Source organism: Patagioenas fasciata, chromosome 1, assembly GCF_037038585.1.
Source record: "Patagioenas fasciata isolate bPatFas1 chromosome 1, bPatFas1.hap1, whole genome shotgun sequence".
NCBI lineage: Eukaryota > Metazoa > Chordata > Aves > Columbiformes > Columbidae > Patagioenas > Patagioenas fasciata.
This window is the reverse complement of record NC_092520.1, coordinates 64,534,846-64,823,203: the sequence shown is the minus strand read 5'-3', so window position 1 is coordinate 64,823,203 and position 288,358 is coordinate 64,534,846. Positions and strand designations below refer to the sequence as shown.

The window sequence follows — 288,358 nt, the reverse complement described above, 5'->3', positions numbered from 1 at the left end:
GAGGTTCTATCTGAATATGAGGAAAAACTTCTTTACTTTGAGAGTGCCAGAGCACTGGAACAGGCTGCCCAGAGAGGTTGTGGAGTCTCCTTTTCTGGAGACATTCAAAACCCACCTGGACACATTCCTGTGTGGTCTGCTCTGGGTAAACCTGCTTTAGCAGGTGGGTTGGACCACATGGTCTCCAGAGACCTCTTCCAACCCCAACCATTCTGTGATTTGCGCAGGTCAATGCTGCAGCACAGTACAGAGTTAGGCCTGTGTCAGAGTTCCCAAATGGTGTGCCTGGGGTACTGCTAGTGGTAACTGAGATGGAAGCATTGCGTGTGCAGCGAAGGACAGCTTTGCACCAAGCCATGAGCAGCTCCCAGGCTTGCTGCCCTTTCATTACAAGACGGGGGGAGGGAACGGGCATGGGACGAGCTCTGTGCCTGCCAACAGCTCAGCAAAAGGACAGAGAACTGCTCCTTCTGCTCTTGCTGTTATGTCAGCCACAATTCTGTGGTGGTCATACAGAAGCAAACTAAGGAACTGTATAAACCTCAGACTGAGTATTTTTAGTCTTTTTTTTCCCCTGCCTATCTGATAACTATTCCTATACTTTATTTTCCCCCCCCCAGAGGCCTGTGGCAGCAAATCTGTGTATGATGGACCTGAAGAGGAAGAATATTCTACATTCATCATTGATGACCCTAAGGAGACGTATAAAACACTAAAGCTCATTATTGAAGGTGTTGGAACTTTAGAGCAGGAGCATGCTCAATATAAAAGGGATAAATTTAAGAAGACAAAATATGGAAGCCAGTAAGTATAATGGGCTGTCCAATCAAAGGAACAATCCTGGGAAATGATATTTCCTTTGCTTATGTTCTGGCCTTCACAATATTCATGTTCCAAAAAGATCCTGCAAATACATACAAAGTAGGATTGTGATTTAGGATTGATATCACAATATTTTAAAGGACTGTAAGGAATTTAAAAATGTTTATTTTTTAGTGCAATTTCATCCATAAAAATAAGTGGTGGTGGGGGGGTGTTTTGTTGTCATTTTTTAAAATTTTTGAACCTGTTCTCATGGAATGAGCAGTAAATACCAGCAGGCACATCTACTTACCAGCTTATTTTAGAGTGTTAGTTTAAAAAGGGGAAGAGTGACTGATACAGCCACATGACTGTATTTTGTGTACACAGAAGTAAAGGAGCATTCTGTGCAAGGCTGACAAGAAAAGAGGATCAATTCAATCAGTCAGCTCTTGCAGTTCAAGTAGGATGCAGTATTATCAGTACAATTACAACTTTGATCTTCAGACTTAGGAACAAGGTTTTGTCTGTTCACTTTCTGTTCTGACATTTTGACGTCCTGAAAGAAAATTCTATGTATACTACTTTTTCTTTTTTTTTTTTTTTTTATCTTTTTCCTTTTATTTTAGAGAACATCCCATTGGTGACAAGAGCTTCCAGACATACATCAGGCAGCAGTCAGAGATCTCAGCGCATTCCATATGAAGTGCAAAGGGAATCAGAAAACAGTGCTGAAGGGTCGATCTATGAAGCTAAACAGCAAAACAAAAGGGAAGCCACACATGTAGCAAAATGTATGGGAAAGTGTCAAGCTTACAAACTTTGAGACTTGCTAAAACCTATTCTCTTTTCAAGAAACTGTTACAAGAGTTGCTATGCACTTTACTCATCTGGTTATTGACAGATGATAAAACTCTGCCTTCTAGGCAGTTGTTGTCATGTGTATTTTTAAATTTGCTTTGGTTTCTTGGAATCTAGTGATCAGTTCAATGATCGAGGTGTGTGGACTTCATCTTGACAACTTCCATACAATTCCTTATGTTTCAGAAACCAAGCATGCTGCTAATATGCAGCATTTTCTAGAATGGTTGTTTGTTACTGTTTTTTTCCTGATTAATGTATATTATGCCACACCCCTGCGTGCTCTTGTAGGAAAAGTTTAGTAACACTTTTAATGCCTGCTTATAGAAAAGAAGCAGAGAAAAAAACCTCTGGTGTAGTCTCTTGCATTGTAGCTTGTATTCTGAGCAGGCCAAGGAGCAGGCCTTTTCTTTTTACAGCAGCATAATTTTTGCTAAATGTGCACAGTTTTTAATAGAAATTCAGATCTTGAATGGTACTCTTGATATTTTTGAGATACAAGGTCATTTCTCCAGACGCATTCAGCAGCCTTTGGTTTTGAAGATGCAATCTCAGCGGTATAATAAAACTGACTCTCATAAATATGAGTAAGAAAGGAATGGACTTATGTCAAAGCTACGTGTCTGTTTTGTGCAGTCAAGTGAATGGTAATCTCTGAAAGTCTGCCAACCGAAAGGCAAAGTAAGCTGATTTGGAGGACCTTTGACCGCCACAGCGAGAAGGATGAATAGAATACAAGTTTGGCAGCTGAGACACAGAGACTCCCGGGCACAAAAGCCATCAAGATGGGTTTTCTTTGAAAGGATGTTTAAGCACTGGAGTCCACGCTGTCCTAGTACCACATGTTTTTTCTGGAAAATAGGTTTCTACTTTTCCAAAAATGTTTTAAAATACTTTTTTAAAGAGACTTGCCAAATGATATTTAGTATATTAACACGTGTAATGGTAATTTGTTAATATTCTGAGTGTAGTGAAAATGGAATGAGCTGTGTATCTCACTAATACCAACAAAAGTCATTAAGGAGGGGAATAAAGATCTGCTAAATATAAGGTATGTATTTATGTATGCTGTTTAGTTGTACACCGTAACTTTCCTCTGTGTAAGGGTCTGATTTACAAACGTCTAGCTTTGATGGCACAGAAGCCTGCATATGGGACTTTAAGCTTCTGTGGGGTAGAAGCTAGTGTTGGGTTTAAGCTGAATTGGAACAGAACGTATTGGACTATGAGTTTAATGTGAAGATACCTGTATCTTTGCTTTAAGTATTACAGAGTAACTCGTACCTGTGTCCTCATCGCATCTGACATGATTTAAGATGGCTGAAGTACTTTGAATGCCTCTGTTTGTTAGTGATGCTCTTAGGAATGAGGTTTTCTTTTTGTTTGAGTATATAGTAGACCACCTCCTTGTAGATGATAAATAATCTTTTATTTGTCTTCACCCAGCAGACTGGGGAAAGGGAAGTAATGAAGCATTGCAGAGATGCATTTTGGACTCCGAGCTTTTAGCTGCCATGAACTGCAATTTTTAACATGTATTTGTAACTTAATATTGTTTATAAAATACTAATGACCTGTAATGTGTGTTCTACTTGCCAATTAAAAGAAATGTTTTATTTCTGAAAACCGTGCGCACATTTGCCATCTGTTTAGATTCACTGTGGCCAGCGGGGTGCCTGTTGGTATAGCATCCTGTTCGGAGTTGGACCATGGATGGAGATCCTTCTGAGTGTAAACCAATCTCTGTTGGGGCTGCAGAGTCCTGTCCTCACTCTTTCTATCCCAGAAGTGTCAAACTCATTTTGATGACTAGGAGTAGTTACATTTATGCAGTCCTAAAATTACATTCAGCCCTTTGAAGGCAATGATGAGGCCAATGTGGCTGCCAGTGCAAATGAGTTTGACACCCCTTGTTCTATCCGTTTTCTTGCGTCAGCATTGCACCTGTAGGACTCTGCAGGGAACCAGATTGGGCACCTGAGCCAGCCACAAACTACTCTAGCAAAACAAGCAGTTGTCCCTCAGCTAGAGCAGCATCTCGAGCTGGTTCCTCGTGTTCCTACACAGCTGTTGCTGCTGTGAGGAAGAGGTGAGACTGTTGAAAGGACAGAAGAAAATAATTGAGAGCACAGCACCCCACTTGCATATCAGCTCATGGACCTATGGAAACACCACCCTTCTGAACCCCTTTGCCTTTCTCTGGCAAAACCTGGGGCATGCTGAGGTTTGTGCAAGTTGGACTTCTGCACCTCGCCAGCCCTCTCCGGAGACTCGATGTGGATTCAGCCTTGGCTCTGAGATGTCGTCTGACAACCCGCACTCCCAGTTTCTGTGGGGAGTGTTTGCAGGAAGGTGAGGAAACAGCCCCTCCAGATTGGAAAGCTGTTGACTGGCTCGTTCAGTGTGTGTTAGTCCAGCTTGTGTTCAAGGTAACTCCCGCGGCTGTGTCAGGCGCATCTGTCGCCAGAGCCCAGGTGTATGTTTCTGAGAAACTTCTGGAGGAGGGCTTCGGCAGGCACAGTCTGAGTGACAGTAGTGGTTTGACAAGTAGACCACAGCCAGGAAAGAAAACCTGACTGGTAGTGGAAGATGTAATACATCACCTGTGTGAAGATGAACTTGACCACAGTTGTGCAAGTGTGTTTTTGCTGGGGAAGGCCTTGTAGGCCTTGTTTTAAAAACAGGGTTTTAAATAAGATAAGGTCATAAACTGTCACAGGATTTGTAAGAAATGAGCAGAGTTAAATGCAAAATTAACACCATTCCCAGGGCTCTGATTTTCACTCAATCTCATGCAGTATATACAATCATTTTGTTTTCCTGCTAACATGTCTCAGCACAAATCAACAGGAAATCTTGGAAGCTGCTTTTCTTATGCCATAACGTAATTAGCAGGGGAGTGTTTTAAAACTAGGCTTCCAATACTTTTTTAGCTTCTGTCTTCTGTCTGTCTGCAGCATATGTTGCCGATGTTCAGAAATGCTCAGCACATCCTGCCTTTGAGAGATGACTTGATAGGGACACTTGGGACAGCATCCCTTATATCTGGAATGAAGAAAAGAAAATAAAACCATAGCCATAAGTAACCATGTACGGTCAGTTTTCTTTCTCTCTTCTATCCTAGCCGGAAAGGCACAAAAATGGTTTTAGACAGAAAAAAATGCAGAAGCCAGACTGTTCTCTCCTGAGGCTCCTGATGCTAAAGAAGATCCTCGTGCCTGTTTCCTCCCTCACTGAATGGGAGCAACAGGTCCCCAGTGGCCATGGTCCACATCCATCCCAGTTGAAAGGAGGTGTCTCTGGACAGCAAATGTCAGAATCATAGAATGTCCTGAGTTGGAAGGGACCCACAATGATCATTGAGTCCAACTCCTGTCCCTGCATATGACAACCCCACAGTTCACACCATGTGTCTGAGGGCATTGTCCAGTCTCTTCTTGAACACTGTCAGGCTTGGGGCCTTGACTGCCTTCAGACTGGGGGAACTGGCTGTGAAACTGCACACCTAAAGTCAAGATTCCTGTTGGAGTTTCCTAAGACAATGAATGGGGGTTTAGTCGACAGGTAAAATCTTGTCACTTGTGTGTGCGTGTTTCCTACGTGGATGCAGTGGAGGTGGAGAGCAGCTGCTGCAGTGATGAGAAATTACTATAGGGGCCTTTTTGTGATGTGGCTGTTGTGTCTGAAGCTGTGCTGGGATGCAGTCTGTTGGGCAGCAGGAGTGACAAGGCTTGCACATACCAATGATGTCTTAAAGCTCTGTTGGCAGCCATGGCTCTTGGTTCTTCACCCAGTAAGATTTTAATGAGGCCTGTGTGTGGATGAGAGAGTTGAGAAACATGATTCTTGTCTGGAAATGTTGCCGTGTAAAAATAACCAAACGGAAAAAAAGAAAAGCACGCTGTGCTGTGGGCATGGCATGCAGTTAATTGCAAAGGGCACCCAGGGCCCAGCATACCCTTACCAGGTTTGTGGGAGCCAGTGACTGCTGTGTGAGAAGTCCGTGAGAACTTTTGTTCTCCTGGAGAAGCTGATTTGAGGCTAAGGCAGCTGTCTGTGCCACGCAGCTCTCTGAGGCACTTGAAGGAAAGGCTGAGGGAGCTGGGTCTCTTTAGCTTGGAGAAGAGGAGACTGAGTGGTGACCTTATTCATGTTTACAAATATATAAAGGGTGAGTGTCACGAGGATGGAGCCAGGCTCTTCTTGGTGACAACCAACGATAGGACAAGGGTCAACAGGTACAAACTGGAACACAAGAGGTTCCACTTAAATTTGAGAAGAAATTTCTTCTCAGTAAGGGTGACAGACACTGGAACAGGCTTCCCAGGGAGGTTGTGGAGTCTCCTTCTCTGGAGACATTCAGAACCCACCTGGACACATTCCTGTGTAACCTCATCTAGGTGTTCCTGCTCCGGCAGGGGGATTGGACTAGATGATCTTTCGAGGTCCCTTCCAGTCCCTAACATTCTGTGATTCTGTGTGAATGTTGATGTGATTCCCATCTCCATCTCTCCTCTGCAATACTCCACGCAGTTTCAAGGAGGTATTTCAACTTGTAATCCCATAAGCATACCTATAAATGGAGAGGCTGGCCTGGGCAGCAGGAGAACATGTGAACCCTGGCCATCCTCACAGTTAGCTCCAGGAAAGGGGAGCTGCCGGAGGACTGTGGCGTAGGGCACCATGCAGCCAGGGGCTGGGACCGATGCTGTGCCATGCTTGGAGATCAAGTTGAACAGCATCTTCCCACAAGCCACCCTTGGTATTCCTTGCAGCTGCAGATAAAGGTTGGCAGGCTGACTGGAGAAGTCATTTCTTTCTGGCTCTGAGCTCATGTCATTAAACCGTAAATGAATTATTCCAAAGCTCCGGTGGGTACTGGATAAAAGACAAGGCTTTAAGACAGTAGTGCTGTATTCCTGTGTAAGATTCTGATTCTGGGCTGTGTAAGAAAAGACTGAAAGAAGCCACCATGGAGCAAACAATTGTTCTGGGTTCCTAAAATAACCTAAGATAAAATAGGGTCCTAGGAGATTCATCTGGAGTCTAGAAACCAGCCCTCCTAACTTTGGAACAAATTGCACATGCCTTTCCATGTCAATTCCCATTTTTCATCTGCTGCACCATCTGAGTCACTCTGATTTACCTGAAGTGTTCAAATTACTGGGTTTATCATGTTTACACAGAAGTATTAGTTTTAACCATAAAGCTGCTTGGTGTTAGCAGGTTTGCCTGCAAAGTAAATGTGGATGTGTTGATTAAGCAAAAGGCTCACCAGCAGCCTGGGTTAAATGTGAAGAATGTTAAATGACAAAAAGGGAATCAGCTTTTTACTAGTTTGAAAATGTTGCCGTGCTGAATCTTACCAAAAACATACCCCAAATGTACACAGTTCTGGTTAATGTTGAGGGAAGATTCCCTCCACAAGCGTGGGGCCTGTATCACGTCTGACTAATTTTACTACATTTCCTTAACGTCTTTAACTTATGTTGCAGTTGCACTGTTCTTCCCTAAGGCTGTCAAAAGGAAATATGTTTTTTATTATTCATTTGATGCCACAACAAATGTACTGCCTGGATATGGACTCTTACATGAAAAAAATTATTGATAGAGGTGTCAGTGGTATGTAGGGTTGGATCAGATACCAGAGGGGAGGATGAGGGAATGGAGTATTTATTTTATGCTTAGTTATTTGATTTGATTAAGAAAGGCACTTTGGATAAGTGTAGCTGTGTGTTTCCCTGAGGATGGAGACTAAAACTGTAGTCATCATGTTTGTGTCAAGATATCTGCTGATGGGAACAAAGAAGTAAATTTTATTGATTATAGGGGAAGAAAAATCAAATACTTCATGAAAACAGAAACTGTGCCCCAAAAAGACCACCCTGAAACACCTTGTATTTTGCTTTCTTTAGCAAGATTTTCTGTGCTGATTTTCTCAGCTATACTTCCTACTCCTCATCCTCTCCAGAAGCCGTCCCCTGGCAGCCATGACATCCTGTGCCCATGACGGGAATGACTGGAGAGGCTCATAGCTGAGAAAAGCGACTATAAAAATAGACAGGCTCATCTGTGATGTCTGGAGATGTAAATGCTTTGCCTCCCGCTGAGCCACGATGTTGTGAGGACAACCCCGTGGTATGTTTTCTCTTGTGGTAAAGCCTCCTAAAGAGATTCCTGCTCCTCTGCTCAGGCTGTGGCTCAGCATCCCAATAATAGCACTGACACAACTGGGAGTTGTTCAAAAGAGGGGCAGATTTTGGAAAAACCTAGATCACCTGCCCGGCCAGGTTTACAGCAGCATCACAAGCACTTGCATCAGCACACCTGATGAGGTGGGGTGGGGACAAACCACCACAAATGGCTTTGACACCAGGGCAAATGCATCTCACAGCCATGCTCAGAACCCATTTGCTTCCAGCACCAATCCCACCTCATGCTCCCTGTTAAAAGCTCCGATGTGCAGTGCCATCTGTGATGCAACCTTCTCCTGAAGCCAGTATTGCCTGTGGGTATGTCCACTCCCCCAAAAACTCACTGTTTGTCACCAACAGTATGCAAGACAGTAGGTGACCCTGTCCCTGTTGTCATCTTTTGCCTTTTCTACATGTGCAGCCTGATGGCTGCCCAAGGGTCCTGCTGATCTAACATGACAAAACCAGGCAAAACCAAACAGAAATTCAGCTCTGAAATCTTGCTCTTCCTGCTGGCACAGTTCCATGTTTCCTCAGGGTTTACCAAGGAGTGACAGTCACTCTGGTACCCTCCCCACCAGCTTTTTGCTGCCTTGAAATGCCCTGGTGAAGACCACCACAGGCTCAAAGGCAGGTTTCCCTCTTGAGAGCCATACCTCAACCACGTTTCTCTGAAAAACGTCATCCCTTTCCACTCCAGAGAAGTTCCCTTGGCGTGGTTTCTATCAAAGGTGCCAGGAAGGAGGAACAGTAAGCAAAAAGCCCTAATATAGAGCAGTTTGGAGAGTCCTCTGACGGGATTTGGCACTGACTTTCAGCAGAGGGTAGCTGCTGAATAAGTTATGTTGGTGTGTTGGAAGGAGATCATAGAATCATAGAATGTCCTGAGTCTGAAGAGACCCACAGGGATCATCGAGTCCAACTCCTGTGCCTGCACAGGACAACCCCACAGTTCACACCATGTGTCTGAGGGTGTTGTCCAGTCTCTTGAACACTGTCAGGCTTGGGGCCGTGACACCTCCCTGGGGAGCCTGTTCCAGTGCTCCACCACCCTCTGGGGGAAGAACCTTTTCCTAATGTCCAACCTAAACCTCCCCCAGCTGACACTTTCACTTTATTTAGAAGTTGCAAGTACAGGAGAGAGGAGATGAAGAGACTGGCAGGCCTGGGCAGGTAGGTAAGTATCAGCCAGTCACATTAAGAGGAGGAAGGCCTGGAAATCCTCTTGGGGGCTGGAGGAAGGCAGCACCCATCTTCCTGGGCTAGAAGGTGCCAAGTGTTTCAGAGCTTGCTCTGTTTTTAGGGTTGGACCTGACACGGTCAAGGTAAAGCAAGAGCCAGGAGGCCATGGGCAGGCTGAAGCAGAAGAGTCAGGGCTGGTTTTGCCCACTAGGCTCCCAAAGCCAAAGTGGAACGATGCTCTCTTAATCAGACGACTCACTAACTTCATTTTCTCTGCCTGTATCCTGCCACAAGAGTGACCTCATGGTTTCTGCTGTGTTCCTCAGAGCAACACCTGGGTGAAAACCCTATGAGCCACCACACAGCTGTGTGTGCATGGACCACCTGCTGCTGCATAGGCTGTCTGCCCACCTGGGGCCAGCAAGGAGGAGAGCGGGGGACATCTCCCCTGGCTCCCCACTGATGAGTGCTGTGGGATGGGGCTACTGGGGGTTCTCCCAGGCTCTGCAGGTGAGGTTGCTCTGCCTAGCACCACTTCTTCTGCCAATTCATCCTCCCTTTAAATGTAACAGGTTGGCCCTGTCCTTCAAAAATCGTCCCCATCTCTTCTACCCACCTGGTGCCTGTGCCCATTGCTCCCAGCACCCCTGCTTCCCAGCACCTTCCTCTTGTCCCAAGTGCCAGGCCCAGCCTGCTGCTCCTTCCTGTGTCTCAGACCTCTTGTTCACCACTGCCCTGGTCCTTATTGCCATCATTTAATTAGAGAATCACCTTTCTATGGAAGTGATCTCCATGATCCACTTCATCCCACCTCCCTCTCAAACAGATCAGACAAATCCTTTCGGCTCCTCCTGATAGTGCTGCTGTCTGTGAGGCAACACCACTGTCTTCACTCGATCAAGGAGGCCACTCGGGTGGTGACACAACATTTCAGTGGAAGAGAAAGGAAGCTGGTGAACTCTTCATGGAGTATTTTTTAGTTTTTCTTCCCTTACGAACACAATAATTGCAGCGCTGCTTGGAGCTGGTGGGGTGCAAAGAGAAGTATTTCCATTTCACAGGCAATTATGCCAGCACCCTTGTCTGTAAAATCTCACTCATCTCAGTATTTGTATGTAGCAGGGGCTGAGTGTTCAAAAACTGAGATCAGGGGCTTTGAAACTGCATGAATCAAAAGTGGATATTCTTTTGCAGAGGACGGGAAATCATGTTCCACTGAATATGCTCGTATAAAACTCTGATGGCACTGTTTGGGTGTTACTTAACCGATTTCTGACGTCTTGTTGACATCCACAGGAAGCAAGATCTGTAGTCCAAATTAATTCAATAACAGCCATAAGACACAGAAGATGAGATCTGTCTCTCCAAATGTAGATGTCCGCCATGCAGATGCTGACACTTCAGCTAGTCACCCAACCTCCTGTAATAGTCAGGGAAAAGAGAATGGCCCCTCTAGAGCCAATTTTAGATGTCTGCCCTAAGATTAACTTAAACAGATCCTAGAATTTTCAAAATCTGTTGACAGCAATGAACCTGTCATGATCGCTTCCAGAGTGTGACCTAATGGTCAGACATCTACAGCTGGTGGGGTAAACCCCGCCCAGACTGACAGGAGAGGAGCCCGCCTTCTGTGATGTGTGTTTCTTTACTCACCCTGATTTTGCAGCAGCGATTTTCTTGAAAGCCCTGCTTCCCCTCCCAGGGTTCTTCCCCCATGCCTTGGGTGCCACATGGGGGCTCAAGCCACTAGGGGGGGGTGCTCGCATGTAGGATCCGTCCCACAACCCCACAGGGCTGCTCGGCCTTGGGCTGTTTTGCAACGATCCCAACGAGGACAAGCTCGTGAGCACTTTCCCTTGAGCACCAGCACTGGCTCCGTGTGTTACTCACTCACCTAGTGCCACATGATTGACCCAAGTGGGATGCAAGCCCACTGTGGGTTTCCACTGATCTCACCAGAATGTGTTCCACAGGCTTGAGCTGGCTCTTTGTTCTTCCACCTGCTGCAGCGGGACAGGACCACACATGGTCAGGTACAAAGCTGGGGCGGCTCTGGTAGTGCATGATGCACCAGGAAGGCTGCCAGGACCAAGTGCCCCTCCCAAACAGGCTTGTACTGGCAGAGTGAATCTGAGCAGAGATCATGTGTCCACAGTGTTTTTAATTGGTACATGGCACCAGAAAAAAAGGATGTTGCTGTTTGGCAAAAGGCAGCCAGAGGTGGGAAAGGTAAATCCCTCACTGTCTCAGCATTGTCAAATCAATCCAAATGAGGAGGGTGACTGTTCTCCTGTGATATCATGTAGATCTGAGGCTCCCAAGCAGCAACGAACTTTCTGGTTACTGCTTTTGGTTTACTTTGTACTTACTGTTGTATTGCATGGGTGTGATATCGATCTTATTTTAAGAATTTCTGATCCCTCAGTTTCATCTTCTGTCCTCTTTTCCAATACAGGAAGGGAAACACACTTGCCTGGGTGAGCTGCACAGGGAAACAACTATATACTTATCTCTCCAGTGCCACAAGTGATTCCTGTGGTGCAGGTGACAGCTGGGGAACTGTGGGCCTAGGGCTGACCTCATGGTCATTTCTGGGATACCTAGGAAGAAAACATGAGGCCACAGGGCCTTGCAGCATTAGTACAATATCCACCACATCCACATTAGAGCTGACCCAAAGGATTAATGTTCTGAAAATAGGTCTGAAAAAAAACATTTCTAGAAAATATGAAGGATACCGGCATTCTTAAATTAGGGAGCAGGGATATCCTCCTATTGTTTTTGCAAGCACTAACTAAACAAGAATAATACTACATTTGATCAGGACTGTGAAATACAATCAGGTGAAGACTTCTTTAGAGCCCCTCAGCTGTCTGACCACGAACAACGTTAAGACAAACTAAGCATCCTTTACGCATCACTGTTTCATTTGCAGGGGTCAGGTGGGGTTATCAGCAGTGCAGAGTCCTTAGCAGAAAGCTGCTGGCAAACCTTCTCTGCCTTCTCAGAGGAGCTGGGCTGCCTCCCGGGCTGGACCAGGCAAAAGAAGCAGGAGAGAGAAGGAGTGGTGCTCAGTAGGCAGACACATCTGCAGAGCTGCTCAGACCTTGCTCTGAGGATGGATCTGGGCCTCAGCTGGATGGGGGGAGAAACTTTCTCCATCAGCCTTCTTTCATGTCCCCTCCCCAGCACCATGCACGCATTCAGGCCTCTCCTCTGGTATACCATAACCCAAACCTGACCTCCCCCAGCCCCTTCTGCTGTCACTTGCCTCCCATGGTGCTGGGGGGTGGCTGCTGGAAGCTCTCGTGGCAGGAGCAGATCCTGCTGCCCACAGGCTACCAGCCACCACTGGCAGGACTCTGCGAGTCCAGGGAGTTTGCCAAAGAGAGATGTTCTAAGCTGGGACTAGTGAAGCTGTAATGTGTGGCTGTGTAGCGCCTTTCCAGGGTGCAGCCTGAAAGAGGTAGCACAAATGACAGTGGCTGTGTGGCTTTTCCTCCCTGCTCTGCACAGATCAGCTGATTTCTTTTTGTTTGCACTTTGTGGTTTTCCCTGGAAGGCAGATGGTGCTTGATCTGCAGATATCCCTTCTTAATAAATGTTTGCCTGAGCTTTGAGCCAATGTCAGGACTTGGGAGTAGAGCACTTCTCAGCCAGCCTCTCCTCTGGAACACCTCTAAATCACAGGGATCTGTGCTTTTTGCCTGGGCAGACGCAGAGGCAGGGCTGGCTGGAGGTGATCTGGCAAGAGCTTTGTGTCTGTGGCACAGGCTGCTTTTGGCTGCATTGCCAGAGACTGGGTGTTTTGTGCACTGGCTAGCCGAGACATCTGTCTCCAGATGCTGGAGCATCTCATCTTTGGCTGTGAGAGCTGACAAGGACCAGCTGAGAAGCAGACAGTTATTAAAATAGAAAAGCAGAGCTTCAGCCTGGGTTGTTCATATGTCCATGTTGCCTTACACAGAGGAACAACACCCATCGTATGATGCTGTGGTTGGTTCACGGGGAGGCTGTGATCTGTAGTGCTTATTTCTAAAGGGCTACCCTGAGCCAGCTCCTTTTCCTTCAACATGTAACTTTGTGTTTACGTGAGTATCTGCTCTCCTCCCCATTTGCTACTTAGGTTCCTGCTGCTGGTCTGTCCCACACCCATTTTCTGTGGCCTAAACTTTACCTCCCTCTTTCATTGGGGTCCTTGTCTTATAATATAAAGCAGCAGTTTTGGTGAGAAGGGCTGGGGACAATGCAGAAAGCAAGTTCATCTTGCACCACAGAAGTGGTTTTGTGCTCAGACTGCTCAAAATGCATCTGTTGAAAATGCAAAAGCCTATGAGAGGAACAAGAAAGCCGTGTTAAACACAACATAATTTCTCCTGCCACCTGTTCTGTTTCTCATATAATAGTCACAGGTGAAATGGCTCTGGAAGATTTCCACTCAACAGAAAATAAAGAGGCCGTTTCCCACTAATGGGAGCTGTGTGTTACCATGCATGTTTTCAAAGGCTCAGGAAGCCACCTCTGGGCTAAAACTTTGCAGAAATATGTTCCATGAATGAGAAGTTCTCTGAGATGATTGGCAACCAGAAAAGATGTCAAGGGTGGGAGCAAATTCAGCTGTAAGAAACCTGCTGGAGCCTAAATCCTCACTTTTGCTGCTCTCTGGAGCATGCTGCCTTCATGGATGAGTAAAAGTGGAGTTGTGTTCTCTAAGAATGGATCATTTTTTTGCGTTAAACACTCAGCATAATGCACAAGATAAACCACCTCTTCCTCAGGTAGCGAGAGCCTCACATCCAAACACCCTCCGTGCAGATATGCTTTAGACTGCTCCATGAGAGCTGAGCAGTTCGGTAGCCTAGCACTCACTAACAGGGGACTTTTTCCACCTCACTCAGGAGCAGAGATCTGGAAGGTGGGACTGAGAGGCATTTTTGATGCAGTGAGTGTATGAAACACCTACATCATCCAACAGTCACACACTCTTCCTCTTGTTAAGTGAGGTTTAGCAGTTTTGCCCTCAAGGTTTTGAAGTATCGACAAACGAAATGAGACTCAGACTCAGTTGTGAGGGCTTGGTGGATTAGACATTGCCCTGAGTAATGCCTCCAGCAGCCCATCTCCTCCTCTCCTCTAAACCACTCTCCTGCCTGAAGGCTTTGGGAGGCACGAGGGGAGCATATGCTCCTGTCCACCAAACAGCAAAGATCCCACCTCACGCCATCTCTGAAGAATGCTGGTGGTGACCACCTGGCTGAGCCCTGAGCAAACCCCAAGCACTCGCTCATGAGCATGGTGCATTTCTGCTGTGGAACTGGAGAAGCAGAGACCATCTGTCACCGCTTGTGTACAGCTCCTGAACTCAAGGAGGTGCTCCTGGGAAAAGTCCAAGAGACATGACTGCAGTGTCCCTGATAACCTGTGAAGTCAGATGAGGTAAGTCACTGGAGCTGGTCATCATTTGGTTCCCTTGGACCAGAGAGGGAGCAGCAGCCTGCTCAGCTTTTGATGAGAAGAAGGTCTATGTAGTCTTAAACCCTTTCAAATCCCACCAGAATGAAGAGTTTTGGCTTCTTAATCTGAAAATAACACCCCACAACCCTGTTCCACACAGGACAGCAGTTGGTAAACTTCTCTCTGCCTACCCTGTTCCTTGTTGAGACCCACTGGTCCTACAAACCCTCTGGCCAATGTGAGCTTGTGACTGTATACCTCTGATGTGGAAGGTACAAAGACAGCAACAGACTCGATCGCTGCCACGGTTAGCCTAAATTCAGCAGAGACAGATGCAGGAGAATTACATGACGGGGGACATTTATGTGCCCTTATAACACGTGTGCATTCAGTAATGCTTGCTCACCACCACCACTGTCTGCAGTTGGTTCATATCAACAGCACTGAATGGAGCTGTTGCAGTATTTTAACTAGAGGACTGTTTTTCACTGAGATATTCAGAGGATTGGAAGGAACTGGAGTGTGAGATTTTTGTTTGTCAGCTGGCCCTTCAGTTCCCCTCAACTGAAGGTCTGAAGATCTGAAGATGCTGTGTCTGTCGAGTAAAAGAATTATGAAAGAAATAAAACCAAAACCTGCTTGCAGACAGGACACCAAAAAACTAAAGAGTCTGAGCAGTGCTGATCCCTGAGGACTGACACTTAATTCTGGGTGGTGTGGGGCTGTCTGCAGCACAGCTGCTCCAGCTCAGACTGAGGCATCTGAAAAAATATTCCAAGAGCTTTCCTTCCCATAGGCCTTGCCTGCATGTCAGCAGCCCTATGGTGTTTGTTTGAATTACAGGTCATTTTCCATCTCATAAAGCATGAGGCTTGCTGCTAAACAGTCAACAGGCTGGGGAAAATCCCCTGTTTCCCCCATGGTTCTTCAGTAACATTTTCCCCTCTCTGCCCTGCCTCCATCAATGGTCTGGCATGTTTTCTTGCAAGTTACCAGCATATATCTGCCACCAGCTTCCCATGCTCATGGAAAGTCCTGCTGTAATCCTCAAAAGCAAAACACTATCTCTTGTTGCAACCGAATCAGTCACTGCAAAAAACCTATTGTGTGTCAGACACGTCATCAGCAAAGATTGGGTAATGCTTATAGTGCTCCTGGCAGTGCTGCACAAGGAGGTAGATCTCATTGGATCTCAGCGCAGCCTGTGTCCCTAGAAGCTCTGGAGAGCATCGTGTCCTCCTCCTGATGTAAGCATTTTCCAGGGCTGAAGAACTGAATCTGATACTCATGCAGCCTCCTTGAAATGCTAAGAGTAGTGTCGCTTTAATTGCCTTTGAATGGGCCTCATCAACCTTGCAGCTGCAGATGGAAATAGCTTTTCATTAGACAGTCTTTCTTTTTCTATTCTTTTCCCTGAGATCATTGTTACTGGATGAAACAGGTCATCTACAGCAACGGGCTTGCAGGGGGCCAGCAAGGCGCCTCTGCAAGCTGGATTTCTTCACCCTGTTCTGACCAAATGATTTGCTTGGCAACAGCGTACAAAAACAATGCGGAGAGCTGCCCTGGAGTAAAGTGGATGTCCTGTAGTCCCTGATGTGATGTTTTCCAGACAGTGTCTCTGGCAGCAAACTGTGCTCTTCTCCAGTTCTTCAACTTCTTCAAGAGGCAGACAATATAAACAGAACCGGTTGTCCAAGAATGGATTTGCCAGCTCCTCTCAGTTCCTATATTTCTTCATGGGCTTAACCACATTAACTCTCTTGGCTACAGTCCAAAACCAGGAGCTCAGATTCAGTTCTCCACTCAAACCCATGAAGTTTTTTTTTAGAGACCCTGCTTTTCACTTTGTCACCCTCTGAGCCTGTGCAGCTTTCTCTGTTTATCCCCTATTCCCTGGGGAGCTGTGAGATGGGGCTGGCTGTAGATAGCACTGGTCTGCTCAGCGCCTGGCAGAGGCAGCATTCACCAGCACTTGCCAGGGGCCCAGAGACACCCTGGTAGAGGGCACGATATGAGCATGATCAATAAAATGCTGAACTTTCTGTAAGAAATTGGGAAGATCATAGAAGGAGGAAAATGGCCAAGAGAGGTAGGCATGGCCTGACTCATCACCAAAACTGAATTAGCACAGTGGTTAACCTAATCTCTTTATCTAGTCAATGTAAAACAACAGGTGGCTTGTGCCTCCAGAAGTGCTGCTTGAAAAATTGAGGCAGATTAGCTTTGGATTTTGCTGTGAATAGCTCAATGGTGCAGAAAACTACTTTGCCCTCCTAATTCTTTCTTAATTTTTTTATTTCTCCTGCAAGTGACAGACAGGGTTTATCTTTCCACTGGCCTGAGAGATTCTTGCTATGGGAAAGTTCTGTTTGTCCCTCTCCTGTCACCTGCTGCAGTGCTGTACTCATCTCAGACGGGGAGTTTTTTGGCACAGGGACCACTTCTGAACTCTGTTGCCCAGGTCTCCACAGGAGGGGCCACCACAACCAGCTGGCATTGCAACTGGCCCCTACAAATGCCATGTCTTTTCTTGGGGAAGGCAAAACTAAAGAACAAACCAAAAGAAACTGTTTAAGACCTCTCAATAAGTCACTAGTGGAGGCCTGATTGTTCTGTTCCTTCCCTCATTGGATGCCACTTGTCTTCCTTTCAATACAACCCGGAAAAGTTCAAGCATCAAAACACACTAGAAGAGACTTACGACCTGGAAAACTGATCTGGCCTGGAAACCTCTAATTCCCATTCACCAGCTTGTTTCCAGCCTTGCTGCAGGGTATTTTTGTACTACTAAACAAAAGAGGACCATGAATCCATCATGAGGGCACTGCCTCTGACCTGACATTGTTTTACTACCTCCTTGTAAAGGGCAAGAAATAACGTATGCCCTGCAGTGCAGCCCCCCAGCTTGGTACTTTATACATAGACGCTGAAGGTGGGAGTGTGTTTGCCCCATTCAAGGCTTTTGTGAGCTAACTCCAGTTGCTACAAAGCCTGTGGCAGCCAGGGAATCGAAGCCTGTAAAGCAAAGCCTGATGTGGTTCCCCACCAAGTGAGACTGGCTGCAGCTCCTCCGGGAGTGGCAGTCACCTCTCCTTCATTAAATCAGCCATTTCGACACCCTGTCAAGAAAGCTTCTCTGGAGGGTGGCACACAAGGTAATAGGTGTTTACTTTATGCACAAAAAACGAGCTCCAGTTGCCAGAAGCTTCTCCAGTGGTTCTGTAAAAGAGTAGAGCAGCATATTGCAAAACGAAGCCCATATACACCATGTTTGAACTGATAAAATGCAAGATTTTGGGGTCTCAGCAACAGAGACGTGTCAGATGTTCATGAGTAAAACAGTCACCTTTTGGGGAAAGGTTGTGTTGAGACTAATCTGTAAATGCTGTCTTCCAGCTGCTTCCCCGTGGAGATGTGGTGCAAACACCTCGTTGGCTGAACTGACCTACAGTGCAATCGTAGAGAGGGCCAGAGCCAAGTGTCTGTAACAAATTATTTAAACTATTTTTCGTAAGGATTTGTTTACCAGCATACAGGAGCTAGATGGAAGAGCCACAGCTGCATGGCAGCACAACCAACTTGCTCGGAGCTGATCTGGAGAACCACGCTCCTCTGATGGACTCTGATTTTTCAATCAATCAGTCTTCCGACCTTTGTCAAATATACGTGGTAGTTTGGGCCTGTCACAAGAGCTAACAGCACTCTGTCTTCTCCAGCATTCCTCCCACCAGAGGAATGGGGCAGGAGATGTTATGAATTGAAACAAGCCTGGGGACGGGATGCCTGCCTCTTAGAAATGCATTGCTCTTGGCAAGCAGCAAGCAAGCGCTTCTGTTTGACGAGAGCCTCGTGCTGTTTCCCAAAAGCAGCAGACAGCCCTGGAGATGTTTTCCTCAAGCCAGGGGCTGCCAGAGCAGCATCACTGGAAGGGAGCACCCATGAAAGCTAAGGAAGGGTCATCTCTCAGCTAAACATGAATGGAGGCTTATTTGGCTGAGGAAGGCTCCTCCCCTCCTTGTTTTGGGACCTTGAAGAAGCATTCAGTGATTTACAGGAAGATTTACACTGTGTCCCCGTGCTACTTGGCTTCCTGGCCATGGGGACACAGGGTTTCCAAGAATCCCAAGAGCTCGTGAGAGGCTCTGAGCTGCTGCCTGGCAGGGGAGGTGCTGGGTTTGCATATCCACACAGCCACTGGGATGGAGAAGCCTGGCCAAAGTACTTTTTTGGCGTGTTTTGCTTTCAAAAAAACATTCAGAAGCATAAATTTAAACTGACAAGTTTAAGTCACTAGAAAGCCCCATCGAAGAGACTTGGTATTGCTCATTTTGGAGCTCTTAGCTGACATGTGGTGTAGAAAGTTTCAGTCTTCTGGAAGGAGGCGTTTAATGTTAGCTTGACACATCTTTTGAGGTATCAATGCAGAGAGACATGGTAATTGTACTGCTTTTGCACAAGTGCAAAATTCAGGCAGCTTCAGCTTAAGAAAAAAAAAACATTAAAATTTAGATTGCAATTGCTCCTGGTATAAAAAATTTAAATACTCAAGATATTAAAGTTGAGAACAGGGCTTTCCTGTTTTCTCCTATTTGTCTGCTTTTGTGTGCTCATAGCTACTGAAACAATGGAGACAGCAGGGAATAATAAAACCGATTAACTGTAGAAGCGAGTGTAGATCAACTGGCAACTGACATTTCTCCAATATCACTGCATTTTGTAATGAATCTGGGTCCCAAAGGACCCTGTGACCGAGGAATGCATGCAGAGAGCATTCACCATGATTGTGTGCATAATCCAGTTGTTTGCATATGCAAATATCAGTCTGTATCCCACTGTCTGCCAGCAAGTCCCCGGTGCATACCTACAACCAAATCACACTCAAAGTAAACTACGTGTGGTATTGCATTAAAAAAAAAAAAAAGCCCACAGGAGAAACCACACAGGGTAAGCAGCCAGAAATACAAACCATGTGTTCTCTGGTACTGCTTGCCCATGTTTCATGTGTCTCTGACTCCTAAACATTTCCCTGGGGCAGCGTGGGTTCCCATTTACTTCCATGAACCATATCCTCCGTTTTCTTAGCTGTCTTTCCAGGACCTTTCAAAGGCAGACATCCTCTGAAAACCACCTCTCTCCGGATGGGTCTTGTTGTGACGAGAGCCACGGTGCAGAATGACCCAGGCTGCGATGCTGCAAAATAAATGTCTCACCTGTGGGACCTGGAAATCCCATTTTTTGAGAATGTTCCAGCTTCAGTATGTATCAACAACCTTTAGAAAGAAAATATAAATAAAAAAATAATAAAAAAAATAAAAATATAAATTAAAAAAAAACCCCTTTTAAATTAGCTTTCCTGATTTCTTTTGGAAATCAGAAAAAGCTGGTGTCCTCAGTCGGGGCATCACTAGTGGAGCCAGGTTGCATGAGTGAGTCCCCAGTGATTACAGGGACTTCTCTCATTTTATTCCCTGTCCCTGTTGTGATGATGCTGCCCTAGGACAGCCCTGGCTGGCCCCGACTTGTTCAAACTCAAGGTGTGGAGGGAAGAGGGTCTTCAGTGTTGTGGATGACGATCAGTGGGTGACAGCCTTACTTTTCTCCTTCGGCCTTTTACACCAGTGAAACTCCCTCTCCAAGCTGCTGATGCTGGGACTACTGTTTGGGCAGCTGCCTCTGTGGTTTTCCTTGAGGAAAATCCTTTTGAGAGGCTCTGGCTTGCTTTTCAGGAACACCCCTCACACATCAGTGCAGGTCGAGGCATGTTCCCACTAGCATCAGATTTGGCATGCTGCATGATATGACCTTCTTCTCCTGCGTACTGCACTTCACATGTGTGACAATCAGTCTGAGATGTTTCCCCAGCTCATGGTTCATCTTCCCAGTGTACTGTAGATATTAAAAATCAGAGCGGATTTCACAGCTGAAGTCTCCAAAATGCTGCTGGTAGTATTTTGTCATTAACTCGTCGATTATCCCTTTCGGTTCTTGTGGGTATCTCTTTGGAAAGCTCACAGAGACCATCCTGAAAGAAAAAGTGGTGGGGTGTATGAACTCAAGCTAAAACAGAACAGAATAGAGTAGGAGTCACAGAAAGAGCCTAGGGGAAAAACAAAACAAAACAAAACAAAACAAAACAAAACAAAACAAAAATGAGGTAACCACATATTACTGAAAAATTGAAAATCCAGAGTTGATTCAGCCACAAAAATACAAGAAGTGAGAGGTAATGGTGCATTAAATAATGTACAGAATATAAGGAAAGCCCATCAGTTAGCTTTTGTCCAAGCACAGTACAGCACCCAAGACAGAGTGTGCTCGAAGAGCACTGTATTTTTAGGAGTATAAAGTACAAAACCTCTTGATGCAACAGTTTGCACTCAATGGCAGCCATGTCAGACACAGTGCCAAGCTTCTCTTTTTCCACTGTGCTTCTATTTATCATCCACTTCTGCTTTATATTTTTATCCTTTTACCAGATGTTCACTGCATACCTTACTCACAGACATCCATGGTACTGCGAGCCACCCCATCACACTCCCTGGTGAATCTCCATCCCACCTCTGCATCCCAACTAGTTTCAAAATTCCGGAGGTCCAGGGTCTTTCCTCCAGCCCCACTGGTACGGTGCCTTGTCTTGGCCCTTGGCAGCCATCTCAGGACCTCAGAAGCCCTTGGCTCTTGCATGTGTGTTTATGCAAATTGGGAGCACCCAAAGCCAGTGGAAGGCTCAAGACAGAAGGGGTGGTTCTTCTGCTAGAGACTGGCTCAGAAACACTGTTGGTCTGGTTGGACCTTGATTGGACATGTTTTGACTGTTCTGACCTTACTGTGCCCAAGAACAGCTTGGATACTCATCCCTCACTTGTTTTAATGCTAAGTCCAGTATGCCGTTCCCAGAACCTCCAGTATGAAGTCTCCCCTGGTTCACTACTTCCTTTAGCCTCCTTCTCCTTAAGAAAGGAGATGCCATTGACAAGGACTTTTGTCATCTTTCACATGAAGGACACTCACATAGCTCACCTGTTCTTCAGCCTACTAATCTCTTTGAAGTTTCAGACTACTACTTTGGCTACTTTTCATTAGAACATCTTCAAACTATTGCCTGGTTTGAAAGCTATTGCTCCACTCATTATTTGAAATGCTGTGATGGTTAATGGAATGTGGATAATGCAAAGGAGTTTCTGAACCAGAGGCACTTCAGTTACAGACAAAGCTTAAACTTTGCAGGTATAAGGGGAAAAAAAACCCTCCAAGCAAACCTCTGCCCTTCCTCCCTGTGTCAGGATCCTCCCTGGTGTAAAACACCTCAGGGGTTGTATAATGTCCATCTGGACACATCTGGCTCTGCTCTTTCTACTCTGTCCCCAGGTTCCTGCTGTGCATGAGATTTCCTCCCAGATTTGCAGAGATCTGGCTATGGAAATACTTCTGGTCCAGTGTTCTCTGCTAGTGGGTCTCCAGGGCAGGGAGGAAGGGACCCTCAGGATCACTGAGTCTAACCATAACCTAAATCTAGCACTAAACCATGTCTCTAAGAATCTCATCCAAATGCCTTTTAAACACCTCTAGGGATGGTGATTCCACTACTTCCCCGGGCAGCCTGTTCCAATGCCTGGCAGCCCTTTCTGTAAATAATTTTTTCCTAATATCCAATCTGAACCTCCTCTGGTGCAACTTGCAGCCATTTCCTCTCATCCTATCACTTGCTACCTGGGAGAAGAGACCAACCCCCTCCATGCTACAACCTCCTTTCAGGTGGTTGCAGAGAGCGATAAGGTCTCCCCTCAGCCTCCTTTTCTCCAGGCTGAACAGCCACACCAAGCAGCTGCCCTGGGATCAGTGCTGGTGGCCACTGAAATTTAAGCCACTCAGTCAAAGCTGAGACCATTTTTCCTCCTTCTCAAACTCCATGTTCCACTGAGGGCAAGAAGCAAGGCTTCCCGTGAGGTTGCCTTGTTCCCAGCAGAGGTGGGAAACACAGACTCAAACCCATTTGAAGATGCTGATATTTTCCACATAGAGGAACTCCCCTTTGGATTAGAAGGTCAGTGGTCATAGGAGCAAGGACTCCATGTGTCCCACACCCCATTGAGTGGGTAAGTGGGTTTCCTGCAGGGTCAGTGCAGGAGGCTGCAGCCCTGCCCGGGGCTCCCTGCCGGGCTTCTGTCTGAATTTCTCAGGGTTGGTTGGGCAGGAGTCCTGGAAGCAGCTGGGTATCTTCATATGCATGTACGAAGGCCATGTTTGACTGCAGTGTGTAAATGCATTTGTATCTTCAGCAATTGTCTTGAGAAAGGTCATTAGTCTTCAGCAGATTTTATAAGCAGCAAGCTGTCTTCTGTGAAAAGAATTGTTTTTCTTTGCCCAGTTCCATTAGCACATGCAATACTTAGCAAAATTCCCTCCATACCTGTGGGTTGGCAGCTCTGATGGACTGTGCTCCCCTCCATCTGCATGGCTTTTAGGTCATTTGGCAGCTTTTAAGTCTGAACCGTTTTAAAACAATTATGCAACACAGCTGATTTCCTCTGGGCTACAATAAGAGAAGTGTCTAAAAAAAGCCACCCTTCCAAATCCATATTTTTGATGTTACCATCAGTTTTGTTTTCCTGTTTAGTTTCATTTTTACTCACTACAACAGCCCTTCTCCTTATCATGTTCAACAGAAAAAGGCAGTGGTTACGATGAGATGCTTTCAGAAAGCTGTCACGGAGGCACCTTGAGGTTACTTTAAAGGACAACAGCATCCAAAACAACTTTTATTAAACCGGTGGGAAATGGGGTTTTAGCACTCCAAAAATTACTTAAATACAGGTTCGGATATCAGTTGAGGAAAATTATTAAAGGGCAGGAGAAAGGGGGTTTGCATCCTGCCACAAAAGCAGTCACATTAACTACATAGCATTTCATCAGCACCAGACATTCATTACTAGTCTACCTTAAAACACTTAGTTAATTCTCAGATAAAGCCTGTGAGGGTCACCTATGGAGAGCACCTTCAGGACAGTGTGTGTCAGCTACATGGCACCACCACTTGGTCCCTCTTGATGACCAGGTGAAGTGGTGCCACGTGGAAATGAAAAACAGGAAGAAGAAGTTTTAGTCAATGTAACTGTTCTCCTTCTCCCTACATGTAAACTGGACCTGGTGCATCTTCTGGCCTAGGCTAGAGAAAGACCAAAGATAAGAGGAGCATCTTTGTCTCTTGGGTCCCATGTCACACACCACCATCTCATTCTTTTTATCACTCTGTGGAGATAAAAAGAGCAGTTGGTTTGAGTTTAACTTGGTTCTACAAGAAAATAATATTTTGTCAGGAAATGCCTTTCTGTCTGTCATGCTGGTCATAAATAATTTCATCTGATTTGCATGCGTCTTGGGCAGAAAAGCTTGGCATAGTCTACCACTGAAAGACACTGTTAATAATCATAGGAAAACAAAGTTCATACCATGCTTTAAGCTGCATGTGTCAGTTGATTATTTTTGCAGAACACAATATTATTTCTCACTGAGGACAGAAGCTGCTTTTTTTACCTCTCCTTCTACCTTGTGTTATTTGTGCTTTGTTGTGTTGCATCCTCACTGCTCTCTGACCTGTCCTCTTAGGTTCATTCTGTCCTTCTTAACAAAGAAGCCAAGTTTGTGGTCCAGAGTATTTATTTTGAGCACCCTGATAGCTGCGCTTTTCTAATATCTGTACTGATCTTGGGAGGAGAGGAAAAACTAATACCTATGGGATTAAATCATGGCTCGGTGGAAAGCTATGGCAGCGTTCCCGCCGACTTCATTATGGCCAGGATTTCATGTTGGGAGTGCATGGGGAGCTAAATATCTTCACTATCTCCTCTGACTGCCTGCCTCACTGCTGAATCAGGGATCCACAGAAATGCCCGTCAGCTGCTGCCTCTGCATAGCCCCAAAAGAAAGGAAAAAAAGGTCTGGTGGTGACTCTGGGGGTCAGACTGCTCCTCTACTTAAACCCTCACTTATGGCTTTTGTTTCTCTTTGACCCCTAATCCATTATACCAACAGGGATGCTAACAAAGCTCAGTTTGTGCCTCTCTGGCTGGGAGGAGGGTGCAGGTACCTGCTTCGACTGGTGCAGAGGGGCCGCAGCATCCCTGGGACCCACCAGCTGGTTGTGCTGGTGCAGAACTGCTGGACATTGGCATGGAGCCAGGCCTGCAAAACAGCCTGCTCATGTTTTAAGTCCATCTTGCTCAACATGCAGTTAGGAGGGTGCATCTACAGAGATTTGCTTCCTAAATTGCTTTTTCCAGCTCCACATTGTCTCAAGATGCTCCCACCTGCCAAACCTTTTAGTTCTCATGTCTGTAAGCCTCGTTTAACTAAGCCTGTTAAACTTGGGGATGGTGTCAAGCCTCTGCCAGCAGCCCTGGCACCTTGTGTGTTCCCAGGAACTGGGTAACATGTGAGTGATCCAGTTCAGCTCAGGTCGGCAGCAGGTCATGTTTTGGCCTGAGATACTGGGTACACCTCCCAGTGTGGTACATGATAGCCAAGCACCCCAATCCTTTGCCCGGGACAGTTTGTGTGATGATAAGCCAAAGGACAGTTTGGGAGAGCTGATACTCTCACCAGACAGCTATTTTAGTACTTTTGGTAAGATTAAAAGGGTTCACCAATTTGGAAGATCCGGTTTCACGATCAGCTTAAGTAAGTTTGTGTGGCTGCTGAAGGCATAAATTATTAAGTGACTGTGGTATACTGCGACTGCATCCACCACATCCATAAAGAGTTCATTACCCCAGCTTTGAATGACAGCACTTACATTTTCTCCTCTGTTTATCCTTGTGTTTTGCAGCTCCAGGCATGTTGTCTATTGCAGATTTTTTTGCCCTCTGCTACAGAAGTCGGGATTTCACCCTTACTTGTGTCACTGATGAGCAGAAGGACTGATCACAAACAGGCTGCATTTTTGCAATGCCACTGAAGAGTCAGTCCCTCTCCTGGACCTTGGGCTTGTGAGGCTGAGCATCAAAATCAGACATGGGACTTGTCCCGGCTGAAAGCTGAATCTACCAAAACCACAAAAAGATGAGTAGTCCCAGCAGCACAGCGAAGGGCAGGAACCAGGCCAGAGGCAAAGTGGGGAATGAAACAGCTCCTGTCAGCATCAGGCTGTATTAGATCAGTTTAAAGCAGTCAAGAAACTTCATCATCTGTGGTAAACAGTTGTGGATCATTTCGGAAAAGGGGACTGTCCTTGTTCAGGGCAAGGGGATGTCCAGCCATGACCACAGCTGTAGGTTAGGGCCAACACACTCCACTTCATGCACCCATGCTTTGTGGCTGGCAGGTCCTCTGTGTGGACCCACCTACAATGCCACCGATAACACTACAGGACACAAGCACTTACTGCTTTAGCTGGCACCTGAAATGCATGTGTGAGCTCAGTACCTAAATCAGGGCCCCTGGGTCCCATCCTGTCCTCCTGTGCTTTCTTCAGAAGAGGTTTTCTTAGAGTAGCCTCAGAGGCACAGTGAGGTAAGAGATGGCTCGCATGCCTCTCTGCACTGGAAAACATGAGGTTAAATACTGTAAGCTCTTGGCCAAAGCAGGCCAGAGTGTCCTATGGGACCAATCCTGCCCTCGCTGGAGTCAGTGGGAACTTTGTCTGGTTTTGCTGACTGTTGTGAAATTATTGTCTAAATCATTGCATCGTTCTGGGATTGAATTTATCACATCCATAAATACTTCATTATCCTGTGCTGGAATGAGAGCAATCATATTTTGTATTCTTTTTATCATTGGTTTTTAAAATTATAACCTGACACCTCTTGTGTACAGGGACTTCTTGCCATTCATTATCATAAAGTCAGGATTTCAGCTGTATTTTTAGCACTGGGGATCCGAAGGATGAGCACAAATAGCAGTTCAGGTCTTAGTATTCAAGACTGTACCACCCTGGACCTTATCCACTCAAATAACATGGAAAACAGAGATTTGTGTACAACCAGCTCAACCCTCTGTCTGTTATCAAAGTGGGAACTGCATGGGAAAGATGCTGCTCACAGGGAAGGTGCTGAACCTTGGACTCTGGCATTTTTCTCATCTTCACTGTTTTCCAGAAACAAAGCATAATGACTTGGGAGGGCTCATGCCCAGGACTTCCATTTCCTATGTAGAAAAATGTCATAGAAAATGAGATGTAGGCATTTACTTCTCTTACGTGCGCTTACTGAAAATTATCTCCTCCTTGCTCCTTTAACCACTAACATTGAAAGAGCTGATCCAAAGACCTCAGTGAGATGATTCTGGGGGACTTCACTTTGAAAAAGGCTCCTAGAAAGTGTGTAACCTCCTTGGAAAGACTGTGTAGCAATCTATCATTTTATCTGAATGAGGTTATCCCACAGTGCACCCTGGGCTAGTGGCCCACGCTGGGCAGGACCTGAAAGCAGAGCATCTCCTGAGGCTGTTAACCTCCCATACAGTACCTCTGCTTCTGGATGTTTAATTTTTGTGTTATTTGCTCATATTTTGGCATTGCTGCAAAAAACTTTCCTGGCCTTTGAAATACAAAGGTATGTACTGCACAAACAATAAATCAATAATCTAAGTTGAGACTCGCCATGAGCAGGGCTTGTCTGCAATTGCCTCCTGGCAAACATTTAAATTAACTTATTTTAACATGTCTGTCACTGTTCTTTACAGACTCTGGAAAAATGCATGCGAACAGAAGAAGGTGCCGCGTTCAGCAGCTTCACACCCAACGCTGCCTCCGTATGTTGGGAAAGCTTGTCACGAAAAGGCAAGCACCAGCAGCAGATACCTGCTTCCCTTGTGATCAACATGGCTTGGAAGCATTTTGTGGCTTCAAGGACAAGGCCTGGAAGGCTGTCAAGAGAAAGATAACCCTCACAGTGGGTTATTTATGAGACTCCTACACTGGGGGAAGGCCATACAGGAACATGGGTTGAAGTGACTATGCCAAGGCTATATTTTCCTCAACTGATCCCCAGTTCTTCTCTCTCTGGCCCACGAAGTCTCCTGGCATCCCTGTGCCTGTGAAGATTCAGTGCCTTTCGGTGTGGTACAGGCAGCATGAGATGTGTGTGTGGATGTTTGTGTGGATGTGTCATTCCAATCTCAGCAAGACCTTCAGTTTGCATTTGCTTTGTCTCTGTGTGGCCAGCCCTGCCTCCCATGCTGCAGCTGCACCTGCCCCACTTGCCCACCTCACTGCCCTGGCTCCTGGCAGCTGGTTTTGGTGGCCAGCCCAGAAGCATGCACACCTTGGAGACAAGCCACTAGCCCAACGGTTCCCACTCACTTCTAGCTGGCAGCAGTGGCAGGACTTGTGGGAGACATCGCCGCCTACCTGCACACCCAGGTGTTTGACTTTCTAATTAGGAAGCACTGCTGCTCACCGCTTGAGACCTCAGAGTTGACTGCCCCTGATCCCAAGAAACATCTGGCATCAAGGGGAGTGGGTGACATAAGAACCAGATGGGCATCAGTTCCTAATTGACATGGACAACACCAAGCACTTGCCAGATGCCTCTGTCCTGGTGGATCAGTGCTCACAGCATCAAGCACAGCACAGGTGTAGGAGCAGGCACCCAGACCTAGCAAAAGAAGATGTTTCCTGACAGAAATAAAGCTCAGATTCAGCAAATGTATTCTGATTTTCGGTTTCTGTGGTTACAGACAAAGTTTCTTCACATGATCACATCAGCTCAAACATGCAAGCCTTTCCAGGAAGGGTTTCATGTTGAAATTTTTGGCTTCTTCAAAGAGGAAGCTGGTTGGGTTCACGCTCCCCCAGGGTATAAAGGATTTTCAATACAGGACTTAAAAACTGCTGGTTTTCACTCCACTTCGCAGTTCAGTCTGGCAGGGATCTACCAGATCTTCAGCCTTTTGAGCCTTGTTCTTTTAAAAATCAAGCTCACCACAGTCAAACAAATACTCACTCAAACTGCAGTTTGACATGCTGCAAAATAAGTGAAGTTGTGGAAGGAAAACCTCGAGCGCAAAGAGCATTCGAGTACAAGATAGTTTCCAAAAGTCTCCTACAACAGGATGAGCCAAACTGGAAAACTGCAGTGTAATTTTCTATTGACCCCCACCCAAGCTCAGCACTGCTTGAGCCGCAGCTTTTAATCTGGCCCATCTTCACTTATTATTATTAAAAAATAAAATAGAGCCTTCTAAGAGAGTTTTAAAATAGCTCCAAGTGTGACTCAAATCAAGCAAAACATGTCATTTTAAGCTTAAAGAAAACGTTTCATCCTTAATTTGCCCTGTAATATTCAAATCCACAAAAATGAGGTGCTATTCGCATCAGCAGCCCAGCATGACTCTTCTGGGTCAGGGCCAGAAGCAGATCCAGGTTTCCATGGGTGGAGGCAGGGACCAGCACTTTGTGTCTTCAGTGTTTTCAAGGAGGCCAAGGGGAAGCGTGAAGGGAGCAACTGGTGGCTGCATCTCCCTTTGAGAGCTGCTGAGGCCAGTGAGGAGGTGAGCAGCCCACCCAGAGGGGCAGGGCTGGCACCATGGTATGGATATGGCATATTCCCCAGCCCTGCGCTGCCCATCTACTTCTTTTCAGCAATATTGGGCAGCCCTGACCCTGCAAAACTGTCCACAGCTGTTGGGACAAGGTTACTTTCTCCCATTAGCTTTACTTTTTATCTCTCAGTACCTTAGAAGAATTGTGCTAAGGTCTCTATCCGCTTCTCTCTTTTTTTTTTTATTTCTTTTCTCCTCTTTTCCTCTATTCTCAAACACAAATAAAGCCTCTCTTTACTAGGCTGGCATTCAGGCCTGGCTCTTAGCTAGACTTCAGCGTGGTGTCACACAAACCCCGAAGGGCAGGTGATTGCACTGACTCTGCAGAGGTAGGGCCAGGTGTGTGGCTCAAGGACACACTCGTGTAGCTTCATGATGCACTTAAGCTATAACTTCTATCTCTCTATATAGAGAGAGAATCTATATGGTGACCAAGGGAGGCACCTTAAAGCTCCCTCCAGTCCCCAGCCATTTGAACACCCTTCTTTCACTCATCTCCTGCCACATGCCAGCTGAGGTGTTAGAAGCATTGGTGCCAGCACTGAAGAAAGGAGGAAATCCCATATGACCAGAGGTAAAGGAGCAGGTATGGGGCTGTCTTTTGGCTGTGTGTGGACTTTCAGGCTGGCCTGAGGCAGCCCTGGCAGAGCAGCACAGGTCAGGGGTGATCTACAGCTCTTCAGTGCCCTGGAGAGTCACAGGAGCTCCTTCCCCAGCACCCCACTCCCACAGATGTCAGAGGTAATATGGTGGAGATGGATGCTGGGAGCAAACCCGGCTGTATCCCCAGTGCTGCACAGACAGCTTCTCCCCCTGTGCCGCACAGACAGCTTCTCCCCCTGCGCCCCCCTGCTACCCTTGGCTGCCTTAGACCAAGCCATTGCAGTGTGGGTATTTTAAACCAAGACATCCACAGTCCACTGGTAGAAGGTTTGGTGAAGCACTAATTTCAGAAACAGGAGAACATTTTATGAATTATTACTCTTTTCCCTCCTGAGCAGGTATCAGTGTTCAGAATTGCTGTGAGAAGGCAAGTTGTAAACATTCTCCAAGCAGCCCAGCACAAGTTGGGCATGAGGACTCAGAGGCAACCGCTGCATTGCTCTGGTTAGAAAACGTGGCTAATCGCTCTCATATTTTCCCTCCAGGCATAGGCAGCCCAGAGATTGCCATAAAGACTCTGTTTTACAGTCTCCCCGAAGGGTAATTAGCAGCAATAAAAATGTTTTAGAAATAGCAGACTGGTTAATAGTGTGCACAACATAGGAGAGCTCTGAGTCCCAGCATCAGCTGTGATGAGGCGTGAAATGCCTCCAAACCTGTGAGTAGTCCAAAACAAAAGCCTTTGTTTTGCCTCTCCACTATACAGCACCAGCAGTCTGAGACATGCAGGGGAAGTGTTGCTTCAGGCAGGACAGAAACATAAAACCCAAATGTTGCATTTAACCACTATCCAAGTAAAAGAAAACGAAATCTCCCTTGTGGAAACTGAATTCAGAGCTGTGCACCTACATAGGGATGGCTTGAGCCAGCAGGGGACATCATTTTGAATCTTAGCTTATTTGAGGAGATTTGCAAGTGGAATAAGCTCAGTTTGATGGTGTTCTACTGATCGAGCTTGTGTCCTCTCCTGAACCTCTCATTTGCTTCTTCATGTTCAAATTCCAAAGTGTTCCTGCTCTTCTCCAAGAGCTCCTTCAACAAGCCAGAAGGAAAGGCGTGAAGGGGGTGGGAGCTAAAGGACGTGCCATGGGCTGCCCGCTGAGCCCTTCAGCATGCACAGCTCCCCGCCAACCTACAGCCCCGGCACTGGAGCTGCTGGGGACTCATCACCTTCAGCTCTCAGGGACAGTAGGTGCTTCCTTCCAAGCTGATCAAAAGGAAGAACAAAAGGAAACCCATAAATAATACAGTAACCAGGGGTCTGGGGCTGGCAGAAATGAACGTGCAAGGGTCAAAAGAGCAGAGCAAGTGGTGAGCTCCAGGTATGCCCGTCTGGTTGCTCTTTCCAGTGGATTTTGGGCCTTGCACCTGACAAAACCCACTGCTGACAGCTTTGGAACTGTTTCCTCCATGTTATAGACAGTAGATCACCACTGTCACCCTGACAGTGAAGGTATCTGTAATATGCAAGTGTTGTGACTGACAGAGAAACAGATTTCATTTTTAACAGGTTACACCAAGATCTTTTAATGTTGTTTTAAACTGCAAAGATTTAACAATAGGTATGTTAACAGTTAGATGGGACCAGCACATCAGTATTGGTAAATTTGGAGTTGGTAGACTGGTCTGTTGTCTGTAATCAAAGTCCATGTGAGAAATCATTACAGCAGTACAATAATAGTCTTCTACAAATCAACTGGAGCATCACATGATGTTGTGCTTAAAGACCTTTTGCTCTGGATACTTCTTTACTGCATTGTTCTTCACATCTGTTAATGTCATACATATACAGAAAAAAAAAAAAAAGAAGTTTCAATTTACAATTCAGAAATTAGTTGTAATCTTTCTGTGATTAGAAAATATTTGTCCATAAAATCATAATCAAAATTATCCTCTTTTCACTAACAAGTATCTCATTGTAAAACTGACTTCTGGTTTGGCTCTGAAGGATATTGTGAATCTTTTAATAAAATAATATGCATAAATGTACAGTCTTGAGTTCCTGCATGTGTCTTGTATGAATAAAATATTTATTTAAATTCCTTCCATTAATGGCAAGAGCTAGTTTTAACCTGATCTGTTAATAGTATTCATTATTATATTGCCCCCAAAGTCTGCAAAATTGTAGAGGACAATATTTTTTAGAACAGATACAATGCCTAAATAATTTTCACAAGAGTGCTTTGGATGAAAATAAATATCCACAAGGAAAATATTTAGACAAATGGATTGGTCTGAGTTATTTGACTTAAATTCCAAATACTATTCCTACTCAAGTACTTTAAGAGCTTGGATGGGTTTCTGGTTGGCACTAAACACAAAACACCAAATGAATTGTGAATGAAAGTGCATGGAACAGGTTTTGATTGTTGACTGCAAGGCCGGTACATTTCTTCGGCTCATTATTGGCAAGATTTACTTCTACAAAGACATTTATGACAACAGGTCAAATCTCGCTTTACTGAACTGACAGTATGCCATCTACCTAAAACAAATACATTTCACACATTTTGGATTTGAAGTATTGCCAGCCCTACACTGCCCTGGCACTGGAAGACGCTGGACCTGACATTGGAGAGAAAGAGCTTTCCTTGGGACCACCAAGAGCATGTCCACCACTGTCCATTGCACAGTGTATAACCACAGACACTGCAAGGTTATGGGGACTATTGTGAGGATATTGGGGATTTAAGGACCCTGGGGAGCCCTTAGCAGCCACGCAGCTTAGGGCACTCGAAGAGTGACACAGTCTGAGCCCTCCCCTCCCTCCTTTCTGCTGATCTCCAGCCAAGCGTGCACATATGGGGCTAACAGGGTGTGCAAGAGCACTTGGGGAAATCAAATGCCTGTTTGATGAGGGATCAAATCATAATAAATGGGGGTAGGTTGACAAGTGTTGCCAGAAAGACCCGAGAACACACTATTATTAAATGCAAACCACCACCAAAGCTCTGCAATGGCTGGTATGCTCATACGACGAGAAAATAGTTGCTACTTGGCAATATCAGAGATTGGAAGCTATCGGATGATGGTCTGTTTTTCCAAAAACATTTCTCATCAAGGGATGCGAGCCATTCTCATAAAGCTAATAGCTGCAAGCCAGCTCAGAGTCTTGGGAGCCAGATCCCACTCTAATTCCTTGTGATTGTAAGGTGAAAGAACAAAGGGCTATATCCTGCCATTGATACTTTGTCAGGCCACTTAATGGACGTAGCTTGGAAACCCAGATATAGATCTATGGCAGGATACAGTCATAATGACCCAAGCTGAGCTAAAAGAATGGTATCTTCCTATTTCAGCTTAATATGACATAGCACTTGCACATAATGGAGACCAGATTTTTCTTTTGAATGAGTTGTCAAAGTAGCTGTTGCGTCCTGTTTAAGGAATGCTTCAATAGCAAATCCCAAACCTAACACTTCAATAAATCTAGCAAATTTGTTATGCTAAAGTACACCGAGAAATCTCTGTGTAGCCTTTTAGTTCAGCCTTTGCAGGTACAATATCTTGACTGAGATTATAACTGGAGTTGTTATCAATAAAATGAGCCACCTTAAAATGTGATGGATGATTATACTTCACCATAGCACCCAGTAGGAGATTCACCATATCTTTCAGTTCATGCAGACCAAAGTCTGTGCCATGAAACTGTATTTTAAAGCTTGCTAGCTACCTATCAAGTCACTGAATATTTAACCTTTCTCTATAGTGTGTGCATTACTGTGTGAATCAGTAAGAAAATCAGCCACAGAGGTTTCAGCTCAACAACAATTTTAGAAGCTAGCTTATTCTTCTGCTGGTGGTTATTAGTGCAAACAACTCACGACAGCTTCATTTCTCTTGAAACTTTTTCTCGCTCACAGGCAAAGGCAGCATTTCAAAATATCTGGAAGGGTGCGATCTGTTTTTCTTCCCCAAATCTCCACAAATATGTTGTGGATAACCGCAAGAGTATCATCCACATTCCTTTATGGTGGTACATGGGGATATGATTTATTCAAAAGCGGAGTGTACTTTAAACACGTGCCAAGTCAAAGCGGGCCTAGTCCCAAAACGGAGCCCTGGAGAATCCACCTAGACTGTTGACAAACCTGGCTCAGAAAAGCAATCTCTATGCTGTCCAAGACTAACAGGGTACATGACAGTGTTGCTAAAATCCTAGGAGGATAACGCAAACCAACCAGGCCATCTGGGCCTGTTTAGCTGTTCTTGCTGTGTGATACCACAACTTGGCATTGAGGGCTGGAGCGTGTAGCAAAATCAGACATGACAAAATCTTCTGAGCTGAGTCAGAAACAATAATCATTCTTTTTGCTGCAAAGAAGCAGAAATCACTGACTTTTGCATATCTGGGAGCAGTCTGACAGATAGGAGTGGCTGGGCAGTAATGCCTTTTGCCCATTGCTCACCTTGAAAATGTGAAAATGCTGAGAAAAGAAGGGGTCATTAGGCTTTATTGCACAGTAAACATCTACAGTGTTGATTCTTGTTCTGGTAAATGAGGCCACATCTACATCTACAATGAGAGACAGCTACTGAAGCAGCTATCGGTCAGGGTGGCCCCTCATCTCCTCTGCTGCTCTTTGGGCTTGCAGTGTCCCTCTCATGTGGGTTTGCCCTTTCCCGCGAGAAGCTGGCAAAGATGAAGTTAACCTGAGATGAAATACATAACATGGTAATTTTTCAGTCTTTTCCCTTTATTAAGGTAAACTGTGAATTAGGAAGAGTCTTTCAGTGTATGTGTTGGGGAGAAACAACAGTCTTTTACGCTTGCTGGGATGAGGCAAACTCGATCCTGGTATGACACAGAGAAATGGGGAAAGGGATCCCAGCTGCTGTAGCTACAGATCAATGGATGGACACCTGGCTTAGGCTTCCCCCCACCAGCAGGACCTCATAAACAGAAATATCAGTGATGTTAGCAACGGTGGAAATGTAGGGACCAGCTGCCCAGCATGATGCAGTCTCCAGCACATGAGATGATAGTTCCTGTAAACTGGGTCTGCTGCGATGATTTGTGCCTGAGGGAATAAAGATGCCTGAGATTATGCAATGAGGTAGCCTGAGGTAAAGCTGAATATGATTTTTACTGGGTTGCTAAAAGATAAAGGTTTGGAATCTCAGGACAAAGCAAACTCTCACATGTTCAGCTGTGCATTGCTGGCAGCTGCCAGTCAGGAGGAAGAGCAAACCTAAATCTTCCTTTATGTATGGCTTCTCTAAAACCTTTGTGAATGCTCCCTGTAAACACTGCCCCATAAACATCCTCATTTAAGGATCATTTTTGCGGTTAGGCTTAAAAGTAGGTGAGTTCAGTACAGCTTGTGTAAACAGTAGAAGACAGTGCTGCTTGGAGGAGGTGTAGGTCCTGCCCCAGCCACTCTGGAGGTTGCTTCTCTGCTGCCTCATGCCTTTGTGAGGCTGCCAGCTTGCCTGTCACCCCGGGTCATTGGGGTGATGTTCTGGTCTGGTAACATTTTTACCCTCACTCTGTGGGAAGCGTATGACTTCTCACAATGCAAGACAATGATGCCTCCAGGCATTTTGGTTTTGGTATGTTTTCGCAGCTGACATTCTCATGTAACAAAGCCCCAGGCTTGCACGGGCTGAACTGTGCAAAAATTCAAGCATTGACCTAAACTTTGTGACTTAGGACTGCTCGGTGGCAGTGGAAAACAAGAATGTGTGATTCTGTGGTTGCTGAGACAGACATCTTACTGTAGCCACAGTTCGCTTTTGAATTTGAGGGGTTAGTGAGAAAATTAACCAGCCTGGAAAGTTATAAGAGGGGAAAAAGTCAGCCAAAGGAATACCCCTGTGTCTTTCCCAAGACTCTTAACCTCTTCCCAGCTCCTTCCCAAGTCTTCTGTACCTGCTCGTGTCACCCCACCAGCTGTGTGGATGACACTGTGCACACTCTGGCTGCCACAACATGGGGCTGGTAAGGATGGACATGTCTCTATTTTCCCTTTCACGATAGCTTTTATTTGAGTTTTTCTCCCCAACATGCCTGCTGATTTTGTAAGCATGTGATATCTTCAAAATTGCCACCCGCAGTCTTGTCTAACCAAAATTGGCAGGGGGTGCGAATGTCAAAAATTTGTTCAAAAGAAGGTTAAGGACAGACAGGCACCATGACTGCACACATCACACCGCATCTGGAAATCAAGCTAATATGTATTTTAACATTTGTGTGTATAAAAGCTTTTGTCTTTAAATAACTGCTGTTCCAGAACTCTATTTTCTTTGGCTGCTTTAATTATAGAGTTGCAGATTTTTCTTCCCCTTGCTTGACTCCTTCGCTTACTCTGCTGGATTTCCTCATGCATGGAGGAGTATGTTAGCTGCAAAATGATTGTCTGCCTAATGAGTAATGATCCTTGATTTGTAAACTTGTCTCATCACTAAGGGCTGAACTGTAGGATACATGCAGAGTTGGGTTGCTGCAGGCTTACTCAGATAAGGCAGATTTCTGCTTAGAGCTCTCTGGTACAGGGATGTATACCTGACACCACAAGCAGAAAATGCAACAGGCCAATTCAAACCATGTCTACTGCCATCTAAGTCATGGAGGGACTGTGTTGTCCAATCTGAGCTGGAGTGCTCACTAGTGAGAGGTCACGACATATCTTTTTCTTCACAGAGAAGTAAAGAATGTAAATATCACGCAACGTGCTGAGCATGCACCACCAAGAAAGATGCAGACTAAGAGAAAAGGTCTCCCCTTTAACTGCTGTGAAATTTGTGGAACAGGATCAGATCAAAAACTGCACTCAGTCTTAAAAACTCAAAGTTAACACAAGATGAAATCCCAGAGACATGAGCACCACAAGAAAGTCTTGGAAAGCAGCAGAGACAAGGGGAATCTAGCCTCAGTGCAGAAACAAGTGACTTGGATATCAGATTTTCAAGTGCTAAAGGAGCAGAAATACAAGCCAGGCATGGGTGTCTCTTGAATATGCTTGTCCAAGAATTGGGATGTAACTGACCTCCTCTGTGTATGCAGCTGACGAAATGACTGCAGCAACAGATCCATTTGAGTCATTTCATTAGACTCGGCTGAGTGAGAAAGTGGCTGAGAAGAGTAATTCCCTGTGGTGACAGGGCTTGTCAACATGACCTTTGGGGCAAGATCATCAGAATATGCAGCATGGTTAAATGGCAGCAGTGGGAAGAGGAACTGTTATTTAAAGACCACAAATTCTAGTGAAGAAAAGAAATTACTTTTTTTTTCCTGTCTGATTACAAGATACATCTGTGACTCCAAAATATATTCTGACACATGGAGCCAGAGGGGTTGGGTGAAACTCCTCCCAGCACAGTCCTTCAGGTGGTGGGATATTGTCCCAAAAACCCCACAGCTGAAGAAATTGAAAGCAGAATATTACCCTGTGGTGGCCAGGAAGGTGGGAAGGAGACCCTGACTGGTCCTTCCAATCTGTAATTATTATTCTAACATTATGGAAAGGATGGTTCCACAATTTAATGGTGCTAGCTTCAGCCAAAATATGTGTTGCAGGTCCCACTCTTCTGGAGGCATGAAACAACTTCTGTTTATAAATTCCTTTGCCATTGCAGCATTGTTGCCAGGACTGAAGGTGATTTCTGCTGACACACCCACTTAAGTCATCCTAGACCGCATTTCTGGGATCAGCGGTTTAATTTCTTTCCCTCTAGCTGGGAATGTGTGTACTCTTCCTGTGTCTTGTACAGCAAATAATCATTCAATTAGCTATCCAGCCCTTCAGACACATGCACAGCATGCAGGTATCACAGGCAAAGCACTGTCTTGCCAAATGTTGTGATACAAAGTAGTGAACTATCTTGGATTCCCCAAATCTAAATACTTGAAGAGCTGTGAACCACAGTATGAAAATAAAACATGGCCACTAAACCCAGCATCCTCCATGCACACAGCAGAGCTTGCTGTTTTCTTTAAAAAGCCACATCAAAAAAATCAAAGGAAATGAAGGGTTTTGGATCCCTAACTGCCATGAATATGCCATAAAAACAATTGTTGTGGAGACTGTGGATGTTTGGTTCTTCCAGAGAAGCAGGACTTGAAGGGTAGTTCTTCACAACTCAAATAAACAGGGCCATGTACCAAGACTAAGGAGCACTGAAGGGCTCACATTTCTACTGCTTGGGGCTCCCCTAAGTCAGATTCATGCCAGAGGGAGTTGTGCAGAGTGGTCCAAAATGCAGCTAATCAGGAAGCGTGCAGACATCAGACATTCAGGGCTCTGCCTGACTCCCCAGCCCTTTTCTGTGGAGCAGAATAGATGTCACTCACGTAACATCTCACACTGAAGATTCCGAAAGCGAGAAGCAAAAACTGCAAGATCCTGTCAGGAAAGAGAGGTGCTGGTGCTTATAGCATTTTTAAGAGTGTGGAAGTCTTCCCACCTGACAGCAGAGGTTGAGTTAAACAGGACTTGCCACTGAAGCCTGAAAGTTGTCCATCTATTTTATTTGCAGATGGGACTTTTCGTTCGAATGGAATTTGGACAGTGTTTTGCACCAACCGATTTCCAGAAAATCTTGTTCTTCATCCTACTGGAATTTTTAAGGAGACATTTGCCCAGGCTGTCCACATAAGTGTCTCGTGTAATATTTGATCCCTCAGAGAACAATCATGGATGAAATAGCTAAAAAAAAATTTAAAAAAAAAAAAAAAATTGTGCAACTCTGTTTTTCTCAATTAGGAGCTTGGAAATAACAAATATACTGGAATGTGGTTTTAGTCCATTCCCTTCTTTATTTGACCTTGTATCAAGAAGAAATAATATATTTTTCTGCAATAAGAGCTGTGTCAGCCAGTATATTGGCACATCTGTGAAATGTACAGGCTTACTTCAAAACAATATCTTATTTTGGAAAGGAAATTGTGCTGTATCTTTTCTTCAGTGCATGGCCAACCATGCAATGACAGGACAGGAGTTTGTCCTGTTTTTCACCAGATTTCTGCTGTCCTCAGCTGGCTGAAGACCTTTCAGCATGCTCCCCTTTGATGGCTCTATGGGTTACAGTGTCCCTATCCCCCTGCTCCAGCCAAGGGAGCCCTCCACCCCAGCTCTCACCCAACTTCACCCACTTCACAGCCTCCTTGACCACCAAGAGCCCCATATCTCCACCAGACCCTTGCCCTCCCAGTGTCCCCACAAGGACTATGCTGCCCACCAGCCCTGGGACTCTTTGGGGAACCAGCCCTCCCTCCCGCTCACCCCTTCACTACAGTTGGGATCTGCTGCTGCCACTGTGAACCCCAGGGTTCACCCACAGCCACAGCCAGACACTCTCATGGGCAGGAGGAGCCATCCTACCCTCATCTATCTCTTCTGCATCACTGGGTTGCAGCTCCTGCAGTCTTCTCCTCATCTCCAAGTCTGCTGAAAGCAGAGAGGGAAGGCCAGGAAAAGGGGGGGAAGCCAAAGAGCCCTCCTGTGGCTGCTGGCACCTTCTCCTGGGAGGCATTTCCTGGCTCCTGCACCCATGTGGTGCCCTGTTGCTCCATGCAGGAGCACTGCTCGAGGCAACAGCGAGCCCCTCCCTGGGTGGCTTGGCGAGCTCACCATATTCACTCCACCCCTCGCCACAACCACAGGCACACAGGCCCCCTCAGGCCTGTGTAAAACACCTCCCATGGCTGCGTCCATCATTTCACACCCAGGTTTCCTCCTCGCTTTCCTCTTGTCTCTGTGGAAGCTTGTTCCTTGAGTCGAATGGCAGGAGTAAATAAACTGCTGTGATGTTTAGGCTGTCACAGGGGGATTCCTTGCTTGTCTTCAAGGATGCGCAGGCAATAACAGCCAAGGTATTTCAGGAATGGTTGTGGAGAGATTAGGGCTGAAAAAGAAGTGGGAGGAGTATGTCTGGATGAGCAATTGATTAAGGTGTTTGGCTTGCTGATTTTGCAATTGTCTTTCCAAAGGCCTGATAGGACTCTGTACTGGGGTTTTTAGAAGCTGACAGAGGCGCTGATGCTCAATTTGCTCTTAAAACATCACCAACTAAGAAATAACTTAAGCTTTTTTGAAGTCTCCCCCCCCTCCTATTAAAAACCTACTATCCAAACACCACAGTTTGCTGCTTCATCATCAAACTAGGAAAATGTTCATGTTGCTTTTTTTTTTTTTTTCCTCTTTAATAGTGGAACAGAAGTTGTGCCTGTGTAAGGTAAGGATTTAAAACAAATCTGAATAGATGACTGAAATATACAGTCAACAGGTGCATAGACTCCTGCGCTCTCAGGAAAGGTGATTTCATCAACAACCTGATTTCTAAAGAGGCAAAATCCTGCCTACGGTTCATAACTGGGCTATTTTGAAAATACTGACTTCTTCTTGAGAAACCTGTGTGTTAGCAGAAGAAAATGGAGGTGAAATAACTAAGAGAAGAACCACAAGCTGCTTAATTACACAATTCATCCATGCTAATCAACCTCTCAATTCACCCTGCATATAGGAGCTGATGTAACAGTCCTGAAATCCACTACAGATGTAATTGAAACCTGCTGCAAAACTGGGTTTTCCTTACTGAGTGGTTGCTCAGTGCAACTGTGAAATTCCAAAATTTTACAAGTGCATTTTACAGCTTGTCCTGTACAGTAAATTAAATGTTGAAAAACTGGCTTTCTCCTCAGGCTTGCTGTTTTTGCAATGATTCCAATAACTACTGCATTGCTGAATATCTCTTAATATACTTGCACAGACATGAAAATTTGTGATAAACAGATGGATTTTGAGAAAAAGTGTGATGGCAGTAACTCACAGCCTTGTCTTCCCATGTTCAGCTGCATGACATTTTATTATTATCCTCGATATGCTTTTTTTCCAGCCACCCAGCTACATGTTCCTAAAGAAACATTCTTTTCAACTTGGAACCATGCAAGTGTGTCAAGTCACCTAATAGGAATATATAGGTCATGATTATGTGACTTACCAAGCTCTGATTCAGTGATTTGTGCTCTTTTTCAGTTACTTCATCACCACTAGCTGCTGTTGAAGGAACCAAAATGAATAAAAATTATTATGGTTTGAAATAACAAAAAAGAAAAGGTGATTTTTATGACTTAAATATCTATTTTAGATTCATTTTTTAAGATACCATTCCCATTTATTTTCAGAAGGAAAATACTGTTTATTTTGCTTTTGTTAAGTCAAATGAATGGGCTATACTCACTACCAAGGGGTGTATTTTGTACCGCTATTAGTCCTGCTAAATTCAGAAATAGGCTTGAAGTGACCTGCAGAAAGGAAAACTTTGGTATACAATAAAACATTATAATTCTGCTGACTCTGATGCACGTAAGCAGGCTATGTCCTTCTTCAGGGGTAAAAAATACAAATTACACTGGTTGCAGCTTTCCACAGTACCCCTGAGTATTGCCTGCTGTGACATTGGCAGTGACAGGCCTGCTTTGGAGGGGATGGTAAACTGAGTAACAAGTGATAGAATGAGAGGAAATGACCTCACATTGCACTGGGGGAAGTTTAGGTTGAATATTAGGAAAAAAATATTCCCGGGAAGGGTTGTCAGGCATTGGAACAGGCTGACCAGGGAAGTGGTTGAGTCGCTATCCCTGGAGATGTTTGAAAGATGCCTAGATGAGGTTCTAGGGACACAGTTTAGTGGTGGATCTTGTAGTGCTAGGTGACAGTTGGACTTGATGATCTTAAAGGTCTTTTCCAACTGAAACTATTCTATGATTCTATGTTTCTATGATTCCATGATTCTATGACTATGAAGCTGCGATTAGGAGGGGTGGTTTAAGGACAAGCATCCAAACTCTTTGCATTTTCAGTCTTTTCTACTCTAAAATATAACCTCGGCTTGGGATGAGAGACCTCTGTGTTTTCCAGAGGTCCCTCTGGGAGCAGTCCTGCAGCCCCTGGAGACCTGGTGGGAATGGCATGGTGGGCAGGAGGGATGTGGTGGGCTGCGACGGGGTCTGGTGCAGGGGATGCCACCAGGGACCACAGCGCTCCCCAGATCTGCTGCCACCCTTCACAGAGCAGGCTGAAGGACTTTACATCTTCCATCAGACCAGCTTTGGTGTGTGAGAGGGAAGAGCTGTCCCATAGGTTCCTGTCTAATGTATGTATTGTTCAGCCAACTAATCGAGTGGATCAAATACAAAACAGCTTTCAAACAAACTGAGAGATCACCCAACTTTACTTTCACTGAAGTCAGCAAGAGTTTTATCACTGATTTAACTGGAGCAGAGGGATGCAAATACTGCAGGACTTTGAAATCCTTCCCATACAGTGTTCCCTCTAACTCTTCCTACCACAGGCTGCAATTTGAAAGCCAAGTGTAATCAAATAACATCAAGCCATTAGGAATGTAGGTCTTTTGTTAAATATGAAATGATTATACACAGTGTGCTTTGATAATAAGGTTAGCTCTGAAGAGGTACAGATGAAAGGATGCCTATTGGCATCAGTATTTGCTTGGTTTCTTCATCCCCCTTGTACATAACTGTACACCTGTCTACTAGAAAGTAAGTTGAGACCATCTTATTTATTTTGCACAATTTGCTCAATTCAATTAATGAAAACCTTTCCATTTATTTTTGACTGGCTTTGAATTGACAATTTCTTTTTTTCATTAAAGACTTTACAGACAGACACAATCCAGCTATTTGTAAGTCTCAAAAAACAAAACGACAACAAACACACACACACACAACAACAACAATGACAAAATCCCATACCAACAGCAACAACAAACTAAGGATGAAAGTATAACTTAGTACAAATTTTTCAACGACAGGTAATGTCAAAATAAGGCAATGTCTTTCCAAAGAAGGAAATAGATTTATTTATCTATTGCAATATACTATTTGTCGATAGGGGAGGGGCAATATTTCTTCAATTTGGCAAGGTCTTGCAACCAGCTCATATGATATCCTCCTGCATGTTATACATATACAGTAAATCAAGAGAAATAAAAAAGTGGTTGTAAAACTGTATGCAGAAAGTTGCAATCAGAAATCTGTGATCAGAATAGCAGGATGTGTGAAATGGACATTTACAAGGGCCTAAGTCTTTTGCTATTCAATATTTTCATTACTAACTTCAGTAATGTGTTAAAGAGTATGGTTAGTACCTATAATAGTAGTTCTTATCTTGTAGGTCACTATAGTGGGAAGGGTAGCAAGCACTCTGGTGAAGAGAATTTGAATTCAAAAAGATCTTGATAAATGAGCACTATAGTTTGCAAAAATAATTCAGTAAGAGAAATGTGAAATTTCGCACTTGGGTTTCCAACTTTCAGTGGCTTATAGGATGCAATGACTCAATATTGTCACGCTGTTATGAAAAATAGTAGAGTATGCTGGGGGCCTTTGCATGCCTCTTCTATATAAGAGATGACAGGCTCCTGATTTTCTCCTGAGTCACTGGAGGCCTGTTGTGAGAGATGAGAAAGTAAAATAGAGACAGAAGAAGAAAGTGCTTTTTGCTTATAGCAGATGGATAAGGGAAATGGGGAAGAGAAAACAGTAAAACAAGTTTCAAGAGAGAATTAAGCAAGAATAGAAATAGTGACCCTTGTAAAAAAGACAGAAGGACAAAGATTTGTGACAATGTACAGGTTTTTCAACAAGGATTGAAAAATGTTTCATTTTTAGATCTTTGTTTGCATTGTGGAGATGTCAGAAAAGTCTCAATCAGATTATTTCTGTTGACTGATGGGAGAACAGCGGAAAGGTTGTCAGAGAGAGGAAACCCCAACACTTGAGTAAGTTATCTCAGTTTTGCTGGTGTCACTAGTTAACATGGATTTAGTAGAAACATTTTCATCTCTTTAAGACTTTTTTTACTATGGGAAAACATGTTTTTATAATAGAAGTACAGGTTTCTATTACATCGCTTCTTTGGAAACCAAATCAACTTAAAAACAAGAAGTCAAAAAAATAAGAAGAAACACAGCTATTTAAAATTAAGAGGTAGATCTAAACTTTGTGACTACTCTAAGATGTACCAGATACTCCTGGTGTCTGCCACAGGGGCAGCAGAAGAAGGAAAACTGTGATACCCTGTCTGAAAAATAGAGTACCGTCAAACTCTACTGCATGACCACTGCACTCACATAAGACTTCCATACCAAGGTAAAGCCTTATAGTGAAGGTGCAAGTGGCTGTGATGGGAGGAAGAGCTGGGAGATCAGTTATGCGTATGAGTATTCAGGAGATTCTGAAGACACAAGCATCTCCTAACAAGGTATCAAATTTTGCTGTTTCCCCCAACAGCAATACAAATTGTCTAAACAGTAGAGAATTCCTGGAATACTTAAGAATTTCCCCCCATGCAATTAAACTGACACAAATTTATCATTCTTCTTTTGTAGGAAATAAAGTGCTTAGAGTAATCCCAAAGAGTCACTGTTGTGTCCTCCTAATATAGTTGACATTTCAGGGGTTTTCTTTTTCAAATATGCTGCAGTCACAGAAACAAAACACAAATGACTCATAAAAAAGAAAAAAACAAAACCAAATTTTAACCAGACAACAATGTGCAAATATAAACAGGGCTGACAAAAAGTTCCGTCAGTCCCATTTATAATTGCAAGGAACCATAAAGTCCTTTGCATCAAGATAGGCTGAGTACGTCTGAAGCCAACACATGAAAGTAATCCTGAGCACACTACTACTTCTGGTTGTAAGAAGATCTTCATTTGATGCTGGAACCTTTTTCAGTCTGTATCTTTCCATGAGTGTCCTGGCCTTTCCACTTAAAGATGTTTCCGTGCTACAGTACTCCCAAAGTCCCAGATAAAGAGGGAAAATGAAAAAGGAGTGGATGTAAAGAAACTTGAAATCTTTCAGACCAATCAGAGTCCCTTAGGCTTTTTTATTTTACTCACTGCAAATCCTTTTATTCCAATCAAAGTCTTCTGTACACGTCCCACAGATGAAGAAAAAAAAGTGAAGACTGCCTCAATTTGGGTTTTCTGCTGTCACCGCCTGTGTCACTGTTAGGCCAATGGCAGAGAGCAGTCAAGCTGCTGGACACATGGTGCTGGCTGACCAAGCATAGGTGTCCTGGTCCTGAGATTTCCTGCAGATATTATGACTGGATCCATGGACCAACCTATGAAAGCTGACTGTGCCAAAGTCAAAATACATCTGAAGCAGAGGATTGTCTGTGCCCCACTCCTAGCTCCACACCAGCTCTGAACTGGCGTTCTGAACTGATGCACCATTCAGGACACTGGACCTGGCAGGTGGAACAAGGTACCTGGGGATGAGCTTCCTCAGTGCGGGTGCAACTGCTGTATCCCCACAGAAGTGGTGAACAGCTTCTCCTGTATGATGCAATCTGTCTGTTGGATTGTTTGGTTTAAGTTTATTTCTCTTCTGCTCACACTCACAGAATTGTTGGTGTTCACAAAACTAGGTTTTAGATGTCAGATGGACATGCCTCCAAGCACACTAAGAAAATTATTATGTAGTTGTATGTCTATGTACTTTTTTCCTACCTTGTCCTATTCAGATGAGTCCCATCACAGCCTACTGCAAACCACTGACAAATTCCTGTGAGATTTGGATACTTTCATACTGCAGAGGCTTATGCTAACTTAAATTGTCTATGTTAGTTAAAGAAATCCCCCACAAGAGAACCAGAAATTGCTCAGACTAGGCTTTTATGTTGCTGAGTTTACTTCGGAATGAGTTTTAAGAAACTTTGGAACATAGGTACTTTCTCCATTAATCACAGAATCACAGAATGTTAGGGATTGGAAGGGACCTCAAAAGATCATCCAGTCCAATCCCCCTGCCGGAGCAAGAGCACTTAGATGAGGTTACACAGGAATGTGTCCAGGCGGGTTTTGAATGTCTCCAGAGTAGGAGACTCCACAATCCCCCTGGGCAGCCTGTTCCAGTGTTAGACTACATCTAAATTCACAATCTGTTTGGTTTCTTTCTTTTTAATGTTAAGGATTGTCTAGAGGAAAATATCCAGGACTTGACTGAGAGGTTTGATTTCACAAAGGCACTGATGTTCTCAATTCTTATTTAGGATGGGATCGCACTCATGAATCTAGACTTACAGCTCCACACCACGGAAGAGTATAAGTAGCCCAGCTCAAATCCCAGACATATAAAGCACCTTTTGTATGCCTAAAGTAACACATGCTTGACAGCTTTTCTAGACTGGGCCTAGTTCAGAAAGCCTGAAAAGATACAACTCAACACCACTATGTGACAGTGTAATGAAATGGAAAGCTCCTGCCAGAGACTCAGTGGTAGTTTCAGCATTGTGAATTTAAACTGCAGTTTTCAGTATCTACGGGAAAACATATAAATGTTTAGACACACTTATTTTTCACAGTCTTCCCTTAGACTTATATGTAGGCAACCAAGATACAGGCTTCTATATGCTGTTTTTTCTACCTTTACTTGCACAGGTGTTTACACATGCTTCTCTTGCTAATTATCAGTTCAAACTGAACTAAACTCAAGAAGCCACAGGTAATTTTGGATGACACCCAAAGACTGCTGGCAGGGAGTCGAGACAACTCTGTGGTGCTCTGTTCAACTTTGAGGTTCCTTGGGACATTCTGCAGAACATGTTTTTGCCAGCAGCACCTGTTTGTTGTGCATAAGCAGTAGCAAACACCTTTTTTTGCTGCTGTGCCAATGAAGGTCCTAGTTTATGAATCAATATATGCTATTGGAAAACGCTGTGTCTCACCCTACCCAAATTAACTGGAAAGTACAGTCAGGAGCTGGAACTTTACATGTACAGCTGTATTTTTATGTGTATGCAAGACCCATTGGCATAGGGTTTATCAGTGAGGATATGACGTCCCAGGTCATGGTTCACTATCCAGGCATTGGGAGGGGTGGCAGGGTGCTGACACAGCCTTACCTGAGCCAGCCCCAGAAGACAGCTGAGCCATTGTTGCTCCACCACATAGAGGTTTCACAAGCTTTTGTTTCATAACCCCACATAATTCACTGTGCACACATTGCACTAAATCATAATTAACCAACAAGATTTTCAAGCAGCCATAAATCAAATGAGACTGGCCATGGCCTCCCTGGCTGAGAGTATCAGACTCTGTTCTCACTCCTCAGGGTAGAGTGCTCCTCACACCCTCAGTGTCCTGACATGTTAAGAGCACTTCCAAACATAGAGATAGTGGAGTGCTACAGCACAAAACCCCTGTCTCAGCCACACAAACCTATTTCAGCCCTTCATCCTGAAAAATCCCTTTGTATATTATCTGGGCAGCACAGAATTTTATGCTCCTAACAAACAGCTCTGCAGTAAAACTGTTGCGCTAAAGACTGGTTTATGGTGGTAGTGAGTAACACTTACTGCACAATATCCCTTCTCTTCTAAATATTTATGTAGGAATTGTTTTGCCCAGAGGCTCCTGGCCTGGGGTGCATGGGGATTCTCTAAATACTTCAACTGTGGGACTCAAAGATGGAGGGATAACTAACTGTGAAACTGTGTTATCTGGGGAGATAATCCTTGTCACCCCTCCTTGTTGCATGTTTGTTTTGGAGGGTGAGGATCTTATTTGTAGGAAGGAAGGTTTCTGGTCATCCATTCCTCCTTTTGCCACTTGGGTGGACAAGGCCGTACAGGCTTCCACCGGCCAAAGGTGATGGCTGGTGGCAACCACCATAAGCAAGCCTTGTGCTGACCTGTGGGCTCTTTTGAGGAAATACCCATGTTTATAACACAGACATCCACTGTGGTGTAATCTCTTTTTAACCAATGAGTATGTATTCAGAGTGTGAATCATTTAATCATGAAGCAGACACGTGAAATAACTCAAACTGTGTCCCTAAGGGTGTCCATGGCCTTCTGCTTGCCATGAGGAAAGCCTAGGGTGAGTGGATCAGATGTAAACATCTGCTCCAGACATACATAAAAGCCAGTGAGACATTTGCTTCCTCCTGTGCATCTCCCAGGCCACCAGATCGGAGATGTCTCTCCTCACGTCACCCATCCCAGTCCCACACAGAGTTCCCATCTTTCACAACAGACCTGAGTTCTGTGGGAGCTTTTGGCTGCCAGACAGCCACTCACTCTGTGCTTCAGGCTTTCTTCTCTGATGGAGACAATTTCAGCACAGAAAGCTGTAGCTGGGCTCTTTGAGGAATACTTAATTTTATCTCTTCCCCCTCCACCTCCGCTTCCCATCATGGTAAGCGAAAATAGTTAAACGTTTGGGGTTTGCTTGCATGCATTGTTTATCCATACTTGCTCTTGTTTCTATGTTTAACAGAGGAAATAACTTGCTAGGATAAAGTATACTACATGCTGGTAACATCAGATAAGCTAAGTTGGACAAAAATGTTTCCTTTGGCAATTCTCCACTTTCTTTAATTTGGCCAGAGAACTCGCTTTATTTCTGGAAATGTGCAAGCCAGGTTACACTTGACTGTAACACAAAGAGTTTCACAGTTTTTCTTGTTAAGCTCCATGTAGGACAAAGAGAACAATCATGTCATTTGTTTCACCGATGTACAATTGGGCTGATAAGCGTCAAGCTGCACATATCAAAAGACACAGTGAATGTCATTTTCATTAGTTTTCTGCCTGTCCAGAAAAAGAAATGAGCCTTTGCAATTTGCTTATTGACCCCTATTGGAAGCTGCACAATGCTATTACAACATGCGTTGAAAGTTGACCACAGGAGAGGCGCTGGGAGGGAGCCCTTTTTTGGGGGGAGGCAGCATTCCCAGGAGCAGCAGGAGGAGCTCGGCATCCCCCTTGCAACTGGTTGGCATCAGAGGAGCACCTCCATCCCTTCCCTAGGAATGGGATGGGCCCATCGTTCCCCTGATACAATGAAGGATGGGGAGAAAGGATTAGGGTGCAGGGATTGTCCCATGGGAACGGCTTGTGCTGCAGCTTCTCTGTGGCTCCCATCAGCAGGTATCAGGCTGCAGTTGTCATGCAGGAGACACCTGGGCACACGGGGAGAGTGGGAAGGAGAGGGCTGCTGGAAGATGGATTCCTCTGCCCCTGAGTAAGTGTGTTCTGGTGCTTGGGGTGGTTCTAAGCTCAGGTTTTTATCATTCCCTGCATGGTACTGCAAATGTGGCCACAGCTGAGCACCTTGAGTTGAGAGACCTGAAACACCGCAGAGGGCAGCTATCTTCACCACATGCAATGAACGTATATAGCTATGCAGGATATACGTACATGGGATCACACAGGAACTCACATGTGCTCTGAGGCTAACTGGAGTGCGGGAGTCACACCAGTGGCATTGCCACAGCCTCTTAACTTAACCTTTTGCACCTAACACAAAGCTTTGACCTCATGAGCCCTTTTCTGCCCAAAGAGTAGAGCATTGCATTGCCCATGGGAGATGCGGGACAGCAGCAGTGCTGCCGGTGTAGCATCTTTCCCCTTCATCTCCCACCAAATGTCTTGAAAACTCACTGCATGGTGAGGGCAGCTCCTCTGCTGACTGGGTGTATCTTGTACAGCCCCCACACAGCGAGTCCCCTGCTTTCAGGATGGGATTCAGTGGCCTTCAACCCCAAAATGTGCATCGGCTGTACGTTTACTGCACCTGCCCTAACAGCTGCTGCTTGTGCAAGCAGTGGACATATCGGAGATTTCTAGTTTTGACAGAGTTGCCAGTGGTATGGAAAGCTGAGCTACATTTCCAGGCAGTAAATGCACCTGGCATGCAGTGAGCCATGATGTGAGGATCTTCCTTGAAGTGTATGTACAGACTAAAAGCCTTAAATAGGCTAGATTTATTTGTTGTGGTTTTGTTTTCATTTTTTCCCCACCCTTTCCTCTCTCCCTCCCTCAATACAAACATTTATATAATAAAATATTTCTAGAGCATAATGTATAAACAATGCATGCTCAATAAAAATAAGAACTGGAAAACTTTAGTAAGAAAACAGCTGAACTTAATTTTCTAGCCAGATAATGACTGAAGTTCTTATTTCAGATATTAACGTGTTTTTCTTGTGATAAGTTTTACTTACTCAGGAGTATCCTGCTTAACATTGGCTCCTTAACGGGATACTTGAATTTCTTTTTTAGCTGTAACCAATGTGCAATTTCTGGGACTTAAAATTTGAATTTCTGGTTAAATAACTTAGAAACAAACTATAATTATGTGCCTTTTCCTGGTGCAGATAGTGCCAAACTACAGATGAAAGCAAAATGATTACAAGCCCAGTATCCGGTGTTAGGCTGGGCCCTACACACAATATACAGTCGCTGGGTAAGATGTTGAAAGACGCTGACGTAGGAGATACCCTGTTCCCTGTTGAGCGTCCTCTCCATACATCACAGTATCACAGCTGCCTTCTCCACCACCTCCACTGTTTCCTAGGAAGGAGGGTGCTCTCCTCAGGGACAAGGGGTCAGCACCACAGGCTGCAGAAAGCCCCAACCTGTGTCCTGTGGTGGAGATGGGATTTATCTGCCCATTGCATCAATCTGTAAAATGAAGTTACTGTCCCTTCAGCCCTGTTTTTCCCCCTTTATTCCTTTTAAATAGGTGTTGCTGCTGTGTTTTGTGTGGGAATGCAATGGTGCATGGAGCATTTGTGTATCTCTAAGCTTATGGTGCAGCTGAACTGGATCTTTTGGACCTTTTTTTTCTGGTTGCAGTCCTTAAGATCCAAGAAGGGCTTGAATTATTGTAGTCTGAGTCTAACATAAAATGGGGACAAACTTTAAAGCCGGGCCTTTTCCGGTAGGACAAGGGGTAATGGTTTTAAACAAAAGGAGGGGAGATTCAGGCTACACAAGAGGAAGAAATTTTTTACAGTGAAGGTGGTGAAACACTGGTCCAGGTTTCCCAGAGAGGTGGTAGATGCCCCATCCCCGGAGACACTCCAGGCCAGGCTGGACGGGGCTCTGAGCAACCTGATCTAGTTGCAGATGTCCCTGCTCATTGCAGGGGCTTGGACTAGGTGACCTTTGAAGGTCCCTTCCAAACCAAACTGTTCTATGACCCTGTGATTCTATAATTGATTCAGAAGTTTTCTCAACCGCTTATTCACCTCTTCCTGTGGTAGAGCGGCGAACACAGCTGGCATCAATGATAGTAAAAATACATTACTTTTTGAAAAATCAGACCTTCATTTTTAAATTACTGTTCTGACACAGGCTAAGATGCAGAAAAGATTCACCCTCTCAAAGGGAAACAATAATTCTCACCTTTTAGTTCTATGCCAGCCTATCTGTGATTTTTCTCTCTTTGAGATAGAAATTTGGAAATCAAGTCAAACATCGGAAAGAAAAGATGGTATTGTAAACTTTGGAGATTAAAAAAAACCAAAACCAATCTTGGACTTAAAATAATAAAGACAATTCCAGCTCTTCTTGGGGTTTACATTTGAACTTCCTCACCTTGAGGCTTCAACTTTCTAGTCTGTAAAGAGAAATAATCCCTTCCTGTCTTGGAGAAGTGGTGTAAGAGGTTTAACTGACTCATGTTTGTAGGGTGTTGGGACATGGCAATACGTGTGTGGATATGGAGATATACGTGTGCATATTTGTATGCATCTATGGATGGAGGTACTGACTGGTTTTATCTTTGTGTATGCCTCCCGCTTTTTTTCTCCACAGTAGCAGCATTTTCCCAAAATGCAAAGCTTTCTTATATACAAGAGAGCATCAAGCCATTTACTTGAAGACCAGCTTACACGTGAATGAAACATTGTGTTTTCTTGACATACACTTCTTGTTCATTTTAAGTGCTGATGTTGGAAAGTTTTGATATTTGATAAATGCAACAGAACACAGGCTCAAAAACAGCTCTCACTAGCAATATATTGTCACATTATTGTATCTTTCAGAGCAATCTGTAATTGAAAAGGGAAGCAATAATTCATCTAGATATGCCTCTCCCTCCCTAATTTTCCTGGTTTAAATCACAAGTTGCTGAACAATGATTTATTTTTATTTAAACCATAATGGATCCTTTTTTTTTCCCTATTGCCAGTGCCCTTCAAAATTGCTGGCGCAGGCTACATGAGCAGTTCTTGGTTGGGCTGCCTCCCATACCCAAGGCCACATCAATGCCGCCTTTTGTTCCCAGGACTTGTGAACCATCCTCACACCTCCTTTTGGTTTGCTGCTTTGGGGTTTTGCAGGTGTTCTCCTTTCCTCCATCTTCAGGAGATGGAAATTTCATGGCAGTCAGTCACAGGCTGCTCAACAACATGACATCTGGAAACTGCTTTCCTCAATGACGGCAGGCTTAGAGCAGGATAACCATCTGCTCCAGCCTGACCACCAATTCCATTTATCTTTGTCTCCCACAAAGATTAGAAAAGGCCTGATTCCCTTTTCATTTTCTGCCAAACTGAACAGCTAAAATTTCCCTTCCAGAAAACAAAACAAAGCCACCCCACCCTTCCCGCCCCCCCCCCCCACCAACAAAACCAAAACCAAACAACAAAACCAAAACCAAACCAGAATACATTCTGGTTTAGAATTAAACTCAGATTCCTTCCTTTACTCAACCTGTAGAAATCTTCTATCATTATTACGATGATGATGATGATGATGATGACGATTATTATTACTATATAAATACACAAATTTCCATTTGGATGGAGAAACCAGCACATTGGATATTCTATTTTCCATTCAAAATGTAAACGTTATTTTTGATATTTTAACACATATCTTTGCGTGCACTTTCCAAAAATGACCTTTCAGTGTTTGAGTTCTGTCTATTTCTTGTCATGCTCCGGTACAATTCCATCTGCTGCTACCTTTTTTCCCCATCCTTCACACACGCCAGGGTGTACAGCATCCCACTGACAAACCTTGTTAGAACAAGGAGCTAATCAATAAGATACTACAGAAAGCCTTGTTTTCATTTTGCAACATGGACTTGCTCAAATTCTGCTGCAAAAGCTCGTCTCCTTTGAATATAACATAATAAAGATGTAGTTCAAAGGGCAAAATGCCATCTTCACCATATCTAGGAAACATATTTCCAGCCACCGAATGTACATGCCTATGTATACACACGAATAGGATGCCAGGGGTGTGTGTGCACATAATACAGAAAGTAGTGACTGGCTTCTGTTTAAGGCTCTTCATATTTGTGGAATTTTTATTTATGTTACCCCTTTTGTTTGCCTTTTAATTAGAGACCAAAAAAAAAAAGAATGGAGATACTTGGCTTTGGCAAGATCAGTGTTTCCTGCTGCTAATCGGGAAAAGGTGAGTGACAAAACAAGTGTTGCTGTGCTGATCAGCACAGGTGCTCACTTAGGATTTACCAAATTTTCTACCTGCTTAAGACAAAATGCACCCACAGGAGAAACGGTCCTTGTGGCAAAAAAGTTGAAACGGTTTTGCTTACTTGGCTAGTAATGAGCTGTTCTTGTGGTAAACAAGTTAGAGATGCCATTAAATGGCTACTACTTTATTGTATTAAACTTGACAAATGATAAGTGGTGTTATTCAGCTTCTTTCAACGCAATTTAACAGCTGGAAATGAAAAGGTGGCAGCTCCACGTTACCAGGCAGCAGCCCCAGGGACCAGGGCTGCTCTTCTCCCTTCTTCCAAACCCAGATCAATCCACAGAGGCTGCTTCAGTGTGGGGTCCCCTCTGAGAGCTCAGAGCATTTGCAAGAGCTACATCTCATGAAATCCATGGCTTCATCTCTCATCATCCCACTGTACTGCATTATATAGCTGGGAGTTTAGCCACTGGCTTCCAACAAGTCAGCTTTTTTCTGTGCCCAAGTAATTTCTAAGTTACATATTTGTTGCTCTGAGTTAACGAGCACAATAAGGAATACACTATGCTCTTCCGATAAGACATAAATTTCAAAGACAGTAATGGGTATCTATACACTCCCTCCTGCCTCCAAGAGACAGCTCACCCACATAATCCCTCAGCCACTCAGTGTTTATGTTATCTCTGATGCAGTTTTGTAGGGCAAAACACACTGTATGGGCTTATATTTGTTCTTACTGTTTTGCTACAATGTTCTTTTATTCCTCATGTCAACCTCAATTCACTTATATTTATTTTAGGCTTTACTCAAGCAACTAAAAGTCCCCTAGAAAATGAGCACATGTGGAATGCATAGGAATAGAAACCATTATGACTTCATACAGAGTATATTAATATATGACTGGCCTAATAAAACAAAAATCACATCCACTAGGAATATTTATGGAATAACTTACATCACTCAGAAGTTCATTCATATTCAGAGAGTCTGGTTGGGGATTCAGGCTTATTGAACTCTTGTCCTCGGTGAAGTCAGAAATGGGCTCCAGATGTTGATCCCACCTTTTCTCTTGAGTCTTTCCCAGCAATCAGACAGGTCACCGCAATTTCTTCTAACATTGAGATGTCCCATGTTTTACCTCAGCACACTTCCACTGGGATGAGGAAGGCAGGGAAGAGAGAAGAGGTAACAAGTCTTGCTGTGCTGGTGCAATGCTTCAACGCAAGATGCAGTTGTCTTGGCTGGAGAGGAGCATCTAGCAGGTGAACCAACAGCCCTCATGATGAACTGGTCACTTGCAAAGGTCATTTAGTCCAGCATATGGACATGGCCATGAGTAGGACCTGAAGGAAAAGGAGCCTTTCTCTTCTCCCTCCAGCATAATGTGTCACTATCAGAAAATAGGGTTTGGGTCCCTTATTGAAAAGAGGTACTAGTTATGGAGACTTTTATTAAATTTTATTAAATTTCTTTTTGAGTAAATTATGTGCAAAAGATTAATAACCTTTCTTCTACATCCCTCTCCATGCATCCAGTTCCACTTCTTTATCCAAGTCTTTTTTCCTCTATCTAATCTACATTTGCTTATTCTTCTAATCAGTTTCTCCCTCCACTAAAATTAAGCATATTTTGAAAGTTAACCCTTTTCTTCTCAAGTCAGTATATGCTAATTGCTCAAAAGAGTTAAGCAGTATAATGTGACCTTTTCTGTGTTCATTTTCTAGAGAATGTTTAATTCGAACATATTACAAAAGAGGAATTTTATGATATTAGCATTATGGGAGACATCCTCCCACAAAAACATTGGCTTGATCTAAACAGGTTTGCCAAACATGGGTCCAGGAAGGATTTATATTTGGAAGAGGGAAGGGGAGAGTAATTTTTCATATTTATCCAGGGATCTGAAAATAGCCTGAATGAAAGTGTGGCTTCTTTTTAGTTACCATTTCTCTTCTTTCTGGCAGATTCCTTTTCATCACCATTCTCATTCTACATCAGTCTGTATCTTTGAATAAGGTTTCACACACACATTAGTAAGATCTTTGAACAGAGCTGCATGCACTTCCATCATTATGCTGAGTGTCTTGAAATCTTCTTAAAAGGCTTCCATTCTATTTTTTTTTACCCTTCCAGCTTTGCCTTCTCATTAATACAAGCACTTCATGATTTCGATTTATTTAGATTCATTTTACAGCCTGACATTAAGTGAAGCTGATGTGTTTCAAACCCTTGTTCTATTTAAAAACGAAAGTGCAGGCTGTGCAAAAAGCCCCAGCTCATCTGCATCAGTGGCACTTCAGGAGAAGGTCCAGCCTGATCCACCAAGTGTTTCCCAAGCTGCAGGGGTTGCATTGGTACCATGGGGGGTTCCTGTCTTGCACTCTGGGATCAATTCCTGCTGCTGATGAGAAGAAGACTTAAATTTTTAGTCTTTTCTTATAACTTAGGTCCATCTAAGGAAGCTCCACATAATTCTACAGGAGCTCTTTCATCTTTGGGTGAAGCAAAAATAGAAATCTTCTGCTCTTTTTCAAGACGACACTGTTTCAGTAAGGATTTTGTGTGTGATTTTTCCATGCAATCAAAATTTGTGTGTGTGTGTATTTGTGAAGACAGTAGGATATTTGATGTGCTGGATTTTTGATGTAAATTACTTGCCAGGGACATCCTAGAACTACTTATAGTCTGTTTGCCCACAGTGGTTCTACTTAGTGAGCTCCGTTGTCTGCCTGCTGACACATGGGTAAAAATCAAGACATTTTCAACCTCTACAGAATTTTAATGCCAAATAGAAACATAAGGAGATACAATAGAAGCATTTAGCGATGGTGTGATGTGTGTTCAATCCTCAAGCAAGAAATCTATTGCAACTTAACATAATATGCTTAACTGAGTAACAGACAAGCAAAGGAACTGAGCTTCTTTGACAAAGTAGTTAATTCCCCAATCTAATGTTTGATCCCAGGGTCTTGATCCAGAGGTCTTTTCCAAAATGGAGGAAAGCAAAGCTATTATTTTTGAAGCTATTATTTTCAAAACTGTTCTTCTCAAAGGGAGCAAGGACTAAAAAGCAGAGTCAGTTACTTGAGGACCTCTTCCAGTTTCTCCTTCTTGTCTGCAACCTCTTCTTGCCATGACAAATACAACTGCCTTGCTGGGCTTCCCACCTCCGAGGTACTCAGTGATAAATGCACCAAAGTGACGCAGACTGTACAGTAAACAGAATCTCTGGTTCCCCATCCCCACCTCATCCCTTCTGTGACCTGCAGCAGTATTTAACAAACAGGGACCTGTGATGTACTGTAGGTTGGGGCAGGAGATTTAGTGTTATTGCTCAGTGTCATTTAGGTTGAGAGATCGTCCACGGAGGATGGTGGCTTGTTCTGCCCAGGAGCTTGCAGGTTGCCTTGCTGGCCATAGAGGCAGTGCCACTACCCAGATGAGCAATTTGATTCAATTTCATTTTGCTGGTTCCGAAAGCCATTTTCAGTCATCATTTTGACCTCTAATGAAAGGAAATCCCATTGACCTGGAACCAAGACACAAGCGGAGGGGACAACAACACTTCAGAGCTTTCTGTCCTTGAAACTTCCAGTTTATTTCCTGGCATCATGCTGTGAATTGTAGCTCACACAACTAAGCAGCAAGTTCCAGATCTTACTGTGCTGAGCGTATTTGGCATGTGCCCAGCCTGTAGTGCATTCAGGTCAAGGATCGTGGAATCAGCTTGCTTACTCATACAAGAATTTGCTGGTTAAGAACTCTGCCTTCCACAATCATTTACATTTTTAAATGTTCTGATGTAATCTCACATCTTTTCACCCCTCCTTCCTTGCAGAATAGAAACAAAATATTGGAATGTCATCTTCTGAGCAGTTTTGAAGGAGAAAGAACATGAAATGAATGTGGAATGAGTATGTGAAACAGTCACTTATACCTAAAATCTGAGATACTTTGGCAGTGTGGGACAGCCCATAGGACATGAGCCTAATCAATTTTTCCTTGAGGTCAAAAAAGCACATTACATGCAAAAGATGGTCCTTCAGAATTCAACGAGAACCACCCCCATAGTGCCTTGGCTGACAGGATCATGGATGGAAGGAAGGGCACACTTGGGAATCGCATCCTCTTCTCCATTACACAGCATCTTCGACTTCAAAGTTGTGAGGCCTATTTGCTCTTTTTAGGACATCTTAGTTTAATTCTACAGTTTGGTACCCACAAATATAACAAGTTGAAGGAACCTAAAGGAACCTTGCTCAGTTACACCTGCTTCCACTACACTTCTGCACCTTAGCTACCTACAACACACTGGTTTGCACTGAAAAGCAAATGTAAACTTTTTTTGTTGTTGTTGTTTTGGAAATAAGTAAGGAGGACAGAATAACTCATACTGACCATAATTTGGAATAACTGACTCAGGTTCTGGTTCCTGGCAAATCATTTTTTGATTTTTGGTCTTTAGCAAATAACTTTTAGTGGTATTTTTAACCACTTTTCTCAAAATTTTTGAAATCTGGTGCATACTTCTGTTTAGTGTCTAGTAATCAATGGAATCTAATCCTACAAGTTCAGATTTACATCTGGAAATTTCTGTGCCTAGACTACTTTGAAGTAAAAAAGAAGTTTAAAAAAAAGGACATGCTGAGAGTAGAAGCAGTTCATATAATGTTGTTTTAATATTTTCTGCATTATTTTTCTATTCTGTGTTTTATGTTTCCTAAGACTTCACTGGGACAGCTGAGATCAGATGGTATAAAGCCATGAATTTTGAAGAAAATGAAACTGCTGCTTTATGCTACTCATTGCTTAAATCTGTCTTAAATGCCAGAAGAATGGAAGTTGGAAAATGTGACAACTGAAAGGACTTCTGGACTCACCCAAATCAGTGTTTGATGTCTGTGCCAGGCAACTTACTGGAAGCTGTACTGAAGAACAGAATTAGCAGATTGAATGACCTGTTGGAGAAGAATCAGCATTGTGTATCAAGTAGGATGTCACGTTTGGCAAACCCATGAGAGGCTCCAGGAGTGATTTTTATGTAGATAAGGATGATTCTGATATTACATACCAAGATTTTCAAAAAGCTTTTGACCTGATCTTTCACCACAGTGTATTTGTATGGAATAAAAGGAAAAGGATAAAAAACTATCTAAAAGAAAAGAAACTCATCAGTAGATTACACAATATAAAGTGGTTTCCAGAACCAACAAAAATCTCTGCTGTTCAACATCTTCAGAAATTTTATGAAGAGTTCTCATGCCATGAGGACAGTTTGCAGATAATACAAAACTAATGTGAACAGTCAAGTCTCAAACCGCCAGTGAGGAATTTTGGAAAACTCTTAGAAAAAGAAATACTTTTCTGTTGGCCTAGTGAGCTGAACTGACTTGCTGAGATATCACATCAGTGACAGTACCATACAAGAATTGAGGAGGGGAGGAGAGTTGTGCATCCAGGATGGGGTAAAAGCATAGAGGGAAGGAAGAGTGTGACCACTTATTTTGGTAGCAAGAAGCTGTTAGATTAGTGCAGTTGTATTGCTTGATAGCACTTTTAATGTGACAGGTTGATAAATGAGAAGTGAAATTTAATGTATGGACATGCAAACTGATGTATCCATGGAAGGCAACTCTCCCTATGTGTATGCACTGGTAAAAAAGCAACTCTACTCAGGGAAGAGGTCTCAGATCTTTTGTTCATAGCTCTTTGAAAATAGCAGGCCAGGAACTAAAAAGGAACCCACACAACGTTTGGAAATAGTAAGAAAAAGATAAGAGATCAAAGCAAGACGGTAAAGCTGGAAACTCACATCTTGAATATTGCATGTAGTTTTGTCCATTTTGTCTGAAAAGAAGCATAAATAAAAAAGATACAGAGGAGGATAAAAACAAAGATTGGGAATGGCTGTTGCATGAGGGGCACAGGCTGCAGTCCAGAGGCACCCTATGGATTCACTGCTGCAATCCCACTCCTCAATTTGTGCTTCTTTGCCCTGCCATTGAGCTGTTTCAGCACAGTAACCTGATAGAAAACACACACACAATAAAAAAAGCTAAGAGTTTCCTGTTGGGTGAGTGAGCTGAAATGGCTTGGTGACATCTGCAGACACACACTGAGGGACACACAATGGAGGGAGGAATGTGGTAGCCAGTCCTAGGAAACCTCTGCCTGCAGCTGGAGCTTCATGAGTCAATTTGGCCAACCCTGCTGCTGCCATTAGCAAGCCCACGCTCCCTTCACTTGCAGCTACTTGCTGCTACCCTTGAAAGCCCATAGCTAACCCTCCACCCCACATAGTGCCTTGACTGATGGGATCATGGATGGAAGGAAGAGCACACTTGGAAATCCCTCCCTCTTCTCCATAACTCAGTATCTTCGATTTCAAAGTTGCGAGGCCTCTTTACAGGACATCTTAGTTTCAACATTTTGGTGTTTCTGCAGCTGCACGACAAGTCAGTGGGGGAACCGACCTGAATTCAAATTAATCTTTATGTTAGGTTTCTCTGATGAGGTTCGTTGCATGCCAGCACAAGAGGCGGATGTGATCAAAGGACAGGAACAAGCAATGGGGACAGGTGGGACAGCTTCTTTGAGCAATGCCAAGGGTTTTGAAACAAATAATAGAGCGAAGCTCCATAGTTTAGGAAAAGGAATGGTTCTAAAAGGATATGAGACACATCTATAAAATAACACGGGGAAAACAAATAGGGCATGATAAATCCCTGTTTCTTAGAAGACAGAAATTTGAGGAACTCTATAAAATTATTAAGTACAGGACCTAAAACTGGTGGGAAAAAGCTCCTGTCTAGCCTCTGTGCACATTTAGGACCTTGCTGCCACTTCTGCAAATCAGGAGTACAAACAGATAAAAAAGGTATTTGACAAATTCATGGAGAAGAGGTACATTTGTGGCTGTTAGCGTGATGGTAGACACAGGAGTTTTTACCTTAAGATTTCTCTCTCTGCACTTCAGAAGCTGAAAACAAAAAAAAAAAAAAAGACCACTCTATGGTGGTTTACATGTTTTTATATCTCTTACCTACATGTCTTGTATTGACCATTGTCAGGCAGAAGATACCAACTTAGGGATGGTTGCTTTGAACCAGTAGGTTGGCTTTTATATTTCCATGCATTTTACTTCAGCTATATGTAACATAAACACATTGTTTACATTAGTTACATCATATTTGCAGGAATTTATTGTGGAGACACAGAGTTTGTTTTAGATATACCTAAATACTGAAATTACATTGGACTAGTTATTTTTTCACACAATCTATGTCATTAGCAATATATTGAAGAATGTATAGACTTGGTGTTACTCCAGTTATCTGTCTGTAGGGCAGATATCAGAGGTAGCATCAAAGTGGTGGCAATGGGCAGTCTAAGTGCAGCTCTGAGCTCCCACCCTACACCTCTGGGTTACAGTTAACAAGGTTTCTGACAAGGGGCATGTCCTGCCTAACTACAAATGGACAAGGGACAGTAAAGGATGGCTTGCAATGTATTAGTATAAACCACATCCAACTCTTTCCTGAGGAGTTTATCTTAAACCACCAGTATAAGCTGAAAATTTAGTTGTGAAGAAAATATTGAACGATAGAACAGTTTGGGTTAGAAGGGACCTTCAAAGATCATCTAGTCCAACTCCCCTGCAATGAGCAGGGACATCTGCAACCAGATCAGGTTGCTCAGAGCCCCGTTCAGCCTGGCCTGGAATGTCTCCAGGGATGGGGCATCTCCCACCTCTCTGGGCAAACTGGGACAGTGTTTCACCACCCTCATTGCAAAAAATCTCTTCCTTACATATCAGAGATGGGAGAAGCCAAGTTTCTAATTTAAGGCAAGACTGGGCTGGCTTTGGTGCCACCTTCTCCCTCTCTAACGCTGAGCCCCAGAGCTCTTAAAGCGATGTGCCCGCCAGCCCAGCCCAGTCGGAGGTGAGGGAACTGCCTTCCCATCAGCTCCCCGGGCCCTGCTGTCCGCCCATCATCAGCCCGACGCCCCGTAAACCCTCCCCCGCAGCTCGGCACGGCCTTTCCCAAGCGAACCGGGCAGGTACGCGGGGCCGGGCCGCTGCCCCGCCGCCGAGGTGTGTCCCTCTGCGGCGGCTTGGCCGTGACTTGGCGAGCGATTGGGTAGGACGGGCGAGCGGCTCCCCGGCTCCCCCGCTGGGCTCCCCGCCGCCGCGCTCCCGCAGTAGCAGCGCGCTCCCCGCCCGCGCCGCCGCCCCGCTCCGCTCCGCCAGCGCCCGGCCCGGCCCCAGCCGCCGCCGCCGCCGCCGCCGCCGCCGCATCATGCCGCATCCCGCGGCGCCCCTCGGGGCCGCCCTGCTGCTCGTCCTGTTAGCGGCGGACTCCTGGCAGAGTGAGTACTGCGGCGTGGGGAGTAGGGGGATCCGTCCCTCCCGCAGACGCCGCCGAGCATCCCCCAGCGCCCCGCGCCTGTGTGCGAGTGCGGGGTGCGGAGCTGCGGGAGCTGCGGTGGGGAGGGGGGATGCGCAGCTTCACGGCTGCGGTAGGGAAGGCGGCGGCGGTTGCAGCGGGGGATGCCGGTGCGGCGGCAGCGGCGGCGGGGTCACCGCTGTGAGGGGCCGCGCCGAGGCCGCCGCGACCCGCGGGCGGGGCACCGGGCAAGGAGGGCGCCCGGACACCCCCGGCGGGGCGGTTTGGTGTGCGGGGTGTGTGTGCGGGGCGGCCAGGAGGGCTCAGCTGTTCACCGCTGCCTCCTCTTCCTCCTCCTCCTCCCCGCCACCCCCGGCGATCGGCGGCTCAGCCGTGCTGCTGCCCGCCCCCCAGGCTGCCCAGTTCCTTCGGCAGAGGCAGCGGCGAGCCTACCAGATTTTCGAGGAGACCAAGCAAGGGCACCTGGAGAGAGAGTGTGTGGAGGAGCACTGCAGCAAGGAGGAGGCCCGGGAGGTGTTCGAGAACGACCCTGAGACGGTAAGGACACAGAGCTGCCACAGAGATTCGGGTGGGTTGTCTGGCTTTGCTCTCCAGCCCTCTCTCCAGCCATCTGGGGCTCCGTGCCAGCTGCCTACACCGCTGGGGAAGCCGTGGGGAGGAGGAGGAGGAACCAGAACCATTAGGTGAATGACTTGAAGCCACACAGCGTAACTAGAACTGAGCCTGCACAGGGGGCTGTGTCGGTGCTGACCAGTCAGAAATGCTTTGGTGAGGATGATCTGGGTGAGCGGCCGAGCCTGGCACCCGCTGGCATGGCTGCTGTCCCTGGGGAGCCAAAGAGCCCTGTTCAGCCATGGTGTGAATCCATGAAGCAAGATCGGTGGGACATAATGCTATGGCTTCGCTGTCTGGACTCTTTACCCTATCCCTCTTCCCTTCACCATCCCATCCCAGCTGTATTTATAAAGCCCCTTAATGTTGTGGCACATGTCAAATTGGGGCTTCTCAGAAGAAGTGTGTCACAAACACATTTTAATCCTTTTGGGGCATATTCAGCTTGGTTAGCATTTTGGTAGCTTCAGGATCTGTCACTACGGCAGCAGGAGAGCACATGTATGAGAAGGTGGTACCGCTGCACTTCTAACACCAAGTGTGGGTTCACAGCGTTACAGCCTGCACGTTGCATGCAGAGCTGACTTTTCCAGTCTTCTCAAGGCTGACTGTCACTTCAGTCTTTTCACTTTGGACAGCGTGTGAATGCAGTTGTGTTGCTTTACTAAGCTTGGCTTACCCTTCCAATTACTTCACACCTCCTCTCTGTGTTAATTTGGATAGGCCGTGCTCATTGCAGAGATTATCTGGTATTCATTTAGTGGATTTTCTCAGTGTTCAAACAGAAGCGTGATATTACACAGCGTGTTCCTATTAATTGTGTGGTGCTCTAGGCAGAAGATAGGACAGAGAGTATATGTGTGTGTGCGTACACAGAGCCACACACACCACAGGCAAGGGAGGGACTCCCATCTGACAAGATGCTTTATGTTTCAGTCAGACAAGTCTTGACATGTGTGCTTCATTAGCAGGCTCAGCACTGGATATACAGTGTGGTAGCTAGTTGTCACAAGGCAGTAGCAAGTATGGCAAAAACATTGTAATACCGGCTTTTCTTTCTGACAATCTTTAATTTAGAGTTTAAGATTGAGTGCTTGCCCAGGCAGCGTTTAACGGTACACCTCTTATGTGTAATCCCATTTGCTTGCAGCAGTGTTTGCTTCTGTTCTGTAAAATTGAGCTAATACAGAATATGGATAATTATAAAGTGTTGAGAGTGGCTGGCACAATTACTTCTGTATTTGCATTGAGTAACAATACTGTAAGTGCTGTATAAATATACCCTATATAGCAGCGAATGCAGGAAAAATATCCCAAATGGGATTTCGTAGCATTCTGGAAAAAAGGTGATCTAAGGTCACCAGTTCAGCTCACAGACTTCTGTCCAAGAAAGTACCCAAAGGTGATGCACTGATAGATCAGTTTAGAGTGTGGTAGACTGTGTAAATGTGTCAGGAGTTTTCAAGAATATTTGGCGCTTATTTTCTATATTGAAAAAAATATACAGTTATACTGTAATGAAAACAGTGAAATCATTTTGGTTTAAGATCTTTTCATGTGTAATATGAATTCTATAAGATCCAGTCATTCAATTTGAGTGTGTTTTGTAGGACAACGTAAACTTTCTGTCATTGCGAAGGATTTTGACTTTTTTGGTACATTTCTTTCATTACTTCTGCTAGGTCTCTAGTTCTGAAAACCTCTAAAGAAATATCACTAAGGTTATATGGGTTTATTTTACATGCACTTCTACACTGAAGTACTGTAATTTATAATACTTTTAGGTCTGCAGTGACATAAGATCCTACCTTTTCTCAGACACAAACCTCCCAAGAGCTGTGAACTTGATTGTTAAGTGCAATATGTCCTGCTCCTTGCTGTTACTTTGCTCCAATATGACTGGGAAGCAGGTGTGCCAACCCCTATCAGGGTGATCTGTTGCCCTTACTACCCATTTTGCAATCAATATGTGACATGAAGGCAGCAGCTGCTGTTCAGTAACAGTATTCTAATGCATGGTGGCAGAGGTCATGTATACAGGCTGTTATCACTCTGTACATTGGAAGCCTTCAGTGCTTTGTAAGGCACAGGTTACTACTCTTCTGGCAGTATCTGTGAATTTGATGGGCAGAGTATTTTCCTCATCTGCATTTTTATTTGGCTTGATCTTTTCACATCTCCTTAATACACACCTGAGGTAATGGAAGCGTTTCGTGCTCTCATTTCTCTCGTGCTGCCTTGTACGTCCTGTCCTGGTGACTGACAGAAGAAGGAAGCTAGCTGAGACAGACTGGACTCAGGAAAGATGAAAACTGTTGATAAACAACAGCCTGGCAGTTTGAGGAAATCCAGTAGCTCCAGTTACGTGTCAGCATATTGGCAGGCTGCAGCTGATCCATGCTGGTAAAGTGAGGACTTTTTATTGACTGGGGAAATGTACGGATTGCTGTTGACAGCTGATGATTCCTTGTAGTTTAGGAAGGCTGAAATTTTTGCCTGTCTGCTTAATCTGGTCACAGACATCAACTAAGTAGGTCATAGCAGAAAGAAGAGCTGCAGCACTTTTTGCCGTGTGCTGAGTCCCATGGGTAACCTCGTAGTAGACAAGCCGTGGGGAACACACCAGTGCACTGCTGATCTGTGCTGTTGCACCTCTCAGGTTTAGTGCTTTAAAAGCACCAAATGAGCACAAATGTAGGCATTTGGCTGTTTACTGTCCCATGGGAGCAGTGGTCTTGCAGCCTTGACAACCGAACGTCAGTTTGAGATTAGTTAATAGCTTGCTGCTTCTCTCCAATCTCAAGAAAATCTTGTGATGTGAGCCCAAATGTATTGTCTGTCTTCCCTTTCGTCTCCATCTGATGATCTAATGAAATGTATGGGTCTTCCTTACAAACCTTGCCATTCCTAACTCTCCTGTGGTTGTGTGAAGAGAATTTCATAGGCCTAATTTCCAGACCTGTGACTTAGAGATGTGATAAGAAATTGCATTAACTGATTCATTCAGACAGCTCCAGAAGTTCAGGTAAGATGAAGCAAGGCTGTAGCGTAGCTAATGTGGTGCTTCCCAGGTAAAAACATAGCTTGATCCAGCCAGTTATAACATCTAGTCAAGAGTAGCATTGTACAGAAAGATTCCTACTGAAGCAATGGAAAGCACAGAAAAAAGGGTGGTCTGGTATAGGTAAACGACATTTCTTTCCTATTTACTGACCTGTCCAGTAAACAGGAACGAAATGTCGTTCACCTATACCAGACCACCCTTTTTTCTGTGCTTTCCATTGCTTCAGTGATCAGCTTTCCAAAGCAACATCTGCAAGCTGTCAGCAGAAGATACATGCTTTCTGAAACCTGAATGTGGGTGTTGCCACATGTGTGATTACTTAAATCAACTGCTAAGAATAGTGCATTAGGTGGGGCTAAATAGCCATTCATTTGCAGCCCAGTGCAGCTTTTGTCTTTTATGTTACGGAAAATATAAATATCAGATCGCGCAGACTGGAGGAAGGAAGATAAATTGAAACATTTTTAGATTGTTTTGGTTTTTTTTAGGCAGAAAAACAAAACTCAGTCTGTGCCATTTGTATGACTATACATGGTAAAAAGAAGCATGAGCCTAGGTTAATGAGCCTTGCAGGCTCTCTTTTTCATTAAGCTGATTATAACATCCTTAGATATTACTGCAGAATTCTGGGATGGTTTCTGTTTTATAATTTCATTTATGCTAGAGGTACCAAACAGAAAAATGAAAAGATAATATGGTAGGAAAAAATAAGGATGGAAAACATGTTCATGGGAGGTATGAGGACTGTTTCTAAATGTGATCTATTAAAAAGATACGCGAGATGTGATAGATGAGATGAAGTTGCAAAATATCTCGGATATAGAGATAAGAATTTTATCTTATTTCGAATGTTGATGAGGCCTTATAAAAAGCAGTACTGCAGAAATATTTGACCTTGGTATGCAGACAAGGTATTAGAGCTTGTTAACCAACTGATAAACTGCTCTGGAATTTGGTTGACCTGTTCTAAAAATGCGGTCATCCAAGAACATAAAACAAAGGGCAAAAGGGAGTGTAGCTGCTGGTGTTCTTGGAGACATTAGATTTCACTAAAGAATAAATACAGAAACAAGAAAGTGTCCTTGTGCATGGAGTTTCTTTGTTCTGAAAGGCTTGGCAGAGGGACGGTGGTTGAATGCAGCCTCTTATCACTTGGTACCATAGTATATCAGTACACCATCTGTCACTACACATCTTACTTGCTGTTGTTGCTGTTGAAGAACTACTGGTCTTCTCGCAGGTCACCATTGAAATTGTCATGCTGAATACTTTGAAAGGAGTTAGGCGCTCCAGAAACACCGACACAGGCCAGCCTGGTCATCTGTGTTTACTTCTTGTGGATTTGTCCCTCAGTAGAGTATCTTGGAAGGCCAGCTGGTTTTCATATACATGTGGAATGAACATGTGATTCACAGGCAGGCACATGGAAAGTTCTGCTTTTCAAGGGACGTGCATCCAAACTGCTATTAAAGTCTATGGCTGGTCAGCTACACAAAACACTGGCAGAGAATCACAGGGGAACTGGGGCTGAAGGGGACTGAGGAGCTCTCTAGTCCACTCAGCTAGTCCAGTGTCCCACTCATGGTAAGGGCAGCAGTGACTTATTGTGGCTTTTTCCAGTCATGTCTTGAAAATTACCGATCCTAGCAAAACATCAAGCAATGTCAGCATCCTTTCTACTAATCTGGGTTTATCAAGAAGCTGAAATGCAAGTGAAGCAATATATAGGGTGTGATAATGGTTGGTTTGGTTGTGTTTCATAGTGTTGCTGGCTCATTGGTTTTATTTCTTTCTTCCATTACGTGACATGGTCACAATAAGAGATGAACTGCATGCAGGGACTAGACTCATCCAGATTTTATTCTGATCTTTTAGGAGGGGTGCTTGTCAGACAATATTTAGGTCTTCTAAGAATAACAAGGTAGATACACATTTGTAAATACTAATCAGAAAAGTATGAAGGCATGAGGCGGGGGGAGGAGAAGCATTACTGGGAGAGTTAAGCAGTGTAAAATTTCTTTGAGTAATTTAATGAATGTTGTGTAGTCTAGACATGAAAAATACTGATATCATCTTTAAATACAGATATCATGATCCTGATATAGAATATTCCTTTCTAGATCCAGACACAACTCTGTTTTTATTTGCTCTGAAAATTATTCTCAATATACCAATTTGTTATGGCATTTTAGCAGTGTGGAGGAAGGGCTAAATTTATAGCTGGTATGGATTTCTGTATCTCTTCTTGTTGGTGCAGAATTCATCCAGGAGAGGGAAAGAGTTACTGGAGGACTCTGTGCTGATGATTCAACCTTGGACTCAGTATATCAAAGAATGGATTCCTGGGTATAGTGATACCTGCTTAATAGATTTTGAGAAAGGAGCTACAGGCAGATATAGACTTTTGCGCAGGAATGGCTTGAAGGGAGAGAAGAAGGAAGTAGAAAAGTTTGAGTGCCCAAATACATGCCACAATGGCATCCCAGCTCTCTCCTGGGATGAGATCTGGGTGTCAACCAGGTGTTGTCCCTTCCGCTTCTTTCTTCTCCCTGTACTTTCTTATAAAGTAAACACAGGATGGGAGAGAATCATACCAAACTCCAGTGAGTCTAACTGATGTGAAAGACAAGCAGATTGGGACTGTGGAGCAGGATGCATCTCCTTGGTGGTACAGACACAGCATGTGTGGTGGTAGAGTTCAGTAGCAGGAGGGTGACAAAAATACTCTCGCCTGCCTTAGAAGGCAGGTCATACATTCATTTATTAGCTAAATGCTGCTTTATAAAAAGTCATTGAGAAGTTTGCTGTTGGTGGAAGCAGACACAGCTCCATCAACTCTGCTGAACTCATGCCTACCTGATCTTGATCTGTTTCCACTTATGTGAGTTCAGTTCAGAAGTTCAGAACAGACCTGGAAATAATGAAACAGCACATCATGAAAGTTCTACATGCTAAACCTCCTATGCAGCAGGAGGGAAGGAACATGAGAAAATGGAAGTGGCAAATATTACAGTGAGGGGCTATTTGAAGATAGGATGGAAAAGGAATGGTAAACTGAAGCAGGGGGATTATACAGGTGTGGGTCAGGAAGGAAGATAATGGAAAAAAGCAGGTAAAGTTATTAAGTCAGTTTTTTTAGAGGAATACAGTAGGTTTTAATAAATAAGTGAGAGGGAGAAAAAAGCCAATTGAATATGAAGAAAACTGTTCTGTGGCTAAAGGGTCATTGAATTTTCTTTTTAAATTAGAGAAAAAGAGGAGCAGCCTACTGGGAATTAATACAGAGTTTGTTAGAACAGCTGCAGGAGAAGAGGTAAGAGAAGCATTGAATCTGTATTAATTGGCAGTTGTGGTTCAAGTGTGCTCCAGACTCTAAGTGAACTTAATGAATTACAAGCAATTACTTTCCAGTAAGTATGAAGAACAAGAATGGAATCAGCATCAGAGATTTAGAAGAAACCGAGAATGGGCACGGCAAGGAAGCTGCAGACAGCACTACTGGTCTAGAGACTGTGGCACACAGAGCTGGGGTATGAAGAGGGGAAAGCTTTGGGGCAGGACAGTTCCTAAAGAAGGAGCAAAAATGTTCATTATCTCATACTTCAGTCCCCAGTGAAGTAATTCAGCAAGTGCTAAATGGCTAAAACCATGGCAATTTGGAAACAGAACCAGTGGAAAGCTGGGGGAGGGATTTTTCCCATTTACTTCTCCTCTCACATTTTCAGGCTTTGGTTTTGTGTTTGAGGGCTCAGCTGATCTAGTTGGAGTAAGCAGTCCCCTTGCCTATTCTGTTCATGCTGTGCCTGCATGGCAGTTTGTGCAATGGCATGGATCGATTTAAGGAACTGATCTAAGGAAAAGTAGTCTGGAGAAAAAAAATTATAATTTTGCAGCTGGATCAGTTAGTTCCCTGGTCCCGTTCTCCACGCAGCTTCACCAAGGGTTGCATCAACACATTGCAAATGATAGCATAGGTTTAGGATGGGAAGACCAGGTGCAAGGAGAGAAGCAGAAAGAGTCATCACATCTCATGCTGTCAAAGAAGGGAATGAATAACCAAACCTTAGAGAATCTGATTGAAGTTTTTCAGCAGGTCTCCCTTCCGTAGCTGTTCCTTCATCACTGTGTTGTTATGACCTGCTGTTCTAGGGGCTCTCCACATGTGCACATGTCTGTGGGGAAGTTTCCTGATTTATTATTTTGGGTTTTCTTCCTGTTGCTTTGAGCATCAGCAGTGGTACCCAAAGGAAGAACAAAGGTGGAAAGTAAGGAGGATACCCTGGAAGTGGGGAAAGTGCTGGTGTTGTGTTCACTCTGCCACACCTGCCAGGGCTGAAATGTGCTTAAATGAAGAGGTAAAAGGAAAATGGCTCATGCTTGCACTGTACAAAATCATGTACATCTGGAGAGCTACCCCATTTGACCGACTCACAGAACAGGGAGTCCTAGTTCAATTCCAGAGAACATTTAGGACAGGAACAAAAAGCAAAAGTTACTTAGTTATTAAAATAATGAACAGGGAAGTATGAGATGAGATTCTGTCACAAGGGCCTGGTGTTTTCTCAGATGCTGCTTCCCTGTTCCTCGCTTGCCTGTCCCCTCTGAGGCCAAATCCAGCAATGCATTAACGTGACTTTTACTGTGAGTTGCAACCTCTGCAGGTAAGCAAAATCCTAAGAAACAATATCATTAGATTACAGAAAGGGGAATAACACAGTATTTCTTCACTTCAACGGATAAAATGTTCCAGAGCTTATAAGAGATACCACAGACATTTAAATCATGTTGGATGTGATCTATAATCTGTTCTATTTTAAATGCAGCTTAAATAATTGCAAAGTAATGATGCAATAGGATATTGAAGGGAGATACTTTTTACTTATGCTAGGTGTTCGTCAGATCCTCATTTGTTTAATTTGACTGGAGTTTCTAAGTGAGTGTTAGTTTACGCACTTGTACAAATATTGTAACTATTGCAACAAGTAGGGATTCAAACAAGCAGCACAGACAGCAGATCTGTTGTAGAATTGGGATCCTCTTTTCAAATTGCACGTTAACACAGCTGGAGGGAAAATAACCTTTCAGTCCTGAAGCAGTGGAAGACACCTCAAGCCATTTGTGACTGGATTGCATGAAGAATAACTTCTAGCTTTTAGCACATGCAACTAACTGGAATCACTCTACAAATTATTTGTCTTGGAACACTTGACTCCTGGCACCAGTTACATCCATTTCACACCATTACTGTCCAATCTAACCCTGCCTCAGGCCACATACAGAAATCATGTCTCTGTGCCCCCTACAGCTTCACAAATGTACAGGATCTGTATTTTGCTTGGTTGTGACATACAGGAACCTTTTTTTTCTTCTTTCATTACTTTTTTTTTTCCCCCTGTAATTGTGCATTCTAACCATTGGTAATTTTTTCCTCATTGCAGAGCAACGTCTTTTGCTGAAGTGGCAGCTCAGCATACTGTTGGGAAATAGTCCTGCCTCTCAGAAGAGGCTGAGGGAAGCTACAACAATAGATGGTTTTTATTTCCAGTTTTCAGGATTCTGCAGAGATGCTTAGTCTCTGAAACAGCTGATGCTAGGGAGGGTAGTCTTGAATGCTTCTTGTTTGGAAATCTGAACAACTCAGTGGAAGGGACAGTCATAGTCTTTGTGCAGCAGAGTAGCTGGATGTGAAATGGATATTCTGCAAATGGAGACAAAATCTAAAAGCTACCCTAAACAACAGTAGCTCTGGTGGTAGGAGATGAGGCTTCAAGGCTGCTTTTGGATTATAACATGACCTACTTGCTTCTCTAAAGCCTCACTTGCCAAATTGTGGAGGGAAGTTCCCTTTGCCCCTTGCATGTAGAATGCACATTGCCCCAAAACAAAATAGGAAGCAACAGAACCTGGCTGAGTGTAGTCTTCCTCACAAAGAGAAGGAAAGCTTGTTCAAGCAACATAGCACTGATTTGAGTGTAAATCTACAAGTATAAGTTTTATATATTTAAAATTATAAATTGTAGGACTGTTTAATTACCTTGTACGAGAGGAAGGCTTAATCATTCAGCATGAGGTTTGCTATGCATCAAAAGCCTCAGGCTGAGTTAAAAAAAATGTGGAGAGCTCTTGAGCATTAATGACATTTGCATTCTGAGGTTGTAACAGTTAAACAATTGTTGGTTTAAAAGGAAACACAAGTCAAATCATGGTTGGTAGCAGCCATTTCTTTGCAAGGATAGTGCATGTCTGCAGTGTGGAAACATGAAGTGCATTTATAAACAAGAAGGTCAGGCCATGCCCAAGACAAACATCCAGTCCTGAAGGAAAGAGGAAAAGGGAGAGCTATTATATGGAAATAAGAAAGGGGCATAATGTGGGAGTTGTCACTGCTCTCTAAGAGGTATCTAGGTGACAAAGAAATGCTTTTTAGAAATTACCATTGCTAATAGAAGTCTGTGAGATCCTCCGGTGTTAGCAGTGCTGCAGTCACAGAATCGCAGGATCAGAAGGCGGCTGAGGTTGGAGGGCATCTCGGGAGGTCATCTGGTCTAACCCCTCCTCAGGCAGGGCCACCAAGACCCAGTTGCCCAGGAACATGAGCAGTCCTTCTGTAGACTACATCTTTTATCTGCTGCCACTATGGCTCAAACATGATTTTGATTAGTTTCAGTGCTGATTTGGCTTACCTGACCTAGTACTCAAGTAAAACAAACAGAAGCAGTTGGCAGGCCCTTTTGGCTGAGGTTTCCGGTGTTGCCAATTACTTTAAGCAACAGTGAGAACATTTTCCTGGTGCTGACAGGGTCATTGTTATGTTTTCAGTAGGGCTATTTTTACATGGTGACTCATGTTAACGCCTGTTCTGATTTGGTGTTCTTCCATCTTCTCTGAAAATGCAGCGGGACTGATGCATACCCAGTAAAACTCGGCTAACTTCTGGATTTTACCACTAAGAGAGAGTTTGGCCGTGGAGTTGAAAATAGATGGTGACCCCAGTCACATGGTAGGTTTCTTCTGGCAGGGAAGCTGACATAGGTACTTCTGCCCCTTCAACTCCGCAGCCCTGCTATGAATTCTTACGTTCATGTTGCTGTTCTCAATTTTTTCCATGCAGGGTATTGTGGGGGTAGCTCCACAGAAACGTAACTATTTTACTGCAACCATTCACATTTGGAAGAAAAAACAAATATGAAAATGAACATTCTACAGGTTTATTTTTGGGGGGAGCATTGTTTGGGTTGTTTTTTTTTTTTTTTGAGGACACTTTTAAATTCATGCTCTCTTTTCCTTTTAGATATCCATACTAAGTGTTGTAATGGCTGTGGCATAGGGGTAGGAATAAGCTCTGGGTGTAGGTGGGAGAAGAACTTCTTAACCCCATGAAAAAGTGTTTGGTGGCACTCTACGCTGAAATAAAAGCATGCACTCTTAGGTCTTGCACCACTGTTGTGGAAACCAATAATTGTGTTTAAGGCATCAAAATACTTGCTTCTAACATGTGCATGTATTCGTGTGAAAGGGGTGAGGGCTGTAGAGCTTAAATCTTTCTTTGTTAATGCACAGCTCTGTCCCCTGGACAGCACGGAAAAGGTATCTTGAACTTGAGCTGAAGTAAGCAAGCCAGGACCTGCCTGGGGGGACTGGCCTAGTGCCATACTTTTCACTGCACTGGAAGGGTGGAGACTTATAGATGTGAGGCAGTTCCCAATCTCTCCTATTTCTCCTTCTTTACCTGGGATCTCTGCTGAGCTGTGCTGCTGGTGGCACAGGACATGTGGTGTGTAACTCATCCTACATGTCAGTCTGTAGGCTGCGGGTATCCTGGTGCCAGGCCCTTGACTATTGAGGCTTATGGCATCCCAGTTGTACTGGTTGGTATGTGGGAAATGGCCAGACAGAAAGTGTTGGGTCACAAGAAGGAGGGGTGGAAATCAGTAAGGTTTTCTTAGTGGGAATAGACACACAGGTTGGAATTGTTGAAACTACATTGGTGAAGGTTGGTCGCTTGTAAAGGCTGGTGCTTTTGCAAGGTGTTACCTTCCTCTTGCATGCATGGGAACATTACTGCTGGGCAGATTGGTTAGAAAGCTTGGTGAGGTCAGTGTCTATACAGCAGCCTAGCCAGAGGATGTTTATATCCAACATGTATTTGTTTATAGCTTTTTATTTAAAGAAGCCCATTGCTCCTACTTTTCAGCAGTAATTAGGAACACAAATCCAAAGGCGAAGAGATTGCAACATTTAAATGTTGATTTCTTTTTTTTTTTGCTGGAGTCCAAGCTGAAAATTTAACACTTACTGTAATTCTGTGATGACATTTAATACCACACTTGTCACAGTTAAATAAACTGCATTTTGATCCTGTGAATACTGAGTGACTTTCTGCATGGTGAGATGTTTGTTGAGCCTGAAGTTGAAGGTGACTGGCTGAGAAATCAGCAAAGTAGCAACAGAGAATCTTTGCTAACTCTTTGTTAGCAAGCCTCAACACATTTATCTTGTAATTTTCGTTAGATCCCAAAAATAGAGTTGAAGACTTCTGCTGGATGGAAGATGAGTCTCAGACTTTTAACAGGGACCTGATCCCGTATAAGGCTTTCACCTTCCTTGACATCTGTGTGTCATTAAGACTTAGTATGGCACAGAAGACTGAAAAGGAATTGTAGAGCTGAGTGCTCACAGAAGAAATAACACATACCTGGCTTTCTTTCTGTGCAGGTTAGGCACAACTGGAATTTTTAACTGGGAAGACTTCTCATTTGGTGTTTTTAGAAAAGAGACTTCTACTTGAAGTGTAAGCAAGTTCCTTTTCTCAAGGTGGAAGATCATTTGTCTCACTCTTGATTAATCATTTGGATGAATGGAAATACCTTGTCATTGTATTTCCAGAAACCTGTTATAGGAGAATTGATTGCAGACAATAAGAAAAAGTTAATAATACAGAAATGAGTTATGTTAGAACCTGTGATCATGTTGATTTATTTTAGAATGTTATTATCAGCAGCTCCTGTGGACCTGGAGAAGTTCTACTGATCAGTAAGTAGTTTTGTGTAACTTAAGCAAATGAGAAAGATAGGAAAAGAAAGGTTAAATTTCTATTAATAGAATCCTCTTTAAATCACTTACCTCTGTTACCTGTCTTGTGAAGTGAAGCTTGTGGTGGTGGAGTGTCTTGGAGTTTCACTCTTCTGCTGCTCAACTGGCATTGAATCAATATACAGTCGGTTTGCATTTGGAAGGTTATTTGTGTCATGAAAACAATTAGTTACCTTAATCTTCTATTTGAATGTAAACTCTATAACTTTTCTAGCACTCAACTCATTAATCAGAGGTCAAGGAAAAATGAAGTTTTATGCCTTTACCATCACTGACTTGGAGCAATTAGGCTGGTGGCCATGAGGATAAAAGCTTCTATTTCTTGTCCTGTGAGTGCAGAAAAAGTTGTTCTTGCCAGCGTCTGGATTATCCTGTTGGTGGTTAAACACATCTGCACATTCTTGTGATGAATATTGAATAAAGGGGAAATAATAAAAACAAATGTTTGGGATATTTCATCACATGCCACTATGCTTTTCTCCTCGAGTGCTGGCAGAAGTTCAGTTTGTGGTTATAGCACAGCTGGGCAGTCATTTGAATACTTAGACTGTTTGGATTTGCTTTTATTTTGACTGTATTTTTTTTACTTGTCTTCTCCAAAACTAAACCTTAAAAAAAAAAAAAGAGGGAGGGGGGACCATAGTGAGTTCTGAGCTCCTCACTCAGTTTGTTAACCTGAAGAGATGTTAGAAGCTCAACCCCAAGAGATGCCAAGCCTATTACCCTCATGTCAGAATTGAAAATTAAAGAAGGTGTAAGCTACTACTACTGCTTTTTTATTGTTGCTCTCATGATTTATGCTGAATATTTACATGGTGCATTTCAGTAACTGGAGCACATATGCCAGAAGCGATTGATTTTCCTGGTGAATGACAGGAATGCAAAACTTTTAGTTTATATAACCAATTGATTGCGTTAGACAGTCCAGGTCAAATTGAATCACGGTGTGTGCCAGCCTCTGTTGTATGTACATGCCTGAATATATGCATGAGCTTACCCAAACATCTGTAATAAAAGGAGAAAATAAAATAGCTTCCAATCTTGTACATTGTATAGGCCAAATTAATTTTGTAGAATACAGGATATTTACTGTCCCTATCTCACTGCAGATACAGCATTATATATGAATGTTCCTCATTTTGTGTGAAAGAGACTTACACTATGCATATGCTTTCATAATTAGCTTAACAAAAATGCTAAGCACTGATACAATCCGCAAGTTTTCCCTCATTGTGTGCCCCATCACGATTTTAACAGCACTTGAACTAGTGACATATACATTATGAAATCCAGTATGAAGTGAAATTGGAAAGAAATCCTTTTCCTGTCCATTAAGTTTTGTATTTTGTTAAGAATGTGGTTTAATGATCCACTTAGGCCAATCCCCTGCCCCTCTGTGCAGCACAGCTGCATTTTCCTGCCGTTTCTCAGCAACCATGCGACTGGCAAGGTCTCACCAGGCTGAACTTTTCTAACATGCAAGGTTAGATCCACATCACATCAGCGAACTGCTGCTCTCACTGTATGGCTACACTTTGTTGACATGAAGTAGGCAACACCTGGCTGTGTACCACGAGAAGAGTGGGAATGCCTTCTGCGGTCCACTTTTGCATCAATGAAAGTCAATTTTCCCCCCACTTGCAAACTTTCAGCATTCCCTTCTTGGAGTGGTCAGTCTCTGTGATGTGATGGAGTGGGTGGTGTGGCAACGGGTGCTGGCAAGTTGTAAGGTGCTCGTTGTTGTAAGACCAAAAGGTACACTTTTGTTTTAGTGGTTATGGTGTTAGAGTGCTGACCATGTCCTGCATCAGCAGAGGGCCTTGGAGGAGACACTGGGTGATTGAATGTTTCTGTACTTTCCCTCTGGGGTTTTGTCCCTAGATTCTTCTTCTTTCCTCGACCTCATGCCACCACCAGCACCTTAACCTCTTGGATAGTGGGTAAGTGGCTTCACGCTCAGCCACCGCCACTTACCAGGGCAGCTGTTGTCAAAAAATACCTTGAGACTGGAGCTCATGCTTCTTTCCCTTTCAAAAAACAAAATGCATCATGCATGATACTGTGCTGCTTCTATCTCTTAATAAAAAGAAATTAGGATGTTTGGGTTTGGACCTTATTAAACTGCTGTGCAAAACCACCAAACTAACAGCTCTTAAATAGTATGACAATAGGAGCAAATATTATTCAATAAAACTTTGCTTGTTGTTTTTTTTTTTTTTCCTCCTACAGGAATATTTTTACCCGAAATACTTAGGTGAGTTGCAACTTTTACTTCACTTTGTGGCAGTGCTGGTATGTGGTGCCTAACATTGGAGCTTGTCACAACTGAAGTCTCTGCTAAGGAAAGTGATGGAAATCTGATTGCAGTAAACATGCATTTTTAACTTTTCAAATAGCCTGTATGTTCCTTATGCGATTTTGTTTCTTGCTTATGTATAGACTTACATACAGAGATCCCGTGTGTGTTTTCTGCATGTTAAAATGTTTGTGTTGCATTTATATCTGTAGCTTGCAGCATTAGTAAATAATTTGAAGTCTTCTACCTTTTCCCCTTCTTAATTAACTTAGCTATTATATTAACAAATTTCCATATTAAAAAAATCAAAGTGCCTTTATTGATTGATCCACTGACTTATTCTGTTGACTCTCTCATAGTCATGGCATCATATTCTTTTCTATTTCTGTTTAATATGTAGTACTTAAGATCACAAGTGCCAACAGTTCTAGAAAACTTCATGTGCTTTTTAGATTTTTTAAGAGAGATTTAGTAGGTAAAACCTGAGTAGCTACTAACATGCTTTTAGAATCATAGTAGAATCTGGTAAAGTGATCACCCTATTCAGATGACTTGTAACTCAGAGCTAAAAAATTTTGATGAACTTAAGAATTTTAAGGCATCTGGGAGATTATAATATTGCATAGATTTTGCACTCACCCTCCAAATCCTAACTTAATGAATAAGCAGGCCAGGTATGATTTTACGTGCTTTGAACAGCTGCCATGTCATCATTATAATAACAACAATTTCATTTTCTGTTCTTCAGCTTGCATTCAGAAATATGGGTCGCCGTATACAAGAAGTCCCGATTTCCTTACATGCGTTCATAGTAAGCATTTTTGTTTTGTACATTGTAGTTAAATGTTCACTCATGTTATCTGAAGGAGTGGAACCAGCTCAGCCATCTCCATTTTATATAGTATTTTAGTATTTGCCTTCCTATTCTCCGGGCTTGAGACTCCACATTGCTTGTCCTATCTGCGCAACAAAACAAGGTCTCTTCCCTTTCCCTATTGCCATCTTTCAGTGCTTTGGTGTTTTATGATGCAAGACAGTTCTTTCCCACCAGTTTCCCAAGGTCTAGATAGTCTGAGAAGCAAGAGGGGCAAGAAATAAGATTTACCAGGAGGCTGTATGCTATGCTTGGCCTTTCATTTTCTATTTTCTTGAATGGTAACTTTGGCTTGTCCCTCTCAAGGAACCTTAAAGAAAGGTAATAGTCAAACCCAGGCTTGTGTCAGACTTCTTTATGTTAAGGAGATCAGTTTCATGCATCACATGACTGTGGTTTAAATATTGCAACCTTTAAAAACTCCGATCAATCTGGAAGTCAACCTGATATCTATGTAGAAGAAGAAGGGGTATTTGTTCATCACTAACACTAGAGATGAGAATTTAATTAACTCTTCTAATAGCTCTCCAGTTCTCTTTTGAAGCTTAGCAGTGCTAAAGATATAAAGCTAAATAAATATTCTAAATATGTTCTGGGAGCAGATCAGTTCAAATGAGGAGAAAGTCACATGTATGTATATTTATTTTCACTTTTACCCTTGTGGTTCAGTCTCTTACTGTGGCCAGTTTGATTAGTCATGTGTTCATACCAGCGCTTCCAAAGCAGGATCAGGATTTAGTCAAGCTTTCATGTTCATAAACCGTGTTACAGCAACTTATTTTGAAGAGTGAATTCTAAGATTAAGAAGTGGTGTGTCAAAACTTATCCTGATATGATGCAGCAATATTGCTTATGGATGCTATAGTCCTCTGAACTGGGAATTCTCAGACCTGTGTACCCATGTGGGCTGCGGTGTGCCCACTCGTTCAAAGTGGGATGTGAGGCTGAAATGCTTCCTCTTGCTCACATGTATGGCACAGCAAAAAGGTGGGAGTTCCTGCTGAAAATGATGGTATCAACTAGGAACACTTGTTCCAAATAGTTAATAATGCTTTGGAAATGCGAGGCTGAAGGATAGGGATGAAAAAATCTGAAAAAATGAAAGCCGAATAATTGTTTTTTAGGGATTTTTGCCCATTGCAGATGCAGTGGTTTGGAAATAAAATGATAATATTTTCCCCCGTTAAAATATTAAAATGTTTTTAAATGGCTGAGTTTTGGCTAGCCATTGTCAATTCACAGGAGTAATGGAGAAGGAGCCTGAAACACTCTTGGAAGAATGACAGGCTTTGTGCTTGGCCAATTCCAGCGTGCCTCTTAATTTTTCACAGATGCTGCCAAAAGGCTCTGTGGCTCTGAGGGGTTGTGCCTGCAAGACACATTTAGATTTTGTTTCTTAACAGTCTTTGTCCTCTCAGAGCGAGGTAGTGGAAGGCTCTTTTAATCTAGCACACAAAGATGTTGCACAACCCAGGGGATGGAGGGTGACTAACTAGACAAGTTTATACTGGAAATAAGGTACAAATTTTAACTGTGACAGTGAGTAGACATCTTGGGATTGCATTTGAGGATTCTCAGTTTCGTAAGACCTTTAGATCAGGGTTACAGGTAGGGTTCAACTCTGGGTTCAGAGAGGTAGATGCAGGTGTTTCCAGCACAGATATCTAATTTGTGGTTTTAAAGGGATTCCACGGACCAAACTCTCTCTGCTGGGGGAGAGCTGAATCACTCTATGAACTCCATTTATTATACTGACTAGATCTCCACTGACTGCAATTAGCATTTAAAACAACTGCTTTGCAGATATATGCTTGCCTTACACATGAATACCTCTACTTCGGCCTGCAGATCTGGATCATTTTGTAAAAGAGATTCTGTAGGTCAGCTAGGAATTAGGGATTTGGTTCTGCAAGAGTTTGGAAAACTCTACAGGATTTTTTGGAAACGAAGCTGCATGTGGCCTTAAGAAACACAATGGGATTTTTGTTAGGTCGTGTGTGTCTGCTTTTTAATAGTGAGTGTTGTAATCTTCACAACCTAGCATTTTCCCAATGAAGTTTTAATTTGTACCATTTTGTGAATATCAAAAAATAAATTAACAGTACAGAGTAATAAACTGGAAGGAGAAGTCAGTGTACTTAGGTAACATCTTGTTTCCATACAGACTTCCAAAACAGATCTGGTAGTTCTGTTCTCTGTCTGCACTTAGGAGCCACGCATGTGCTGTCAGACATAGCTCAACGCACACAAAAAGTTCATGCTCTTCATTACTTTTAATACTTTTACTAAAATCTGTCATGTAGATAAATTGAAATAATAGGTCCATTTTGTCTTTCCATGGTTTACATTAGGAGCACTTTCTACAATGTTGGCAGAAGCACACAGCTGTGAAGCCACCAGGAGAGTATAAGACTGTGTCTGATGTTCTCAAATTCTCATGATAAGAGGAGTGAACTATCAGCAAGTATTGGTGTGATAGAAATATCCGTGGTCATTCATGCCATTAATATGGGTTGTGTGCAGCTAACTTCAGTCTTCAGATAATTCAGTGTGCAGTGCAGCCCAACAATCTGGTCATTTTTTCTTGATAACTGTAACACAAATGCTATCCAACATTTGAGTATGTGGTCTTGCCTTATTTTTATGCCTAACATAGCAACAATCTTAGTGGCTGTCCAAAAGTCCAGAAGGCAGTGGGACAACCTGAAACACAGGAGGTTATGCCTGAACATCAGGACACACTTTTTCACTGTGAGGGTGACTCAGCACTGGCACAGGTTGCCCAGGGAAGTTGTGGAGTCACCATCCTTGGAGATGCTGAATAGCTGTGTGGACATGGTCCTGGACAACCAGCTCTTGGTGGCCTTGCTTGAGCTATGGGGTTGGACCAGGTGACCGCCAGAGGTGCTGGGCAACCTCGATCACTCTGATTACTGAGATTCAAATTTAAGGCAGTCAGTGCAAACAAAGGTGCTGCTCTGTGCTTTTTAAGACATCAAAGGAAGTTGCTTCTGCTTGCACTCGCAGAAATGTTCATTTTTTTCCAAAGCAGCCTGTCATGAAGATGACTTTCAGGGTATCAGAGAAAGTCAAGAAGAGACATGTAGAAGCCATATAATCCTGACAAAAGTAGGAGTTAATCCAATCCTTAATTTCTCTCAGTTTGAGAAGTCTGATGGGGCTACTAATCAACAAACACTTCTTCTCCCTACATACCTCCTTGCCACCACCTATGTCCATCACAATTCATGTTTCAGAATATCGTGAAGAGTCCGAACTGGATGTTGGTCTTCTGAACATTGGTCTCAACAGAACCGGTGCATGAAAAGGGGTCTTCGCTGCCCCTGCTTGCTTTATGTATACCCACTGAACACTTCTTGCACTGCAAATCTAGTATCACAGACCAAACTTGGTCTGCAGTGGGCTGTTGCTGATCAAATGCTCTAAATGTACCTGTCTGATTCACTTTTCTCAAATTCTTCCTTTGGTCTGGACTGAACTGGATTTCTTCTGAGTAGTAAGGGTGTGTTGCCAAGGCTGTACAGTTGCAGAAGGCATTGTTCATGATAGTGCTTCCTTTAAGACGAGTAGCTGCAGCTGCTGCCAGCAGTTCCTCTATCATGCATCAAAAGGATCGGGCAGAATCATTGCCTTGTAGCTTTGCTATCCTCACTCTTGCATAGCTGCTCAGGCACAAGAAACTGCCAGATACGTTCTTCAGAAGAGAAGCCTGGATATCATGCGTTCATGCCATAGGACTTTCTTTTCCAGTGCATTCCATGTGCTGGTGAGCACAGACACTGGGACTGACCATTTAAGTGCTCCAGTGCAGAAGGTCAGTCCCATTGTGAATATACATTCATTCAGGTTTGCAAAGGCTCTGGTCAGGTTCAAATGTCCTCTGGAGAAGGTGACATGCACGGCAGACTGGACTGTGACTAAAGTTCACCCAAGTGTAGAAAGTCTGCAGAAGTGCCCTGTCTCTCCTGAACCCCACTGCTGGGAGGGGGTGTGTAAACAAGAAGGCCTTCTGACTAGGTGGGCTTTGTGGTCTGCAGAATGAGCTTCTGCACTGCTCTTTCTGGTTAAGGTGGTGGAAACAGTTAACACATTAATGTTTTTTGAAGACTACTGACCTAGAACACGGGTGTAACAGGTTACTACTACATTATAGCTACGAACTCATGACTACTCGTGAATACTCTCCTGCTATGATGCTATGAAGAATGTCTGTTGCCAACTATTGGAACTTGGCTTAAAAATCAGTGGCAGACTTTACTCTGGTGGCCCCATAGGAACATTGTGCTGTCTGTAAACTGGATTAGAGGTTTGCTACTCTTATGCTGTTAACACATTGATATTTCTTTTTATTCTCATTCTATGTAATAGAAAAGCCTAAATTGGACAGCTCTGACAAAAATTTCAGAAATAAACCTTTGCTAGCAACAAATCCATCAGCCCTAGTAAGATCCTCAGTTGAACTACCAAATGCACTTTGAAAGAGTACCCGTTCTTCCTTGAGTACTTTAGTTGCTATAATACCTGCTTTCTATTTTCTGCAAAAACAGGGAGACTAGCATGAACTTTCTTAAAAATGAGCTACTTTGAGTTGTTTCTTTCAGGACGTGCCCTTTCAGATACGGGGGTGGTAGCTTACTCCCTTTTGCAATGAAATGAATTCCCCTGCACATGCTCTGCAAAATTCCTGGCACAGCTTGTTCAGCATGTGAGCACAGAGAGTAAGCTTCCAGTTTTGCCAGGTGCAGGTATTTCTGATAGTGATTCTCCACTATTGTTTAAGCTTCTTGACTTTTAATGAGAGTGGAACACCTGGCTGTCAGTGCCTTGAATTTATTGTTCTGTTTTGGTTGTGGTTTTTTTTCTTTAATTATTATTATTTTTATTCCTAATATAAATCAGATTTGCCAAACCAGTGTTCCCCTGATCCTTGTCACAAAGAGGGGACCGTCAAATGTGAAGATCTCAAGGGAGACTTCTATTGTGAATGCAAGCGTGGCTGGCAGGGAAAAACATGTGAAAAAGGTAATTGGGTTTCATCATCTTTCATACCTGTAACAAAGATGTGTTTGGTTTTCCTGTCTTTTCAAATGGTCACTGATACTGTGCTGCACAAGTGAAAAGTAACAGAATTGAACCTGGGTTACACACTGCTTGTGTTTTTACCCTTCTGTGAATCAGGTAACTGTCATGTCAATATTTTTATATACCTTTAATCTAAGCCAGCTTGGTCTCAGCAAGGTAATCTAAGATGTTATGCCACAACTTTCTGTCCCACTCATCTGAAAGGGGCAGCAGAAATAGAGTTGTAGTGGCTTTTCAAGCAGACCTGCCTCAGGTTGCTGCTGTGAACCCAGATGTAACAGATCACAGACTGCAGAGCCAGAGAAGCTGGACCACCCTCCTTTCTAGCACCCCTGCCATGGGAACAGTGACTCTCAGCAGGCAAGTTGGGGTCTGAGTCTGGTGATACACAGACCAATGAAATCAGTCTGTTAAAGCCTCCTTGCTAGTAGGACCTTATTCCATGTCTGCTTAATCCCACTGTGCATTTCCATCGCCTCTAAAGAGAATATTCAGGCAGAAGCTATTTGTGCAAGAAGTTCCAGGCCCCCGGAGGGCTTTCTCTATTCCTTTATGAAATACTGAAGTTATCTTCCTGCCTCTTGTTTTCTGTGGTTTTTTTTGGTTGGTTGTTTCTTTGCTTGGTTTTTTTTTTTTCTGCCTGCAAGGCTTCCTGTCAAGGCCACCGCTTTTCTGCCTGCCAATATTAAGTAATTGCCAGAAATCACAATCAGCCAGTCCAGAGTTGTGGCAACCAAGACAGCAGGAGATCCAAAGCCTCTCCTTCTGATGTAAATATTGTGGGGAGATTATAGGATCACTCAGAAGCAGCTTATTTAAGCATTTGAGACAGTTGTCTGATCAGTATGCAATCAGCTTTGACAGCTCAGCAACTGATCAGTCTAGAGCACATCCCCTCTTTTTCTTACAAAATGCCATGAAATGTGCTTTTTTACCCATCAGCCGGCTCTAGAGTCCCATATACAAACAGGACATTGAGGGTGAAATCCAGGCTCTACTGAATTTAACAGGCTTTTGCTGCTGGCATAAGTAGAGCACCATTTAGCTCACGGTGCTCAATAGCTGTGAACTTAAAACTTCTTGTGTTCTCATGAGTTCTGTAGTAGTAAGGATGTACTGTTCTTGTTTTATTTAAAGATTGCATCCCAAATGTACTGGTTATAGTATAACTGTAAAAGTTAATTATGGTATAAAATACATTAGGTATAATTAGTTTGCTTCTCCAAACAACATTTTTCGCCCCCACGGTGGCTAAAGATACGCTTTACATTCTCAAAGCTGTGAGGGAGGTACTCAGTTACAGTTCCTTCTCTATCTTTTTTATTATTACATGAACTTGAGCTAATGTACTTTAAGGGTTTGAATGAAGTCTTTGTACTTTTTGTAATCACTGCATTGCAGATGTCAGTGTTTCTCGTTTGGTCTTTCTGCTTCCCGACTCCTGTCCCACTCTCTCCCTCTGGATTATTCACAGAGATGAAAAGCTGACTGTAATACTTCCTTTTTATGCAGATATTGATGAATGCAGAATGCAGAACGGTGGCTGTAACCAGGTCTGCTTCAACACACTTGGCAGCTACCGTTGCTCTTGCTACAGTGGTTACACTCTTAAAGACAGCAAAATATGTGAAGGTAAGCTTTGCTGGGTCTCTCAGTTTACTTCATAGAATGGAATCATAGAATTATGGAATAGTTTGGATTGGAAGGACCTTCAAAAACCATCTAGTCCAACCCCCCTGCAATGAGCAGGGACATCTGCAACCAGATCAGGTTGCTCAGAGCCCCGTCCAGCCTGGCCTGGAATGTCTCCAGGGATGGGGCATCTACCACCTCTCTGGGCAACCTGGGCCAGTGTTTCACCACTCCCACTGTAAAAAATTTTTTCCTCATGTCTATCCTGAATCTCCCCTCATTTAGTATAAAACCATTACCCCTTGTCGTATCGCAACAGGCCCTGCTAAAAAGTCTGTCCCCATCTTTCTTACAGGGCCCTTTTAAGTACTGCAATACGGTCTCCCCAGCGCCTTCTCTTCTTCAGGTTGAACAACCCCAACTCTCTCAGCCTGTCCTCACAGCAGAGCTGTTCCAGCCCTCTGATCATTTTTGTGGCCTCCTCTGGCCCCTCTCCAACAGGTCCATGTTTTTCCTGTACTTAGGGCTCTAGAGCTGGATGCAGGACTCCAGGTGGGGTCTCACCAGAGCAGAGCAGAGGGGCAGAATCACCTTCAGTGGATGTTTAGTGAGTTGTGACTGTATTTCAGGGAACTGGGTGGCCCTGAGCAGCCCTGGTCTACTCCCTGGCCTAGCAGAGCCTTGCTGGTAGCTCTTGTGAGCTGCTCTCTGCTGGGCTTGTACTGGGTGCTCCAGCCAGCACTACATGCCTCGGCTTGTCAGCAGTCACACCATACTGGTCTCTAACATCATAATAACACAGGCCTGATTCACAGCGGATTTGTGGCTTGGATTGTGCTAAATTGGTTTAGCTGATCGGTCCTCATATCCTGACATTGTGAGGAAGAAGGGCTGGACAGATGCATTGTTATGATTTTTTCCAGTCTCACAGTGTCGGGGTATATAAAGCCATTTGTTTTTCTTTTGTGTGTTTCTTATTTTATTTTTCTAAATTTGGATATGTGCACCAACTAATAAATTCAGAGAGGTACAGATGGATAAAATCACAGCAACAGAATATTAATAGCTGTAGAAAGGCCCCAGTGAGGGTTGGCAGCTATTTTACATAGCAACTGAGAACAGAAAGTGGGGATCTGAAGTATCTGATTGAAACTGCAGAACGAATTTACATAACCAAAACTTAAGCAACTGAGATTTTTAAAGTGTTAAGAAACTGCATGCTGAGACACGGACTCCTTAATGATCACATTAATGTTAAAAGTATGTGTATCTCATGAAAAACCAGGCAAGTCTGTGTATATATCTCTTACAGATGGATGTGATGAGGTATTTCTAAACAGTCTGCATACCTCATACGAGCAACATATTAATGCTACCAGCAAAACGACAAAGACCAGGATTTTATTTCTGTGTCAATTCCGCTTTAAGAAGTGATGACTGTATAAATAACATGGTACCCATTTCTAATGGGAGCAGCTCCCTAGAAGAATCAGCTTCACTTTTGAATTGTCCTCTGATGCCAGTTGGCACAGACAGGTGGATGGCGAGTGGGTTGATAACTACATTTCTTTTCATGTGTATGTATATTAGTATAGTACCCTAGTTCTGTCTATTAGAGCACCATGAACAGAGTGTATAAGCATTCTGTAGCTTCAATGTGTGACCCTTTGGTTGCTGAGGTTGCTGTCAGCTGTGGCTAATGCTACCTGAGATTTATGACTGCATTTCTATTTTCTTTCACATTTTTTCCTGTCATTACATGCACACAGTAAAAAGTTGGGTTTTGTCTGTGGATTTGTAGACTAGGCTATATAACATGCTAGATAGACTACCATTGGCCAGTTCACTCGTACATGGGAAAATCACAAAGTGTAACACATAGTTGTAGCTTTAACATGTACTAGAAAGCAAAAGTAAATATTAAACTCTCAGTGTAACACATAGTTGTAGTTTTAACATATACTAGAAAGCAGAAGTAAACATTAAACTCTCAGTGTTCTGCAAATGTTTTGTCAACACCAGGATTTTGCTGGGTATTAGTTAACACCTTATAAAAACACTTCTTCGTTTTTGTGGACCTCTGGTTCCAGTCCATTGCCTGCCTTCGTGGTGAAACCCCACAACGTCTCTCAGACATGACTTATTCTCTGTGACAAATTGTGCTGCTTCAGTTCCCCTTTGCTGCTACAGATTAGCAGATTTAGATCTTAGTTTTGTGAATGAGTGAAAAATTATTGTTTGCCTGTCAGAGGAAGGAGAACAGAAATCTGTGATGCTCCACAGACTGTGTGTTTCTTCTATGTTTTGCTTAAATTCATACTGTTGTTCCTCCTTACTGCTTTTTTAACCTGCAGTTTCAGCCCCCTGAATGGAGTGGGGTTTTTTTGGTTTTGTGGGAGTTGTTTTGTTTTACAGATTTTCTCATGACTCTACTTTGCATTGTTGGTTAATGGCCTTAAAGGAAGAAAGAAAGACAAATTGGTTTTGAAAGCCTGATGTCACTTCTTATAGCTAGCTAACCCTAAAGGTAGATTCTTAAAGGTATTGTTTTTTCAGTTATGAAAATAAAATAGGTATCTCATGATCCTGAGCACACTCCAGCGTGCAAATAGTGAAGTGGTTATACTCACCTGAAGTCATGTTGTTTAACTGCTTGTTTTGCAGACATAGATGAATGCACAGCATCAGCAGACATCTGTGGAGAAGCTCATTGTAAAAATTTAATAAGCTCATACGAATGTCATTGTGATGCAGGCTACAAATACGATGATGTGAGAAAGACTTGTCAGGGTAAGCTCATGTTAACATTTGTTATATGATTATATACATATATTATATGTATATACATATGTTATATGATTTAAAGCTATAAAACCCCAGAAATTTAGTTTCAGGCTTCAGTAAAAGCTTTTTTTTTTCAGTCTTGCTTCCACACGAGTTCTGTTCCCTTTCCCTAGTTGTGAATGAGTTTGCATTTTGAGGTCATCTTTGAGTTCATTGAGTTTGCAGTCATCTTTGATGACTTGAATCAAGCTGTATGAGCCAGAGTACTGAGATTTTTTTAATTTATGACAAGATCTAGTGGAAGCTCAGAAGCATCTGCGCATGTTTCTGTCTCTATAGGGCAAGAAAAGTTACACTACAGTAGCTGTTGTTCTTTCAAAATCTGTCTTGTGGTATTACTCTGAAGTAGGAGCTTAATATGCATTGGAACCATGCACAGTTCTGCTGGCTACACTGCCTACAAGCTTTCTCAATGGAGTAAGTTTTGAAAGTATTCCAAAATGAGCATTGTTCCCTGCCTTTTGTCTAAGTTAATGTAGTTACTTGAATCACACGCCAGCCAGCCCCACTGGGCTCTAAGTGTTTATCTCTGCCTGATGAGATCAGTGTGGGCTGTCACAATTTGTTTTCCTGCATTTATTTGTGAAGCGGATTAAAATAAGTTGAAGCAAAAAAAAAAAAAAAGAAAAGAAGAAAGTAATGAATGAGAAATTCAGCTTTTACTTGTCTGTTGAGGATCCAGATGCTGAGTAGCAATGGAGCAAGGAGTCCCTGAGTTGATCCTGAGCTGAAGGAGGAGTCCGTCAGCATGGGCGAGCTAAAGGGGCCTGAAGGGATGAAACCTTGTCTAGAAGTTAAAGCTCAGCGCTCTGAATCAGCAGACAAGGAGCTGACCTCTGCTTCCAGCCTTACCACTGACTTGCTGTGTATCTTTGGGCAGCTGGAATCTGTCCATGAAAATAGATTTGTGTAGATGCTAATTCTAACTCTTCTCTCCTGTAAAGTGTAGCATAGGGTGCACAAAAGAAAGGTGCTGCAAAACAGCACTGATAACATTTTTGTTTTTCCCAAGTGATTCATGTTTAGACAAACTCAATTGCTGCTTACTTCTCTCTTCTTTGCTGGTTTTGTGTAGATATAAATGAATGTGAAGAAAAGCTCTGTGAACAGACCTGTGTCAACTCACTGGGGAGTTACACCTGTCATTGCGATGGCAGAGGGGGAGTGAAACTTTCCCGGGACATGAACACATGTGAGGTATGTTAGTCTTCGTTGCCGTAACTGCAGAACAGACATTTCTTTTACATTGCAATTAAGAATAACTGATGAAGCTCTGGACCAAAGCCATTTGAGCTGAGTGACCAACAGGAGGGAATCAAATTGCCAAGGCCATGTGAGCTGGGGACAGTAGCTCCCTTGAAAAGAAGGGTCTCATTACACTTGTAGAGGAGGAAGTTCGTTTGAAGTCTGTCTTCTCAGGCTTATCCTGTCCCCATTCAAAAAAGCATGACAACAGTAACCCTGCCAGCCCTCTGTTTGGTGATGCATTACCTCTGACTGCACAAGCTTTTCCGAATTCTGTGTTAGGACAAGGGGTAATGTCCTTGGGGACATTCAGAGGGGAGATTCAGGATAGACATGAGGAAGACGTTTTTTACACTGAGGGTGGTGAAAGAAACACCCAGGTTGCCCAGAGAGGTGGGAGATGCCCCATCCCTGGAGACATTCCAGGCGAGGCTGGATGGGGCTCTGAGCAACCTGATCTGGTTGCAGATGTCCCTGCTCATTGCAGGGGCTTGGACTAGATGACCTTTGAAGGTCCCTTCCAACTCAAACTATTCTATGATTCTATGAGTTAGACAAAGTAGGATAGTGAATAGGTTTCCAGGGTGTATGGTGTAAGTTATGAACCAACACTTGCACTTGACACTTTTGTCCTCCAAGAATTTGAGGTGGATGGACTTCAGTGGCACAGGCTGTCTCTTGGGAAACCAACTAACAGCAAGTTCTCAGTACATCTTTTGTTGCAGGCACAACATTTTCAGTAGGAAGCATTATGCTGTACCTTTTCAGTATGATTTCATTTTGCAACAGGAAAACATTCTTCCAAGGCACATAGGAGGGAGGAGGGAAGGAAAGAGGAAATGATCTTAGTAGCAAAACAACTGTGTTTTGAGAATATAAACATTAAAATACCCTAACCTACTCTATGTATAGCAACTACATGAGAAAAGGAGACATATTCTCTGATTCTCTTTCTGCTGCATTAGAAGAATAAGTACTCAAAAATGTGTTTTGATCATAGAACATAATACCATGTGTGCCTTTTGCTGTTGGAAAAAGTATTAAATCCTTGTACCTGGGGAGGATGTTCAGTGGCACTCCTGTTATCAGGCTGCGCTTCAAAAGGAAACAACCGACGAGGTGAGGACAATTTAGAATGACAGTCAAATGTGCTGTCTGCTTTAATGCATGCCATGGAGTTGAGTCGTTACAATAACAATTATTCCTATGATCAACCTTATTTGTTTGGATTATGGAGTCCTGTAAGGTGAAACATTATCCAAACCAGTAATTTAGAAAGGCAACCTTGACCACAGAGCCCCTAGAATAATTACCAAAGTACAATAATGTGTTCTTCACTCTTGATGCTAATTTAAAATCCACATTCGCAGCTAAGTCTTTCAGGAATGCATTAAAAGCTAGTATGTTTTAATGGAGCTTTATAACTGCTAGAATTGATGCTATCTGTATGGAAAGTACTCTGTGGTTTTTGAACTCTGCATAACTAATTTATTTCTTGGCACCTGTGCGGTCAGACTTGTGGCTGAGTTCGACTTTAGAACCTTTGATCCTGAAGGTATCCTTTTCTTTGCTGGAGGCCATCAAGACAGCACATGGGTAGTCTTGGCTTTGCGCAAAGGACGACTAGAGCTGCAGCTGAAATACAATGGAATAGGCCGTGTGACCAGCAGCGGACCGCTTATCAACCATGGCATGTGGCAAACGGTGAGTCCAGACCACTGCTGAGGTCTTACCTTTCCTTAGCTGGTTCCTGATGGGCTCTGTCAAGTGCAGCTAGACTTCTGTGTTCTTGAGAAGATGCTTTGCCAGCCTATCTACGCATTCAGTGCATGCCAGTACATTATACATTCTAAAGCAAGAATGGGATATTTTTCCTAACAAATTGTATTATCCATTGCAAATTAGACTGCATCACCAATTTGAACGACCAGAGCAGACACAGTGCCTTTAAGATGTAGCAGCACTAAGCTGACTTCATGTTGGTTTGAGAAGGTGCTCTCTGGGTGAGGTTTGGCAGTAAGAAGGAAGTCACTTGGTTTGTTCAGCCTGGAGAAGAGGAGACTGAGGGGAAACCTCATGGCAGCTACAGCTTCCTCACAAGGGGAGGAGGAGGGGCAGGCACTGATCTCTTCTCTCTGGTGACCAGTGACAGAACCCAAGGCAATGTCAGGAAGATGTGCCAGGGGAGGTTTAGGTTGGACATTAGGAAAAGGTTCTTCCTCCAGAGGGTGGTGGAGCACAGGAACAGGCTCCCCAGAGAGGTGTCACGGCCCCAAGCCTGACAGTGTTCAAGGAGAGACTGGACAACACCCTCAGACACATGGTGTGAACTGTGGGGTTGTCATATGCAGGGACAGGAGTTGGACTCGATGATCCTTGTGGGTCTCTTCCAGCTTATGACATTCTATGAACTCAGTAGCTGTTCTCTTAAAGAAGTTTCCAAAGATGTTTTGTTTACTGTATGGTGCACGTGGTTGGTTTTATTTATTCATATGTTTGTTTGTTTGTTTACTCATGGGGCTCAGATTATCTGAGCCCTCGACAAATCTCTAATTCTCCAGTATCGTTTTTTAAACTCCTCATGCTTTTTTATATCCAAAGTCATCCACTTCCCTTGTAAAGATGTTGGGTCCTATCCTTGTAAGGATTCATGTTCCTGACACTCTCTCAGAACACCTGGTGATTCTGGAAGCATTGTGGTTGCTGCCATTTGTGACAGGATCGTGAAAAGCATCTTGTAGTATGATCTAGAGTAGATTAAGAATTTATGTGTGCCTTTTCACTTCTGCCTTTCCCTCTCCTTTTAAGTTGATGTGTCTCTTGGGGAGTGGGTGGGAAGTTTTCAGCTAACTCACACGAGACAACTACACATACTGGTAATTGTGAATAGTTTTCTGTTTTAAATTTTTTAGTATAAAATAATTCAGAATTATACATAAAAGAAAAAAACAGGGTGGGAAGAAAAATTTGTTTCTAATGAGTGGTCCTTGAGGGCATTCACTGTCAACTACTGATATATGATAATTTTTCCAACAGATGAGGTGATGTTTAATTCAGTTCTTTTACAGTCACTGAAATGGAGATCTGTAGAGGTTCAGCACAGCTGTAGATAAAATGTGTGGCATGCTGTATCTTTACAGGTAGGAATAGCCTCAAGCCAGTTCTTACTAAATTTGTTGTGAGATTTGTTCTCCTGATTTGAAATATGGCAATTGTAATTGCCTGCACAGAGAGCACAGTGACAGAAGATGTGAAAAGCAGAGTTGATGCCACAACAAAAAGCAGTCATTACTGAGCCAAGCCATTTAACACAGGAGTGTAACATACTTGTGAAGTGCCAGACCTCATTATGAAGTATTTACAAATTTTCTCCCTGTTTGGGGGAGCTATCTGAGATGTATTTTCTTTCTTCAAGTAATACAAAAGTGCTCAAACACATGGGAGTTACAGGGTAAACAAAGGCTGTGCTTACTTTCTGCAGGGAGAGAAGGCAGTATGATAAAAGTAGGTATCATTTCTAGGCAAGAATTGGTCTCCTGCCAGCCATCATCTCAGGGCTCTTATCCACAGGTACCATCAATAACAAACAAATGGGTTGGGTTGCCACAGCAACACACTCTTTGTGCAGATTTTCGAGACTGTATAAATACTCTAGAGACTCTTCCGCAAGGCTTTTGGGGACAGTGCAGATGGAGCTGAGTGGTGTGGGTGGACAGGAGCCAGGCCAAAGGTGGGGCAGAGGTGCCCCTGCAGCCAGCAGTGCTGCCTGGCACATGGCCTGGCAGCTGCCCAAGATGTAGCATGGCATGGGCAAAGCAGAGGGCATCCTGCAGCTCTGGTGACTGTCTCCCAGAGAGAAACTGTTGGTGTTGTGCCTGATGCTGGCCAAAGGCAGAAGGAGTTACCCACAGATGAATGGCAGCAGGGGGAAGAAGCCTTTGGTCTCTTGACTTTGTGGTTGACACACCTCTGAGACTTGGGATGCTGCTTTCATTGCTGGGGTGCTGCTGATTTCTCCTTTCTCTGCTCTGCTTTCTTATTCCTTACCTCCACCCTGCAGGTGCTGTGTTCTCTTCTTAACATCCAGCATCATTCCTCTCTCTAAATGCCATTTAACCTGTACGGCTGAGCCATACAACTGTAAATCTGCTCCTCCATTTTATCCCTTCCCTCATTTCTCCTTTTCCCTCTGTCCAGTTGAGAAGGGGTTATTCCTTTTTATGTGTCTCCTTTTGTAAAACATGTAGCCACACATTTCATTGTGAGTATGGTCTCATTTGTACTTTTCAGCTTCATATTCTGTGAAGCACAAGCCCAAACAACCTTCAGAGGTCACAGTCCAGACTCAAATGCACTTTGGGAGCTTCAGTCTAGGCTTCAGGGTACACAGGATCAAGCCCTTAGTTTTGGTTAGACCTAGAACAATGGAGTTTGGGTACTGGTGGGAATTTCATAGGGATTGTGAGAAAACAGTAATCTTACTATTTGACTTTCAACAGATGGAAAAACAATGGCTATTTAAAGCAAAACATGAGAATCAGCACGAGCAGTGTGTGTCTTTTGGTCTCTTGAGCAAAAGTTTCATACTTTTATGGAAATATGAAGGTATTTTCAAAACTTCAGGCTAATATTTCTACCTAGGTATTTTCTCTGATGTTGATCCCTCCTAATCTATTTTTAAATGATCTTTCCCAGCATTGCAAAGACAAACAAGCCTCAGGAAAAAACTTCTGGTGTAGTTATTTGTGTGTAATCCAGCTGGATGAAGTGGCCTGTATGAACTGATGATAGTAGAGAACACACGCACCTTCTGTTTGTTTTGCATTTCCAAAAAAAGTCATCGTTTTGTCTTATTTTCAACGTCTGGTTTAGCACTGGCATGAGGACAGTATGGTTAGCAAAAATAATAACCTACCTGCACTGTTAAATGTCAGAACTGAAGGTTAAGCAATCGCAAGCAGATTCGTGTTTGGCTTTAACCCTGTGGCTGCCTGTCGTCCTGTCCCTTTTCAGTGCTGCCCACTTGCTTTTCAGCGAAGAGCAGACAGGCTGGCTCTGTGCTGTGTGGTATCCAGGGCATAATCCAAAACATAAAGCTCACTGCCCTTATGGTTAACCGTATAGGAACACTTAGCAGTGGGACCTGCCTGCCTGATCCTCCCCAAGCAAAACCATGGCAGGCAGCAGCTGCTCCTTGCACCAGGAGGAGGGTATTACAGCAGTCTGCTAACCATCAAAATCCTTCCTTTTTGGTTTGTAGGTGACCGCAATGCACCAGCAATTAAGCTTTGAACATACAGGAACCACAGCTGAAACTGCCAGAGGGCAGCGGGAATTAGGCAGAATGTCATTTCCTAAACTGGAATTTGTTAAGAGCTGCCACTGGGATTAACCCCTTCTCCTCTGGAAGTTTCCACGGATTTGGTTTTGTTTATATTAATGATCAGAAGTGGCTAAGAACTCAGACTAATGTTTTAAAATTTCTATGCTATTACTTATAATACGACCTAATAACATTTTCAAAGACCCTGAATTTTGGTACCCTGCAAGCTGCAGGATTTATTTATAGAGCACGCACAGTACAGGCATTGCTGCAGCTGGCTTTTCCCCGTTCCTGTTTGCTCCGTGGCTTCCCATTATCCATGCTAGGAGCAGGGAGATGCTCTGCCTCAGCTCCTTGTGATGCTCTGCACCCTGGTGCCTTAGGGCAGCAGTGACTGTCCCAGTGAGTTTTGAGCCTGCTAGCCAGCATAGCTAAGCCACTTTGGCTGCAGCTGCCAAGATCTGTGGGCTAAAGTTCCCACCCACGGAGTGGATTTTACCACCTGCCAATGCTCAAAAAAAGACTGTTTGAGACTGGCTTGTGTGTCTCCGTGGAACAGAGTGGGGAGACGTTGGTGCCACTTTAAACAAGGAAGCTTCAGACAAGTAAATTCATGTCCCATAGGATACAGCACAGAGCAACACACCAGGTGTAAACAGTGTTTTAGCAATGTAAACCAGAAGGTACTGGAATCCACAGGAGAAGAAAAAAGTTTGATGTTCTATGAATAATCTCAAATATCAAATTCCATTAATCTTTGTTGCTGAAGACTGCAATGCAAAGGGAGTGTCCAGGAGTAAACCTCCTCAACTCTCTGATCCTTTGCATCACAGCCACAGAGGCTGAGCTCAGTGTGGCTGCTGGAAACAATTTTGGGGCAGCTGCTCTCAAAAGGCAAAGAGAAAGATGCTCATGACATAACCTACTAGCAGGGAGAGGGAAGAACGAGTCTAAGCAGCTGCTGAAACAGATATTGGGTTCTGTAGAGCGGCTCACTGATGGAGGCAGCATCTGGGTGTCCCAGGGAACGGAGCTATAAGAATGAAGAGTGGTTAGGTAGGGTGTCTGTCATGGAGTGGGAAGGAGTGCTGTGTTGAAAATAGTGAAATAGAGGAGGTGCACTCCTTTCTTCTCTGCAGGAGAGAAGGGGTTGTTTTCCTTTACAGCCACAGAAACACCCCATTGGCAGCAGGACCCAGGTCCCAAGGTACAGAATCCATGCTGCTGTTCAGCAGCCTGCTGCGTGTCAGCTTTATGCTTTGCCTCCTCCTCTTCCTCCGCAGAGCTGGCTGCTTTATAGTGCAGCCTGGTCATAATTAAAATTACAATTTTTTTTTTAGTATTTCAGTTGTGATAGAATCTTCCCAGAAGTAGCTCTTCAGATACATGGAGGGAAAACCTGCAAAGACCTTTTGAGATGAAAAATAATTGCCTATTACACGTTTTTATTGCCCTCTCAAGTACAACATCTTCTATTGTTTTTTCAGCGATCAGTATTCAAAGCGTAGATTTAGTGTGGCTGGAAGGCTTCTGCATTATCTTTCACTGGTCCAATTGAAAGACATCTTCTGATCTGTCTTTCCAGCTTTTCCTTTCACATGCAGCTGCAGTAGGAAGTTTCTCATTAATAACTCGTTACTGTGTTTACATATTGCTTTGAGCAGCCTACAAAAGTCATATAGTTAATCCACTCATTTTTTGTGTGTGGCTGTTTTGAAGTAGCTGGGCTGTCTTCACCATTAGGTCAAGCCCATGTTTCCATCTAGAGTAAAGATTTACATATCAAGGTGGAATGTCACTTAAATGGTAGACAGAGAGGCCTGGGGACTTTCTGTGTCTTGAGGATTCTACTAGTGGTGTCTGTCCTTCAGTTGAAGCTGCTGATATTAAGTTCTTTTTATCCTGAATTATTCTATTTGCAATTTTACTTTTTCAGATCTCTGTTGAAGAACTCGAAAGAAGTTTGGTTATAAAGGTCAACAGGGATGCAGTTATGAAAATAGCTGTCTCAGGGGATCTGTTTACTCTCGACAAAGGACTGTATCAGCTGAATTTGACAGTAGGAGGCATTCCTTTCAAAACAAAGGACCTTGTCCTGCCGGTAAGCATAGCATGGTCACTCATGTTGTTGTGCATGCCTGAAGGGCTTGATTTCATCTTCTCTTGGGCTAATGTAGGTCCTTTCTGAGAGCAGTTCAGTCTGCCTTGAAGCAGGTAGAATTATCACCTTCTGGATGCAGCTTTCTGTCCATTGAATATAGAGGGAGGTTAAACCAGTAGCAAAGGTGAGACTTCTGTTTTTTTGATTGATAAATTTGAGTGAGATGTATCCCACCCCACCACAAAACTGGAACACATGACAAAATTAACAGTGGTCCTGCTGGCTTGGAGACCGTGGGTGGCCCTGGTGGGTCAGTGGGCAGACCCCCGGGTGAGGGTACCAGTGTGCCCACTACATCTGGAAACCGTGTTGGGGGCATTTTTTGTGTTGTGAATGAAGTTTATGCCTCATGCATATTGTATCACAGTTTTGCTGCTTGTGTTTGCTCTTTCAGTTTAGTAAGACCCAAGGAAGAAACAGAAGCTTTTTTTATTTATTTCCTCCTAATTCAAGTAGATCAGGCACATGAATAAAAGTTAAGGCACTCTTGGCTGAGACTGGATCATTCCTGTGTTTCTGACATAGCTGCTGTTCAGGCTGTTTTGAATGTCCACCACACACAGAGCTGGCACCTTGAAACCCAAATTGGCATCTCTTTATTTCTAAATGAGGTGACAAGCTTGCAGCTCTGTGAATGGGAGTGCAGCGGCCGAGGAAGGCTCCTGTTCCTCACAAAAAGTCATTCAGGGACACTGCTTGTCTGAAACATTAAGCCTGGGGTGTGGTCTGAATATAGGATTGAGAGCCAGAAACTCCTGAGGTTTTTATCCTGGCTCAGACACTTAATTCTCTCCCTGCTTCAGTTAATTGAGTGTAATGGTGCTGATTTAGACACTTTGCAAAGAGCCATCTCTTTACATACTGTCTCACATTTTAATGCTGACACTTGGTACAGGATAATGTAACTAGAAGCTGACAAGAACAAGGTGTGTACAGGGTGGTGTGCCCGTCTGGTGGCTCAGACACCCCTCCCTTAAGCCAGAACCCAACAATTTATGCCATGACCAGGTCCAGCATCTTGTGTGTCATGAAGTCTGTTTGCAATGATACAAAGGATTGTTTTGTGTTTTTATTTTTATAATTCAAGTTAGCGTTCAGCATTTGCAATTCATAATTACAGGAGTTATAAAGCCTTGACTACAGGGGTTTAAAAGTAAGTTGCACTGATGATGTGCAGTGTGTAGAAGCAGCTGACAGAATCAATACAATCAAATCAGCACCTGCATTAGCTAGTGCCCTCCTGTGCTCTGGAGATAAGCTGGGCTCAAGGGAGTTTGCTGGGGAATACTGACCAGTTACATGCTTGGAGTTACAGGACTGGGGGTGCTGCCAATTGGTTTGCATGTGCCTAACACATCGAAATGATTTCTCCTATTTAGTATCATAATATAACTCAGTTTTTCTCTGCACCCAAAATCAGTTGCTCTTCACTGAACGGGACCTTGAGATGTGAGATACTACTTTATCTTCCTAGATAAACCCTCGGCTGGATGGTTGTATGCGGGCATGGAACTGGCTGAATGGAGAGGACACCACTATCCAAGAGACCATAAAGATGAATGAAAAGATGCAGTGCTTTTCTGTAGCAGGACGAGGGTCTTTCTATCCTGGCCGAGGCTTTGCTGTGTTTAATCTTACTTACAGTAAGTATTTTATATTTTATTTTATTTTATTTTAGTTTAGTTTAGTTTAGTTTAGTTTAGTTTAGTTTAATTTTTGACCTGTTGTCCTGCCATTAACCATACTTGGTTAATAAGCAGTTTAAAACTTGAATGTATGCCAGACTCAGTGTTGACTGATGCAGAAAAAATTGGCAGCTGTGGATGGAGAGGGAATAGCTAAACTTGTGGTTCATAGCGAAGGAAGGCCCATGTATGATAGTTAAAGCCAGCATGAATATGACCAGGATTGATTAGGCTCTCTCTGTATAGCACATCCAGGCTGATTCCAGCTCATCCTCAGCGTTCAGGGCTTCACATCCCTCTGTCAGCAGCATTAGTGGTTCCAGCACTAACCGCTGTTTTCTGCTAAAGAGGGAGAGCTGCAAGCCATTGTGCTATATCTTGAGTTTATGACAGACAGAAAATCAATATTGTCTGTAGCAAAACGTCCAACATCAGATTCACTTTTAATCATTGAGTGGTATTCATTACACTTGGGACAACGACATTAAGGGTATCCCTGATACAAGCTGAATGAAATTGGCCTAAATACAATAATAACAAGTTTCAAAATGAACTCAGTCATACTAATTTAGCACTCAGAAAGACTCCTTTTTGTTGTTCTGGGTTATTCTGTTTGTGTATATCTGTGATCAACTGTCAGTATTTTTAAACTCATGCAAACTATCTATTTTAGTTTCGTGTGCAAGTCCCCCTCTGCAGAAGCCTTCTGTGCATCATTGTGTGGATTTTTCTGCTGTGCCATTGTAAATTAGAGAGTATCAGGTGTTTGTTGTCTCGTTTACCACATGGATTCAAAAGCTGCGAAGTAGAGACAATGAAGCATCTGAAGTGCAGATGACAACACTCAGCAGAGATGAGGCCTCAGCACCTGCATTTTTATATTCATTTTTCTGCAAACAATGATCCTCTCTTTTTATTTTTGCTTTGTAAGGGCAAGCTTTATAAATAACTTTTTTATTGTATTTCCAGATGTGGTGAACCAGCATAGATAATACTATGTAGGGAGGCTGCAGAAACAGTATTGAAATCTTTCTTTGCAGCCAGCAACAGCTTTTAAATTATAAGGGAAGTAAGTCAGTAAGAAAGATGTCAGAGAGTTTAATTCAGAGTTCAGCAGGTGAGATAAAACATCCCATGCTTCTGAGAGGCTGGTGATCAGGAAGTTATTAGGTAGGTGATCAGTGTAGTATGCTTATATCCTTTTTCAGTTTAACACAGACTTTCATAGAAATGTTTTGTTTATGACAGATTTGGACTTGGATTCCTCAATGATCTTTGGACAGTCAAGAACAATGCAAAAATTAGATATCTTGCAGCAGTTCTTTGAATGTGTTGGATTGACAGCCACAAGAATCTGAATTTCCCTATATAATAAAAAAGCTTAACTTTGTTCTTTGGCATTCTGAAAGGCAGTAGACTGCAGGAGGTAACAAGAGGAAACTGATGCCATTTTCTTCTGTGCTTTTATATTCAGGTGCATTGGAAATTTTTTTGGAGTAAAAGAAATGTAGCAGTCCCTCCATACTCTCATCCATCTATCCTCCAGGCAGAAATTGCACAACCTTCCCATTTGACCTGTTAGTCCTATGTTTGTCATGGTACACCTTTCCGTTTCTGCAGTGCAACCCTCTTCTGGAAATGAAACCAAGACAAGTTGGGAAATAGAAGTGAATGCTGCGATTCAGCCGGCAACAGATACTGGCGTGCTCTTTGCTCTGGTTACGGAAGAAGCGTCTGTCCCTTTGTCACTGTCTCTGATTGACTATCATTCCACAAAAAAACTGAAACAACAGGTACAGACCTAAGCATTTTTCTAGAGAAGGCTCCTTGCTACTTTCTGGGAACTGGAAGTCATTCTCAAAAAACAGTTGTCAGGTTTGCTGCCTGCCTGCTTATTTGCACCCATGAGTTCAGAACATGGTCTGAGACTGAGTTGCTTGGCGGTCACCAAAGTTCTCCCTCTTTTGGATATGTGTCAGACACTGCTAGGGATCTCTTTGCAAATGTGGTCTAGGTAAAAGATGGAACTGGTCTCTTGAATGCAGGCATATTTTGTTACGTTTTTCTGGCACAGAACCTGTTTGATGCCATAAGCAAATAATGGATGGAGCTCATCAGTAATAGCCCCAAGGTAATAAAGAGACAGGCTTAGGTGTCACTACAGGTGCTGTGAAAGGCCAGTTACGATGAAGTGGTGAAGTGACTGATTTAATGGTATTCATAATAAAGGGCTGGATTCTGACATTAGATGAGTGTAAATCAGGAATGATTTCACTAAAACCCACAAGCCAACTTTTCATTTATAGTACAGCAGCTCCAGTCTGTTTGATTCCAGTGCAATGTAACAACCTCTGGAAAACCCACTGGGAACTCTCTCTGAGAAGACAGTGGTCATAACTAACAATTAGTCCCATGGGTTGTTTTTTTCACCTATGCAAATGATCTCGGAACATGATCAGCAATAGTAATAAGGCTAATTTGTAAGCAAGGCCACAGTGGGGTCATCCTGGTCTTGCATAAGCATGGCTAGTCATATTTCTGCTCACTGCCTCTTTTTTCTTCTTTCCCCTTCTGTCCAGTTTATCATTGTGGCCTTGGAGAGCACAGTTGTGTCCAGACTGGCATTAAATGTCTGCGATAAGAAGGAACACTCTGTGGACATCCTCCTCAGGAAAGATCACTTATCCCTGAGGGTAGATGGGATAGTGGGAGAGAGTGAACTAAGCACCTCTGAGTTAGAGGACAGCCTGTCCATCTTAGAGAGCTCTTTGCAGTCAACGGTGAAGACATACGTGGGAGGATTGCCAGGTGAGCATCTAGTTTTGTACCATGAGCTACAGACTCCCAGCTCACCTTCTTGAGCTGCCAGTCAGGAAAACTGTCTCCATTCATTCAAGCTGGAAGCCTCCTTCTCTGTTTCTGCTCGAGCAAGCTTTGTCTGCAATGCAGTCATGTGTCCTTAACAGATGTGAGGGTGTGCTTGACAATTATTTTGTTTCCTGGGATGATTGTGTCTTTCTGAGGACAGAGGCAAACATAGAAAGAGGAAGTTTTGCTTATTTGGCAATAGGAATGATTTATCCGAAAGACAGCTGTAAGCAGGGTCCTTGTCTTAAACCTGGTAAAATCCATAGGAGCTGAACCACAGGCTCCTGCAGTGCTTCACGAATGTAATGAGCATGTATGAGCACTCCTTGAGGGAATTACCAGGGCCTCACATTATGTTGACTGAAGTTTGGGAAGCCCAGCGTCATGGTTCTCCCTGGCTGATGTTGTCTTTGAACTGATCACAGCACAATACAATTAACAGATTTCCTCCCAGCAGAGCGTACTTAGGGCACAACCAAAGGGCTACCACCATGTGTAGTTTTGATGGCTTTTCAGCAACAACAAGGCTTCTCGTGGGAGGCCAGTTTACCCCTTGATTGTGAACCTGGAAGATGGAACTTTCACCTGAGTCATGAAACTTGGCTGAATTTTGGCCAAGTTTGGGGATTTGTTTCTCGTTGTGGCTGAACTGGTTTATCAGTTCCTATTGCTGAGGAATGCAATTAGGGAAACACTTGTGTCTCTGATGCACAGCAGTATATCCTATTTTATTGGTAGCAGCTAAGCAAAATCTGGCCTTTACTTGCCCAAGCAAGGGAGGGGCAGCAATGTTGGCCTCTTGGTAGGTGCTGGAGCAGTCAGGCTGGAAGAGGGTTGCTGAGGCGCATGTGTGCCAGGACACGACGTGACTGTTCCCACCATGAACAAGAGTTTGCAGACTGTTTATGCCTATGATGGAAATGGCTCCTAGTGACACCTAAAAGGGGGAGGCCACACTCTGGGATGATCACACTCTGACAGGAGCAAGGCTGAGTGCTCGAATGTGACATTTTCTGGTGTCAGATTGAATTGTCCAAGCTGACCATTGCACAAGCAAGAGAGGTCACCTGCTTTCTTTCAAGTAGCTCTCAAACACACAGCAGAGACTTTCACAGCCCAGAAAACAATCCCATTCTGTCGCCACGCTGAGTTCTTTGCGGTTTGCTTAGTCTAACCGTGCTGGGCAAAGCACAGTTTTTAATTAGCCAGAACTGAGTGTGAGATACCAGAGCTGTGGCTGGTTAGACCCAGCTGGTTTCTGGACGTTTAGCTGCTTTCCCCCTTTGATCTGTTCTGCTCGGCAATGGGAATTTCTGCCCGTGGTCTGCTTTTGCCATTGAGAGGAACCCAGTATTGCATTGAGAAACCTTGTCATTTGCCAAACAAATAAACATTTCAGCACTTTGGTTGGATTTATCACTCCGAGTTAAATAACTATACCAAATGGTCACATCTAAGTGAGTTTGGCTCATTCAAATTTTGAAAACATTATGTCGTTTTTGTTTTTTTCCTGGTTCCATACCCTGTGGAAAAAAATTACGTATAGTGGTCACACTTAATGTCTTTATTCCATTTGTCACAATTTAAGAAGTAATTCCGGGTCAAAATCTGTAGGATGTGCCATCCTAAGTACAGCTAAAATTCCAGATATGGAAGAAATATTATTTAGAGTTTCAAGAGATAAGAGGGAATGTAGAGGAATTCACTGCGTTTTCTATGGTATTTTCAGTTCTGATAAATCCTGAATTATGTAATTTATATAAAGCATAGGTGTTTTTCCAGGCAATGTGTGTACTGTTGGGTGAAGGACCCTTTAAACAAGGTTTCTCAGTCTTTACAGGACGACATTTCAGACAGATCCATTTCTAGTCATAACAGAAGATTAAGTATTTGACCTGATTCGCAATTGTAACACAAAGAAAATATTTTTTAAAAAAATATTTTTGGTAGTCTTTTACAAACCTATCTCAATGTCCACACTGTCTTTCAGTCAGCCCTGTGGCACATATAGCAGCAATCTGTGTGATTTTTAGTATCTCCTTGTGGCTTAGAGATCCCACACAAATATCCTTTCCCTCACTCAATTCCAGAGCCCATCCTCGGTCTGAGCTGTGTTTCATCACATCAGCTTCTCATTTGGCCCTTCATGTCTCTAGGCAGAACCCTTTGATCTCAGGTCAACAGGACAACCTATTGTTCAAGTTGTCCTTGCTTCACCTAGAGATAAGGAGTTTACTTAGCTACCCAAATCACTGCAAAGTTAAAGAATCTGTGAGACATTCATTGCTTTCCATTGCACAACTACTTTGACTAGGTCAGCTTTGGGTTGTAAAAAAACTTTTGGGAAGGGTAGAAGACACAGTTCACATAAATTTCCATGTTGCTTTGTTACTGTGTGAGGTGTTTGTTTATTTATGGTCAGAGTGTGTATGATGTTACAGAAATTAGTAATCAGATTGACTAATTTCCTCTAGCCTCTTGGATAGTACTTAGTGTTTTCTTCCTTGCTAGTTATTTTCTTCCTCTGGTAAACTGATTAAAAATACGTCACCAGTGGATCTCCATAGAAAATATTAGTCTCATTAGCCTTAGCAACTCAGCTGATGTATGCCAGCACCTTTCTGATGAATGGCAGCAAGTCCAGCAAGTGGTAGAGGCTGCGCAGAGGAGGAGCCTTCCTGTCGTGAAGTTCTTCCGATAATCTGTTGGCAGACGTTTCGAAGAGAGAGAGGGAGAGCTTTAGGGGAAGGTGTAACAGCTACGCTAGAGACAAAGTAGAGGCTCCAGAGATGGAGGGGGAAAAATGTCGAGAAGGAAAGCAGCATGAACACAGCATGCAATTGGAGTGAAGCCTTGCGGCTGTGCAGCACGGAGTTTCCTCAGGACCGGAGGCCTTGCAGAGACACAGAGCAGCTGAGGAAGGGTTCAGCCTGGGAGAAGGGCTTTTGTGCACCAGAGCAGAGGGTGTGTTCCCCATGTCTGGGATTGTGCTCCTGCCTTCTGCTGAGGGGTGTGAGGCGGAAGGACAAATCCCAGAGTGGAGGAGAGTTTGAATTCCTTGAAGTGATGGTCATCTGAGCATAGGTAGGGCAGGCATTTATTGAAAACCAGCCGTCTGAGATGTTTGTCTCTGCTTTCACACAGACGTTCCTGTGACTGCCACTCCGGTCACCGCGTCCTACCATGGCTGCATGACCGTCAAGCTGAGCAACAAGGCGCTGGACTTAGACGAGGCTCTGTACAAGCACAGCGACATCACCTCACACTCCTGTCCTCCAGTCGAGGCAGGGCAGTAGGTACCACTGCAAGGTGAAAGTTTTATATTCAGAAACTTTCAATGCTTTTCTTTTTTTTTAAAGATATAAATTATTCAGACCTACTGCACTGCGTGTATAGTTTCTCTTAAACACTGAAGTTATGTAGGAGCTACTGATCCTTATGTCAGATTGATTATTGAAATACTCCATTGCTTTGAGGTTTAAAGGTTGTAATATATTTGTAAATAGTTCAGAAGACTAATATTAAAAAAGCCAAAAGTACAGAATATACCAAAAGTGAATGTTACCTTTAGTCTGTAAGAGACAGATTTATCTGTAATGTGGAAAACCTGGTAATATATGAGTGTGGACTGGAAGAAAAATAATAATTCTGTATTATTTTTTATTACCAAACACTGCTTTCTGATTTGCAAAATATGAGAGAATAAAGTATTTGCATACAAGTTTTTAATTTACCTGTACTGAGATTATTCTATATGCTGTTATTTGGAGATAATAACTCAGGCTGTGCCTGATGTGAAGATTACGGAGCGGGGGCGCTGTTTGCTTAGTTTGGGTTTTTTTGTTTGGAGGTGGGCTTTTTTTTTAGTTTCTGTACCATGGGTAGAAGACCTAGCTGTGACAGGTTAATAGTAAAAGGAAAAGAAAGTTGGGTTATCAGGAAACAACTAGAATAAGAGACTTAATAAGTTGAAAGCCATATGGCCTTTGTGTCAATAACCGCTGAAGCAAATTATGAGGTGTCAAGAATTGGGGGATAAAGTCTGGAGATTACATATTTTTGCTTCTTAATTTTTTAGGTAGGCTCATTCACTGTGAGCCTAGTGGGAGCAGAGAGGCTTGAGATCTTTAGACAGGCCAAATTGCTGTGTGGTGAGATAATATGTGGGGAGAAGCTGTAGAGCCGTAAAGTGCATTCTACTTTTAAGATATCTTTGTGAAGTGGGGATAGCCTGCTTTGAGATACTTCAATCTTGCTTTACTTGGTCCTTGTTTTGTGTCAGATTAATGAACTGCGAAAGACAGATACATGCCGTGGTGGAAATCCAAATACTGGGTGGCTGAGGTTACTCTACACTTCAGAGGGTTAATGTGGAAAACATCTAATTCTACAAGGTCTTCTATAAATTGTTCCTGGTCATTCTGTGTCATGTTTCACCCAGTCAAATGTGGAGATTATAGATTACCTCAATAATCCACACATGTGACAACATCGATGACCAGCCTGTGGAGATGCAACTGTCCCAGAGGAAAGGATGGAAGGGGGGGAAGACTATCCCAAAAATATTTGCTGGTAAGGATCCCTGCTTTGTGTAGCAGAGAAGAGGAAGGTACTCTCTTAGCCGTTAGACAGCATGACACCATAGCTGTGTTATCATGACCAAATCCATCAGCAGTAATGCAGTAGGGCAGAAAAGACCAGAGTTTTATAGCTTTCATCTGGCCTACTCTTTTACACTTACAGAACAGAAGGACCTGTCAAAAGACTCCTCACACTCAGGTGTAACCAGATGCAAGTTTGAAAGAATGGTTGGTCACTGGACAGTAATAACTTATTGGTGGAGTGCGCATGGATAGGAAAACCCAGAAATAGTTTGATGTTTTTGCTTTTTTTTATTGAGCAAGGAAAACCGTGTTATTCCTGAGAGTTCTTTCTATTAGAGTTGGTGACTCTGGATCAGCTTATGATATGATGGGGGACCCAAGAAACATGAGTTTAGTATCTCCAGTGAGAGCCAGGAATCCTGAGATACTGTGGTTAATAGCACTTCCACACCGCAGTGTTTTGTTTTCTGTGTGTTTTTCATGGTTATTTTAGTCCTTTACCAAAATATATCTCCCATCTTTTTAACTTGGAGTAGCTCTAATGAAAACAGTACAAACTTGGAAGACACCTACTATTTTTAAAATAGATGAAACAAACCCTGTTTTACTTTGTTCTTTTCAAAGGCAGCATGTCAGCAAAATAGTCTTATGTCTGGCATTTTGTATCATTTTTATGGTAGTTCCCAAAAAACTACCATGTGGCGTAAGTGAATCACTAACGTGTCTGACCTTTGTGTTAATGTAAGTGGCACTATTTATAAGGCCAGAATTATTTTGGATCCTGGAAACGTGAATCCTGTGGTACAATATGGTACTCTGCAGTTTCAGACTTAATATTATGTGAAAAATGACTATGATTCCATTTTCTAAACCAATCTAATTTGGAACAAAAATTTTTCCTGGACTGTGTATATGTGTGCATGTATGCAAAGATATTTTGCACAGACCACAACACCCCCAAACCCAAAATGTGGTTTAGAAGAGAAAGCCAGAGTTTGTAAGTCTGGAGAATCACATAAAGCAGGGGTTTTTTTGTGTCAAGCTGGATTGTTTTTAATACCCTACAGCACTATCATGCTGGAGGAGCAGGCAGCTGTTTCTATTATACGTACCACTGAAAAAGAGGAAAAAAGCGATAAGCATGCCTTCATTCCTCCTCAGTTACTGTGCTTCAACCCAAGAGAAATATTGATTTGGTTTTTGTTCTGTTAGCAGCCTAGGTGCTCAACTCAAATGCGGCAAGTCTGTTCTAGGCTTTGAGTCCCCAAAATGAACCCAGGTAGCTCCCCTAGTTGTATTCAAGCAAGAAGAAGTAAATGTGTAGTTCCACTCATTTCACGACCAGGGTCATTGTGCTCTTCACAGCATGGATTTCCACAAGAATGAAGCATTTTGGGTGCATTAAATTCATGTTTGTTTAAAGGAAAAGTAATTGTCTCTTCTGGCTTCTGTTTCTCTTAATCAGGTTCACGTAATTCACCTGATCAACACTATGCGTAAGGCACCTTGTCACTGATGTTCACATCACTGGCCTAAAACTTTGCATCTCAGAAAATCCTTTTTAATAGAACAAAACATTTTTTTAACTGCCCATATAAATGAACCTCTGATCTTACGTGTGTTAATACTGAATCTGCTTTTTATGCATACAGGTACAACACATGAATTAACAGACATTTCTTGAAAGATGGAAAGTATTATGTAAAAGGCTGACCATTCTTTGTTCTATTTTCAGCTGGTCTGATGGTGTCACTTCCTTTCAGAGGAAACTGTCAAGTAGGCTGGTTTTGTTTATATAGGGTTTCTTAATATTTTCATAATATGAAGCAGCTGCTTAAAAAATTAATGAGAAATACCTTCCTTCCCCTGCTTTGCTCTTTGGCCTTTCAGGAAATTTCTATAGCTTCATTGCTGTCTAGACTGGAAAATGTATACAGCAAGCAGCACCACCACCCTTTCTCCAGGAGCAAAATGCAGTGATGGGATGCAGCGATCTGGTGGGTTTTCATGCTGGTGTACCTGGTGTAGCTGACCCAAATGCTCCTGACCCAAAATACGGCAGCCGTGTCCCAAGAGAGACCGCAGCTAATGTTGATGCACAGCGAGGAGGCAGGGTGAACAAGACAGGGACAAGAATGTGTTCCTGTCAACAGCACTGTTACAGGTAGTGCTGCTCAGCCTTGTCAAAGTGTTTTTATACTGTACAACAGGAGAAAATTGGAAAAAAAAATATTAAGGAAATCTGACCCTTCGTCTGCTCTGTTTCACTGGTTGTAAAATGACTAGACCAGGTCTTGATCAGTTTAAAAATATATAACTGGTGGGTTTGTTGTGGTCCTCATTGAATTAGAAAGGTATTAATTCCAGCACTGAAGTGCAACTTAAATACCTGTCTGGGAATTGCATTTTTAGCACACAGACATGACCTTTTACTAGACAGACTAGACTGGCACAATGTTCGGATAAAATAGTCCCAATAAAATTAACCTTTCTGTTTGAAACTTGAAAGAGGGAACTATTTGGTAGGGTACTTCTTCCTCTCTTCTTTTGTTTTCCTGTCATTACGAATATACACAGCCTTAGGTACAGTATAAATATACACAGTCAATTTTATTGTAAAATAATTGCCACACTTTTTTTATTGATACCACACTTCCAGCAAAAAGGGTTATTAAATAAATACTACAAGCAAACAAACATCTGCTCTCTTGCTACCCAAAGTAATTGACTCGGAGAGCTCCTCACTACCCACTCAGACAACACAGACTAGAACTCCTCTATAGTGGTTTATGAAAGCAGAACACATATTGAGAGTATTTTCCTCATATCTCCTCTTGAAGAAAATTCACTCTGCAGTGTACCAAGAAGGAAGCATCTCATGCTTATGGTAGAACCATAGAATAGTTTGTGTTGGAAGGGACCTTCAAAGCTCAACTAGTCAAACCCCCTGCAATGAGCAGGGGCATCTGCAACTAGATCAGGTTGCTCAGAGCCCCGTCCAGCCTGGCCTGGAATGTCTCCAGTGGTAGCTGGAAAGTAACACTGCATTTGACTGCAGGCAAACTGTGTGGTGACTGTTCACCCCGCTGGTGATGTGCCTGCCATTAGCTTTCCAGGGTCCTCCACTGCTCACAGTGAGATGTGGGTAAAAGCAGAGTGGCCGTAACATGCTCTCTGCTGGGTTCCTTGGGAAGTCTAGTGCCAGCCCAGCACGGTTTCCACAGGTTCCTTAAAACAAAATAAAAGCCTACCAGCTACCTAAAATAAATGCTCTTGTTCTATGGTGCATATGGTGGAGGCTTTTCTCCAGGCAAGAAGTAAGTCGGTGTATAGAGGGCTGGGGCGTTGGGGGGAAGACCATAGCTGGAGCTGGACTGAGATGGCGGCTGAGTTTCTTCTGACAGAGAAATGTCAGTAGATGATGTTCCTGGAAAATTGCTGGCAGGCTGTATATAGACAAAGAAAAACACATTGTTCAGTAAAGGATTACAGTCCCATTTGCAGCTCTGAGTTCAGTGTTTGCCATGTAAGTGTTATATAATAAGCCCCATGATAAAGTTTCTCATGCATTGCAGCACAACGCTCATTTTAGCATGATGGTGTCTAGTGAAACAAGACAGATTCCATCTGTAACCCAAGTCACTTTTAATAGACATTGCGCATACAGCTAGGCAATAGAGCAGAACAGGAATTTCTGCAGGAAAAGGTGCTCTGGCTTCCTGGGTGAGGCACTGCACTCGGCTGGCTGATGAGGTTACGTGTAGCTGCTCATTTCCAGGCATCACTGTGAAATTTAAATTATCTTCAGATGTAATTAATCTCAGTTATAATACTTGTGTAAATGCAAGGTCCTATTCCTGTGCCAAATGCAGAATCCCCTTAAGAGAAAATGTTACAGGTAGGCATGTGTCTCCCTGTAGGTCTATTACTTTGGCTGTCTCAGTGGCTGAAAGAGGCACGAAAAATAGATAGAGCTTAGGAAGCAGCCCATGTTCAGCAACAAGCAGAGTTTGCTAAAACAAAAGAATGCATGTAGGGACTAATGTTCTGGATAAAATCCTACCACTACTTTAAACCAGGGTTTCTCATTGATTTAAAGCAGGTCAGGATTTCATCCCCTCCCTCATAAGCCAACACACGCCAGTCCTTAGGGTTCATCAGAAGAGTTGGGTTCAGTTCCCCTCAGGCTCAGGCCTAAAGTGCCTGGAATTTAAAAAAGAAACAGAACAAAACAAAAAATCATAACCATGCATCTTTTTCAAGGGAAATGAAAAATCTGAACAAGTAAACGCTACTCCCTGCTGCAGAAGAAGTAATAGTCACCATATAGAAGGCCAGTACCAGAGCTGGCACTTGGACAATGGCATCTCAGAACTGGCCAGGGCTGGCAGATCCCAGGCCATGGTGCTTCTCCGTGGGGCTCCAGCTCAGCAGGGGTCAAACCCCCATGGCCAGGAGGAAGTTGTCCTGCATTTGTACCGTAGGGTGACTTAGTGAGTGAGAATGGGGACATCCTGACAGGAAGGTTGATTGTGCCCTTTTACTCTCCAGGAGGCAGTGCAGGTACACTGACAGACCTGCTAGTTAGATCAGCTCCAAACATAATAGTGGTTTTGGGTAGTTTGGTTTTCTTTAATTTATTTAGAAGTTGTTGCTTCCCTTTCCCCCTCAAACTGCAGCCACTGTTTCCATCTGTCTGCCTGGAATTGCTTCTGTAATGAGTTCTCCTTTGGCAGGACTGATTGGCACAACCCTTCCTGCTGTCATCACCACCAGTCCCTGCACAGCTAATCATTTACCTGACCAGCTGGCAGGCCTGTTACCAACACTAGTTGTGACTGAACTGTACCAGTAAGGGCTGAATGATTTTGTTAACACATGCCACAGTAAACAAAAGAAATGCTAGTTACATCCCTGTCAAAATGCATTCTTGTTATCACCTTTAATTTTTTGCATTTGGCTGATTTCTGCTTGTGGACAAGGAAGGATGAGGTGAACTGACACACATTTATCACCAGCTCAGGTTGTGATTTTTTTAAAGACTTTGTCCTTCCAGCAAGCAGTGAGATATGGGATTCAGCAGAGGACTAGGACTGAATCTGCTCAGTGATGGGAAACACAGGTGAACTCAGGTTCACAGCCTTTGAGCTAATGGAGCATCAGTTCATGCAAGTGGGGGCAGCACTTAGGCTGGGCTTGTTGGGTACCAGACTAACCCAAGGTGGGATATATTCCCAGGAGGAGGAACTATGGCTGTAGATTTCCTCTGGTCGAAGTGAGGGTTCAAACTGGAGCTATTAGTTGGTAATCGATTGCTAACTGCTTTATTTAATTAACTAGCATCAATTAACTTTCTCTTCTCCCCTGCTCCCCTCCATCTCTTAGCTGAAGAAGGTTTTGCTCCTTTTGTTGTACTGAACCACCATGTGTGTGACCCTGCCCTAACTGGGGGCAGGTGCAGGGCAATGTGAAATGCAGGGGCTTAGGAGCAGTGTTTAGCCAAATATTGAGCATGCCAAAGCGAAAGCTGAGAAAAAAAATGCATCTTGGGGGCCTTATTTGGATCTTGGTCTACATGGAAGCAAAAACGTTATACTTTTTGAGATACCCAAGGGCACCCTCTGCCACCTGCTCCAGAAATATGTGCAAGTCTCATGTAAACCTTGGTCTACATCAGCCAGCCCTGTATGGATGTCTTGTGAACTTAAGGCCATCTGAACTGCACCCTTAGGATCCACAGCTCAGCCTCAGATTTTGACATCTCAGTTGAAGGCTCGAGGATGTAGATATCTAAGCGCACAGCATGGTGACATGTAGCAACTGAATCCCACCCCTAGTCAGTGGAAAGGCCTTTAGGGTACATTCATACCACTCACATCATATATCTTTAGCCTGAATGAGAAGTGCCTCACTCTCTCTGGTGACTCCGAAAGGTCAACCAGCTTAGGTGGAGTCTCCTACACTGTGGATGCCACATGTAAGTCCCCAGACCTTTTGGGATGCCATGGGATATTCCAGACATTCACACAGATGTGACATGGAGACTCCTGGAGGGACAGCAGGGGCCAGGTGGCTACCTGATCTCATTATCAGTCAGCACTAGATCCCTACACACTAACAGCCAGATGTATTCCAACCCCCGGGCCTGTAGGTGCCTTAAGGACCAGGACCAGCTGAGCAGGGCTTGTGAAGGCCTAAATCACTGGGCACTGCTTGGAGCACTTACATGGGTCAGGAAGACCTACCTACAGCTCCATGGATTCAGCCCACAGCTCCCAAGTAATGGAAATGGATGACAGTCAGGCTTCTGGCTGTTCCTTATCAGTCCTGCTTCTAACATTTACCCTTTTGTAGCTTTTAGTAAATTTATTATGATTTTTTAACTCATATACTGATGCAGAAATTAATTCTCTCCAAACTACAACATGATGAGCTCATACACATAGGAAGGCTATTGCCTTTTTTTTCCAGGAAAATCGTTAAGCACTCTCCCTTGTGGAGCCCAGTGCTTCTCACTAACCTACCCTGGCTTGGGGATAGCTGGTGGTGTCTGCTTCTGAATGTTATAAAAGGGAGAGAAGACAAATGAACACATTTCTTAGAAAAAGGAGAAACCTAGGAAAATAACTATGTTTATTTTGGAATGCAGTTAAGAATTTGGGATAAATACGATGTATTTCTGTTTGTCAGTGGACAAAGCACTGAACAGTTACAATTGATCCTCATGACTACTTGTGTGCATCTTTTCAGCTTAATTGCTTTCTTTCATCTGTTTCTATCCCTTTCTCTCTCTACTCTTGGCTACATGCTAACAGAATGCAGCAGAGCAGCACAGCTTTTCAGCTAAAACCAAACAAAAAAGGATCTCCAAGTGTACTCTTTTTTTCCCTCTCAACCCATGGTCTCCAAAGGCGCCTGGCCCCATTTACGTTGATAAATAAAACGTGCCAAGGACTGTTCTCTGGATGTGAAGCCAACTGGCACAGCACATATCATATTGCTACAGCTGAACTCTTACCACCAAACCAGTGTGACTGTATGCACACTGCCTACCAAGAAGGGTTCATTGCCCTTGCCGTCTCCTGACCCCTTCCTGGGCACTGCCGGGAGACTGTTGGGTGGTCTGGGCCAAACCCATACCAGGAGCATGATAACAATTCACTGGTCTGGATGGTCATCATGTCCCAGTACTTGTGCCCAGTAGCTTACTGGACCTGAACAGATGTAGCCCAGGAGGCTATGGGGAACTGGTCCACAGCTAGCTCACGCTAAACATGCAGTGTTTTCAATTAAGAAGTATTGCAACATTTGTGATACCCACTGGTCTAGCACTGCACCATCAAAGTATAATGAGCCATCGTATTGAACAAAACACTCTTACTGTACTTTAAAAAAATCTAAAAACTCCCATGATTACTCCAGGGTCTCAGTACGTTCAGCTATTTACCAGCTCACCCTCACCATCCTCAGCACCACTCCCTGCATTTTGCAGGCCAGGTCTGGCTGGACACAGCACAGGCTTCGAGCATGACTTGCACCTCATCCTTCTGAAGGAGGTGAAGCTCATGTTGTAACCCCTACCGCAAGGGGAGGAAGCTGCACCTCCAGCTGCCCCAGGTCAGTAAGGCTCACCAACCTCTGCCAGCTGCCATGGCAGCTCTCTACCTGTCTCCCAGCAGTGGCCCATCACAGGTGCTTATAGGAAGCCAGAAGAAAAAGGGCTCCATTTTCTGATGAGCCCCTGTTGGTTCTTGTGGCAGGCAGCCATCTGGATACTTGCTGGGCTGCAAGTGGCACTTGAATCTCTATGTTTAATAGCAGCTGATGGACTAATTCCTTAACCCCTCATTTAAACTCTTCCACAACATCCTGTGGTATTTGAACCTTCTCTGGTGTGCAAAAACTCTTCCTATTTCTGGCTTGACTTGTCTTGTCAACTAATAGCTTTACTTGGGCAAGTTATCACTAATATCCAGCCACAATCCTTTCCATATCACTCAATTTCACAGACCTCATTTCCTCCCCTTTCTTGTCTCCTTTCCACCTTGTCTCCATATTAAAAGTAAGGTGGGCTAAGATGTGTAAACTTTTCTGCCAAATCCTGTTGTGTATCAGATGCTTCCTTTGGCTTCCCCTCATGCCTCTGTTGCTGCTTTATCTTGCTCAACACAGGGGTTAAATTCACCTTCACGACTACTGCAGCCCAGCTCTAATCCCACAGTGGGATTCCTGGTCAGCAGAGTCCAAAGGATGACCAGAGAAAGGATGAGATCTGAGACCTAGGCCCAGACTAAGTCATCTCAGAGATGAGTCTCAGCTGGCATCCAACCTCCTTGTCTGATTTCAAACCCCCAGGAGCCCAGATCTGTCACTGCAGAGTTTGTACTGAGGGGCCACTTACACTTTTCTGATGGAGCAAAAGAAGGGTGCCATTTTGTACTGTACCTGAAGAGGTAATGGGTAGGATGGATATGTAGAAATAGTTGCTGCAGAAGGACAGAACCCAGCGTATGTCAGGATCTGTTGGGCAGGATTGTACAGGATCTGAGGAGGAGCTGCGGCACTGAAAGCAATTTGGGACAGAGGTACCTGTTGAACACAGGGGACAACAATATATTAGCACAGCACAGAGAGGGCTGGAGCAGAAACTGGTCCTAACACAAGCAACTAGGCAATTTAACAACTTTCTGTTTTCCAACACAATACCAGTACTAGGAAAAAAAAAACACAACAAACAAACAAACAACAACAAAAAAATCAACCAAACAACAAACAAAAAGAAAACAAAACAAAACAAAAACACAAAAAAAACAAGCAAGGAGCAGACAGAATGAGGAGGGTGTATCTGGAGTGAATTTTCTGGCCAGAATTACACAGTTATTTTAATAATCTTTCCTTGGAAGAAGACTGCTGGTGCTTCCCTAGCACCAGTTACAGAAGCACTGGCAGGACTCCAGACCCAAGACACCCTGAAGAGCAGAGCACAATACACAGCTTTGACAACCTCTTCTTATCCACTCCAGCAACAAACACCCAGTCCTTGCTGCAGACTCTTTCCAGTAGCAACCACCCATTGCCCTCATGTCTTTTCTCTCTGCTTTCCTACACAGATCTACAAAGATCTCCCTTTCCAGACCACACACTCATCTTTCACAGCTCCCTGTCACTTATGAAACGGAGTTTGCTGCTGGCTGTCCAATACCACCCATCCATGTGCATATCCCATTCCTGCTGCATAAAATTCATCATATCCCATGGCTTTATTGGCATGTCCCTTAACTGCAATGTGAGATGAGGTTTGCAGAAAGAAGTGTTAATACTAGCTCATATTAAACAAGCTGATACAACTTGGGGAGAAAATAAAAAAGAAAAAAACAAAAGTTAGATGTGAAAAGGGACCTTGTGTTAAACCCTAAAACCTTGTGCTATAAAACTATTTGTGAAGGACAGTAGAGCTCTGTGAAAGATTTTCATATCCCTCTGCTTTGCAAAGCAAGACAAATCTAGTGCTTTATTTTCTCTTTGTTTTTGTTAGCAGATTCCTCCACATGAGAGCATGGAATATTCTTTTTACTGAAATTATAAAACATGGTGCTTGCAAGACAAATGCTGAAGGCAGCAGCCAGGATTTTTGGGTTTTTGTCATTTTCTTTCAGATATATCAGTGAGACATACCACCGCATCCTCTGAAGATAGTGTGAGATCTCACTGTGACTGAGAAAGAGGCACAGTGATTGTGTTTGTAAATGGAAAACATCATCTAGGTCACCTGTGAGGTTACCTGACAGTCTAGGGCTTAGCTCTCTGGAGAAACTTATCACCCCAGGAGCCGGTGCAGAGAACGGCTAGGCCCAAAAGCAGATAGCCTATTTCTTGTGAAAAGGCAAGTCTCTCATCTTCAAGGTACCCTCACCAAAACACCTCCTTTCTACCCACCCTGGCGGGTGGATATGGTGAGGAGAAACAAAGAGGCACTGCCTTTCAGGCAGGAGCAGTGAGAAGCTGCTAATCAGCTTGCCTCAGACCCACAGCCTCAGGGCCAGTGACATGGCCCACCCTCATGTGCCCTTCCTTAGGAGCGGGGCCCTGGTGTGATCAGATCCTTCTGGCTATGGACGTAAATGTGGCAAGAAACATTTGTTTGGCCCAACATGAAACACAGATGCCTGTTCTGCACCTGTCACCAGTTTTCTGGTGTGGGTCCCTTTGGGTGCCACTGTCCTTTTCCCAGGAACCTCTCTCAGTTCTCCTATGTTCTCTCCAGCTGCAGCAGCATCACAACAGTCATAGAAGACAGGTTTGGGGAGTCATCAACCCCAAAAACACTGATCAGAGCACCTTATTATCAGGCTCTCTGATCCCACTCTGGAGCTAGCAACAACTGGCAGGTATTGAAGCTTTTATCAAGTATTCCAGCAATGACACTGTGTTAAATTAGTCACATACAATACAGGGGTAGGTGGAGACATTTTTAAACTGAAACACCACCCAAGTCAAAGAGATAAGGAGCTGATAACCAGCCATGGAGCACCGCCAGTGCCATGCGGGCACTTGGGGTCAGGGAGCTGGGAGAACCAAGTGGTGGATGGATGGATGGATGGATGGATGGATGGATGGATGGATGGATGGAGGGGCTCTCTGGCTGCCCCCCACCCAGCCCACGTGTGTTGGGCTGTGCTGCTGCAGAGCAAGACAGGTCAGCTCCCCAAGACCTGCCAAAGCATTTACTCCTGAGCTGCAGCTGCTGTTAAGGTCAGACTGCAACTTTAAGTTGTACAAGTTCTAAGGCATGAACTCATTGGCAAGTAGCTCAGTAACTAGGGGTTTGTTTTGTTTTTCTTTACAGAGCAGGGTGAAGGAAGAGTAGAGGAGATAAGGGAATGATTCCCTTAGATGTCCTTGAAGACTCTCCAAAAAGGAGACTAACTGAAAAAAAAAAGAAAAAAAAAAGAAAAAAAAAAAAAGAAACAAAGCTGGCAAGCCCCCAGGACCAGACACAGTTCTGATTAATGCAATCTTAAACTCAGGGCAGGCAGATTCCTTGGCAAGGTGTGTCAGGAAAACATCTACAAGTCATCAGATGGATAGGGTGGCAGGGAAGGGAGTTTCTAAATGAACTCTTAGTACCTGCAAGTGAAGTTTTTCATGCATTTCTTTACCTCTGTCTTCTGTAAGAAATCATCAGGGTATTTTACCATTTCGGATATTATAGGTACATACCTATATGCATTATATTTTAACTTGCTTTTTGTTAAAACTGATTTTAAGCTAACTGTCCAGCCGGAGTCCTACATCCAAGCACATGGTAGGTCTGAAAAAAGATGGTACCATTGTAACTGCTGCAGTGCCCTCAGAACTCAGCAGATGACAGAGGACAGCCCCGTGGGTGACACTGAGGCCACTGAGAGCTGACATCTTGTGGGTCAGGAGAGGATGAAATGTTTCCCACCAAGCCAGCATGGCCCTCTGGCAGGCAGCAAAACAGCGGGTAGCATGCCAGGGTCTGCAGGGAATTTGTCACAAGAAAGAAAAGCCACAACATGCAAGACAACACTTCCTTTTTTTTCTGTCCAGGAAATGTGATGGGTTTAGAGGGAGCAGCACTGTTTTGCAAACTCTCCCCTTTGTAACATGTTTTGGCTGCCAGTGTTCCCCAGAGATAAACATAACGTTTTTTGTTTGACTAGTCAGCCTGGCCCTGTGTTTTCTGGAAGTCAAACTCGGAGCAATGCCCTGAGGCATTTCAGTGGGTTTTGCAGCTCTCCCTGGAAAATGCCATTGAACATTTCTGTGGGAAGGTGACATCCTGAAAGAAACAAAACTGTTCTTCCACACATTTCAAAGGTTTTTTTCCTTATTTCAGTCCCATGACCCTTTCTCTTCCTTTTCTGCTCAAAGTTTTCTTGGCCCCATCTTTTCCCAAGAGTTAGTCCTTTCATAACAAAAGTGAGCAGCAGATTAGCAAACCAGCTCTGGTCCGTCACTCAAAAGGATCCTGAAAAAGCAGAGGCAGAAGCAAGGAGTGGTCACTGCATTTTGGATTGCTGCTTTACTAACACTTTAATAAGCACAGCATGGCTCCTGTGCTGCAGTAACTGACACAAACTCATCTTTCCCTTAAGCTAGTAAGGGTTTTTTCTTCCACTCCCGCTACAGAGGAGACACTACACAGCTTATTCAGATCAGGTTTTTAGCCAGAGCCTGACAGACTCACTCCATCTGAGCCTGGAGTTGGGGGAAGCTGCACATCCACTGCTGGTGCGATTTCCTCGCACAGCTTTATGCTGCACAGTCAGAGCACTCTGAGTTTGATCCAGGCACTGTCTCTCAGCACAGGCATGGAGAGCCCAGTTGTCCCAGGAATGTCTCCCCAGCTTGGGGTCCATCGTGAGCACTGCAGCAATGGCCCCCAAGCAGCACAGAGGTATGTCTGGGCTGGAGCTTGTCCTGCTACAAAGCTCAGCCCAAATCCCATGTAAATCAGTTTTTGTGAGACAGATTAGGTGGAGTCAGGCTGGCTCTCTGCACCCCGCCTCATCTCAGGGGAGCAGTAGCAACTCCCACAGCTACCCATCTGCCACACAGGGGAAAATGCTTAGCAGCACTGGAAAGCTGCAGTGACCTACCAAGGACTTAGAGTAGATGATGCCTGCCTCCACCTCTTCAAGTAGCTGCTCTTCCCTTCGTTTCCCACTGTGGTTGTTTCTGCTCCCCTTCTGACATTGCTCCTCTCACAGGGAGGGAATGAATTAAGCTGGGAAAGCTGCTTCCACTCTCATCAGGCTGCCACAACTCTTCACTGTCTGGCTGCAATTTGTTATCAGATTCTTGCAAGAGTCCCCTCACATAAAGGACGGCTTACATAGAAAGGCTCAGTATGCTTGTTTGCCTTAAGCTGGAGAGAGGAATATTTCCAGCAAAGGTTTTGCAACTCTTATCAAAGGTGAATTTCATATAATTCATACGGCCCTGCTCTGTCAAGGGTTTTAACCATGGTGAGTGGTCAGAGCAGGTCCTGGATGCCCTCCAGTCTGACTGGGTCCTTGGCTCACTGGCCGCCAGCTCTGAGAAGCCTCCTCCCTCTAGTCTACCCACCCAGTGCACATCACCCCTCTCTTGCTTTCTCTTCCCTGCTCCATCCCCCTCATCTTTCCTTTCACCTGTCCTTCTGTTTTGTTTTCTCCTCCAAAACAGTCACCAGAAACATCAGGGTTCTGAGATGACCTGTGCTGCTATCACACCTCGCCTCAGCTCCTACATTTCACCCCCATGCCTCTGTCCCTTTAGTTTGGAAGACCGTCTACTCTTCTGAATGCCTAGTAAATGGAGAGGCACTTGGTCTTCAGGCACTGCTGTAGCAAACATGACCACTGAGAGTGATAATCCCAGGAACATCTACTTCACCCTTTTAACACATCAGAAAATCTAGGCAGATGAGGCAGTGTATTACAGAGTCCCTCCAAGCACACAGCCTCTTCTGAATGCAGTGGTGCACATCAGCGCAACACAGTGGTGTGGCACAGGGAGCAGTTACAGGATGACATTCCTTAGTCAAACAACAGAGGAGGTTAACGTGATCTGAACACAACTGTTGAAATAAAAACCTGACTGCACTTAAGCATTAATGCCCATTCTTGGGGAAAGAACTACATAAGGTTAAATAGGCACAACTAGGACTTGAGTTTTACATGTTAGCTATAAACTAGCATCCTCAAACTGTGTGCTGGCCCACACGTTCAGTGCTGATTTGGAAGGAAAAAAAAGAAAGATGTCACTAACTGAATTGCCAGTATCTGTTCACACAGATGCCTGTTTTTTCCTTCCATTCATGTACGGACTGGGCTTGACCTACTTAGCTGTGAGCAGCTGGCAACAGCTTAGCCTAAAGATGTGACCCCAGACTCCCAGATCACACAGAAAACATGTTCAAAGTGCCTCCTTCACATGCTTACACTTCCTTGCTTTTAACCCTTTTGATAACAGCAACAAGCACAGAAGTCCTCATAGAAGGCAAAAGACTGTGAGCCTTACCATGTCTTTAAATGCTCCAAGAATGGCAGCCGTAATAATACCCAGAAACAACCCGATGATGTTGAGGACTGTGGAGGACCATAGAAGCCTATACAGGTGAACCACATCCTGACAGCTGCTCACGCCAACAAATTCATAGTAGCTGGCGGACTGCTCTGAACTGGAAGGGAATGCAGACAATGTCACTTCTGTGGGAATGATTTTGCACATAACATAGAGCACCAGATGACCTGAAGCCCTCCTGATTACTTTCCTCTTTGGCAAAGTATTTCATCCATGCTCCCACCAAACACTGCTTAGAATAGAACAGAACAGAATCATAGAATAGTTTGAGTTGGAAGAGACCTTCAAAGATCATCTAGTTCAACCCCCTGCAATGAGCTGGGACATCTGCAACTAGATCAGGTTGCTCAGAGCCCTGTCCAGCCTGGCCTGGAATGTCTCCAGGGATGGGGCATCAACCACCTCTCTGGGCAACCTGGGCCAGTGTTTCACCACCCTCACTGTAAAAAAAAATTCTTCCTCATGTCTAGCCTGAATCTCTCCTCTTTTAGTTTAAAACCATTACCCCTTGATCTATCGTAACCGGCCCTGCTAAAAAGTCTGTCCCCATCTTTACTATAGGTCCCTTTCATGTACTGAAAGGCCCCAATAAGGTCTCCCCAGAGCCCTCTCTTCTCCAGGCCGCACAACCTCAACTCAGCCTTTCCTCATAGCAGAGCTGTTCTATGCCCCTGATCATTTTCTTGGCCCAGAAGAACTGGAGAAAGCTCTGCTATAGACAAAAACTGGCCCTGCTAATGACAGCAATAAACGTGTGCTCCAACTAATAGCAACCTTAGTTTGGCTGATCAGTGGTCTGCACCAGCAGGAGCTTTTGTGCTTTTTTTTTTCTTTCCTGTGTGTCTCTGAGCACAGGATGAGCACCTGGCATATGGATGCTGGCCTTGTCATTTAGCTACCAGCTAAAGCATGCTTAGCACTGTTTTTTTTTACCCTAGCTCACCTGCAAATCTGCTGGCATCTTTGAAACTGGGGAAGGCAAGTTGCTTAGGCATTAATTCAACCACAGGAAGGGAGATTTTGCCAGCTGGCTACGTTTATTTATGGTGCCTGTGGTTCCAAATTAACAGATGCAACACATTACCATATAAAGATGTACCTTTACACTACAGATAGTACTATCCAGAAATCTTTGTTTATTTGTATTTCTACACGGCACTGGTTATTGTAAATCAGGCATGTTGTGAAGTCAGTCCTCATTGTCTTGCTGAAAGTCAGAAATATCCTACTGCAAAATTTGAAACCACAGTTTCCTGCAGTTCTTTCCAGTACCTGCCTTAATGCCAGGCCACTAATGAGCTCCTAGAGCAGCTATTTGAGTTGGAAAGTTTTTTTAAGTGCCAAGTCTGTTTTAGCACTGTTAGGAAATTGCCATCAGCTTATGGTGGAAACCAGAAGTGTGCACTTCGTGCTCACTCTTCTCTTCCTCCATCCCCAACACATGGGGCAGCAGTGGAGATTGGTTGTTAGGGAAAGCTCTGCAAAGGAAGGTAGCAGTGTGGAGAAACCCACAACATTTCTGGGAAGAACCAAGCCAAGCACAGAAATTCCTGGAAATGTCCAAGCATTTGCTGCGGGGCACGGTTCCTGCATTGCAGATCCACTACGGCTGAGTTCACTCGGGCCTTATGAGCCCAGACATTGTTTAACGAAATAAACCTATAGCTTCAGCTGCCCTGAGGCCGAAGAAATCCGACTTGTGATCCCGTCTATGTACTGGTCTACTGCATGGCTGACACCAAGTCACTTAACTTCATGTAACTGTGTCTCCTACTTCTCCGTAGCCATCCTATGAACTGGAATTGCCAAGTCTGTAGAGCAGCAAGACCATTTCTTTATTCTGGAATTTTCCATGCCAGTGCCATAAGATCTTGCTGTCCGCTGTGGATTGCTGACAATGGCAGAGCACACATCAAATCAAATCGGTTTATCATCAAATACTGGCACAGCAGGGATCAGTCCCAGATGTTTCAGACAAAGGCAGTGTCTTAGAAAAATGGCACTGAGGATCTGCCTCTGGAGGGGGAGTATTCCTGACCTCTTCATATTGTTATCTTATCCTTTAAGGAACAGTTTCAGTCACTTTATTTGATAACTCTGAATGCTTTCGCCACTTTAAAATACGTGTTCTTTTCTGTATTGAGTTGAGCTCTTTGGTTCAGTGTTAATGTGCAACCATTAGTTGTGTACCATGGAAGAAAGCATTCTCAGTGTAAAGACACTGCACTGTAACTATGATGTCCCTGATTTGTCTGTCACAGAATACATGTCAAAGTTGTGCATACTCTACCTTTCCTATGTAATTTGTTTTGTATACCTCCATCATGTCCAGATATAACACTTCTCACACAAGCAAAATACTCTCAAATTCATAGGGGATTTTAATCCATTCCATAGACTTGCACTCACTTTGTGTCTCTTCTGCGCTAATATGTCTGCATAGACGACCTCTCTCTAGTACCAAATTAAATTTTGCTTCCTTAGGTGAGTCAGGATCTGGGCAAGAGCTACTCTTTTATGCTCAAGCGTTGTGTAGAAGCCTCATTGTGCCAGCCTGATTTCCCTATGCCTAAAATGTTTATGTCTGGCAGCATGCTAGCAAAGGCCTATAGAGGGCTGGGGTTATTCAGGGCTGCTAGCATGTGAAAAGGGCACAAACCCCAAACAAAACAGGAGACATAGAAAGGAAGAGAGATGAGAAATACATAGAGAGAAAGAAGAGTGACTGTGGGTGAACTGTAGAAGGTTGCAGAGGCTTCATGAGAGTGCAAGGTAAGATGATGCTGAGGTGTGCAGAGGGTGAGACAGGCAGCAGATCTGCTCTGGGAAATTCTCCTCAGTTTCTTGCATGTGGCAAGACATGGTGCTGCTTGCAATTGAAATCTCTATGTACCAGGTGGCCAGACAGTCATGCGGGTTTATTTCATCTGTCTTCCAGACAAACCCTTGGAGTTTGCTGTAATGTAGTATACATGAGTAAAAACTGTTTTTACTCATGTTAAATCACTGCATGGTAACCCTGTGGTAACCTTCAGCTGATCTTCATAAACATATCCAGACATTTCCTCCGTTATCTTCTGACATCTCGTGTGTTGGTAATGATGAAGTAAAATGGACAGCATCAGAAAACACTCTTGAGACCTTCATATCTATCCTATGGCAATTCAACAAAATCCCATTCCTACAGAGGCTGTTGCTAACAAAAGAACTCCGCATATGCCTACAATATGATCTCTGCTCATGGACACCTATGTTCCTATTCATTTTGTTTCCCTGACTTTGGCAGAAAAAAAAATTCATTAAATCTAATGGGAAAATTGCATTGCAAGATCAACGGTAAATCTTGACAGGGCTATGACTGAGTGGTCAAAGTAAAGGGCTTATGGACATATTTAACGCAAAAGAAACTGAAATAACACTAATAGGCAAGCCCTGACCTCTTCTCTGCTGGCATCAGGACTTCAATCACAGAGGACCTGGGCTGCTTAGCACACAAGCCCCAGTCTTGCTTCTCCAGGCCTAAGGGCATCCACCACTGTCATTTAAGAGAAGGGACAAACAAAGAAGGTTTTCTCGGAGGCCACTGACTGCACACAGGTACTTACTTCTCACAGTTGTACAGGTCACAGCAATAGCACGTGTTACTCTTTACTTTCAGCTGGCATTTGCTGTTTAAGGTATAACATGTCACCTGCCAAAAAAGAAGAGACTGACTTTTATTCTCAGTGTTTCAATATTGCATGAATCATCCTACTGACTGCAAAGAAGCAGCTACTGCAGTGTCAGGTTTTATCACGTGTTGTGCAGAAAGATCCTGAGCTGTCCAAATCCACGACTCCAGGGCAGAAGGACATCCCTGAGCTCCCAGGAGTTTCGTTCTGGACATCCGCCCCTGAATATTGGGGCATTTGCACTATGGAGCCCAGAGCCTCAAGCACCGACCTGCACCCGGGGCTGCCAAATTCTTCAAGCACTTTGCTGCTCTGCCTGGTGCTATTTTGTTAAGACACAGAGTCTGCAGGTGTGAGATGTGGATCCCTATGGCTATGACGCATGGACCATGGGTCTTGAGAGAGACACCACAGTAAGCTACTGAAGTGGATAAGAATGCCACTCTATTGTGGGGGGAAAATGAGCGAAGAAGCCAATTTATCTGAACAGCTTCCGATAAATGGGAGCTCACTCCTTTCAGTAACACCCTTCTGAAGAAGAAAATTATCAGGAACAGCAATAAGAAGAACAACTTCCAAACCCACAAACAAAACTGCTTAGAAAAGATCCAAGCACTCCAGCAAATAAGTACCACTTACTGCAGGCTCTTGAATAGAAAAACGAAAAGGTTTGTGTGAGCAGGAATTGCAGGGATGGAGAGATGTTAGAACAATAAAGGTAGGCACACATAAGCCACGCTCCATCCAGACAAGAAATTCTTAAGTGTGGTAAGCATTAATCACTTCTATTTGGCACTACATACCAATTGAAATATTTTATATTTATTTTTCCTGAGATTTTTAACTTACTGACTTCTAAATCCTGGAGAATTGTGAGGATTTTAAAGCTAGTAGGTCAGAAAATACATTCTTTCTACTGATTTATTTTGATAGAAAAAATGTACTGAAACCACTGAGAAGTATTCCGTTAGCAAAATGCAAATAAAATGTATTATTGAATGGAAAATTACTCATAATGAAAAAGTGGAAGGAGCCTGCTTAGGAATACGTGCCTTCTTTTGAAAAGCATCGGTCAGACAGTTTTGCTTATCCATGAATGTGTGTCTGTGGGATAGTCTCCACAGGAGACATTAAACCACATTTTCTCAGTTTCTGAGTTCTGGATCTGTGCTTCCTTTTTAGTGTGAAAACTGCCACTGTTGATGAGCCTGTGCTCCTCACGTGTTCCCAGACAAAAGCAAAGCCTTGAACACACACTCAGCACCAAAGTTCACCTTGCAGCTGCTCACAGACTTGCCACACTTGTCCTTAGCAGGATTTGCTCAAGAAGTGGAAACTGGGTGACAAAGCTAAAGTTAAAAAGAAGTTAAAATGGTGCCTTGGGATTGCTTTGCTGCCCAGGACAAGGCTGTACCTATGGTTAGTGTTTCATGTAAATCAGCCCTTCTAACCCAAAATGGAAGTTAGGGTATAAAAGGATGGTCTCAGTCTAGGTTGCATATGGGAAATGTAGCTCACAGCTTGACAGGAACACATCTCACTTGTCACAAGAGTATCTCACTCTGAGATAGGACCTTGTTTCATCAGCCTCGCTCTATTCTGTTTGAACTTATTGGAAAGTCACATAGGGGTATTGTTGGTCTGAAGCCACATTCAGCTGCAGCCATCCTCAGCCTGAGCTGCAGTTTACTGCAAAAAAGGAGCATGCTGCCATCAGCCACTGCCTCAGCTTCATCAAAATCCAGCTCCAAAGTGACTGAAACATCACACCTGGTTGCTTTTCACAGCAGTTTGAAAACTGATCCTGGAGGAGAGAGTGCCAATGCACTTGCTACCACAGCCGTTTTGCTGGGACACTCCAGTGCTTTTGTACTGAGTGGAACTTAAGATTTTGAGTTTGACCTCCTGTATGCTGTCAAAATGGCCTAGGACCTGCATAGTTACAATATCCTTCTCCCTTTACACATGCATGGGTGGGATCAGAGAACTTTGTAAGATGGAGTGGGCTGCTAAAAAGGTGGTTTGTTTGATGGATAGCTTTGGGGACACTTCTGATAAGAAATAAAAGTAGTTTTCCCCTCTCTAAGCATCAATAGAGTTTGCTCCTTTTTATTGTAGAAGTCTAGAAGTACAAAACCAGGAGATCAGCAAGATCTTAAACATGTTTTTAGCTGCTTCTAGGCTACAAGATACATTAAATTATCGGCCAAGGGAGTTACTGTAGTTGTCTATTTTTATCACTGCATTTTTAAAACATGTAAAGAGCAAGAACTCCTTTTTAGGAGAACAGCAAATGAACCAAAATAAACAAGTTACTATGTGGTGTGAGCAAGGGTGGTAGAAACAGGTCATTTGTGGGTGTGCTGCATGTCAAGACCTATTATTTCATTTCAGTGACCAGACATTTAGCTTTTTCATGTTCTGGCTCTTTGTGCATGTCTATCCCCTTAGCACTAGTTGAAGATATGTTCTCACCTCATGGTTAACTGCAAGAAAAGCAAATTCTTTCTGCTTCAGGCAAAGAGAAGAACTGAAACAGGTAAACTACATGAGCTGGAGACCACTCACAGGATAGAGATGGCAATCATAAGGTACTTTTTACTCAGGAAGCAATCTACCTGCCTAGTTAGATGTTTGCCTGGCATGCAGAGCATGTCCCCAGCTCACTAGCTGGCTAACTTTGGAAAAGCAAAAGCCAAATTCAAATGCCATGGATCATTAACTCTGAATTAGCACATGCTGACTTTAGATCAGTGGTCAACCAGACAAGAATGTTATTACAAACTAACTAGACTTTCAAAAGATGCAGGGGTTTTGCCAAAACAGAGCAAGGAGCTCTGGGTGGCCCAACTTTAGACATTCCCAGAATGTGCAGAGCTGAGGAAACCTGTCTGGCCAGAAGCCTGAGGCTGGGGTCACCTGCAGGGAGTTGCGGTCAGTGTGATGCCAGCTACATGCTTATTACAGGAATCAGCAGCATTTATTGAGCCATGTCTGTGTCAGAGTGTGCCTGCAGACTTCAGAAGAGGATGGAGTAAAACTTACAGGAAAGGGTGTTGTCACAGATCATAAGTTTGTCTGGGTAGGTCTTCAGGCAAGGAAGTCAATGAAATATTTTTGTCATACATTTTCTAGAATCAACAACGAGGTGCCCTAGCAGCAAGATTTAATGAATATTAGCTGCTTAACCTGGTAATATACTTTGCTAAACTGTCTAGAATTATTAACAGTAACATTCCCCATACGCTTTTTCTTAGCCATGGGAGGAATGGTGATGAAGGACATCTGGCTTCTTTTAATTTATACCACTGTTTAGCTGTTCTCAATCCTGCTCTGCCTGATTTTATTTTCATGCCCACCAATTTACCACAAAATAAAATGAAAACTAGGAACAGAAACTAAATCTGGATTTCTAGCCATTTGGGTATGGGCAGCCTTCTGACCATGTTAATGTCATTGAGATAATAAAAAAGCTGTATTTGAACTGCTGACATTCTTGGCCTGTGCTGGATAAATACAGAGGAGATTTGAAGTCTTCTGGACAATGCAAATGGATTCATTTAGGTATTTCCTATTCCACTTGAAGTGGAATACGAATTAGAGAAAGATGCCAATGTGACAAATACATCCCAGACAGCTATTATACAGTATAGATGGACTAGGAATCATTCCAGTCCCAGAGTAATGTGCTGGACAGAAACAGTGATGATGACTCGAGGCCTCACTGACTGTAATGATTTGCAATCATCAGAGGCTTGGACAAGCAGGGAGTCACTTGTGTGAGAAAAAACAGTAGGGTTTCTATCAGCTCGTGACCTACATGCACAGACATGCTCTCAGTCACCTGCCTCCCTCCTCCCCGGCCCCTCAAAACTCAGCAGAAATGAGTGTGTGATGAGGTGAGTTTGTTTACCTCTGTCTGGTAGGCATCATATAGGAATCCTGTTCCACTTGAATAAAACTGGCACCTTTTGTTATACAAAGGTCTGGGTTCCTGTAAAGAGAAAAATAGCCAAAAAAGTATTCAGTCTGGAGGAAGTGTGAAGGCACCACATTCCATGTCCCCACGGCAGATGCTTACAGCATGAGAATGGTCCAATCACTTTTTCCTGCTACAGTTTCTTACCTAGCACAAAGAATTACTCTGCTATTTGTCTTCAAGATATGGGACTTTCTTTTTTAAGGATTTGAACCATGTCCATAGTGAAAAAAAAATAAAATACTTAATACTTTAAGCATTTCACTTACTACACACACTTAAAAACCCCCAAGAAAAAGAATAATGAAGAAATGAAGGCATAAAGGGGAAGGAACTTGCACCAAATTTGGTTTTGCCTTATTTTTCTATGCTTACTGCAAAAGATGCATTCACTGCTCATATTTAACATTTTGCTTGTAACAGTTCCCACAAGCTGATATAAAGAAAGAATACAATGAAATATCCTTGGCCAGATGGAAGATGTGTGTTTCCAAACTTAGCGAACAGCCACTTGAAGGCCAAAAGGTGCACACCTCAGCCAGTTCCAGGACGAGACCATATTTACCTAGGGAGGATATGATGACTGAAGAGTTCTCTGTGATCAGATGTCTATCTCAAATCAAAGTAAGTGAATGATTTATGTTGGGGAAAAAAAGTCTTCTTCAACTTTCTGTCACTTATCTGGTCACAGGTCATGATCTGTGCCTCCAAAAGCACTCAGGCGCTCTCCAGTATGTCAGTCAGACCCCTCTCAAGAGAAAAGATGGTAACTTATTATATGCCATCCCCTTTTTCCATGCTAACTTACAAGCAAAGGACTACTTAAGTTGTTAGCAGAAATCTGTGCTGATTAACTTCCACTGCATTTCAAAGCTTTATGACCTATCTGGCAATAACCCAGAAATTGCAGAAATATCTGTACTACGTAAGATCACTTCTGAGTATTCTATGTTTGTTGGATAATGAAGTGTGAACTGTATAAATCTGCTGACCCAAAATACATAGACAGTAAAAATGCAGAGCTAGGCAGGAATGCAGACAGGTCAACGAATAAAGCTCATCCATCAGATTGTTTGCCTTTCTGATTATGCTGGCAAACCCAAGAAAGTTTGGACATCAGCTCCTAAGGGTTAGGGAAAGGTTAGCTTCCTGAATCAAAAAATATTTATTTACATCACACAAGTGTAATAAAAAATGCTTCAGTAACTGCTTTTCTCTAGAGAAAAGCAAACATACACAAACAGCATGCCATGTCTTGAACTAGGACAACATTCTTCTGTAGGCCAGGGAAAGCATGATCCTTTCACCACAACTTCCAAGGACAGATGTGGTGTGGAGGACTAACAGGATTGTAGTTTCTCTGCTAGCACAGTAAGCATAGGATCAGCCAAAGGCTGTGTTGCCCTTCTTTCACAGAGGGTCATACTCCAATCCTGATTTCATCTGTTGCGTGGGGATGAAATGAGAGGAGGAGAGGAGAGGAGAGGAGAGGAGAGGAGAGGAGAGGAGAGGAGAGGAGAGGAGAGGAGAGGAGAGGAGAGGAGAGGAGAGGAGAGGAGAGGAGAGGAGAGGAGAGGAGAGGAGAGGAGAGGAGAGGAGAGGAGAGGAGAGGAGAGGAGAGGAGAGGAGAGGAGAGGAGAGGAGAGAGGAGAGCAGTAGAAACGGTTTTTGCTACCATGAGGAGCAAATCAATGAAGAACTGCTTTTCATCATATTCACAACAATAACAAGTCTCAGTTTGATCCTGAAAGATCCTGGAAATGGTCAAGGGCATGGAGCCCAAGGGCTCTTCTCAATCCTGCTAGTGAGGAGAAATGGCTCGAGGAGGTTGGATGGATCCAGCAGGTCAACGACTAACTGTACATCTGGTGTCGGCAACAGGAATTTGGCTTTTATGACCATGGACTTACTGGAAGAGATGGGATCCACTTGACTAATCAGGGAAAAAGCATTTTTGCCTACAGCCTAGTCAACTGGTGATGAGAGCTTTAAATTAGGAGCAACAGGGGAAGGAGATGAGGACAAACAATCAGGTGAGGAAGTAGCAGACCAATGAGACAAGCAAAGGGAACAGGGTGATGCGGACAAGAGAAATCAGCATAACAGGGCTAAATGGGGCACTCTCAAGTGTATGCACATGAATAAGGAAGCATCCATAGGACAGCACAAGGAAAGCTCGCATCCCTTTTCTGGGATGCTTAGCACTCTTTTAAGTGTCTGTACACTTGCACACACAGCATGGAGAACAAACAGTTTGAGGTTTGTGTGCAGTCACAAGGCAATGATCTCATCAGGATCAGAGACATGGTAGGATAGCTCACAGGACTGGAGTGCTGTCATGGATGTATACAGCCTTTTTAGGAAGGACATGTAAGATGGCGGAAAGGAGGAGTTGCTCTTTATGAGAAAAAGTAGCAAGAATGCGTGGAGTTCTGTTTAGGGACAGATAAGGAGCCACCTGAGAGCTTTTATGTCAGTATTAGAGGCCAGAACAAGATGGGCAACGTTGAGGCGGGTGTTTGCTATAGACTGCCTGATCAGGAAAAAGTAGATGAGGCTTCTTCATCTGGACAGACAACTGGAAGAAACCTCACACTCACAGGTCTTGGTGTTCATGGTGTACTTTAACTACTTTAGTACCTGAAAACAGTAAAGGACCTTACCCCAATACCTGGCAAAGGCACAATGTATCTGCTGGAAGGACAACACAGCAGGGCACAAGTAATCCAGGAGGGTTCTGGAATGCATTAGCAACAACTTTCTCACCTGGGTGGTCAAGGAGCTGACAAGGAGAAGAGCTCTGCTGGACCTCATTCTTACAAACAAGGAAGGATTGTTCAGGGATGTGAAGGTCAGGGGCAGCCTTGCCCCTGATATTGAGATGGTGGAGTTCAGGATGTGGAGAAGAGGGAGCAGGGAAAAAAGCAGGATCCCAACCCTGGACTTCAGGAAAGGAGACTTTGGCCTATTTGAGACTCTGCTTGGAAGAATCCCATGGGAAACAGTCCTGGAAAGCAGTGGGGTCCAGGTTAATATTCAAGGATCTTGTCCTCCAAGTTTAAGGGGAGTTCATCCCAACAAGAAGGAAATCAGGCAAAGGCAGCAGGAGGCCCATCTGGATGGTCAAGGAATTGCTCATATAACTCAGACATAAAAAAGAAGTTTACAATACGTGCAGTCAGGGGCCAGTCACCAGGGAGGAAAATAGAGAAATTATATGAGCATGCAGGGATGGGGTTACGAAAGCCAAAACTCACCTGGAGTTCAATTCAGTGAGGGCTGCAAAGGGCAACAAGAAGGGCTTCTATGGGTGTCTAAGCAGCAAAAGAACAATTAGGGAAAATATGGGCACACTACTGAATGAGACAGGTGACCTGATGACAAAAGACATGATAAAGGCCAAGGTAATCAATGCCTTCTTTGTCTTGGTCTTCAACGGAGACCAGTGGGAAAATCTGGGGCAAGAAAGACTTACCCTTGGTGGAGAAGGATGAGGTTAGGGAACGTTTAAACAGGCTGGAGACACACAAGTCCATAGGACCTCGTGGGATGCACCCAGGAGTACCAAGGAGGATCGATGATGTCAATGTAAAGCTGTTCTCAGTTATCTTTGAAAGGTCACAGTTTCAGGGAAGATTTCTGAGGGCTTGAAGAAAGCAAATGTCACTCCTACCTTCAAGCATGACAAGAAAGAGAATCCAAGGGACTACACACTGTTGGGAAGGTGAAGGATCAAATAATGTTGGAAACCATTTCCAAACATCTCAAGGATGAGGAGGTGACTGGGAGTAATCAGCATGGATTTACAAATGGGGGATCACGTCTGACCAACCTGTTAGCCTTCTACAAGGATGTGACTGGTTTGGTGGATAAACGGAGCTTCTCACTCATATGCTTCCAGATGTTTATCTTCAGTAAGGCCTGTGGCAGTCTCTCATGATATCCTCACAGACAAGCTGATGAAGTACAAGCTAAACAAAGGGACAGTATGGTGGACTGAAAGCTGGCAGAACTGCTGAGGTCATGGTGTAACCAGTGACATGAAGTCCAACCGGAGGCCACTCTACCCCAGGGGTCATTACTGGGAACAATATGGTGTAACATCTTAATTACAGAACTGGATGATGGGTAGAGTGCACTCTGCAAGCTTGTAGATGATACAAAACTATGAGGAGTGGCTGAAACATCAGAGAACTGTGCTGTCATTTAGAGGGACCCGCCCTGGAGAAATGGCCCATAGGAACCTCAAGAAGTTCAGCACAGGGAAATGTCAAATCCTATACCTGGGGAGGAATAATCCCATGCACCAGAAAAGGCTGTGGGCTGAGTGGTTGGAAAGCAGCTTCACAGAGAAGGACCTGCAGGTCCTGGTGGGCAGCAGGTTGAACATGAGCCAGCAACGCTCCCTTGTGACAAAAAAGACCAGCAGTATCCTTGTCTGCATTAGGAAGAGCATCACCAGCAGATCCAAGGAGGTGATGCTTCCTCTCCACTCAGTACTGATTAGACTTGTCTGGAGTGCTGGGTCCAGCGCCAGGCTCCCCAGTATGAGGGAGACATGGACATACTAGAGTGAGTTAAGAAAAAGATCATAAATTAACAGACTGAAGCATCTGTCATAAGAGAAGAAGCTGAGACTGTTCAGTCTAGAGAAGAGAAAGCTCAGGTGTACCTTATCAATCTGTACCAATACCTGATGGGCGAAGTAAAGAAGATGGAATCAGACTTTTCTCGGCTGTTCTTCTAAACGCATCTGTATGTGTAATCAGGCTGGGGACCCCAAATCAAAATAAAGGAGTGATGACTGAGTATATAAAAATGACAAAGATTAGGTAACACTGACTTTATTCGGTCACCCACAGAACTCAACACCTAAACCATTCAGCTTTTAAGTAGAGGTACACCAGGGATACCAAAAGGTTGCAGTGGTAAAAGCTTCTATTTGAATTAGATTTTCATGTCATGGAGGTGTTGTGGTCTGTCTGTCTACTAAGGCGTTTATATGAATAAGGTACCACACAGACATTAAAAAGATTTTTAAATTTTTCCAGCAGTATATCACACTGCATTAGCACTCACTGGATTTGATTGGCCTTTCTAATAACAAAGGCAAATGAGACATACTTCAAAGCTATAAAAGTACTCCTGAGAGACTGCTCATAAAATACTTTATATTTTCATATTGCTCACTGCAGATGGTGTATGAATACAGGAAACCTACCAGTCCTTGATTCTACTTGATTCTACTGCTTATAGCAATACTGGTAGAGATGGAGCTATTTTTACATATTATACATGTGTGTATATATATTTCATCTACTAACAGTGGCTTTAAAGTATATGGCAACAATATTCTGTTATATCTTCACTACTTATCACTGTGTAGAAATAAGTAAGGTTACGTTAAAAAACATTTTCTAAATTTAAACTGATGGCAATCGGACTGTAACTGCCCATTATATGCAAACACACAAATACATAAAGTAAAAGTAGCATCAGCATATAATAAAAAAGACCTGAATATGCAGACACAGAGCAGAAAAGATGACTACCAGTCTTAAGCTCTGTGGGAACACAGATAATGAGTAACTGCAACAAAACCAATTAGCTAAGAAGTAATATTTTCCAGTGCTCAGAAGGACTGAATGAAACCCAGCCATTTTTCTTTTACATCAGTAAATAAACCCAAGCATGCAACTACATTTTAATACAGAATTCTTACTCTTTTTGCCAGCCTACCAGTGTTTGTCCTCTGTGTACATGAGCAGAGCTCTAAACAACAGATGTTCCCCACCTGCCCATTTCCAGTTACAGTTACTCAAGCAGAGAAGGGGAATGCATTATTGATTATATATTAATATTACACATTAGTATGAGATACTGCAGAGCTCTGTTCCAATAACAGTGTTTGAGGAAGTTCCTGGTAAAATCTGGTCATGTAACATGCTGGTTTGGGAAATATTTTTAAAGTCGTGGCAAAACTGGATGCACTGAAGTCAAAAGAAGTCTTGCTGCTGAATTTGGCAGAAACAGATAAAGATCAGGCTACTGAAGACCATCTACAAGCCTCTGAGATTGGACTCTCAAGGCTCCTACAAGGCCTAACACTATCACACAGTATCACAGTATGTTTGGGATTGGAAGGGACCTCAGAAGATCATCCAGTCCAATCCCCCTGCCAGAAACACCCAGATGAGGTCACACAGGAACATGTCCAGGTGGGTTTTGAATGTGTCCAGGGAAGGAGACTCCACAACACTCCTCGGCAGCGTGTTCCAGTGCTCCGTCACCCTCACTGAGAGGAAGTTTCTTCTCAAATTTAAGTGGAACCTTTTGTGTTCCAGCTTGATCCCATTACCCCTTGTCCTATCATTGTTTGCCACCGAGAAGAGCCTGGCTCCATCATCATGGCAGTCACCTTTTATATACTTATAGACATTAATAAGGTCCCCCCTTAGTCTCCTCTTCTCCAAACTAAAGAGACCCAGCTCCCTCAGCCTTTCTTCATAAGGGAGATGCTCCACTCCCTTAATCATCTTTGTTGCCCTACACTGGACTCTCTCCAGCAGTTCCCTGTCCTTCTTGAACTGAGGGGCCCAGAACTGGACACAATACTCCAGATGGGGTCTCACCAGGGCAGAGTAGAGGGGAAGGAGGACCTCTCTCGATCTGCTGACCACCCCCCTTGTAATACACCCCAGGATGCCATTGGCCTGCCTGGCCACAAGGGCACAGTGCTGGCTCATGGTCATTCTGTTGTCCATCAGGACCTCCAGGTCCCTTTCCCTTACACTGCTCTCTAATAGGTCATTCCCCAGCCTATACTGGAACCTGGGGTTGTTCCTGCCCAGATGCAGGACTCTACACTTTCCCTTGTTAAATTTCATCAGGTTATTCCCCACCCAACTCTCCAGTCTGTCCAGGTCCCGCTGGATGGCAGCACAGCCTTCTGGTGTCTCAGCCACTCCTCACAGCTTAGTGTCATCAGCAAACTTGCTGATAGTACACTCAATTCCCTTGTCTAAATCGTTAATGAATATATTGAATAATATTGGCCCCAGTACTGACCCCTGAGGCACTCCACTAGATACTGGCCTCCAACTAGATTCTGCACCATTGACTACCACTCTCTGGTTTCTCTCCTTAAGCCAGTTTGCAATCCACCTCACTACTCTATTGTCCAGACCACACCTCCTCAAGTTAGCAACTAGAATGCTATGGGAGACTGTGTCAAACGCTTTGCTGAAGTCAAGGTAGACCACATCCACTTCTCTGCCATCATCCATCCACCTTGTTACATTCTCATAAAAGGCTATGAGGTTGGTCAAGCATGACTTACCCTTGGTAAAGCCATGCTGACTGCCCCTAATGACCCTCTTATCCCTGATATGCCTTGAGATGACACCAAGGATAAGCTGTTCCATTACCTTCCCAGGGACAGAGGTGAGGCTGACTGGTCTATAATTACCCGGGTCCTCCTTCTTGCCCTTTTTGAAGACTGGAGTGACATTTGCTTTCCTCCATTCCTCGGGCACCTCTTCCATTTCCCAAGACTTGGCAAAAATGATGGAGAGCAGTCCAGCAATGACTTCAGCCAGCTCCCTCAGCACCCGTGGGTGCACCTCATCTGGACCCCTGGATTTATGGATGTCCAGACTACTTAATTGCTCCCTAACCCAGTCCTCATCGACTAAAGCAAACTCCTCCACTGACCTTGGCTTCATCCAGGGTCTCAGGGGTACGGGGCTCCCCAGGACAGCCTCCAGCAGAGTAGACAAAGAAGGCATTCAGTAATTCTGCCTTCTCTGTATCTTCTGTCACCAGGGCACCCACCCCATTCATCAGTGGGCCTACATTGCCTCTGGTGTTAGTTTTATCTGCTATGTATTTGAGAAAGTTATTTTTGCTGTCCTTGACCCCTTTCGCCAGGTTTAATTCTAAGGTGGTCTTGGCTATCCTAGCTGCCATCCTACATCCTCTAACAGCAGCCTTATATTCCTCCCAAGTGGCCAGCCCCTGCTTCCATGACCTGTAAACTCTCCTCTTCTGCTTGAGCATACCCAACAGATCCCTATTTAACCACGCAGGTCTCCTGGCTCCCTTCCTTGACTTCCTGCGTGTGGGGATGCTCTGATCCTGAGCTTGGAAGAAACAATCCCTAAATGTCACCCAGCTATCTTGAGCCCCTTTACCTTCAAGCAGCCTTGTCCGTGGGATTTCCCCCAGCAATTGCTTGAAAAGGCCAAAGTTAGCCCTGCTAAAGTCCAGGGTTGCAATTCTACTTATTGCCCTGGTCCTACCACACAGGATGCTGAACTCTACCATCTTGTGGTCACTGCAACCCAGGCATCCCTCAACCTTCGCCGCTTCGGCCAGACCCTCCTTGTTAGTGAGGATGAGATCAAGCAGCGTTCCTCTCCTGGTCGGCTCCTCCACCATCTGCATGAGGAAGTTATCATCAATGCACTGGAGGAACCTCCTGGACTGTGGCTGGCTGGCTGAATGGTCCTTCCAGCAAACATCAGGGAAGTTAAAATCACCCACAACAACAACCAGGGCCTGTGACTGTGAGGCCACTCTCAGCTGCACATAGAAGGTCTCATCAACTTCCTCAGCCTGATCCAGTGGCCTGTAATAGACACCTACAACAGTATCACCCCTGCCAGCCTGTCCCTTGATCCTGACCCATACACTCTCAACTTGCTCCTCATTCGCTCCTGGGCAGAATTTAGTACATTGTAGCTGCTCTGTCACATAGAGAGCAACTCCACCACCACGCCTGGCTGGCCTGTCTTTCCTGAAAAGGACATAGCCATCCCACATTCCAGTCATGTGAGCTGTCCCACCATATTTCTGTAATTGCCACTAGATTGTAACCTTCTGATCGAACACAGGATTCTAACTCCTCCTGCTTATTCCCCATGCTGCGTGCATTGTACAGGCATTTCAGGGAGCATGCTGAGGACACTGATTTCTCCCTAGGGGTACAGGAGGCCACCTGGTCCTCATCGGTTCTAGAATGTTGCCCCATAATCATACTAGAATTCAGTTTAAAACTTTCAGAGGTGTCAGAAAAAATCTGTACACCCAGTAATTCCCTTCAATTTCAGGCAAATCAGAATTGCTCAGCCTTGAAACCTGCAGAGCAAACCATAACTCTCCCTGTTCTTGCACAGTTTTTATTTTAATATTTTTCTTGCATGTGTATTAGAACCTGCGGGTGATGAACAGACGGATAAGAGGGAAGGCTTTATGCCAAAGAAGACAAGATTTGATCCAAATATAGAGGGTTTTGGTTTGGTTGGTTGCTTTCTTTTAAGAGCATACAATAAAAAACCCACATTCTCTTTGATGGTGGGAGCATTGCAATATGTTATTTGTGTAAGGAAAGTATTCTTTGAACAGTATCTCTGGGAGAGGAGGTTGTATGGCTCTTAACCGAGGTATGGAAAGTAGATTTTTCTATTCCAGTTTTTGTTTCCTTGGAGAAAACATATATTTTGTATAAAACAGGGAAAAATCCATCTCCCTTTTACATCAGTCCACTTTCTGGAAACTGAGATATAGCATAAACTGTATTGACTGAAATTTATGCCATACTTTACAGACACAAAACATGGCTAATAGTTTATTGAAATAATTATCTAGCGAGGGCTACTTTTTTTTCCAATTACAGTATTTATTTAGTCTTAGCTTCCATGGCTGCGTTGATAGAAGTGTAGATTAATCAGTGCCAGGGAATGTTCCCAGGCCTGAAACTCAATCATCCAGTCCATTAAATTGTTAGAACTGTGCTTCTGATGGCTTTGGCCTTGGAGTACTATCACTCTTCCAAAATAATTTCTGGGCAGGGTCTGGAAATTAGCATGGACCAAGAACCATTCCCAGTAAGTAATTTGGACACTGCCATGCTGCCTGTGACTCTAAGAGACTTTAAGAGTAAGGATGTGGGCTTCACCATGCCAGTTGGCCTGGGGACCACAGAATGGTCCTGGGCACATGAAAAAGACAAATATAGATAAAACTGAGGAGACTGAAACCAGACTGATGTTTTTAGTGGCTCATTAACTTGAAGTTTCTCATCTTCTGTTTTCTTCCTGCAACATTTTTGTAGGTCCTTTTCATCTACAGCATAGCTAGGAGATGAATAGCAGAGGAAGCTGCCAAGATTTTTCACGTTTAATCCTAAAAGCAAACCAAAACATGACCCTTCAGTGCCAGCTCAGCCCTGTGCCAACAGCTGGGTGTTCTGGAGATTATCACTCCCTTCAAGATCAGGCTCTCCGCTAACTCTCTGAAAGCAGGCATGCAAATATGAACAAACAGATGTCATTAAGAACTAGATTTTATGTTTCTCTGGAGGGCTAGATGCAGCATAGGTATCTTTGTCTGCCTCACACTGACTACCTGAGAGCACATGGCACATGGGAGCATACAGACCTGAGAGCTGTCAGACCAAAGACAGAAGAATTTCACAAAAGAAAGTGTCAACATATTAGGAGTCTGGGGAAGCAGGCAGACCGGATCCGTGTCTGGGGACCCAACCTAAAACTGACTGGATCCCACCCTGTACAAATAACGAGAGGAAATGCTACAAATCTTTTGTCATTCCTGTCTCTCTCTGACCAAGAGCTGTTTTTCAATCATTTTCAACAACATTTTCAATGAGATCAGCATCTACTGCGGAAGACCACTGCTAGGAGATCCCAGGGGCTCACAGGAGTGTTTGATATAAATACCTTTGTGTTTTCACTCATAGACAAAATAAAATTGTGAATTTTTAAAAATGTTACGAACAGCTTCCATATTGGGTATTAAGGAACATGTGAGTCTAAGGTAAAGGTCACTATCCTCAATACCGCAGTGAGGGGGTACCAGCTTTAAGAAACAAAACATCTTATACTTCTGGTTGTTCCCAAGCCTTGCAAATCTCACATAAAGCACATGATGATACCTTCTGGAATCAGAAGGAAGAGTGTTTGGTTTTGGTTTTGGTTTTTTTACTATTGCTTTGGGTTTTTGTTCATTGGCAGCTAAACATGCAATTTTGTTTTCAGTTTGCAATTTCTGGAGCAGAAGAGGCTTTCAGAAGGCAATTTATCTTGCATAATTTCACTATTTTAAGAAAAGAGCAGAAATAATACTGTCCTCCCCTCCCCCACAACTCTTCTATTCCAGATTTCCAAATATTGAACCCACATCAATTGATGGAAAAGAAAATAAACTATTTACAATAACCATTTTTAAATTGGCTAATTTCTTGCAAACCTATATCTTCTCTTGTGCTTGATAAAGAACCTTTAACCTCCTGGTAGACCAACAGAATGCTTTGCCTATAATTAATGAGATGTTACATTTTTGTAGACATACTTTACAGATAGTTATTAAAATAGTACTCCTCATATGCCTCACAGAGATTTATTTCTGTAATAATGACATTGTTTTCGTAATATTTGCATTTCAGAGAGCAGCTGGGAAGAGAGGGGTCACTGCCCAACTGCAGGAGCCTCTGGGCAGGACAGAGTGTGTGTTACCACAGATAAAGGTGCCTCCTTGGACAGGCCAGTGCCCTGGGGCTGCCCACCACCACCATGGGACTCAGTGGGCTCCTCTCCTTCCCCTTCAACATCAGGGACTGCTCTTGTGGGAGCACCAGGCATCAGCTCCTGGCATTTGTTGCATTGCATTGAGAAGATGTGCTCCTTCAGTCAGTGCCAGGGATGCTCAAGGGGCTGATACTCGAACCAGGCACTGCATCTCTGTTTCTCTCATTCACTGAGAAACTCAAAACACTTAATGAACTCTCTCCTCCTCTCCTCTCCTCTCCTCTCCTCTCCTCTCCTCTCCTCTCCTCTCCTCTCCTCTCCTCTCCTCTCCTCTCCTCTCCTCTCCTCTCCTCTCCTCTCCTCTCCTCTCCTCTCCTCTCCTCTCCTCTCCTCTCCTCTCCTCTCCTCTCCTCTCCTCTCCTCTCCTCTCCTCTCCTCTCCTCTCCTCTCCTCTCCTCTCCTCTCCTCTCCTCTCCTCTCCTCTCTCCTCTTGAGAGTATCACCTTGACTAACAACACAGAAAGCCCTGGGCTGTCAGGCAGTGCACAGTGCATGCTGGCTGGGATTTGGTTCCCAACTGTATGGTTGAACAAACCCTTCAAGTGATGTAAAGTGCAACAGAGAGTCGGGATACCTCCGTCCTACTGTAACTACAAGACATCAGTGATCCCCTGGTGCAAATAACACATTCCTAGTTTTGTTTAAATACTCTGGAAGCAGTCGTGACAGTATTTGTGTACATGTTTTGGGTGAGGATGTCATGAGAGCAATGCTCTGAGTCTCACTCCAGACTGCAGTCACCACTTACCCTTTCTTGTGCTTTTTTGTCTGCCCTGCATGAACCTAACTTAGGAGCTAATCTTCTTCCAGAAATGCTGGGCTCCAGCCTACAGACCCTGCCTGTCTCATCTGCTATGCTGAAATAACCCAACTCCAGTGCTGAAAATAGGAAAAGCAGCTGGTGTGGCTTAAACACTTCTTTACTCTCACAAACCAGATGTACTTCACACTGTGCTTTCCAGGGGCTCTTTTTAGGATTTCTATTTAATTTGAAAGACTAGATCCTACAGAATCCTCTTCTCTTAGTGCTTGGGAGTAGTAGATATTAATTTCAGCTCTTTCAAACCAGCAAGTACTCAGAGTACCTGTATACTGTCATGGCTGACAAACACACACACATGGATCTGTCTCACTTTGTATTTCCTAGTTCATTTTTCTTCTATTTAAAATATTTTGTAGTGGTAGCCTCGGTCTCACCTTCCTTTATTGGAGGAGATTTCTAGGCTAGTAGTACTGCTACAGTCAAATGAAAAGCCTCCTGATGCTGGAGCTGCCCCACTGCTAGATGATGGGCACAGACAGGTCTATTCTTGATGTGAACAGACAGGTCTGTTCTCGGATGGATATACTTCTATTAGGAGAGTTTCAAGCCTCTTCCAATAGGTTTGGGGTTTTTTTTTGCTTTCAGTGATTCTGACCACATTCTCCCTGGCATGAAGGCTGGAGGAGAGGCCCATCAGCCTTCACCAGCATGTGCAGTGCAGTGGGACAAGCAGAAGAAACAGGAGCTGACTCCCCTGCACATCCCCACGGAGGTTCACCAGCCTGGGTGGCTTTAGCTGATGCAGGCAGGTGGCGGCAGGAAGAAAAGAAGCATGAGCAGAATTGGTGAGTGACACCATGCCCATCTGCTCATGGGAGGGGGGTGGTACTGCTGTGCTGCAAACCAGTACGTCACCAGAAGCAGTTGTTCTTGCTGTACTGGGGAGCTGGGGCCACTCAAGGATGCAGCAAGGAAGCCTGCTCCTGCCTTTGTACCCCAGAGCTCTGATAAACCCAAGCCTGGCACTGGAATATCACTGCTTCTTTAGTCAAGTTTTGCTGGATAATGTCTCTCAGGATGAGGCTGCAGAACTTCCAGTGATACCTGCAACAGCTATTTTGCATAGCTAAAAACTTAGATTTACCACTGGTTTTTACATAAGCTTCTAATGATGCAATTAGCTGATGTTATTCAAGGTTGTAATTTAAGTTATTGCTTCATGCAGTTAGATATTTAATCACTTATTATAGCTGATTACTTACATTGATTACATTACCTTGATTATAGGGTTCGTTATATGAACTGATTGCTCTGTCCTGATTATAATGATATTGTGCCATATGAGTAATTAACTTTTCCACAAGAATGCAAGAACTCTTTATTCTGTTTCTGGTAAAGTAACTCAAATACATGAAATACAACCCATCTACTCCCTTTTGCCTTAGTGCTATCAGAATACGTAAGAAATACATAAGTTTCTAAGTATTCTACTGCAGGAAATGTCATTTTTGCAACACACTAGACTTTACACATCTGAAATACTGAATATCCTGCTGACTGAAATGTAGGGGGTTCATGTTTATAATGCTCTTTTGGATTTATTTCAGATAAAAGAGAAGGAAAATAGGCTGCATTGCATGCATCTAGTTGAGCAATATATATATTGAATACCTACATACATAAATAAAATGCTGAAGGCTTTGTTAATGTTGCAGTGCTGATTTAAATTTTCAGGGCATGGCACACCACTGACAGGGACCTTTAAATATCACCATTATAGTCCAGGTGATGTAATAACAACTTTATGTATGAAATTTTTATGTTATATATTGAGGAGAAAACACACAGGAAGTAGGTGTTTATGACCAGCAATTTGCCATCAGACCTCCCTATCATCCCTGTAAAGGGAAAACCTTCACCAACACATCACAGCACACTAGAGGACGGGGCAACAGGGCTCATCCAAAGGGAAGGGACTGGAGCACCAGACCTCAAAATGTAAGACAGTAAAAAGTCCATGAGAGAAGCCCCAGGATGAATAGAAGGATAGGAGTTACAAAGTTAAGATGGTCTAAACAATCAGTGAAATGATTTATGCATACCCTGATTGCTCAGGTACAATAAGCTTTCCTCCATCTCCACTGGCTTGTCATTTTGAAGCTCACATGCATTTCAGATCATTAGAGATGTTCAAATACATGGTGTTCAGTGCCCCAGAGGCAAAAAAAATCACTGGAGATACTGCTGGCTGGGGGTGTGGACAGAACCACACTGTGGCATACAAATAAGGAAATTCTAGGCAGGTTTGGTAAAAAACCAAAAACAACTATGGTATCTTCAAAACACATTTTTTCAAACTTGGAATTTTTCATCAAAGACTAAATAAATATATTGCAAGTGTGAATCTATCAACACTGGTGCAACACATATTTTAATAAGATCTTAATAAAGCCATAAATAATTATCACTCAAAACTTTATTGCATACATGGGAACAAACTTTCCATGGACACTATTTGTAACTGAATAATCGTCTACCCACAGAGAAATTCCTGCTACATTATTATTCATACTAATCATGATTTCTACTTAAAGATGAAACAAAACCTCTGGCTTTTTGAAACATTTTGCTATGGCAAAATGCAGCATATTGAAATACTCTGGAATTTTACTCTAGTAGAATTTAAGGACTTGTATTAACGCGTGCTTTGCTACTTTAGATCCATATGAATAAAAAGCACCTTTTACCTTTTTTTTTTTAACTCCACTAGTCTCTGCACAAGGCAACTCAAAGCACTGTTTTTCCTTTGACAAATGATGGAAAAAATGCCAAGTATTTTTGCTGTAGTCTGAATTCTGCAGGTGGCTACTTCCTCTCCCCTCTATCTGCATAGCAGCTTTGATTTTTTTTCATAGAACAGAAACATCTGTTGATGGTCTAGAAACATTTCTGAGAATAGGAAACAAGGAAGGAAATTATCTTCTGCTGGTGGCACATCAGAGGGAAGTAGATTATGCTTTTCACAGCAGACTGCAAACCCTTTGCCCCAGTCCCTCACCTTTCTCAGGATTAAACAGTAATTAACTTGCTTTGTATGCTTTGCATAAATTCCATCATGGTTAGTGCTTTGTAGAGAAAGGTTAAAGATGGAAGTAGACAGTAATCTCCCTTGATCCAAGCTGCTATTTCACGTTGCTGAATGAGTCCCCCCCAGATCTGATTTTTGGATGTATAGGAGCCACACAGATGCAGAAGACTATAATTTATGCACAAAGGCAGAAGACTATAAGCTATGAAAACCACAGTGCAACTGTCATTTTAAACATGGATCAAATCCTGTTCACTTTCTCACCTCTGTTATTTCTCACACTATTAATTTGATTCTTAGTGTGAGTAAAATGTGTAGATTTTCCATCCATATTTCTGGAGTTGATTTACAATATTGTCAGTGGAGTTCACACCTATCTAATTACAGTGAAAGCAAAGCTAAAAGACGATTCAATTTTCAGAGCCAAAGAAATCAGAAGTGCCAGATTTGCTATTACCCCAACATGCTAAAAAATCTGCCCTGTTGTGCACTGATGTTGTGTTCTCTGTGTCACAGGATCATGTAATTAAATGCCAGTGGCATTTAACCATTAACTTTTATATACTCACATGCGTAGGTCATTCCCTTAATGCAAACTCCTAATTTAAAGTCAGAGGGTAGTCTTCCTCCCTCCATATTGCATGCAACTGTAGTAACATGTTCCTTACTGCCCCTTCTAGGAATTTTTACATCAAAGCTGCATTACTGCATGGTAGGTGTAGAGAGATGCTGCTGGGAAAAGAACCGACAACCTCACTTTTTCCTTCCCATCGACAAACAAATTGCTCTTTGGTGTCCAAATACAATGTGTGCACTGCTGCCTAATGGTTTAGGCACTTCTGTTTGGCTGGCACAATACCAGCCCTTTTCCCTCACGAAAACAAGTCACAACAGGGAAGAAAAAAAGGATTTTTAAAGAACTTGCAGTTTGGCTAAACCTGAAAGGAATTTCAGTGGGGAAAAAAAAAAAAAAAAGGAGCTGTATAACCAAGGGACTTTGTCCCTGCTGATGTGAGGGGCTCTGCAAACTGGAGGGGGGATCATAAGAGGTTCTCCAAAAACAGGGTTGCCATTATTTTTCTGACTGGAAAATATCTGGCAACCAAAGTAAAGTTTCTCACCAGCACCTCTGTAATGCCAGTATCTTCAGGCTGTATGCATAATTCTTACCTGTCTGGAAATGGAGGAATATCAGACCGCAGATTTGTGGGGACAAATACCCTGAAACCCTCCCATGTATCTGCTTTCTAGCCCAGAAAATGTTAGTAAGATGACAGTTCTACTGACAAGCCCTTGGATGCATCCAATATATTCATCATTGTGTTGTCTTGTGTGTCATCCAATATCTGAGGAATAGTATTTTTAGTAGAGATATTATTTCAGTTATGTTCATGTTAAAGATTGGATTTCCTTTGTAGATTTGAAGACCATCAAACCTGGATCATAAATCTTGATAAATGGTTTTCAACTGCTTTGAATCTGTGAACCCCTAAAAGTTTTCCAGCAGGGAAGAGGGCCTGCTGACAAGAGGCAATAGACCTTCCACCTGACCATATAAATAGTTCACAGGACACTTCTTTGAAGACGCTGCTCTAGAACAACCTTCTGAATAACATAGGCTAAATAATTTCACCCCAAGACATCTGTGTCAAATTCATAATTTCTGGATAAATTTCATAGGATCATGTAAAAAGAAACTTTGGATTTAAGTATTTTAGTGATGGAGATCCATCCACATCCTTAACAAAGCTGTTCCTGTAATTTGTTATTGTTAAAACTGGGTCTACTTCACTGTTTGAGTCTGTTTTGGATTGAATTCAACCCACAGCACGCACTTGTGCTTTTTTTGTGAGAGACTAAAAGCCCTCTGTTATCAGATAACCTTTGATTATGGAGATACCTTAGAGAGGCCAAGGTCAATTCACCTCTCAACCTTTTCTTTGGTAAACTAAAAGGTGGCTCTCCAAATTTCACATTTTTCTTCTCTGACTTCCTTGCAAATTGATTACATCCTTTGCAAAGTATGAAGAAACACCAGAGCTGGAGTAACCTAGCAATGTCCCATGGGTTATACCTATATTGTCAAATAAAAGCCAGTGACTGATCTCCAGTCCTGAGGCCACATGTTCCCATCCACACTGCTCATACCCACACAGCTTAGTCATCCTTCTCGTTCAAATCTGTTTTCAAAAAAGCTTGTGGGGGTGGTCTGAAACTGAGCTGAAGTGGGAGCTAACCATTAGACAGAGGTCCAATGCTTGAGTCAATTCCATCACAGCAGAGTAGACATGGCTACTAATATCTTACAAAACACCTGTCATTATAGGTAACTCAGCTTCATTGTGCTAGTAGACACTACTGTCCACCAATTCATGTGTTGTGTTAGTTCAGTTAGCTACAGTATCCCCCTGGAAGATTGCATTCAGATTCTTTACTGCATTGATGTTTCATCCCAAAACACAATGGCTCCGTCCTAGACCTCAGATGTCCTTTTTCTCTGCTCTGCTCCTTATGCATCAGCTGAAAGTATTAGCATGGTGAAAAGGCATCCAAAACCCACTCCTTTGGCCCAGGAAGATTTGTCTGGCAAAACCACAATAACTTACAGCAGCACTAATATAACTGTGGTTACTGTAGGGGAGATCTTCACCGGAAAGGAGGTGATTTTGAATGAGTGTGTGCCAGAGCAGACAGCAAAGCAGAGTTTCCAGGCTCTGAGGTGGCTGGAAGCACCAGATATCTGTAGGTATCTGTAACTCATTCCAGGGCTCTCAGTTAGGGTGGAGACCTGTCCATCATGAGAGTTCTTCTGCTATCTGGATTGTGATGTTCAAAGAAGAGTATTTGTCCTTTGATTTAAAGAATACTCAACTGTATTTGGATGCATGAACACAACTGTTATGCATATGTGGTCATCTTGCAGTATGAAAGAAAAGTATTAGACTGGCTTAAGCTAGTTGTAAGAGTCCTCCTTTGCTCCAACACTTAAATTAAGTCCATAAAAAATAATTCATCTCCCCTTGTAAGTAATTGTTACTGTAGAAACCCAGTCTGTATTTCCCACCTCAGTGCCAGATGCAAGGACTATAGCATTAATGCTGGGGCATAGTTGATCATTGGCTTCAAAATGCAGTGCTTGCAAACTTAAGCATTTTATATTTAAGAAGTTCATCAATAAAAGATTGTTCACCTCTGTGGACCATCAATATAAAAATCACTAGTGCTAGTTTTCAGTTATAAATGTTTAGTGCTTACTCTGCTAAAAACAAAACAAAACAACAAACAAAACCCATAATGGTATATGTTATGCCATGCTATTATATTAATGACTCATACAGGATGGAAATGGAATTAAAAGTAATTAGCTGTAATTTTATCTCATGTAGCAGCATGGAGAAAGTAAAATGCATTTAGTGTTCTTCTCCAGAGAAGCAGCTAACTTCATTGCACTGAGAAATTACTTATTCTTTGAGTTGTGTTTTCTACCACCAGTCGTCAAGGTAACAACTTTGTTAGACATGGAGTACAACTATTTGTTTGGGTTATTTTCTTCAAAGGAAAGGCCAACAGGCTTGCTCATAACATTTTCAAATGGCTTTTTAGGAGATCTGGCTTGAAGTGTGCAAGGCTTTGGGGCGTGATAGTAAGCTGTGTTATATGCCAGGGGCTTCTGAAGTCGCTTTATAGAAAAATGTAGCAGTCATCAGTGGAGCTGCTGGACACCTCTGCTGCAATTCTTGACTTAGTTTCTGTAATTTGCTTCAAAGATGGGAAGAGGACTGAAGTTCTCGGCCACTGCATGTGAAACCACCAGATGGTGCCATCAACTCCTGAGAGTACACATGCAGCACCTGCCTGTGCTGCCCAGGGCATGGGGAAGCAGCAGGGAACCTGCAGCTGGCTGCTGGGTGGGCTCCATCCCTGCCTGGGGTCCTGTGCTGACAGGGGAAATCATCAGACCTTCATGGCATTTCAGACTGTACTTCTCTGACTAACATCCCCAGCTGAGGTCTCATAATGTTTGATTGTTTCGGTCATCATTTGATTCACTGCTCCTAATGTGGCTCCACACTGGCTTTAAGCTGAGCCAAGTGAATGCTGCAGCCCCAAGTACTGGTCCTGCTTTCCCTCCAGCTCCCAGCTTTGTGTCCCTACTGCTCACCTTGTACTGGCACCAGCAGCTGTCTGTTGTGATACAAGGACAAGGGGTGAGTTTTGCCTTCAGTCACAGAATCATAGAATCATTTTGTTTGGAAGAGACCCTCAAGATCAGAGTCCAACAATTAACCTAACACTGTCACTAAACCATGTCCCTAAGAACCTCATCTGCACATCCTTCAAACCAGGGATGGTGACTCCACCAGTTCCCTGGGCAGCCTGTTCCAATGCCCAACAACCCTTTCTGTAAATAATTTTTTCCTAATATCCAATCTGAACCTCCCCTGGCGCAACTTGAGGCCATTTCCTCTCATCCTATCACTTGCTACTTGGGAGAAGAGACCAACCCCCTCCATGCTACAACCTCCTTTCAGGTGGTTGCAGAGAGCAATAAGGTCTCCCCTCAGCCTCCTTTTCTCCAGGCTGAACAGCCCCAGTTCCCTCAGCCGCTCCTCATCAGACTTGTGCTCCAGACCCCTCACCAGCTTCGTTGCCCTTCTCTGAACTCCCTCTGCCCTAGACAGGTTCCTGCACCTTAGTGCAAGAGGTGAGGTAGAAACATGAAACAAGGGGAAGGAGGGTGCCACTCTTTGACAGCCACCCCTATTTAAAATCCCACAGTTACTTTACTGTAGAACACTGACCTGTAGTCTGTAACCCACAAAACACTGAAAGCGCTGGTGTTTGCCAAGGCTGACAAACCTCAGAGTGCTAATGCAACATTCCTGTTCTCCTCAGGAGCTTGTCTCCTTGGGAGGGAAGTTAGAGCACCACGGTGATTTTGCAGCTTCACAGTCTGAAGGCATAAAATAGCACATAACTAAGAATATTTTACACTTGCTTTCTGTGAGGAAAAAAAAAAAAAAGAGAAAGAAACAAAAAAAAAAGCAGCACTCCACTCCTTGATCTGGTTTCTGCAGCACAGAAAGGTACAATGCAAAACAGCCATGATCTAAACCCTTTGGACAAGATGAAAGAACCAAAATGCTCACCACCTCATGTTATTTTCTGCTGGGGCTGGCTGGGACTGCAGTTTTGTAATGTAGTCATTTGTTCTCTGGATAGGGGCTGCCACCTTGATACTACTTAGTACAGCAGCTTTAAGCTCTACCAACCAGAGCCCAATTCACATCAGCAGCCCCCAGATGAAAGACTCCGTTTTCCCATTGTCAGGTGTCTATCCTTCCCAGAAAGTGAGTTTATACAATGTCACCTTTGATAAACAGTATTTTGAGTAAAAATTCATAAAAAGAAGATAAATATCTGAAGTTTATGTTCTAAACTCCCCAATCTATAGGTAATTACCCAGCTGATATGCCTCAACAGTACACACACTGCACTTAAACCATGCGGGTGAAGACCCCATGCTAGGGATAAGTGTTTTAGTGTTCTCCAGTTCAGCTACAGGTTTATTTCAGGGCTTACCACCTGATTATATGTTCCGTTTTAATTAATTACTTAAGTCACTGCTATCAAGAGGAAGAAACTAGATCAGCTGCAAATGAAATTACATGAATGTGACACAGAAGTGGTGGTCCTCTCCTCTTGCAGAATGGACAACTTAACACTGCCTGGTTCGATGTGCATTTTAGATCTCATGATGGACAAGCAACTCTTCCCTTTCCACAGCACCCTCCTTCTCCTTATACACATATCCCCCTACCATCTACATGAGTTTTAATAACTTCAGTCATCAATGTAAAGCTGACACATAGGCGTAAAGTCAGAAAGAGTGCAAAATGGGAGGCCAGAATTGGAGCCTGACTCTTTTTCTGTTCCAATTCTTATACACTGGAAGTGCTGAGAACAGCTTGTGAGAATCTGCTGTTGTAAATCAGAACCTAACATGTTGCCTCTGTTTTTAGGCAGGATGGGATCTGAACCTTTGTTTGAAGTGAGTGGTGTCACGCCTAAGGCGCCAAGAAGCGTCTCCTCCGTATAAATGCAGTCACATAAAAATGTTACAGCTAGACAAGATCACTTATCATGTCTATATAAAATATATTATTTCAAAGTCACTGCAACACATTTTTATCCCTCAAGTGCTACAGCTGGGATCTAGTCTCCTTCAAAATAACTATGGTTAACAGAATTATCCTACATCATTAAAAACCTAAAGAAGGTCTCTTACTCTTCTGTCATTTCATTACTATGATCCAGGGCAGTCTGTAGCAAGAATAAGAAAAGTCCTCAGATCTCCATAAACAAAGCAGCCAATTGTGCTTGTGCTTTCTAGTGAAGTTCAGCAAATCCCTGGTGATCTTGGGCAGGATAACCTAATGGATAAATGGATTTCACACTTTCTCTGGACCAGTTTACCCAACATTTCACATTCTACCACTTTCTCAGTTTCATATTTGTGGAAACTAAAGAAAACTCTTGAATGGATTAGGGTCTATCTGTATAAAAATGGAGGTCTGAAATTGCAAAACAACAGAGCAAGATGCTCCTCTTCTCGGGCTCTTACAACATGATATCCCTCAGCATAGTCCATTCCAGGTTTCAGTTCCTAATACGGTACCTTATCACAGTGTTTCCTCAAATTGCTAGTAATAAAGTAATGAAGTAAGCCAGGTTGTTGGCTACCTGTAAAAGCTAACATGAAGTGCATCTGATTATTCTGCCAGTTTGGCACATCACCATTCACAATCAGAAGCTGTAAGCAGTTTATAATCTTTCAAAGGGCCACCATCCACTACACCATCCAAGCCTTCATTCAAAGATGTGTCCATTCAAGCCATCCAGATAAAAAACACGTAGGCTGCATTTAGTGGGGAGGGGTGGGGCTGAAATAAAGACTATTTCAGAAGAATGTCTTAGAAGCACTTCTAAGACACTTGAGCTACAGAGCCCTTGGCCATGCTTTTCACTGGACCTTACATCTCTCCGTGGCAGAGAAACCAGGCTCCAAGCACAAGGCAACAGGACAGTGTGTATGTGCAGCAGTCCTGATCCACGGATTTATGTCATCCCTTCATTGCACCACATAAAATCAGACTCTCTTAAAACCCACTTCCTTTTAAAGCAAGTTCATGCTTGACCATAAACTGCATTAAAACAGAACTTCAGCTAAGAGGATGTAGCAGTAATTTATAATAAGGTATTTAAGGGTCGTTATCAAAGTCTTAAGCTTTATGAACACAGAAAATTCAGCCCAGTTCATACTTAAAGCCAAAAATGGTAATGAAATGTCAACTGATAGACTACCCAAACATTTTCAGTTTTTTCCGTTGTTGATGGAAACTTAGAAAGCAAGTGCATCTTTAAAAATAGTTTAACTCAAATTTAAATTCCTTGACTATTTTATTAATTTTTGTACAGTGTCAAGGTAAAATCCTGCACCTGAGCTGGAATAAGCCCAGGCAACAGTTCAGGCTGACCCAGTAGCAGCTTGGCAAAAGAAAAAACAGATGTGTTTGTGGACAAGTCGAACATACGGTAGCAGGGCGTTTTTGCAAAGATGATGGTCAACTACATACTAGGCTGCATTATCAAACCATCACCAGTAGGCTGGAGGAAGTAATTATTCCTTTTTGATAAACACTCATGAGGGCACATCTCAGTATGGTGTCCAATTTTGGTCTCTCTCCAGTATAAGAAAGACCTGCACAAATAATAGTAAAACCAGTGCAGGGCCACTAAATGATCAGAAGGCCAGACAACAGGCTGCACCTGGATGGGCTGGAGGAACCGGGCTTGTTTAATGAGGAGAAAGGAAGGCTTAGTGGTGTATTTATTGCTGTATTGAACTACCTGAATAATTGTTACAGAGAAGACAAAGCCAAGAAGTGCATAGAGAAAGGATAACAGCAACAGTCCCAAGCTGCAATTTCACTGACCTATCTTCTGGTGTTCTTATTGGTATTAACTCCCGCTCTTCAGCTCTGCTTTTTCTTCTTAGTGTACCTCCTCTAATAAATCTGTCTGGATATGATCTGTGAATTCCACTCGACAAGATCAACAAGCAGTTATTATAGTCAAGTAGAGATGACTTCTCCTGCCTGAGGCCTTGGTTTCTCATAGAGCTTTCAGGTATGTCTGAGTCTCTTTTTATCCCATACTTCAGGAAATGCGACTGGCCATGTGTCAGTATCAAAGTTCCATGATTCCCAGCCAACTATGTAAAAAGATGATATAAAGCCTTTGTCTCCACAGCTTAAAATATCTGCCTATGCTTTTGTGACTTGTCATCTTCCTGACCTCCTGAGGAAGCTCTTGCAGGCAATTTCCTCACCTCATAACTGGATTTTTTGTTGCTGGATATTTTAGGTTCTGCCTGGGGGATAACTGCAAAGCTGAGGATCATGTGGCAATGGCCAAAGCTTGCAGCCATGGACAGGAGGGTGGTAGATACTGCAGAGAACGTGTACGTGAGGTGGGACAGGGGATCTCCCTGTGTGGTGAGAGGAGGCTGTTGAGTGATCTCCATTAGCTGTTGCACAATGGGGCTATTCCCATCTGCTAAATAACAAAATATCTCAGGCAAACACAAGTGCAAATAATGGATTCATGTGATCACCATATTTTTCTGAAATAACATCACTGCACATTAATTCCACGTTCAACTTGTTTCAGTTGATTCTGGATGCTTTTTGGTTCTTTCGAAGGTGAAAAGTGCACCTAAAGGGACCAATAGTGAAATTAACCTTGCACAGTAAATTACATCTGCATTATTTTTTTAATAAGCTACTGCTATTTTAAATCAAGCTACTTTTCCTTCAGTATTCTTAATTTTAGAAGTGCTGTGCTCCAGAGCCTTCTATTAAGCAAAGTGTTTTAAAATTAGTCTTAAATAATTTAAATATTTCTTTTCTGAAATACAGCCCTTTCCTGAAAGAGCTTTTTGCCAATTTTATGCCTTCTTTGGAAGGAAATAAAACAGAGAAAGTATCTATCTTATTATTATATCCACAGTTTTAAAAGATCAGGAGAAAATGTGCATCAGTAATAGTCTCCATTCAACAGCAGGCACTAAGTAAGAAAAATCTATAATAATGTGATTTGTCTTCTTCACATCCCTTCCAACTCAAATGAAGTTAAAAATAAAATGAAAAACAGGAGATATTTCTATTTCTAAATTGATGTGAATGAGGATGTTGTATTTGTTGTCAGTCTGAAGCCTGTCTGGTTTCAGCTAGTACTTCTCCCTCCAGGAGAGAAGGGACCTGAAGCCCTGCGATCAGCACCCCTGATGCTGGAGACAGAAAAGCAAATGCTGCTCAACTTCTCACTAAAACTTCATTACTTTAGTGTAGACCTGAGCGCCTGCTCTGACATGCCACGAATTTGTCCTTTCCCTGAGCGGAGGCCAGTTTAGTCCCATTTTTCAGCAGTTATGCCAAAAAGGGAGCAGCCACAGTAGCAAGAGAACAACGCAGGCCTGAACACCCCTGGAATGGGCCTGTGAGGAATGAACTGAATGTGGTGTTAGTGCTCTCCTTGAAGGAAATCAGCTGTGACAAGAAGAGGACATAACGCAGTGATGATGACATCATAGTCTGCATGACACACCTTATTTTGATGAGGGCCCACCATTCCTGTACATCAAATTGGGGGTGTACTTACACTACCACCCCTACAGATTTCCCCAGGTGTATTACATTCAAGGCCAGGCTGGATGAGACTTTGAGCAACCTGACCCAGCAGATGTCCCTGCTCATTGCAGGGAGGTTGGACCAGATGACCTTTGAAGATCCCGTCCAACCCAAACTATTCTATAATTCTATGAATCTATTGGTCAGAGAATGTAAGTGATGTACACCTTTATTTCACCTGATCCTGTGAAGCTCCATATTAGAGAGAGGAGGAGAATGAGATGGAGTGTGGCCATATTAACATGCAAGTTAGTTTTCCAACAAATGGTATTCCTAAGTATTTCTTTATTCTGTAATATGTGAAGGAGACCAGAAGAGACAGATGTGACAAACAAAACTCAGCCCAAACACAAGAACAGCTGGAAACTGATCTCCATGAAGCATGTGATGCCATGACTGAAGCGGGTTCATGTCATTGGGTTGTACATCTCCAGCACTCTGAGGGATGGCGGGATGGTGACCAGCCCCTTCCAGGCCCAGCTCTGCACAGGTGATGCAGTCATACCCAGATGCACCCAAGATGGTAAGATGCACCCAAGATGGTAAGATACTTACTTCTTGGGCGAGTGTAACAACTTTGTGCCTTGGTACTCTCCTATGACACCTCGCTGGCCTGCTTTCTCCCACTGCAATGACCTGAGTCACTTTTAGTCCATAACAACACATCAAGTGCATGCCATGACAGCAAGCAATGCCACGCAGATATTTATGCTACAATAAGTAGGAGGCAAACACAAATTCTAAGTATTACGCATGAGATGCTGTTTCTTCAGATATAAGGGTACAATAATACTTGAATATGATATTGTCGTTTGATTTAGATAGGGAAACAATGCCATTTCTAGAATATCTAAGCAACATATGTGAAAGGAACTTGGAGCCAAAAGAGTCCAAACTGACCGAGGAAACTCCTAGAGAGAGAGAAGGGGTGATGCCTGTCTCTGTGTTTGAGGTTGAGCACACGCCAACGTTCCCTGACACAGTAACTCGCCTCAGGGAAGGCGATGCCATGTCCAGCCTCAGCAGTGGTGGCTGTCGCTGCATGGCTGCCTTGCACTTATAAGGTGTAAGACTGCACAAGTGCTGTCTGAACACTTCCGAATGATCGCATCGAAGCAGGACAAAAATAAGTCATGTTCCTGGGAAACTAGGAGATGGATCCAACATTTGAATAAGTGGCCATGATTTTCTGGGGCACAACCACTGAATTTTCAGGAGCAGGAAACCTAAATAGGAATTTGTTCCCCTCCTTTTGTAAGTAGTTCCTATGGAAAGACTCCTTGGGCTTACGCTAATCAAAGACAAAGTTATACCAGATGTCATCTAGAGCAAGAGCAGGGCAAATCTGAGTATAAGCAGGCCACTTTGGCATCCAGCAAGGTCTGCATGGCACAAAACATGACTACAATCCAGAGTGTTTATTCATGCTCACATTGCACAGCTCGGTTGTTTATACCAATAGATGTTTCCTTCCTTGTGCAATGCACACGAGGTTCTGAAGCCCACATTGGGTTTAAAGTCCTCTTCAATAACAGTAAAAAAGAAAACAATTTACAGCTTTATGATCCAAGAGATCCAAAGCCTAATTATTCTGATGCATTTGCTAACAGAAAATTAAGTAGAATTCTGTTGATGACAGTGGTGTTATGCTGCCCCTCGATGAACATAAGGAGAAAGATGAACAGGCCCATGGTATTTCGTAGCAGTGAGGGAGTCATATACACTCATACTTGCTGTGTTACACAGCACACTACCTCTGATTTATGGTGTCTCTTAAAACATGTAACTTATTATTTCCTGATGCTTTTGGAAATCCAAGCTCAATCAAAACACTGGGTTTAGATTTATTTTTAGGCATTCTGTCACAAAAGATAAAACAACAAACACCACACATCTAACATATAAACTGGCAAATTCAAACAACCCCACAACCCAGTCTGTCTTGTTCTTCTATTGATCCTTTTTGTCTAATATTTTTATTTGAACTCCGTGAGCCAAAATAAAAACACAAACAAAACAGAAATCAGAAATCAAAAATCAAAAACAAAACAAAAAACCAAACACACACAAAACACACAAACAAAAAAAAAACCCACCCAACCAACCAAACAAAAACACCACCTTTGTTCTAAGTTTGTCTAATACTTACACAAGAAAATAATGAGAAAGACTCCTAGGTACTCATAGATAGTAATGAACTAGTAGTAACACTATTGCTGCTGCAGAGCAGTGAATGCCTATAAATGTCTTTTTGAAGCAGAGATGGCAATAGGCTTGGGTGCAGAATGAGGACTGGGTTTGGAAAACACACTGGAGATACTAGTCAGTCTGGTTAAATGACCCACCCACCCTTTGATGGCTGGCAGATGGTGAATTTGGGGTTGTTTGTCACTCAACAGGCTCCCCCTTCACACTAACCAAAGCCCACCACCTCCTCTGCTGTCTTTGCTTCAATAAAACGTTGCCTTTGTGCTGCTGCAATCCCACAGGGACTTCTGGTGCTCACCACCGTCTGGTGCATTCCAAATGCTGACCATGCCCACAAAGCCTTTGTACAAAAGGAAATAAATGCTCGTGGTGGCTGAAGTGTCTTCCCTTTCCTAAGCAGGTATGCATTTTAGTATGCCTGTCATTACGTCATTTTACATCACCTCTGTATTTGAAACTCCCTGAGAGATGAATAAGCAGTTGGCACCATCTGTGGGTATTGGCATTATGGGCTTTCCTATCAATTTCTTGCCAAAAGACATTTCTCCAACAAGAAAATAAAAAAATAAAAAAACTCTAATATGCCACTAGACATAAACCAAAATAAAATACTTTCCTGCTAGAAATGACATAAGTAATAAAAAATGAAAGATTACAGAAAACCATTGTACTTACTACGTGTCGTGCTGCAAACACTCCATCAACTATCGCACAACAGAATGCTGCTACCACGCCAAAGCTGATAAACACGATGGATGCTACTAACTGAGAAGAGAAAAACAGAATAAGTAATGTTTTCAATATAATTCTTAAGTAAAACAATCACACTATTTTTTTCTGGTATTCTTAAACAACATTTTCCCCTGCTGTAAGTCATGTTAGGTCAGTGTGGCAGCAGAAAAAAGGCAGAAATTCTTGATGCTGGGTTGACATACCATCAAGTCTACTAGAAAAGCTTAAATCTTTCTAGAGAAAATTAGGTCAGCTGTAAGAGTTATTAAATTCAACAGTGATTTCTTCTAAATCAACTTATTTTATAAAACAGCAGTGGTGTCCACAGGGAGCATGGCAAAAAGCCATGGTCCTGTTAGCTCTCATCAATACCTAGAGCTTGAATACAGTGGTAGTAGTTCACACATAGAAACATAGAATAGTTGGGTTAGAAGGGACCTTTGGGTCATCTAGTCCAAGCCCCTGCAATGAGCAGGGACAGGTGCAACTAGACCAGGTTGCTCAGAGCCCCGTCCAGCCTGGCCTGGAATGTCTCCAGGGATGGGGCATCTACCACCTCTCTGGGAAACCTGGGACAGTGTTTCACCACCCTCACTGTAAAAACTTTATTCCTCATGTCTAGCCTGAATCTTACCTCTTTTAGTTTAAAACTATTACCCCTTATCCTATTGTAACAGGCCCTGCTTTAAAGTCTGTCCCCTTATAGGCCCCTTTTAAGTACTGATAGGCTGCAGTAAGGTCCCCCTGGAGCCTTCTCTTCTCCAGGCTGAACAACCACACACAGATAAACACATCATAATAAGTTAATAACTAGGCATGAGGTCTCCAAATGCTTTTATCATTCCAAATTGCTCATAATGAATTATGCCACAGCAAAATCAGAGACTCATATGACTGATACCTCCGTAAGGGCTGGGGTGTGCTGCCTTGGCCCCTGCTCTTGTTGGGGCTTCCAGCCTGTTCCTCAGAGTGGCCACAGCAGAGTATAGCAGGGCCCAGCACATGGCCCACCTGCAGGTCTTTGTTACCATGTCTGCCACAGCTGCAGACAGCATTTTACCCCCCAGACTGCTTCGTTCATTAAGCAGTTTGAATTCTTTATCAACAGGACTGTGGATGGTGTCATGCCGGCAAGGTGCTCCCCTTGGGCTCATTTGCCTCAGCACCACCAGATGAGGGACAGACATGGTCACTCTGTCTCTCAGATTAGAGGGTTTGATGACTTTGCAGACTCTGTGCCTTAAATTTGCATGAGTGGGTACCAGCAGGACACAAAGTGAACCTAATGTGCACTCTCTGGATATGTTTTTAATATAACTTAATGTACTTCTCACATGTCTCTGGAATTTCTGATGCAAAGTCACAAAAGTAACCCTCACAAGCATCCTATATGATAGGTTAATTTTAATTTACAACACTACCATGTTATAGTTAATAACTACAACAGACTAAAGAATTCCCTTGAAAACTGACAGAACAACATTCTTAATAGATAGAACACACAGACCAGAGTTTCAGTTAAGAATTTGGAACCTCTTTGTTATTTACCAGTCATTAATTGCTCCTTCACAACGTGTATGTCAGAAATGCTTCCATATAGATTACCCATCTTCTATTGAAACAGTTCATATACCCCTTTTGCCTACACAAAATTCATATCTGCATTACCTAAATACTACTTTCATATGTGTAAAATTTGTAAGGCATCACAAACACACTTGAAAAATGGACTCTAGATTATGTTAGGCTAAGAACAGTACAATGTCAATAGTGTCAACAGGGGACACAGCATTGGTGATTTCCTCAAAAATATGCATATTCAGCAGGTAAGACATTACAGTCTTCTAAACCCATAGCATTGGACACACAGCTCAAAGCAACATCAACTGTTTGGAAATAAGAGCTTCCAGGGAATCAGCAAAACTGCAAATTAAAAGTAGAAGAACCACAGCTTTCAAATGCTTTCTGATACACTCTTTTAATTAGGTCACAGCTCCTAGCTCATGCAATCAGAAGCAAGTCAGCACTGCCACATGGATTGCTGTATAACCTGGATCCCCAGTGTGGAGAGTAGGGAGACACACAGAAGTGGCTGAAGCTGACGGTTCTGGCTGATCTTGGGAACCTGCTGCATCCCTCCTGCATACCTCTCCATCCTGCCATAAGAAGGGAGAAACCCTCAGAAAGCACTGTTGGCTGCATCACCCCTCAACCTCCACTACCCCTTGGCTCTTCAGTATGGTGGGTCATGTCTCATGAATCTGGTTGTCCAAAGATCTTGGCACGCATCTCATCAAGAAAGCTGTGGGCTCCTGGTTGTCCGAAGATCTTGGCATGCATCTCATCAAGAAAGCTGTGGGCTCCTCATAGACAGCTGTTATCACGGCAGACCCGTGGGCCATGCTGCCCTGCAGCAGCTGCATTTACTGCAGCCCCTGATCTCTTTATTTGAAAAAGAAGCAGTGTTTAAAAGTTCAGATTAAGTAATTATTGTCTGGTATCTCTATCTTGTTTTCCAAGTTATAGCAGTCAATCAAATAATTAGTGGGCTTAGCCAGGTGTTTCCAAATTGCCTGAGCTCAGGATGAAATTACTGGAAGCTGACCTCAAGGTGGCTTTTCATTTCACACATGAGCAACTTATTGATGACCTACAACCCCCAAACCAACATTTTCCATTCATGGAGATAGCTTAAATCACCTAATGAGTATTCTGGCCTTTTAGTTTCACCATATAGCTATAGGAGACCACATATAAAGGTGCACAGTAAATTGTAGCATAGGCAGGAGAAATGGAGTTGGCTCTGCACTCCTCAGTTATGTTGGTGAACATCTACCCATTCAAGGAGTTGTGTGCAAGTCAACGGCTGTCAGCCAGCGTCTGCTGTTCTTATCCATGCCTACTAGCAACTACTTCAGTGAGTGTTCCCTTTGAAATGAAGAGTACCATTTCTTGACTGACATAATATTTATTACAATGCTGAAGTGGCAAAATGAGACACCCAGGGCTTCTTATTACTTAAATTGACTTCCAAATGTATTAGAATGATAAAAAAAGTAATAATACAAGAACAACACAAAGAAATCCTTAAAATGAAATTACAGATTTATATTCTTTCTCAAGCCTCCCGTTGCATATTGAGAATGTGAGAAATGCACAAACAAAGTACGAAACTAATTACTCCTAAAAATTGCAGCCAAGACAGCCAAATGAAGAGCTGTTGTAAATTCAAAAGCTAATTTTCCTGAGTGGTAGGTGATTGCTGGAGTTATGAGTTCATGAGCCTAGCACGGCCAAGAAAGAAAAGCAGCACAGTTCATTTAAACATAGGGAATTTTTGTTGATAGGTTAAAGAAACAGCACTTTAAAAAATAAGTACTGATCCATCACATCATCTCATCTCCATTTTCAATAGCAGTCTGTTTTGTCAGGAAGACTATTCATTATTTATAACAACATATTTTAACAGTAATTCAAGAAATAGTTTTGTTCTTGCTGTCCTATTGATTGGCAACCAGGTTTCTCTACAGCTGTTATTATCAGAACAAATTTACTCCTGGTTCTGGTACAGATTACAATAAATTGGTTATGTACAAGGGAACCATGAAGCCAATTATTGAACAGTGAAAACTGCACTATGTGGGCCTAACAAACAAAACCAAAAGCCAGTTGTTTAACAGTGGTGTTTTAGCAAAAGAGAGTACAAAATAGCACTTAGAATGAGGGGCTTTTGCATATAGTGTTAACTGAATAGCTGTTATCTTTACTGAAAAGGTTGTCGAGCATTGGAACAGGCTGCCCAGGGAACTGGTTTAGTCACTATCCCTGAAGGTGAAAGACATGTAGAAGAGGTTCTTAGGGATGTGGTTTAGTGATAGGTTTAGTGACTTGACAGTGCTAGGTTAATGGTTGGACTTGATGACCTTAAAGGTCTTTTCCAATCAAAGCAATTCTATGATCTATCTTCAGTCGTGTCACATAAACATGGAAGCACTCAAGAATGCAAAACTAGTGAAAGGCTGGACCACTAAATTCCTGCACGCTGCCTTTTACTGCAGAATTCACCTGTCTTGCCCTGCAGCAGGCATACAGCATCCCTGGCTGCACGGTGTCACCCTCATGCAAGCAAGCCAAGGGAAGAGAATGGTGCCAGGGGACATCCCATGGCCACAGAGGTTGGTCACAGATGCTGTTCACATGTCAGAAATTACCTGGCACAGGAACTTGGTAACTAAGAGTTTCCCATGATTCCCAGGCATGGTTTTGGAGCTCAAAGGCGGCTACAAACCAGACCCAATGGGGAGCCTGATGCGGCCACCCTGGCTGCAGCCACGCTCCATGCTAACCACCACCCCTCAGGTCTCCAGGAACCGTGTGCGCTGAATCATGCTCTGCTGGTACCACGTCCCCGCTGTGTGACACGAGGAGATGTGTAGCCACCGTTTGCCAGCAGACATGCAGAAAAGCACCTCGGTATCAGATCTAAGTTACACTGTACCTAACAGACTCGCTTTGCTCATGCCAAAGGTCTACCTTTGCATCATACACTCTCCAATGTCTCCAAGCATTGTGCTGTTCATCAGTCCTCTCTGGGATTTTTTTCCAGGCAAAGAAAGAATCACAATTACCCTCTTAAATGTAAAATGAGAAACACTGTAATCCAATACCTTTTGCTCTGGCAAGTGACGGCTTTGCAAAAGGCTGTGCAAATCTTATGCCACATGTTTGTAAAGCTGTTTTTATCCCCACACAGGTTAAAGCAAATGTATTTTGAAAAGAAATGCATGAGGTGGTTTGTTGTAGGCTGCCCTTAACATTACATTCCCCAAAATACAGTTTAATTCTGTGGGCCTTTTTACTGGTTTCATTTCCCTATGTCTCTAAGCTCAGAACTTAGCATAGCCTTAAATAAATCTGCTGTATTTTTTCACCAAGCCGAGGATGGAGATGTAAGAGCAGAAGTTTACAAAAACTATGTCACAAACCCATAACAGAGAATTACTTTCCACCCCATGCACAGTCTCAACCAGGATGTTACCGTGGAACCTCAGTAGGGCTGTAGATTAATAGCCCACAAAGCTAAAACAATTAAACCCATTGCACTGCATTTCAGATGCTGCTATCAACTAAACCCTGCCTGTATTGTGAGGTGGGATGGTATAAAAATACTTTCAGTTGTGAGTTAATTTTCTCTTGTGCGGCCCTTACCCCTCCCACAATGGCCACTTTTTTCCCCTGCTCTTGGGACAGAAGTTTTGCTGCTGTGATGAAAATTAAGCTCAGACAAGGCTCCTACTACGATGGTTTTCACAGCTGGGCTAATTAGGAGGTTTCTCACTACACCAGGTAACGTGCTTCACAATTTATGGCCTGCCAACCTATTATTTCCAAAGGCTGGTTCTTCAGTAATAGCACTGCTGTGATTGAAGCTCTACTGGAGACATGTCATGTCACAGGAGACAGGATTATGTCACATCTGTTATTCATTAACACCAATTCCAGTCATAGCACTAGTTACAATGACACAAATTCATAATGATGAAAGACTTTAATGGCTGCCCAATCTAAGCCTGAAGAGCTCTTTCCTAGACTGGCCCTCAGATGAAGGAGGGAAGAAATATAAACACAAAATGTCTCTTGGCTGTAAGAGCACTAGTTTTGGCACAGCTCAGGAAGACAAGGACCAGGGCTGGGATCCCATGCTTGATTCTGACTGTAATACACCTAATAACGTAGCCAGTGCCTGTAGCAGATACCTATATTACCAGGAAAGCCTTCAGACAGAGATGTTGCATGTGATGTTGTCATGTGTTTAGATCAAGTTTTGTGTTCATATCAAGTGACCAAGTTAGAAACCTGCAGCCTTTCCACAGTATCATCACCGTTGAATTAAAAAACTCCAGTCATGTGTTGGTGAATATTACCAGCAACAACGCAAAGCTTTGATACAGGTTTTCTTCTCTCTCACTGTTGTTAATAGCACCTCAGGGCACAGAGCTGAGCCTATGTGACTGCTTGCTGCCATCTGAAATTGAGATGTAAGGAGAGATGAGTCTTAGACCCAGTGCAAGAGGATGGGACCATGTGGCCAAGACAGAAGTGAAGGAGGTGGAAGTGCTGGCAGCAACTATTAGGTTGTCTCACCTGTTTCATGTAATTTGTGCTCCGAGGGATTAGCAAAGTAAAAGCTAGGTTTTAGCTGTAATGAATAAATTATAAGGACTGGGGTTATTTTGCTGTTTGCGGTCAAGGAGACTTTTGTTTTACTGCCTGTGAAAAAAGTCTGCTGTTTTCCAGCATCGTGTCAGGGATAATTAGGAAAAATAGCAACATGAAAAGGCCAGCTGGTGTAACACAGGCAGGGGAGAGGTCCCATGGGAAATGTAAGCAACCTCACATGCATAAAAACGCAGAATTCATTAGATAAACACTGAGAAAGAATACAGAAAACACATGAGAGGTATCAATTACTATGCCAAGGAGAAAAAACAAGATCAAAATCCATTTTCAAAATAAAGGTGGCATTTTCATTCAGAATATTTCTCCTTTTTTCTTGCCCCACATCCTGAAGGGCAGAATGGTGAAAGGCAGAATGAGTGATATCTTTTATTACGCCTTAGATGCTCACAGTTAATTTATGATATGTAGGCATAGTTAATGTATATTGCTTATTTTTTTTTTTCACTTCCAGTGGTGTTGATGCTCCGCTTCTGCAGGTTATTCATTCATCAGTTAGGCTCCTTACAAGGGCAAGGGACCACAGAAGTGCCCACAGACGGGAAATGTGCAACAGGGTGACTTAATGATCGCAGTTCTTCGCCCAGCCCAGAAGGGCTGATGCAGCACAGTTGAGTAGGACAAGAAAGGGAATACAGGCATCTGAGTCTGCTTATTCCAGCTTCTCCAGGCACACATGGAGATCTTTAGGACAGGGACTGTTTATTTAGTGGTCAGGTAAACAGACTTCTTGGGTTATTGGGAACTTTACTTGCAGCATTTGCAGTGACAGTTACGGAGATGGGGGAAATGAGCACCTGACCACAATGACACAGGCCCGGGGTTGTGTGACAGCCCTGCTGGGTGCCACAACAGGAGGTGGCTCACACAGCCACCTTTGCTGGCCATTTCTCTTTAGGGCGTGAAAGCCCGTGGCTCAAATCTGACCCTTAGTTCCCTCATTAAACCCCTCAGAAGGCTTTCCCAGGCACTCATGCACGGAGCATCTCTCCTGGCCTCCTTCCCCGCAAATTTGTATTTGCCAGCCAGCAGCAGCTGTGCCCTTCTCACAGGGGTTGCGTGCAGCAGCTTAACTTTTGCAACTTCAGGCATCTAACAATAAGTGGCAGGGAAACATTTTGCCTTAACATTGTACTGTCCAAACAAAAACCTCGCTTTTATGTTAACTGATAGCTCCCTAGTCTAGGTCTCTCAGCTGATTTCACCCTCTAGAAACACTCTCATGAGCATTAATCCTTAATTTATACCAATCCACTTTGCACTAGACCTTCTGTAATTTAGTTTGTCTTTTATTCTAGCCTAATAAAGCATTTGAAGATTCCGTTTCTGTGAAAAATGCTATATGAAACAAAGATGAATCTTCCTGTATTTTTATCTTCAAGTAATGAAAAAACAGCAGGAATTAAATCAATAGTCATTATGAAACATAAAACAAAGTTATTGAGAAGGGTTACCTGATTAATATATTCTTTCTTCTCTTATAATCTAATATCAGCTACAATACCCTACATAAAACACCCAGGAAATTATTTCAAATTGTTTTACAAGCAAATCTTTACTAGAGTGACTAATCTACTGAATTTAAAAACCTATATCAAGCCATTTCTGTACACTTAGACTTCAAAACTGGAGTCATCATTACATTGCAATCAGAGAATTAATTTGATGTATGTGTAAATGAATACATATGAAATTCAAGATAATTCATTCACTGATGAATAAATGCTTGTCTTGACTCAGTGAAAAATGTCAACACTGACAATGCACTATCAGTTCTCCTTGGAGTTTGGGAGAGTCTTAGAGTTCCAGCCACTTGAGTCCAGCAGATGTTACTAAAACAATGTTGGACAAAAGACTGAATTGTACTTGGTTCACATTTTCCAGGATGAGAAACAGAAGCCAAGCTAAAAAAAAAAAAGCCTTACAAAAAAAAAAAAATTATGGGGCAGGGTTAGATTTATTATTGGTGCTCTTTTAAGCCCTCATGGCATCTGAGAACCCCTCTTAATATCCCAGTAACCATTACCACAGTTACTGATTTCCTTCTAGCAGCAGCACATCTCAGCTTCATTCAGCTCTTTCAAACATCAATGCTATATCTTGCCCCTAATCTGAGCTGATACACTGACCCTCTCTAGTCTGGGCAGCTGCATCTTTTAGCTGCTTTTAAAGACATTTGTTTAAATAGCTGGTCTATTTTTCTTTCAGCCCATTAAATAGGGCGCTGAGTATATGCTCAAGCCCCTTCCCCCTGTTCCAGCTTCTTACTAGTAGGTAGAGGAGCCCTGGGGCTTCCCAAGGCAATTCCAGATATTGTGTGCTTTTACAGCCGATGTTGTTCTGGCCATCTTCTCCTGGTTTTGCAAGTCCTTGTCTCCCTAGTCCAATGCCACTTTCAGAATGAGAGCTGGCACCCCCAAATTATTACTTTGTTTAAGAGCTGCCTTTTGGCGATGTACTTTTTCATTCATTTTCATCTCTTTACATCTGTATGGGTTTTAGGTTTTTATTTCATAGGGGTGTGTTGCTGTTTTTTATGTGAAATCACATTAACTGATTCCAGATGACTTTTGAGACCAAAATTATTGGAGCATTTGGTATTATATCTTCATGACTTGATTCATTCATGCAGATATAAGTATAGATTGGGGGATACCAAAATGGGGAACAGCATGCCTTCGCTAGACAGATTGGCCTGTATTTGGGAATCAGCCATGCTCTGCTCAGTAGCACAACAGGGTGTGAAGCCTTAGTATGTGTTTCTGAAAGGAGAATGCTGCAGTTCTCCCTCCAAAGTGAAGCAGTATTTCTCATCCAGGCTGCCAGGTGCTACCAAGCACGGTGTTTTCAATGTGGTGAATCTGCTAAGAAAATTCTCCTAAGGGGTAGATTTCATCATTAATAATTCCAGCTACTTAAAATAAAAGTATTTGTCTCAGCTGTCTGCGCTCCTTTGTAGTAAACAGAGAGCCAGACACTTCAAGATAACTTCTACAGCTACTGTAGAATGGGATGAATTATGTTCTGATGGTATCTGTCTTTTTTTCCACTGGCTATAGAGGGAGCCTCATTGAGGAAGTATCTGTGCTGCTAAAACATCTTGTCAATACTGCTTTCATCCGCTTGATGTTGGCTGTTCTATTTTGTGCTTTCTCTTCTCTGCTTCAGGACTTCCCTTCAGTCATTTGCCTGGGACTTGCAAGGGAGTGAGAGGAGTAATGTGGAAGGTGAGAAGGATGCCTGGGGTTTGATGAAGACAAAGTGATATTACACATAAAATTAAAAAAAAAAATCATCTGAATTTCACAGCTGCAGAAATGCTAATGGTTTTGGAAAGAGCCTCAACAAGCCTTAGTTCAGTAGGTACTTCAATCTGGTAATAATTCCCACTTGCAAACACCAACAAAAGCATTATCTAAGAATGATTAAAAACTATTACAGATTTCAGGATATAAAATAGTCAAGAACCAAAAACCAAACACAGCATTAAAAGGAAAAGAGACAAAAGTGAAACATAAACTTAGATTCACTGATCAGCAGTGCTGACTTTATAGAAATCCATCACATACTTCCTTTCATGGATGCTCTTTTATTGATTAAAATGGAACAAGCTAATTTCATCACTTAAACAGAGGTGGCTGTTCAGAGCAGTATGAGAACAATAAACTAGAAATAAATAGCATACCATAAAAGTTTATGCTTCCTGGTACAAATAGTGTAATTGACATAGATCGGACTACTACAGTTGACACTGTTTCAGCAGCAGGAACTTTTTTTATGTCAAAGTCCATTAGTGTCTTTACAAATCCTCTTTCACGTTACACTGACTGCATTGGTTTCTCAAGGCACACAAACTCCTTATCAGAAATGCATTACAATTAATTTATAAGCTTTCGTGAAGTGAAGTTTTACCTGCAGAGTCTGGAAGATTGTATCTAGCCAACAGGGATACTCATCTGTATAATTTGATCTCATTCTTCAACAACAGGCCTGTGCTCTTCACAGGGTGCACCCCGCCTCACCTTCTGCCCCCCACACATGAGCACTTATCCTACATTCCTTACCGAGACATTTTATCCCCTGATCCTGCTTGCTAGGGAGAGTAATCGATTTTTTTATTGTTCCACAATCACATTTCATGGGTCATAGGGTTTACTTGTGTTTTCGGCTGTGTGACAGTAAACAGGATAAGAAAACAACCTGGCAGTTAAAAAGTGTCCTATTATGCACTTAATTCTGTGTACTGTTTCCAAGCACAGATCTTAAAGAAACCACATGCCAAAGGGCTTCCACTTAATAAGATAAAGGACTTCAACTGAATTGGTAGCTCTAATCTCTGACTCAAAAGAACAACGCCAGCCTTCAAAGACTGGAGTATCAAAAATAAGCTGTGCTGGTGCATGCATATTTTCATACATATATATGTATGTATGTATCTCATTTCTGCTTGTATAGAATTTAAGCTTCCAAAAGCAAACTGAAGCCACTCCGGTTGCCAAGAAATCTCTCCAAATAGAAGCCAAAGTCTCTCCCTTTTTCCATTTCTTTCTATCAATGATAACAGTGAAAAAAACACGGTGGTTTCTTATCTGAGACTGAGCCAATGCTGTGTTGGATCACAGGCTGGGGAAACTGGGGTGGGTCAGACCTGGGACAGGTCAACCAACACACCAGCATAGGGCTGTATGAGAAGGAAAGAACTACTGTGCTGGGCTACAGCTGCATGAACTTAGTGGCATCTCTCTAGGTATGTCAGACAGACACAGCCCTGATGATGGAATGGAAAGATTACTCCAGCCTTGCCTGTACTTCCCATTACAGCTTTATTAGCTAAACCGTCCTGGCAGACACATCTATAAAGAGTGCAAAAGCACTTTGCACAATAAAGACATAGTGTCAGTGGCACAGACAATTTTGGCAGTATGCTAGGTATTTGCCAGCATGTCAGCTGTAAATACATATATATATAGGTGAACATAGGTTACACGTTATTTATTATATGGTTATAATATCATAGTACATTTCTGTATTATAATACTTACATATAAATATTTGCATGACTAGCTGCTGAGTCTGCACTGGTAAAACCTGAAAACACAGACCTATAGATAAGTGATATGAAATGCTGATCCATAAGGAATGAGGAGGAGAAGACCTGAAACATCCCCCACATTTCCTTTGGTAATTCACACAGTGAGAGCATCTGTTTTTGTCTTTGAGTCCCTGAACTTCATATTTTGTGGGGAAATTTGTACTATCTCACTTCAGGCATTCAACTCACTGACAGCACTTAGATGATGGTTTCATGGCAGAGTGAGATGATATAACACTTTCTTCCCAGCAAAAGGGACAAGTCCTGTTCCCTTCTCACACAGGCTCCTCTCTACTCTCAGCCATGGAGCCCCACCAGTTATTTCTGCTATGTTTGATGCTCAGTTGGCTCTGAATCTTCAAACTCACTAATCCAGTGGGAACTACTTTTGGCTGGGTCAAGGAAGAGGAGAAGAAGGAGTCAGCAAGACAGAAGAAGGAGGAAAGGAAGGAAGAGGAGAAAGGAAGATGTCTCTGTATCGGTGGATATTTATATTTACTATAAATTGGAAAGCCTCATGTTAAATGCACAAGGTGAAATAACTGCATTAAAAGAAATCCCAAATATTTCACTTGGTCCTCCGTTCATGGAATACGACATACTAATAACAGCAAAATGTCTCTCATAATATTATACTAACTAAAATAAATCATAAACAACTTTTCAACTATATACTTTATAATTGCCCAGAAAATTTTCTTCTTCTAATGTCACTTGTCTTCACTTTGGATGGTGTTTTCATACCAATAGACATACACCTGTCCTCCTCCTCTTCAGCTGAAAAAACTGAACTTTCAAAACATCTCCAGTTATTTATCTTGCTTCCATTTGTGGCAGATGCACTCGACCTACCCCTTCCAAACCAGCAGCAGTTTGGTCCAGGCTCCAGAGGAGGGAAAGGCCTGAGCTGTAGCCAGGCCAAGAACTCCTCTTAGGAAACCCACAAGGAAGCAGAATGGCAACTGAACGCTGATGAGTTGTGGGTGCAAGGAGTCTCGTGCAGACCTTTCCCACTGTATGCAATTTGACTGTGAGTCAACCACTTTATTCTATAAATATGACAGCCTGAGTGAGCCTACTATGAGCTCTCTCTGGCAAATAAGCTGGATGTATGGTGATAGTTTTACTATTCACAGCTCAGTGGATGAGCCCAATTTAAACTTCATGTCAATCATTTAGCTTAAGTAAATGCATACTGAATATAATGAATCATCTGGAAGTATAAGGTTGTATGATTTTTAATACACTCTCTGCTTCATGTTACTTAGTAAGCTGGATTTGCTGAAATCTTACACTGTAAAGTTCTGCTCGTATTTACCAAAAGCAACTACAAACTACACTGAACACTTGCAAGATAAGGTCTATTTTGCACTTTGCTGGGAAAAATAGAACTGACTGGGAAAAGTAACAATCCAAGGCTAATGCAGAGACATTACAGACATCTGCAAAATGGGGCCTATTTCTCACTTTGCTGAAAAAAAAAAAAAAAAAAAGGATTTATTCAGACAAAACAGTACCTGCAAGGCTATGGACCATAAACAATGTCTACAGCTGAACGAAACAAAGGCCCATGCGGAATCAGAGAAAAAGGTCCGATGAGAAGCAAGAAGACCCCAAAGTGAAATATTGCTATCGGACTGAACCATGGTATGAATGGTTTGTAAAGATATAAAGGTCTATGGTTTCCTATGCTGGGGGGACCTCTGTGCAGGTAGCCAGCTTGAGCCAGCCCTCCTGCTATTCTACTCCATTCATTATTTTTTTTTTTTCCTGAGAATTTTGTCTCCTGAAAGTCTGCCCTGGATACAGTTATCAGGCCTTGCCTGAAAGTTTGCTTCTGGAGCTCTAAAATATGGACTCCAGAGCAAACAGTTATCAGGGAGGTAACACTTGAAAGTTTGCTTTTGTGAACAGGTACAGGCCTCCCCTGAAAGTTTGCCTTTGGAGCTCATAAATACAGACTCTGGCGTGAACAGTTATCAGGGGGAGAAGAATCTTGAAAGTTTGCTTCGTGAACAGGTACAGGCACCTGGAGAGAAGGTAAGCAGCATTCGGCTTGGCATATTTCCCTCATGCAGTAAATAATAGAGTGAACCTGCCACCAAACTTTTTAAGTCACGCTTCTCTTTGAGAAATCCAGATATTGTTCTGCAGTAAGCAGAACCCTAAATTACACCCCTGCGACATCATTCATGACTTTGCTGAATACTCTCCTGCGTTACATGGAATAACACAGATTTCCTAGACCTACCGCGGATAGACTACATTCAAAATCCTTCCCCAAAAGGTTTAAAAAGGGGTCACAGAGTCAGTAAAACCTGTACAGGTTATCTTTATATAAATCGGCTTGTCTTGTTCTGAAATGTGCACCACAAAATCTAGCACACATTTATAACTGAAAAGATAGCAGTACGTCTGCTCAGTTTTAATCATTTTAAAGGTGCTAAACAAGACAAGGATGATTGCTAATTTGTTCCATTAGTATCATTTTTACATCAGCATTAATTGTTTTTCCCTGAACTATGTGAAATTAGAGCACACAAAAAAATCATCACTGAAGAAAAAAAAGTGCTGTTGACTTTCTCTGAAGCTTGAGTTCAAGGGAGAAATAATAACCTCATAATGACAATGATTGCCTTTACATGATCTGCATTTCCCCTGCACTACAATAAAGACTTCTTCCATTTATTTCTGCAGGAACATCAAAGATAGTCTCAGGAGATCTACTGAATTGTAATGGTTTTTCTCTTTATGTAAACAAGCTGCTTTAATTAGCCTAATCTGTGATATGGAATCTATCAGCAATTAGCATCTTCAATCAAAATCTGCACTAAAGTCAGTTTCTTCTAGCATGTTCAATTTACACAAAAAAAAGCAGATGAAACACAATATGTTTGAAAATAACACAGTAGGTATGCGTATCAGTATATCTTTTGAGTGTAGGTACTAAAAACAACCACCTTTACAAAAAATGTCCAGTGGGCATTTTCTGATGGACATAACCAATTTACAAGATACATTGATTTTGAAAAGTGAAAGAGGTTTGGCTCTTATAATTCTGAAAACTGGCTCACACATGTAACTCCTTTAAAAAAGCTTTTCTTCTGAAACACATGCAAAGTCTAGTGGCAAGAAAATAACATTGGGCAGGAACATATGCATGGTCTGGGAAGTCTATCAACTAAAACCAGAAAAGTGCTGCTTCGTTTCTCCAACTTCTGCTGTAGTTTCTTTTCAGCACTTAATTTGAAATTATTGTTGACAGAGATTGGGAAGCAAGCATATCAAGGCACCTAAACTTAGCATCCCTTGAGAAATCTGAAGAAACAGCTTTGCCTTTTCTGTTTGTGCGCAGAGCTCCATGTTTTAACCTCCCTCATGTTTTGAAATACCTCTTTTGTCAGAAGCAACGTCTCCTTGGCTAAAATCACCACAAGCATCTCTCTGAACAAACCAAGGACCAAGCTGAACCAGGTGAGCATCAGGTTTATATCTGAGTATGTCCTAGGCATGCCAGCAAGAAAATTAACTGTGTGCTAGCATGAAGAAAACACAAGTAAGTCTCAGCAATGGGTGAATTCAGGTCTCAGACCTGCTGCCGACAGCTGTCTTCATGGTAAGTATAGTACCGAGGTTTGCACCAACTCATAGAATCATTTCAGCTGGAAGAGACCCTCAGGATCATTGAGTCCAACCATAACCTAACTCTGGCACTAAACCATGTCCCTAAGAACCCCATCTAAGTCACCTCCAGGGATGGTGACTCCACCACTTCCCTGGGCAGCCTATTCCAGTGCCTGACAACCCTTTCCATGAAGAATGTTTTCCAGATATCCAATCTAAAAGTCCCCTGCTGCAACTTGAGGCCATAACTCACACCTCCTGAGGGGTCACCCCCTCTCTGCTGACCCCTCCCATTCTCTCTGTGTCCGTCACACTCCTGTACCTCCTGCCACCCCCTTCCCACCATAGCTGCGCTGCTGTTGGGGTGACTCCCACCACCCTACTGAGAGCTCTGGCAGGCAGCACTGAGACATCACAAATGTTCAAAACCCTGACACTTGTTACGGTGCCCTTGCATCTCCCCATCACTCTTGCAGGCATCACAGCTCCAGCACGCTCATTTTCAGCCTCGTGAAACAGTACAGCTTGATGGGGCTGGCACTGGGAAGAGGTGTGAGTGGAAACTGCGAGCCAGCTCTTGGTTTATTCATTTGGTTAGCCAAAACAACACACATGGTGTCTTATCAACATCGCACGTTAAAGAGTGCTTCGTTTCTGGGTGCTAGCTCATGCCACCTCCACATTCATTTGAGCAGAAACCTTTTGCAGCACGCCCCCAGCACTGCTTGCTGCTCTCAGCTCAGCTCCACTGCCACGAGCCCCCCACGCATCCAGCCTTCCCCACCCCTGCATGCAACTTCAGCATCTCATTTTCCAATTTGAAATACTTTGTATGTAACATGAGGAGATGGCAAGTAGGCAAACGAGCAAGGACACTTCATGTCTTACAATCAAATCCATTTGATTTGAGCAGTATCATGTTTTCCACCCACCCGGCTGAAACGAGTGTGCCTTTGGAATGGAACAACGCACAGCTATACTCTGTTCTTTAACCCATGACCTGCTCTGCAGGGGGCAAGAGAGGCAAAAAGGGACAGCAACACATTATTCTTCACTTTCTCCTGTTTTCCAGTGAGAACCATCTGAAATCAGTGCACATCTTTAGTCAAAGGGAAATTTTGTTCTGCTGGTGCCAAGTTCTGGGTAGCAGAGCCAAGCAGGAATGCTAAGAGGTGAAGTGAAATCATGCTGGTCAATGAGGCAGAGCCTGCTTCTGCAAGCTGCAGTTCCTCTGAATTAAGGGTTATACCTTGGTCAGCACATTGAGCTCCCACTGTGGGCCCTGGGATGCCAAGAACGAGGTCAAAGAGGTGTCACGTTATTAATGTCATGTTTTAAGAACAAATCCTTGTCCATTCTCCTAACTGTGCTTTCATTCTTTCTCAAACCCTGTGCTCGCATTTATTGAGTGCTGGATATTTGCTGGACTGGTTCTGCTAACCATTACCTATTTCATATTGCACTTAGCATTTCATCAACCATGAATAAACCTGGGCTTGCAGTGGATAGGTCAGAAGGAAACAGAACTTCAAAACAAAAAGTGAAGCAGATTTATGGAGAAAGGGCAATTTAAAATAGATCTTTTTTTCCAGTGTAATTGAACCTACACTCATCTTCAATGTTAAAAAAAAAAAAAAAAAGAAGAAGTATTGAGTCATTATGGGGGCCAGATAATTGTCAGAGCTACACTGGGTTGAATTTAAATTATACTGCACTAATTGCTGAAAGGAAGTCCAGTTAAAACAGAAGCAACTGAGTAAAGAATTTATTTTCCATCTCACCCCCTTTTGTCCTGCTGCAATGCACGGAATTTTTAGTTACAGGAATATGACATTTCTGTTACATTTCTGTGCTTATGTAAGTCTTTAGAATCTTATTGATGGCTGCAAATTTGTTAAAACTGCCCTAAATGCTTTCAATCGAATATACTCAAGTTACACTCCAGGGAATAATTACTGCCCTCAGTTGCAGCATGACATAAACCTTTTCAAATTTATTTCCATAATATTTGAAGACAAGCAGCTCAGCCTTAGCAAAGACAGTGTTAAAAGGCCTACCCCAATGTGGATGGTACTCAAGGCAAGAAGCATAATTAAACTTTCTAGTTATTTTCTTGGCCTGTTCCCCAGAAACCAAATCTTTCAACAGCCAGATCACCACTAAGTGTTACCAGCAGAAAGCAGTTTCCCTTGTTCCATGCTGAGAAATGCAAACAGGAACCAATACCAAATACGCTGGACATTTATTTCTCCACAGTCCTTGTGTAAATGACACAACGCATCGAGTGTTGCATGGTTTAACCGCTGCTAACCCACCTTACGTCTTTTTCAGCCATTTTTCTTTCTGCTGAGGATGTAAGCGATAGTAAACTCGAAAAGGCAAATTAACAAAACACTGAGAGATAAAACAACCCTAAAATGTTATGCCTGTTAGCAAAGCAGACTGAACGCTGTGGAAGACAAAGTTATTTTCATCTGTCCACCACTGAGTCTGCAACTTGGAACCTGCTGTTCATCCTGGTCTCTGATGTAAAAATGAGGGGCAATAGTTCTTAAAAACAAATAAGCTGTTTTGTTAGTAGCAAAATTAATGAGCCTGCTGCAGATTTGTGTCTCACAGGTCATGTCCCATTTTGATTTTCTAGTTTTTAATAAGAGGTGAGCTGACATTGCAGCCTTTACCGCCACAGGGGAGCTAATTCAAAATGCTCTCCTCTGCCCACCTGCAAATTTTCATGAAACTTGAAGGAAATGCACAACTTTGAAGTCTCTGCCTCCCTGCTGAATTTGTCTGAAATTGGTCAACATGTTCAAAAACTGGAATGGGGAAGAGAGAAAGACACAGACAAACATCATAGCTTCATAAATTGCATTCCTTTGGGAAACCCAGCTAGGAAAAAAAAAAAAATCAGGGGAATAGTTTCAAATGCATCACTGAAACTTAAAAGAAATGCAAAAAAAAAAGTTATATTATGAAAGACGTTTGCCTACAAATAGGGAGAACAAGACATTTATGAAGAAAACAGTAAATCACAGCAGACTACTTGTAAGTAAAGCAGTAATTCCTTAGTAAAAAGCAAGATAAATCCATAATTTCCTCCTCTGAGCTTAATATCACTCTTGATTTATAGCAGTGACGGCTCTGCATCACTGTGCTAGTTTGTCTGAAAATTAGTTAATTTTCTTCATGCAGTTAGAAACCTTTGTTTTTCATAGCTAGCATGGTCATTATTTGGACTTAGTTTGAGAACAAGAGATAACACCCCAGCGCAGAGTTAATGTTTTTAATTGCTCTGGTCTGAGAGACAAGGACGTTCTGAGTGCTCTGCCCACAGGTGTGAGGCAGCGAGGAATTGGGGCATGGATGGGGCAGAGCTTGACTGATCAGTAATGGTATTCCATCCCATTACCATCAAGCTTCGTATTTAAGGAGAGTCAGGATCTTCCAGTAGCTCTCTCGCTCTCTGGTTCTTCTCTTTGTGCTCGGAGACCTGCTGGGGGAGTTCTGTTTGGTGTGTTTAGTTCAGCCTTCTGTCATCCTTCTGTTTTGCAGAGGCCTCTGGGCCTTTCTGCCTTTTTCCTCTTTTCTCTCTCTAGGATCAGCTGTTGGGACCAAGTGCTGCTGCCTGGGACTGGCTGCTCAGTGTGGACAGAGTTTGTGAGGAATTGCATTGAGTATCTTTTATTTTATATTCTATTTTATATATATATTTACTAATAGTGTATTAGTATTTCATTATTTTATTAAACTGTGTTTATCTCAATCCAAGTTTCTCTCTTCCTTTCAATTCTCTCCCCTTTTTAGGGGCTGGGAGGGAGGTGAGTGAGTGACTATTGTGGTCGTATTGCTAGCTCAGGTTAAACCGTGACAATTATAAAATTAATCATATTTCATGATACTTGACCATAATCAGTCTACTGTAAAGTGCACATTTGATGTGCTGTTATTCAACAAAAACACTGCTATTTTTTGACGAGAACAAGAAAGGTGTAAAACTTTCCACAAATCCAGTCCTACACACCTTCCTTTACCCAGATGCCCCAAGGACTTCCTGCAACTTCCTCACTTAAATAAAGCAAAGCCAAGCTAAATCTAAAACCAACACACAGTGTCATCTGATCCTGTCTGATCTAGCCAGGGAATCTTGATAACAAGAACTCTGGGTTTTCTACTTCTTTTTAACACATATAGTTTCAGCAAAGTGTTCCTGACTTAAACTTCTTGCACAGGATGAGATCACTTACAGTTGAGCTGATCATGTGGCTCATTGGTGCCCAAACTGGCATGACCAATGTATTTTGTCTCTCTCCCCATCCTTTTCACAGCTACATGGTCCCAGCCAAGCTCTGGCACTCATCTGATCGTGCCCTGGGTCAACTCAGCTCACTAAACCAGCAGGAAAGTAATTCAGTAAAAAAAAAAGCAGGATGCTTCTGTCAGAAGCAAATCCATCCCTTGCCCTGTGCAGATGGGTTCACTGACCAATTCGTGCTTCTCTGAAACGTCTCAGAAAACAGTGAAAAAAAATTACTAACATTTTAAGGTAGATGCAGCAGTTTTAAGTCAACTGGGAAACCCTGCTCTTCATGTTTTTAAGACATTCTGATATTAAAAAAATGAAAATGAAAAGGGCTTTTGCTTACCATTTGTCTTCTGTTCTCTACCAGGTGGATGCCAACAATCCCTAGGAAAGATCCAAAGCCAAGCTAAGGCAAAGAACAAAACCAACAGAAACATGTGAGATCAGCTTATTTGGTCAACATATCAACGCATTACAGTGATATCTGAGCTTACGTATCATACAGATGGGCTAACTGGGGTGGGTCAGGGGAAAGGGTGGAAGTAACTGGACAAAAATCATATGGGAAATGACCAGAACTACAGCTCTTTGATATTTCAGAGCAAACTTGTCTTGTAGTAAACAGAAGTCTCTACAGACATAATCTTCTGTAACCTAGCTGCTTTTACCATAGTAATGTATAGTTTTACACACTGTAAAGCAAAAACTAAGTGAAACAGGAGAAAAGAACACTTACATTTAACCCATACATATTTGTTTTGGAAAATTGGAAAGCTTTAGGCAACTTCAGACAAACAGTTTTTCTCAAAAGATGGATACGTTGCAGCCATGCAAATCACCCAAGTTCAAACCCTACGGTTGGGTTTATTTGGTTTTAATGACTAAACACTATCACACATCCCAGAAAATGTTCTTACTAAAACTCTACATGGACTAGCAGTTAGTTTCAACATGGGACAGCTGCAGGAGAGAGAAGAGGCAGGGACACTGGAGCAAGCTGGCCTCACTATTCCTACCAGTGCTGCTTCAACACCAGGCTAGCAGGAAAAGCCCCCTCCTTGTGATAAGCCTGTGAAGGTTTGGAGAGGTAGAAGTGCCTTTGACTCATGGTTAACATGAGGTAAAGCACCAACAGGTGATATCGGCCTCTCCTCAGACCTTCCTGGAGCCAGGACTCCTGCTGGGCTCACACAGGCTTGCAGAAAATAGGTCTCCTTAGTGCCACACACCTGAGATATACCTGGCCACAGACTCAGAAGCAGCCCCAGCAGGAGAGCAGGTGTCAACAGGCTCTTTCCATGGAACTCCTTCCTTGCCTTGCCTGGTCACACGCTGCCCCGAGGTCACCTCAGCCTCAATCCCCTGTCACTTCCACGCTCCTTGCTCCCTGCTTCACCTGGGCTGACACTCCCCCCAACCCTTACACAGTCACCCCTTCGGCTCCCACCCAACCCACCCCAGGGATGGTCATGACATTTCTGCTAAGGAGTCTAAGCTTCTTTCTGGAACAAGGTCTCCAAATCTGGTTCAAGGCCTCTCCTCCAAGCACAAGTTAAGTTTTTAAGGACGACATGTCCCAGCCAAGGGCTTGACCAATGCCCGTGAACTCCTGGCTGCTACGCACAACCGCTCACAGCAGAAAGCAAATCCCCTGCAAGCACTTTACTTGCTCAGTATGACAACAGGAATCCGTCACTCCCTCTCAAGAAAGCAAATGTAGGGAAAGATTTGCTGTAAAGTGCTTTGGGAAGATTTATGTGAAAGGGAGTCACAAGGACTAAAAGCAGAGACATTTAAAGAGTGTGCCAATGACAGCTGAGGACAAGAGAGACTTGGAACCCTGAGCAAGGACACTCTGTTCAGGGGACAGCAACTTTGTAAATTGAGACAACTACATCAAAATGACATCTGGTTTCAAGCCACATTTTTCATCCCAACGGGAACAATCCATAAAGCCCCATTTATGGCTGTTGCAGGGGACACAGGGTGGAGTAATACTATCTGTGTGAAGAAAACGTGAGTTATTACAGAACAATAGAAATTAAATCAGAAGGAGCAGAACCATAGACAGAGATCATGATGTAAGCCACAGCATTGCTGAGATCAACTGAGCTTTTTCTGTCTGTCCAGACAATGGGCTGTTTGGGTTGGGAACTCTGGAAGTCCAGCTCAGTATGGTGGTTGGGACAATCAAACCCTGTAGACTCTTGGTTGAAAGATTATAAATATAGCAAATGCAAATAATACAAGCAGTAGTCATAGAGAAGTGACATTAAATATAAGCAATACTTATAAGGAAGTGAGGCTGAAGAATCTTCAACTCTGGCTTTGCAGCTCATTCGGCAAAGACAGCCCTAAACCCAAACTGATGATCAGCAGTAATCTACTAAATGCAGACACCTTCCTAAGTGGTTACGTTATACATTTTATGTTAAATTATGTTGAATAACATAAATATGTTAGATAACACCTAACACAATAAGGATTTATTCAGAAAAAATATTTTTCCAAAACAAATCACAAGTGAACAGATATGCAGAGAAATTAAGGCACCTAATTCTTCTGGAAGCCAATGGCAACTAAGCAGAAGCTGAAATTATATTATGGGTCTATCCCTAAAGTCCTGCTCTGCCAATGCTTCTATATGCAGGTAAATCTAGACAAGTGGATTGTCCTATTCACATTTGTAGGTGTTTGCAAGGTAGAGCCTAATTCTGCATAGTTTTCAAGACCAAAATCCCTTACTTAAGGCTGGTGGAGATTTAGACCTCACCAGCTCTGAAGTTAATACTTTACTACTGAAGCATATGAGAACTAGACCTTGTTTTTAATTGTAATTAACACTGTCTGACCTCATAATCTTTCTTTTCTTTGAGCCCAACAGTTAAATATGTAGTGTCAAATTCAGTCCCTTGGCTTTAGGTATCTACAAGTTTTGAACCAGTGCTATGTTGGTTTTCTAAGCTCCCTCTACTGTCAGCAGAGGAGAAGCACCTTTGGAGAGATTCAGCTCATTGTGAAAGAGGTGGCTGATGTTGCAGGGAGGTGGAGGAGAGTCCATCTGCCAATGGAGTCAGTAACCTCTGTCCACTATGTGGGAACACAGCAGTGTTGTCATACAACTCTGATCAGGCTTTTGGCAAGATAACATGCAAGGTTTGCACAGCACCTTTAACTCTCGTTAAATGTTTGTGATATTTAGTGTATTAATGTAGTTTACACTGACAATTACCCATCACTCTTTCTGAGTGACTTAAATAATCCATCATATGTGCACAAAAAGAATTCTGAATTTTATGAGAATTATTTAGCTCCAACAATCTTTCGAGGGGGGAAATTATTAATACACAAGGTTTTGTTTACAAAGTGTTCTGATAATCTCTAGCTAGTCTATCTGGTTAGTAATAACTCCAAGTTGTTTTTTTTTTTTAATATATTTTAGTAGATTATATTTTTCACCTGAGTGAATAGACATTGTCTTATTCCTAAAAGAAACTGAATGCTGAAATACACTTTTTTGTGCATATGGGTTTATTAAAGACAACAGTCTGAAAAATGAACATCTTTCTAGGGAACAAACACAGATAATGTGGTCTTCTAAAAAATTTTAATTCAAATTATGGAAGAAGAAGAGACCTCTATCAGTATTAATGTATCTATTTTAGCTTAATGAAAGGAAAATTCATTCTTTCGAGGTTTTATTCTTGGAACTACCCTTTGTTCTATTTTTAAAACACCACTCCTTATAGATCATTATCCCGAAATTATCTTTCTGCAAGACCTGTTCACAGCATGAGACTAAGATGTAAGAGGGCTTGCTTAGAAGGAACAGTTCTAACTCACAAATTATTAATGGCAATGCAAAATGTATGCACTGTGCTAAAAGATACATAGGCCTCTTCTCCTGGCATTTCATTCCATAGAGAACAAGAAATAATGGTACCTTACAATACATTTTAGTAGCAGTGGAGCCACATACCTAGGCAGATGCCTAACCCTAAGTACATGAGTTTCTTTCTTCCCCTTGCACTGTCTGTCGCCTCTTGGCTGACTTGGGGAGACTGAATGAGGCAGATAGGCCTTTATTTCCTGCCCATATTATTTTTTTTCAAAATTCAGCCCAGGAATCTCAAAAAACTTTATGGCTCCAGAAGTTTCCAACCTTTTGGATATGACCAGTCCCTTCTTCTGAGCCACAGGTGTTGAACCAGCAAGGGCCTGTCAGGGCCACCCCTCCTGAGCAGTCATAGAGGCACCCCGGGGCTAAGCAGACACAACTTGAACCTTGTGCCCAGCCCAGGAATGTGTTTAAGAGGTCTGTTCCCAAGGCAAAAACAAGACTAAGGATTTTGGAAGGGGATCTTGTACAAGAGGGCTGGCAGCAAGGCTGCACAAGAGGATGTTAGGCAGGCTCCAGAGAGAAGATCCCACATGCCCATCTGAAGGACCTTCCCTGCAATGGACCCTGCAGAATTTCTGGCACACGAACACAGCAGTGGAGTGGCTCTTTCTGCCATCAGAGCAGTAAACCTCTAAAAGGTCTTTTAAATCCATCCCATGCCTACTGTCCAGTCACTTACACACCCACATTTAACAGAGATCAGTGGAAAGACAAGCAGAGGTTCTCACACACGCCCCTGGGCCCAGCATATGCCTGTGCAGTACAACCCTGACCCCCTTCTGCCCCCTAACAGCCTCCCCTTTGGGGCATGGCAGAAAAACAGAGCTTAACCCTCTACCTTATCACACATGAGAACTAGAACAAAACAAAGGAGAATCTCTCTCTTGTAAAATGCATCAAGATTGAATTTTCTCTCTTTTTTAAAAATCTTTTTGGTTTGGTTTGGTTTGGTTTGGTTTGGTTTGGTTTGGTTTGGTTTGGTTTGGTTTGGTTTTTAATAAATCAGAGCTTCACATATCCAGCTGAAAATAGTTTATTTGGTTGTACCCAATAATCTAAAATAGGTTTCTTTACTCACAACGATGCCTGGGTAGTAGCCTCCCACGGTCACATTTTCTGTTCTTGTGGTAGCTGCCAGACCTATGGTCAGTATGAAAAAAGACACTACCAGCAGTGAGACTGTGAACCAAAGTGAAGTCTTCTTCCTTTTTGCAAATTGTCCTATAGGGAGTGAGAAGAGCAAAAAAAAAAAGAGGTTTTCATTGCAATTATGGCAGAACACATAGAAAATAACAGAAGATTTTCCTTCGTTAATCTTTTCTATTGTTAACCCACTGTTGTTCTCTCAGTAAGGAGAACAGCTGGCAGACAGCAGAGGGAATTAAAAAACACAGAAGTAGCTCAGCATAGCTTAATGCATGCACATTGGGTACTTGCATGAGACAAGTTTTATTAAGCTGAACAGAAAGTCAGTGACAATGATAATCATGCTTGTCTTCAGTAATGTTTATAATTAAGTGTTGCTCACATCCATAAGTCAGATCCTGCAGGCCTTACACGCTCACCTATGTGAAGTGCCAATTTGACTCTACTTGGGCAGAACATAGAAATTAATATTTTAAACAAGATTAGCAGAAGCTCTGCATGCTATCATGAAAACGAATGTGCTCTTCGTATTTACTAGGGTAAGCAAACCAATCTGCATCTCTGCAGCAAAGCTCTAAGGTAGTTGATCAGGTAACAATATATGGGACTACCTTTTTAAACAGTAGCTGCTCAGTGAAATATACCCAATCTCACTGAGGTTTGGATTCAGATACTCCAAAGTGAAAAAAAGCAAGCTCATCCACTGCTTTCAGCCTGCTTCAAGCCACTTAATGTTGTTATGGTGATGATATATCCGAGCTGCAAACACAGGTTACTAACATCAGAGCTCCAGCGCAAAGCACAGACTTATGGAAGGCTTATTTAAAAACAGCAATTGGTACATGAGCCTAACTAACAAAAAACACCCAAAGGAATCAAACTGTGGTCCCCCTTGTGGTGTTTTTACTTAGAAAGGCAAGTCAAGAGTCTTATGAGGCTTATGAGGAGTGCCTGGGGGAACTGGAGCTGTTTGGCCTGGAGAAAAGGAGGCTGAGGGGAGACCTTATTGCTCTCTGCAACCACCTGAAAGGAGGTTGTAGCATGGAGGGGGTTGCTGTAAGCAAAAGCAGGGGAAACACAGGAAAGTCAAAAAGCAAGCAGAAGCTATTTGCAATGAGTCATTTGAGTTATGTGGCCAATTTAAAGCCATGTAACTTGGCTAAATGTTTACAATTCAAAAGCCAGGCTAGCTTAGTGATGTTTGCAAACCAAGTCAAATAATTTCAATTAATAAGTAAATGCATTTATAACAAAAATCTGTATTTCCTGAAATTTCTCCAGTAGAAAAAACAGCCAGAATGAGCCCAGTCTTTTAGTATGAGACACAAGCAAATTTACTGAAGACAAATATCACCTATTGAGCTTACTTAAGTCTCTTTCACCTGTATGTACAAAATCTGCCTGCTAAAGATCAAGAAATAATTCATAGGACCCTTCAGACACCTCCCCTTTAGCTTACGCCCCAGCTGTCTGCCTCTGGAAATTCCTGGTCATTCCATGGAAGATCATTAGGGACATGGAAATAGAGAGGCTCTTCATTATCAATCAGTTCTTCATCAAGTGTATAGGGTTAAAGGCAACTTTCAACAAAGCCAGTTCACATGGGCAAGAGGGGAAAGCAGACTTCAGACTTACAACTCCACAAATCAGCTGCCCTTCCTGTAAACTGAAATGATTCATTCAATACATCTACCAGATTTTAATGACATCTGATGTTCTTGGCACACTATCATCTTTGAAAAGTCATAGAGACCAAGAAATCCCCAATAACTGAAGAAAGGCAAATGTTCCGCCTATCTTTAAAAATGGCTGACATGATGATTTGGGGACTTACAAGCTAATCAACCTCACTTTGGTTCCTGGGAGGCTGAGACTAAAAATATGGAGCAAATCCTCTTGTAAGACATTTCTGGCTACATTACGAAAAGGTGATTGGCAACAGTCAACGTGGATTTACCAGACCCAAATCATGTTTGACCAACCCAGCTGCCTATTATGACAAAATGACTGGACTTGTGGAGCAGCAGATGTCTTTTACCTTAAACCTAGCAAGGTTTTTAACATGGTATCCCACAACATTCTCATAACCCAGTTAGGATGTCATGACCTGGATGGGTGGGCAAGCAGATGGTTAAAAAATTAGCTGGATTGTTGGGTTCAGAGGGAGTGGTTTATGCATTGTACCCTATCTGCAGGCCAGCAAAAAGCAGAGTACCATGGGAGTCTGTCTTGGGACCTGTCCCACATAATGTATTCAACAATGACCTAGAGAAAGTGGTACCATGCCTGCTCATCAGGCTGGCAGATGACACAAGACTGGGGGGCCAGTCAATAGCCTGGAGGGAAGGTTGGCCATTCAAAGGGATAAAAAATGGGCCAGCACAAACCTTATGGAATCCAACAGACAGACACAGAGTCCTGAGCAAAGGAAGGAACAATGCCTTAAAATGATACAGGTAAGGGACTGCCAGGCTGGGGAACAGCTCTGCTGAAAAGAACCTGGGGGTGTTGGTAGACAATGAGCTGCAAATGGACCAGCAGTGTGCCCTGGCAACAGCATCCTGGGCTGTATTAACAGGAGCATCACTAGTAGATCAGAGGAGTAACTATGTCCCTCTATTCAGTACTTTTTAGACCACATACTTTCTACACCCACTTTTGGGGCCCCAGTACAGGAAATACATCAATTAACTGTGGTGAATTCAACAGAGGACCCCAAAGAAGGTCAGGGGCTGGTGCACTCACTGTGTGAGAAAAGGCTGAGGGAACAGTGCTTGCTCAGCCTGGAGATGAGATGGCTTTTGGCAGGGCTAGTAGCAGTTTTTCAATCCCTACAAGGTGCTTTTCAAGAAGACAGACTCAGGCTTCTCATAGCGGGGCACAGAAGGAGACAAAAGACAGTCAACATAAACTGAAATGCAAGAAGTGTTTCAGACTGGGTATAAGGATAAAAAACCTCAACATTAGGACAGCCAAGCATTGGAAGAGGTTGCCCAACGAGGCTGTGCTGTCTCCATCCTTGGAGGTCTTCAAGATTCAACCACAAAAAAACCCTGAGCAACCTAGTCTGACCTCATAGCTGACCCTCTTTGAGCCAGAGGTTGGACTAGCAACTTCCTGAGCTACCTTCCCATCTGAATTATTCTATGGTTTTGTGATAGTCAAGACAGCTAGACTAAAGGTGGCTTCAGTATGTGTGTTCACATCCACTGTTGTGAAACTGCAGCTGCAATGTAGATACACTCTAAAGGGATGCAGGAACACAAACCTTCTGAAAGCCAACGGGACAAATGCTCCTCAGACAAGTGTTTCTGCAACCACTGAATGCTCTTATGAAAAGTGTCTGAGGAGCCAAGCCTCCACATTTTTCTTGAAGTAACACCTGCACTGGCAAAGGTTAATCGGATTGTATGGAGACAAACTAAGGGTCCAACCTGACCTCCAGAGTTTTGGCTATAAGTAACAATGTGTAAAAAAGAAGGATATGACTTTGATTGCCCAGACTAAGCTTGATGGAAAACACCTTAGGAAAAACATCTTAGGAAAAACATGCTCTTACTTGTAATTGGAGTAAATCAGACATGGATTTATTGAGATAAAACAGAAAGAGATGTTATTATTTATTTTGTCATTTTTTGGACAGAACTACATTTTGATTTTGAAATTTACACATGCCAGAAGGCATGTATGTATGTGATACCCTTCAATCATGAAATTAATTGATCTTTTAGCACCTGCATCTAAAATCAGAGCCAAATATCCAATAATCTTTCTTACTTTTTCATAATCCAGTTTGGAAACTCTCATAACTACATGTGGTTAGCTATAAACTCCACCCTTAGGAGAGATGACTTATAGGCAGGAATACAGGCCACTTCTAGAGCAGAGACCGGCACATGCAAGACCTTGTTCTCAAATATTGCCAGATGCTCAGAAAAGATGGGTAGAAATCAGGTCAAAATGAGTTTCTGCTCTGGCTGTCTAGGTTTCTTTGGTCACATCAATAAAAATTATTGCTCTGTCTGTCAAAATGTGTATAATTACACATGTATAAGTCACAAGCCTATTGTGAAGCCAAAGCAATACTTCTAAATAGCATAATATCTTCATGCTAAAAAGGCTACAGCTGCAAAGGGTTCCTACCATTAGCTCCTTTCTGCTATTTGGTCACGTTGGCTCCCAAGATTTTTCGAGTCTCTGTTTACTGCTGTTTGTAGCAGTTGCCATGCAGCTTTTTGGACCTGTTTTACTGTACCTACCAGCCAAAACTCAATGCCAGACCATTCCCTCAGGGGCCCTGACCACAGCACAGACAGAAGGTCTGGCCCAGCCTCCTTTCCCAACACTCCCTGTGGGACGGATGGCTGACCATACATGAGAATAGCAGGTAGATTAAGAACAGAGGGAATGCTGCTGTCAGTATTTCTAGGTTGAATTTTCTTCTAATGTTCCTGTAGAGCAGGAGACAGTTAATGTACGGTATTGACTTTCCAGTTTCGTAATACTGGAGTGACTCTGAGTCTAATTTTGACATTTATCCCCTTTAACTTCTTTAACAATGATTCAGTATGCATACATAGACTCTTAGTCTGGACCTTACTCCAATTTAGTTATAGTTTCAAATTCTTGTCTCTAGCACACAAAAAATCAAGCATGTAGAAAGAAATCTTCTCATCATATCCTTATGAGCATTAGCTTGAGGCTGGGGTCAGTAGAGGGTGTGAACATGTTATTACCTTCTATTGGCAATATTCTTCAGGAGTTTTGGCCAGAGAAGTATTAAGTTTTGATCTTGCAGCAATGGGCACAACGGTAAAAACTGGGAGATAAATCAGAGAGGTAATGCTTCTTCCACATCACTGGCTTATGCTCTGCCTGGCACAGACTTAAATTGTGCACGAAAAGGAACAGTCCCAGGAACACTCTCTGCTTTGTTTGCTAAACGTCTGTCAGGCAAAGGACCTGCTTGAGCCACTCAGCCCTGCAACCTGACTGGAAGGAGAGAGAATGTCATTGGGACAAGGAGGGGTGCTCCAGGGTGCTGCCTCCTTGGGACAGAGAAAGGCCCGTGAAGAGAGAAATTGAGATCATCCTCCAAATAAGTAAAACTAAAAAGTGCCCGCTGAAGACCAAGCTCTGCCGGACTCAGCAAAACCTTTCATCCGTTCCTCAGTTGCAGGAAACAAAATAATATTTACAATGCTCTGTTCATGATGGCTGGGGAATACATCCGATTTTTAGGAAGACTATGGAAAACTAATGTTTTTTGGGGGAGGGTATAGATCAGATTGCTGGTAGCACGCAAAGTGGTGTATCTAATGATGAATGGTAGGGTCTGGATTTGAAGGAAGCAAAGGGTGAGTTTAAAAGGAGAACGAATAAATTTATGATGAAATGTGTTCATGGACCAAAATGCATCCAATGGTCAAGGGAAAGAAAGAATAAAGTGAAACAGTATCTCTCAACTTTGGAAAACTTGCATATGACCTGCAATTTAACTCCAAAAAGAAGTCTACATTTGGGTCAAGGCAACTATACTTTGCTAGCTTCACCACTCCTTTTAAAATCCAGCTTTGGACATCATAAAGTCTGTTAAAAAGTGTGGGATGATTTTTGGCAAGGAAAGAATTGCTGCAGGATGTGGTAATTTGCTGGGGTCACTATCATATTTGCTGAATATTAGCATCACGCAATTTCATACCTTCCTCTTTGATCTAGTTAAGGTGATCTAAATGGAAACATATTTCAAATATTCTCCAGCCCTATGTATATTAGCATAGTAATGTGAGAAAGGGGAGGAAACTTTTGTAGCAAAAAAAAAAAAACATTGCATTTTTTATGACCTAATGAATACTACTCAAAATTGTGACATGTTTCAGAGAGTGGCATTAATGATATTTAATAAGATAATTTAAGCAGAAATTCACCATAGACAGAGGTGTATAGCACCAAACGTATCCGCTGCTTTGCTGCTATCACAAAAGTATTTAAAGGAAGTTCTTTGGAGCTAAATTAATATTTTTTAATTACTGCAGTGCTGACTTCAGTGCAATCTCTCTCTTGGCTACAGTTATCATTGTGTATTTTCAGAAATGGTTTATGCCAGTGAAATTGAATTAATCCTGCACTGACTCCCAAAATTAAATGTGATGGACTGAGATGCTTAAAAGAGATATTCACACCTGCTATTGGTGATTACTTTCCCTTTTCTGATTAAATGCTTGACTTGTCCAGAGTGCTGAACTAATTAAACCAGATGCACCAGCATTTATGCATTTCAAGCCGTAAGATAGCAGCTTTTATCAGGCCTGGCTCTTATCTTTATTACGAATTTGTTGAGGAAGAATCCATGAGTGTGATACGTATTCAAGACCAAAGGAGACATTACGGTGCTCTTCCATAATTCTATAACAGAAAAGGTAAGAAAAAAAAGAAATGCAAACCCACAAACGCTGCTATACTATGTAATACCCCTATAGTAAGTGATATCATGCAGTAACACCATTACTTCATTGTTTTGGCAACAATTGTTTCACTAATCAATAATTTAATGAGCAGCTAATCACTAGTTTAGAGCTAGCATACAGATTCTTCTTTTGCTGCTGTTTACCTGAGAACATTTTTAAGCTACAGCACATCTTTCACTGCTACCTTTTCAACAGTTATACCATTTTTCTTCCAAGTTTAAGATAAAAATTAAGATCTAATACGTTTTTAACTGATTGTTAAGATCCTTGAGTACATAGCAAAGTCTCTGTTTAGCCATTCAAACACTACACAGAGTAATTCCTATCAATAAGATCTGTTTTTCCTCTGCTTCAATGAATTTCACTGGAATAATGAAATATTTGTCCTTGCTTTTGCATATATTTCTATTTTTCAGGGTGTACACTCTAAGTACAACCAGCATTCCACTTTAGCAACGAACCACTAAATTAGTAGAAACCGGAGGCAGGAAACCCGCTGCCACCCGGGTCGGATGCGAACTAACCAAGAGCGTGTCACCGTCACCTGCCGCACAGGGCCACCAACCTGCCCTGTGCCAGCTCCACACCCTGATGACATTTCCACCTGTTCCAGTATCGCAAATAGCCATTTTCACCCAGCGGATCAGGATACCCCTGAAATTAATTTTCTTTTAGCGTTCCGTGTAAAGCTATGCGATCGGGTGTTAAACCATCAGCACAGCGATTGATAAAGCGTAGCGGAAAGCTCGCTAAAAGAACTGATATTTTTAAACACCTCAGTGAGCGAGAGTAAGAGAAACAGCGTGATCCACCCCGGCAACCTCAGCCTGAAATCCCGCGGTGCCCCGACTCTGCGGGACACAGCGCGGGCAGAGCCCCCGCCTGCGCCTCTCCAGCCCATCAACTAAAGCGCTGAAGCAGCTGCACGTCCGAGGGGGAAGCCCCCAGCTCCCCCAAGCCTCGCCCGGGGAAGCCCCGCAGCGGCTGCCGGCTCCCGCTCTCCCGCCGCTCCGCCGCTGGGGTGGGTGCCGCTCCGCGCCCCTGGTGCTCCAACACTCAGCGGGGCAGGAAAGTTGCGGCGGGGACGGTGCCGGGGCTCACCTGTGGGATCCAGCACGGCCAGCGGACCCGACACCGCGGGGGCGGGCGGTGCCGCCGCAGCCATCATCTTCCGCGGGCGCCTCCGCTCCGCTCCGCGCCTGGCCGCGCTGCGGCCGCTGGCAGCCGCGGGGAGCGGGCGGCCCGGCGGGCCCGCCCCGCGGGGGAGCGCGGCGGGGGGCGGGGGCGGGGCGAGCGGTGCTGCCTCCCCCCCGGAGTTGGTGACGGTTACCGACCACCGAACCGGCCGGTGCCCCGCACGTCCCACGGCTCACAGCCCTGCGAGGGGGACGGTGCGGCCGCGGTGCAGCGCACCCCGGGGGTACCGAGCCTCGGCCCTGCCGCCTTCACCCGCCCGCAGCCCCGCGGGAGCTTCAGCCCGTGATGGGGGGGACGTTCAAGTGGCCAGTTGGTGGCCCGTTTGAAACAGGCTTGGCTCAGGGCCTGAGAAGGGGCAAGCTGCCTTGTGGCCCCCGTGGTCAGGATGGGCACAGTGGGTGTCTCAGCCCAGGGTCATTCAGCCACCGAACACCTCGGCTTCCCCGGGCGCTGCCTGTGCCCTGTTCCACCCAGCCTGCCTGAAAACTAAGCGGTGGCATGAAGTCCTACGAGGCAGCTCTGGGTGCAGGTCTATTTTCTCACTGCCTTGTGGTTTCTCCTTTACGAGGCACAGCTCTCCTTGTATTTTGGTTTGGCACGCTTCTCCCACCTACCCATGAGCAGCTCCAGGATGACCTTTGAGAGTGTAGGGGCCAGGGAGGGGCGAGGACTAGGTGCAGCGGTCAATAACCTAATTCATTAGATGTTCTACCTGTGTCCTGGGCTTTGCTTCGCTTCTTGATTTGTTCTTGGTCTATGGCAGGGGACCAATTTATCACCTGGTGGAAATCAGAATTATCAAGCTTTCCTTTCAGCTTTTCTCTGCCCTTTCTTAGAAAATCAATATCAATCAGAAATAAAACACCGCAACAACCAGAAATATTAATAAAATTAATAACAAAAACAGGCATCTTGGAGACACAGGTTAAGGTAGGCACAGGTTAAGACAGGCAACATCAATAGTCAAGAGATAATGTAAGGCTATTCTTTTTTTTACATGCTATCTATCCATTTCTCAGATTTACTGGCTCTCTCCTGTGTCAGTTTTCATTCCCACAGCAGACCCTGCCGCTTGTCCCGCTGCTGCCCAGGAACCGCTGTCTGCTGCTTCTAGTGCTGCTGAATGCAGGGATGTGTGACTTCTGTCTGGAAGAGTCTGGGAACAATTGGGGAGAAACACCCAACAGCCACTGTGCTGGTTTGTTGCCTGTAGTTTCTTTTGCAGGACTTCCCCTCAGCAGAGAACGTAAGAACGTTTTTTGTGAACAATGTTTTTGAGAGGCTGCCAAGCACTTTGCTTACACTAAGATGTGTTCTCCTGCTTGCGACAAATGCAGCTCTGTTTAACATTCTTGTTTTACTTTCGCTCAAACATCAGAATACATGTGTGTGTATGTAGTTAACTTCTTCAGTCTTCGGCTGATTTCCCCAGAAAATGATTAGATGAAAGGAGGCAGCTTTCTCAGGTACCACTCCTAGTCCATGAGGTCAAGTAAGACAGGAACGGAGGAAAACCACAAAGCCACTTTTTTCTCTTTGCGTCCTCTAACGTGGAGGGGTGGGAGAAAAGAGAAAAATAAGGATAGAGGTAGTATTTGTACAGCCTGTTAGAAGCAGGTTGAGGTGGAGCTTGCACACTTGAAAACTGACAATGAGAACTTGTATTGTACCTTTGGAGTCTCCTCAGTTCAGTGAATCCGAACGGAGATCTGTGTGCCACTGACAGTGCTTGCAAGATGCCAGTGCAAAGACTGCATTCTGGGACATGTTATTTAATACCTGTTAATTAGTCCAATGCATTGTAAGTATGGAAGAACTTCATTGTATGTTTATGGTACTGGTTGTTTCTAAAGCCAAAAGGATTGATTTTTTTTCACAGTTTTGATCTGTGACTTGAAAATGAATTTTCTTAATTAATATTTAAAGGTTTTGTTTCTCAGATGCGTGGCTCAAGTACCTCACTCACATGTCAAAAGTAAAACATCTGCTAGATTTGTGCCTGCACAAAGGAGTTCCTGCACCCAAAAGGTAAGCTGGCAAGGCTGTTAGAATTTTTCTAGTATGTGTTGCATGGAACATGGGCTATTTGTCAGGATAATTGTTGCATTCTCATCTAAAAAGTACCCTGTTGGCACACAACCTGAAGGCCTCTGTGATGACACTGATCACCCCTGCTCCTTTCCTGTGGCACACTGCAGCTTTGATGGTTTTTGTCTTTTGTTCTACAGGTCATCATTATGCTGGTGAATGCTTTGGAGCTGATGTTGGCCACACATGAAACTTGTATCTTTTGTGTTTGTGAAATCTTCTCTTCTTTTTTTAAACAAATCCAGTCTGTTTGGTCATGTTTTGTAGGTTAGAGGTCCTTCCCATTACTTCCCTCTAGTCTCTTTGTCAACACACTCTCTGTGGGCCACATCTTTCTTGAAGGTTGATGCTCAATAGCTGGGTAATAATAAAAATAATTCTGAATTTTAAGCATGTCTACCAGCACACTTCCTCCAACATACTCAGCAGTTTCTTCCAGCTTTATGTCCTCTCCAAATTTCATACACCTTGTACCGCAGAGCCACTAGTGACAATACTGAGTAGTACCAGAGAGTGGAAGCACCTCAGCACTTTCCATCTTCCAGGACCATTGATAGGCATTACTCTTCAGTTACTTTTTTCATCCCTTCTGTAGTATTGTCATTTCCACTGTAACTCTGTAGGAGGACCTGCTCTGGTAATAAGTCCTGTTATATTGACTTCAGTCTCTTGTAAGGGTTATTTTCACAGTAACCCCTTTTGGAAATTCATTGTGGGCTTTTAGTGGTGGTGGTGGTGTCTTTAGGGGAGGGCTGTTTGGTTGCTTTTAGTACAACTCAAAGCAAAAAAAACCCCATTCCTTCCAGCCCTCCTCCACGGCTCCTGTTCTCAGCAGAGGTTTGTTTCCCAGATCTAGGCTCAGAGTGACCCCGATACTCTTGACTCTTCACCATAGTACTCAGTCTGCTTTTGTGTTCCTCGAAAAGTTTGGGGACTGTCTCCTCCTCCCATTGAATGGAGCCCCACCAGAAAGGTAAGCCAGTCATCACTGAGGCTAAACTTGGGATTCTTAATAAGCCAGCTCACCCAGTCATACAGGCAATGAGGTAAGTAGATTTCCTTTGTTCATAATTTATAAATAGTATTTATTGGCATGGTTACTGGTACAATCCCTCTAGGAATACATTACCTTAGTTCAGCTGAACAGTGTGAGGAAATCATGCAGGAAGTGAAAGGAACAAGAGAAGTAGCCATGAGGTTGAGGTTAATGGCCACTGACTATTTGAACTAAAATAGCCGCTGGCTATTAAAATACAATTGCTGGACAATTCACTTCAAAAATTCTGCTTCCTGGTGCCAGCCAGTTTCCAAGGTGTGGTGTGGTTTGGTTTTATTAGCACAAGATTTAGAAGGCTCTGTCTGCCAGCCTATAAGTGTCTTAAGAAGGTGTAGCTATTCTTAACATTGTTCAGAGGCATCTGAGATAAATGGCAATGGAGTACGTGTTTGTCAAAAGCAGATTTAAAGTCTTTAATTGCCTTCAGTAGACTTTGCACCCATTAATTTGTGCAGTCAGTTTTCAACACTATAAACTTTTAGTATACACAACATGTTGTGACAAGGCACTCCGTTGGTATCTGTGTGCTCTGTGAAGAAGTGGGATATCCCAGTGGGAGCCAGAAGTGAACTGAAAAGAGCAAGATAAAAGTCAAGTTAAATGTCAGGTATATTTAGAATCATAGGAGAATGTACCTGAGGAAAGGTACATTGTCCTTACAAAAAAACCCAACTGCTGCATGATACCAAAATTCATTATGTTGCTTATCTCTTAGTAAAGCTAGATAAAGAAAAGTCATATGGATGATGCACATAACCATATCAGAGCAACAGTTTCGTGAGAAATTGACTTGACTTTGCTGAAGATTGACAACTGTCTTTTAGCTGAGTTGATGACAATGCTGCTTCCTCCAAGAAAAACTTATTGCTTGGTGAAAGAAGTGAATTAATCTGATTCAAAGGATTTAAGACAGGAAGACAAAACAAAATGCAAGGGGTAGCCAAAAGGCAGAGATGAAGGTCTTTTGCAATAGCTTGGAGACAGGCATAACAAAATGCAAAGATGTCAAATACAACCTATTCAGAGTCCTAATAATTATATGTTCCTGTTAACACAGGCTGTGGAGACATGCCATGTCAGAAGGCATAAAACCCATTATATGAATGTGCTACTACGAAAATGAAACATGCCAAAGATTTGTGTAAATCTGTAACAGCTAATTGAAGTCGCTGTACCCTAATCTTGCTTCATGGAGCAGTCAACATGGTTCTAGTAAAACATGAGACTATCTTCTCTGTCAGTTGCCTTCCAAAGGATTGACTCAGTACAGAAGTAAAATCTCTGAAAATGGAATTCTTCCTCTGATGGATTGAAGTGACTTTCTTTGGGTAGTTGTGGGTCAGCAACTGAGATGTGTAGGAATAATATACCAGACCTTTGTCAAGAAAATCCTATTAATAGTAATAATCCAGTGTTACGGTGAAGACTGAACAACAGAAAGCCTTTTTATTGGAAAAAAAAATATCTAGAAACTAAACTAATAAAAGGTATTCAGAGAAGCAGCTGATTTGGAAATATTTTTGTATCGATAGAGCCTGAGTTTGTGTAAATTGGGTGTGTATTTCTGCAGGATGATTAGTAAAGGTATGTTTGAAATGCACCAACAATAACACATCAGAAGTGTGACTGAACAAAAAGTCCTCTTTGTGTTGTGAACTGTGACATTAATTTGTACATAGGTAAAAATGTATATACAGACGTGTTTATAGCAGTCCAAATAGGAACAGATCATCAATTTTTTCAATGCATGAGGAAAATGCTCTGGAAAATGCAGCTTAAGTTTAAAAAATGTGCCATCACCAAAAGAATAAACCAATCTGAAATATAGATGCGGTAATGATATTTTTATAACAGGCATAATATCAATTACACTTCTAAGTGCTAAACATAAAGTTTGATTAAATATTTTGCCCAACTCAAGGCATCTTCAAAAATTCCTTTAATAGCACAGTGAATTATACTATCCATTCTAATTATAATTTTTTTTAAAGCCCAAAAGTAAGTGAGGCATCCTGTACCTTTCTTCACATCAGCTGGTACCTAATTTAGTCAGGTGCCCTTCATGTCTGCTGTAGCAGACACTGTTAAAGTCAAGGACGATATATAATACAGTCTCAGTGAGGGAAAATAGCATCCTCTCTTTTCCCATGCAAGGTTGTTTCCTCTGTATGTTCTGAACAGCTTTGCTCAGTTCAGTTTTAAAGTCTCAGTTATGAGGCTCTCCTCCTTTCCCTTGGCAGGCTGTTTTACAGTTTTATGGAAACCGAGGAGATTTAAGAGTCAAGTTCCATACTGAGAACCACCTTGATAGTTGAAATCTACTGCAACATTTGTGAAACTGATCTCATAATTGTTTTACCAATGCACTCCTTCAACTTCAATAACTCACCGCACTCTTCAGAGACTCTGGACAGTGAAATATGAAAATATTCTGACATGCACTGGTGTTTGACTGGATTAAAAATATCTTGATAAGGAGAGCAACAACATTTGGAGAAGGTGATAGCATGGCTCAACTGGGAAGACGAGAGCAGAAGGAGACGATGAGCAGAGATGAGTGGGCCAGCCTTTGAACCTCACTCTAGAAGAAAATCCACCTGTCGTGGAGAGGTGTCCCAGTAATGTCTCCTTCTCCTTCTTCCTCCCAAAGGGCGCTTAGAAAGCACCTGGGTATTTAGAAGAGTATAAGGTGGCGGGCTCTTATTGTGGTCCGGTGTCTCAGTATTTTTACAGTGCATGCATCCATCAGAAAGATCTTAACTGCAGTTTTTTTATTTCACACAGGAGAGAAGCAGCTTAACAATTTTTTAAAGATTGTGTTTAGGATTTAATAAAGATGTGAAGATGTAACAGAAAGAAGGCCATAAAACCTGACTCAAAGGCTGGGTCCTCCTGCAGGACAGCGTGTGGTGTTGGAGAGAAGAGGATTCCTGGCTACTTGGCAGAATAAGGCAGTGAACGGGGTGAATCACATTTAGCTGGTGACAGTGTAGGATATCTAAACAGCAAGCGGGCTCTGGGTATCAGAGTCCAGGTGGGTCTCCACCAGTCTCACTAGTTAGCACAGTGACATACAGTGGCCAGCGCTTCAGTTCAGCTGCACCTTTCAGTCCTGGAATCAGAGAATCATAGAACAGTTTGGGTTGGAAGGGCCCTTCAAAGGCCATCTAGTCCAACCCCCTGCAATGAGCAGGGACATCTGCAACTAGATCAGGTTGCTCAGAGCCCCGTCCAGCCTGGCCTGGAATGTCTCCAGGGATGGGGCATCTCCCACCTCTCTTGGCAACCTGGGACAGTGTTTCACCACCTTCATTGTAAATTGGAAGGGGACACCTTTACACCATCCCATTGTGGCTGTACCCACACTGGCTCAAAAACAGCAGAGAAACTTGGCCTTTCATTTTAAAACAAAGGATGAAGTTCCATTCTCCGTTGATACCTCTGTGGGACAGAAATTCTTCAATTAAAAGTTAAAATGTCAGTGCTTTTTCTTCCTAATTCCTAGCCAGCTTCATTATGGCAGCACAAAGGAAGGGCTACAGCCTGGTTTATTTCTTCTGCTTGATTTGAAAGTACCAGAATCAATGGCGCATGTGGTGACATGGGCTGCATGTGGAGATAAAGGGGAGATGTAGGGTTGACATAAAAAAGGTGACAGATTTTAAAATGCATTCTCTATGCTCAGGGCCAAGGCACTTTCAGCAGCAGTTCAGAGTATTCCAGAGACTTTGTTTTGTGAAATACTAAACTGTGAATAAGGGAAAAAGAGTTAAAAGTAGCTGGTGGACCATGACTTGCTGCTGGAGAGGTTTAACCATCCAGAAGATGGAGTATGGCTTGCTGCCATGGAGATTTAGACATCCAAGCAGAGGACAAAAGATGCAGAGGCACTGCAGCCCAAACATTTCACAAAGGAAAAAATGCATAGAAGAAAATTATATTTTGAGATTTTTTAGAGTGTTTTGCTTTTTACCGTCAATTTTTTTTCAGCTCTGAGGCTCTCATATTCAGAGCAGTTAGGGCAACATGTTGCATGTCTTCCTCTTTTTGCCTCTGACCTCATTGTTCAAAGTGTTCTGTGAAGTCATCGTATTCTGTTGCTAATGATAGCAATAAACTCAGTCTAGGAAGCACACATCACTTCTAGGTTTCCTCTGTCCCTAATTGATGTTTCCTTCATTTATCAGTCATAGACATTTCTCCTGACCTCAAAGCTGTCACTTAAGCAGCAGAGTCCCTGTGCTTTGTGTGATTAGACCATGAGTACGTTTTCCACATTGCAGGATAGCACCCATGTGAACCCAAGAGAAACCTCTCTAGGGCTGAAAACATTTGAGCCATGAATAAATTCAGACTAGACATGAGAAAGACATGAGGAAGAAATTTTTTCCAGTGAGGGTGGTGAAACACTGTCCCAGGTTGCCCAGAAAGGTGGGAGATGCCCCATCCCTGGAGACATTCCGGGCCAGGCTGGACGGGGCTCTGAGCAACCTGGTCTAGTTGCAGATGTCCCTGCTCATTGCAGGGGGTTGGACTGGATGGCCTTTGAAGGTCCCTTCCAACCCAAGCTGTTCTATGTTTTTGTGATATAAACTGTGATACATTGGTAGCTGTGATCACATCTATTGACTCATTTGGACCTTGGAATAAATATTATTGTAAACAAAAGACATGCATAGCATGTGGAAAGCTGTTTTTTTCAAGTGCAGAAAACACATGTTTTTAGTTACGTCCTACATCCCCTTTCTGTCTTGTGCAGCCCAACCAATACAGGGAACAACAAAACTGCACCCTTCCCCACAGCCAGAGCCCATTTTTGTGAATATTGATGCAAAGTCCCAGTTTCAAGGTCTGTTGGTTTGTTTTTACTAGAATTAGCTCAGTGCTAAACTAGATTCACAAACATTTCTTCTTTATAACTACTAAATGTGTAACTTTTGTTACATGTTGTTCATAACCTTTGTGTGGGTAAGATTTTTTGTTTGCATAGATACTCAAGAAATGGCCACTCTCTGTGTAAACACATATACTGATGAACCAACAATAGTATAGGAGGTATGTCAAATTGTTATTCAAGTTCCCCTTTAAAAGTTTGTTTTCTGAGGCACTGGGACAGGCACAGGTATGTTTCTGCTATGAGGGTAGAAATCTTGGGTTTGGGAGCCATCAGGTCTCCCTCCAGTATGGACAGGAAGTCTCACTTCTCCTTGCACCTCGGTGGGCAAAGAGCAAAGCTCAGCGTGTACAACACCGCCGAGGGATTATTATGAGGGGAAATCCTTCATTCCTTCCTTCTTGTGCCATCCCCTGCTGCAGTCACAGGAAATCCATAGAGGTAGATTACTGATCACACACAACAAAAAGAGAGAAACAATGAGCAGATCTAGTGAATCACTTATTCATTTTTTTAAACTGTGTCTTTAGGATTAATCATGGTAACAAATATGTATGTAGGCTTTAGGATCAATTCATGAAGAAAGCATGAAAGTAAATTACAAGATTTACAATTAGCTGCAATAAAATATTCTACTGACTCTGAGCCCTACTAGAGACTTGTGGTATGGCTCACTTCTTTACTAATCCAACAACATGTTTTAAGGGGACACATGAGCATGTCTGTATAAACATTTAAATAGGAGTAGATATGCCTATGTAGGAGTTAGGGCAGTGCAACAGCTTTAGCTGTGTGCAATTACATTTCACTTACCAGGCATTTTTTAAAGTCTCACTTGCACCCTGTTGCACTAATCTGTGTCCTTTGGGACAAGTTTGCACACTGTAAAACCCTGATACTTCCAAACCACTGCTGCCAGGGAAGATGAACAAGTGATGCCCTCCCACTAACATGAGTTCTCAGCAAACATTCCCCTTCCAAAGACGGATCTTTCACAGGCTCCATCTGCACAGTGCTTTTCTGCCTGTCCTCATGCCCTTCCCCTTTCCTCCCAGTGACCCAGACAGGGTGGCAAGGGAGCATCCTTTCCTGGAAATCTCAGCATGCAACAAAGCCAGGACTGAAGGTTTTGTGCAAATGGAAATGGAGATTCTCACCTTTATAGCTCATCTCCTGACAGATGGCCCAGCTCCTAAAACCACAAGTGCTACAGATGTTTTCTAATTTTCTCTTTAACAAAACTTTCAAAAAGGTCTTCATTTGGCTGTTAAATTTTGATTTAGGTTCTTTCAAGTAAAGGCATTTTTCTCTCAACGTAACTCCTTCAGTAGCAACTCAGTTTACTTATCCACTTGGTTATTGTCCCTGGAGGACCTTCTCAGCAGAGATTACAAATGTACATTTCCAGTGTCACTTTTTCATCACTCAGGAACGTTTATGTCCTAAACCGAGTCTGCTTTTATGGACCTTGATTTTGCATTTCCTTGGCATCCAAATTCCTGCCAAGCATGGTGCCAGCCTGGCATGTGCCAAGGGAAGTGGCATCAGACCTCAGGGCTCTCTGCCCTGACAGTATACTTAGCATAATTTAAGATTTTGAGTCTGGCCCCTCCTACATCTGTACTGAAGCTTTTATATATGATGTCAGAATTTGGCACAGTTCAGGTTAGCAAAGTCAAATGAGCTAAGCCTGAAGTCACAATCTTTGGAAAACAAAATTTCATACAGTTCAGAAAAATAACACAAGGGAAGTATTGCTGGTATTCAGGGTTCAAACTGAACACAAGTTTCCTGAACACAGTCAGAGAGAACTGGCTGGAACCAACAGAAGCCACTTATAAACTGCAATATAAATATACGAGTTATTTAATATCAACATATGAGACACGATGTGTTTAAAGACCTGGCCTTAGAAAGCTCCTTTTATCAGGCACCATTTCATACATCTACATTAGCTCTCTCTGCAAGCTGCTGACAATTATTCCCTCAACAGTTTGTATTCACCATTAACAGAGGGCACACTCTTAATCCAGGTACTCAGTAGCCCTTGACCATGGTGGGATACAGAAATATGTCCTTTATGGGGCACAAACTCCCCCACCTTTGCTTCCAAAGCATCAGTGGAGCTGAAGCTTTTCTATAAAAGACAGTAAATGGGCAGAGACATCTGCCTGAAGCCTTTTGGAGTATAGGATTGCTATAAACCACGCTTTGTGGTCCCTCCTCAGTGTGCTCAACATTTGGGTTGTCATGTGAGAAGGTCTAGTTCCATATACTCTGCTTAACAGTCCCTGGGCTGCCTCTGCTTCAGAGGTCTGAATTCAATTTGAGCAGGATATTCAGCTTATGGACAAACACCCATTTTACTAGGAGTTGAACCAAAGTTCAAATTTTATATGTATCAGATTCCTGCCTTTCCTTTCTGCATGGTTTTTATCCATGATAAACACAAGGCCACTTTCAACCTCACTGGAAAAAAAAATGTTTAATTTGAAAAATAATAATAAAGCAGCATGAACAATGTGAATAAAACAAGAGCTGAGGCCAAGATTCCTGGTATAATGCAGGCAACTTCTGAAAGCAGTCAAATAAAAATGCACAACGTTCTAAATTCTGATGCATTTAGGTCGTTCTTTCTGAACACAAACTTTTAATAATTTTAATTACTACAGAATGGTCATAAATCTAGAGGACTTCCATACGGTTGAACAAAGCTGTTTTCATCAGTCTTGGAGATTATGGCCACCTGTTGACAACAGAGCTTAATCTAACCCAGCCTTCAGAGACTTTTAATTATCAGGGAACCATTCATATGCATGTATGTGGGTGTTCGCCTCTGCTTTGGACATAAATGACTACCCTTTTTTGTCCTTTTAGCTGCAGTGCACCATAAATAAGCACAAAGCATTTCCTTCCCAGAGCATTTTATTCCCTTTTTTTACTTACTTAGACCTTTCTTTTTTTCTTTAAACTAGAAGATACTTTCTGATTTATAAGCTGCCATTTTCTTATTGTGTTTAAAATTTCCTGCTATACGGCATCCTACATTTTCCCTACCAAGCAGAGGACGTCAGCTCTTTAATCTTAATATTACCTCCTCATCTGTTTATGTATGACAGTTGTTTGTGGAAACTTCTATCCTTTTCATTTTGATTAAGGACACCTTTAGGAGAACATGCACAGTCAGTCTTCATGAAGCACCTAGCATGCTCCAGCTTCACATTTGAGGATAAAAGAAGGACTGGTGCCTGCTTTAGAAAACCTAAACCTAAGAAGAAAAACAAATTAAAAGAAAGGAAATGAGACATGAAAATCTAAACTGAGTTGGAGGTTGGCCATGTCCTGCTTATTAAAGAGGCTTTTGGGTTGATTTTCTCCTCTGGAAAAGTGGCTGAAGCGGCTATGCTACCTGCAAGTGTTTTTTGGGAGGTGACTCGCTTGCAACTTTTGAACCCTGGCCAAAGGGACACCCCTGGACTTCAGCTTAAAGCTCACAAGTGGCTGGACACCCTCTGAGATGTTTAGGGTGTATATGCTCAGAGGCAGGCACAGATGAACAAGCTGTGAGGGACAGAGGGTCTTAGGGAACCAAGAGGGCAAGGCAGGACCTCAGCAGAGGAAGGAGAATGCCAGAAGAAGGATTTCGGAAGAGCCAGAAGGCAGACAGGTAATAAATGCTGTGTCTTTTTAACTCCTTTAATAGTATCTGTGCTTTCAGCAAGACAGAAATTGACCCCAAGCTTATGGAGACTTTACAAATAAAAGATAACTTTTTAATTAACTGCACAGTGAAAAAGGGAGAAATAAATGCTTCTTTTCTATAATGATGACGTGTGTTTGGTCTTGCTCTCCTGGTGCCTAAATAAATGGCAGGCAGGGCACTGTGGTGCTCTAGCAGCGCTTCTGGAATTGGATTATCTCCCCTCCTCCACTTGACATAGCGGAACAGTCGCTCTTAATCGTGCATCCTATCTGATTATTAACTATTGCATCTGATCATGCTCCATCTCTTCCCTCATCTGTTTTTCATCCTTTGTGTTGTCTCTCTATAATTGCAACAGACCTGCCTCGAGGCCCCAAATTATTTCCTATCATCTTTGGACGCAACAGATTATTTTGGGCATTTTGATGGCACCACTTGTCTTAGTGCTGTTCATCTCCCATCTGAAGCTCTGGGTTCTTGGGTTCTGATGCTGGTGAAGAGCAGGAGCAATTCCTACAGACACTGGTGATCTGAACTCAATGTCAGGGGATAAAGACCCTGAATCAGCACAACCTGCATGTGGTGACAGTCTTCAAATAGCTTGGAAGGCCCAAGAGTGAGGTACCATGAGCTACAAAATGGGAATCGCAGTTTTGATACCGCGCTACCCTGCCTGTCTTTAACAGGGCAAATAAAAAATGTAGCAGTGGCTGCCAAGACACAGATGTCAGGTCAAGCAATGCTTTTGCATTGTGATCCAGAGACATTGGCATAGTGTAAGCAGTGCATGGCACAGGTTGCAAAATGCACTCATAAGATATGTTTTGTGTATACAGTCATTGCCTTCTAAAAATCCTCACATCAACTCTCCACAGGAATTGCCTCAAAGCCATTGAAGTAAACGTATTTCTTTTTTAAAATCCAAGGAGATAGCCAGTCGTCCTTGCCAGGAGTATGATTAGGCCATCACTTGGAGGCTGGAGCAGAAGAAAGGAATAAACAAAAGAGATAATAAATCCATTTATTCATATTACAGATCATGAAAGGGGAAAAACTGGCAAGAACCTGGCATGTAAGAAGCTGGTCTGGAAGCTGGGAAACAAACAAGAAAGAGCTTGACTGGAGCCAGACTTCTCTAGAGGAGTAAAAAGACCCCAAATCTCTAAGTATCACAAGTACCCTACCCGGTTAGATAGCAAATACTGAATGAAAATAAAACTCATATTGGCTGAATTTTTGCTAAATGCTCAGCAGCAGCCAGCTCTAAGCTGCAGTGCTGAGTACAGCAGTGCCAGAAATTTCAGACAGGGAAACTGAATACCGAGTCTGTATTGCTGCTATCGATTACTTTGCTTTCATTTATAAATAATGCTGGGTTGCTTAAGTTGCCAGTTAGGAGCTCTGAGACTGTCCGGCATGATACCTCGTTCTTTTAGAAAGACTTGGTTTAATAATTACACACTCTAAAGGGCATCACTGCAGAAAGAGGCAATAAAGTCACAGAGTAATAATCAGTTGCATGGAAAAAATGAGTTTTCGTCCCATGTCAGGGGGATTCTGAGTTCTTCTGTCTTTTTTCCCAGGTGAAAACAGAGATGCCTGCCTCTCAGAAAGTCAGTTACCAAGAAGTTGAAAGAACTCACCTACAGAAATGCTCTGGTGTTTTGGACCCTGACCCTAGAGGCAAATTCTGAGAAAGCAAATTCATGCATCCTGATGAGGCCTATGATACAAGAGCTAGTGCTGGCAGAAGTACATCTCTGATGTAAGAATATACAGTACATCCAACACACTCATACCCACGCATATGCACAGTGTTCAAGGACCAGTAAGCTTGGGTTGGATGAGGTAAATAAAGTCCAGAGGTTTGCATGAGCAGCTACAAAAGAAAATCCTCTGTGCAGCTGATTTGCCTGTTGAAACCTGGGATAGGGTTGGCCCCTTTCAATTTGAGGCCCCTTTAAGTGAGATATCTACCATTCTTTCACATGTCAAAATGGATATCTGAGGCACAAAACTCATGATTTTTACAGTATCTATGTTATAAATAATTGTAAGGCCCTTTTCTTTTGCAGGTTATTGTTAGCTGATGTGCAAATAACATATCTATCCATACAGTATCTGTAGGTCCAGCCTTGTGTGATGACTGTGTCTGCAATGCAGGGATGCTCTTCCACTTGTTTATGAGGAAGAGCGTTGCCTGGGGAAGTCCTGCTCAACCCACATTTTAGCCGATGAATGTTTGGAGGTTTCTTAAATCAGTTTGTCTCCTTTTGCTCTCGCTGGGGGATTTTTATCTTTGTTTCCCCTGGAGCTGAGACTTGTGTGATTGTGCTGCCTATCAATCCCCTGTAATAACATTTTAACCCGCTGGCCGAATGTTATCACACTTGGCAGGGGGCTGGACCTCTCAAGGATAACACAGCTGGGAAAAGAGGCAACCAGACAATGGAGAGGGTGAAAATTAGTACATTTACTGCAGAAGGGTTTCAAGGAAAGAGCCACCACACTGAGAGGCACCAGGGAAGTTACACGGGGGAGAGAAACTCTGATCATCACGGAGCAGCTTGTCTGAGGAGCATTAGCTTTAAAAACCCAGATGGACCTTTTGTACTGACAACAACAAGCACGTCTGCATGTAGATGAATTGCTTCTCCATCTTTCAGGCTCCCAATAAATTCACAAACAGACGAGGTATGCTGGACTAGTTCAGTCCAGATCAGTTTTATTTTATTTACAAACAACTTTATTTGCAAACAACTGTAACAGTGTTCAGGAGGCATTCCGGGTGCTCTGCCCTTCAAGAATCCGTTGCTGAGTGCTTATAGCAAACCACTTACAGAAAAAGGACGTCTGGTAAAAAGCAAGCTACCTTTCTTCCTCTCTTTGTGGGAAGTGCTTCTCCAATAGTCTATGCCATTATACAGAAGAGGACAGCATTTCTTCTCCATTAAGACCATACAGCATAGTCATGTTCAGCACAAGTGGTGGCACACTGGCTGGCTTCCTGAATGCAAACCAAATATGCTGATTTGTGTCACAATATATCATCAATGTCTTGGTGAAACTGTAAAGTCCATTAAAGGACATTTTGGTGGACTGTAGGTGTAGGAAAGGAAAAGTTTTCCATCAGAACCCAGCAAAGTGAGATTTAGCAGCTGGTAATATCACAGCAGGTTGGTGTTACTTGCGGGGGGACCAGCTCCCAGCAGGAAACAAGGCTTTACACTTCCTTATTATGAAAGGACATCTGATAGCCCAGATTACTGTACCAGGCAATCTATCATTTATGAATTGGGCTTTAATGGGATCGAATAACTGTCTGCCCCTCCTGGATGCATCCTGCTTTCTGCTCTGTGACTGATAGGTGCTGTCAATATTGCTATGGACAGACACATTGATTTTAGGGGGAGGAGATGTTCCTTAAGTTGAACAATATGTGCTTCTACCCACATTCAGGAAGCTACAGCAGAACCACAGATGATGCAGAGATGCCTCAGGATGCATCTGTGCATTGGCAGTAAGGGTGATCAAAGGTACCAAGTGGCCTATGCACCAGAAACCAGTAAATCAAGGAGGGCTTTTCTGCTTGAAGATGAATGGTAGCAGCATGAGAGCGATCAGTAAGACCATGAATGGCAGGAAGAAAGCCAGTGGGGGACAGTTGCTGGCTGTCTCTTCTAATCCAAGAAGGAGAGGTCAGCAAGCGAGCCTCTCAGGCAGCAGTTTTAAAAGACAGAAAAATACCTGTGTACATAATATGCAAGTAACCTGTGGACTGCCTTGCCAGAGACCTTTAGTGTGCTAAAATGTCACCTGTGCTCAGGAAGCACCTAGACTTGTTGGAAAGAGAGTCATCATCACTGGTTCTGATGGTAGAAGTGTCCCTTTATTCCTCAGGGACATTTGGGTCTGTGTCTTACACTCTGACATGATGACAGGCAGCGGGACAAAGGCTGCCATGAGCCCCACAGCTGCCTCCCACCCCCAGCCTGGCCCACGGTGGCTGCTTGAGCATGGGGATGCTCCAGGGCTTTGGGCCCCATGGCGTATGGTGGGGCTGGATGAAGTCAGAGGGGTCACCTCTTGTGTCTCACTGTGAGAGCGGACTCAGTGTGTGGAGCAGTTCCCCATGTGGTGAGTGTCAGACTAAGGGGCCACACAGGGCTCAGCCACCAGGGCTGGGGAAAAACACACGTTGTAGCTGCTCTGTGATGTCCTGTAAATCATTTGTACAAAAAAAAAAAGTAATTTAAATGCAAAGTGTATGTGCTGGGGAGACTGCGCCCTCATCCTCCTGGGGCCTCAAGCACACATGCTCATGTTCAGCTCATTCAGCACCCCACATGTGAGCTGGTGACACCTTATACACCCTCCTTAGGTTGCTCCTCAGATGGTCAGACTTACATTATTTAATGACTCCATTGGTTTGGTGGCAAATCAAAAAGCCCATACAAGACCAACTGTGAGAGCCAAAAGGGAGGGACGCTACAAAAGCAGCACAGAAAGGCGTCCTGCTGGAGAAGAAGACAACAAGAAAAATTTATCCATTTCTAATTTTAAAAAATACACTTGAAATAACTAAAATTTAAAAACATTTTACTTTCACATATTCACTGCATGACTTGCATTTCATAAAACCTAAGAAATAACAGGCAATAGAGACCTAAGAAGATGTCCAGTCCATATCCTTGCTGGTGAAAATGCTTGACAATGCTTGCCCTGTTGGCTGAGAGGCTGTGCTTTCATTCATGTCCCTAAAAGACTCTTCCTTACCCTCTCCACATTGCTTCATACTGCTGACCAAGGCCAGAGAAAGAAAGATCTCATGGTTGCTCTTGCTCCTCGCTATGCACCACATGCCATGAAATTCTACCTAGTCTTTGGTAGATCACCTAGTGATCTTCCAGCTTACAGTTTCAGAAGCTATTTACAATTTATCTGAAAACCTGTGGATGAAGTTTCCAAGGAGGAACACATTAAATGTTGATACTCAGTACTTCACACCTAGCTCTGCAGAAACTTAATTTCCCTAGTTTTCAGCCAGTAAACTCCCTAAATAGCAGTAAAAACAGCTTCAATGGAAAAAGAACTTTGCATTTAGAATATAGAAGTTTTTTCATTATTAATCATGCCCTTTCTGCAAGGTAACCAATAATGAAAGGTCAAGCACACCATTGCCCAAAAGCTCTGCCTTTCTGCTCCCTGCTCTGTGCTGAGGACACCTGTACAGGCAGATCCTCACCCTCAGAAGCAGGTTTGATTTTGCTGGAGGGCCATCCCACAGCAGCTATTATTCCCATGCTCAGAAAATGATGTGACGGGTTTCTGCAGCTACTGCTTTTCACACTGAGCCTTTGCACCTGTGATACAGTTCGGGAAATACAGTACCAGATAACAGGGTCAGTAGATTACAACCTGCCATCTCATCCATTCTCAGTGTCTGGGAGGAAAGTATATATTCACCAAATCAGCCCTTAATCCTTCAGATCAGTGCAATTACACAAGTGCATCCTTAAGATATGTAGCCTGAAAGGCAACTTCTAACAGCTACTACACACAGTCAGCTTTTACTCCATATTGTGCAGGTAAGAGAGGGGATCAATGCTGCATAGTATACCGACTGCTAGTGATTATTGATCCTCTTGACTGTCTGGCTGAAATGACATCGATTTATACATATATTTGCAGAAATGCTTAGGAAGGAGCAGACGTGCATGCATTCCTCATGGACATAAATAGAGGAGAAGTGCTGTCAGCCTATATCCGCACTCTCCTTCACACACCCGCAGCAACATAGGATTCAAACAAGCAGACCTTATGTGTTTCGATGAAATGAGACAACACACGAGCCAGTGATTGGGGTATATATCTATACTTAGCTACCCCATTTCTGTCCAGTATCCCTGGGGAGTGGAACGTCTAGGTGAGTGTTGGTGTCAGTGAGTCCTGCAATGAACTGGGGGAGATGTAAATAGGAATTCAACTAGGAACACTCTGGACATTCACTGTAATTGTTTTAGATTATTTCCTAAACAGGACAGAATTTTAACCAGCCCACACTTTCCAGGCCCTCAGTAGACAGCACTTTTCAGCACGTTTTGCCAACAAGCATGAGGTTCTTAGGGATATGGTTTAGAAGTGTGCTTGGCAATGTTCGGTTAACAGTTGGACCCAATGATCTTGAAGGTCTTTTCCAACCCAAATTATTCTATGGTTCTATGTGCACACTTGCTGAGCACAAGCACGTGCTCTTTGCAGGGCTTTCTGTTGGCAGATGGGGAATACTGCCTACTCCACACAGGTAATGTACTTTGCCTTGTGCTCTGGGCACTGACTACCCCTCAAGCAGTGAATGTGAACGAGGTGGAAACCCCCAAAACCAGCAGCTTTAGTACAACCCGTGAGGTGAAGGCAGCTGCCATGTCCAGGAACAAGGCCAGATGCACCCCCCCAGGCCAGAAGCGTCCTGCAGGCAGCAGCACAAGACAAACAAGTTGGAGGGAGACAAACAACAGCGGGATATGCGGTGGGAGATGAAACCAGGTGATCAGCAGGATCTCAGAGCAGCTGGAAAAGCAGAGGGGAGAGGCAAGGAAGCAAAAGGTGAAATGCAGGAGAGAAACAGAGCAGCAGGCAGAGGAGGGAGAAAGCATTGAGCAACCTCAACAGGGAACAAAACTGTGGTCTCTGCTATCCTCAAGGTGCATCAAAAGCTTTCCATTCTCTCCTGAAGTTCATCATCTTCATCCAGGTCTCAGTGGCAGAGCTCTGGGTCCCCGAGGATGTGTGTGCTCTGGTGACTGGTCATGGTGGAATTGGAAATTACCTACATTTCCCCAGTTTGGGGGTCATGTGGGTGTGGGTGTTGATTGTAACCAGGGTAGCTCTTGCTGTGAGGGGTCCTGGGGCTCTGCTGCTGTGGCTCTGTAGCACCTGAAGGACGAGGTGAGAGAGATGAAGGGATGTGAGGAAATGCTGGCAAAGCCAAATCACGGGGCTGCAGGGCACCTACAGCCCCCATCACTGCCTGCAAAGCTGTGGCCAGGGCTGCAGGCCAGGTTGGTGGCCCAAAGGGCTCAGCAATAGCCAGATAATGCTTCCCCCAAATCTGCTGGCAGGAACGCATCTACAGAAATGATCCGAGGTTAGAAAAAAACCTTATAATTAAAGGCATTGAGGTAAACTGGGTCATTGGGACATAACAGGTCTGGGAGATGGTATCACATGCAGTTGTGCTGGCTGACTGGAGGGGGGCAGCAAAACACTGGGGAACTTCGGACCCCAGCTCGGCCCAGCCTGTGTTTGACTCTCCTCACTGTTTCCAAATGTATACATCAGCCTTGGTACCCACACAGCTGCACCCCACGCCCAGCTTTGGAGCCCAGCAGGCCTCCACACAGGCCACGAAGTGTTAAATCCCCCAGAGAGCACCTTGGCTTCAGCGCAGGTCCTATGGCCTCTCGGTGAAAATCTCTGGATTCCTCTTTCCCATCCTCAGAGCCACTCACTAATAATTCATTTATCAATAATGGCATTTTGCAGTGTTGGCATTCAAAGCAACTCTACTGAGTCAAGAAAGAGAAGCTGCTTACAGGGGCACATCACAAAGCAGACAGAAAGCAAAGGTGACTGGAGAGCCCTTTCGCACCCTACATGTCCAGCTAAGAGGGTGCTGCTGTCCTGGGGCCGTGGAAAGGAGCAGCCTGCTCAGCTCTGTGGTCCTTCTGCACCAAGTGATGCTGTTGCTATCACAGCTGAAGAAAGGAGACTGTGCGCTTGGATTTTAGGACATTTTCGTGCTACACATATAATGGAGATCATGACTGCCATGTGATCAGCTGGAGCAGCCATTCATGTAAGGGTCAGTCAGGGACTTGTAAGTTCCTCCTCTGCTCCCTCTATGACCTTGGGCAAATCACTGAGCCTGTGTTGGACTTCATTTCCAACCTGAAAATGGCTGTGACAGCCCTCCCCTCCCACCCTTGTAAGAGTATTGCAAAGTGGTAAGATGCCACAGTGTTGGGACCCGCATATGTAGCTGCAGTGCAGAGTCCTGGCAATGGAAAATGGGATTTCTTGTGGATCTACAAATTTTGGGAGTTCAGCAGTAAGGCAGCAGTTCAGATAAAATCCATGATGAGGCTTCACAAAGGATGGGTACAAACTTTAAGGGGTTTTCATTCAAGCCTAAATTTAGCTTGAAGGGGTATGTAAGCTCCCAGGTCTGAATTTTACAGATTGCTTCTGCTTAGTTAAAAGCAGGCACTGCTATGTGCCCAAGGTATCTGGCCTCTCCAGGATCCAGCTGGAGCCAACTGCTTCCCTCCCCTAGTCTCCACACTGTTGTTTTCATGCTCTGTCAAACAGTGAGACAAAAGGAAAATGCACCTGGATCTAACCTTGATTTGACTTGGGATGAGACTGGGCTTGCTTCTCAGTGTAGAAACTAGTAAACTGCCAAATCTGAATAAGGAAACCTACAAATAAAGCTACTGATCTCCCCTCACCTGCCTCCCAGGCACCACAGTAACACTGGTGTTCATTGTGGGGCCATTCTGTACGTACACACAGCTCTCCTACCCGCCCTGCAAACCTGGCGCCAGCAGAGCAAGAGGGCCAGGATTCACCCAAGACAATTTCCATCCAGCCTTGGAAATTCAGAAATGATCCCTAATAAGTAATTTGTGTTCATCTTCAGAGAAGCTAAATTGGGTGTTGTTTCTTCACTGATGCTGCAGGAAGCCCTGACTGGTCACATAGGTGCTCCTATGTCAGCAGGCAGGCAGAGTGAACATCTCCCTTGGTCATCCATGTTTTTGTAGCCACTTGCACCAAGCCACGGGTGCCTAAATGCCTAAGAATCCCCCAAGATATCTAAGCACGTAAGTTTCACTGGAGCACTGTGCAGTATATTCACAGCTGAGAGCAAGAGCAGGATGCAAAAAACGCGAGACACAATAACAGCAGAGTCTGTGCCAGGCCATTTGGAGGCCTGTTTATCCACTGCACAAGCAAGAAGAGCCAAGGATATAACCTGTGTAACTGAGAAGAAAAAGGACTACTGACTACGCATCAGCCTGACTTCCCCAGGAGCCACCCCCAGGTCTCTCTTCTCCATCAGTCCTCAGTGGAGCACTTGAAGAAATCTTGTAATCCTCTCTGCTGCCCTACAGCAGGGTTATGAAAAAGCATACACCCCCCTCATGTCCTTATGAGGATGTTTCTGCACTTTAGCAATTGAAGTAAAGAGATTTTTTTTTAATTTGTTTTCTGTGTATGTATGGTCACCCCTAGAACAAGCCTCAATATCTTTCCAAACTGAAAGAAACTCTTTGGCTAACTTCCTGGATTTCTAGTTGGAAATGACCTTTTTTGCCCATAGTAAATATTAACCATTATATCCTTTCTTATTGTGCTTGTTTCCCCCTGGTTCTGCTGTGCGTCATTCCACTCACTCTGTTTTTAGCTGAGCACTGTTACATGAGACACTTTCCAAATGATCAATCATTACCAAGCTGCGCTCCAAGGGTGAAGTCCGACTTCGCTTACAACAATTTCACAGTGGTGGATTGCAAACTGGAGTTCAAAGAGCCAGAGGAAAAATACAAATTGTTAAACACAAATGGTGGGGGGAATAAGGTAGCATGTGCAGATATGCCAGTGATCTGAAGGGATCAGACCAAAGACCCCGTGCCATTACTCCTCTGGACAGCAACCTACAACACTGATTAAATCAGTTATTCAGAAGATGTTTTCCACTCACCCTTCTTCACAAAGAAATAGTATTCGGTACAGATTGTGAGAGCCTTTCACCCCATCTTTAACATCTGATTCACCTCCATGTTGCAGCCTCAGGTCTTCATCACAGTTTTGTACCTTTTTTCATCCTGTGTGTGTCCTGGAATATAAAGTCCAAATATCCATGTAAACAGAATAACCTGAAAAATGTTATAACTACCTGCTCAGTCTCACTCACAGAGGAAATAAATAAGCTCTTACAATTTCATTGGAGGGCCTGAAATTACAACTTTAAATTTGAAAGATACATTTTAAATTCATTTTCATACACAGCTGAAAATCTGGTCAGGGAGGAAACTAAAAATATTAGATAAAATCTGTTTCTGGACACATGTGCTTCAGGGCTGAAAAAAGCCTGTTTAGAATTATCAATCAAGGTCACGTCCAAAATATTTTTGTCAAGTCTCATGAATGCCCCCCACCTGCCTGTCCCCCCTGTAAGCATGCCATAGGGGTGCTGGCCCTCCTTCTGGGAATGTTTTAGGGTCTTGGGTAAGTGGATCTCTGTTGCCACGTATGAAGCAGTGCTGTTACTCATTAAGAATACTGACCACCCAGGTTGCCCCCATCAGGCCGCCAAAATGCTTGGCTTTCAGGGGACCCTGGCATGGGTCACTCCCCATCAGGTGTTGCCGCAGCCCACAGCACAGAGCACACCAGGCTTGCAGAAAGGTGCTCTGTGACCATGGTGTGGACCGTGTCATCATGTGCCTCTGACTGATCTGCAGTTTGTATAAACTACTTACAAAGAAAACTTTATCTCCTTTGTTTAAAAGACGCCAATGAATTATATTGCAGTCTCTTACTTTCCCTCCTGTATCTCTCCATTGTACTTTTTAGCTCTGATAGCAGCAGTTTTTTGAGGACTATCATTATTCAGGCATATCTTACTGGTTAATGTAGAGGTAAGAACTCTTCTCAGATATTGCCCCAGTGATTTGGCAGTAGATACACCCCTACACACTGAACTTCCCAGCACTGCTCTCTGAAGTTACTGAATCTATTGCATATTTCCTTATGAATAGCATTTAAAGAGGCATCAAATCCTCCTTACTTATTCAAACAGCGTTTTGATTTGTTTTTCCTTCAGTAAAAGGATCCCATTGAAATGTGACTGGCAGCCAAGAAGCTGAACTTGCCACAGGTTTGCCATGGCTCACTTCACTGAAGACCCTCTGCAAGAAGAGCCCTATCTAGCAGGGGGAAATTTTTATTGAAATCTGTATTATGAATCTCAAACAGGGTCTTTCAAGTCATTGAAGTAAATTGAAGGCTAAATGAGATCTGTTGTTTTCTCTCTCTGTATTTCATTGTTCACGTTTGCAAGTTTGGATTTGTGGTGATGCTGTAAGCAGGTTCATCGTCTTGCAGGGTGGCCAGCGATCTTTGCTATTGATCCTGCCGCATCTGCCAATCTTCATCCTTATTTCTGGGAAGAAACAAATCTAGTTACAGGTATGAGGCAACTGATAAATGTAATTAATATATCTTTGTGTCAGCCAGTCTTGTAGTTTAGGAACAGCACAAGTTCTTTGTAGCAACTAGGGTATATTTCAAGAGCCTGGTATTCACAAGTATCTCCAGAACATCTGTTTATAGCAGTAGTTCATTCCAAATACTGGGACTTCATAATGGTTACTTGGGATCTCAAGCTTCCTTTTCCACCACGAATGCTGATCCCAGGCACCCAGATCAATATAAAGATGTGCTGATACTTAAATTGTCATGCATAGCCATATTCTGAAATATTCTCATCTCAGCAGGAGGACAGCTAAACATAAAAGTGCCATAAATGCTCCTAAACCATTTTAGCGAAGCACTCAGTTTCTCAATCTGGCCTTCTCTTGAAATGTTGATTCAGCCAGCATTTTATTAATGGTACCGCCATTAAAACTGTTCACCTTGTGTCTCTGAAGACACAATTTTCTAAGTTTTGTAGCCAAATAGTGGAAAGTGGAACTGTTTCATCTGTAGCCATGTACCTCTCTAATGCCAGTTTGCTAAATGTAAGATTGTGTCAGAAGGCAGTGTAGCTTAGACCAATGGTCTAATAGCTTCACGAGTAACATGCAGAGATCATTTGATACTAAAACCTGCTTGTGCTCAGCATTTGTCTTCACATTTCTCTCACCTCCTGTTTTCTTGAAGATCCCTCTGTAGCACTTACAGTCACACTATCAGGAAAAGTCTCATCAGTCTCCTCCCAGCTGCCAACATTTAGTGAAACAAGGGAAATATTTCTGCCTCTGGAGAAAGACTGAACGCGTTATTTTTGCCATTTCCTCCATCATTTAGGCACAGTTTTAAAATGCTTCTCAGCATGCATAGTTCAGATGTGCAAAGGGAGATTTGTAGTGGTTTCCAGAGCCATGCCATCGTTCACAGCTTGTCACAGAGGACCACAGTGAGCTGTTCTCCCTGCACTGCATCTTCTTGGGCAGCCTCAGAGGGATGCTGTGGTCACTGTCCGTACCAGCACCCTGCTGCCACTGTGCATAGGGGTGCAGGACAGCAGCAACAAAACCCCACCAGCACCCCTTCTGCAGGTGAGAGTTGGCTCATCGAAAAACAACCTGGCCTGATTTTGGGATCCCTTAGAGCAGGGGTGTCAAACTCATATTCACCGGGGGCCACATCGGCCTGGTGGTTGCCTTCAAAAGGCCGAATGTAATTTTAGGGCTGTATAAATGTAATAGTAACTCCTAAAACTACATTTGGCCTTTTGAAGGCAGCCACCAGGCTGATGTGGCCCCCGGTGAATATGAGTTTGACATCCTAGCCTTAGAGCAAGGCGCTGCTACAATCATGCTTTTCGATAGCTCCGAATACTTTATTCAACACAAACGAGTATCTCTTTATGCAGTGTTGGGAGCCACATCAATTAAAAGAGCATCGGTCTTTTGTTATAACAAGGCCAGGGGGACAGTGAGGCAGCTCCAGAGGGGCAGGGAGCGAATAAGGATGTCTGCATGCTAAAGTGAGCTCATTAACCACTGAACAGCCACTGTGGTTATACTGGAAGGTAATTCCACACTTTCTAGCTGGCCTGATTTCCTTGTATCAGCCTGTAAAAAATTACTTTATATATTTATATATGCATTTATATGTATATTCACGTATACATAACTATTGAGATATCTAAATAGATATATATTATATAAAAATATATTTGCATATATAAGTATATATGCATATATAAATATATATATTATATAACTATTGAGATCTCTAAATATTCATATATATATATATATATTATTGGCACCAGTAGGGCAAAGAAGGCCTATGGGAATTTAGCTCTTAACAAATATGGTATTATTCAGACTGATAGCTAAGGAGGAATCAGCCATGCATACTCAAGGGGAATTTTCAGTGAGTACAAGAGGCATCTGTAAAAGCAGATTATCCCAATGGTATTTTAACGCCCACAGCTGGAGGCACCACTTTCCACTCGGTATTGATTTCTCACCCAGTTGAACTGACCTTTCGCTGCATGATCTGAAGCAGAGTTAACATCCAAACCAGCAAACCCAAAGGCTGCATTAACCCACCATGGGCAGACAAACCCTGATGCCTCCAGGCAATTGCAGCTGGCTGATTCTTTCATCCGGTGGTCTCTCTGTGGTGTTGGGCAGGGGGGTAGTTTTCAGCGCTCGCTGAGGACCCAGCTCTGATAACGTGGTAAAAAAAAATACAGTCCTCTTGTCACCTGTGTCTGGCCCCCCTATGGTCAGCGTCTGTCTGGCTGTCGCTGATACCAGGATACGTCTTTCATCTGTTTTGGCTGGGAGGGAAGGGGAGATAGTACCTTGATCCACCCATTAACCAGGGGGAAATTTGTGTTGCAAACAGCAGACAGCAGTAGCTCAGTATCAGAGAAAGCCAAGACTAGATGCAGGCCAGAAAAAAGGGACATCAGGTTAAAGAACATGTAGATAAATGAATGTTTTCCAGATGGTCGAGAGCGGAGCAATTCAGCAATGAGCCAAAGCAACCTCTGAAAATCTTATTGTGGACCAGCTTCCTTCTCAGGGCCCAAAGAAAGGTAAATACAGCACCTTCATTCAAAAACACACACAAAAGAGGGATTTGTGGAAAAAAGTCAGTCCCGCTCCAATGCAGATGAAGAGCCTAAAAAAGGGATTACACAATCAGTTTATAAATACCTGTAAGTTCACAGGGTGATTTAAGGCATGCTGAAAATGCTGGACCAGCCTAATTTCTCACTTTGTTAGGAGGGCAGGTGGTAAACTTGGCATATCTTGGTTTAAGTAAGGTTTCAAATCGTTTCATATAGAATTTCTCAAGCAAACTTTGACAATGGGATCTAGGTGAAATATCAACTAGGTGAGTTCACAAGTATTTAAAAACCTGTTGCCAAAGAGGAGTTTCAAGAGTTGTCTGAACTTATCCATGCTTTTCTGGAAACTTGGAGGGTATTCTAGAACAAAGTATTCTTTCTCCCTAAAAATATGCTACAGGTTTAGTGAAGAACTGGTACTTTGTGACCTCCTTACCTTTACATCACTCTTAATGTGATATCTGAGTTAGTGATGGATTTATTGGATAGTGTCATTAATGATCTAGCAGAGGCTGGGTAAAGAGTGTATTCATGAATTCAAAGAATATCGCTTGTAATACGGAGACCTGCTGCACGAGAGCAAGGGAGTGATGCAGTAGTGTGGTGGCAGGTGTCACTTGAGTGCCATAACATGTAGTTTCCCCAATTTCTCGTCCCTAACATGTAAGCAAATTCTGAGTCTTGGGGGAAAAAAATGCTTTGAAGCATCTTGCCTTTGCTCTGATGGGTGCAGGTTCGTTTCTGAAAACCAGGCAGAAGAACTGATTTGGGTGTCCTTTAAAAATTAGGTCCATTTAAAAATGGATCAGGGTTGGTTCAAACCTCTAAACTAAGTGAGGTACGTTAAAATCAAGACACAGAGTCTGTCTTGTTACTTCATCTCAGTTAAAAGCTAATCTGAGAATCAGCACACATCTGCTCTCTGCAGAGGGCTTCAGCAACAAAAATGGAGCAAGAGCATAGGGAGGTCTGGCAGGATTAGAAACTTGGGCAGAAAATAACATGAATTTCAGTGCGGCAAATACATAAATCGCTAAAATTTTATGAGAGGAAGGACTGTGAGAAGAAGCAGCACTCAGAGTGGTTTGGAGTGTTTGCTGAATAGCAAGTACATGGTAATTTGCAATTTGACAGGGCTGTGTTAGAAAAAAATAAATGTCCTAAGTCATTCTGAGTGGCTCATGCTGAGACATGATGTTACCAAGCTGAAAAGCAGTGTTCTTCTCTTTGGGCCAGATCCCAAAGTCAATTTAAGCCAATGGGCACATTGCCATTGATTTTAGTGGGTTTGTGGTTGCTGAGGCCACATCTTGAACAGCATTCAATTTGGGGCTCCTTATTACCCCCAAGACACTGGCAAGCTGGGAGAAGTTCAGAGGAAAATGGCAGTGGCAGAGCATAGGAGAACTGGCTTAGGAAGTAAGATTGAAGAGTTATTAAATTATTAATAGATTGACTAAGCAATACCTCAACAGTCTGTGAAGCAGGGAGGCACGGAGAAGTGAGAGAAAACTGACGGGAGGCAATACCTCACAAGGTGGCCACACCACTATAGCCAGGGTGAGATCAGAGCTGCGATTAAACCCAGCCCAGTGCACCTGGATAGATTTGAAGTTTGAGCCCAACATAACTTAAATGTGATAGGATTTTCCTCCAGCTAAGGGAAGCCTCCAGCTGTCCCTGCTGCCCGTTATGCCCCCCCAGCCACGCACCGCAGATCCCAAGGGGTGCCTGGCCTGCCCAGGTGTGTCGGGGTGCCCAATTCAGGGAGCAAAGAAACCAGGCCTAACAGCTGGAATAACTGGTAACAATATAGACAGTGCACACCATGCACAGCAAATTCTAATGTAACATGAAGCTGCAGACCAGTGAGGAAAGAACAAGGTGCAAAAGCACATTTGCAAACATGAAAGTGACTCCATGTGGCTCCTTGATAGAGGTAAAAGAAGCCATCAACATAGATGTGCCTTTGTTCCCAGTGCAGGACTCCAGATGCTCATGAATCTCCATAGCCCTACCAGACCCACCAGCAGGACACCACCAACCTCAAGACCCTAAGGAGCAGGGGAAAATGGAATGTAACAGGAAAAGGGATAGAAAGTAAAAAGTGTGCGTGCAGTTTTAACTGCATGATTTATTCTTCCTGTAACAGCTAGATTTGAAGTAATAATGATTAGATTCTTAAGATTTCAATTACATGAACAATAAATTCTTGGCTTTACTTGATGAGCATCCCTTTTGTCCATGAACAAGATTTTGAGTGTAACAAGAGCCAGGGTGCAGCTTTGCACATGGGTGTTTGGCTAGGCACATAGCTTATTTCCTTGCAACACCACATGAAACTCTATGGCCTGTGATAGTCTGTGCAGATGGAGAAATCCCTTCAGTGAAGGCTGACGAAGCCAGAGCTGCTGGAGATGTTTTATGGGATGTTTAATGCTCCCAAAGACCCTGTTACTCACCGTCGTCTGAAAGAGACTGTGAGCAGTAGCATGTTTGCCTCCACGACAGCAGGCTTAGGCACTCAACCATGTCTGAAAGGAACATTGCTGGGTTTTGCTGCGTTTATTTTTCCATTCAGTTTAGCGGGTTTTCACAGCAATAATTTCCTCTAGTTTCTAAGGAGGTGGAGGGGGTGTGAAGGGAGCTGGCTGGGCTCATGGCGGGATCAGCAGCCCTTGGACAAACACGAACAGGACAGAAAAGCAGAGACCAGCCAAGCTCCTTCTGGAAAAACAGGGTGAGTGTTAGGTCAGCCCTGAAGAGAGGCTGCTTTGCCTTTTCCACAGCCCTGATCATGCTGTGCTGTCACTGTGCTTTTGCCAAGCCCCCCTCCTTGCTCTTATCACTTGCCCTGAGACTGGAAACAGCAGGAACATCACTACAGTTCAACTCCAAGATGTTTTCACTGTTTTCTTCCCCTGAATTGCTCAGGCTGCAGGTATGATGTCTTTATTCTCAAATGCAGAATAACTACACTCCCCAAATCTGAAAAAAGCCAACATATTTTCTCTTGTCAATCCACAAAACATGGGAGAGAAGCAAAGGGAAGTGATTGCTGGTGAAATACACTATGCATATTAAAAAAAAAAAAAAGTTCCAAAACAAAATACAACCCTGGACATGAAAAGCATCCCTTCATCAGGCTCCACCATCTAAGGTGTTGGCAATAATTTCTGTTATGTTCTCTTACATTCTAAATTTTAGATTTCAGAAATTTTCAGAAAATTTTCTTCACCATCCCCATGAAAAAGGCAAAACAAGCCTGGCATATCTGATGAGCTCCTGGCCTTTTAATAGAGAAAACAGCCATGAGCCAAAGAGAAAGGCATAAACCTCATTCTTCCCACAGGAATTTGCCCTCCAAATGTCATCCCTAATGTGGACACCTCATCAGTGCACCCCAGGCACAGTGGTGAGGGAGTCCACGGGAGCCTCCCCCCATGTCCCACTACAGCAGGGTGGGTTTTCCTCCTGACCTGCCATTATCATGAGTGAATGAAGTTACCGTTTCATTAATTTTGACACCAAGCTCCCATTCAGTGCCAGGCAAACCTAGAGCAGCTCCAGCAGGTATGGCTTACAGGGAGCTCTGCATAAAGGGTGCTTAGAGACAGCTGGCCAAGGCATGCCATCATCCAGTTCTGCCCAGGAAAACATCTCAGAGGAATAACACCTCAGGCTGGATCTAACCTTTAAGGTATGGAGCTCCAGAAGAGGCCTTCGGGCTTGCTAGTTGTGAGAGGAAAGAGCTTTACTTCCCTCTTTGTAGGTACAAATTCAGCTGGTTATGACTACAGTGGTGCGGGTGTCCCAAAGACGTTCTCCATTACTTCGTTGGAGAATCCAGGCGCCCCTGAGGCCAGGCTTTGCTTTCCTCACGCCAAGGTCAGCAAGAGAAGGAGAATGCAATGGAGCCTGCCCAGCCCTGCCCACTGCCATGCCTGGACTGGGTAAGAGAGCATGCCCTGGGCTGCCCTCAAAACTGGTGCTAGTTCTGAGAGGGGAAGCTGGGCCATGGTCTCACCTCCATCCACATGGTCCTGTGTGACCTTCCCGCTTGGCCGTCCTTCCCTTCAGTGGCCAGCCCAAGGTCAACGCTGCAGGCATTAAATACCAGCCTAGGAAAGCAAACAGTTTGAGCAGCTCTGAGGACAGCCAACATGACAAAAGGCTACAGGACAAGGGGTTAGCACAGCAAATGGACCAGGGGTGGCTGCAGTGCCTGCAAGGGACAGTGCTGGACGCTGATGGGCAGCCCTGCACAGTTTGGTGAGAAAAATGGGCACTGATTGAATCCTGATGAACTATAGCAAGAAGGTGCTTAGACCAGCAACTCGCCTGTGAGGCCATGAGATGTCCATGAGATGTCACTAATGAGTATCCTGACAAATTACCGCAGTGGCCAGGAGCCCTTCAGCAGAGCCCATAGAGTAGACGTAACTCCATCCTACCTTGATAAACCTCTTCAGTCAGCCAATGCTTGTTGTCCCTCACACACACAAACTTTCTACAAGAATCCCATTTTTTTATAGCTGCACATGGACAGTGCCCATGGCTTAGCTGTCCCACACCGATGGCATGTCATGGGAGCTCTGATTTCAGCTCTGTGCACGGACGCTTTCCCTTCCTCCCCTTCCAGCAGGTTTCTCACGTTTGGTCCATTTGCTGCATTCACACACACAGGTGTCAGTGCCCTCTGCCCACAGCTTCCCATCTCCAGTATTTTGTCTGCCTGAAGTGGCAGGAGACAAGAAGAGGGAGGTTCCCCTGGCCTCCTGTGCAATTTGGCAGGTAAATAATGGTACTGAGGCCTTTCATCAGCTCTGTGCAGCCAGATTTTACTCACTGTTCAGAAAAACCTTCAAAGGAAAAAAAATCTGTCATTACAAATCTTTGCTCCTTTCAATTCCAAACTTTTCCTCCAGCCTTTTAGGGGAAACACCAAGTTCTGAGTCAGTTTGTCTGCAGGGAAGTGGAAAATCCCCACGTTCCCAATGGGAAATTTCTACACTTAGGCATGTAAGAAGGTGCAGCTCCTGATGGCCCGTCTCTTCTCATGTTCTCTGCTGCTGTTAAGCAGAAGAGGGACAAGGGAGGAGCCCGTGAAGGTGACGTGGCTGTGCCTGGTTCGGGAGCAGGCTGCTCACATCCGTGGCATGCAGCACATGGCCCTGGGTCCCCTCCGGGCCCCTTGTGGTGTCGCTTTGGTCCCACTGAAGACATAATCAATATTTTCGCATGCTTTCTAGGTCTAGGTCTTGCAAGAGGGGAGGGCTGTGCAGCAGGCAGCCCATCGTGGGGATTTTTGTGATGTGAAACAAGAGGGGACCCATTGCATACTCAGGGGTGGGCTGAGCCATGTGGGTGATCAGGATTGTTGCTGTTTTTATTTAGCAGTGGTTGCATCCTTGGAGTCCTGTTGTCCGATTCTACCTTTATTATGTGAATTACATACACTGCTGTCTGTTGGTTTGGATTTTGGGGTTTGTTTGTTTGTTTGTTTTTTGGGTTTTTGTAGGCAAGCTATTTAATAAATATAAACCTTGAAAATACATACTTTTCAGTTTCGAAGTCAAGCTGCCACAGAAGGAAGTTCAGGTTTCCTTTCACTGGGGCACCCCCTGCCTGAAAAGAATTCTGAGTCCTGCCCTCACCCACAACACAAACAGTAAGAGAAGCTTCTTTTCAGAAGAACACTGCAAAACACATTTAAATTCATGCAAAGTCTGAACCAGAGTCTCCTCATTTGGTGGATCACTGTGAGTACAGAGGAAGAGCTGTGATTGCAAATGAGTGTCACATGCCTGCACGTTCAGAAGCAAGGGGACACGTGTACATTTACACTGATGGGCTCATCTCCAGAAGGAATGAACTCACCTGCTGAGGTGGGAGGAGCTGTGAGCAGGACAAGAAGATGGAGAAGATGGAGAGGGAGGCCAGAAGGGGGAGTGTGGTTCCCATGGCAGCAGCAATGAGGAGACCAGGAGCTGGTTTGTGGCCTTTAACCAGACCTGACAGGAGAGGCTGAAATGTCAAAACATCCAAAGAATAAAAAGCCCCATAAATTTAAACCGTTCAATTTTGGGCCAGGTCAGTGTCAGGCTGGCTTAGCCTCTGCTGCCACATCACCACGAGTTTTAGGACCGAGCACCTCTTCTGCCATGGCCAGGATCATGGGTTAGGCCCCTCGGCTGGACTACACTGTGTCTGCCAAGGAAACCCCCATTTCTAAGCTTTTTTCAGAAAAAAAATCCCTGTGCAGAGAACATACGCTTGTGGGCACAGGGCCTGTTTTTCTTGAATTGCCTCTTCTGTGCTGGTTGGAAGACATTTGCACAGAGCCACAAACCACAGGTGGAAAACTGATTCTTCTCTGGCAGCTCTGCACAGCAAGGAAAGAACAATGCCTGTGTGGTTTCTGGTGGTGATCACAGATCATAGAATCATAGAACAGTTTGGGTTGGAAGGGACCTTCAAAGACCATCTAGTTCAACTCCTGTGCAATGAGTCGGGACATCTGCAGCTACATCAGGTCGATGTGCATGTGAGGGCTGAGGTTTGATGGGCGTGATGCAGAGCAGCCACTGAGGGTTTGACAGCTGCTGCTGTGCTCAGTTAGTGCAATAGAAGACCACTCAGGGAGAGAGGAGCAGACCTGCTCAGGGCTGTTGCAGGTGTTCTCCGTCCCTTCTGGCTGAGGCTGTAGGATCTTCAGCATCAGGTCATTCCCTTGACACTGAAGACAGTGCAGTGTATGCTTCCTTTCATGAATTCCAGCAACAGACCCAGAAGTGACAAATAAAGAAATGCAAAATGTTGCCATATAACACTATCACAGGTTTTCAGTGGTAGGTGTCCTTTTCTGGTTCACATCCTGCTAACTAAAAATAGATTAGGAGCATAGATGCACAGGACGGTTTGTGTGGGAAGAGACCTCTGGTGGTCACCCAATTTGACCTCCTCCCAATGCAGGCACAGCCCCAAAGGTACAGCAGGTTGCTCAAAGCTGCACCCAGCTGGGTTTTTAGTGTTTCCAAGAATGGAGACTGCACTGTCTCTCAGGGCTCCTGTTCCTGCGTGTGATCATCCTCATGCAGATAAACTTTCTCCTTCTAGCCCACAGGAGATTCCTTTGCTGCTACCTGTGTTTACTGCCTCTTGTATTTTTGCTGTGCTCCTCAGAGAAGAGCTTGAGTTGTTAACCTGGTGCATTTTCATGTTCAGTTATCACTGAACTTTACTAATCTTACTTCAGAAATAAGAAAATTTAAATCATCCACTTGAATAATTTAGCTTCCTTACTCTTGCCTAATGTAGCTGTCACAGTTGAATCTAGGTTAGCAGATTATGTACAATAGCAGCATTAAGAGCAGCCAGGCCCTCCCACTTTCCTTTCCCTCAACCATCATTTTCCTGCCTGTCCTGTAATATGCAAATCCTGATAAATGTATTTAAAAGCAGCCAACAATAGTCCTCTCCTGTTGAACTGCCTCGTGCCTTTCTCGCCCTCCCACACATGGCTCTGCCCTCCTGGTTTTACCATCTCCTTCCCGCTGCGTGGCCACAGCGGGCGAGCAGTGCGGAACTCAGCAGAGTTTCAGGTTCCCCAGCCAACAGTAGATGGGAACAGACAGGATATTATGTGAGACACAAGAGGGGTCCTCAGCCTCAGTTTCGTTAGAGTACAAACTCCTAAGTTTCAAGAGGCTTTGTTTCTCCTCCTGTGCAGATACTTGCACCCTGCTGACTTCTAAGTTGGCTTCACCACGTGGAAAGAGAATTAATAATATTTTCCTTTGAATAAAATTTGGGATTTAGTTTCATTATTAGTAATTAGTCTGTTTTTTAGAGTTAGTCGCCTACTGAAGTCTGTGTACTGTTAAATTATCACCTTTCTATAAGCAGTGCAGAAAATGCTCTTTCTTCATAAAGCTCCTAACTCCACATCTCACCAAGTCCAGCCACAAGGGCTCCTGCTCAATACAGAAAAGGTTTAAATCCCGCTGAGCCCTGCAACTTTCCTCCCTGCTTTCCCTCTAACCTCCTCGTGCCTCTGCTCTCGTTTCTGAAACTCCTACTCCTACCTTCACAAGCCTTTTAACTTCTGGTTAGCTGTTTCATGTTTATCATTTTCAGGCCACTTCCTAGACTCCATGTCTTATTTTAAGTATAAAGAAACCCCCACATCTATCCTGGATATTGGTCAACTCATGGTGTAATGACTGAACGCACCTTTTGTTCATTCTCCTCTCCTTTCTATGGGAACTACAACTTTGTCAAATGTCTGTAAATCTTTTCTTTTACTTGGCCTGACTCCTATTTCATCATCTGAAAACAAGCCAAATCACTCCAAATTGTTGGCTGTTACACTAAACTATCATGCTGCCTGATCTGAGGCAGAAAAGCTCAATAAATCGCTCTTTAAGTTCAGAAACTCAGCATTATTTAGTTGACAGAATAACCCTGCCGTATTACTCCAGCTGACAGGTTCAGTTTCAGCTGTCTCAATGTCCAGATAATCCAAAGCCTCTCAATTAACCTTCCCATATGTGCCCATTTTAAAGATTCTGCCCCCACCGTGTGCCCTGTGAAGTGAGTGAAAGGCAGGACACACCAACAACGCTAATTAAAAGGGATGAAACCCTGGGCCTGCTGAATTCACCGGGGCAATTTGGAGATTTGGCATTACTGATGTTCAGTAAGAGAGTAAGAGCATTAGCGAACAACTTTGACAAGCAGCACGGACACCACTGTGCCTGGAAGGGCTTTTTGAAAACTTTTTTGAACCCTTTTTAAAATGTGTGTTTCGAAAGCCCGTTGGCTCTGCCGTTTGCCCCATGCCCTTCGCTTTTCCACCTGCGTTGAGCTGCTGGGGACGCTTTTCCATCCTGCCCCTCAGCGCACAGAGCTCGGGGCTTGGCAGCTGCCTCTGAACACACCACAGCATTTGGCTGTAGAGCAGATACAAAAGGGAGATAAATGTCACCCATATGTCCTCCACTCTGCCTCATCTTATACCTGTACAGCAAAACTTCTATTATACAATATTTTTTCTTGTGCTCTCCCCCATCTTTCTTCTGGCTTTTCGAGTGTTGTGCTGGAACGGCAGCAGAGATGGGCAGCAGGCAAGGTTCATTCTGAAGCTGAGTTAGCATCACAGAATCACAGAATGTTAGGGATTGGAAGGGACCTCGAAAGATCATCCAGTCCAATCCCCCTGCCGGAGCAGGAACACCTAGATGAGGTTACACAGGAAGGCCAGAGATCACCTAAAAACATTCCCCGCAGGAATATATAGATCTTGATTTCCCCAGCTGTGCAACAAACACTAAGGGAAATGGTCACTTTTCCCCCACTCCCTCTCACTGCGATCACCCATAAACCAACAGATGGCTACAGGTTGTAGAAGGATAATTACATCCACTATTTTCAGGTTAATTGAAATAAAAAAAAAAAAAACAAAACAAACCCAGGGAGAAACAAGTTCTCCTTCTCTTTATCTGCTCTGATAACAGCTATCACACCAAATCTATCGCGAGCCCTACAGGCACTCGGCAAAATGCGTAACTCTGCCGATCTGCTGAGGCATTCAAGAGAAAGGAGAAGGGCATTTGATAGGAACTAACTTTTCCTCGCCAGCCTCAATATCTAGCGTTATCAACACCCTTTATAAAGAACTGTATCTGCTGCGAGTTGATAATGGTGAGCAGGGGCTTTCATTGGTATAAGAAGTAATCTCAGTGACCTTGAGCAGAGAAGAAGGTATAAAAACCAAAGTGTTTTTCTCGGGTGACTGTTCGGGCACCAGTTGAATTTATTAGTTTCTGAGGAGGACGCCTTTTGGGGAAATTTCGTGAGAAAATGGCGACTTTAAACGAAAAAAAGACCTGCAGCGAACGGATGGAAAATTTCCGTCGTTTTGTCTGGAATCCAGAAACAAAGCTCTTTATGGGAAGGTCCTTAATTAACTGGGGTAGGTGTTCACATGCAAGAGTCTTCTCTTCCTTCTGGTAAGCTTAAAAAATGGGGGGGGGCGGGGGACAGGATACGGAGGGGGTCATCCTAATTAATAGGACATAATGTGGTGGTAGATCTGTTGTAATTGTTGAAAACATCAGTTTTCATATATGCTTCTGAGCTACTTTTAGGGTGGCCCTATAAGTTGAGTCAATCAGATCAAAACACTGATCCAAGTATCACAGTTCCTAAAAAGGTAAGAAGAATTTAAACCAAATTTGGACCAAATATTTCAAAAGGAGAAAACTTGACACATTAACTTATTAAAAGCTAAGGGGGATGGTTAAAGTATGATTCCAACGTTGCTGGCTGTAGAGGGCTCTGGTACATTGAGAATTTTGCTTAATCAATGTTTTTTCCAATTATTTGGGAACATGTTTTGCTTTTGTGAAATTTGTTTCTAAATTACTGTCTGCTCAGTAGATCTTATCACTGCATGCTAATGCAAACTTGTGTCTACGAGAACGATGTATTTTCTGTTCTATGTTCTAGGAAGGGCAGCCCTGACCATTCTAAGGAAGGTCCCTGCTCTTCCCACAGACCATTAAGAATAGCTGCAAGTTTCCAAATGAGTTTTTCTGCTGTGAAACTCATGAATGTAGCTTATCAGCCCTTCTTAAAACCACGATTTTATAGAAAATTGAACCAAAATGTGAGCCTTTCCACTTTGGAGAGAAAAAGGTGCTACAAAACACCAATGATCACAGGGAGCAGTTTCTGGTGGCCCCCCCCAAACACTCACGGACAGCTTGTGGGACACGAGCTGCCTGTAAGACATGATATTCACACACAGACAGGAACAGGGCGCTGCTCTACAGCTCACACCAGAGTAAAATACCAAGATGACACATTTTGCTGAAGGTGTAAAAGGCAGTGAGGTGATACAGATCTAAAATCAACACACCTGAAATACTGACATCTGTCATCCAAATCATCATAGAATAGTTTGGGTTGGAAGGGACTTTCAAAGGCCACCACAATCCAACCCCCTGCAATGAGCAGGGACATCTGCAACTAGATCAGGTTGCTCAGAGCCCTGTCCAGCCTGGCCTTGAAGACAAGGAGTAACTTGTTTTTCTCAAAGAAATACCTAGTCTGTGTCACTTAGTCCATGTCTAATAAGCAGACAAATGATCTTAATACGTGAAGTTACTTCAAGAAGCCACTCAATCTTTTAACCTTTAAAAAATCTGAGCCAAGCACCAACTACTTCAAAAAGCCTTGTAAAACTGAAAAATTTGCAGCCACATTTTTCTAGAAGAATATTCTTTTGAGTGTAAAAAAGATGATCTAAAACACCAGTCCCTTTACAGGAAAAACCTCCCCGGGCCCAAGGGCAGAAAGGAGATGGCCACTGCTGCTGGGACGGTCCCAGCCACGGAGCGATCACCACACTGCCTTGCTTGAAAAATTAGATTTTGCCTTCATTTCTTTCCGCAGTGTGGATCAGCCTGTACTACCTGGCTTTCTATGTGGTGATGTCAGGGCTGTTCGCACTCTCCATTTATTGTTTAATGAGGACAGTGAATCCATATGAGCCGGATTACCAAGATCAGCTGAAATCTCCAGGTACTGCCACCACTGCACATGGCTGGGTTGGGTGACATCGGCAGAGCCTGGGCATGGGGGGGACAGATGTGGAATAAATCAGGTAGATTCTCCCCAAACGATCCCTGCAAAGTTTAACCTCCTCCTGAAAACACTTTTAGGCTAAAAAAAAAAAAAAATGGCACATGTATTTTCATACATTTATAGTAATTTTATATATTTATATTCATCTTAATATATTTTTTATATTTGTATGTATTATATATTAGCGTATTATCTATATAATTTCTATATAAATATACACCTCCACTCCTCATGGGCAGCGGTCAGGCCCTGGGGAAACCCTGGTTTCTGCTCCAGCCCCGCAAGGGTTTCGGGGTGCCCAGAAAGACCAAAGGGCACTGGGGTGAGCAGCCTGCGGTGGGTATTTCCACACTTACCAGCAGCATGGAAAGTTCCTTTGGAGAGCAAGAATCCCTCCCTGGTGGGATGTGCTGCGCCAGCCGCCCAGCACGTAAAAATAAGACAAAGACACGTGGGATTAGAAATAAAAATTTGTGGGACATGAAGTGAGACTGGGGAGGGATGAGATCATATCACTGAGAGATCATCTGTATGTACTGCTAAAACTTCAGCCCCTAATGGCTCGTTCTTACAATCGGAAGGAAAAAACCCGCGTTTTCTAGGCATAGCCCTAGAAAGTATTCTGTTTGCCTTTTGCTGAATATTGAAGTTTCTTTTCCCAATATTCAGGAAGTTCCATGTTTGCTGGCAAAATACTTCCTGTAAAATATTAAACCTGGCTCTTCCAAAGCCTGTTTCTCCCACTGCAGTATGATCTGTTTCTTTAACTTGACATGACTAGCATCACCGTTATTTTTAACTAGTCCTGGGCAAATCCAGTGCAATCGTTGGAATGATTTCACAAGCTGTTCTGGTAACAACACGGACATACATGAAAAAAGTTAAGCAGCAGTGGAGGCTTTAGGTTTTTGGTTAAACAACTGAGACCTGAGAACATTTCTAAATGTGGTTAAATCCTCCCCAGCAAAGCCTGGGGACCTCCTACACTTACGAGTCTTGACGCAGCACAATCACCATTGTCCATTTAAATAAATAATTTTGTGCCTGGCACCTCTCCTCTGCTTTGCCTTCCCTTTTCTTCCCCCCGCAAAGGTGTAACTTTACGACCCGACGTTTATGGGGACAGAGGACTACGAATTTATTACAACGTATCTGACAACAAAACCTGGGAAGGTTTAGTGACAACTCTTCGAACTTTTCTGGAAGGTAAAAATGAGATTTCCTGCATTATATTGAAGAAACATGCTGTCACATTTCCCGTAGTAAGCCTGAGGACCTTAAGTCAGTGTTTCTACTTTCTATTTGTCCTTCTGAAATCACAAATTTTGAGTGGAAAATGCCTCTTCTGAAAGGGAGGGGGAAGTAACTTCATGAACCTATAAACCAAACGTGTAAACATGTCTATTGAATGCAGAACCCTGCTTCAGAGCTGTAACTATTTTTTTAAAAAATCCTGAATAGCGTTAATAACATAGGCTATTAGAAAGCTTGAAGAAATAGGGTAAAAAAGGTCTTCAAAACTAGTCTCATACTGTCCATGACTACAAATATCAAAGTACTGTAGTAAGACTTGAGAAGCCATTGCATAGTGCCAGCAGAGAGCACAGTCAATGTAGGCTAGGTGCTCCCTTCGCTTGCTCTTATCTAAATATGTTTATGTTCCTTGTGAGCCTTAATAGCATATTTCTGTGATTCTCACACACATCGTTAGGCATCTATTCCCTAACAACATATTGAAAAAATTATATTTGAAATTGACTTTATATGAAACTTTCCTCATTCCATCTAAATCCAACTTCACTTGAAGTACAGTCTCCCATGGTATAACCTTCAGCTTGATATTAGAATATATAACATATATGGAAAACTTCAGAGGGGAATTTATCTTTCTTCCTTCACATATCTAGCATACACGCCAGCTGCTCAGCATCTGAACATCAACTGCACCAGTGACACATACTTCTTCCAGGAGACCTTTGACGGCCCAAATAAAACAAAACTATCCTGCAAATTTACCTCAGATATGCTTCAAAACTGCTCGGGCATCACAGATCCTACTTTTGGATATCCAGAAGGAAAACCATGTTTTATTATAAAAATGAACAGGGTAAGTATAAATGCGAGATGCTGAGCAAGAAAGAATTCACCAAAAACCCTCTGATAGCTCGAGTCTCTACTGGGGAGCTGCTGTATCATCTGCTGCCATGGGCTCTAATCTCTGTTTTGTACTGGGAAGAAAAGTTCATGAGCTTTTTCCAAGAGACCTCCAGAATTATCAGAGAAATAGCAAGACTTGGTCACCATCCCTAGGAAAGTAATGCAGGGTAAAGTGACCTTGAAACTGATTCTCTAAGGCTTTGGGTTTGGTTTAGTTTCATTAACATCACCATAGTGCTCCCATCCAACAAATTAGGACATAAAACAGTGTCATTCTGTGATACTGTGATCGTGTGCTTTCAGCTGAGGTGTTACGATGTGACAGTAACTGAACTGCTTTGGAGAGAGGTGATACTTGCACATCTTATTTCTCCAGGCTGCAAAGAAAAGCCTTAGCAGAACCTGCAAAACAAAATTAAAACTTGGTGGATGTTCCTTCAGTAAAAACTGTCAACACTTTCATTTTTTTTTGAGATCAAAAAAGGGAGCCTTCCATTCTTTGATTTTTCAGGACATAGAATCATAAAATCATAGAATAGTTTGGGTTGGAAGGGACCTTCAAAGGTCACCTAGTCCAACCCCCTGCAATGAGCAGGGACATCTGCAACTACATCAGGTTGCTCAGAGCCCCGTCCAGCCTGGCCTGGAATGTCTCCAGGGATGGGGCATCTCCCACCTCTCCGGGAAAACTGGGCCAGTGTTTCACCACCCTCACTGTAAAAAATTTCTTCCTCCTGTCCAGCCCGAATTTCCCCTTTCAGTTTAAAACCATTACCCCTCATCCTGTCATAAAAAGCCCCTGCTAAAAAGTCTGTCCCTGACTCTTTTAACTACTGAAAGGCCACAATAAGGTCTCCTGTGGTTCTAAATACCCAGCTACAACATGGTGTTTCACCCAGGTACGTAAGATGAGCTGATCTGTTTGCCAGTGTCTTATGCAGACACACATTAAGCATCCTTTGAAGCTCAATTGTTTGCTAACTTTTATCCCCAAACAACTTCCAAGATGACCAAATGTGTGCTTTCTATTTCAGATTATCAAATTTCTCCCTGGCAACGGCACCGCACCAAGAGTGGACTGCACATATGTGGTAGGTGTATGAAGTCTGAGTCTCAAAAATTCGAAGCACTGCAAATCTTACAGCAAGTGAAGTGCAGTTGCGACCAGAAAAAACTACCCTGTAGCTCTGGAAATCACATCATTCTGGCCAAATACCAAGAATATTTTCAGTTCTGTGCCCATTCTTGCACCAGCAGACATCCTAAGAACAACAAAAAAATGCTTGCTTTATTTTAAATCACTTGAAAATTTGGTTTTGTGTGCTGCAGAGAAGAACATTTGCTGTTTGCTTCCAGCTCCCACTAGTGAAGTTCACGCATCAGAGCAGCAACTTCAGCCTCTCTACTCATTTCAGCAGGTCCCCATTCACTGAGCTGCTATAAGAACACTGGAACAGGCTGCCCAGGGGGGTTGTGGAGTCTCCTTCTCTGGAGACATTCAAAACCCGCCTGGACACATTCCTGTGTAACCTCATCTGGGTGTTCCTGCTCTGGCAGGGGGATTGGACTAGATGATCTTTTGGGGTCCCTTCCAATCCCTAACATTCTGTGATAAGAGAACACTTGCCCCTTTTCCTTAGCAATAGTAACAGCAGATTTCCACTTTTATTTGAAAAATAACAGTGGTGCTGCACTGACAGCTGAACTTGAATTTTAATGCACACTGCACAGGTTTTTGCAGCAGTAAAACACTTGCCCAGGGTTGGCTTACAACTGCCCAGCCAACAAAAGCTTCTTACTTGCTGCACAGGGTGACGAGTCTCATCCGCTGGAGGTGGATTACTACCCCGTGAATGGCACCTTCAACCTGCACTACTTCCCGTACTACGGGAAAAAGGCACAGGTGGGTAGTCCTGAATATACTTTACCTTCGTATAAGGTTAAATGTGTGCAGCACTGCTGCAATCTTACGAGAACTGGAGAGAAGGATAATTTTAAGACTTTATTTTGGTGGTGTAAAATTACTTCTTTCCCCTCCCAGCCCAGCTACAGCAATCCTTTGGTGGCTGTGAAATTTCTCAACATCACGAGGAATGTAGAAGTTAAAATAGTATGCAAAATCATTGGAGCTGGAATTACCTTCGATAACGTTCACGATCCGTATGAAGGAAAAGTGGAATTTAAACTGAAAATAGAAGACTGAGCCGCAACCGAGACACTACTGAGAAACATATGCGAAGAGTGAACTTACCTATTATCACATTCACCTGTATTTATTTTCTATGATCTCCATATAAATCTACACAAATTACAGTGCAAAAGAGACATTTTTCTGCTGAAAGATGACCCGTATAGATAAAAATCAAGATACCACTTGCAGTGTGTGAAGGAGGATTATCTCAATGTACATAACTTCCTATTCCCTGGGTATGGTATTCTGCTGCCTTCATGCAAATATTTGTACAAAACAAGCTTTTTGCCAACATGCACAGCTATGCCTTCAAAGAAAATAAGTATAGAACCAAAAGATCATTTTCAGTCACTTTTGAAACCATAATAAATAATTGATGTATGATACTACATCTTGGATACTGAGAAATAATGAGCTAGAATAGAAATCAATAATTTGAAATACTAGCAAGTTAATATAAAATTCTCAGTCTATTTTGTATACGGTGTATCAATTATAAAAGTATATTCAAATTACCTGTATCTGAATGTATTGGGGTTTTTTTTTGTACTTGTCAGCCAACTGAGATTTTTTTAGTTGACAAATTAATGACCATGAAAGAAGTGAACTTGAAATTTGGCCTCTAGCTTACAGATTCTATTGTACCACTTAACAACTTCTGTATAATAAAAATGACCAGTAGGACTGTAACATCCAGTTACATCCAGGTCAACTGTGTTCACTTAACTATTGAGAATTTGTTGTGGTTTTTTTCTGTTTGCTTGGTTTTATTTGTTTGTTGTTTTTTTTTCAGTAGAATAGCCCTTAAATGCAATGATGAGTTTTGGGTTACTTCCATTAAGTCCAGGATAAACATTGCACAGAAAAAAATCTATTCAAGAGAAGAAATTTTACACCTTCACTGCCCGGACATTTTAGGAAGTGGGAAGATACAACAGGTGAATCCCATTTACTACAGTGGCATTCAGACAGCCAGTTTGCAGAAACAACCTAGTTGAAGGTGAATATTTCCCCTTCAAAACAAAAAATGGCATTTAAGCCTTTCTTAAAAAAGTTGGGCATTCTGCATTTCAGAAACAATAAGAAAATGCATTCTCATAGAAGATTTTTTCCCCCACCCCTTTGCACTTCATGTTTCAATTTTAATAGTGGGACTTTGCCTTTAAGAGACTGAATGAAAATCAATTTTACATCCTTGTTGGGACACAGGTCTCCTCCTGGACATCTTTTCAAAATAATATGGAAAACAATTAAATAATAAAATATTTTTTATAATATACTAATTCATGCTCAAAAGTAATTTAAGGTTGTCTATAAAGTTTAAATATTGCCCATTTTTCCATCCCCCTAGGGTGAAATCGGTGTCCTCGGCTCACTTTCTGAAATGCCTGTACACCAATGCAAGCAGCATGGGGAATAAGCAGGAGTTAGAAACCTGTGTTTGAGCAGAAGATTATGACCTGGTGCCAATTACAGAAATATGGTGGGAGAGCTCACATGACTGGAATGTGGTCATGGATGGCTATGTCCTTTTCAGGAAAGACAGGCCAGCCAGGCATGGTGGTGGAGTTGCTCTCTATGTGAGAGAGCAGCTACAATGTATTGAGTATTTTCCAGGCATGGATGAGCGGTGAGTTGAGAGTCTATGGGTGAGAATTAAGGGGCAGGCTGGCAGGGGTGATACTGTTGTGTGTGTCTATTACAGGTCACCAGATCAGGGTGAGGAAGTTGATGAGGTCTTCTACAGGCAGCTGAGAGTGGTCTCACAGTCACAGGCCCTGGTTGTGGTGGAGGATTTTAACTTCCTGATGTTTGCTGGAAGGACCCAGTAGCCATCCACAGTACAGGAAGTTCCTCCAGTGCCTTGACGATAACTTCCTGATGCAGGTGGAGGAGCCGACCAGGAGAAGAACGCTGCTGGACCTCATTCTCACTAACAAGGAGGGTCTGGTTGAAACAGTAAATGTTGAGAGCTGCCTCGGTTGCAGTGGAGTTCAGGATCTCGTGTGGCAGGAATAGAACAGCTAGCAGAATCACAACCCCGGACTTCAGTAGAGTGAACTTTGGCCTTTTCAAGCAATTGCTTGGGGAAATCCCATGGGACAGAGTACTTGAAGGTAAAGGGGCCCAAGATAGTTGGTTAGCATTTAAGGACTGCTTCTACCAAGCTCAAGATCAGAGCATCCCAACATGTAGGAAGTCAAGGAAGGGAGCCAGGAGACCTGCGTGGCTAAACAGGGAACTGGAAGTGGAAGAGAAGAGTTTACAGATCATGGAAGGAGGGGCTGGCCACTTGGGAAGAATATAAGACTGCTGTCAGAGGATGTAGGGAGGCACCTAGATGGAGAGGTACTTGAGGACTGGAAGAAAGTAAATATCACTCCAGTCTTCAAAAAGGGCAAGAAGGACCCAGCTAACTATAGACCAGTCAGCCTCACCTCCATCCCTGGGAAGGTGATGGAACAACTTATTATTGGTACCATCTCAAGGTATATCAAGGATAAGAGAGTTATATAAGGGCAGTCAACATGGCTTCACCAATGGTAAGTCATGCTTGACCAACCTCATAGACTTTTATGAGGACATAACCAGATGGATAGATGATGGCAAAGCAGTGAATCTGGTCATCTTGCTTTCAGTAAAGCATTTGACACAGTCTCGCACAGCATTCTCACTGCTAAACTGAGGAAGCGTGGTCTTGATGATCAGTTAGTGAGGTGGACTGCAAACTGGCTGAAGGAAAGAAGCCAAAGAGTTGTGGTCAATGGGGCAGAGTCTAGTTGGAGTCCTGTATCTAGTGGAGTGCCTCAAGGGTTGGTACTGGGACCAGTACTATTCAATATATTCATCGACGTGGGTTAGGGACTAAAGTACACTATCAGCAAGTTTGCTGATGACACCAAGCTGGGAGAAGTGGCTGACACGTCAGGAGGCTGTGCTGCCATCCAGTGAGACCTGGACAGGCTGGAGAGTTGGACAGGGAAAAATTTAATGAAACGTAACAAGGGCAAGTGTAGAGTCTTGTACCTGGGCAGGAACAACCCCAGGTTCCAGTATAAGTTGGGGAATGACCTATTAGAGAGCAGTGTAGGGGAAAGGGACCTGGGGGTCCTGGTGGACATCAGGAGACCATGAGCCAGCACTGTGCCCTTGTGGCCAGGAAGGCCAACGGCACCCTGGGGTATATTAGAAGGGGGGTGGTTAGTAGGTCGAGAGAGGTTCTCCCCTCCCTCTACTCTGCCCTAGTGAGACCACACCTGGAATATTGTGTCCAGTTCTGGGCCCCTCAGTTCAAGAGGGACAGGCAACTGCTGGAGAAAGTCCCACATGGAGACACTAAGATGATTAAGGGAGTAGAGCATCTCCCTTGTGAGGAAAGGCTGATGGAGCTGAGTCTCTGTAGCTTGGAGGAGACTGAGGGGTGACCTCATTAATGTTTACAAATATATAAAGGGTGAGTGTCATGAGGATGGAGCCAGGCTCTTCTCGGTGACCACCAATGACAGGACAAGGGGCAATGCATACAAACTGGAACACAGGAGGTTCCACTTAAATATGAGAAGAAACTTCTTCATAGTGAAGGTGACAGACACTGGAACAGGCTGCCCAGGGGGGTTGTGGAGTCTCCTTCTCTGGAGCCATTCAAAACCCGCCAGGACACATTCCTGTGTAACCTCATCTGGGTGTTCCTGCTCCGGCAGCGGGATTGGACTAGATGATATTTTGAGGCCCCTTCCAATCCCTAACATTCTGTGATTGCCAAGAAAACTGAGAACTCTTCCTTTGGTGTCTCCAGCATCAGAAGATTGTCTGCTTGACTGTATTTGGTTTAGCATCTACAATTTTCATGTTTGAATGGGGCAATGCAGTATGACAAACTCACATCTTCTTTAACACTCCAGCACAACACAAGGAGATGCTTAAATTTCCCATGGGCTGGGTGTCTGCACAGCCTCAGCTTCAGATTGACAGCCCAGACTGACTTCACAGAAAGACCTTTGATGGGATAAATACACTGAAAGAATACTGAAGCACTGACCAAAGGATGATGCCTTCTGAGGTTAAAAAAAATAGCGTATGCATGTCCACTGGATCTAGTTCTTTAAGTACAAAGATTGTCACTCTGAATTTAGATTTCTCTTTAACTTTCAGCCATCTGACATGATTTTCTTTCTTTACTGAAATTAAAAATAATAGTAATAACAACACAGAGCAAGGTTTGTGGCTAGCACAATCGAAGTAAGAAAGCCCAAATATTATCTTGCCTGGAACCCAAATATAAGCACACTTAAACAGCAGAATAACCAGCATGCCATTATTTTGTAATACTGCAATGGCACAGCCCAACACCATTTACACACATTTCATGCACTGAGCAAATGTCACCATCAAAGCAGCAAAGCCAGGTTTGCACAGTCACACTTTGGAGACACCCAAGTGACAGAAGTTACAAGATAAAGATCAAAATAAGCTCAAGTGAAGGAAAACATCCTGCCCAAGGCACAAGAGGGGTGATTGGTAAAAGCAAAACTAAGTGAAGGAGTAGCTGAAATCCCCCTTTAGGCAAGGGTGGGGGGGGACAAGACATAGAAAATACAAACAGTGGCAATGAAGACAGACACCTCCTCTGGGGGAGGAGCTCTCCAGCCTGATCACCTTGACCTTGGAGACTAAAAAGGACCTCAACCATCAGGGCCAGCAGCTCCACACCACAGCTGATTAACTGTAAAGTGTTAAACACCAGTTTTACATAAGAAGTGATAATAACTGATAATATGCAAGAACTAACCACTAGCACAAAGTGTGTTGTGAATGAACCTAATAGTTCTGTTTTCAAGTTAAAAATTGGCCTCATTTATCAGTCTTTTAAACACTCTCATTGCAAGTCTCCAGTTCCTTAGACATCATAGAATTCTCATGGTTGGAAGAGACCTTTCAGATCATCAAGTCCAACCATTAACCTACAACTGTCAAGTCCTCCTCTAAACCATGTCATTAAGAACCTCATCTACACATCTTTTAAACTCCTCCAGGGATGGTGACTCCACCACTTCCCTGGGCAGCCTGTTCCAATGCCTGACAATCCGTTTCGGGAACAAATTTTTCCGAATATCCAATCTAAACACTCTCTGGCACAACTTGAGGCCATTTCCTCTCATCCTGTTGCTTGTCACTAGGGAGAAGAGAGTGACACTCTCACACACCAGAACATATATATAATAATGATAAATTTGGTTCCAACATTTGAGATATTTTAGACCAAACAATATAACTGGGAAAAACCTGTCAGGCTGCATGGGCTTTCAGTTAGGACACTGAAGCAACATTATTTAAGAAGTAAATATGAGTAAAACCAGATTCCTGAGTTTAATGAGACATTGATCAGCTCAGCCACCTGACTGAACAGGCAGTTGGCCGTGCCCCTGAAGCAGCAGAGGGGACAGACAGGCATTACCAGAGAAGAGGACAGGGTGCTGGTCAGTGCCAGACCATCTGCCCTTTTCCCTATCAGTTGTGCAAGGGAGAGGTCAGCCAGGAGAACAGGCAAAGGGAAGATAATAATACGTCACAAAACCACCATCGACTCCATGGTTTTTTTATCCAATTAATTCTTGTTTCCAGGCTTATCCCTTAATGATGTTAAATGAAAGTCTTCAGGATCAGTGCAGAGAGAACACAGCAGTTGCTTTGAGATGTATCTTCCTCTCAATACCTCCATCCATATCCATATGACTGGTAAACCCAGCAATTCAAGTGTAAAGTCCTAGTGTCTAACTGATAAAAAATTAACGAAGTGCAGAATATAAACTACAGCAAGTTTGCCCTCTCCCTTTCAAAATTGCTATGTATTATATATTAATTATTAAGCCTTTGCTTTATGGTCTCCCACGATGTAATTGCTATTGCACCTGGGAATTCCTCTCATCATTTCATAAAACTGGTTTTAATTTCTTACCTGTAATACAAGTCAGGCAGTGATTGATTCTGCAGCAAATAAAGCTGTCTAACAATGTACTGCTTTCCATAATTGGATGGGGAACAACATCTGCATCAATAATGCCTGCAGAAAGTATTTTATGCCTTGTACATATATTCCCTTCACAAGCTTAATTTCTTTTAGCTACAAAAGTTCAAGCTCAAACAAGATGATCTTGTTTAATGTAAAATAAAAATGCACATGAAAGAACAGGTATCCTTTCCTTTTCCTCAATGTAATTTGAAAAACTCTCACTGGGATGACTGTTCACTTCTCTTTCAATTTCTTTTCTCATATATATATACATACACACACACACACTTTGCAACTTTTCAGATCACAAAAAAGTGCCAGCAAGTTGAAGAAGTAACAGCACACCCCTTCCCTGTCAATTTTTCCCCCAAATGAGCCATTTATTACCATTCTTATTACCTTTACCATAATTTAATCCTCCTTAAATGGAATCGTAGTTTCTATCTCCTTACAATGCTTTCTGCTTCCACAGACTTCCTCAACAATTTCATGACTGTTATTTCCTCTAACATTCTGTTCCTGCTTTTGACCTTCCTTTCTAATCATCGGTGTGGTGCCACCATTTTCACAGATCAGAACCATATAGTTTTAAATTATTTGCCACTTTTCGGTTCCTTTCATGTCAGGTCTAAGATTATGACATCTGTTCTATGCATTTTTCTTTTTTCTTTTTTTCCAGTTAAGTTTCTACCACTACTCTTTTTTTCAGTTTTTAACTAGTCCTCGTTTTCTCATTACCTTCTTCCCAACTTAGGCCTTCTTCTCTTTTTATGCCTCTCTGTAAATACCCTAAGTTTCAATCTGTTCTCTTTATTTCTCCTCCTTCCCTAAAAACTATGACCAGGTAACTGCCTGAAAACTAGCAAGTAATTGAAAAGTCAATAGACTTTCTCTTGTTATTGATTGTTGCCTTTACTAGAAAGATCTCCTGAAACAAAGGTAATATAGATTAATTCCCCCAAACCACTCAAATGCTGCTCGTTTTAAACTCTCAAACTCCATTTGAGAGATTTATCAGAAACCAAAAGAAAGCAAAGTAACATCTTTTGAAATCTATGTTCTGCCACACTTTCCCACCTTGACCTCGTCTCATCTAAGGTCTATTACACTGATAAGAACCAAAAGGAAACTGTCAGATGCTTTCAGCTTTCCTTACCTAACATCCCTGTACTCACTCCTTGCAACCTTGGATTGTACACTGGAGATTTAGAAAATAAAAACAGGAATAATATCCTTGGACTGTGCAGATGAAACTGCCATTCAACAGCAAAGATAATTTGTATCTGCTGACTCAACTGTGACAAGAGCCTTGCTTCTAGCACTGCAAAGAATGACATCTCCAGTGAGAAGCAAAGCATTCACTTGGCTCCCCCCCACACCTCGGTTTTCCTAGGCCCATAAAATAAAGCAATTTGCATGGTTCACTTATATTACAATGTTTGATACAATTAGAAAACATTCACGTCATATGAACAGCTCTGTAATAAGCACCTACATCGTCTTAACACAGAATCATAGAATCATTGTAGCTGGAAGAGACTCTCCAGATCATTGAGTCCAACCATTAACCTAACACTGGCACTAAACCATGTCCCTAAGAACCTCATCTATGTGTCTTTTAAACACCTCCAGGGATGGTGACTCAACCACTTCCCTGGGCAGCCTGTTCCAATGCCTGACAACCCCTTCCGTTAAGAATCTTTTCCTAATATCCAACCTAAACCTCCCCTGGCGCCACCTGAGGCCATTTCCTCTCATCCTGTCACCTGTTCCTTAGGAGAAGAGACCAACCCCCTCCATGCTACAACCTCCTTTCAGGTGGTTGCAGAGAGCAATAAGGTCTCCCCTCAGCCTCCTTTTCTCCAGGCTAAACAGCCCCAGTTCCCTCAGCCGCTCCTCATCAGACTCGTGCTCCAGACCCCTCACCAGCTTTCTTGCCCTTCTCTGAACTCACTCCAGCACCTCAATGTCCTTCTTGCAGTGAGGGGCCCAAAACTGAACACAGAATTCAAGGTGGGGCCTCATGAGCACTGAGTACAGGGGAACAATCCCGTCCCTAGTCCTGCTGGCCACACTATTCCTGATACAAGCCAGGATGCTGTTGGCCTTCTTGGCCACCTGGGCACACTGCTGGCTCACGTTCAATCAACGCCCCCAGATACCTCTCTGTCAGGCAGCTTTCCAGCCACTCTTCCCTGAGCCTGCAGTGCTGCCTTGGCCTTGTTAAACCCCATATGGCTGGCCTCAGCCCAACAATCCAGCCGGTCCAGATACCTCTGTATGGCCTTCCTACTCTGCAACAGATCAACACTCCCACCCAACTTGGTGTCGTCTGCAAACTTACTGAGCGTGCACTTGTCCAGATCATTTATAAAGATACCAAACAGACCTGGCCCAAATACTGAGCCCTGGGGAACACCACTCCTGACCGGTCGCCAACTGGATTTAGCTCCATTCACCACAGCTTGCTGGGCCCAACCATCCAAGCCATGAGCAGCCAAAGAAGATTTGTAAAGGCATAATTCCCTCAGAAAGAAGCAAAGAAACCCAAACAAACGTGTAACACACTTCATATTTACTATAGGGTTTAAGTGGATCCAGGAGCCCTTACCACACACAGAGCAGTTATTAGACTGTAAGTTGTCTTTGCAGCAACCACCTGGAATCTGGGGAAACAACAAATCCTGACTCTGGCAGCAGCCTGCAGAAGGACTCCACCTGTTCAGTGCCTTCAGGTGACAGCAGAGGAGATGATCGAACAAAACAGTTTAAGGGGGAAGTATACAGAAAACAGATGAAAAAACGTGAGTGGAGGACATGGGAATGAATGTATGACAGAAAGCCAGGATTGAAGAATATGGAAGGAAGAGTTAGGACAGTAAGCATGAGATTTTAAACAGATAAGCTGGACTGGAGCACTAAGATTGGCCTGACACTCTGAGGAGCATCAAGAGACATGGAAGAAGAGAGCACACAGGGTAAGACATTGCCTTTTGCATCCTAAGTTACCGAGAGCTACAAGGACAAATTACTTAATCAAAACAAAAAAAAAAAATCCGGGCCTTCTGTAGTGCAGACGCAATATGCTGAGATGGTTAATTCTAGGTCTTGCGACGACAGGAAGTGAAATGGTCTAAAATAACCCTAAAATTAGAAAAACCACAGAGCTTGTTAAAAATGCCCATGCGCGTTTTATTAATAAAAACTAACAGTGCCAAGGTTAAACATGTCAAACAATTATAGTCTCTTTATATTCCATAAAATATTACAGAAAAGTTTATTTGTGTTTCAATAAAAAGACTACTGTCTTAGAATAGGCAGCTGACAGTATTTGTGCAGTTAATTGTTTGTGAATAAATTTAAAAAGACTACCACCTGCCCTGAAATTCCTTTTATAAAAATGAACTATTAAAAATGATTGACAAATTTTGAGTTAAAAAACTTAAAACATTCTCTATATTTAATTTCAACTTTATAATAGATTACAGGAAGATGCTTATGAAACAAATACAAACATTTGTTTCAGTACATGTCTTTATATGATAGACTTATAAGTATGTAAACAACTATATAATAAAAAGATTCCAAAGTCTGCCTGTAAGAAATCAGGCAAATTTTACCATAAGCAATAAATCATTCCAAACCTTCAAGACATTTTATATAGCTGCACCAACTGGCAGTAAACATTTGCCAAAAACTTTTAAATTCATATGTCCCAACATACAGTGAAAAGTATATAAACTTGATGGAATCACAATGTTAGATATAATTTAAGGGAAAATAAGTTCACAACAACATTTCTGGAATTTAACATGTAAAAAAGTATCTTTCTTGTTTGGTTCTTTGGACACTGCGTGATTAACAAAAAACACTACTACATTAGCTCACTATCCCTCAAAAAGTGGCATAATCAAAATACGCTCCAAATAAATTGCCATTCAGTGTATTCATTTTCCAAAGAAGGATACCTTTTTATTTCTCAATGATGTGTCTACATTTCCTTTAGCAAACTTTGCAAGAACATTTGGGGCAAAATCCATTTCCTTCAAGTAAAAAAAAAAAAATAAAAAAAAACAAACAAAAAACAACCAACAAACCAAAAACCCCTAAAACAAGAGTAAATAAAGGCTCTGCATTAACACACTGGTATCAAAAACACACATCCACACCACATTTAAAAATATCCTACATAAAACAATCCTTGTTTGCTTATTAGAGGTGCAATTTCTAAACTCAGAACTGCTTACCAATATTCTCCTTGAGGGATGGGGCAAGGTATTTGAGACACTTCTCCCTAGAACAATTTATTCCTGAAGCTTGCTGAATTTTAACAAAAAATAGTCTACAAGCAAAGGGCATCAGTCGTCATCATCATTTTCATTAAAATCGTCATCGTCATCATCGTCATCCCCAACATAAGAAACTGGTGTTTCAACTCGGGAGCCACTGTACTGAGATCCATTGGAACTTGTAGCCAACATCCCATCTCCACCATTAGAAAAGTCACTAAAAAAAAAAGAAGAAGAGGCCAGTTGGCACTGCCTAATGATTTGTCCCAGTTTATTGTGCTCTTAAATATAAACATATCAATTCCATTCCTTTATTGAATCTCCCACTGCTACTTTATAAATTGTCTTTAACACATGTCTAAGTTGTTTCTCAAAATCAGAAACAGTTGAAGTAATTTTGAAATGGTTCTTATTAGATTTTTTTATGCTAAATATAAAGATGATATCCTTTCACGGCCACCTTAGCAGTATCCTTCCCAGGCTTCTTCTAAAGTACAGTTAGTGTTATGGCTACACAACTATCTAAGCCCTTTAATATTTTTATGTAGTACTGGACACTTTCATCAGAAGCAAGTGATGTTTTTCAGAAGGACTGATCTGATTAAAATACTTGCAAAATTGAGGCATTAAGAGCTTCTCCTTAATTCCTTGTTATTACACGTCAAACTGTCATTGCCACATGTGCTGTATTTGTAACTTGAAATTCTTTTCTTCCCATTATGCTCCTCCTTTCTAGCTTAAAAAAAGAAACCAAAAAAACCAAAGCAACCCAAAAAACCTCTCCAGCATCTCATATTTTCCCCTCTGTGAGACTATCCCTACACTGAAAATACACCTCCTGGATCAGCAAATCCATTTACAGAGTATTCATATTGTGGATACAGTCTGAAATGTCTTGTTCCTAGATGAATTAACTGTATCGAGAAGTATTTTATGTTAATAGAGTCAGAACGCTGCTGCCTCCGTTACTGTTTGCTATTTTGTCAATTTTTTCTATTGTTTACTTGCTCAGAGTTTGGTAAATATTAAACTTGGTCACAAACTCTTGACAAATTGTTTTCCTAAAAATCACAGAAATAGTATCTCCAACTTGAAAGAAATTCAGCATTTAAAGATTGGTTTCAAAAATATGTTAGCTAGTCATTTTTTAATCCAGCTAATGCACATAATCAGTCATGCACACTACTGCTGTATGGAGCTAATTCAATGGTTTGGAAGTCTATCATTACCACAGAAGAAAACTGCAGGGGCACATTCCAGAAGCTCGCAAGGAAAACATATCCACTATGACACGTGGAAGAGTTTCTGCTATTATGCACACTTATTCGAAAAGAAGATACTAAGATACCTGTCTAACTGTAATTAGACAACTTATAACTGATTCTCCATAATTATCTGCAGAAGCATTTCAAGAACAGGGGGTAGAGGGGTAAGATTATTCTTGTGTTCCTGTGAACTTTGAAAGTACAAGCCCAAAACCTGTCTCCCCTCTTTTTGATAAAAATGAAACTGGATTCATAACCTGAGTATTCTACTAAGACAAAGAAACTGGGATGAAGGCCCTGGTAGCAGCATCTTCAGTCTTCTGCAGACTTTAGAGAGCTTGCTCAATAAATGTACAGGTCTCATGTGCCTTGGCAGCAATTTTTGGTACCAGAAAAGCTACACATCTTGTAGCCGTGAGCATTTGTACGTGTACTAACATAATCTGTCACTGTCCTCTTCCTACCTCATAAGAAACAGAAGTGGCAAGAGCTCTTGTGCTTCTCACTAAGATAATGAACCACAGTCAGTCTCTGGTGTTCTACTGGCCTCAGGCTGGCAGTGGCCTAAATATATGTACTCTTTTTCACTACCACCACACTCTTTATCACAGAAGGAACCTTAGTGAAAACATGGGATTTTACATACCGTGTAAGTTGTACTTCTCTAAAAATATTTTGGTAGTATTCTCACTCAAGTTTTGGTTCCCCAGCACAAAACAGGCAGAATTCCCCACACATTTCTGGGCAGCAGGAATGGGCTGGAGCAAAAACCATGCCCCTCACCACTGTTAGTCCCACACATACCTGAGCTTAACTCTTGCCCTTGCAAGTTCTCTATTTTTTTCACTTTCCATTCAAGTAAACCTACAGTCTACAAAAAGGGTGTATTTTTTAAAGCTTTAAAAATGTAATTGCATTAGCCTTTTAAAGTAAGCTAGACACTGTAGCTTTAAAAGGACATCCTTCCAGCTCTGATGGAAGAAATACAGGCGAGAAGAATCTGCTCAAAGACTATCTTCAGAGAAAAAGAATAAAGCTGTATTTCCTTACCTGAAAAAAAACCCCATCAAGACAGGAATTTTGCCTTGAAACACAAATGCCTTAAGAAATGTCCTAAAAAAAAGGACTTAGAACCATAAAATAGTTTCAGTTGGAAGGGACCTTCAAAGATCATCTAGTTTTGAACAGAGAGTAGGTTCAGACTGGATATAAGGAAGAAATGGTTTACAATAAGGGTGGTGGGACACTGGAACAGGTCACCCAGAGAAGCTGTGGATGCCCCATCACCAAAGTGTTCAAGGTCACGTTGGATGGAGCTTTGAGCAACCTGATCTAGTAAAAGATGTCCCTGCTCATGGCAGGGAGGGTAGACCAAATGACCTTTGAAGATCCCTTCCAACCCAAACCATGCTGTGATTCTAAAATTGCCCAGACTGGCTCAGTTGTATGACATGTAGAATAGAAATTTAACTGACTTTTCAGATAAGGCTAAGTGTCTGGACACAAAAAAAACTGGTAGAAAATGCATACTTTTGCAGATAATTTGTTCAGCTATCAGCTTGCTCCACTTGAATATTTGTCAACAATGTTAAACATTTCAATGATATTTGACTCATTTTACAGCTTAGGAGAGCCCACAGAAGGACACCTTGTTGATTAACACACCAGCAAAAAGCTAGCAAGTAGTGACTACACAAGGAAAACTGTCCTATACAGCAAGACAAAAACAGTAGTTAAGTTCAGAAATTATATTGTCCACACACAAAGTTCAATAAAAGTTATGGTTTATCGCTCTACCAGCTTCTGATGCTGTTTAAAATGCAAAGATCAAAATGTGGTTTTAAGTTAGACACTAATGACCAAGGGAGAATCTTCCCCTAATTTTATCTTCGGGGAAGTATCTGTTTTCTTGTCAGAAATTCAAAACTAAACAAAAATAATACATTCAATACATACTAGTCTCATCTATTTCTTTTCCGCTACACAGAAAAATATTTTTTAATGACACCAGCAAGAACGAGCAGTACTCAAGTAAAAGCGATGTCTGAGGATAAACTTAAACACACATCCACACCCCATTTAATGGGAACAGAACTTGTTTCATTAAGTATTCAGTCTCTGATTAAATTTTTTTATGATCGCAGATTTAAAAAAACTGATAGGTAATTTCACCTCACCTGGCTGAAAATCTTGTGCCATTTGACGCAGAACCTGACGAAGATGTGACATATACACTGCTGATTGATCCCTGAGCCATTTCTGTAAAACAAACAATATTTATTTCAAGAACACTTCAGAACAAGCTTATCTAATTCAGTGGAAATGCTGAATCCTTTTAAAGCCCAGAAAAAGAGTCTTGCTACCAAAACAACAAAACATATTGATGCACTACATCCAAAATAGAGTAATTAAAAGCCAAAAAGCTAGCACAACAGCAAAAATTTCAAAGCACATTAAAAAACATTTTATTTTGATGTCTTCAGTATTCTCCATATAATGAAAATTATAAACCAACATAAAATGAAGCCATCGCCATGTTTACACTTCCTACCATTTGCCTTTGCAGGTGAATCAACTATAAATACTGTCCTCTTATAAAAAATAAAGACTGCAAAGATCTACTTGTATGGGATAATGTAAAATGTGGTTCTGGGCAGAGCAACAGCCCATTCTCTATTAATCTCTCTGTTATTTGTTCCCTAAGCTAGACTAAAAATCCCATCTATTTGAAAATCTGTTAGAAATATTCACCACAAACCAGTGGAAATTAACTGATCTTAGATATTTTCATGTCTTTTTCTTTAGTCTTGTATTAAGGAGGAAAATAAAACAACTCTTCTTGGAGTAACTAACCTGTCACATATGGTTCCAGAGCTTTAGGAACCAAACTTCTCGCAATTTTTAGGTCCTCTGCTGAACAGCTTCCAGATTCTAGCCCACAAGCCATTCCCATTCGTTTTAGTACTTCTATATCATCATGAATTTCAAAAGTATTGTCAAAATTAAATAGATATTCAAACCTGGAGAGGAAAAACGTCTCAATTAGCTTCAATCACTTTAACTACTTTTGCAGTTTCAGGAATCACAGTATTTCAAAAGCTTGATACAAAGTGCTAGTGACATATCACATTAAGCAATCAAATTTTTCAAGATGTATGTATTTGATAGCAAGTAATTAAAACTGTAATTATACACACTATGTACGTAATTAACAGATTTAACAGATACAGAGTTTCAATTAAACGTTTTGCATGTTTGCTAATCATTTCTTTAATCCCATTCCTCTGTCTACTCCGTAATTTTTAAAAATGTTTTAAAACTTTTATTAGTAAGCCAATAGTGCAAGTAGCAACCACTGCTACATTCAGCATTTACTTAGCGTATGAAAACCCTAGCTTTTTGAACCAAAAGCACAGAACAGCAGTTCTGAAAGCAAAACCATTTTCAATTCCGCTGGCTGCATTTCATCATGTTAAAGCCAAAGGAAAACACTGCTTTGTAAAGTACAACATAAAACTTCAGCAGAGCTACCTTATGTTGCTTTTAACATCTCTAGTCAGTAAGTCTTACATAAGACTTACATTATTAAAGGTGAACACAATTATTCTATTTATTAAAAAGCTCTACAAAACTGTGTTTCTATTCCACATGACAAAGTTTTACCTGTCTCAAATGCATGCTCTCAATCTACACAAGGCACAAGTAAACTTACTTGTATTTCTTTTTTAACAAATCTAGATGAACACTTCAGCATGGATGTAAAACGCATAGCTGTACCAAAAAACAAATACAAAACTTTGTTAACTCACTTGTCATTTGAAATACTGCAGTCAATCACTGTCTTCTTGCTGGTGTTCACAATGATAAATGGCAAATGGATGACAGAATTGGAAGGCGGCGGTCGATTTGCCTGTTGTTCTGCCTGTCGGTTTCGCTGAACGAGGTTCTTGAAGGCAATTTGCTAGAAAAAGCAACAGTGACATGAAAGTATTAATTAAACCTCTGAAGATCCTGTTAACAAAAAAAACCCCTTGGATAAAGAATATCAGCAATGGTTGTGGCAAGTAAATGCAGAAAAGGAGAAAGAGTGTTCACCATATTCCCGCATGTTAAGATGCAAGAACAGACACAAATGGTAGTATTGAAAAATACAACAGAGTAAAACTTAACTGAGAAAAACATGCACATTCTAATAACTACATCAGGACAGTTCCTTAGACAGGTCTTTGACAGAAGGAAGAGAGAAGGATTGGAAAAACTATTTTCTTATAGTATCCTTCTTCCATTCTCTTTAGTATCCCCTGCTAGCTACTGCACTCCACAAGAACAGATGGATGATTAATACTGTATTTTTGCTGAAATTACATGCTAAAAAACAGTTAATGTCTGACATAAGGTTTCTGAATTACTCAGGTAAGATTAGTGACTTAGATACTCTCACGTTACGAAAACTGCTTTTCAGAATGCAATATTCGTATTTTAAAGATTAGCAAGTGTACGAACTAAAAACTCAAGCTAACTATTGAAACTCAAGCTATAAATCCTACAGTAAACCATCAAACTAAGAAAAAGTATTCTTCTTCTAATGGAATAAAATCCAGAGCCAACACAGAGGGTAATGAAAATCAGGGAGCTGTTGAGATTGCTGTCCCACAACCATCTGTACTTTCTGCCTGCATACTCTCCCTGAGATTCTCATCCCTCCTGCACAGATTACGCAACTACTAAGGGACACATTCCGGTGAACCAGCAGCACAGTGACTTAAGAGATACACTGCTGCTTCTCCCAGTGTGTTAGGGGTCATATGGGAAGGAGTTCAGTGACTGTTTCACAGCAGTTAAGTCACCTAGACAGCAGCGGCAACAACGTCCAAGAAAGGCATGAGACAGAGCATTATGAAATGACTTCCACAGTCACATAATTTTATCTGTGGACTCTAACATAGAAAAAAAATTCTAGACACAAGAACTGAATTGGACAATTCAGAGGGCATGGTGTGAACTGCAGCTCCTGTTAGCATAAATCCTATTTAAATACACTTGAAACTGCAAAAGAATTTATCGTAACTCACGGAAAGTTGCTGGCTTCCCAAATAGCAATGGCCAACAGTACGGTAACAGCTCAACTACAGTGCTAAATTAAAACTGTTTACACATCCAGAAATTCACCTCTAGTCTTAGAAGTCTCCCATCACTTACTGGGATAAACCAACAGGAATACAGATATAAGTTACCTTGCCCTATAGACAAGAGTACCTTGACTGTACCTGTAGAATGAGTTCTTGTAGTTGAGACTGTTTTTGCTTTATCCTTTCAAGTCTTCTCTGTTTCTCCACCTTAAGACAGAAAAAGGATTGGTTAGTTCGTTGGTTTTAAATAACATTTTATATAAACATTTTCTCCCCTTAAAATCATTTCAATACCAGAGAACTGGAGGTAGGAAGTATGATGTCAATCATTAAGGTTCTGCAGATAATTTAGAGATCTAACAATCAAGTCTCCCATCAGTACTACTGATGGAAACTGTAAGAAAGAGCAGAATTAGAACACCAGGGAATAAAGTACAATATATTGGGGAGAGCGTAAAAACATCTTTGCAAACGCAAGTTATATCTCAAAGAAATATCCAAGTTGTCTCAAGGAGCCAAGAGCATGTGGACCATAGGGATCCACTTGATGCAGTGTACTGATATTGGAAGTACTGCAGAAGATCCACCAAAGATGCTTAAAGAAATGAAGCTGCTATGGAGCCAAATATTAAGACCCCACAGTATTAAATACATACTGAAAACAAATATTAAAATACAGCAGACAAAATGGTAGGAAACAACTTTCTCAGCGGAGCAAGCTCACCAGCAAATTCCCACCAGGATTTATTTTACAGACGATTACCCAAATTATAGAGAATTAGAATAATGGGGTGAACAGGAAGGTGATGGAATCTGCTGACAATGCTGGGTTATCTAGCATAGTAAAAATTGAGTCCACCACAAAGCACACTTAGAAGTGTCTTGTAACATTGAGTGATGACATCGTCACAATTAATTTTGGTAAAGGTGATGTAGTATGTGTGAGAAAACAATGCCATTCATGCAAATTTTAGAAAGGAAATGACATTTAGCAGAGATCTTAAATTATAATATCTACAAAAACATCAGCTCAGCACAACACAGCAGCAGCAGCAGCAAAAAAAAAAAATATTAGGTAAGGAACAGAGAACAAAACAGAAATTATCACTACATCAGTATATGAATCCAGAACATTTACACCTTGAATTCTGTAGGGCTGGTGTTCCTATTTCAAAAAGACCACATAAAAGAGCAATCAGGATAATCAATGGTATAGAGCAGATTCCTATTTTATTCATTATTCCCTTGTATGGACCCTACAGAAAGGAGAATGAACTAATGAGAGACAGCATGGAAGATATCTGCAAAATCATGAATAAGATAGAGAAAGTCAATAAGGAATGAGCAGGTCACTATCAATTCCAATTAGAAAAAAAAACGAGGTTATCAACTAAACATAGTATGCTAAAAAACACACAAAAGGTATTTCATGAGAAGATCATCATGCACCTGAAACTCACTGTCACCAAAGACTCAACATTACAAGCAAACTTTGTATGAAGTAAGTATTTGTGGAAGAAACATTAATTGGGCGCTATTAAAAGGATACTGTATCTATCTCAGGTTATGCCTGAACCACAAGTTCCAGGAGAAAACATCACTAAATATCTTCTCTAATCTTACAATCCTTCCCTAGGTAACTCCTACTGTCAGGTAACATACTGGATAGAAAGACTGCTGGTCTGGACATCAACTTTTGCTCTTAGGTCCTAAAAATATCCAACTAACAAGAAAATGACAGGAATTAGAAATTCACATAAACGCAGTTTTCTGTTTGTTTTCCGTGAAAAAACTCAGAGGTGTACCTATTTGAAAAAGCTGCTGAAAGATGTGATATCATATTAAATAAAAAGTAGAACTAGTTCTTACAAGTTAGTATTAGAAAAGTCAAATAACCATCTTCCCCCCAAAAACTTGCCACAACTCACGTAAGATATTTTCGTATCACATACACGTAAACCATATTACTTCAAGATATAGACCTTACTAATTGCTCCACAACTTCTTTTTTGCATTATCTGGACATGCTTTAACAAATCTAATATTCTAATATACACACAAAGTGCAAGTTTAAAAAGACTTAAAATACTGAATACTTGATCGGGATCACCTCAAACTCCTATGTTCCCTTATAAATTATTTGACTTGATTTTTCAACAGCTTAAGTGCAAACTAAGCAATATTAAATAGAATAGTAAAAAGTTTATTACACTTGACAATTTCACAAATTAAATTTAGCTTCCTCAAACTCATTAAAAACAATCTTATTGAAAAACTTGTCAAGTAATGTCACTAAAAATCTAAATGTCAATAAAGCTTGCAGAAATAGGAGCTAGAATACTCATGAAGCAATAATGGGCAAAAAGAGGGATCCTGCAATTTCTTCAAGTAAGCTCAACACATGCTAGGATTTTTACTGTTTTCATGATTCTATCACACTTGTGGCTCAATTATTCAATGGTTAACTGAATTCTTCCCTCCTCTTCTGACAACCAATTCACAAGTTTCACACTTTGATATCAGAAGTTCTCATTGTTCCCACCTTAAACTCATGAACCTTCACTGTGCATTATTACATTTTAAGTTGCTTTTTTTTACTTCAGTCATTATCAGTCATGGCATCAAACCCAGATGAATAAGCCACACTTCTTTTTCTCTTGTTCCAACATTACTGGCAATACCACACTTTGGGAGGCAGATCCAAAGAGATCTACTTTCAAAAGCCCCCCAGCTAGCTGGTTCAGCACACAGTACTGTCATCTTCACCCTCCATACTCATCCTATTATTTGTGCCCCACATACCACTCTTACCTTAACTAATGAATTTCACTCAGGATGATAAACAATTAATTAGAAATCATATTGATTAGATATTCTCTATTTTCTTCATTTAGATGGCAATTACAGTACTAACTGAAAAATCAATTATCAGTATCAAACAAAAATCTCCACAAAATTATCTTTTTGTAGATAAGATTCCAAATTTTTTTTTCTTTCCAATTTGTCAGATTCTACACTTATTTTTCCAGTGCTGCTGAAGGGAACGTAGACTTATTAACAACAAATGCAAAGTCTCATTCTATTCTGGTAAAGTGAATCGACTTGAGTAAACCTCAGTAACTTTTTTATCTTGCAAATCTCAGAATTCTCATTAGAAAAAAAAAACCAGCTGTCCAGAACTTATGAATGCCTTTCAGTATAAAACATTTTACTTCTTACCTAAGCCATGCAGTAAAAAAAGCCTGATGTGTTCATGTAAGACAAATGTCAAAAATACATGAGACCTACAGCAACAAAGGAGTGCTGCAGATATATGCTGATCTACATGCAGCATCTATCATCACAGATGTATTTGGCATTTAGAGAAAACCATCTTCCTGACTCTTGAAGCACCACTATTGCAACATTGGAAATATTCATTTATCTTCAGTCTGATTAACTTCCACTCAGAACAGAACTATTTGATGTGAACTGTAAAAGCTGTGACAGAGCTGTATTTTTTACATAGAAGAATTCATATATTCAAACAATCTAGAAGTTTAAATGTGTGTTCTGTAAATACAAATAAAATTAGAAAAAAACTCAAAAGGCGTTACATTATTCTACCTTGCTCTCTCAGATCACATGCCCATGTTGGATCAGAACATATTAAAACTATCAACACTTACTCAAACACAAAGCCACTGTGAGTTTCCTAATACATATACCTCTAAATTCTGACATTCCTGAGCCGAGTTAGTAGGTAGACCAATCCATTTGATTTCCTTCTTCTCCTTAGAGATAATGTTCATGGCCATAAGGACATTTAAGGCATCATAGACACGTCGTCTAATATTCTTCTGGTCATAAGCCTGCTGTAGACATAATGCATTAATCAAAAACATATCTGTGACAAAAATATTTGAAAATGAACATATTACAGTAAATGGGTAAACGCAGGTAATGTCTGAACTGTTTCCTTTAGCAGTAGGAAAGAAATACAAAAGCCTCAAAAGAAATTTCTCTTCCCCCATTCAGTTCACATGTCATTGACCTCCCATATACTTACTGATTCATTTGGTGAAATGTGATTATCAGTGGTACTGAATTCTGCAACCAACTCGTCTGCCACCTCATTGTATGAGGTGGTTCCTTTTCTTTGTACCTTCTCACAAACCTTCATAGAGAAATGACGTAAACCCTTGCCATTCTTCTCTCCTTTTTTGTTCCGCTTCCTAAATATACGTATAATATATATTTTAAGAAGATTTGAACTCTGGAATATTTAATGTCTCTTTTTCAAATACAAGCACACTGCTGCAAAAACCAAGCCTTCCCTTTTGTTCTGCTTCTCTCCCCTTCCCAACATTTTTCCCCTGTAATTTTCCCCATAATTAACAATTCTAACATTTGATGCTGAAACACAGTACAAATTCATCTTTTTGGCAACTCTGCTAGCTCCACTAAGCAGATAATAAGTTAACAATAGGGATATTCCTCAAAGAAGTAAGTATATAAAACCTTCCAGTCTTCAAGACAAGAAGGTATATGGGGCTAGATACCAAACTATGAAAAATCAATTACAGAAAATAATGTTTCTGAAGGTTTTTTTGTTGTGTTTGTTTTATTTAAATTGCCCATTTGGTTGACCACAAAAAATTAGACTGATTAAGCACTGTTCCACATAAATTCAATAATCACTGAACAGACAAAGTCTTATACTGGTTGAACTCATTAAACATTACAATACTATTAAAACACAGATTTGAAGTTATATAGTATGTGAAGTTGTAACAAAGTTTTAACAGATACAAGTATAATAGTTTTCTGCTTATCTTTTAAAGTTCCCTGTAACTTCAGGAAAAATGTAAGTATGAACAAAATTGGTATCAATGATGGAACCTCTCAATTCTCTACATCTGACTTACGCTAAGACTCTGATAATAAATTTAGTTTCAAAGCAACTACATTTAACAAGGGACCCTTAAAAACAAACTTGCATGAGAAAAGAAACTAAAAAAAATGCTTTAATTGCATCCAATACCTTTTTCCAGTAAGAACTACATTCTTATTTCAAATGATACTTCAGGATACATTTGTTCAATCTGAAATGTTCTTTATTTTTTTGAAATACACCAGAAAAACAGAAATGCCAAATTAAAACCTAAATCATGTCAGATGAACTCCTGTGTATTTTAGAAGCTAAATTCTCTAAAGGTAAGTAATGTGAGATTATCCATCCGTGTTTACAGAAAATATTCTAGTTGTTTTTATGACAAATGAGGGGGCATTCATTGTTGTGTGACTTATGCCTGGTTTTAGTACAGTGTAATTCCATGTTGAAGTGTTCTTGATGGAAAGGTAAACAGACCATGTCTCTCACACTGCTAGTCTGAAGAATGCATACAGTATCACAATGAACACTTAGAAGAATTAATGCTTTGTAACTTTTATTTTGCTTACCCAGCAGACCATGGTGAAGAATCTGCAGTCTGGTTCTGTGATACAAAATGTGTGTTAGGTGTATGTGGACTTCCTACCAGGATAGTATTTGGCGCTGAAGGTCTCTGAGGTGTACCAATAACCTACAATAAAGATAAAATTATTTAGAAAATGACTGTAAGTATTCAAAGATATTCAGATGCTGCATTATCCTAACATGGATAATGCTTGTCTACCTACTTTATTAGATGCATTAATTTTATACACACTAGCATAAAAACCTTCAGATAACATACTATATAGTTAAGCGCACTCCCTAAGTAATAAGCATTTATATTTTGTTCTTCTTAAATGAGCTTTTCATGCTTGCTGGATTTCTTAGTACTGTCCTACACTAACCTGGACAAGATCAAAGCGCATACAACACACCTACCCCCCCAAAAAAGAAAAAGAAAAATAAGGGTAAAGAAAAAGGCCGAATTCTCTCCTGCAGTTAGTCTCTATTACTGCACAGTCAAAACCAAAATACAAGTATGTTAGAGGTGAGGAAGAGTAAGGGTCAACCTTCTTTATCACTGCAGTGAGTGAGACCAATTTAGGCAGAACTATCCCATTTGAAACATGTTAGGAGCACACATTCAGCTTAACATGGTATTCCAGCTCACAGGTAAGTAGTCCCAAAGATGTGCTAATTTGATCATAAGTAATACACACATTCATTCATACACAGAGCCACGCTCTTCTGATCTGCAAAACCAGCTGAAGCAGAACTCCCACTTACGTAGATGATTTTTTTTAACCTATGAAACGTTATAAACACAACTTTCTAGAGAATGAGTATTTAGGAAAACAAAATGATACTGTACATGTACTGTACACGTACTTCCCAGTGGAAACAGTAGGTTGCATCCCTGGCATCAGGTAAGTGAAACAAACATCAAATCAACCTACACTCATAACGACCCACAAGCTTGTACATTTTCCTGCAGCCACATTCTGTCTCACCAACAAAATGTTAAGTTTCTTCCTCAAGCTAGCTGCAATAATTTTGCCTCAACAAGAATAAAAGAAAAAAAAAAAAAGAAAACCCAAAATGAAACATTTTATGTATGAAAGTTTAACCAAAATTTGAATAACCTTTACATGTAGAGTGCAAGAGGCAGTCTAGTGACTATTAGATGCTTGTTGATTTCAGCTGCCTGGAAGGACAAACAGTTACATTTCTTTGCAAATACTGTCTTTTTTATATGATGCCACCTTTCTGAGTAGTTAACATACAAGTCTGTTACATCCACCCCTGACAGCTGGAAAATCTTAGATCCTCCTCCCCTTCACAGTAGCTTACTTCCATACTTAAAAGGCTTCCAATTCTTACGGAAAGTCAATTAATCTCCCCTACTACTTTCCATAACCAAAAATTTTGACTGTGGGAAACAGAATGAGGATAAGGGATGCTGAACAAGCACAGGACATATGTGAACCAGCTCACTTTTTCCCAATGAAAAAAATACTATCAGTTCTGCTATTGACTGGTCTCAAAAGACTGCAAAAACCACACGTTTGCTATTCAAGTAATGTAGACAATACAGAAGACAGATGAAAGCTGTTTGCCAGTTTTTATTCTCTAGGATGCAGCTACAGAGGACTGAAGAGATGATTCAACATCTTGCTTGCAGAGGCTAAAATTAGAGGGTCCTACTCTGTTCCCTAGTTTCCCAACTTCACAAACATCCCCAGCATCACTCTGCTGCCACATACAGAATCTGTATGACTGTGTAATAAGATGAAAGCCAAGCCAGTACAAGAGAGGGGGTAGAATTAAAGCTGGGAGAAAAACCAGCAGTAAGCCCTGGACGTGTACTGCACTCAGCTGCGTCTTGAAATACTCAACTGAACAATGCAATAAATGGAAGGTTGTACAAATTCAGAGGCTCATTTCTAGAGTGGAAAAGTGCAGTCTGCTTAGTACATTCAAAACTTGCTCTGTGTTCCCATTAACTCACAAAAAGTCTGCAAACTAGCCAGAATTATACACTTTAATGTATCACTATTAAGGAAGATCTTACAGTCTAGAAGAATCTTCTAAGGAATTACTTAGTGTTATTTGCTCTTTAATAGAAATGTTAATGCCCATAACTTTTACTTACAAGTTCATAAACAACCCTGACTTTGAATGAAAAGGGCATTAATATAAATAGTTAAGCAGTATCAAGTCACCAGGAACATCCTAAAAGGAAAGCTTACAGATAGAATTAGAGGATGGTTTTACCAAAAACAGAGGAAATGGTGAAGGGGGAGAGGGAGGAGCAAAAACAGAAAAAGAAGTATCTGCTGTTTCTCTAAATTTTTCTCATTGCAAAAGAGAAATAAGATTACAGTTAGCTCCTTAAGAGTATGATCTGGACAACGGAGAACAGCAAGACAGCCCACAGAGTCCACTTCACTGTACTCCACAGAAAAACTTATATGGGGACAGTACTCAGAAATCAGATTACCCGAACAAAGCACACCAGCTCAGAAAATTAGGTACTTAAGTATTAAAAAACTCATTTTACCACTCAAAGGTTAGAAAGTTGAGCAGAGTCAAAAGCTAACTCCTCAACTCTGCTCCCTCAAGAGTATTTTGCTCACTGGCAGAAAATTAACATCCTCTTAATTTTCAGTGTTCTAGAGATTTTTCTAAATATAGTTATTGTTATCCTTCAGAATTGTAATGTCAACTGAAATTTACCCAAATTTTCTCTATATATTTACAGAAAATAAAACCTCCATCCCCTCTTCAGTTACATACAGCTAAGTATATGATTTTGTAGTAATAATGGCCAATACAAATATTCTGAGACATGCTCTTTCACACAAAAAAAAATTGCTAATATGTTAAGAATAAGACTTAAAGTGCTAAAAAAATCATGAACGCGAACTTGAATTTTCCACAATGATCATATTAACAAAACAACCATTAAGAGTAGCTATTATTTCAGAATCATATTTAAAATTAAAAAATTGTTTAGGTTAGAAAAGACCTTTAAGATCATCAAATGCAATTGTTAGCCTAACACTGCCAAACCCACCACCAAACCATGTCTCTAAGTGACACATCTACTCATCTTTTCAACATCTTCAGGGATGGTGACTCCACTGCTGCCTTGGGCAACCTATTCCAGTGCCTGACAACCCTTTCCATTAAGAATCTTTTCCTAATATCCAATCTAAAGCTCCCCTGGTGCAACTTGAGGCCATTTCCTCTCACATCCTGTCACTTGCTACCTGGGAGAAGAGACCAACCCCCTCCATGCTACAACCTCCTTTCAAGTGGTTGCAGAGAGCGATGAGGTCTCCCCTCAGCCTCCTTTTCTCCAGGCTAAACAGCCCCAGTTCCCTCAGCCGCTCCTCATCAGACTTGTGCTCCAGACCCCTCACCAGCTTCGTTGCCCTTCTCTGAACTCGCTCCAGCACCTCAGTATTTTTTCTATAGTGAGGGGCCCAAAACTGAACACAGACTTAGAGATGCATCCTCACCAGCGCTGAGTACAGGGGGACGATCGCTTCTCTAGTCCTGCTGGCCACACTATTTGTTGGTCTTTTTGGCCACCTGAGCGTGCTGCTGGCTCATATTCTAACAACATTAACATGTAAAATTAATCATGGATGATATAGATGAGGACTCATCAATTTAAACTTGTAATGGCAGGCACAATAATTTGTATGTACATAAACACTGTTGAAAGTCTAAAAAGGCATCTGACAATTTCTAATTTTATTATTATTGTGTGGTTTTGGTACTTCAAGATTTTGCAGGTTACCTGGAGGAATATTTCATTTTCAATATTAAACTCAAGCATATACACAGTCTTAAAATAATCCCCAGAAGGGACCCCCCCACTCTATGTCATTATGGCCTATGATCTATAGTTAGAACATTCTCCTTGTACTGGTGGTTACTCTTTTTAAATTAAAAGAATGCCTAAATTGTCTGAATTTCCTTGTTTGGAAATGTATTGATAAAACGCTGCCTAATGAAGGAGTAATTTCATTCAGTTAAACTTGTTTTGCTACACTCTAACTTCCAAGTGGCTGCTGGAAGTAGTTAATTCACCACCACTGCTGGAAATAAAGCACAGTGAATGATCTGCAATTATACAGACATTTCATTATTCAATAATCTCCAGTCTGTCTCAGTCTCTTCAAACTATGTGAAGCTCAAGACTTAGACATAGTGATACTGGATCTGCAATTCAATTAAGAACACAGGAGGAGGTTTGCAGATTTTCATTGTCTTTGTTTCCCTCTTCAAACTGACAGCTATACCAGAGCAGCTATCTGAGCATGATAACAGCTTCAAAGTAGAGCTAATAAGCAGTTATACAGATACAGTGTCTACTGCAGAGGGCCTAGACTGTCACAATCTTCATGCTGTTAAAGTGGTACAGTTTACAGATTCCAGGTAGCCACAGTTATAAAACACTCCTTAGATCTTAGAGCTAGGAAAGGCAGATGGAAACTGCTTCCTATCAAGAAACCCAAATACAAGATATATGCCATTTCAGTTGCTTTTCCAGAAGACGAATTGAGACCAACTCTTCTCAGATCACCAAATTTTCATTTTGATCACTCTACATGTGACTTCTCACAACCTATATATTAGCCATTGCACTAGACTCTTTGAAACCTCTAATTGCATGTACCTCACACAAAGATCACAGTAAGTGTTTATGCAAAAGGATATCTAAATTAACCACTAAGAAATGTAGCCCTGTTTTCCATTTTGTTCCACCTAACCGCCATCTCAACAAAAAAAGCGCTAATGGACTTAATTTACATTTCCCGATGTCAGATTTCAAAGCAGAATCTGAAAGAGCCACTGTCTTTTAGTGGCAACGCTAGCGAAAGAAAAAGCCACCTGAATATTTAGGTACCTGCATGTTGATTTGAAAGTCATCTTTGTACTTCTTTAAGCAAAAGAACATTTGTTTTAACATAAGTCTATTAAAATTAGAAAGAAGCTTAGACTATCTGCCCATGACAAGTGATACAGACTATCAAGCTACAAGTCAGACTTTACAGTATGTGTAAGGAATAGTACAAACAACATAAAACCCACGAAGTCTCCTTACCACTTGTTGTGCAATGTTGACATTCGACTGTCCGAATGTTTTTGGCAGGAGCTGTTTTCCAAGGGTATTTACTGTAGAAGGATGAACAGCCAGTAGAGAAACAACTCCTAAAACAAATAGAAGTAGATAGCTTCAGGTCAGCCACGTTGTATTATTTTAGCAATTCCAGTTTCATTTATACTAACAATGCGTATTAACAGAAACTCGCTCTGAACTGCATAGAGAGTCAATATAAATGTATCATTCACAAATTTGAAGCTAAAAAATAAATCAAAATTGAATTATGTTCTCTCAAACTTTCTCCTGTTTAATGTTATAGCCCAATCGTCTAGTATGAACACGTTTTAACTCCTTGTACTCCCAATTTTTCTCTCAAAACAGAGTATTAAAGGTAATAGGCATCTGACAGAAAGTATAATCCCCTCCTATCTTTATCCTTTGTGATTACTGAAATATTTTCCCACGCCCCCTGAAAAACATACCCAACACTCCAGCATATGACATACCCTTATAAAGCATGCTGGTCTACAGGAGATAAAATTTCATTAGCATAGGCCTTTTCAAGAGAATATTCCCAGCTTTGCTCTAAGTGCCTTCCCCCAGCTGAAGGCAGGGAATTAAAGAACAGGTCTTCAAGAATCCAATAGCCAAGCAAAATACACGCAACACAGTAGTCCAACCCCGCAGGGAAAGCTGCTCTCTCACTCTTCATAAGCCATTCACAATTACCACTGATAGGCAAGCAAGTCTTAAGTCATGTAAAACAAAACTTCAACATCAGATACCTTCTATTAAAAAAAAAAAAAAAAAAAAAAAGCAACAAAGAAACAAAGACTGACTACAGAAAAAGAATAATGGAACAAGTCTTTAAATACCAGAGACATTTATTTTGCTGAAACGTCTGCCAATTGGTTGTTAGTTGAAAGGTATAACAGTTCTTTCTCTCAGCTCACTTTTAAAGGAGCCAAAGGGGCTAGAAGGACTTGGCATTACTCTTATTCCTCTTCCTTTTTCCCATTATCCAATACAGAAGCAATAAGAAAGCATTTGTACAACAGTTGTATCAGGAATGGCCCTAATGGCCTACCAGCCCTCTTACACATTCAGGTAGTCTACAGATGAAGTTTGCAACAATTCAAATCCTGTTTAAGCCCTTGCTTTTCAAAAGGCCTGTATCTCCTAGCTGCTATTGCTACACCATGTCAAACTAATCGCTTCACCCTTTCTCAGTCCAAATTTGAACTGGATGCAGTAGCCTGTCATTCTTCCATTAACCAACTTTCCAATGTTCGTTCTGAAAGTCAGTGGCTATCTAGTCCATAACGTAAGTCTGTTATGCCTTCTGTTTCTCCAAGTACACCTGTCACTATCACAGCCTGTTTATGTGTGTGCTTCCTCTCCACAGAATGCAGTAAAGTAATCTAAACTACTCTGGCTATTAGTGTTTGTGTACCTTCTTCACAGCTTCCTGGCAGTCAACAGGTCTTTTTTTAACCTCTTCCTTCATGATTTGAAAACAGCAAAGCAGTATGAAGATTATGTTTCCAGTATAAAGTAAGAGTTGTAACCACTTTACAAGGTTAAGTAGCCTCATCTATTTGATCATCTTTCCTTACTTCTGACAGTTTTTGTTCTCCTACCCTTTATTTTGCAGGGGACAGGGATGGACACATAATTCATGACAAGGAATACAATGTTCTTGCATAACTCCATAGCACATTTTCTATTTTATTACCTGTTGTTTTCTAAATAATTAGCAACATTCAGTCTGCTTGTTCCATATCAAATATCAATACCATGTTTTCGTAATACAACCTACAGTGACTTCAAGACCTTTCTTGAGTGCTAATAGCTCATTAGGGGTCCTTATTGTATCTAGTTTGGTTTTCACCAATTATTAACTCATGGGAGGACTGTCTCACTCTATGAGACCGTACTTGCTTTAACAGGCTGATTAAGGACCTTGATAATCAAGGTTATTTTGTTGTTACTTCTAAGAAATCCAAGGACATCATACTGATTAGATAACCCTTATCTACATGGTTGTTGACCTTTTCAAAGCATGACTTTGAAAAGACATAACTTCCTAACTTCCCTTTTCCCCCATCCCTCTAGAAATACCTTGTTAACTTCTGCCCATTATCACATTTATCCATATGTCTACTACTTCTTTGTTACGCACTCAGCTGATTTCCCCAACACAAGTCTGACTTAATCATCTGCAGTTACCTGAGTCCTTCAAAAATTGATGCAGTGCATGTTGCTTTCTGTCCTTCTGGTACTATATGAATTACATATACACTGAGTTAGTAGGACGGAAGTACCATTGCTAGGTCCTTTAAGAATTCACAGGTAGATAATTATCTGGCCATAATGACTTTTAGGATAAACTTGATAACGTGAATGGTTAAGACAACAACTTCTAGCACTACTTCAGTAGGACAACATCATAAAGAACAGTATTGCCATAAGACTCTCCCTAATCATCGTGATCATCTATCTACTCTTCAGATGTACTTGAAGACTTTGTTCTTCTGGTATGTTTGAAAAGAATTTTTTATGTGATTGTATAGTTTCTTAAAAACGTTTAAGCAGTCAAAGACAAATGCAAATATCTTGCATTTGAGATAGCGTAACTCCAGGCAACAGCAGAGGTGAGGGTTTGAGTGGTTAGGAAGTTGACGTGCAGAAAAGGACGCAGGGATCCAGGCAGACAACAAGATGAATGTGATCCAGAAGTACGCCCCTATGCTCATGAAGACCTAACCACATCCTGGGCTGCATTTGTAACAGTACAGCAATAAATTATTATATCCCTTTACTCCAACATTCTTAAACCTGTACCTGCATTATTCTGTTCAGTTTTGGGGCTCAGAGTGCAAGAAAAGCATTAACAAACATGAGAGCGTCAGCAGAAAGACACTAATTTTCCCAGGGTACTAAAGCATATGATGTATAAGGAGAAGCTGGTGTGTGCAGCCTATGGAAGAGAAGATTAATGTGGAGCAAGTGATATTATTCGTGGAAATCTTATCACTGCCTTCAACTATCACATGGAGAGTTATAGAGATGACAGAGGACACAAAAAAAGTAAAAGAGGCAACAGTCACAAGTTGCTGCACAGCAAATTCCAACCAGACATGAGGAAATAAAAAAATCACAATGAGAAAGATAAAGTGCAGCAACAGGTTGTGTAGGAGGTTCCCTGGAGATACACAGAAAAATCCAGCTACTGAAGGCTTTGTGCTTTGAAGCTGGCCCTGCTTTGTTTGTAAGGTTAGATTAGATAGCCTCCAGCATCCACATATTATTAATTCAATTCTATGCATACAAACAGGTATCTTGCAGCTAAAACATCTGTGTGAAGAGTACATACCATTTACACTTCTTAATTACATTAACACTGCCTCTAGTGCTGCGCCACAGTTAATCCATACAACGGAACCAATTTGGCTCTATACAGGAACTGCAAGGTGTGTCTGTGTCTACAGAACGGACCGGCAAGGAAATGCAAATGTAACTGTGAGAACAGTAACATACACTTCACAGTTCGAAGCAAAGTCAATCTATAAAAGATATCATACTAAACAGGAAAGAGCATAACTGCTCAACAATAGGAAAAAAAAAAAGAAATAAATAAGGGAGGTGTTTTGTTTAAGAAAGGGTATTTTCAATTTGTCTCTGCCCACGTGAATCCTCCTGTTTTCTCATTTATCTGTTCTGCAAACATTTTTTTCATATCCGCCCGCATTTTTCATCAAAAGCTCATAATGCTCTGGTTTCATCATGGTTTTGTGCACGTGCGTTTTCTGTTTGTTTGTTAAGCATACAAGCAGAAATAATTCTATTATCTTAGCTTTACAAGTGACTGACAGCTCAGTTTCTCAAAGGAATTTTACTAATCATTTGTTAATTACCGTTATTCCTACAGCAATCACTGCGATCCAAATAGTCCTGTACTTTGTGACCAACATATGGTGTGCACAGTAGCATGCAAAAATTAAATCGCAAGTTTGCAAACAGCTTCCCTGGCACCAGCTCTTCTTCCTTTTCAAAACAAACACATTATTAATACTGCTAGTTCCTGACACTTCTTTTTCTCTTCTTCTTCCAAAGACTTCAAAAATCATGGGAAAAGGCCATGTAAAGCAGGAAAAAAATATACAGAACTACATAACTTCTGCTTAAATTCTCAGTCTCCCAAACATTAGTTTAGAAGACTAGTCTTAGCAACTTATAAGCAATCATTAAACCTAAAGGCAACTGAAACTTCATCATGATGGAGTTCCGGAATGCCTCCAAATAGAAGATAATGATACAGATGCGATCAAACAGTAATGTTGTATAAAACTTGCACAGCAAGACCAGCAGCACCTTTTAACAAAATCTGCTATTTATCTGCCTACAAACAGTTTCAGGTAAGTGCTCTCTTAATTCCTAGTATGTAGCCTTCTTTGGTTGTTGATTGCATTTAGGGGAGAACTCTTTAAATGGACTTTTGCTTACATATGAAAACAAACTCAAAAGAGTTTTACCAAAAAGGATTCTCTTGCAAAATTTTAGCACTAAGACAGACTAGCAATACAGCCAATTATGAACATTTTTAATTACTCGAGATGTCACAGCAAAAGACAGTACATGTAAAATTAGGGAAAGGAGCACTCCCTGCAGACAAAGCAGTACATCTCTCTAAAAGTTGACTGCTCCAGTTCCTGAAACAGTAGTGACTTCCATATTTCAAATCAAAGAGGGGCTGAGGCACACCTTGCCTCAGGAACAGAAATCCCATTAATTTTCTGGTGCATTCTGTATATATGTTTTCTTTACTTGCCAGAAAGAGCAACAGAAGTGACACAACAGTCAACAGAAAAACAAGTCAGTTTTCTGACAATGCAGTTTCAAACACACAGAGACTTATCAGTCTGTCTTCTAGCATAGAAGCAATATCATATATGGTGGAACCAGATTTGGGAAGAAGTTGATTTTGCAAGCAGCTTCTTGATTACTACCATCCCCAAAAGAACATGCACAGTGAGAAGAGAGTGGTTTGTCAGAACGTGAAGTAACTCATACCGTCTCCTATAACAATCTCAACCAACCTCTACCAGCAGACCAGTTTGTAAGTAAATACATGATCAAAGGTTAGCAGTTAAGCAAAGGGTTATTTTAAGGAAAGCCTAAAGAAGATTTAACCTTGCAGATGACATTTTGCAGTACAACTGCTTACTCTACATTTTGTCTTAATTACATAAGCTTTGAAATTGATGATTTTAACAGAGCAGCTGGTATCTAGCTTAACAACAGCTATAGAACTCAAATGCAGCAATACTATTAAGCCAGTCTGAATACAATTCAAATATGACTTATGCTCTCAAGAAGATAACATTACTATCAACAACCTGGTAAACTCATAACTAAGAGGGTATCAGTTGAAGAGCCCAATGGGTCTCTTTCAGGAGACCAAAAAAGTCCAGTGAAACTCTCCATGAACAAAATTTAATGAAGTGACACAGACACAAGATTCCACTGTGACTGTCACTTCTGAGAAGGCCAAGTGCCATCTGGAATACTACAATCCTTATTTTGGGAATTTTTACAAAAAAGTTCATAGGAACAGAATTTATACAAAGCCAGAGTACCTGTACTGCTTGAGATGCAAATGACTGATATATGACCATATGAAAATTACGATTATCTGGAAAACGTTGTAGGTTCAGTTTTGGCAGTCTTCCATATGTGGATTATTTTTTTTTGGTGACTAAAGAGATAGCAGGAGAATGACTGGGAATTCTACACCAACACCATTAGCAAAATTCCATACTGTCACTATTTTGTAAAGTAAATACAGACAAAGCTAATTCCAGCTCCAAACTTGCCCATCAAACCAACTGCTTAGAACAGACAAAATCCTAAATAACAAAATGCAAACTAAAACTAGTCTTTAAATGCAGCTGACAGCTCAATATGCTATTAGTAGTGCCTTGCTCCCTAGTAAATTAAGAGCAAAGAATCTGCATGTCCTGCAAACAGAAACTATAGTCTGAAATAATTCAGAACTGGAGGTTTATAGAAGCTTTCCAACTTTTTTTTTTTTTTTAAATTCTGTTCAAGGCAATGCATTTGTTTCCAGTATGAAAAAAAAAAATACATACACAAAATGCAAGACCTACACGATGAGCTACATCTAAACCATCTGTCATTAATTTTAATTACCATTCTATCATTTTTGGGGGTTTCTGTCAATAAAACTGACAGCAATATGCCTCAAAGCATTTTATCCCATTTGCAAGTTTCAGTTGCCCACTTTCACACGGTTTCTCTGCTACCACAGAAACTTCCACAGCTCGTAAGAAATCAAATACCAAGCAATTCCCTTAAAACTGTTTATAGTGTTTTCAGTGCATTTTGCTTTACAAAACTGACCCTAAGTCACTAAGCTTGAATCCTTGCTTTCCTCCAAGAGGAGTCTTGAAGACACAGCTAAGATCAAAACATTAGTTTAAAGGTGCCATTTAAAGTGTCTTTTATCCAGGCCACACCACTTAGGAGAAAAATCACTCTTTACCACAAAGCACCAACTTGATTAGATAATCAGATTACATAAATATACAGAATATGTATAAAATAATATGTATAAGAATATGCATAAAAGGTATGATTCTTATAATACTTCGATATGACTAGGAAACTGTGTAATGTGCCTTTAGGATTTTAAAAAGTCTTTTCAGACTTTTCCAAATACCATTCCTATTTCCAAGAGTTTTACTTCTTGAGCTTGACTTTAGATAATAAAAATAACTGTTTGAAATTACCTCACCTGCAATAATACAGAAGCATTTCATAAACAAGGTTCAGATATCTGTTTGCTGAAATATGAATAATGGGCCCTGAAACAGGTCCCTACTTCTGTTCTAGAGGAACAATTCCACTCACTGCCAAAAATCAGGAAGAGTTTGATTTCGCAAATAGAATTAACAATATGATTACACTGCAGAAGTTTCTTGTCATATAAATAAAAAGAGTAAGGTAATCTTACAGTTAGGCATTGTTGAAATGTTAAGAGTCTCAATACACCTTAAAAATTTACACATTTGACTTTAATTTTTTTCTATTACCAAATCTGAAATAAAAACAAGTTTTGTCCAAAAAATGTGAAACCATATTTTAAAGTGTAAGAGATTAAAGGCGCTAAAGATGTCTTTTAACAAGTATTTTCTGGTCGCGTACCAGTAGTGCCATCTACTGGCACGACAGGAGATCCAAATTTTCTTTCTCAGTAATTTTAAAATTAATTTAAGAGCTTTAATTTCAATACAATATTAAATATCATTGGTTATCTTTGCCCCTGAACTTATTTGAAGGAGATAATTTCTTTCAAGTATCTTCACAAGCAAGAGGCAAGAGCAGAATTCAACCGTGTTCTATCTAATCCTTAAATATCAACACTAATTTTACTATAACAAGGGACCAGAAAGTGGCAGTTTTCTTCAAAATGCAGCCTCCCTGAACAGCAAATTTTCTAAGTCTCTAAAGTTCACTGCCTAGTAACTATTAGAAGACACAAACTCATAAGGAAGTTTTAGTGGTTCAGTGCCTATTCAAATTTCTTTCCATCCCTCCAACCCACAAGTATTTTCTAATCCTCAAAATTAATTCTCATTATTATTATCACTCAAAGTCCATGTTCAGAGTGAATTTTAGCAATTTCAGGTTTAAGCCGTCAGCTAGTGGATACACCAAAACAAAGCTAGGAATCAACATTTTTTTTTTTAATCCCAGAATGGAAAGAAACTAAAATAACAATCAAAATATCCAAATGAGGTTATCCTTGCCTCGTAATCAAGGTATGCAAGAAGTAAGCAATTACCATCAAGTCAACTTGGAATTTTACTCCACAATTAAACTGCTCTCTTACTTTGCCTTTGATAAAGCAATGTTTTCTTTTTATGATTGCCAGAAAAGCAATAGTTATACATCACAGTTTGGGTGCCCTTACAGTCTTTCATCACGTCACCTTTGAAATTTTTATAAATGTTGCTTCTGATTATAATTTGAGGGTTTACTAGATCGATTTAGGCACAATTTCTACAAAACCCATTACTGAATCTAGGGTAACAAGCAAAGGAAAGGGCCTTGTGTAGTGATGTTCTCAGCAATTGAGGCATTAGGGAAAAATTGCAACTGGATATTTTGGAATGAGCCAAGGAAACTTGCAACTGCTTCCAATGGCTTTTAGCATTCCTCCACAATGTCATAATTGAAGCTGACAGTAAATACAACGGCACAGGGCAACTGGCAGATATAAAACCAAGTAGCTTCATGAGAGTTCATCAGTGAGAGGACATCTGGATATACAACTACCTTTTGCTGTGCACGTTAACTGACTCACAAAGCTACATTCTGAAACCACCTGACATTACTCAGGATCTCCTGAAACAAAAATCCTCCCTTCTCACTCCCTGCACATTACATTGCTACTTCTGTCCCGAACATTTATATCAGAAAACCACCTTCCTGGTTACCAAGTACACCAAACCTTTCACAGTCATGCTTGTATCAAACCACTCTAGACCAAATCTGTGGATTTCTGCCACTTAAACCCTACCAGACTACAGACTCAGCAGACCTTGCACTTAACAGGAAAGCTGCACTAAGATGTAAATACCCCATGTCCTTCCAGGAGAAGTTAGAGCTTTTCAGCAGCACCACCTTGGAGCCAAACACACTGAAAACCTGCATTACTCAAGTTTCCTCATCTAAGGACTGGCACATACTCAAACAGGAAACGAATTTATCCCAAACATATGTATTTGCATCAAGAAGAAAGTTAATTAGATAGTATTTTTCTGAAACATTTGTAAGATCTAGGAATCGATATGGCCTTATATCAAACAGGTTGACAGAAATGGTCTGTTGCTTCACTGATGCTTTCCCAAGATTCAGCTGTAAGAATTAGCATTCTAGACTAAATTCTCTGTATTGAAGTAACAAAAGCAGGCAGAGAAGATTTCTCTGGTGAGTAGTACTAATGGTGCCATCTTAATACAAGGGAAAACCTGTACCTTGCTCAGGCAGCTCCATGGAACGCTGTTTCTTCAGGGCTAAATACAGTGTTACACTCCAGTAATGGAAATGCACAGGGATATCAAAGAACACAGGTGAATTTACACTCAACTTATTCTGGTGGTTACACAAGCACTGGAGGAAATACAACCCTCCAGCTCATTTAAACCACATATAAAGGCGAATATCCTCTTATTCCACAATAAAGATGTTTTTGAAGAAAGACTTTTTTAGAGCATTTTCTAGAATTTATGTGCATGATCAATTCAGTCAAAATTACGTGCTTTTTTTCTTTTTCCGATTTTATTTTCTTAAATAAAGTCACTCTCCGTTTAAAAACAAAAATCCTAATCTGGAGTTCATGGTTGAGACCAGTCTCTCCAAACTGAATTAGACTGAAGTAAAAAATATGTCTAGATTTGCAATCTGTTTCTGACAATTCATATTAGTGGATAACCAGGAGAAACATGTAAGGACAGGACTTGCATACAGAGGTAATTCCCTAACACACCCTCTCTCTCCCAGATTCTATAGCTTTAGGACTTTTTGAGCAAGATGATGTGCAACGTAACTGTTCAACATCACAAGATGATTGATACTCCCTTTTCATTATTTATCTAAGAAAAAACAGCTACATACCCTAACAAAACTCAGTCTAAAAATGACCTATTCATGGTACTCAGTTTTCTGCCAGTCCAGACTGAAAGTTTACATTAAGTCCATTCACACGCTATTCTGTGCAGCAGAAGCTGTGCAGGCTGCAAGAACTGTTGCATAATAACTTGTTTTGGCCAGAAGGGTTAACCTTTGCTATCTTTTATAGCTGATTCATATACCTACTACTTAGTCCCGTACTCACCTAACAGACCTTTAGTGACATGTTACAGAACCATTTTAAGAAAAATATTCTGCTCTCTTTCTCCCAAATCACAGTTTTGCACTCTTGTCCTTATAACCCAGTGGATAAGTAATTTTTTGTCCTCTACTACTCCCATAATACCTTTACTTCTCTGACACCTGAGGTCCTCCTCCCTTCACACCTAGCTGGCAACATGTGGAAAATGAAGCAAGTTCTCCCAACTTTGTTGTTGAGGTGGCACTCTTAATTTGCTGTATTTCTCAAAGTTGCTGGAATGCACCCTCCAATATTATTAATCCAATGACCTTGAGTGCCGTGAAAGTATAAAGGGAATGAACTTCAAAAAGTCATCAGATTCTTGCGTTAACGGATTGGGCTAAGCAAACCACTCAACTGACAGAGTAAGGAGATTTGATCCTGTATCAATAATGCAATGTATTCTCAAACATTTAGTGTGATTGCCTTACAATTTCCAGAAAAGACTTCTTCCTTCTAAGAAATACAAATTTGAAGAGGAAAAGAAAAAAAAAAAAAAAGAGTAAAAAACACACTTTTAATGATGACCATGAGAGAAAAATAGAAAGGTTCTTTCCTGATGTCCTTCAGTTAATCCTAAGAAGCACACCAGATAAACTGCTACCCTCTGGAAAGCTTACTCTGTGTTTTTATCTATTGCTATGGACTGAATCCTCTCCATTGTGAAATAACAAGAAATTTTGCACAAATTTAGCAAGACATCAGAGGATTAGACTTTTTGATATTGTGGGAATGGCAGGACGTGTGGTTCCAGTTAAAGGACCTTGGACAGGTTATACAGAAGTATGTGTTTTACGACTGTCAGGAGTGATAGCCCAGGACACTGAGAATGATATCTCGGGTCACAAAACCACCCTCATACATATGATGTGTGAATGTTGGGCCTGGATGTGTGCATGAGTGGGTCAGAATGCTGCCCACAAGGTATGCATAGGAACGTGACTGAAAAGAGTCACAACATGAGTGTGGTGTGTTTGCAACAAATTTTTTTTGAAAAAACATCCTGTCTAACCTCTTGGTCCAGGTGCGTATCTGTAAACCTGTAAATTGAGAACTGTTAATAAAAGTCAGCTCAGCTCTGTCTGGCTCTGCTCTCGCTGGTAACAAGAACTCTGTGTCTATGTGTCTCTGTCTGCATCTGTATGCGTCATTCCTCATCACCGCAGATATAATGGGATGTAAAGCAGACAGTTACTTTTTGAAAGCACATAGTACTTTTGTATGGAGTTGTTACATTTAAAATTGCAACATTAAAAGTCTGGACAAAAACCTAAAAATTATTAAAAAGTGGCAAAGGAAAATAAGTACCAGAATTCTGATACATATCTGAATATTATAGTGACAAAGTATGTTACTTTAAGCTATTAAGGCAACAGAGCCTGTATATAAAACACAAACAAGCTAGAGGCAAGAAACGTAAAACAATCGAGGCAAGAGAAACAGTTTCTTCTCAATATTAAGAATTAGCTGCTGTCCATTACCTTTACAAATTGAGGATAGCTTAGTTTGCATGTTTTATTTATGGTGGTATACACAGACAGTAAAACCAGAGGAGCTGCAAGCCTATGATAAACTATTTACTCACTTGAATTTATTTGAGAAATTCTACAAGCAATGAAACGGCCTCTGTTGTGCCCAGTTCTACTTTAAGAGCTACGTAATAATGGGAGATTCACATTTCCAATACTTGCTGTCTAGACTGCACTGTTTTGACTAGCTCACCACTGACTGTAACAAAGTCTAGACACAGACGCTATGTGAGTGTAAAACGTCCCAAACAAAAACATCTGGTTTACTGCCCACAGAGGGTAGGGAAAATGGTATAGCTGTTAAGGATCAGGTAATCTACCTGCACACTTTTGTTGTCCAGGAGTGTGTAACATATGGATAAGTTAGTAAGTGTCAGTTATTCAACCCTTAGTGCCTTCTCCATCAAGTACATAGTGGCAGATTAATCAGACAGCCCCTTTTTTAAAGCAATATATATTTTTAGACAAGTAAAGGTCAAAGAGAGAAGCTATTGAGATTCCCTTGAAATACTTGATGTACCTAGAAAAACTGTTAGTTAAATTGATGGTGACAGAAATTAGAAGTTGTGCAAATGAATTCTCGAAGAGGTTTCCTGAAATGGTATATAAAAGACTAGAGCAAGAATACTAAATGGACTTCACCTGAACTGGACTACAGGTTAATCTGGGAGTACTAGTGTAATCCAACAGTGCATAAAGACCATAGATTTGTCAACAGTGAGGTTTACAAAGAGCATCAGACAAGTAAGTGACTCTGACCTAATAAATTTCACCCTACTTAGTACAGGCTATGGAAGCACACCATCTGTCACACACAGGAATAAACCAGACCATCATCATTTGGAAGCAATAAAGGAAAATGGCCATTTCACCAAAATATGTTGTGAGATGGTTGTGAATGAAAAATTATTGATACCTCCATACAAATACCACTGCCGCTTCGCTTGGAGTCATATATACTACTTTGGGTCATTGTTCATTAAAGCTGATGAAAGCAATCAAATAGGCTCATTCTTTATGACCCTAAGAAAAATCCAGAGGACAAAGAGCTCATCTGATAAGGAATCTAGGAAACAAGGGCTAGTTGGCCTGTCAAACTAAAGACTTAAAGATACACAATTGTTGTTAATAAAGAGTAGGTAAACACACTGGAGAAAACTATTAAGCTGAAAAATAACACTGCCACCAGCAAAATGCATGAACTGGCAAGAATACACTTAACTGGAAGTCAGAGAGTAGTTCTACAGTCTCACTATGGAAACAGCCCTCCCCTAAGAATACAGGGGACACAAATCTAATTTTCACATACAGCAGAACCAGTTTACAGAAGAGGTTATATCATATAGCTGTCCAGAACTGCAGACGACAAACTCAGTGGTGCTCCTGTTTTTTCTCCCCGACTATGCTATTGTAAAGTGCAGCACACAACTCCCCAGATGTTTAGATATTCTCAGTTTTTGAGCTTATATATATCAAATTCAAGCTTATACCCTGTGTTTTATTAAATTGCTTGATTACATTACACTATGATAAATGTACAGCTGTTATCTGCAAGTCCCAAAGAGTTCTGCTCAAAATATTATTTCAGATAGGCTTGCACTAGTGTGGATGCACTATCGTAAAAACTGTCATAACGCATTTTAAACAGCTACACTCCTGCATTTTCCTCATTTGGTAAAACACAGGGCCCCAAAAGATGTTTTAGACCATCCTGGTATACTAACGAGAAGATCATATATGAGATGACAAGCCATCACTGAACTTCACATGCCTTTTAGAGGCAATAATAAACCACAGAAAATCTCCAGTTTGCTTGTTGATTATATAATTTAAGAAAAGCTTTACAAAAACTATGCTAAGAAAGCAGCTTAAAACCAGTAATCAGCATAAATACTGAAAACTCAGAAATGGAGAGTCTTACTAAACATTGCGTTCTTACCTTTTCCAGGACTTAGGTTTTGGTCTATGAACACCTTAAGCTCTCCATTGGCTTCAATTAGTCCAGCCTGTTAAAGAAAGCAACTTTTATTAAATTTACAAAGACAGACATTTATTGTTAAAGATGAAAGAAATCATACCAGAAGTCTCTGCTGCTACCACTCACATTTTGTCACAAACCTGTCACTAATGTAATGGCACTGTTTGTGGCACAGTTTTTGCCAAACATTACATTGTTGATTTAATAAATAACATATTCTTAAAACACAAGCAGAAAAAGTTTACAACCACCTGGCTATTTTGTGTCCTAAGCTCTTACAGTATACATGTACTGTTTTTTAACAGACAGCTCAATATCCTTCTAATTAAAACCAGTGACACCTTCGACTACACCTTTCTCTGTGTAGGTACTCTTTACCCACCACAGAAGTTAACATTATAGCAAAAACAGCAGAAGTGGTATAGAGTGCCTTGAGCCATTTTAATCAGACAAAAAGACTTTAAGAAGAAACACCCTAAGCTTTTCAGTTAAGTATTTTTGAAGATCAGAATATAAAGGTCTAAAGTGAAAGATCTATAGCATTATATATGTTTATAATCACCATCCTTTGAGAAAGCTCACAGTAGAAGTTATTTTTTTAAATACTATTAATTTTTTTATAGAAAACACTTCATGCAGTAATTCCTTGTTCTCTACAGACAAAACAGTTCTGAAAAAAAAAAAAAAATGAACACAGGACACACAGACTGTTTCCATTTAGAAGGAACAGCAAGAAAGTCAACACTTGTACTTAACCACAATTTAGCATGTGGTGTTAGAGAGGCTGAAAAGTCCCTACCTGCATTTTGTGCATAGCTAGTATTTGCAGGTTACTACAGATGTTCAAGAGACATTGAAGTGGTTTGCTTTCAGTCAGCAGCAAAGCTTTTCCCTGAGAAACCTACCTGAAGATGTGCCAGAAGTTCAGTAAACTAAACCACTAGAGGATGCTGTGGTGCTGTTATTATACAGGTGTATGACAGCAACGATTTCTTAAGACAGACAGGGAAACTGAAAAAACAGGAAACTTTCTCTCCTCAGTGAAACGGGAGGGGAGAAAAGAAGATGACTGAGCACTGGGGACAGGCTGGCAAGTAAGCAGAAGAGAAATTTTGCTATGGGAAGCATAAAGAACAGTGGCCTGTAATAGCATGGCAGCAATGAGGACCTGGTGGCACGAAGAAAACTTACATGAGGGGACAATGGAAATGATGAGTAGAATGAAGAGCCTGGGGCAGTTCTATCCTCTATTCTCCTAATTTTTACCCCGAAAGTAATAAAATAGCATTGTTTTAAGGAGACTGCATCAACTTACCAGTACACAAACACTGCCTGTTCTTCATCCTGCCCACAGTAGGGATTCCAAGTTCCACTTGCACAAATGACAGCTGTATTGCCTTATTCCCAAACACCAGAGCTTCTTATAAGCCTAACTCTTCATCACACTTATTGCATAATTCAGAAGGGCAACGCACTATATCAGGTAAGGTATACTTATCAAGATGAAATCAGTATCATGTACAAAGATATTCTTAGAGCTACAAAGATGTTACTAGAGCTACATTCTATGGCAATATGACATTCTAGAACACTGGAATCCTACATGTTATATGAAGATGAATTTTTGGTGTTACATTATATTCCCATTCCACCTCAATTTCAAAACAGGAGTGTTAAGCCACACAGAAAGTGCAGTCTCATCATCATAATTTCTTTAAATGCACTACTTCATTTCCTATTCAACAGTAGAAAGAAGGGGTTCATACTTAAAGCTTCCTGCAATTTCTCTTTTCTTTGAGAATCAAATAAATATCAGTGAGACTAGGAAGACATTTAATATATTGATCAGTGGACTGCCAAGAAAATGTCTCATTTAATCTGTAATGCCTTTCATTTTACAGCATGGGAATTTAATAATTTTTATTCATTCCATACATCAGCTTAATATGCAAAAGCAAACTTGCATCATGTTCACATCAGTAACAGTCATAATCCAAACCCAAATATTTAAGCTGTGATATTCAACAAATTGAAGTATCAAATGCAAACATTATTTCAGTAATTAGCAAATTAGGTAATCCAGTTATCAATTATTTATTGGTCTCTTCTTATTTTTTTAAAACCAGAATGGTCTGCCATACAACCATTTCTATTAATTAATTTTATCCTTAAGTATTCAACCAACCACCTTATCCTAGCATCAAATAATGTCATTATATTCAAGTTTTCTTCTATATAATTAAACTATACAGTGATGGATATTACTGCAATTAACAGGCAACTCCAAAAACCGCAATCTAATCTAGCATTACAAAAGGTCAAGTTAGTACTGCATGTCCTGGTCCACGCTTTTGTGTGACTAAAATTACACAAGTCACTAAGATGAAGAACATTCAAGAAAAACACTGCATTTAATCAACAATTTGGGAAAACTCAGAGAACGGCAATTACTGAACAAGAAGAATCCCCTCAGGAACCATGACACCGACGAAGCAGTTGCAGTTCTGCCACCTTCCGATTCCAGCGTCTTACGTAAGGTTCAGCTCTAGTAGCTAAAATGACTGGTAAACATTCAACTCATTTGTAAGAGCATGCCTAGGAAACACTCCAAGAAAACTACCTGGAAAGAATACTACCAAATCTCACAGAAAACAGCATCTCCAGTTGCTATTACTCATCATGAAAACTGATTTCTAGAGAAAATTCTGTTACTCCAACCTCAGTATGCTCTTCACGCTTCTAGATACACTATTTAATTCCAAGGTTATCAAAATTTATCACTGATTTTGAGTCTCCTCAAAGTCACAGATATGAGCTTTTGGTAAAAGAGAATTGAAAAGCAAAGCTTCCATCTCATACAAAATTGTGGTGTCTTCGTTCTAAAAGGGAAATACTAGGCAAAAATGCTCTCGGTATGCATTTGGAAGAAATTGTAACTCTTTGTCGAGCCAGATTATTTTGGAGGAGGGAGCAGGATTACTTCTCCATAACCTATCTAGCACAGTGCAGAGCCCAAAAGAAACAGAGGAAAATGTGACCATAGCTCCCTTTAGCTATATCCTAGTCACAGATTCACAATGAACAAACAAAAGAAAGCAACACCACATCAACGGAAAGAGAAAAGCAGAACAGCAAGTACCTGATTTTCCTCAATGGAAAACAAACTTTCTGCCAAGGAGGGTTTAGACATCAAGGAAATTCTATTTTCTGATGGGAAAATACACATAGTTTTCACGCCTTATCGAGCTACTTGTAACAAGGTATTTTGATTTTTTTTTTAACTGATAAAGTAATTTTTTCATATTCCACATTTTCTTATCTTATCTTGATTCTTGACTTTCAAGTTCATTACTTCCTTTGATGATAACACCAGGGCTGCTTGAAATAATATCATCCTCTTAATATTCTATTCTGAAAGCTTTAGAAGTTTGTGCAACTTCACAATTTATCATTGCTTTCCTCTTCAAAGAGACATTTTGGCTATGTATTCTTCTCTATGGCTACATAAACAACTAGCGTCCTAAGCAGGCAACAGATACACCCTTTATACTTTACACATTTCAACAAAAATCAAAAATGATTTTAAAAACCCCCTTGTGACACTCAACATCTAAAATGAAATAAACTAAGACCTCCTTTTCAAAAATCAGAGGAAGGTTAAAAACCACTGGACAAATTAGTAAATCTGGTAATTTTAACTGTGGAAGCTATACTGGAGTAGGGACTGCAACGATAGTTGAGGGTTTGTCGTACTATATCATTCAGAATGCTTAAGACATCAACTGACTGGCTAAACATATCAAAAATTCAACTTAAGTTAGCACTGGTCTGCTATGAGATCATCATCAATCATAAGGACTCGGAAGTCTATCTTTGTTTTATTTACAAGTAAAAGCTAAAAAGCACTTGTAAGTGCCCTCAGCCCGAAAAATCAGTAAATTGGGAAATACCTTTCTGTTGGGAGTAAAGTTAATATGAAACAAAATTTGTTAAAAATGCATTGAATTTCACTTATTTAAAAAAAAAATAAATCCCTGAATTTGTACTGCAGTACAAGGAACCTATAAAAGCACAACCAAGAAGTTTGACTAAAATGAGATTAAACAAGTACACATGCTATGTCTATCAGCTTTAAGCAGAGAGTAAGGTCCCTCCGACACTCCAAGATAAGTAAACATGGGGAACATAAGAATGCTTTTGTGCCACAGCAATATCTCTTCTATCTTGCTTTTACGTAATGAGCCCATTTTAAATATACTCCCTGAAAAAAGGGCTGAGAGAACAGCAAAAAGTGTAGAGATAAATGAAAACAGAGGTATTTGCAAAAAGGTATTCTCAGAATAGAAATTTTCAGTTGCTAACAGCAGATTAAGTCCATTAGACTGAGGCACAGAGCTGGGCCTGAAAACAAGAGAAAGGGGTGCAAAATACACAACACTGGTTAAAGAACAGGAGTTGGCATAGGACATGCAGAAAAACAAGTAGACAATTTTGGGACTGGATGGGAAAAAGTGAACTAGAATATCAGATGGAAGATGACAGATTAAGAGTTGAGGTAGAGAAACTGGGAATCACTGGAAAAGTATGGGAAACAGAACTGATGAAAACCTGAAAGAGCTTTAACAGGACAAGGAGATTGGATCCTGTGAGGAGAAGGGAAGCAAAAAGGAACTGTAAAACTAAATACAATCTAGTCTAAACTATGATTGAAGGTAAATAAACTGGGACTCAGGTTGAGAAATTCAAAACAAATCAGGTAAGTAGTGGTAAAGACAGGACCAGAAAATGGAGAAATTGCGAAGGAAAAGTATTCCCATTAGAGTACATTTATTCCCTCCCAGAGCTTGTCAATGGCATCGAGAGGATGCCTCTGCTGTCAAGAGGCATTTGCAAAGCCTGTTAGCAAAGAGCCACACACATCTTGTGCAAACTGCACCTAACTTGATCCACACAGCATGACAATCCCCTAGTCATTTCACTGCTTAAGAATAGGCAATAAATGTAAAGGGCCCTATGCCATGCGATTTTACTATGCCCCACTTCACTGACAATGTAGGGATATTTTGTTTGCCTTATTTTAATATCAGTAAGCAGCAAACACACAACAGAAAATTAGCATAGCTACAAAGTGGATAAAAGTTTATAACCAGAAACAACGCTACTTAAACAACCTTAATTCTTCTTTCACCCCTACCCATACACAAATGTAATTTGTAACAAGATCATAATACACCATTTTTCCCATTGGACTCAGCTCATTCAGGGACCAGAGTGAACATGCTCTGGGAATGAATCATCATGTTAATGCAGGATGGTATTTTTATGGGACATCCAATTCATTTTTCACAGAAATTAAAACACAATTAAGATAAGAAGTAGAGAATTGCAGGAAAGAAAAGAAAGTTCTTAAATTTAAAACATTTGAATTTCATTTTGCAAATGAAGTCAGTAAGGTCTATTCCTTACTGTATAAAGTAACAGAAAAGAACTTTTAAAGCCAGGCTACAGGAGTTTGTCTGATCCTGCAAAATTCTCAGATGTGTTATTTTACTTTCTTCTGAAAGAGACCATACAACATCTTCAGTTCATGGCGGCATCCTCAAGATCAATGTGTTTGTCAACCACTCGGCAATGAGCTATACCATAGAAATGAGCTTTCCAAAAAGTAAATTGAATTATTAACACCTTAACTACCAAGGCATAGTCAAAGCACTAGATATTAAAGACCTGGATCACACAGAATTGTGACGATAAAAACTAAATACAAGTTAGTTGCTCAGTTAAGCGTTGTTCATCTTTGGTCTGAACGCAGGCTCCACTGACAATGCACATACATTGGATGCTGTGTATATACAGAATGTCATCTAAGGTGGTCTTATTGCTGAATGTGAAGACCATTTGCTTTCTTGGATGTTTTTTCTAAACAGAGCAACACATATAGAACTCAGCAAAAACTGAATCATAGATGAAAAATTAGTCAAATAGTGGTCCAGTCTAAGGAGCCATACAGACCAAAAATATCACAGGAGTTTAAATTATACTGGGATATTTCTTACAATAATTCAATTGCCCAAGTGATACAGTCCTGGCAAAATTTAAAGCTGAAATCCCCCAACACTAATTGTGAAGCTGTAAGAATGAAGCAAAATTGATTTCAAGATTCCTAGGGTGAGTAGGTCCGAAGCACTGGTTTGCCACTTGTACCCCATGAACTAAATCAGAAAATAGAATAATTGTTTGTGTCCTCCCAGACTAAATACTCATACGCAGGGAGGTACAAGCAGCAGCCACTTCCACAACTAGCTGCTGGTGCCATTCTAGATTTGACCTAAATAGGCTTCTGTTTTTCTAGCCAAATCAAATCTTTACAGTAGTTTGTTCAACAGCATCTAAACAATGGCAGAAATCAACAAGTAATGTTTCACAGGACTCCCTGCAAACCCATTTGTCTCATGAGCCTCCTTATCAGTGTATTGTAAGGCTACAGCAGCCTACAATATAATTTTCAGGCAAGTTCGTGTAACTATTAATGCAATACTGGAATGCTTAGCTAACATTGAAGACAAGTAGCCAGCAGCATTTCTGGGGGTATGAACCACTGTCAATCTTTAAAATCAAGTTGTCTGCTATCCAAGAACCACTTCAGCATAGAGAACATTTACTGGAGATTGGCCCATTTTTCTTCCCACTTCTTATTAGCCACAATAAATCTCCATTAAGTGATATCCACGCAAGAAAATACAAACACTAAAATAAGTGATCCCTAGTGTAACTTAACTTTTCAAAGCTGTATTTTTGTTTAGCATATTGTCAGTTCACTGTATTTACTCAGTAATACTACAAATATGTATCTATATAAAGCCACTACCATTAGATGAGACACACAGTTAATAAAGAAGGCTACAGGAAAATGCTTTAGTTACACAAATAAATTGGCAAGGTGGCAGGCAACTTCTAAACTGCTATTTTCTGCCCTAAAAATACAAACTAACATTAAAAATAAAAGGAAACTCTTATTGTGTATTTTTCATGGAAAAAGAAGAACTTAAAGATCAATTTCCTTCTGCCTTCTTCTAAAAAGCATATTTAAAAACATGTTAACAACACTCGAAATCCCAGACTGAGATGCCTTTTTGGAAGACCTAATTTCATATTATTTGATCTTCAGTTTGCAAACTTCTGAACACATTAGAACTCACTAAAGGCAAACAGAAATAGATCAAGCTATTGAGAAGTTGCTGAACTAAGATGCTATAAAAAAAGGTGCATGAACCACTTGAGATCCACTAAAGACTTCACTTCCTTAGTCTGTTTCACTAAAATTCCCAGTACATAACCAAAAATAAACATTAAAAAAAATATCAGCATGTGTTTCTCCTTTTAAGTCTGAAAAATGTTTTGAAGGCTTTTCAATATTATCTAGATGTTGAAAGTGCATCATGTAAAAAAAGATCCAAAATATACCTTTTCGTTACTTCCATTAGGCTCTTTTTTTTTTTTTCAATCCATCCCAAATGTAACCTTTTCAGACCACAAAGACTTGCTCAAGACTGATGTAGAAGTACCACATGAAAGCTATTAAAAAGTACAACTTTTGTGGTGTTCTGGCAAAATTACTATACAGAAGCACAGATCTTCCTTCTTTCCCCAAATCTAGCAGACCTACTGACCTATCCAATAAAGTTGTTGTAAGAAACTAGTTTGCTGTGTTTTTTTAATTATTCTTTGATCAAAATATTTTTAAGTAATGCTAAGAAATAAATTCATTGAATTAAACTACATACCTGAATTTATTCTGAATACTCAATTAAAATGAAATATCAACCTTAATTGCTCTATCTCTAGATCTCTTAAACAGCAATGTCAGATCAGGTGTTGAACTTTGTGCTGGAAGAACTTCTTACATTGTGTCCTCAGATTTACACATGTGCACAAAGCTTTCTTTCCAAAGTTAGATACATGGGCCACAGCTACTACTGAATGAGATTAATAAAAGCAACATGAAATACGGAAGAGATACAGTAAGTTTTAGGTAAACTAAAGATCAATAGAAAATTCCCTCATAAAGTCATTCAAGCAAAAGATGACAGTAGACTAAAAAAAATTTAAAAATCTAATTTTAGAACCAGTGGTTCTAAAGCCAATGCCACTGTCAGCAACATATGAAACAGTAAAATACGTGAGCTTTCTGGACAAAGAGCTCTCAAGAAAGATATTTTAGTCTGTGAAAAATTCTGAAGGCTAGCAGTGTTGTGCCAGTTTAAAATGTCGGTGGAACACCAGATCAGTTTTCTACTGCACGTTCTTCAAGAACAATTATTTTTTTAAATGTCTTAAAACAGTCCACGCAATGGTGAACAACTGAAACAATAAGTAACGACTACTATCTAGAGTATTTCATTTATGTATTTAGCATATTTCAATATATGTAATTTTTGAGATCAGAAGGAATCTTACTCATTCCTCTTGTCTAGTTCCCTTCTCTTCAGCACTCGTTGTAACATCACGCATTGGACTATCCCCTCTAATAGACCCAGCTCCTGCAAGTGACTCCTGCTTCTCTTCTGCTTAAGAGCCAAAAGCTTCTCTTTCTTCATGGCTGCCTGAGAGGCCTCAGAAGCTCATTTCCAACAGAAGTGAGAGGAGAACCAGCGTTGTATCACAAGTTGGATCTTCAGCTGCACTATAGAAATTGCTAATTTAGTCAAGGAAACTATGTTAACCATTATTACTAAAAAGTATTTATCAGCTTAATTTACAGGTAATTCTAATATATAGCTAAATATAGAAGTGGCCAGCAAGTAGTCCTCAGTCTTGTACTGGGAGTTGGAAGACAAAAATTTAAGAAATTTACTTTCTTGCTACAGTAATTGGCAATCTTCGGATGCTGCACGCTGCCTAGTTTTAAGCATGCCAAGGACGGACAGGTCACCATTTCACTTAGGGAACTGTGGCCCCACTAAACGATTAATCCCATGTATCCTGTGAGCAGCACAAGTCAGCCGAGGACTCTGGTGCATATATTTGACTCCTTCAACTCCTTCCTGGAAGGTGCCACATCTGTAAGCAGTGGAAGAGTTTACAGTAGACTCAGCAAAATCTTAGAGAACAACACTGATTAACCAGAAAGAGGAATACTGGCTATGCTGGAGTTTCTGGAGATTCTCTGCATGCGATGACTATATGAGTCTCAGACCAAGAAATTTCCCATACAGCACAAACATATATGTCAAATTGTACCCTACTCTACTGATCTCAACTTGTCATTCAGCCTCTGACAAGCAACAGAATAATCCTGCTCCCAAGGTACACAAGTACTTGAGATACTGCAAGTGGCATTCTCTCATCCACACATTTTTTCAATTGTTTCTTTAAATTACACAAAAAGTAAAGTCTAGTAACTAAGCTCTTCTGAACTGAATATGATATTCCACGGCCAATCTGCCTGATCCTGTTAGAATTGCTTATCAGCTCCACACAACGCTCACTTACATAAAAACAAAAATGGCTATGCTCATTACTATTACCAGATCACACTGGAAAATGAGTTTGCTCCTTCCTTCCCCTTTATATTTATGGCATTCCAGATCCTATACCCTTTATATAACAGCTTTCAAAAAAATAAACTGATATACCCACAGATACTTCAGCCTTCACAAGCTAGTAGCTCTCTTCTTCCATTATTATTTTGCAACTCACCCAGCTATAACAGTACTTGTGACTATGCTCTTAAAGTCCACCTGCAAGTTCTTAAGGTGCTACACATTAATGTATCCTGACCACTGAGCGCTGCCAGAGAAATGAAATTGTTTAAAAAAAACAAAACAAAAACAAACAAAAAAACCCAAACAAAACAAAAACACCAAAAAAAAATCAACGCTTTGTTGCTTATTCTCTCTTTGTACACTCTAGAAAGCGTTAGAGGGATACATTTTGAAGTAATATTTAACAGAATTTAGGTTTGTGTCAAATAGCTCATAAGCATTATCTTGCCATCTTACCTGATCAGTACTTTAGTAATTTTTTTTAATCCTTTATAAAAAAACATTTGAGTATGCCAGTATTCTCCCTTGTGCTCCCCATTTGTTCAATTATCCAGTGGAGTCTCTGTCTGCAAACTTTTACAAGTATTTTACTTTCCAAACAGGTCTTTTCAAGCTATATTTTTTATAAAGAGGTATCAGAAGAAGAGTTGGAAGTGAGCAACAGAAAGAGAAGCGCCATCCTGCAGCAGGTGGGAGGAGGGGTTAAGTAGGAGCATTTTATCTTGTGGCACCCTGGCCCGGGGCTGCGGCTTCCCTGGCACCGGAGCCAGCGCTGGCCCCAGCAGCAGCTAGCAGGACAGGACACGCAGTGAGCCCGCGTCCCCAGGCTGGAGCACACTGTCACACTCTTGGCCATGTAAATGCCACCAGCAGCCCAGACACAGCATGGCAGCAGCACAAGACCTTACCACAGCTAAGCCATTTCAGCTCTGCTGAGAAAAAGGGAAGGAAGGGGTGGGAGCACTCATCAGCTATGCCATCTTCTTCACCACTACATCTCACAGGCAGTTAGTGCACTTGATAGGTGACATGGCAGAACCGCAGGCCATTAATCACAGCAATATTTCCATGTCAGAGTGTTTAAATTTACAGCAGTACAGGTCTTCAAAGATTCAATGCCCAGAAACTTGGCAATACTGTCTCTGTCATGATTAATTCCACTGTTTCACTAGAAAAAGAACTTGGAATTTGGACAAAAAATGTGCAAATCATTCTCTTCCCTTCTGAAAATCAAAAAGGTGTTTTACCAAGTAGCATCTGTATCTTCTAGCATTAAATCAAACCTAGTAGGGCCCATAATCAAGAGTTGGAAATTTAAAATTTCCCAGCATTCACTACACATTTTAGACGCCATGTAATGGTGAGTATGTAATAGTCTGCAAAAAGGTAAGCAGTTCATCTTTCTTCCCTGAGGCAGGATTAAGTATGTGTAGAGGTTTTTAAGAACAGGTTAGACAATCCTTCAATTAGGATTTCATACCCTTTCTAGCTACCCTGTTCTGGTGTTCAAGTACACTTAAAATTGTACCTAAAACCCAACTTACATTTCTATTTTTCCAAATACAGCTTACCAATTCTTGTACTAAAGATACAGAAAACAACCCATTTTTCTATCTGTAGCACCTTCTACCATTTCTGAAATTTGTTATCATGTATGTTATTCCTTCCTTAACTACTGTCTTTTCTAGAAAAAGCTAGGTCTTTCAAAAACTAGGTTCTGAAATGTTTTATTCTCATTCTGCTCCTTTAGACCTTTTAGGATATTCATCTGTATTTCCAGGTGCTAGCATTTCTTTACTTAGTTCATCTCCCAACATCTAATATTAAACATACTTTAGTATCTTAATTACTTCGAACTGCTTCAATTTCATCTCCTAGTCTAACATTTCTCTTTCATTTTCTTCCCGCTTAAACGGCCTTTCATTCCCTGAACTCTGCTATCTGTAACATACTTGGCCACCCTTATCTCTTCCAGGCAAGCTTTAAGTGACTACGTATTTCTGGTTGCTTCTCCACACATGAAGATGTTTTTCACTTGTTGCCAAATTACTGAAACTCTCTACAGTAGTAATTTGTTAAACCAATCACTATTTCATGGAAATTCTTGCTACTTGAAAACTACAACAGCCCATATTAGATTGCAACCTGCTGTTTACAAATTTGAATTGTATCTCTTTAGTTTGCATGCTGTTGTTTTGAGGGGCTTTTCTGAATGTGAGATATATTCTAATTTGAATACAGAGTGGTATCTTGTCCTGTTTTCAATAAGGGAATGTGAAAGCCCAATTATATTAGGTATTAACAGTGAACTACATGTTAAATGCAGAATGTGTGAAATTTTGCTTTTTAGAAGTACTGGAATAGGTAAAGAGCAAACATGATTCAAGAGGTAGGCCACAGACTCAAAACCACTAACCTTAATATCCATGGTAATGGAAGTCTATGATGAAAGTCCCCAAAGCCTGTTTTTACAGACACTAACTAGCATCTTTTGGTAGCCAAGAGACAAAAAATGAACAAATACAGACACTAAACCATCTTCACTCCCTTGAATATATGCTACCTCCTTGGACACAAGAAAGGCAATGCTAGTTGACGTTAGTCAATGACAACTCTGTCATCTGAACAGTATTTGCTGGGTTTTTAAACATTCAATTCAAAACCAAGCTGGTTTAGTTTTCAGTATGCAAACACATAATGCCAATGGCCCGCATGCTTTTATGAGCATGGTGAATTCTTAAGATTAATTACTTCGAAAAAATGGCTGCAGATCTGAAGCTGGTTTATGTTGTTACATCCACAGCGAGACACAGCCTAGGCTTGATGTACAATATAGATATAGTAAGTTTCACACATTAATTAATGACAGCTATTATAAAGCATGACCTGGTTTGCTTTTGTTAACAAAACCAAAAATATTCTGTGAGCTATGCTTCCACACACAGTGTGCTACAAACATACTTACATCTTTTGCCATGTTACCAAAGACTAGAAATCAGTCCTCTTAAAATCTTGACAGCAGCAGGACACAGAGACAATGCTATTTTCTAGAAAGCAAGCAAAGACATCATCAGCTATAAAAATGAAAAGAGGGAAAGTTGTTACAACTGGAATTATTTACTACAAAACGCAATTTACTTTTTTTTAAAAAAAGCGGTTTAAAAAGTTTTCTGTCATCACCAATTCAGCCCCTAAGCCCCTCGCCCAGCCCCCGCCCAGGGCCGCGAGCTCTCCCTTGGCGGGAGCGCCCTTCCCCCAGCCCGTCCCCGATCCCAGCGGGGCAGCGGGCAGCCCACGCCGGGCCGGTCCCTGTCCAGCTGCGCCCCTTGCAACACCGCAGAGCAGGGCGCGCGGAGAAGAGGCGAGGGAAGAGATCCCTCCCTTGGCCTCCTCCTCCCCACCCCCATTTCCAGCAGCAGGCACAAGTAGGCCTCGGGGGCCAGCTCCCCCCCGGGGCCTTGCAACGGCCCCCCCCCCCTTTCCTCCTCGCAGGCGGGCGGGCCTCGGTTGCACCGAGAAGCACAGACTGGCAGTCGCCACCGCGCCTCGGGCACCTAGCGCCCACCCGCCCCCCGACCAGGGCCTCACCGCCCGGGGAAAACCCTAAGCCCCGCGCCGCCTCCCCTCGGCAGCGAGGGGCCGCGCTAATCGCCTCAGAGGCGGCGGGGGCGCGAGGAAGGGGGGACGCGCCCGCGCGCCAGGCGGCACCGCCGGCGACCAGGGGGAAGGGGCAGCGGGGGAAGCGGGTCCACCCCGGCCCCAGCCCCCTCGCCCCGCCGGCGGCAGCACACCGCGGCGCGCACTCCCCCCCACCCCTTCCTCCATCCTATCCCTCTCGCCGCTCCCCATCCTCCTCCCGCCGCAGGCCGGCCCGGGCTGCCCGCACCTGAGCGGCCGAAGGCAAAGAGAGCCGGCTCCATCCCCCGCCGCCGCCCCCAGACAGGGACCCGGAGCGCGGAGCGGGAGCACCCCCCGCCCGCCGCCGCGCTGCTGCGGAGGCGCCCGACTGCACATGTGCGGCGGCGCGCGCGGGCCTGCGAGCCCGACGGGAGGGGGCAGGGGAGGAGGGAGCCGACGCGGGGGGAGGCGGCGGGAGAGCAACGGCCCCAACGGCAGCTCGGGCGGGGTGGGGGGAAGGGAAGGGGCCGTCAGGGACCGCCCCCCTCTCCGCGCTCCGGGGCGGGGGGTGCGGGGGGAAGGGGGCTCACCCGGCGGGCTGTCACTTCCCAGCCCGCCTCAGCGCCCGCCGGTCGCCAGCCTGGCAGGCTGCTGCCCAGCCGCCCTCGCTGGCCGCCCGGCCTTTCCCGCCCGCCCGTGGCCCCGCACACCTGCCCGCCGCCGCTGCCCCGGCCCGCGCCCCGACCGCCGAGGGGCCCGCGCAGGGGAACGGGGGGGTGTGAAGAGGCGGCGGGGGGCGGGCGGGCGCGACGGCAGCGGCCCCTACCCGGGCCCCGCGCGCGCGACCCCGCCGCTCTTTCCTCTTTATTTTTTTTTTTTTCCCCCCACCGTTGGCAGGGGGGGAAAAAAAAAATTGAAACTTACACTTTTGTGCGTCCCACCGGCGTGACGCTGCGCGCTGACGTCACGGGGGTGTAGCGTGCCTTGCACGGGCACACGCGGAGCGGGCTAAGCCAACCGCCCGCCGCTCCATGGGCGGAGGGAGCATGCGCGGGATTTTCGCGCCTTCCGACTCCCCGCCCTGCGGCGCCGGCGGCGAGCGCGCGGGAAGCATCGGCGCGAGATTACTCTTCGGCGGCCGCCGCCGCCGCCGAGCACGTGGTCGTAGGCGCGCGGGCGCGAGCCGCTTCCCGCGCAGCGGCGTGAGAGGGCGGGAAGGCCCCGGGATCCCCCGCTTCCTGATGGCTGCGGGACACGGGCCCGCGCCTCGGCCTCGCCGCCGCGGGGAGCGCCGCCCCGCTCGGCCTCGCCGCCGGCCAGCCCGCCTTACGGCAGAGGAGCGAGCGCGGGCTGTTGCTACCCTTGCCGCTGAGCGCGCTTCTGGGGGCACGGGTGCTGGTGGGGCAGGGTGGTGCGGTTCGTTGCCACAACATCCTGTCGGTGCTTCCTCATCACGTTTTGTTTGGCCGTTACTTAAGCAAGCTCACTTACAGCGACCCGTGCTAAAATTAGGATTTTATAGTAATGCAAGTGAAAGTTTTCCACTAGGCGACTGCTGCTCTGAAGCTTGAATTAGGCCAGACCTGCACCCAAAAATTCAGTGCTCAATGGTTTGTGACACCTCCAGTCTGTGAAACTGGTACATACGCTAGCTGCATACAGCAGCCACCGTGTGTGTTAGCTATGGCTGTGTGATGTAATTATACAAGAATGATGTAATCCTTGGCAAAAACCTTTCAGCACTCGGTAGTGGGGTTATACAGGCAGAGCTACAATGGTGGAAACTGCAGCAAAGTCAAAGGCATATACCTCAAAAGCTGAATTTCTAGTGGCAGTAGATATAAGACCTGGTTGATGGTTGGGGGGAGCTGCAGACACTTCTGCATGTGATAGCAACCCTGTGTGGTACAAGGTTGCTCATAACACGATAGAGAGGGGAGCAGGAAGTCAAAGGTTTATTCTTCCTCTAAAACTGCTGCTTCCTGATAATGCCTGGGAAAGGAGGCTGGTTGGGAACAGAAGGCACAATCAGCACTGCCACTATACAGCAGCAGAGCAGAACAATCTAGCACACGTGCTGGAGATGATGCTGCAGAAGATGCCTCACCTTTAGTTACTTTTATCCTTTTTTTTAAGACATTGAGGGAGTTGTGTTTTATAATAATGAGGAAGCACTAGCTACCCTAATTTTCTTTATAAATAGCAATCTTTGAAGTTTTTCATTCACAGTAACCCCTCGCTTGCTGCTCTGGGGTTCCATAGCTGCTGGTACAGTAGCCTGTTCTGGTAACAAGTAGTATTACCCTATTGCTTCAGTTCTTCTCAACTAAGTTTGATGGCAGTGGACATCAAAGCAAGAAGATGTTAATGAAAATATGTTTACAGCTGCTTATAACTTTTCAGAAAGAGACAAGAACTTTCACACACGAAAAGCATTAGGCATCCCAAGCCAGCTGCAGAAAAAATGCTTCCTAACATACATTATCTCCTCTAGTTGCTGCTGCTGCTGCTCTCCCCCTTCTGAGTCATATATACACTGCCTGTGGATTTAAACTGTCTCTGTATCTCAAGTCCTTGCCTGCACCCCTCCCCCCCTTTTATGTTAATTCTTGTAGTAAGAACCGTTGCACTATCGCACCTACCACAAGCTCCTGCAGCTTCCAGAAATGTACCCTCAAAGGGTATTGCTGTCCCAGGGTGAAGAAGGGACTACAGAAAAGGAAAACAGGTAGAACTGTATGACTGCACTCAGACACAAAGCATTGCCTCTTCTGTTTTTTCAAAATGGTCCCAGTGCCATTTTGAAAAAGTCTCAGGTTGAAGGGAAACCACCTACATTCTCTATTACAAATCAAAATTGACAGAAACTTATGAGTAAAAAAAATAGAAAATAATTCATTAGCAACTGTGATGTGTAGGGACTAAGAAAACTATAGTAGCTTTCAGAATGAAGGATCAGTGTCAAAGGACAGAATATGAACCTCACACCACTACCTCCTTTTGAAAACTATACAGCTGCTCTGCAAACATCAGCTGATGCTTTCTTACTCTGATCAGTAAAGAAACAGTGATGAAGACCACTGTTTTGAATGACTCTAATTCTTCTAGTTATATGTGTCCCCTAATCTTGCTGTGCTGCTCATGCTTCCCTGTGACTTTCTCTTTGCCCCAACCTTCCTGTGAGACACCTGAACAAGCACATATGAGAAGGGATGTCCTGGTTTGCTAGCATTTATTTTGACACATTGCTAATTGCACACTCCCAGGTGTTGGTTTGTGTTTCTTTAGCAGAGGGTTGTTCACAACTGAAGTATTTGTACCTGTGGAAAAAACCCTATCTCTGAGCTCACCTTTCTTAGGCATTTTTGAGCCTTTAAGAACTGTTTTCTGTGGCCTGACCCCCCCCTTTTAAATGTGCTTGAAAAGGAGAACAGATCACAACAACATCAGCATGGCAGAACTTTGTAATCAGACACAAGGAGGCTCTTGTAAGAGGTCAAAGAATCACACAGTCATATTGGTTGGAAAAGACCTCTAAGATCTTTGAGTCCAACACTGCCAGGTCCACCTCTAAACCATGTCCCTAAGAACCTCAGCTGAGGGTCTTTCAATCACCTCCAGGGATGGTGACTCAACTGCTTCCCTGGGCAGCCTGTTCCAATGCCCAGCAACCCCTTCCGTGAAGAATTTTTTCCTAATATCCAGTCTAAACCTCCCCTGGCATGACTTGAGATCATTTCTTCTCATCCTATCACTTGTTACTTGGGAGAAGAGACCAACCCCCTCCATGCTACAACCTCCTTTCAGGTGGTTGCAGAGAGCAATAAGGTCTCCCCTCAGCCTCCTTTTCTCCAGGCTGAACAGCCCCAGTTCCCTCAGCCGCTCCTCATCAGACTTGTGCTCCAGACCCCTCACCAGCTTCATTGCCCTTCTCTGAATTCCATCCAGTCATCTAGTCTGTAGACAGAAACCTATCACAGATGCCAGAGGACATGCACATGACACAGTATGACCTCCTTGCTTCAGAACTGGAAGCCATGCCATCTTAAGAGACGGACCTGTGACTCCCTGGCTGACATACAGACCTAGTGATACCAGCTGACAAGCTTGTCAGTATCTGGCCTCGTTGGGAGGTAGCATCTCCCAATTCTCAAATTTCCGCTCTATTTTAGGAAATAAAAAATACAGCTTGGCACCATAACCTTGAAAGTGTTGCCATTCCCTGATCTAGATTTTGTCCCCCAAGACAGGATCAGCTGACCCTGAGCCACTCTGGTCACACCATTGTCCAGTTTGTTCTTTGTCTCTAGCAATCAGTAGATCTTAGTCTTCCTCAGTGACTCACTGTCCTCACTGCCCGTCTGTTTTTCCCACCCTGCACTGGTAATTACTCAACAGAGGCAGTGGGAGAACCCAAGCAGCACGCCTCCTGGGCTGGTGGTGAAGCTGGTAGAGGCATGTCTTTCTCTTCTGCCTTTTGTCTCCTTTAGGGTGGGGTGGGCCACACATCTCCCAGCCCTCAGGACATCTTCCTTCTTGCTTCACTAGTTTTGTTAGCTCCCTTGCTGTCAGGTCATCTTAATAAGGGATGTCTGGTACTTGCTGCTCCTTATAAGCTTTTGGTATTTCCCACAAAGATGTTAGGGTGGCTTGCCTCCTGTCACGCAGGGATCTGGTTTCCTCCACCTTTGGCGTTGCCCATGTGCTGGAGCACTGCCAGGATTGCTTATGGAGCGGAACTACAGATTCCTTCCCCAGACAAACCCCAGGAGTGCTTTTGTGGTTAGATTGTTCCTGGGTTTACTCCAGCAGGCAGCAAGACCATGCAGGGTTTCTCACACCCTCCATCAAGCATCATCGTGCAGCACTGTTCTGTCATGCTGGGCACCCCCACACGCCTCTCTGGCAACAAAGCAACCGTAAAACAAGTAACATATGAGGTATGTGAGGCTGCTTTCTCCTAGTCTTTGAGGATTATAGGAAATATGAATTCTTACAGTTTTTAAAAAGCTATGTAGCCCCATGGACTAGATGATGACAGTATTCCTTGAGCCATCCTAGATCTGTGTCAGTCACAACTGCAAGAGCCTACCTCCCAGCTCCCACCAGACACCTTCCTGCTGAGGAACTGAAGCGCCTGCTTTATGTGGGATGAGCCCTAAGTAGGGTGGTTGTGGGTCCGTATATACCAGTCTGACCCTGGGAACAAGGAAGTGACTCACAAAGGATAAGCACAGCCCACACTAAAAGCTTTTAAACTGTTTTGGTTCCTTCACCCTAAAGAGTGAACAATGATCAAAAGGTAGTAATTAAGGGGTAACATGCAAGAATTCAGATTTTCAGAAAAAGCGCCATACAAAACAAGCAACCAGTTACACCCACCTCCCTAACAAACCAACCCTAAAAAAACCCAAAACAAACCAGGTACACTGAATGAGTTGCTACTCAAACACAGAGCAGACCCTTTCTTTCCACTCCCAGAAGTTCAGTTTCACCACAGAAATATCCTCTCATCACTTACCAGGTTTCTGCCCTGTATCAGCTTTTCTGTATTCAAGTGATGCTGATCATTAGATAAGTGAATGAGATAGAACCACTATCCAACAAGCTAAAACAAAATTTTCCAGAAAAGATCCCCTGTTCTTCCACAAACCTTCAACAAATCATTTCAGGGTTTCCAGATCTCTGCTTGACAGAGAAGGAGAATGTTCCAGAGTACAAGGTTCCTGAAAAGCTGCAATTGTATCTAAGGAGGCCAATTGTGAAATACTGTCCCCATTTTCCATACGAAGATGACTGATCATTCAGGAATAAGGTCTGTTGTTTCTATCTTAAGATTGTATAATCAGAAACATTTTGACATAGAATTATGCACAGAGCCATTATTTGCATTTCAGAAGACATTTATAATATCTCAATATACCTCCAGATTTCTGTGAGAAAAACTTAAACATCTGATTGTAAACAAGCTTATCATATGTCCAATAAGATTAGTAATTTGAACTTACATCTAATACTCAGGCAATCCAAGTCTATGTCAACAAAGAGGCATAGAACATTGATACGCAGATGAGGCTCCTGTTTCTCTTTCCCCAGCTCCCAGAAAGGCTGGCCAAGTTGTGACTTGAGTCAAAATCGGGAAAGAAGAGACAGAAATGAAGCAACCAGTAATCTAGCTAGATACTTGCTTTGCATTTTGGACATGGTACCAAAAGGACTCTCCACCCAACTCCTTTAAAAGATAATCAAGATTTTTTTTATTTTTTTTTTCTCTTAAGAGACACAAACCATCAGTATTTC

At 42.4% G+C, this 288,358-nt stretch overlaps 5 protein-coding genes across 7 annotated transcripts in view; 3 read left to right on the top strand and 2 right to left on the bottom strand.

The window, feature by feature from the left end:
• The window catches only part of RASA3 (RAS p21 protein activator 3), a 132,474-nt gene extending 129,186 nt beyond the window's left edge, over positions 1-3,288 (top strand). Inside the window, exons 23-24 of the mRNA XM_065829587.2 lie at positions 621-804; positions 1,431-3,288. Of these exons, the coding sequence (XP_065685659.1) occupies positions 621-804; positions 1,431-1,506 (260 nt within the window). The 3' untranslated portion in view covers positions 1,507-3,288. The remainder of the gene's footprint in view (positions 1-620; positions 805-1,430) is intronic.
• A 57,553-nt stretch (positions 3,289-60,841) lies between these two features.
• GAS6 (growth arrest specific 6) lies at positions 60,842-103,846 on the top strand. The gene is made up of 15 exons (XM_065842960.2): positions 60,842-61,279; positions 61,688-61,854; positions 76,316-76,340; positions 77,131-77,193; positions 82,177-82,299; positions 83,872-83,991; positions 86,656-86,781; positions 87,911-88,032; positions 89,081-89,199; positions 89,595-89,784; positions 95,340-95,504; positions 97,039-97,207; positions 98,870-99,042; positions 99,829-100,057; positions 103,262-103,846. The coding sequence occupies exons 1-15, from the start codon at positions 61,210-61,212 to the stop codon at positions 103,411-103,413; spliced, it is 2,013 nt and encodes a 670-aa protein (XP_065699032.2). The 5' UTR covers positions 60,842-61,209; the 3' UTR covers positions 103,414-103,846.
• Positions 103,847-107,329: 3,483 nt separating this feature from the next.
• On the bottom strand, positions 107,330-186,598 carry TMEM255B (transmembrane protein 255B). The gene is made up of 9 exons (XM_065848634.2): positions 186,483-186,598; positions 178,847-178,989; positions 174,211-174,273; positions 154,558-154,647; positions 126,400-126,480; positions 122,421-122,506; positions 118,753-118,912; positions 113,167-113,310; positions 107,330-108,167 (listed from the first exon to the last, which is right to left on the bottom strand). The coding sequence occupies exons 1-9, from the start codon at positions 186,547-186,549 to the stop codon at positions 108,000-108,002; spliced, it is 1,002 nt and encodes a 333-aa protein (XP_065704706.1). The 5' UTR covers positions 186,550-186,598; the 3' UTR covers positions 107,330-107,999.
• A 35,468-nt stretch (positions 186,599-222,066) lies between these two features.
• On the top strand, positions 222,067-228,214 carry ATP4B (ATPase H+/K+ transporting subunit beta). Its single transcript, XM_065829586.2, has 7 exons — positions 222,067-222,178; positions 223,663-223,791; positions 224,947-225,060; positions 225,762-225,961; positions 227,046-227,102; positions 227,822-227,914; positions 228,053-228,214. Exons 1-7 carry the CDS (start codon positions 222,067-222,069, stop codon positions 228,212-228,214), a joined length of 867 nt encoding a protein of 288 aa, XP_065685658.1.
• Positions 228,215-237,380: 9,166 nt separating this feature from the next.
• TFDP1 (transcription factor Dp-1) lies at positions 237,381-283,084 on the bottom strand. 3 transcript variants are annotated; one of them, XM_065829593.2, is made up of 12 exons: positions 282,983-283,084; positions 281,406-281,487; positions 268,857-268,923; positions 255,431-255,537; positions 250,338-250,459; positions 248,944-249,109; positions 248,603-248,749; positions 245,034-245,102; positions 243,576-243,727; positions 242,620-242,786; positions 241,944-242,025; positions 237,381-238,718 (listed from the first exon to the last, which is right to left on the bottom strand). In XM_065829593.2, the coding sequence occupies exons 2-12, from the start codon at positions 281,415-281,417 to the stop codon at positions 238,571-238,573; spliced, it is 1,239 nt and encodes a 412-aa protein (XP_065685665.1). In that variant the 5' UTR covers positions 281,418-281,487; positions 282,983-283,084; the 3' UTR covers positions 237,381-238,570. The 3 variants fall into 3 exon arrangements, with proteins under 3 accessions (XP_065685665.1, XP_065685664.1, XP_065685666.1); XM_065829592.2 differs by lacking the exon at positions 282,983-283,084 and adding an exon at positions 282,327-282,471; XM_065829594.2 differs by lacking the exon at positions 282,983-283,084 and adding an exon at positions 282,327-282,471 and having other exon boundaries at positions 248,603-248,746.
• Between the last annotated feature and the right edge of the window lie 5,274 nt (positions 283,085-288,358).

What these genes read in the sequence shown, in the direction of transcription:
- TFDP1 (XM_065829593.2), bottom strand. An exon ending in AAACCTAAGTCCTGGAAAAG is followed by an intron (nt 255,538 to 268,856) that starts GTAAGAACGCAA and finishes TATTTGTTTTAG; the next exon opens with GAGTTGTTTCTCTACTGGCT. An exon ending in TCTGGAACCATATGTGACAG is followed by an intron (nt 242,026 to 242,619) that starts GTTAGTTACTCC and finishes TTTGTTTTACAG; the next exon opens with AAATGGCTCAGGGATCAATC.
- GAS6 (XM_065842960.2), top strand. Translation starts at nt 61,210, where the DNA reads ATGCCGCATCCCGCGGCGCCCCTCGGGGCCGCCCTGCTGCTCGTCCTG. An exon ending in GGGAAAAACATGTGAAAAAG is followed by an intron (nt 82,300 to 83,871) that starts GTAATTGGGTTT and finishes CTTTTTATGCAG; the next exon opens with ATATTGATGAATGCAGAATG. An exon ending in ACCATGGCATGTGGCAAACG is followed by an intron (nt 89,785 to 95,339) that starts GTGAGTCCAGAC and finishes TTACTTTTTCAG; the next exon opens with ATCTCTGTTGAAGAACTCGA.
- TMEM255B (XM_065848634.2), bottom strand. Translation starts at nt 186,549, where the DNA reads ATGATGGCTGCGGCGGCACCGCCCGCCCCCGCGGTGTCGGGTCCGCTG. An exon ending in GGCCGTGCTGGATCCCACAG is followed by an intron (nt 178,990 to 186,482) that starts GTGAGCCCCGGC and finishes CACTCCCTATAG; the next exon opens with GACAATTTGCAAAAAGGAAG. An exon ending in TAGAGAACAGAAGACAAATG is followed by an intron (nt 154,648 to 174,210) that starts GTAAGCAAAAGC and finishes TTCTCTTCTCAG; the next exon opens with TTAGTAGCATCCATCGTGTT.
- ATP4B (XM_065829586.2), top strand. Translation starts at nt 222,067, where the DNA reads ATGGCGACTTTAAACGAAAAAAAGACCTGCAGCGAACGGATGGAAAAT. An exon ending in TCTTCGAACTTTTCTGGAAG is followed by an intron (nt 225,061 to 225,761) that starts GTAAAAATGAGA and finishes TCACATATCTAG; the next exon opens with CATACACGCCAGCTGCTCAG. An exon ending in GAGTGGACTGCACATATGTG is followed by an intron (nt 227,103 to 227,821) that starts GTAGGTGTATGA and finishes CTTGCTGCACAG; the next exon opens with GGTGACGAGTCTCATCCGCT.